The 223,690-nt window shown below is 53.8% G+C and overlaps 7 protein-coding genes and 1 pseudogene across 31 annotated transcripts in view; 7 read left to right on the forward strand and 1 right to left on the reverse strand.

Moving 5' to 3' along the window:
* The first annotated feature begins 19,800 nt into the window (after positions 1 to 19,800).
* LOC311622627 (glyceraldehyde-3-phosphate dehydrogenase-like) lies at positions 19,801 to 20,595 on the forward strand (annotated as a pseudogene). Its single transcript has one exon. The product of its transcript is annotated as a glyceraldehyde-3-phosphate dehydrogenase-like (transcript).
* A 31,108-nt stretch (positions 20,596 to 51,703) lies between these two features.
* On the forward strand, positions 51,704 to 131,365 carry ARHGEF18 (Rho/Rac guanine nucleotide exchange factor 18). Of its 2 annotated transcripts, XM_084884395.1 has the most exons (29): positions 51,704 to 51,987; positions 66,638 to 66,762; positions 72,976 to 73,235; positions 74,539 to 74,689; positions 75,234 to 75,348; positions 76,160 to 76,217; positions 76,484 to 76,528; positions 77,109 to 77,186; positions 78,150 to 78,255; positions 78,350 to 78,491; positions 111,530 to 111,668; positions 112,437 to 112,549; positions 112,683 to 112,823; positions 114,705 to 114,955; positions 116,578 to 116,703; positions 118,030 to 118,147; positions 118,881 to 119,129; positions 120,501 to 120,577; positions 121,559 to 121,737; positions 122,760 to 122,851; positions 124,903 to 125,085; positions 126,144 to 126,281; positions 126,661 to 126,785; positions 127,331 to 127,387; positions 127,475 to 127,522; positions 127,627 to 128,097; positions 128,407 to 128,671; positions 129,337 to 129,462; positions 129,535 to 131,365. In XM_084884395.1, exons 2-29 carry the CDS (start codon positions 66,748 to 66,750, stop codon positions 129,666 to 129,668), a joined length of 4,002 nt encoding a protein of 1,333 aa, XP_084740521.1. In that variant the 5' UTR covers positions 51,704 to 51,987; positions 66,638 to 66,747; the 3' UTR covers positions 129,669 to 131,365. The 2 variants fall into 2 exon arrangements, with proteins under 2 accessions (XP_084740521.1, XP_084740522.1); XM_084884396.1 differs by lacking the exons at positions 51,704 to 51,987; positions 66,638 to 66,762; positions 72,976 to 73,235; ... (5 more) ...; positions 78,150 to 78,255; positions 78,350 to 78,491 and adding an exon at positions 84,954 to 85,071.
* Positions 131,366 to 132,888: 1,523 nt separating this feature from the next.
* PEX11G (peroxisomal biogenesis factor 11 gamma) lies at positions 132,889 to 140,590 on the reverse strand. 2 transcript variants are annotated; one of them, XR_014795129.1, is made up of 6 exons: positions 140,279 to 140,590; positions 137,905 to 138,093; positions 136,223 to 136,401; positions 135,200 to 135,926; positions 133,983 to 134,045; positions 132,889 to 133,507 (listed from the first exon to the last, which is right to left on the reverse strand). XR_014795129.1 is itself a non-coding variant. In XM_084885197.1 (5 exons), the coding sequence occupies exons 1-5, from the start codon at positions 140,336 to 140,338 to the stop codon at positions 133,273 to 133,275; spliced, it is 726 nt and encodes a 241-aa protein (XP_084741323.1). In that variant the 5' UTR covers positions 140,339 to 140,578; the 3' UTR covers positions 132,889 to 133,272. The 2 variants fall into 2 exon arrangements, 1 of the variants encoding a protein (XP_084741323.1); XM_084885197.1 differs by lacking the exon at positions 135,200 to 135,926 and having other exon boundaries at positions 140,279 to 140,578.
* A 9,779-nt stretch (positions 140,591 to 150,369) lies between these two features.
* On the forward strand, positions 150,370 to 155,192 carry SAXO5 (stabilizer of axonemal microtubules 5; the record flags this gene model as incomplete). Its single annotated transcript, XM_084883876.1, has 8 exons — positions 150,370 to 150,925; positions 152,277 to 152,395; positions 152,475 to 152,575; positions 152,835 to 152,941; positions 153,016 to 153,125; positions 153,464 to 153,665; positions 154,069 to 154,154; positions 154,608 to 155,192. 8 exons carry the CDS (start codon positions 150,370 to 150,372, stop codon positions 154,818 to 154,820), a joined length of 1,494 nt encoding a protein of 497 aa, XP_084740002.1. The 3' UTR covers positions 154,821 to 155,192.
* A 5,116-nt stretch (positions 155,193 to 160,308) lies between these two features.
* ZNF358 (zinc finger protein 358) lies at positions 160,309 to 163,766 on the forward strand. Its single transcript, XM_084885178.1, has 2 exons — positions 160,309 to 160,492; positions 162,070 to 163,766. The coding sequence occupies exon 2, from the start codon at positions 162,108 to 162,110 to the stop codon at positions 163,698 to 163,700; it is 1,593 nt and encodes a 530-aa protein (XP_084741304.1). The 5' UTR covers positions 160,309 to 160,492; positions 162,070 to 162,107; the 3' UTR covers positions 163,701 to 163,766.
* A 1,585-nt stretch (positions 163,767 to 165,351) lies between these two features.
* MCOLN1 (mucolipin TRP cation channel 1) lies at positions 165,352 to 173,914 on the forward strand. Of its 2 annotated transcripts, XM_084885167.1 has the most exons (15): positions 165,358 to 165,516; positions 167,240 to 167,369; positions 167,629 to 167,834; positions 168,532 to 168,699; positions 168,941 to 169,106; positions 169,487 to 169,595; positions 169,840 to 169,936; positions 170,126 to 170,225; positions 170,471 to 170,577; positions 170,698 to 170,847; positions 170,973 to 171,074; positions 171,416 to 171,538; positions 171,950 to 172,165; positions 173,536 to 173,672; positions 173,750 to 173,914. In XM_084885167.1, the coding sequence occupies exons 2-15, from the start codon at positions 167,348 to 167,350 to the stop codon at positions 173,784 to 173,786; spliced, it is 1,740 nt and encodes a 579-aa protein (XP_084741293.1). In that variant the 5' UTR covers positions 165,358 to 165,516; positions 167,240 to 167,347; the 3' UTR covers positions 173,787 to 173,914. The 2 variants fall into 2 exon arrangements, with proteins under 2 accessions (XP_084741292.1, XP_084741293.1); XM_084885166.1 differs by lacking the exon at positions 167,240 to 167,369 and having other exon boundaries at positions 165,352 to 165,516.
* A 1,057-nt stretch (positions 173,915 to 174,971) lies between these two features.
* On the forward strand, positions 174,972 to 194,294 carry PNPLA6 (patatin like domain 6, lysophospholipase). 19 transcript variants are annotated; one of them, XM_084885142.1, is made up of 33 exons: positions 174,972 to 175,134; positions 175,497 to 175,584; positions 175,732 to 175,814; positions 175,991 to 176,088; positions 177,671 to 177,811; positions 177,909 to 178,068; positions 178,378 to 178,458; positions 178,568 to 178,696; positions 179,047 to 179,127; positions 179,210 to 179,372; positions 179,631 to 179,714; positions 180,005 to 180,099; positions 180,190 to 180,357; positions 180,444 to 180,521; positions 183,891 to 184,096; positions 184,260 to 184,391; positions 184,464 to 184,587; positions 185,035 to 185,148; positions 185,289 to 185,364; positions 187,340 to 187,480; positions 187,635 to 187,698; positions 187,936 to 188,104; positions 188,256 to 188,438; positions 188,571 to 188,689; positions 189,101 to 189,257; positions 189,484 to 189,600; positions 189,693 to 189,762; positions 189,986 to 190,102; positions 192,053 to 192,354; positions 193,140 to 193,256; positions 193,396 to 193,492; positions 193,573 to 193,682; positions 193,766 to 194,294. In XM_084885142.1, the coding sequence occupies exons 1-33, from the start codon at positions 175,108 to 175,110 to the stop codon at positions 193,838 to 193,840; spliced, it is 3,966 nt and encodes a 1,321-aa protein (XP_084741268.1). In that variant the 5' UTR covers positions 174,972 to 175,107; the 3' UTR covers positions 193,841 to 194,294. The 19 variants fall into 19 exon arrangements, with proteins under 19 accessions (XP_084741268.1, XP_084741266.1, XP_084741267.1 ...); XM_084885140.1 differs by lacking the exon at positions 189,986 to 190,102 and adding an exon at positions 190,189 to 190,305 and having other exon boundaries at positions 174,974 to 175,134; positions 180,005 to 180,114; positions 187,337 to 187,480; XM_084885141.1 differs by lacking the exon at positions 189,986 to 190,102 and adding an exon at positions 190,189 to 190,305 and having other exon boundaries at positions 174,975 to 175,134; positions 180,005 to 180,114.
* A 28,088-nt stretch (positions 194,295 to 222,382) lies between these two features.
* CAMSAP3 (calmodulin regulated spectrin associated protein family member 3) overlaps positions 222,383 to 223,690 on the forward strand; it is a 23,376-nt gene continuing 22,068 nt past the window's right edge. For all 3 annotated transcript variants that reach the window (XM_084883814.1, XM_084883815.1, XM_084883816.1), the window contains exon 1: positions 222,383 to 222,645. In XM_084883814.1, coding sequence (XP_084739940.1) covers positions 222,498 to 222,645 — 148 coding nt within the window. In that variant the 5' untranslated portion in view covers positions 222,383 to 222,497. The remainder of the gene's footprint in view (positions 222,646 to 223,690) is intronic.

The raw sequence follows: 223,690 nt of genomic DNA on the forward strand, positions 1-223,690 counted from the left end.
ACCTGCCCGAGCAGCGGGCTTCCCTCTGACCACGGGAGCCCCAAAGCCCCACAACTCCGGCAGGCGGCGGGCGCTGAGAGGGCGTCAAAGGGACCGCGCTGTCCCTCACATCCTTCCTGCAGGGACTTCCGCGCTGGGTCCAAAGGCAATCATTCCCGCCCTGACTTGCTGGGGGAAATTAAGACACCGCTTCCCAGAACCCCTCCTTGTTCCTTCTGGATGCCTCCCGCCGCCCTCCGAAAAAGCAGGCATCTAGGAACTGACAGCCAACCTCTGCCTTTTATTAAAATCATTGGGATAGAAAAACCACCACTTGGCAATCGCCAAAATAATGGGTTCAGGCAAGAGCCATCAACGAATGCTAAAGCTAGTGGTTGGAAGTTTAAGAAGTAACAGAATATTTCCATGGTCCTCTGAAAAATACGTGTCAAAACTAAAAGGAAAAAATGGTAGCTTCGTGGAGGAGAAAGCTGGCAGATACCCCTTAAATAAGGGATCAACGTTAGTCCTGAATTCTTTTTTGAGTAAGAGACACAAAGGGGACGACTGAAGCCTAAGAAGACCTTATATCAACATTAATTTTGATTATTGTGCTGAGGTGTCAGAGAATGTCCCTGGCTTTAGGAAATATATGTGAACGGAGTATGTAGGGGAAAGGGGGCATAATGTCAGCCACTTACTTCCAAATGTTTCAGAAAAAAATGAGACAGAGAGAGAGGACAAAGCAGAGGGGATGGAAGTGATGGAGCTGGTGAATGGAGCAGAGGACCACAATTTGTGCAGCTTCGCGGAGTCTTCATGTCAACATTAAAAGCTTCAAAAGTTTTGGAAAACCATGTGGGACTTTTTGTTTTGCTTGTTTTTCCTCGATTGCCTTTGGTTTGACACTTAGACACACTGTACTCTGAGGTATGGTCCAAAGAGAGAGGTGCTTCTGTTGCCGTGGAAACAGGGTCCTCTCACAGAGTCAGGAGGAAAGCGTTCCTGGGGACCCATGCATAGGAAGCTGCGGTGTCGGGGTAAGATCTACTGGGACAGAAACAGAAGCTGACCCCAGGTCCCCATTGTCCATCTCCATCCATCCCGCTGTGGGGGAAAGTCCAGCCTTGTCCTCATCAGGCCTAGAACCAAGGCCAGTGTCCAAAACTCTGCGCCATGCCAAGGCCAGCCTCTGTCCTTGTCCTGGTCTGGTCTCTTCCCAGCTGCACTCCAGCTGCCATGCATCTGCACGGAGCCTGCGTTCGGAGTCACGCAGCTGCTGGCGTGAGCTGCTAGGGCTGCATGGATGCTATGGCGAGAAAACATGTGAACAAATGGGGCAAGCGTATGTTATGGGGAGGGAGGGAGGGAGGGAGGGAGGGAGAGAGAGAGAGAGAGAGAGAGAGAGAGAGAGAGAGAGAGAGAGAGAGAGAGAGAGAGAGAGAAACGCTTTGTAAAGCTTGGATTATATTATGTCGGGTTTGAAAAGGAAACTAACTGATCAATTTCCCAGTCCTTCTGGGTTAGGTTTTGGTCCTTCCCACAATCAATCAATTTCCTAGTTTTCAGGGGTTCTGCGTCCCTACCCAGTCCTGTCCTTTCTCCAGGCTCAGCTCTGCCCCCTTATGGTGCCATCTTGGTTCCCCTGCACATGCCTCGTAGTAGACGCGCTCCCCCGTGCCATCTTAGCTTCTGTTGGGCGTGTGCCCAGCACAGCAATTTCCCTTTTATTTCTCCCCCCTCATCTCCCCCCCCCCCCCCGCCCCTAGTCTGGGCAAATGGACCAGCTGTACATTGGGGAGACCGAAAAACTGGCTCTTCCTCCGCATGGGGGGAACGGAGGGCACTGATCCCCCAGAATTCCCGGCGGGGAGCTCCGGAGGCGGCAACTTCCCAGTGAAGCAGGCTCACTGTCCCTTCAGCTCCCAGGTGTTGGCCATGGCAGTGCCTGACTCCCTCTCTCCCTTTCTTCGCTAATAGTGAGCGGCCTGTGCTAACCAGTTCACGTTCATGGACATCAACCCCTGATCCCTGCTTTTGTTTCTCCCCATCAGGCAGAGCCTGGGGAGACTCCACCACCACCTCTGGGTCTTCCTTTAGCATGTCCCTGTGGCTCCGCGTCCCTCCCTCCAGCTGCTCTGCATTCCATTAAAGCAGGAAAGGTAACGTAAATCCTAACTCCTGTGTTGTCAGGGAAATTTGTTTTAATATATTTACATGTGAATAATAATGCAAAAACCCAATGTCAAGAATTTACAACAGCCCTAGCTGGTTTGGCTCAGTGGATTGAGCATAGACCTGAGGACTGAAGGATCCTAGGTTGGATTCTGGTCAAGGGCACATGTCTGGGTTGTGGGCTCAATCCCCAGTAGGGGACATTAAAAAAAAAAAAAAAAAGAATTCACAACACAACCAGGCAGAAGATTAAAGGAACACAACACATGCCCTACCTGATTTGGCTCAGAGGACTGAAGTTCAATTTTTTTTTTTCTTCTTTTTAAGGATTGTCTTTTTTAAAAATACATTTTATTGATTTTTTACAGAAAGGAAGGGAAAGGGATAGAGAGTTAGAAACATCAATCAGCTGCCTCTTGTACATTTCTACTGGGGAAGTGCCCGCAACCAAGGTCCATGCCCTTGACCGGATTGAACCTGGGACCTTTCAGTCCGCAGGCCAATGCTCTATGCCCTGAGCCAAACCGGTTAGGGCCCCAGGTTCAATTCTGGCATGTGCCCAGGGTTGTGGGCTACACCCCCAATGGGGGGTGCAGGAAGCAGCTGATCAATGATTCTCTCTCATTATTGATGTTTCTATCTCTCTTTCCCTTTCCTCTATAAATCAATAAAAATATATTTTTAAAAAGAAGAAGAAGGAGAAGGAGGAGGAGAAGAAGAAGAAGAAGAAGAAGAAGAAGAAGAAGACAACACAACTCAGACCAGGAGGGCAAAGATGGTTCAATGCTAGGAAGTCTAGTCATTGAGATCCCTGGACTTATCGGCTGAAAAACAGAAGGCTGAGAGACACGTTCCTACCATTAAAAAATGTATTTGATGGCCCTGGCTGGGTGGTTCAGTTGGCTGGAATATTGTCCCACACACCAAAAAATTAAAATTAAAATTAAAAAAAGTTCCAGATTTGATTCCTGGTCAGGGCTCATACCTAGGTTATGGGTTCAATCCCCTGTCAGGGCACCTATGGGAGACAAGTAATCAATGTTTCTCTCACACTGATATCTCTCTCTCTCTTTCTCTCTCTGTCTCTGTCATCCTTCCTCTCTCTAAAATCAATAAACATATCCTTGGTTGAGGATTTTTAAAAATTAAAAATAAATAAAAATGTATTTGATGAATTCTGTCACTATTCAGAACTTCAACCCTAAGATTCTACATTGTGGAAATTTTGTTTTATAATTTTAAAGTAAGGAATATCTCTTTAAGCAAAACACAAATCCCAAATCTAAAAACACTTGACTATGTAAACATTAAGATTATATCAATAGAAAAAAAAATTGTACAAATGTTATCTTTAAAGTGAGAAAAAAATATGCAATGTAACAAATAAAGGGTATGTATTATGTTATCATTCATAATATATAATACAAAGCATTAATTTTTCCAGTGAGAAAAATCATTAAGACTCTTGTTTTCCAACATTTTAATGGCAAAGGATATGAAATGACAGCTCACAGAAACAGACCACTGAAAAGAAAAGAAAGACAAAGGTATGGAAACATAGAAAAGATGTTTAGCCTTCCCCATGTCACTGAGTTTGTAAACGCTCAGAAAATCAGGCGACACAAGGTGGGGGTTGCGGGCAAACAGACACTCCTGGCATCTCTGGCGTAAACAGCTCAACCCGGTAACAACTTGGCATTGACTTTCAACACTTAATTGCGTTGACCCTCTTTCCCACTGTCTGACCTCTAGCAATTTATGTGCTGCACAGATATAATCTCATGAGTGTGTAAAGAAGCATGTGTCTGGCTGGTGTGGCTCAGTGGTTGAGTGTCAATCTATGAACCAAGAGGTCACAGTTCGATTCCCGGTCAGGGCACATGTCGGGGTTGCAGGCTCCATCCCCGAATGGTTCTCTCTCATCATTGATGTTTCTATCTCTTTCCCTCTTCCTTCCTCTCTGAAATCATTAAAAAAAAATTTTTATAGAAGTGTTCACAAGGATATTCAATGTAATTAACTTTTACATTTTCCCCAAGAAACAGAGAGACCTATACATTCTCCTCAAAAACTACCTAATCAATTCAAATAGTTCAAATTTTTCTTGTTCTTTCACTCCTTTTTCTCTAATACCACTCACCTCCGATGTGCATAGTCTTATAATAACGTGCAATTACTATATATAATTCTCATTTTTCATGGATTTTCCCACTCTTTGAAATTTTGAAAATACAAAGCCAGACTATGAAATTGGTATAAGAAAACGAACATCAATGATGAGAGAGAATCCTTGATTGGCGGCCTCCTACACACGCCCCACACTGGGGATCGAACCTGCAACCAGACATGTGCCCTGACTGGGAATCAAATCAGAGACTACATAGAATTTGCCATTTTAACCATTTTAAAGTGTGCAATTCTGTGACACGCAGCACATGATGTTGTGCAACTATTACCATGGTCAGTTCCAACATTTTTTCATCGCCCCAAATGGAAGCTCCATTCCCATTAAGCAATCAGTTCACATCCCTCCTCCCCTCAACCCCTGGCAACTACCAACCTACTTTCTATCTTGATGGATTTGCCTATTCTAGATGTTTCCTATAAATGGGATCATACAAGATGTGACCCTTTGTGACTGGCTTCTTTCACTCCTCAACATGTCTTCAAGGCTCAACCATAGTTTGTACGTGGGTTAGTACTTCATTCTTTTTTATGGCTGAATGGCATCCCACTATTCATTTGGACTTTGGATTATCAGAGCTGTACCTAGCTCCTATCTTGAACCCACACTTCCCACACTTCCTTTGTGTATTTTTTTTAAATATATTTTTATTGATTTCAGAGAGAAAGGGAAAGGAAGAAAGAAATATCAGAGACGAAAGAGAATGAGAATCATTGATCGGCTGCCTCCTGCATCTTCCTCACTGGGGATCAAGCACACAACTCGGGCATGTGTGGAATCAAATCTGGGATCCCGCAGTCCCCAGGCGGACACTGTCCACTGAGCCAAGCAGGGAAGGGCTTGGACCCACACTTTCTGAAACCTGCAGTGTGGCTGAAGTGCAGCCGGGGGGGCTGGGTGAGGGGCCTCTTCTGTCTTCTGATGCTGCTGGGGCCGCTGGCAAAACTGAGGCTTCGTCCGAAGTTTCAGATAATTCAGATAGCAACTAAATTCATCAGATAATAATAGTTCTGTTGAGAACTATTTATTTGTACCTGAACAGGACAAAAATATTAAGGAAGTATCGCCAACTTATCAGAAGATACAGCTATTTTGTTTGCCTCTGTTTTTGCTTACTCACCGTCTCCAGCCCTCTAACCCTGGCCCAGTATTATTTCTCCTAGTTTCCAAGAAAGATAGAAGGCGTAATGAAGCTCTTGAAAAAATTTTCTTTCTCCAAAGCGTTTCTTTTCTTCATTACAATGTATAGGACCCTTTCCCACTGGCTGAGAGTAACAGCTACCCAAATCTAGGAGGAAAAATATTATGTAAAAATGTATAATTAAAGGAAAACTGTTTTCTTCTTCTTTTTAACTAAATGTATTGGGTTGACACTGGTCTCCATGATCATATAGGTTTCAGGAGTGGGTTTCTATGTTACAAGATCTGTATATTGTGCCCTGTGCTCACCTCCCAAAGTCACATCTTCTCCTGTCACTGTATTTGAGGACCTCCTTTTCCCCACCCCTTCCCTGAGGTTATCACACCGCTGTCTGTTGGTGAGTTTCAGTTTTCTATCCCAGGTATGAGTGAACTCACATGGTTCTTTGCTTTTTCTGACTGACTTATTTTGTTTTGCATAATGTTCTCAAAGTCCCTCCATGTTGTTGCAAATGGCGCTATTTCACCCTCTCTGTGGTTGAGTAGTATTCCATTGTGTGTATGGACCACGTCTTCTGTATCCAGTCCTCTCTCATGGGACACTTTGGTTGTTTCCATGTCTTGGCCATGTGAATGATGCTGCAATGAACATAGGGGTGCACATATCTTTGCAAATACATGATCTCGAGTTTTTTGGGTGTATACCCAGGAGTGGGATTGCTGGGTCCTCTGGTAGCTCTATTCTTAATTTTTTGAGGAACCACCAGACTGCTTTCCGCAGAGACTGTACCAGTCTACATTCCTACCCATAGTGAAGGAGGGTTCCCTTTTTTCCACAACCTCTCCAACACTTGTCATTGCTTGTCTTGTTGATAAGGGCATTCTAACAGGTGTGAGGTGGTAGCTCATTGTAGTTTTGATTTGCATTTCCCTAATTGCCAGTGAGGTGGGACATTTCTTCATGTATCTATAGGCTGTTCACATGTCTCTTGGGAGAGGTGTATTTGTAAGTCCTCTGCCCACATCTTGATTGGGTTGTTTGTTTGGTGTTGAGTTTTATGAGTTATTTATATGTTTTGGAAACTGAACCTTTGTGGGAGCTACTGTTTGCAAATATCACATCCCATCTGGTTGGCTACCTCTTGGTTTTGCTGTCAGTTTCTGTTGCCGTGCAAAAGCTTTTTAGTTTGATATAAATCAAACTAAATATATTCATTTATTTTTGCCTTTACTTGCTTTGGGGTCAAGTTCATAAAATGTTCTCTATGACTAAGGTCCATAAATTTGATAACTATATTTTCTTCTATGTCACTTATTGTTTTGGGTCTTATATTTAGGTCTTTTGTCCATTTTGAATTAATTTTTGTTCATGGGGACAAATTGTAATAGCTTCATTCGTTTTCATGTGGTTTTCCAGTTTTCACAGCACCATTTGTTGAAGAGACTATCTTTACTTCATTGTGTATTTCTGGCTCATTTGTCGAAAATTATCTATCCAGATACATGTGGTTTTATAGCTGGGCTCTCGATTCTGTCCCATTGATCTGTGTGTCTATTTCTCTGCCAATACCAGGCTGTTTTGGTTATTGTAGCTTTGTATAATAATTTGAAGTCAGGCAGTATGATACCTTCAGCTTCATTCTTTTTTTTTTTTTTTTTAAATATATTTTATTGATTTTTTACAGAGAGGAAGGGAGAGAGATAGAGAGCTAAAAATGTCGAAGAGAGAGAAACATCAACCAGCTGCCTCTTGCACACCCCCCACTGGGGATGTGCCCGCAACCAATGTACATGCCCTTGACCGGAATTGAACCTGGGACCCTTCAGTCCGCAGACCGACACTCTACCACTGAGCCAAACCGGCTTCAGCTCAGCTTCATTCTTTTCTCTCAGGACAGCTTTGGCTATTTGGGGTCTTTTGTAGTTCCATACAAATCTGATGTTTCTTGTTCTATTATATTTATTTTAAAAATGACATTGGGATTTTGATGGTGATTGCATTAAATTTGTATATTGCTTTGGGTGATATGGCCATTTTAACTATGTTGATTCTTCCAATCCATGAACATGGGATATTTTTCCATTTGTTGTGTCTTTTTCAATCTCTGATAATAATGCTTTTTAAATTGCAGTATATAGGCCTTTCACATTCTTTGTTAGGTTTACTCCTAGATTTTATTCTTTTGGATGCAATTGCCAAAGGAATTGCTTTTTTTCATTTCTTTTTCTGAAGTTTTGGAATAAATTTTTGCACATTGATTTTGTAACTTACAATTTGACTGTATTTTTTATTGTTTCTAATAGTTTTTTGGTGGAGTCTTTAGGGCTTTCTATGTACAGAATCATGTCATCTGCAAAAAGTGACAGTTTTCCTTCTTCCTTCCCTATTTGGATGCCTTTTATTTCTTTCTCTTTTCTTATTGCTCTGCTAGGACTTACAACACATTGTTGAATGAGAGTGGTAAGAGTGAACATCCTTGTCTTTTTCTTGATCTTAGAGGAAAAGCTTTCAGTTTTTCACCATATCTGAGGGTTTTTCATAAATAGCTTTTATTATGTTGAGGTACTTTCCTTTTATTCCTATTTTATTGAGTGTTTTAATCATAAATGGATGTTGTATCTTATCAAATGCCTTTTCTACACCTATTGATAAGATTATATAATTTTTATCCTTTCTTTTTAAAAATATTTTAAATGTATTTTCATTGATTTCAGAGAGGAAAGGAAAAAGAGAGTTAGAAACATCAATGATGAGGGAGAATCATTGATTGGCTGCCTCTTGCATGCCTCCTACTAGGGATCAAGCCTGCAACCCAAGCATGTGCCCTTGACTGTGATCGAACCTTGGACCATTGAGTCCGAAGGCTGATGCTCTATCCAGTGAGCTAGATCAGCTAGGGCTTTATCCTTTCTTTTGTTAACTGATTGATCTGTACATTGCTTGGTTTGCATATGTTGAATGATCCTTGTGCTCCTGGAATGAACCCCCTTTGATTGTGATGTATTATTTCTTGATGTACTGTTGTATTCAATTTGCTAGTATTTTGTTTAGGATTTTTGCATCTGTACTCATCGGAGATATTGGTCTATAGTTTTCTTTCTTTGTGTTATCTTTGCCAGGTTTTGGTATCAGGATTATATTGGCCTCATCGAATGTGTTAGGAAGTATTGCCTCTTCAATTTTTTGGAAGAGCTTGAGAAGGATAGGTTTTTAATCTTGTTTGAACATTTAGTAGAATTCTCTGGTGAAGCCATCTGGTCCTGGACATTTATTTTTGGGGAGGTTTTGATGATTGTTTCAATTCCCTTACTTCTGATCAGTCTATTTCGAGTTTCCAATTCTTCATTATTTAGTCTAGGAAGGCTATATGTTTCTAGGAACTTATTCATTTTTTCTAGGATATTAAATTTGGTGGCATATGGTCTTTCATAATATTCTAGTTTGATCCTTTGTATATCTGTGATGTCTGTGGTGACTTCTCCTCTCTTGCTTCTGATTTTGTTTATATGGGTCTTTCCCTTTTTTCCTTAGTGAGTTTAGCCAGGATTTTGTCCACTGTATTAATCTTTTCAAAGAACCAGATCCTTGTTTTATGAATTTTTTTGTATAGCCTTTTTGTTCTCTATTTAATTCAATTCTGCTCCAATTTTTATTATTTCCTTTCTTCTGCTCCCTTTGGATTGCCTTTGTTCTTCTTTTTTAAGCTTAAGATGTGATGTTAGTTTGTTTACTTGGGATTTCTCTTGTTTCTTGAGATAGGCCTATAATGACATAAACTTCCCTCTTATTATTGCTTTCACTGCATCCCAGAAGTTTTGAGATGTGGATGTTATTTGCTTGAAGAATCATTTTTCACCCTTTTACTTTGAATCTGCCTTTGTCTTGGCAGTTTAGATGTGTCTCGTGTAGGCAGCATACTAGAATGTTTGTTTTGTTTTTTGATCCACTCAGCTTCTCTGTGCCTCTTTGTTGGTAAAGGATTTCCTGTAGCCATTTTATCTTTTGTTTTCTGGTAGCTCTGTGCCTCCATTCATTCTTTTCCTTTGTGTTTCTGTCTGCTGTTTTTGTTGGGTGGTATTCCATACTTCTTTCCTCTGTATCCTGGTTTGGGGATTTTTTGTGTGTGAAGATATACACACACACACACACACACATATATATGTGCCTAATATGCAAATTGTCCCTCAGGAGTTCAACTGGGAGACTGGGAGACCGGGAGTTCTATCGCTCGCTATGATGTACTGACCACCAGGGGTCAGCACAGTACGAAGGAAGGCCCCGGCTAGCAGCCAGCATCCAGGGAAGGGAGGCCCAGATGGCAGCCAGATAGCCTCAATTGGCCACAATTGCTGGCCAGGCCTGGGGACCCTACCTGTGCATGAATTTCATGCACTAGGCCTCTAGTAAAAAAATAACGTTTCATATATACAGTAGTTTTTCTTTTTCTTTTGAGTACATCTGATCTTCATCCTCCTTTGCCAGTTCAGACTTTCCTCCCAGTTCACCCCCACCCCCCAACTTTTATGTTTTTGTTTCACAAATTATTCCTGTTTATACTTTAAGTTTTTGGTGATCTTACTCTTCATGTTGTGACCTTATGTTCTTTGTTTCAGGTAGAATAATTTCCTTATAATGGAGGTTTTCTGATGATAAAATCCTTCACCTTCTGTATGTCCAGGAATGTCTTCATTGTTCTTTCATAGTTAAAAGATAATTTTGCTGGATATGTTATTCATGGCTGGTAATTTCTCTCTTTCCGGTATTTGAATATTTGGTTCCATTCTCTTCTGGCTTGTAGAATTTCTGCTGAGAAGTCAGATGAAATTCTGGTGGGTTTTCCTTTGTAGATCACTTCCTTCTCTTCCCTGGCAGCTTTGAGAATTTTTTCTTATTATTTTTTGACAGTTTTAATACCCAATGCCTTGAAGAGGGCCTCTTTGGATTAAGGTAACAAAATATCCTGTTTCCTTCTTGGATTTCAGGATCTAGTAACTAGATTCTAGTTCTTCCCATAGGCTTGGGAAGTTCTCTTCCACTATTTGCTTGAATAAATTCTCTATTCCCTGATCCCTCTCTTTCTCTTCCAGAATGCTTATAATTCTAATATTGCTTCTAAATTAGCATCAAGAAAAATGATCTGGCCAAAACCGGTTTGGCTCAATGGATAGAGCATTGGCTTGGGGACTGAAAGGTCCCGGGTTCGATTCCGGTCAAGGGCATGTACCTTGGTTGCGGGCATATCCCCAGTAGGGGGTGTGCAAGTGGCAGCTGATCGATGACTCTCTCTCATCGATGTTTCTAACTTTCTATCTCTCTCCCTTCCTCTCTACAAAATCAATAAAATATATTTTTTTTAAAAGAAAAGAAAAAAAAGTGATCTGGAAAAGAAGGGTAATTGGGAAAGACAATAACATTCCCAGATATAAAAAATATTTAAAACTTATAAAGCTAAAATAAATATAAATAGGCACAAGGATAGGTAGTTGAATCAGTATATCAGTAATATACCCCAGTTTTTAGTAATTTATTTTTTAAGTATGTGGAGCTTAATTGAATTTATTGGTTAATAAAATTATATAGATTTGACATGTACAATTCTCTAATACATCATCTGTGTATAGTATTGTGCTCACCACCAAAAGCCAAGTCTTCTTCCATCACCAATTACCCCCTCTTTACCCTCTTCCACCTCCCTCCAACCCCTTTCCTTCTGGTAATCACCATACTGTGGGTCTATGAGAAGTCTGTTGTTTGTTTTGTTTTGTTTTTAAATATATTTTATTGATTTTTAACAGAGAGAAAGAGAGGGAGATAGAGAGCTAGAAACATTGATGAGAGAGAAACATCGACCAGCTGCCTCCTGCACACCCCCTACCGGGGATATGCCTGCAACCAAGGTACATGCCCTTGCCCGGAATCGAACCCGGGACCTTTCAGTCCGCAGACCGACGCTCTACCACTGAACCAAACCGGCTTCGGCTGTTGTTTGTTTTTTTGTTCACTCCTTTCACCTTTTTCACCCAGCACAGCAACCCCCATCCCATCTGACAACTGTCAGTCTCTTCTCTGTATCTATGAGTCTACTTCTATAATGCTTGTTAGTTTATTTTGTTCATTACATTCTACATGTAAGTAAAATTCTATGGTACTTGTCTTTCTCTGACTGGCTTATTTAACTTAGCATAATACTCTCCAGATCCATCCATGCTATTGCAAAAGGTAAGATTTTCTTCTTTTGTACAACCAAGTAGTAGTCCATTGCATAAATGGACAGCTTTTTTATCCACTCATCTCCTGATGGGCACTTGGGCTGCTTCCAAATCTTGGCTATCTATAATAATAAAACTGTAATATATATAATAATAAGATTGTAATTAGACTGAACATCCTTCCAGACATTCTTCCGGACAACCTTCCAGACGAAGCTGGGGCTGCCAGGGCCAAGGTGGCTGCCACGGTGGGCAGGGGCCAAGGCAGCCACCACGGCAGTGAGGGCTGAGCCTCTTGCACAAATTTCATGCGTTAGGCCTCTCGTCTATATATATAAAAGCCTAAGCGACCATTCGACCATTTGACCAGTAGCTATGATGCACACTGGGGGCAGGGGGGAGAGGGGGCAGAGATTAATCAAAGATCTTATATGCATACTAGAGGCCTGGTGCATGGATTTGTGCACTAGTAGGGTCCCTCAGCCTGGCCTGCAGGGATCAGGCCAAACCCAGCAGTCCTACTGAGGGGCCAGGCTGAGGGACCCCACTGGTGCATGAATCCATGCACCAGGCCTCTAGTTGTAAATAATGCTGCAATGAATATAAGAGTACATATATTCTTTTGAATTGTGTTTTGGGTTTATTCAGATATATTCCCAAAAGTAGAATTGCTGGGTTAGAAGGCAGTTCAATTTTTAATTTTTTGAGATAATTTCATACTGCTTTCCATAGTGCATTCCCTCCAACAGTACACAGAGGTTTCCTTTACTCTGCATCTTAACCAACACTTGTTGTTTGTTGATTTATTGTATTAATGATAGCCATTCTGATAGGTGTGAGTGGATATTTCATTGTGGTTTTAACTTGCATTTCTCTAATAATTAGTGATCTTAAGCATTTTTCATATGTCTATTGACCATCTGTATGCCTTATTTAGACAAGTGCCTATTCAAATCCTTTGCCCATTTTTTAATTGGATTGTTTGTGTTTTTGGGTGTTGAGTTTTATAAGTTCTTTGTACAATTTGGTTATTAATCCCTTATCAGATGTATCATTGACAAATATGTTCTCCCATTCTGTAGATTGTCTTTTCATTTTCAAAAAGGTTTGGCTTCCTTTGCTGTGCAAAAATTTTAGTTTGATGTCGTTCCATTTGTTTATTTTTTGTTTTGATTTCATTGCCTAAGGAAACATATCAGAAAAAAATATATATTGCTACCAATGTCCTAGATTTTACTGCCTATGTTTTCTTCTAGGATTTCTATGATTGCAATCTAACATTTGAGTCTTCAATCCATTGTGAGTTAATTCTTATAAGAAGGTGGTCTAGTTTCACCTTTTTTTGCACATATCTGTCTAAATTTTCCAACACCATTTATTGAATAGACTATCTTTACTCCATCATATGTTCTTGCCTACTTTGCCAAATTAACCATAAAGGCATGGGTTTATTTATGAGCTCTCTATTCTGTCCCATTGATTTATATGTTGGTTTTTATGCCAATGCCATACTGTTTTGGTTACTTTAGTCTTGCAGTATAGTTTGATATCAGATCACATGATTCCTCCAACTTTGTTCTGCTTTTTCAAGATTTCTGTGGCTATTCGGGGTCTTTGAGGTTCCATATAAATTTTTGGAATATTTGTCTTAGTTCTGTGAAATCAACATTGGAATCTTGATAGATATTGCTTTGAATTTATAGGATGCTTTGGGTAGTGTGAACATTTTAATTATTGTAATTCTTCCTATTCATGAACATGAATTTTCTTCAATTTTGTTTTATAGTGTCTTATAATTCTTTCCAACTACAGATCTATTACCTCCTTGGTTAACTTTATTCCTAGTATTTTATTTTTATTGATGCAACTAATATTGGGATTGTTTTCTTAGTTTCCCATTCTGATACTTTATTATTGGTGTATGAAAGTAGAACCGAGTTCTGGATATTTATTTTGTACCCTGCTGCTTTGCTGAATCCATTTATCAGTTCTAGTAGTTTTTGAGTGAAATCTTTAGGCCTCTCCATATATAGTATCATGCCATATGTAAATAATGACAGTTGTACTTCTTCCTTTCCAAATTAGATGGCTTTTATTTCCTCTTCTTGGCTAGGACTTCCAGTACTATGCTGAATAAGAGTGGTAAAAGGGGACATCCCCATCTTGATCCCAATCTTAAGAAAACACTTTTAGTTTTTGCCTATTGAGTATGATGCTGGTGTGGGTTTGTCATATATGGCCTTTATTATGTTGAGGTATGTTGCCTCTATTTCCACTTTTCTGAGAGTCTTTTATCATAAATCAGTGTTGGATTTTATAAAATGATTTTACTGGATCTACCAACATTATCATGTGGTTAATATTCTTCTTTTTGTTTCTGGGGTTTATCACATTTATTGATTTCGGAATATTGTAACAAACTTGCATCTCCGGAATAAATCCCACTTAAACATGGTGTGTGATCTTTTTAATGTGTTGCTGGATTCAGTTTGTTACTATGTTGTTGGGGATATTAGCATCTATATTTATTAGGGATATAAACCTGTAAACTTCATTATTTGCAAAATCTTTATCTGGTTTTTAAATTAGCATAACGCTGAACTTACAGAATGAGCATGTGAATCTTCCCTCCTCTTCAAATTTTTTGGAATAGTTTGAGAAGGATAATTGTTGGTTCTTTGAAAGTTTGGTAACTTTTGTGTGTGTGTGTGTGTGTGTGTGTGTGTGTGTGGTCATCCAGTCCAGAACTTTTGTTTGTTGCTCGTTCTTTAAAATTATTACTTTAATTTCATTAATTGTAATCAGTCCATTCTGATTTTCTAATACTTCTTGATTCCGTTTTGGAAGATTGTATGTTTCTAGGAGTTTGTTCATTTCTTCCAGATTGTCCAGTTCATTGGCATATAGTTGTTTGTAACAGTTCCTTAGAATCCTTTGTTTTTCTGTACTGTCAGTTGTTAGTACTTCTCTTCTTTTATTTCTGATTTTATTTAGTTTGGGTCCTCTCTCTTTTTTCCTTGGTAAATCTGGTTAAAGGTTTATCCATCTTGTTTATCTTTTCAAAGAAAGAGACCTTAATTTCATTGATTTTTATATTGTTTTTTATTTTTTTTATTTTATTTTTAAATATATTTTATTGATTTTTTACAGAGAGGAAGGGAGAGAGATAGAGAACTAGAAACGTCGATGAGAGAGAAACATCGACCAGCTGCCTCTTGCACACCCCCTACTGGAGATGTGCCCACAACCAATGTACATGCCCTTGACCGGAATCGAACCTGGGACCTTTCAGTCCACAGACCGACGCTCTACCACTGAGCCAAACTGGTTTCGGCTATATTGTTTTTTAGACTCTTTTGTTATTTTCTTCTCTAATCTTCATTATTTCCTTTCTTCTACTCATGCTGGACTTTGCTGTTCCTTTTCTAGTTCCGGCTAAGGTTAGACTGTCTCTTTGAGATTTTTCTTTTTTTTTCAGGTAGGTCTGTAATAGTATCAATTTCCCTCTTAGAACTGCTTTTGCTCTGTCCCATAGATTTGGGGTTGTTGTGTTCTAATTTTCATTTGTTTCAAAGTATCTTGATTTCTCCCCTGATCTGGTTGTTAACCCTTTTATTGTTTAGTAACATGTTATTTAGCATCCATGTCTTTGTGTGTTTTTCAGTTTTTCTCTCCTTGTGATTGACTTCTAGTTTCATAGCATTATGGTCAGAGAAGATGCTTGACATGATTTCAGTCTTCTTAGGTTTATTGAGACTTGTTTTGTGTCCTAGCATGTGGTCTATCCTAGAACATGTTCCATGTACACTTGAAAAGGATGTATATTCTGCTGCTTTGGGGTAAAATGTTCTGAAAGTACCAACCAAATCCAACTGATCTAGTGTGTCATTTATGGTCGATGTTTCATTGTTGACTTTCTGCCTGGAACTTATATCTATGGTAGTCAACGGGATGTTAAAATACCCTACTAGGACTATATTACTGCCACTCTCTCTCTTTATGTCCATCAAGATTTGCTTTACATATTTAGGTGCTCCTAGGTTGGGTGTAAAAATGTTTACAAAGGTTATACCATCTTGTAGGATTGCTCCCTTAATGATTACTATAGCCTTTGTTGTTGTTTTTGGTTTTGTTTGTTTGTTTTGTTTTTAAATATATTTAATTGATTTATTTACAGAGAGGAAGAGAGAGGGATAGAGAGTTAGAAACATCGATGACAGAGGGACATTGATCAGCTGCCTCTTGCACAACACTTACTGGGGATGTGCCTGCAACCAAGGTACATGCCCTTGACCGGAATCGAACCCGGGCCCTTTCAGTCCGCTGGCCGATGCTCTATCCACTGAGCCAAACCGGTTTCAGCTATAGCCTTTGTTTTAAAGTCCTTTTTGTTAGATGTAAGTATTGTTATCACAGCATTTTTTTTTTCATTTCATTTGCATGAAATATTGTTTACCACCCCTTTACTTTTAGTCTGTGTGAACCTTTCATTCTGAGATGTGTCTCTTGAAGACGGTATTCATTGGTTTTATTTCCTTGTATATTCAGTTACCTATGGAGCATTTATGCCATTTACATTTAAAGTGATTATTGATAGGTACATATTTATTGCCACTGTATTCTTTTAACTATGTTCCTCCTTCTCCTCCTCCTCCTTCCTTTTCTCCCTCTTCTTCTTCAATCCTTTAACAATTCTTATAATACTGTTTTGGGGTGTTTTTTTTTTTTTTATAACAAACTTCTTTCATTTTTTCTTATGTGAGAAGCTCTTTACTTCTTCAATTTATTATTATTTTTATTATTATTATTAATCATCACCTGAAGATATTTTTTACATTGATTTTTAAAGATTGGAAGGGAGGGAGATACAGAGAAACATTGATATACAAAAAACACATTAGTCAGTTGTCTCCCATGTACACCCTGACCAGGGCCAGAATCAAACCTGCCACCAAGGTACATGCCCTTGACCAGGAATTAAACCCAAGAAACTTTTGGGTGCTGGTCAATGCTCTGACCACTTAGCAATACTAGCCACTACAAAGAAAGAGAATTAGAAGCCAATACCCCTGATGAACATAAGTGCTGACATCCTCAACTAGCCCTATGTTCATAGCAGCACAATTTACAATGGCTAAGATCTGGAAACAGTCCAAATGACCATTAGTAGATGAGTGGATAAAAAAGCTGTGTTACATTTACACCAAGAGATACTATGCCACAGTAAGAAAGGATCTCTTACCCTTTGAGACAGCATGGATGGACCTGGATATTATTATGCTAAGCAAAATGAGCCAGTCAGAGAAAGATGTATCACAGGATCTCAATCGGATGTGGGATCAAATGAAGAAAATAAACTGAAGAACAAAACTGATCCAGAGACATAGAAGCATGGAACAGACTGACAAATCTCAGAGGGAAGGCGGGAGTGGGGAGGGTGGAAAGATTAACCGGGGAAACCATATAAATATATGCATAGCCCATGGATACTGACAATGGTGTGGTGAAGGCCTGGGAGGGGTGGATGGGGATAGAAGGGGTCAGTGGGGTGGGGGGGGGGTGGGGGGAAGAAGAGGACATCTGTAATACTTTCAACAATAAAGATAATTTTGTAAAAAAATATATATAATCTCTCTCTTTTTCTTAATCCTCACCAAGGACATGTTTTTTTGTTGATTCTAAAGAGAAACAAATGGCGAGGGAGGAAGAGGGAGACAGAGAAACATTGATGTGAGAGAGATAAATTAATCAGTTGCCTTCCATATGCTCTCCAACCTACAACGTGGGTTTATGCCCTGACTGGGAATTGAACCCATGACCCTTTGGTGCACAGAACAACGCTCTAATCAAGTGAGCCATACCAGCCAGGGCAAGATTTTCTCTTTGTCTTTAACCTTTGCCTTTTTAATTATGATGTGTCTTGATTGGGCTTTTTTTGTTTCATATTATTTGGGGACTCTGCACTTCCTGAACTTGTGTGTCTTTTTGTGGTTAGGAAAGTTTTCTGTCATTATTTCTTCAAGTAAATTCTCAATTCCTTGTTCTCTCTCTTTCCCTTCAGGTATTCCTATTATGGAGATGTTGGTACATTTCATGTTGCACCCAAAGTCCCATTAACTATCCTCATTTTAAAAAAATTTTATTTTGCCATTCTCGGTGTTTTCTGCTACCTTGTCTTCCAAATCATTGATTCAGTCCTCTGCTTCATCCAAACTACTGTTTATTTCTTCTCGTGTATTCTTTACTTTGGATATTGTATTCATCATTTCTGATCAGATCTTCTTACTGGTTTCTATGTCCTTTTTTGTGCTCTTGAAGTCCTCAATAAGTTCCCTGAGCATCCTTATAACCATTCTTTTGGACTCTATCTCTGCTTGCCTCCATTTCACTTAGCTCTTTTTCTGAAGCCTTCTCCTGTTCTTTCTTTTGAGGCACGTTTCTCCCCATTTTGGCTGCCTCTTTCTGTAGGTAGATCTGCTGTGGCTCCTCGTCTTCGTAGTATGTGTCCTGCGGGAACCTGTTGTGTAGTCTACTTGATCCCCTGAGTTGAGTGTTTCACAAAAGTCCCTTGTAGGGATTATGTGGGCCCTCCTCTTGTAATTGAGACTTGATTGCTATTGGCCCATTCATGGGTGGACTCCACCCTCAGCCTGGCTGGATAGGAGGATCAACCCTGACCACAGTGTGTGAGCTGCTGGGCAGTGCTGATCACACAGAGTGGTATTCTCCTCGGCCGGGTCTGATGCCTGCCAAGATCTTCCTTCGGATATCCCACTTGCAAAGCTGACTGGATCCTGCTCTGATACTGTCTGAATCTGGCCACTGGATGTATGGTTCTGGGCCATGTGGGAGGGATTGAGGGACTGTTGCTCAGGGACTGGCCCTGAGCAACCTGTTTGGACCAACAAAGGGACCTACAGTTTGTGGCTACCTCTGCTGGGGTGCGTGTGGTAGAACCCAGCAGTAAGGCTGGCTTTTTTAGCACCAGGCCCGGGGACAGGTCAGCAAAAGTCCCAACGCACCCTGAGGTCCGCCTCCACCTGCCTCTGCTTGCCGGCTGCCCGTCAGGCTGAATCGCTGAAAGAGCCTCTGGCGCTGCTCCAGTTGCACAAGGCAGGTTCTGTCACCAGGTAGGCGAGTGGTGTTCAAACTCGGTGCCAGTGCTGGGTCTGAGGCCACTCAGCACATGTTCCAGGGTTACCAAGTCTAGCTGCCGCCTTCTGGTGCTCACACACTTTCATGGTGGGGCAGAGTCTAGGGAGTTGGCAGGGTGAGGCCAGCAGAGTTTATCAGGTCCAAAAAGAGCAAGATTTGGCCCCGTGAAGGGAGGGCTCCGCACGGGTCAGGTGTGTGAGGGGACAATGTCTTATTAGATCCACACAATTCAGTCTGTGCCAGTCTGTTCAATCACAGCAGAGGGCAAAGGGGGGGGGGGACCCCAGAGCCACACAGCAAGTCTGTCCTGGTTTCTGCCCAGACCTCAGCAGGAGAGGGCAGGAGTCAGGGGGGTGAGCTCCTGGGTCTCTCCTGCAAGGGAGGTCACACCAGTCAGATTCACTAAAAAGTGGGTGGAATGACCCCCACTTCAAAGCCACACAACTCAGTCACTGGTACCCCTTGAGTCTGCTAGGCCTTCTACGCCCAGGCCCAGGCAGCTGACTCCTCAGCAGGCCTCGCTCTTCAGGTTGGGTATCAGGGAGGCAGAGGATGGCACTGCGTCCCCCCAGGCGATGCTGCATGGAGGGGAGTTCTCCACCCGGAAAGGCAGTGCCTTCTGTGTGGGAGATGGACTCAGCACAGCAATGCTGGCGGCTGTCTCTTCAGCTCCCCTGTAGCCACAAAGCCACTCTCTCCTCAGCAACTCTATTCTCTCCACCCCCTCCACCAGAGCCCAGGTGAGTGGCGGAGAATGATACTTTGTGTACTGGCCCTTTAAGAGGTGCCTGTGGATCTAGCCGACTCCCATCTCTCCCAGGCGGACAAAATCCCCGCTTATTTTCACAGCCAGTGTTAGGTGGGTGCCTCTTCCCAGCTCTGGTGCTTTGGCCTGGGGAGCCCAGCTGGTGATTGAAACCCCATGCTTCACAGGGGGGCCCTTTGCAAGCTGAGATTCTACTCATGGCAAGTTCAAAGGCACAGGACAGCAAGGCTGAGAACGGGAAGCTTGTCATCAGTGGAAAGCCCATCTCCATCTTCCAGGAGTGAGATCCCGCCAACATCAAATGGGGTGATGCTGGTGCTGAATATGTGGTGGAGTCCACTGGTGTCTTCACTGCCAGGGAGAAGGCTGGGCTCACTTGAAGGGCAGAGCCAAGTGGGTCATCGTCTCTGCCCCTTCTGCGGATGCCCCATGTTTGTGATGGGTGTGAACCATGACAAGTATGACAACCCCCTCACGACTGTCAGCAATGCCCCCTGCACCACCAACTGCTTGGCCCCCCGGCCAAGGTCATCCGTGACAACTTAGGCATCATGAAGGGACTCATGACCACCGTCCATGCCATCATGCCTCCCTGGATGGCCCTCTGGGAAGCTGTGGTGTGATGGGCGAGGGGCTGCTTCTGCTGGCCCTGCCAAGGCTGCGGGCACGGTCATCCCTGAGCTGAATGGGAAGCTCACAGGCATGGCCTTCCGTGTCCCCGCCGGTTGTGGATCTGACCTGCCGCCTGGAGAAAGCTGCCAAATATGTGATACCAAGAAGGGAGTGAAGCAGGCATCCTGGGCTACGCTGAGAACCAGCTGTCTCCTGCGACTTTCACAGTGACACCCACTCCTCCACCTCTGATGCTGGGGCTGGCGTTGCCCTCAGTGACCACTTTGTCAAGCTCGTTCCCTGGTCTGACAATGAATTTGGCGACAGCAACAGGGTGGTGGACCGCATGGTCCCCATGGCCTCCAAGCAGTAAGAACCTCTGGACCATCAGCCCCAGCGAGAGGAAGAGAGGCCCTCAGCTGCTGGGGAGTCCCTGCCCCAGATCGATCCCAACACACTGAGAAGCTCCTGACCACCGTTTCCATCCCAGACCCCTTGAAGAAGGGGAGGGGCATAGGGAGCCCTACTCTGCCATGCTCCATCAATAGAGTTCACTGTACCCAGCCAAAATAAATAAATAAATAATAAACAAACAAACAAATAAATAAATTTGAAGATTAGGTAGAAACTCATATATTGCAATTAAATGAATTTCAAAATATGAAAATTCCTTTGTACTTGCATTAAGTTTCAAAAAACTGCTGGAACTGTAGTTCAAGCTCAGAAAATATACCTATGTGTAAAGCAACTGGATGTGACTTGTGATTGAATGAGCCTTAATTGTCATCGAAATGACTTTACCATACTGTAAGTTTCACCTATGAGCACTGTATTGTCTTGTAATTTTAGGTTGAATTTATTGGACATTATCAAGTCTGCATCAAAAGCTAATTTCCAAAGCTATTTACTTAGTGTTCATTAATGGTAGGTTGAAGGCACGTTCTTCTCTGCCAGAAAAGTTTCAATCTCAACCTGAAAAAAATTGCAATAAAAACTTTACCACTGCTAAGCCATTGAACTGCTTTGTGGGAGGGTGAGTTGGACTATTAATACCATCCTTTAGGCATTTTAAATTCAGTACTGACACCACAAACGATCAAAATCTATACAGTATCTATAACATCTGTTGACCTGTCAAGAGCTAAGCTAAACCACTCAACATCATTTGCCTTCTTGTCTAACTGACTTGATATTGCTTCCAGTGTCCTCCACTATTAGAGCACTCTTCACACCAAACAGCTAACAGTTTTAAACAAATGTGTCTTTCCTGGACATATTTTTCCAGCTGCTGTAATTAAAGATGATTTGATTAATTCACCATCAGTAAATGGAGTTCCTTGCTTGACTGACAAATAAACCAGCAGAAAACTTTTAAAAAATAAATTTAAAAAACTTGTAAGTAAACAATTTCAGTCTGGTTACCTCCTTGAATATTTGGTTTGTTTTGTTTTTCAATGTATTTTTATTGATTTCAGAGAGAAAGAGAGAGATAGAAAGATCAATGATGAGAGATAATCATTGATCAGCTGCCTCCTGCACACCCTCTTCCGGGGATCCCAACCGGAATAAAACCCGGAAACCTTCCAGGGCCTCTTTGGATGTTTCCATGCCAATTGTCACACGTGAGCTTCATAAATGCCCCTCGAAAGGCATAGGTGATTAAGTAAAAGGGTGAGCTTGGCTGGCTTCTAGAAACTGCATTCTGATTTAAAATTACCAAAAGGACAAGATATAACAAGTGCTGCCGAGATGTGGAGAAAAGGGAGCCTAAGGCACTGTTGGTGGGACTGTAAAGTGATGCCGGAAAACAGCAGGAAGGTTTATCAAAAAAATAGAAATAGAACTACCACATGATCCAGCAAGACCCATTCCTGGGTATTTAGCTGAAGGAAATGGAAACACTGTCTTGAAGCAATATCTGTACCTTGTTTGCATTGCAGCCTATTCACAACAGCCAGGCTAGGGAAACAACCCAGTGTCAGGGCAGGTAAATAGATAAGGAAAATCTACACTAAGAAAAGAGAAATATGCAAATTAATCATCACTTTGAGACACACACCAGCCAATCAGGAGTGAGTATGCAAATTAACCTGACAAAGATGTCCGTGGCCCTGCCCCCCAGCAGCTCCAGGCCTCTGGGCAGCAGGCATGCAGGCGCTGAGGGGTGGGACACCTGCTATGAGGGGGAGGGTGGGGGCAGAGGGAGCTATAGGAGCTGCGCTCGGCCAGGAGCTAAGACTGAAGGCTCCAGCCAGAGCCAAGGCCTGGGTCCCGGGTGCCGGAGGAACACTGGTGCTGACAGCCAGGGGAAGGAAGGCCTATTGCACAGATCTTTGTGCAACGGGCCTCTAGTATAGTGTATATACAGTGAATTCTTTTCAGCCACAAGAAGGAAATCCCAACAACATGGATGGACAGAGAAAGACCAGTCCTGGATGACGCCATTATTCGAGGAAGCTAACAAACAGAAGGAAGCAGAGCAAAGCCCAGTCCCCAGGTGCGGAGCACAGGCTGCGGGGGCCACAGGCAGCCGAGGGGGCTGGGACACGGTGAAGGTGGTCACAGGAAACACGCCTCCAGCGCTGCCGTGTGGCTCGGCTGGGGGGGGCAGTGTCCCCCACACTGCAGGGCGGCAGGTGTGCCTCCTGGTCAGGGCACACACCTGGCTTTCACATTCCATCCCAGGTCAGGGCTTGTACAGAGGCAACTGATGACTGTTTCTCTCTCACGTTGATCTCTCTCCCCTTCCTCCCTCTCTGAAATCAATAAAAACATATACTCACATGAGGATTAATTTTTTTTAAGGGACCCAAACCTCCAGTTATAAAATAGGCTAGTTCCGGGAGGTAGTGCAGTCATGGGACTATAGGTGACAATGCTGTATTGTAAACTTGAACCTTGCTAAGAGACTGGGTCTGCAAAGCCCTCAACACAAGAGTTTTCAAGAATGCAGCGGAGTAACCTCCTCCCAGAACTAAACTAGAAAAAAAACGAAATCGGGGAACATTCACCCTGAATTACCAAGTGAAGACAAGGAAGGGAGGGCTGGTGAGAGGGCTGGCCCTCACCCAGGGACCCAGCCTGGGCCCCAACCACCTAGCACCCAGCGCAGCCCTGTGGGGACAAAGGACTTTTCTTAAAGGGCCAGAGCACGGGCTCCTTAAACGTAGCCACTCCCCCGGGGCTTTGGGAGGGAGAGAGGAATGGATTGGAGTCTCGGAGGAGAGCCTGGGGTGGGAGGCACTGGGGAGAGGCAGGGAGAGCAGCTGCCAGGCTCCGGTGCTGGGTCATCTCTCCCCGACACCATAGCAACCACTTTCCCGGGGCCCTGGCCCCCACCGCCTCGCTGCAGCCTGGGGAAAGGCGATCACCCCCTCTCCCTGGGACCCAGCTCACCCCGCCCTCAGGAATCCCGCCGGCCCCTCTCTGGAATCCCGCTCACCCCACCCTGCATTTCCATCCCGCTGAGAAGGCAGCGGTGGAGGCCAGGCCTCTGGGTCTGAGCAGACTCAGGGCCTGTCCCCCACTTGCCCGGGAGCCTGACTGTGCTTCTCCCGCAGGGGAGAGCTGATACACTCTCCTGGCTCCCACAGACCCGGGCCTGCCTCCCGGGGGCTCCCCAGGGCCAGGTCAGGGAATACCCCGGGGCAGACTCAGACAGTGGCCCTGGGACAGGGACCACTCCACCAGCCTCCCTGCACCCTCCCACCACGGAAGAGCCCGCGGCCCCATCCCCCCAGGTCCCCCCAAAGCCCTTTCAGTGCCAGCCAGCCGGCCAGCAGGCAGAGGAGGTGGAGGCAGTGAGGTGCCTTGGGCCACTTGCTGGCCTGTCCCTGGGCCCCAGGGTCTTAGAAAGCGGCCTCGGCGTGCCTCCTGGCACGTCCCTGCGCAGCCCAGCCCGCCCGGCAGAGGCAGCCGCACGCTGCGGATTGCTTGAAGCTTCAAACACGTTGCCAAGAGCAAAACGTGGACAACTTCTGGCATTGATTAGCAGCAAAGTGCCTCCCTGGAGGCCCAAAGCTGGCCTACAACGCAGTCCCCTCAGACAACACAAAAGCAGGAGCCAAAGGGAGAGCCCGGACGCTCTCACTCTGCGGAGATACTCAGCTCACCCACCTTTCCTGGCGTTCCTTACTGGTTCTTTCAAATTGCTTTACGATGATCATTTTCTCTCTTTTTTCTTTAACATCTCACGTTTCTCTTTCCTTTTCTTACCCTGCTTTTTTCCTTCTCTTCTTTTTTTACTCATTTTCCTTATCTGCTTTTTTCCTTTTCTTAATATTTTTCTTTCTTGATTTATTTTTTTTGCAATTTTTCTTTTTCTATTACTAATTTGTTTTTCTCTCCCTTCTTTTCATATTTTTATTTCTTCAACTTTTTCCTTTTAATGTTTTTTGTTTGATTATTCTTGTTCCCATTTCTCTTTCCTAATTCTTTTTGTGTGTGTGTGTGTGTGTGTGTGTGTGTGTGTGTGTGTGTGTGTGGTTGTTATTGTTGTTGGGTTCTTTTCTATGTTTTTGTTTCCTTTCTTTTTTTCTTTTGTTCTGTCAGCACTCATACAACAGCCACACTATGTGGTTGGAGTTGAGACTCAGTCAACCAGCCTGAGGAGAGATCCCAGGCCTGAGTGGGACAACAATGATTAAGACTCAGTTACAAGAAGAGGCCCAAATATAAGGTGACCAGGCGTCCCGCTTTTGGCGGGACAGTCCCGATTTTTAACAATTTGTCCCGTGTCCCTCGGCGTTTTAAAAAAGTCCCGATTTTTGGAAAGAATGCACGACAAGCTAGGGAATGGCAGGAGAATGGGAAGGGAATATACGGCTTTTGGCGACCATGTGGCTATTTAGCCAGGATATAAATTTTATACAGATTTTGTTAATTTTATAATGTTAAACTTGAATAATAACAAATAATTGTTGAGAACTGATTATTGAAATATAGTGGCAACCACACTTTGGTAAAAACTGCTGTTTGAATTTTAACCTTGCTATCTGACTTCGACCTTCGATTACTTGCTTAAACAATAGGGTAGTTACAGGAGATTGACTCCCACTGACTCAGTAGCTTGAGGGGTAGAAACTATAGATAACCTTTAGTTCTGCTTTTGTATTATGGGCAAGATAGGGCCACATTCCAATGTCCAGCAGGATGTGACTGGGAGCTAGTCTTTAGAATTTAGTCTTTAGGATTTAGGAACAAAAGGAAAATGCTTGCGGTTTAAACCTTTAAAAGGAATTGCCTACCCCTGAAACAGGGCAGTCGTGTGGAGACCACCTGCGTGTGGTGCTCTCCCGGCTGTCCTGGCCAGTCAATAAATCCTTGCCTGCTTTTTTTAATTAATTAATCAGCCTCCTGTGGTCTTATTTTTGAACCCAGGGTTCGACCTCACAACAATTATCAAGAACTGCTTATCAAAGTTCAAATTGTTGATCAGTTGTTAGAATTTGACCACCATTGTTTGGATTTAATGAACAATGGCATTTTTTGGGATTGGCAACGATGAAAACATTTTGTAAATGTCTCTCAGAGGATACACATCGTACTGCGTGCTAGTAAGCTAGTTAAACAAGTGATGTCATTACAAATCAGCTATTCAGGTAATTTACGTAAGTAATTTATTTATTTATTTATTTCATAAATACATAAATTTTCTTGAATTTAGCAGACAGTACTCGTATTATTTATATTTTATAGTGGCAGCAAAAAGTTTTGGAAGTGACACTTATGACTTACGTTACGGCAAATTCAGAGGAAAAATAATACAAGTTAGTATTGTTATTATCTAGAAAGAAATATAGGATTAAAATTTAAATAATTTTTAAAATATAGTTACTTTATAACAATCAAATTAATTTAATTTATAAACTAACAATAAAATATGTTCATATAATTATTTACCTACTTATTGTGTTTTTAAGCAATATGTATATAATAATTTATAATATCATATAGACCAAATTTTTAATCAAGAACCTCCACCTTCCCACCAGTCAATGGTGTCCCATTTACCAATGTTAAAATCTGGTCACCTTACCCAAATAACCCACACAACCGGGACATTCCTAGAACATCCAACTCAGGAGCTCAAAGAGACTGCACTGCTGGGTCCCACAGGACACGTTCTACATAAGGCTGCCCCGTGAAGAAACGGAATTGTGGACAAAAGGGAACACATGCTAACCTGACAAGCTCAGGGGAGGCCTGCATGACAGTCCTGCAAACTCAGGGACCTAAAGTAACCACAAAGATGGTTTGAAATTAAACTTTAAATGCAGTTATGGTGGGTAGTTACATCCTAGGCCAGTATCTTCACTGACAAAGATCAACTTAGGTCTTTACCCAGCCCATTTGCCTTTTGCCTCTAAGATAACACCTGTGAGATGTCTAGGTAACTTGTAACTTCCTTTTTTCTGGAGCCCCTGGGGCACAACCGGATGTGGTGGGCGCCAGGACAGATACCACAAATTCCTTTATTATCATGCTAATTGTTCCTGCATTCATCTAAGTATGTGTCCATCCTTTTACTTTTTATCTAATCCCAGGAGTTTCCCGCCACTTCGCTTTATCCCACCTCATTAATCTATCACCAATGAGTTTCATGTAACCCAGAGGTTCCCAAACTTGTTTGTGCCGTAGACCCCTTGCCATGTTTTTCGGTTTTGGGTAGACCCCCTACTTACCTGATATTGATTTTTTTGTAAATTTCTAACTGTAGTGAAGTTTAGTGTTAAAATTTAATAAAAAATAATGTACCTACTTTTCTCCGGCATTCTCAAACAAAATAACACTGATTCACTATAATTTGTATGATAAACTACCAGTTTATATTTTTTTAAATATTTTCTCAGCACTTTCCTATTCAAGATTCAGGAAACGAATGAACATATTTTTCTCACATTCATATTTATAGAGTGACGAATTGAACAAGTCGGTGCAAGTTCGCGAAGCTTTGAGACAAAAATTGGCAAGAATGTTTACTGCGCGTATGCTTGTAACAAGATGATACTGGTATATCATTATGTGCACGTTTTTATCCTACAACTTACACAATTTTATAAACATATATAATAAATTTTTTACTTCATAGGTACTTTTATAAATAATTTATATGTTTTTATATTATAAGATAATATGATGTAAGTAAATAGGTACTATCAGTGTATGTTGAGATCCACTATCGTGGACCCCCATTTTCATTTCATGGACCCCCAAATTTTTTTTTCGCTGACGTAGACCCCTTGCAGGTTGTCATAGACCCCTGGGGGTCGATATAGACCACTTTGGGAATCACTGATGTAACCCACCTACGTCCCTCCTTTTATTGCAATGTATAAATACAAAGGTAACCCGCCATTCTCCGGAGCATTATCTCAATTCATTGAGGTTCTGCTTCTCGGCATAAGTCAACAGTTTAGCTCAAATAAACTCATAAAAATTCTTTACAGGTTTCAATGTGTTTTTTTTTACATTAACAGAATCATAGTAGTTGTATTTAATATTCTAATACATAGAAACAAATACAAAGAGACAGTTAAAATGGGGAGACAAAGGGAAAAAAATAAATGAAAGAAAATGAGGAAACTCTAAAAAAACAAAAACAAATAAAATTGAGGCAAGAAATTTATCAGACACAAAGTTCAAAGTAATGGTTATAAGGATGCTCAAGGAACTTACTGGAAACTGCAAGGAATTAATGGGAACTATACACAACTTAGTGGTAACTACATCAGCATAAAAAAGGACATAGAGCTCTGACTGGTTTAGCTCAGTGGATAGAGTATCAGCCTGCGGACTGAAGGGTCCCGGATTCAATTCCTGTCAAGGGCATCTACCTTGGTTGCAGCACATCCTCAGTAGGGCGTGTGCAGGAGGCAGCTGATCAATGTTTCTCTCTCATTGGTGTTTCTAAATCTCTATCCCTCTTCCTTCCTCTCTGTAAAAAAATCAATAAATATAATATTTTTTTAAAAGGACATAGAATCCATGGAAAGAACCAATTATAACGGGAAAATAGCATATTTGACATCAAGACTACACTGGAAGGAATTAAAAGTAGGGTGAATGAAGCAGAGAATCAAATCAGCAAGTGCAAGACAAGGTAGAGTAAAATCACTCAATTAGAGCAGCAAAAGAAAAAATGCATACAAAGCATGAGGATAGTTTAAGGGACTTCAGGACAGTGTGAAAGAGAGCAACATCGGTGTGTATCATACGGGTACCAGGGGGAGAAGCACGTGATCAAGGGATTAAAGAACCCGTTTGAAGAAATAATGACAGAAAACTTCCCCAATCTGATAAATAAAAGAGTCACACAAGTTCAGATAGCACATAGTCCCAATAAAGGTGAATCATAACAGATCCATACTGAGACACATCATAATTAAAAGGACAAAGGTTAAATACAAAAAGGGAATCTTAAAGACAGCAAGAGAGAAACAGATAGTTAACTCAAGGGAGTTTCCTTAAGGCTGTCAGCTAATTTTTCAACAGAAACACTTCAGACCAGAAGGGATTTGGAATGAAGTTTTCAAAGTAATGAAAATTAAGGACCTAACCCAAGACTACTCTATCCAATAAGGCTATCATTTAAAATTTAAGGCTAAATAAAAGCTTCCCAGACAAAAAGAATACTAAAGAAGTTCATTACTACCAAACTATCATTGCAAGAAATGAAGAAATGCTAAAGAGACAGCTTTAAGAAGAAGAAGAAATAGACAGGCCAGGAAAGGGGGCGGGCAGGGAGGAAAGACTTTGAAACTCTTTTTATAAGGCCAGCATTATTCTAATTCCAAATCCAGATAAAGACACTACAAAGAAAGAAAACTATAGGCCAATATCCCTGATGAACATAGATGTTAAATCATCAACAAAATATTAGCAAACCAGATCCAGCAGTACATTGAGAAGATCATACACCATACAGCTACCTATATCTTTTTATCGGAGTGTTTAATCCATTTTCATTTAAGGCTATTATTGATAGGTACTTATTTATTGCCATTTTTATTCTTTATGGCTTTGTTCCTCTCTTCCTTTCTTCTCAGACAAGAAACAGACCAAAGGAGTTTATTGTCACCAAACCAGCACTGCAAGAAATGCTAAAGGGTCTGCTGTAAGAAGAAGAAATACAGAGGAGGCTGAATCATACAATGGACTAAAGATAGTCTATTCAGTAAGTGAGGCTAGGAAAAAGGACACATACATGCAAAAAAATGAAACTAGACCACCTTCTTCCACAGCACACAAGAACAAACTCAAAATGGATTAAAGACTTAAATGTTAGACTCAAAACCATAAAATTCCTAGAAGAAAATATAGGCAGTAAAATCTCAGACTTTTATCTTAACAATATTTTTTCTGATATATCTCCTTGTGTAAGGGAAACAAAAGAAAAAAATAAACAAACAGGACTACATCAAACAAAAGAATGATTGCAAAGCAAAAGAAACCATCAACAAATGAAAAGACAACCCACTGAATGGGAGAACATATTTGCCAATGATGCATCTGATAAAGGCTTCATCTCCAAAATTTATAAAAACATAAAATTCAACACCAAAAAAACAAATAATCCAATTTTTAAAAATGGACAACAGACCTGAATAGACACTGCTCCAAAGAAGTCATACAGATTGTAAATAGACATATGGAAAAATGCTCCCTGATCATCAGAGAGATGCAAATGAAAACTACAATATGATGTCACCTCACACCTGTCAGAATGGCTATCATCAATGTAAGTCAACAAACAACAAGTGCTGGCAAGAATGTGGAGAAAAGAGAGCTCTAGAGCACTGTTGATGGAAATGCAAATTGGTGTAGCCACTGTGTGTGGAGTTCCCTCCAAAAATTAAAAATGGAACTGCCTGCTGACCCAGGGATTCCACTTCTGGGAATTCATCCAAAGAAACCTGAAATACTAATTCAGATGAATATATGCACCCATATATCCATTGCAGCATTATTTACAATAGCCAATTTTTGGAAGCAGTTCGTGTTTCCATCGGGAGATGAGAGGATAAAAAAGCTGTGGTACATTTACTTCCTGCCATAAAAAGAAAGACAATTTCACCCTTTGTGACAGCATGGATGGACCTAGAGAACATCATGCTAAGTGAACTAATCCAGCCAGAAAAAGACAAGTATCACAGGATTTTACTCCTATGTGGAATTTAATGAGCAAATTGAACTACCAGGCAAAATAGACAAACTCAGAGAGAGCAGGCAGACAGCACAGAGGGACGGCTCTAGTGAGGGTGGCGAGAGGGAACACGTGGACAGGGCAGCACCGGGCCAGCTGTGCTGTAAACAATACATTGACTACTGTGTCTGCTGGCTCCGTCCGGGCGGTCAGCTTGGGATGCTGTGAGCAAGTAGCACCGCCTGGGCAGCTGGCCGTCCACGACCCAGGTGCAGGCAGTCGGTTCCCTCCGGTCGGTCTCCATGGCCCTTCCTCTGTTGTCTCTCTTTGTGCCCTCATCTCCTCTTATGAGGACCTCAGTCAGATTAGGGCCACTCTGCCAGGCTCACTTTAACTTTATCTCTCTGAAGGCCCGATCTCCAAATGCACTCACATCCTGAGGTGCTAGGAGTTAGGGCTTCAGCATATGAATCTGGGGGGGGGGGGGGGGGGGGGGCGGGGCACGCACAGTTCAGTCCATAGCATCTCACTGGAAAGTGGGAGTCCATTCTCTTTCAACTGGAAAGTAACAGAAACAGCTACTACTCCATTCATCTTGCCTTCCCATACATTTTCCTTTATCTTTGTTCTTCAAATGTCCAGGCTGGAAAAAAAAAAAAAAAACAGCTGGAGGGGGATGGAATCACTGGGGGTGACGGTGAGATTTTAAATAAGGTGGTCAGAGAAGTCCCGAATGAGTCAAAAACGAAATCATGTGGACATCTGGGAGAAGACTGGTCCAGGCAGAGAGGGAAGCATGTGCAAAGGCCCTGAGGCAGAACTGTGCCCCAGCATGCCGACAGAACAGCAAAATGCGCACGGGGCTGGATCTTGAAAAATGGACCATCCTGAGCAGCACTGGTAATAAAATAACAACCCCCATCATCACCACCAGGTTATCAACAGCCAACAAAGCTCCTGGGACTCAGCCTCGCCATTCTCCAAGGACCTCAGAGTCCAAGGGTGGGTCTGTCTGACGCCTTGATGCACGGTCTAAACCCCTGCCAACCACACAGTCAGTCTGGAAGTCACCCAAACTCTGCCCACCATCAGGCAAGGCCAGAGCAAGCAGCAGCTGACAAGCTCTCTCCATTCTGAGCAGTTCCCATGCCCAGCCCTGGCGTGATGAAAGTCACTTCTCTCTCCTTGGCTAAGAAATGCGAATGTGCTCAATGGTGGAGAAAACAATCTATATACGTATATAAAAAGCCAGGGACTGGAACACTGTAACGACCCGGATGACTGGTTGCTACGATGCCCACTGTGGCCAACCTCCCTCGACCCCTCCTCCCATCTAGCTCCGCCCCCAAGCAGCCTGCCTCACACCAATCAGGGGTGGGACTGGGCAGCCAACCACCCATGGCCCTTCCTTCCCCTCCCCACCAGCCACTGACCCCTGATTGGCCCCCCACATCCCTATTGGCCCTCAGCCCCTCCCCATAGCTGGCCCCACCCCCAATCAGCCCTGCCACCCCAATCGGGGGCTGGGCCCGCCAGCCAATCACCGATGGCCCCTCCCCTCCAGGCTGGCCCAGCCCTGATTGGGCCCTGATCTGGGAGGGGCCAGCTGGCCATCCTCCACACACACACACACACACACACACACACACACACACACACACACCCCCCGGCCCCCGTCTCCTCCTCCTGATCAGGGCCCATCCTGCTGGACCCCACCTGTGCATGAATTCATGTACTGAGCCTCTAGTAAATAGATAAAATGATTGGAAGTGGGAAATTTGTTAAGTTGGGACAGGGTTTCGGTTGACATTGGGGGCCTGTGCGTTACGGGATGGTTAAGCAGCATCGCTGGCCCTGTTTTCAGATGCTAGTAGCACCCTCTTCCCAGTCAGCAGTGTCTCAGACTTAGCCCAGTGTCCGCTGGGAGGCAAAATGACCACTGTGAGAACCACTGCATTAGAATGCCAGCTGCTCTAGCAAATAAACCCAATGATTTAATCATTTCATCTCACTTATGTGATCATCTCTTTCTAGACCTCAGTTTCTACATCTGTAAAGTGTGCGTTCACAGAACAAGGGCCAATTTTTGTGAATAAAGTTTTATTAGCACACAGCAATGCCCATTCATCTACATATCGTTGTGGCTGCTTTTTCGATACAACAGCAAACCTGAGTAGTTGCGACAGATATCATTCAATATGTAAAGGCTAAATATTAACTCTCTAGCCCTTTAAGAAGAAGTTTGCCAAATCCTGCTATGGAATATTACACCATCCTTAAAAGTAGCATGCTAAGTCATGTTTTCCAGTAATAACATGGAAAGATAAACATGATCTATTACTAGGTTGAAAAGAAGTTGCAGGAAAGTATGCATAGTAAAATCCCATTCTGGCAAGATTTATGAGTGATAGCATTTTATTTTATTTTTCATTTAAATTCTTCATTGTTTAAAGAATTACATATAATATTATGTAAGTCTCTTTTTCCCCCCATTGACCTCTCCCTGGCCACTCCCACCCCCCAGCACATGCCCTCACCCCACTACTGTCTCCGTCCACTGGTTATGCTCATATGCATGCTTATGCCCTTTGGTTGATCTCTTAGCCCCTCCCACCCCCTCTCCCCTGCTTTCCCTCTGAGGTTGGACAGCCTGTCTGATGCTTCTCTGTCTCTGTGTCTATTTTTGTTCACAGTTTATGATGTTCTTTATATTCCACAAACGAGTGAGATCATGTGATAACTATCTTTCTCCGACTGGCTTATTTCGCTTAGCATAATGCTCTCCAGGTCCATCCATGCTGTTGTAAATGGTAAGAGTTCCTTCTTTTTTACAGCAGCGTAGTATTCCATTGGGTAGATGTACCAGTTTTTTAATCCACTCATCTGCTGATGGGCACTTGGGCTGTTTCCAAATCTTAGCTGTTGTAAATTGTGCTGCTATGAACATAGGGATGCATATACACTTTCTGATTCTGATTTCTTGGAATACAATCCTGGAAGTGGGATAACTGGGTCAGTATGGGTGATATTATTGATTTATTTGAGTATAGATAGAGAACATAAAAAAGTGCATATACAGGTATGTATGTGTGTTGTTTATTGCATTCTGGGAGGATATGTACAGGTTCATAGTGCTTGGGATCACTGTAGGGGACTTCCACATCCCAGATTTTTATGGTGTGATTTTTCCCCCCAGTATGAATTATTTTTTTCAATTCAGCAACTTTTAAAATTCTTAAATTGTGGTAAGATACATATAACATAAAATTGACCATCTTAACCATTTTTTAAAAATATTTTTTATTGATTTTAAAGAGAGAGGAAGGGAGAGGGAGAGAGAAACATCAACCAGCTGCCTCCTGCACACCCTCCACCGGGGATGGAGCCCAAAACCCAGGCATGTGCTCTGACTGAGACTTGAAGACTTGAACCATTTGGTGCATCCGACAGCACTCAGCCAGCTGCCCACACTGGCCAGGGCACAGTTTGAGTGCCCAGTTCAGTGACATTAAGTATACACAATGCTGAGCAACCATCCTCCACCAGAAGGTTTTCCATCTTGCAAAACTGAAAGCCTATTCCCATTAATCACTAACTCTTCCACCCTCTCCTGCAGCCCCTCACAGCCACTACGTGTTTTTTTTTTTAAATTAAATTTATTGGGGTGACATTGGTTAATAGGATCATATGGGCTTTAAGCATATATTTCTATGATACAAAATCTGTATATTGCACTGTGTGCCAACAACCAAAGCCGAATCCTACATCTGAGTGAAATCATATGGTTCTTAGCTTTTTCTGACTGGCTTATTTCATTTAGCATACTGTCCTCAAGGTCATCCATGTTTTTGCAAATGGTAGTATTTTGTCTTTTCTTATGGATGAGTAGTATTCCATTGTGTATATGGACCACATCTTTATCCAATCCTCTGCTGAAGGAGACTTTGTGTGTCTCCATGTTTGTCCACCATGAATAATGCTGCAATGAACATAAGGGTGCATATATCTTTGAGAATACATGTTTTTGAGTGTGTGTGTGTGTTTGTTTTAGTATATACCCAGGAGAGGGATTGCTGGGTCATATGGTGACTCTAGCAGACTGTTTTCTATAGTGGCTGTCCCAGTCTACACTCCCACCAACAGTGAATGAGGGCTCCCTCTTCTCCACAAGGTTCCCAACGCTTGTTAGTACTTGTGTGTTGACAGTGGCCATTCTAACAGGTGTAAGGTGGTATCTCATTGTAGTTTCAATGTGTATTTCCTAATTGCTAGTGAAGTTGAACATTTTTTTATATATCTGGTGGCCGTTTGTATGTCTTCTTGGGAGAGGTGTCTGTAAAGGACCTCTGCCCTTTTTTAAATTGGGTTGTTTGTTTGTTTGGTGTTGAGTTTTATGAGTTCTTTATATTATTGGATATTAAATCTTGGTTGGAGCTATTGTTTTGCCATTACCATCTCCCATTCGATCAGCCACCTCTTTGTTTTGTTTCTTTGTCGGCTTCTTTTGCTGTGCAGATGTTTAGTTTGATATAGTCCCATTCATTTGCTTTTGCCTTTACTTCCCTTGCCTTTGGGGTCGAGTTCATAAAATGTTTTCTGTCACCAAGATCCACAAGTTTAGTGCCTGCTTATTTCTGTGTGAATTATTATTTTGGATCTTACATTTAGGACTTGATGCATTTTGAATTAATTGTTGTACATGTAATCCAGTTTTATTTTTTTTTGCATGTGGCTTTCCAATTTTCCCAGTCCATTTAATGAAGAAGCTTTCTTTTCTCCATGATGTTTCTGGCTCCTTTGACAAAAAATAACCTGCCATATAAATGTGGTTTTATTTCTGGGCTCTCAGTTTTGTTTTACTGGTCTGCGTGTCTGTTTTTCTGGCAATACCATGATGTTGTTTTTAAAAATATATTTTTATTGGTTTTTTCAGAAAGGAAGGGAGAAGAAACATTCTATATTACATTATATATAATGTAAATATCTGTCTTTTCTGATGGTCTTAGACTCTACAGCAGTGGTTCTCCAGCTGTGGGTCGCGACTAAGACCATCAGAAAAGACAGATATTTACATTATGATTCATAACAGTAGCAAAATTACAGTTATGAAGTACCAACGAAAATAATTTTATGGTTGGGGGTCACCACAACATGAGGAACTGTATTAAAGGGTCACAGCATTAGAAAGGTTGAGAACCACCAAGTTAGGGCCATGCTGTTCTGATTATCATAGTTCTGTAGTGTAATTTGAAGTCAGTGTGATATTTACAGCTTCATTCTTTTTTCTCAGAATTGCTTTGGCTACTAAGTGTCCTTTGCGGTTCCATACAAATCTGATTTGTTTTTTTGTTCTATTTATTTTTGAAATGACATTAAGATTTTGATGGGGGATGGCATTAAATCTGTGTATTGCTTTGGGTAATATGTCTTCCCATCGATGAACACGGAATATTTTTCCATTTTGCTGTATCTTTTTCAATCTTTTAAAGTAATGCTCTTCAATTTTCAGTATATAGCTCTTTCACACCCTTTGTTAAGTTTATTCCTGGGCATTTTACTCTTTTGGTTGTAATTACAAAGGGAATTTTTTTAATCTAAGCATTTCTGTACACCACATCCCCTAGGGGGCCTCAGCTTCCTCACCTACAAAACAGGACCAGTGGGACCTGCCTCCCGGGGGGCTGTGAAGATTAAATGAGTTGAAATGAGCCCCATAGAAAGTGTTCAGAGAGTGAAGACCCCACTTTTATGGTCCACAACCAGATCTGTAACCAGAGCCACTTTGGGTGCATCTTACAGTTGGAAGTATGAGAAAACAATACTGCGCTTCTGTGGGCATCTCTTATGGGACCACTGGCTTCTATAAAGATGTGGTTTCCCCGCTAACCGGTTTGGCTCAGTGGATAGAGCATTGGCCTCCAGACTGAAGGGTCCCAGGTTCAATTCCGGTCAAGGGCATGTACCTTGGTTGCAGGCACATCCCCAGTGGGGGGTGTACAGGAGGCAGCTGATCAATGATTCTCTCTCAGCGATGTTTCTGGCTCTCTATCCCTCTTCCTTCCTCTCTGTGGAAAAATCAACAAAATATATTAACGAAGGGAACTGCAGAGGGAAGCCCCGGAGCTGGACAGCTGCTTCAGAAGAAGCTGCGCCAAGGCCTGGCTGCGGCCTGTGGGGCCAATCCTGTTCCGGGCCCTTCGCCCGCAAGGTCCCATCTACACCCGTGAGATGGGAATATTACCAAACAGGAGCTGCAGCGTGGACAGATGGGATTCTGCCACACGGGGCTCACAGCAAGTGATTGGCAGGATGAGGTCACCCTGAGCCCTGCACGCTTAGCTCCCGCAGACCCTGTAACCTCCATTCTCCATTTAGGAATATTAAGACTTAGAGGCAAGCTTTCTGGTGTTATGAAGGGACCCTAACACAGGAGAGACCACTACACACCAATGGCTAAAATTGGAAGGTGGCAGTATTAAGTGCTGACAAAAGTGTAGCTAGTGTGAAAGTAAAATGGTGCATTTTTCAAACCGTTTGGAAGACAGTTTACCATGGAGCCCAGCATCAGAGACAGCTAGAGCACTGCTCAGGCCCACTGCTCTGAGTCGCGCTGAGTCCATATATTCTAAATTCTTCCCGACTACGCCAGAGTAGGTTCCTTCTTAAATCCTGCTTATATACCAACTGTTGGGAACTTAGTCCAAGTCCCTCCTTTATCCTCTGCTCACTGGTTACAGGTGTCGGGTCTGAACCCCTCTGCCAGGGGCTGGACCTCCTAGGACACCGGGTCTCAGACGGAGAAGCCAGGAGAAGTTGTAGGTGGATAAGAATGAGTCTTTATTGCAGAAACCAGTGGTTATAAGTCATCAGACAAAACAGACCTCACAGCAAAGCCCATACAGGCAACCACACACCGCTGGTCAGTATTATCCTTCCCACACGGTAGTAGCAGACTCTGTACCCACAGACATTCTCTGAGCAGCCGCACGCTGCCTCCAGACCGAGAGCTTTACATCGCAATTGTGCCTGAGCTCTCCCTTAGCGCGACAGCCTCCGGAGCCTCTCCAGCCTCTGGCTCCGCAGCCTCTCCTGTCTCCCCTGCCCAGCACACACTGCTGGCCTCTGCAACCTCACATGGTGGCCACCTCTAAGCTTCCCTCGCAGCACACTGGCTGGTTAACGCGGCAGCTATATCCGAGCTCTCTATGAGCTCTTAGCCTTACATGGTAGCAGTGCCAGCTCTCAGCTCCGTCTCAGCTCTCTCGCCTTTTCCCTCCTCGCTAGCTTACTAGCTGGTCAGTACAAAAGAGGCCTCCAGCCAACAGTGCCCTCCATCATTTGGCTGGAGGAAGGCACATGACGTCGCTGTGGCCTTGCAGCTGTGTTCAGAGCGGCCTTGGACATTCCGGAATACTATCAACAAGGCCTCCACACTAATTAGCCTTCACTATCCGGGCACTCTGGCGTGGGTCCCACACCCAGCAATGCCATTCCTAGGTGTTTTCCCAAAAGAAATTAAAGCATATATTCCCACAGAAAACTCCTCACAAATGTTATAGTGGCATTATTCACCATTGCCAACAACTAGATATAAGCTGAGTGGCGTTCAATGGGTGAATGGATAAACAAACAGGTATAGACTGTGCGGTGGAACCCTACTCAGCAGGGAAAAGGATTCACCGATGCACACAGCAACGTGGACAACTCTCAAATGCCTCGTGCGAGGTGGAAGAAGTCAGATTCAAGGGGGGCTATACTTCCACTTACATAACACTCTGGAAAAGACAAAGGTGAAAGGACAGAGAAAAAGCCAGGGGTTTCAGGAGTAAGAGATGCCTACAAAAGGGCAGGAGGGAAATTGGGGGTAGGCAATGGAATTGTTATATATCTTGATGGTGGTGGTGAATACATGACTGTATGGATTAGTCAGAGCTCATAGAATTGTATGCTAATGGATTGAATTTACTATATACAAATCACATCTCATTTTTTAAACACAGAAAGAAGGGGGAAGCCTATACTGAGAGAATGTAACCCTACTGCGTACCTTCCTCTCCGATCTTACCTGAAATGGGAAGGGAGGTGATACACAAACCCAGGGAGTGAGCTTTACCCTGAAATAAGATGACACAGAGCAGAGGCTGCTGACAGGCGACCTCAGCTGCAACTATTTTGATAGGACAACTAGTGGCCAGTGCACAAATTTGTGCACATTGAAAGGAAATTAATTATAAGAAATATTTTAATATCGCTATTCACCCTTTCTCTATAATAGAAGTATCAACCAAATTCATGATCAACAATGACAGATTGATTCGCCAAAACTGGTTTGGTTCAGTGGATAGAGCATCAGCCTGCGGACTGAAAGGTCCCGGGTTCGATTCCGGGCAAGGGTATGTACCTTGGTTGCAGGCACATCCCCAGTAAGGGTTGTGCAAGAGGCAGCTGATCGATGTTCCTCTCTCATCGATGTTTCTAACTCTCTATCCCTCTCTCTTCCTCTCTGTGAAAAATCAATAAAATATATATTTAAAAAAAAAAAACAAAAAAAAACAAAAAACAATGACAGATTGAAACACACGTGTGAGATTGGAGCCAGTAAGAGTTTTTATATGTATCGTGCATGCACGAGTCAACTTAGCCTTTTATAGAAATAGAATAAAAGCTTGCTTAATTAGACCTGCTTTCTGATATAGCTAAACCTTTTCCAGCCCAGTGAAGCACCCCAACTTCTTTTTCAGGTAATTGTTAGCAACACAGCAGTAAATACCAACACGAAGCAGATTATTATTGTAGATCACGCAGGGAGAACAAAGGGTAAAAAAATTAACTGCAGCAGTGCTTGACTATATTCTGTGCATTGAGAAAACCTAAAGTCATTTTTAAGGTCCACCATTTCTAACTTCTTTTCAGTTGGGTCAAGTTTCTAAGCTTTCTAAATCTCCGTTTTCCGGCTAATGAAAAGAAAATGGAATTCCACCAAGTCTTCTATCTACCTACTCCAGGACTTCTGTGAAGATCAAATGAGATGAGGCATGGGAAAACACTTCACGGACATTTAGTTAAAGTGTGAAATGTTTGCACCTGCTCTAAAGCAAACCGTGTTCCTGGGCTGAAGAAACTGCAGGAGGCTAGTCGTCACTAAGTAGAGGAAGCTGGGCATTGCTACGTGATGTCATTACCTGGATCATTGAACACGTAGCATATTAGCCTTTTATATAGATCGATATGCATCTCTGCCAGCAGAGGTAATCAACTTTTTATTTGTTGTTTTATGTTTTGTGTGTTTTTTTCAAGCAGTTGAGCACAAATATTTTAATTATTTAAAATGAAATTTTCTCTAGGAGTTAACTATAGATCAAAGCTCATTTTTATAAGATGTCACATTCATCACCCTTTTAAGAGACAGCCTATATAATAAAAGACTAATATGCAAATTGTGCCCTCAGGATTTGGACCACTCACTATGATATGCACTGACCACAAGGGGGCAGCATGGAACAAAGGAAGGCCCTGGCTGGCATCTGACAGTTGGAGAAGGAAGGCCCTGATTGGCCCTGATCACTGGCTAGGTCTAGGAATCCTATCTGTACACAAATTTCATGCATTGGGTCTCTATTCTTATATAATAAAATCCTAATACGTTAAATGTCCAGTCGTCTGGTTGACAGTTCAACCAATCAAAGCATAATATGCTAATGATATGCTAAGGCCACTCAATCACTCACTATGATGTGCACTGACCACCAGGGAGCAGATGCTCTGACCAGTAGGTAAGCTTGCTGCTGGGGTCTAGCCAATTGGGACTGAGTCATATGGGCTGGACACGCCCTGAAGCCCTTCTGTGGTCCCTCCCCAGCTGGCCAACCTCCTATATCTCTCCCAAGCCCCAGTGATGCACCAGTGGGGTCTCTCAGCCTAACCTGTGCCCTCTCACAATCCAGCACCCCTCAGGGGATGTTGGAGAGCTGGTTCTGGCCCAATCCCGAAGGCCAGGCTGAGGACCCTACTGGTGCATAAATTCGTGTGCACTGGGCCTCTAGCAATATTATAAAAGGATATCAGCAGAAGCTACCTAAGCTTTTTAGCTATGGGTTAAGATAAAGTTAAGGGTATTTTCAATGTGGAAATCCAAAGACAATCAGAATGAAACAAATTTGACACGGTCCTACAAGTCTTGGTAAAAGAACCAGAGCGGAATCCCAGGCTGGTGAGTAGTGGGAGAAGGCAAGAAAACATGGTTCAAACAAATGGCACAAGGCAACTGGTGCCTAGGTAATCCCTGTTTTTTGGCAGAGGTATCTCTAATAATAGTCCTGTTGTTACCAAACCAGTCCAGATCCTATCAGGTTAAAAAGAAGTTTCTTACCCTCGCCGGTTGTTCTCGGTGGTTAGAGCATTGGCCCGTGGACCAAAGGGTTGAAGGCTCAATTCTCAGTCAAGGACACATCCCACAGTTGCAGGTTCCATCCCCAACCACCGTCAGGGAGCATGCGGGAGGCAGCCAATCCATGTGCTTGTCATGTCTGTGCTTTTCTCTCTCTCCTCTCTCCCTTCCACTCTCTCTAAAAATCAATGGAATCATGTCAACCAATGTCACCCAACAAATTTAATTTTTAAAAAATCAATGGAAGCCGAGACCGGTTTGGCTCAATGAATAGAGCGTTGGCTTGGGGACTGAAGGGACCCGGGTTCGATTCCGGTCAAGGGCATGTACCCTGGTTGCGGGCATATCCCCAGTAGGGGGTGTGCAAGAGGCAGCTGATCGATGACTCTCTCTCATCGATGTTTCTAACTTTCTATCTTCTCTCCCTTCCTCTCTGTACAAAATCAATAAAATATATATAAAAAAAAAATCAATGGAAAAATATACTGGGGTGAGGGTTTAAAAAATTAAAAAAAATTTTAAGTTTTTAAAAGAATTGCCTCATCAATTTGTTGGGTGTAGGTATTAATCCATGATCTTCCACACCAAGCCGGATCAGTTCTGGCCAGAAAGTTCTGAATGGTACTGTGGGTAGGATGTCAGAGGCGAGGCACACCCCAGTGATGCTCTGGTGACTGGGATACCATGTGGGGGAAGAGTGGGCCTTACTACTGACTCGAATTTTTGGCCTTGAAGAAGCAATGCTGGTAGAAGCCTTGTGGCTAGTCCAGAGAGCCGGAGCATTGAGGAGCTGCTGAAGTGCAGTGTTTGTAACTCTTTGATATCACACCTCTCCTCTTCTCGCTTCTTTGAGGAGGAAAAATCATTAATGACAGATTCCAAAAGGTCTTCTAGGCATCCTTGCTCCACTTGTAAAGGTCTGAGACCCTCACCTCTTGCAATCTCCTCACACTGCTCCCACCTGCGCTCTGTGCTTCACATCCGGGCTCACAGAGGGCTCAGCCATCCCCCGTTCCCTTGCTCTCAGAACACACTGTTGAGCATGTCGTAATCTTCCGTGGTAAAGGCAAGTTTCTTTTTGGTTGCATCTTCCTTGGATACCGTCTCTGAGCAGCAGAATCTGTGACCCTCCAAGGGTGAGTAGGCCACAGCACCCCCGGGGTGAGGGGTGATCTCTGATGTGCCTGTCACCAGAAGGTCCTGTGCATCTTCGGGGAGGTACTTGCAGGTGTAACGAGATGGCGAGGACCAGCCGGGCAGGAGCAAAGGCAGCCGCACTAATTGGCGAGGGCCGAGCTGGCACTGCCACCCCGGGCCGCTCGGCTTCAGACGTGGCCCTTTCAGGTTTATCAGCACCTTTATGTTTGTTGTTTTGTTTTACATGTTTTACAATAACTGCTGGGAAACTTTCCTTCAATTTTAGAAAATATTTGAAATCATGGACCAATTAAACTTGTAGAATTTCACACATTTTCTGATTTTTACCGCAATTCCAACTACAATAAGGTGCTAATCAAATACACGCTGTCACTCTGGTGGTTGCTGTCGCCACTCTCCTGGGTGGGAGATGACAGCCCATTATTCCTGAAGTCCGCACTCTCTGGGCTCCTAGGACTGTATTTCCATGTTCTTTGTTCTTGGTTCCGAGATGTTTATATTTTTTTCTCAATTTCTATTTATGTTTGTCTTTTTCTTCTCAATGTGAGGAAATTCTTTATACAGGGTGTCCCAAAAATGTATACACACTTTATTATTTTTAAAATATATTTTATTAATTTTTTTACAGAAAGGAAGGGAGAGGGATAGAAAGTTAGAAACATCAGTGAGAGAGAAACATCGATCAGCTGCCTCCTGCACACCTCCTACTGGGGATGTGCCCGCAACCAAGGTACATGCCCCTGATTGGAATCGAACCTGGGATCTTCAGTCTGCAGGCCGACGCTCTATCCACTGAGCCAAACCGGTTAGGGCTGTCTATATACACACTTTAAATGACTATAAAGTCAGTATTTATGAAGGTACAGTTAATTCTCAAAATGTAAAAGAATTTACAGAAATGAATACTTTTTTTTTTTGTCAATGCCTGTTTTCAAACTGATAGCCATTCTGGTCTAGTCACTGCTTATAACACAAAGCAATGGAATTGTAAACATCAGGAATAATTTCATTTGGTATTTATAGGCCATCAATTCATCGACTATTTCCCATTTTGTACTGTAATCTCATATGTATCGCCATTAAAAAAAAGTCTAGTGGCACTTTAGAATAAACTGTCTTTGTTCAAAGTTTAGTCTGGCTTCACCCATTATTTTATATCAGTTAAACCTGAAGAAAAGAAGAAAAAAAAAAAGAGAGAGAAAATTAAGTGAGTTATCAGCAGTTAAAGTGTGTATACATTTTTGGGGAACACCCTATATATGAATGTATTAACCCTTCTCAGACAAAACATGGGACAGTGCATGGGCCAGTGCTCAATCCATTGAGCAACACTGGCCAGGAAGAATTTCCTTCCTTTTCATAATGAACAATATTCCCTCGTATGGATGGACAACACTGCAATTATTTATTCATGTGTTAATGGACACTGGGTGGTTTTCACCTTTTGGCTACTATGACTAGTGCTGCTATGAACGTGAGTGTGCAAATATGTGTCCAAGTCCCTGATTTTATCAATGATGAGAGAAAACCATTGATTGGATGCCTCCTGCACGCCCCACACTGGGGATCGAGCCCACAACCCAGGCATGTGCCCTGACCAGGAATCGAACCATGACCTCCTAGTTCATAGGTCAATGCTCAACCACTGAGCTATGTGGCTGGGCTACAGGCTATTTTTACAACGAAGGGTTGCAAAGATTAAAAAAAAGAAAACAGAAAAAGCAAAAACAAAACAAAAAGACAAACAAAAACAAAGACAGGAAACCTGGAAGCCAGAATAAATGCAGTGTTGTCCATCCATACGAGGGAATATTGTTCGATTATGAAAAGGAAGGAAATTCTGCCTGGCCGGTGTGGCTCAGTGGATTGAGCACTGGCCCATGCACTGTCCCATGTTTTGTCTGAGAAGGGTTAATACACTCATATATAGGGTGTCCCCCCAAAACGTATACACACTTTAATTGCTGATAACTCACTTAATTTTATCTTTTTTTTTTTTTTTTCAGGTTTAACTTATATAAAATAATGGGTGAAGCCAGACTAAACTAAACTATTGGTTTTGTTTATAAATATTATTTCCCTAAAATTTTTATTAGTTATTTCTGTCTTTTCAATCATGGCTTCCAGGTTTTCTGTCCTTATTTTTTGTTTGTTTGTTTGTTTTGTTTTTGCTTTTTCTGTTTTCTTTTTTAAAATGTTTGCAATCCTTAGTTGTAAAAATAGCCTTGCAGCCCAGCCACATAGCTCAGTGGTTGAGCATTGACCTATGAACTAGGTCATGGTTCGATTCCTGCTCAGGGCACATGCCTGGGTTGTGGGCTCGATCCCCAGTGTGGAGCGTGCAGGAGGCAGCCAATCAATGGTTTTCTCTCATCATTGATGTTTTTATCTCTCTCCCTGTCCCTTCCTCTCTAAAATCAATAAAAATATTTTTAAAAAATAGCCTTGTAAATTCCTTCATTATTTTGATTAGTTTTGTTTTGTTTGCATTTTATCTTTAGTCCATCTGGAGTTTATTTTATTTTTTTCTTCAACACAGATATATTCCACTCAGCTGCGCCTCTATGAACAGCGGGAAGAGTAAGGGCAACCCTAATGGTTTCCTGTACCCACATCATGCCCCTCACTGCTCAGGCGTGGCCTGGCCGCTAGGTGGTGGGTGTTCCATCCCTGGTTTTCTGTTTTTGACCTATCTTCTTAACTTAGCCAGGGAAGCCCTGGGAAAGCACTGCCCTCCAGTGGCCACTAGCAACTACAACTGTTGACGAAGACATCTCTGAAAGCTGAATAGATCTGTTCACGTCTGGGTTTAAAATTCTCCAGCAGTATATTCCCATAAGGATTGAAATCAGGGACTTGAACACGTATTTGCACACCTACGTTCATAGCAACACTAGTCATAGTAGCGAAAAGGTGAAAACCACCCAGTGTCCATCAACACATGAATGAATAAATGCAGTGTTGTCCATCCATAAGAGGGAATATTGTTCAATTATGAAAAGGAAGGAATTCTGCCTGGCCAGTGTTGCTCAGTGGATTGAGCACTGTCCCATGCACCAAGAGGTCACCAATGCAATTCCCAGTCAGGTCACAGGCCTAGGTTGCAGGTTAGATCCCCAGTAGGTGGTATGCAGGAGGCAGCCAATCAATGTTTCTATACCTCTCCCTCTCCCTTCCTCTCCCTTTAAAAATCAGTAAAAACACATTTTTTTATGGATGGAAATTCTAACACTTGCTTCAATGGGGATAAACATTAGGGATATTATTCTCAGTGCTGGGGATTGAATCTGCAACCCAGGTAGATGCCCTTGACTGGAAATAGAACCTGTAACCATACAGTGCATGAGCCAATGCTCTATCCACTGAGCACCACTGGCCAGCACAAAGGTTCACCAATCTTGTTTAACTTTTCAAAGAACCAGCTCTTGGTTTCGTTAATCTTTTGTTTTGTTTTTATGTCATTTATTTCTGCTCTGATCTTTATTATTCCCTTCCTTCTACTTACTCCGAGCTTTTATTGTTCTTTTTCTAATTCCTTTAGATGTAGGGATAGAGTGTTCATTCAGACTTTCCTTGCTGTTTGAAATAGTCCTGTAATACTATGTACTTTCCTCTCAGGACTGCTTTCACTGTGTCCCATTACCTTTGGGTCATTGTGTGCCTATTTTCACTTGTTTCCAAGTAATTGTTTATTTCTTCCTTGAGCTCATTGGTAACTCATTCATGGTTTAATATCATGCTATTGAGCATACAGGTGCTTGAATATTTTTTGACTTTTTTTTTATTGTGATTGATTTCTATTTTCATGCCATTGTGATCCGAGAAGATCCTTGATTCATATCTTCTTGAATTTATTAAGACTCATTTTGTGTTCTAACATGTGGCCTATCTTTTAGCATGTTCCATGTGCATTTGGAAAGATTGTATATTCTTCTGTGTTGGGATGAAATGTCCTGTAAATGTTCGTTAAATCCATCGTTTCTAGTGTGTCATTTAAGCTCGCTGTTTCCTTGTTGCCCTTTTGCCTGTCTAGCGATGATGCGGGTGTTAGAGTTCCCTACAATGAAAGTATTGCTGCCAATCTCTCCCTTAAAGTTCACCCCAAGCTCTAGCCAGTTTGGCTCAGTGGATAGAGTATCGGCCTGTGGACTGAAGGGTCCCGAGTTTGATTCTGGTCAAGGGCACATACCTTGGTTGCAGGCTCCTGGCCTTGGTCAGGGGCATGTGGAAGGCAACCAATTAATGTGTCTCTCTCACATCAGTGTCTCTCTCTGTCTCTCTCTCTCCCTTCCAATCTCCCTAAAAATCAATAGAAAAATATCCTCGGGTGAAGATAAAAAAATAAATAAATAAAGTCCACCATGAGTTTTGTTTATATACAATATTTAGATGCTCCTAAATTAGGTGCTTATATGTTTATTAGAGGAGGGTGCACAAAAATATATGCACTCAGGGGGTCCCTCAGCCCAGCCTGGGCCCTCTCGCAGTCCAGGACACCTCAGGGGATGTCCACTTGCCAGCTTAGGCCTGCTCCCTGGGGGATCGGGCCTAAGCTGCAGTCAGACATCCCTCTGGCAGCCCAGGGGTCCTCGGGGACATCGGACTGTGGCTTAGGCCTGCTCCCCTGCGGCCGCCTCTGTGGAAGGCGTGGTGCTGGGACTGGGACTGGTCCCATGCCACAGCCTCTGTGGAAGGGGTGGGGGGTGCTGGGACACCAGGGCTGGCCTGGAGGCTCAGGCTCGCGGGCCCCGCCTCTCACCAACTGGTCATTCCAGCAGTCATTCCACCATCCGGTCTAATTAGCACATTAGCTCTTTATTACATAGGATTATATAGGATAAGGATTATATCCTCTTGTTGGATCAGTCCCGTTAGTATTATGTAGTGACTTTCTTTTATGGCCTTTGTTTTTAAGTCTATTTTGTCAGAAATAAGTATTACTCCTACAGCTTTTCTTTTTTGTTTCCATTTGGATGGAATATTTTCCCCAATCCCTTCACTTTCAGTCAGTGTGAATCTTTTGTTCTGATCTGGTTTCTTATAGACAGCATATATGTGGGTCATGTTTTCTTATCCATTCAGCTACCCTATGTCTTTTGATTGAAGCATTAAATCCGTTTACTTTTAAAGTTATTATTGATAGGTACTTATTTATTACCATTATTTTCTTTATTCCTATGTTCCCTTCTCTCTCTATTTCTTCTTCTTCGTAAAGCAATCCCTTAAGCCAGTGGTCGGCAAACTGCCTTAAGCATTTCTTGCAATGCTGGTTTGGGGGTACTGAACTTCTTTAATTTTCATCTTTAATTTTAAATGATAGCCTTGCTGGATAGAGCAGTCTTGGTTGTGGGGTCTTGCTTTTCATCACTTTGAATACTTCATGCCATTCCCTTCTGGCCTGAAGTGTTTATGTTGAGACATCTACTAACAGCTTTATGGGAGCTCCCTTGTAGGTAACTAACCGTCTCTCTTTTAATGCCTCTAAGAGTCTTTCTTTATCTTTAACCTTGGTTATTCTAATTATGATGTGTCTTGGCATGTATCTCTTTGGATTCATCTTGATTGGGGCTCTCTGTGCTTCTTAAACTTGTGTGACTTTTTCTTTCACCTGTTTAGGGAAGTTTTCTGTCTTATTACTTCAAACAGATTCCCTACCACTTGCTCGCTTTCTTCTCCTTTTGGTACCCCTATGATAGAGATATTGTTGTCCTGGAGTTCCTTAAGCTATTCTCACTCTTCATAATTCTTTTTTCTTTGTGTTGCTCTGATTGGGTACCGTATTTTCCGGCGTATAAGACGACTTTTGAAACTAGTAAAAAGCCTGCTCAGATTGGCTAGAGTCAGAGAGGCTGTCTATTTAAAAAAAGAACTGGTGTTGCCTCGGAAGTGGGGGATAGTCTTATACAGCGAATATAGGCACAAACCTATGTTTTAACTGTAAAAATAGGGTGTTGTCTTATACACCGGAAAATACGGTATTTTTTTTCTACCTTATGTTCCAAATTGCCAATTCAATCCTCTGCTTCATCCAACCTACTTTTAATTCCTTCCAATGTAGTCTTGATGTCAGATATGGTATTTTTCTTTCTGACTGGTTCTTATCCATGGTTTCTATATCTTTTCTCATACTGTTGTAGTTCCCCCTAAGTTCCTTGTAGTTCTCACTAAGTTGTTTGAGCATCCTTATAACTGTTACTTTGAACTTTGTGTCTGATAAATTGCTTGCCTCCATTTTATTTTGTTCTTTTTTCTGGAGATTCTTCCTTTCTTTCATTTGATTGTTGTTCCCCCCCCCCCCCCCCGCCCCACAACCCCCCATTTTAGCTCTCTCTTTGTATTTGTTTCTATGTATTAGATAGAACTGTTATGACTCCCAGTATTCATGGTGAGATCTTATATAGTAAGTGTACTGTGGGACAGTGATGCAATCTCCTGAGCTGGATGCCCTAGGAATGCCCCTTGGGTGGGTTGTGTGGATCTGGATTGCTATTGGCCTGCTTTGTGGGTGAGATTGATGCTCAGGCTGGCTGGCTGAGGTTCAACCTGACCACACAGTGCAAGCTGCTCTGCAAGTGCAGCCTGAAGGTGTCTGGTTGGACTCAGTAGCACAATCTTCCAGATCACCTGTGCTCCTTGCCATGGGGATGTTTCTTAGGGGTTGTGTGCACCCCCAGTTTTAGTTGCCTCTTGAGGAATGCTGTTGGCCCTTTCCAGGGGGGAGCTAACGCTTCTGGCTGGGTGGCTATGAGGATAAACCGTGACCACCAGGTATGCAATATGGTGGGGTTGTTCCCAGGAGGGTCTGGTGCCTACCGGAGTCTTCCTTTGGGTGTGTTGCTTGTGTGGCTGGTTAGGTCAAGTTCTGATGTGGTTTGAAGCCCACAACTAGTTTTACTGGTTTGGGTTCACTTGGATGGGGTTTGGGTATAGGTCACTGTTAGACGTTTTTTAAAACCAGTTTGGGGCTACCTGTCTGAAGCTTCCACACTGTTCACTGTTAAGGTCTCCATGTAGTGGACCTGGGTGTGCATGGGAGAGGCCAGTCTGTGTAGACAGGTCAGCTTCCTGGGCTCTGAGCTGGAGTCAGACGAATAAAAGACCTAGACTCCCTGAGGTTGGCATCCACCTGTTCGCTGCTCTGCTCCCCCTCGAGGTTGCCGGGTTTCCTCCAGTGTCTTCTGCAGGAAGGCTATAGAGTGGGCACACGCTGGCCATGCCCCATGACCCTTCCCCAGGGCTCAGGCTTGGTAGGCTGGGGCTGCCAGGTCAGGCAGACGGGATTAGTGGATGCCCTGGTTTGGGGCGGCATGGTCTGGCACTCAATGGGGAGAGTGTGGTCCCTACTCCACAGCCATACCAGTTAGCCTCTGCCAGGGTCTCCAACTCTACCTCCCCCAGGAGGAGGGCACCACAGCTGCCCTCGCTGCAGGAGGGCAAACAGTTTGGGAAAGCCTTCTTTGGGGGGTGGTACAAAATGAGCCACTGGAGGGGGGCACCTGCACTCCTCCTCTTAGCTCTGCAGCCACACCTGCTCGAGCCCCGGACTGGAGCCTCTGAGGCAGATGCACTCTGAATGTCCCTACTCTGAGCAGAGCTCCCTCCCCGCTCAAGCCGAGCCTGGCAGGATGGGGCCAGCTGGGCTTTCCCTGCTCCCTCCCCAACCCCTGCAGGGTGGCCCTCCCTTGAGGGGGTGCCAGCCCTTGGGAGGGGATAGAGCTGCTCACCTCCATCTATCTCTGCAGTGACTGTCAGAGACCCGCACAGAAGGTTCTGAGGGGCTGCATCAAATGTCCCAGCTCTGAGCTGTGAGCCCTGTCCCCACAGATATGAGTTTAGCAGACGGGACCAGCAAGATTTGGGGATGAAATCCCACCCGCCCTTTGGTTGGGGTGCTGTGGGCCCGTGGCCCTCAGGAGGGGAGTCAGCTACCTTCTCCGAGCCCGGTGGTGTCTCTCATGAACCTAGCGGGCGGCTCCTGGTGGGTTGTGCCAAATGTCCCCGTTCCGCATTGTGCTTCCTTCTCCCCGAGGAGCTGCACTTGGCAGGCAGGTGCCAGCAGGTTTGGGGGTGCATATCCAGGGCACGCCTCACCCCTCTCCCACTCCCACCCCTACCCCTGCTCCACAGCTGCCTGAGACCTTAACAGGGCTTCTTTCAGTGGGTTGGTGTGGCACCTGCTAACCTGTGGAAGGGGGCACGTTAGGCCCTTGTTCCAGAGCCGCTCAGCTCAGTGATCCCCTGAGAGTCTGTCTGCAGTTTCTCCAGAAAAGAGTGCATCTCGGTCCCTGTTGGGTGCAGCCTGCAGTCTCTGATGCTGGGCTGGAGTTGGCAGGTGGTGTCGCCGTGTGTGGAGGGCGGGTGCTGTGAGAACAGAGCGATGGACTGGGAGGTGCCTGAGGCGGGTGGGATGCTGAGGCAGGACCAGGACCTCAGCAGCCTCCCCTCCAGAGCCAGGCCACAGCTCCTCTCCTTATGGCTTCCTACGCCCGTCTCCTTCCCTCTGCAGAGCCCAGGTGAGGGCCCCGGGAAGCCTGGTGTGCTGGCCTCCGGGACCGCTCCTGGGACGCTAGCTGACTCCTTACTCTCCCCAGCAGACAAAGCCCCACTTAGTTTTGCTGCCAGATGCTGTGCGGGCTCCTCCTCCCGGCCTGATGCTCTGGGCTGGGGTCCCGGCGTGGGCTGAGACCCCACTTTCCCTGATGGACCGTTGCCATGGTGATCTTTCCCCAGCTTCTCAGTCACTGTCTCTGGGAGCAGAGCCCAGCCCTCTCTGCCTCTCCGCCTTCTCACCAGTCTCTTCCTTCTCACCAGCAGCTTCCTCTTTCCATCCTCGGATATGACACTCCTGTTCAGCTGGCCTGGTGTGTACGCAGTCGATGGCTCTCAGTGTTAGCTACTAACCCGGTCTGGTGCCGGAAGGAGGTGCATGCTGCTTTCTCCTACTCCACGGCCACCTCACAACCCCGCCTGAGCCATTTTTAAGTGAATTGTTTTTAGCTGCTTAGGTACCTGGTGATGGGTTTAAATGGTTATTACTTTTGTTCTTAACATAATTTATTTAATTGCCAATTCGTATAATGAAATTTTTATGACAGCTGCATTGAACAACAGCTTGCAAAGTCCCCGAACATTTAACAACAGGCTCTGTGGGCTGAGACGAGAGGGCTGAGCCTGCCTCTGTGTCTCCTCACAGGCCCCCTCCGTCCTCAGAGTCCAGGTGTGTGCTCCCATGTGCCGGTGCGTGGTCCACATGTCACCACACACCAGCTGTGTGTGCCGTGCACCCAGCTGTCTCTATGGGCAGACCGCTCCCTCCGCACACCACGTGTGTGCCGGCGTCCGTATGCATGAGCCCCTGTGCCTGAGTCCCCTCCAGGGCCGTGTGGGAGCCCAGCTGAGCATTTTCCCCTGACTCCGCACTCAGTGACCTCAGGCTGGCAGAGGAACCAGCTATGGTGGGAGTGTTGGTACCATGGGAAGCAGCAGGTGCTGAATACCAGGGTTTCTTTTTATTCTTTCTTTCTTTTTTATTTTTATTTATTTATTTATTTTTGTCAGAGAGGTGGTTATTGACGATTTATCAGCATACCAGGGGACCCAGGTGCCTCCGTGCCCGATGTAACCAAGCGTGTACCCACACCGGTGAGTGCTCATAAGTGTGTCTGAGCAACTGTCTCTGGATACACGTGACTTAGTGTTCCCATGAGTCTCTGCCAGTGTACCCATGCGAGGCCCAGAGCCCTGTTCCTCTTTAGCAGTTGGCTCCACAGGAAGCTGTTGGGGTGGGGGTGAGGGTGCTGAGGCTTCTCCCATCCCCCACCCCTCCCTTCAGGACACTTGCACCCACAGGGCTGAGTGGTGGAGGTGAGGACCTGCTTCCAGAACCCCAAGCCTATGCTGTGCCCAGACCCACCTCAGCCCACAGCTGGGGACAGAGGCACCAGCAGGCAGCCGGGCAATCGAGGAAAAGGAAGGTGAGGTCACCCGGACTCTGACCCACTGACATTCCCCCTGGGCGGGCTGGAGGCCTCGGCCCTGGCTGTGCGCCTGCAGCAGTGAGGACACGTCTCCACGTGGTGAGTGCCCATCCTGGGGGCTTGGGAGTGGAGGGACAGGTGGGCCAACAGGGACAGACTGGCAGCGAGGTCTGGGGCAGCCTGAGGGGCAGTGGCCAGGCAGCCCATCCCTTTCTGTCCACCCTCTGGTCAGCCTGTTTTCAAGCTGCGGGCGAGGTGGTTTGACCCGCTTTTTTGTCCTGCAAAGTCTGTGGTCCTAAGAGGTCTCTCCGGGGGCTGGGGTCCATGACAGCCCACCAGGTACGACAGGAGGATGGAGCCCCTTGTGGCCAAAGTCTGGGGAAGAGACAGTGGATGAAGGGGAGGGTCTTAACCTTCCTGCGGCAGAGTCGCCAGGCACGCGTTGCTTTTAAACTAGAGATGTTGGAACACACACCCCCACACCCCATGGACCTCTCTGAAACAGAATCTGAAAGCTGGGGCTGGGGTGTCTGACTTTCAAAACAAACACTTCTGCTTAAGGCTGGTGTCTGAGCGCCAAGCCTGCGAACGGCTTCTCCCCAAGCCAGCATCCCGGGAGGAGAACCCTCCGCCGGGCAGCCCTCCAGGTCCCTCCCCCCAGGGCGGCGCTCCTGGATCCACCACGGCCCACCTCGGGGAGCCTCGCCCCCCGGCTGCCTGGGGTGGGGTGCAGCAGGGAGGAAGGCTGTGGTTTTGTTCAGGACACACCCAAGCCTCTGCTTCCTCCCAGCCCCCAAGGCCGCACGGCCACCAGCCTGCCTCAGGCCTCGGGGGTCTGGAAGGTGGCCCGGGAGCAGCCGGGAAAGGGTGCGTTTGGAGCGGGTGGCTGAGGCCCTGGAGCCGGTGAGTTGTAGTTCCAAAACAGGGTGGAAGGCTCGACCACCAAGCAGACCAAGGGAGGACTGCCCTGCCCGCCATGGGCCTGAGCCCTCTGGGGGGCTCTGGACAGAGGCGGGCTGTCGCTAGACCTTGAGGCGCCCAGGGAATGTCAGTGGCAGACCCACCAGTATGTCTTGTGGCGGCCGTGTTCGCACCCCCTGACTCCCAGCCCTGAGTGCTGGCCCCTGCAGCGCTCAGTATCGCTACCCAGATGGCAGGATGGTTCAAATCCCGCCCCCTGCCTCTGGGCAGCCGTGGGCAGGCGACTTCCCCTCTGGCCTCCCTTGTCCCCCATTGAAGCGCCGTCACAGACCTCGCAGTAAGATCCCAGCTCAGGCCCGCACGCAGCAGGAGCTCAGAGAACATTGTCAGGCGGCCCTGCTCCCTCTCACTGCCCTGCCCCCAGCCTTGCTCCCTGCGCAGCCCCTGCAGGCAACCTGTGTGCATCCTCAGCAGCCTTCTGCCCCCCCCAGAAAGGGCACCCAGGGGGGTCCGGTCGTTACTGAGTTCGCAGGGTGGGCTCCTGAGGAGGACTGGACAGAGATGACGGCCACAGCCTGGGCCTCTTTCTGGTCTGTTTCCCAGGCACTTACGAACCGCGTTGATATCAACAAACTCCCTGTGAGGAAAACACTGCATCACGTCTGCCTCCCTGCCTCCGGGACCCTGACCTCTCCACCCCCAATGCCTCCCAAGTGCGGGCGGGGTTTTCCCTCCAATCTGTCCGCTTCTGCAGCTGCTCCACGGGAGCTGGATGTTGGTGTATAGCGTGTGTTTTATGCCTTTCTACAGCAAGCTAGCGTGCCACTGTTAGGAATGGGAATCCTTGTATTTGTAAGGTTTTTCTAAAGCCTGCACTGCCTCCCGTGCTCTCACCTCATCCCCCTGGTTCGGCTTCCGGGCTCCTGGCTGTGTGCCAGGGGCTCGATGGGGCTTTTCCCGGCTTCTTCCCGCCTGGGTTCCCGGCGCCCTCACAGCTGCCCTCCCCCCGGGCCGAGGGGCCAGAGGCACGGCAGCCGTTGGGAAAGGTGTGTGGTGGGTGATAAGGAATTCAGACTTGCAGCACCACAGATGAGGTGGTTTTTAATCTCCGTGAGCTGTTCTCTGGGTTTCTATGTATGCGTCTGACTGTGTATAATTATGTGTGTGTGTCTATGTGTGTGTGTCTGCCATTGTCCACTGGTGTTAATCTATGGACTGTGTGTGTGTTTGTGTCTTTGTGTGACTGGAAGATTTGGGGGCCACCTGCGTATGATAGCAATAAGGAGGGTGCAGGGGGATCACAGGGCCCGTGGGAGAGCAGGATGTGACCAGGACAGAGCTCTGGGAACACAGAGTTTAAAGGTCAGGGAAAAAAGGAAGCTTAGGCCAGCTGGTGTGGTTCAGTGGTTGATCTTCAAACCATGAACCAGGAAGTCATGGTTTAATTCCCATCAGGGTGCATGCCCAGGTTGCAGGCTTGATCCCTGGTGGGTGGCGTGCAGGAGGCAGCCCGTCTATGATTCTCTCTCGTCATTCATCCATCCAGCCTGTTGCATCACAGGAGGAATGAACTTCTAGAAGGGCGTGGTCAGGGGGTCCAGCAGAGGAGAGATGGGGAAGCGCCCATCGGACTTGGCCTCAGAGAGAGCTAGAAGGCTGAGGGGTGCGAGGGACTGCAGTGGCTGTGCAGGGGAGGGTGGCACAGACGGAGTGTGCAGAACTCTCTGAGAAGGGAGGGGAGAGACTGAGAAGTTGCCCGCCAGCCAGGAACTTTCCAGAGGAGTGAAAAAGGAGGCAGCACTCGGCCGCTGGCGGGCGCACAGCTGTAGCCCTGGCACCAGATCTGGCCCCGACACGCAGACACAGAGCCAGGCAGGCACAGAGCCCACAGGGGCAGAGCAGCTCTCCTCAGGCCCAGAGGACACAGGCAGGTCCCACCCTCAGATACTAATGGGCCTTCACACACACGCACCCTCACACACACACACACACACACACTCTCTCTCACACACTCACACTCACATACACACCCACACACACTCACATACACACACACACACACAACACACACACTCACATACTCTCACACACACACACTCTCTCTCACACACTCACACTCACATACACACCCATACACACTCACATACACACCACACACACTCACATACTCTCTCACACACACACACACACTCTCTCTCACACACTCACACTCACATACACACCCACACACACTCACACACACACACACACCACACACTCACATACTCTTACACACTCACACACACACTCTCTCTCTCTCTCACACACACTCACACTCACATTCACACCCACACACATGCACATACACACTCACACACACTCACATACTCACACACACTCACATACTCACACACACTCACACACACACTCTCTCTCTCACACACACTCACACTCACATACACACACACACACACTCACACACACACACACACCACACACTCACATACTCTTACACACTCACACACACACACTCTCTCTCTCTCACACACACTCACACTCACATACACACCCACACAGACTCACATACTCACACATGCATATACACACTCTCTCACTCACACACTCACACACACTCACATACTCTCACACACTCACACACACTCACATACTCACACACACACACACACACACACAACACACACACTCACACACTCACACACACACTCTCTCACACACTCACACTCACATACACACTCACACACACACACAACACACACTCACATACTCTCACACACTCTCACACACTCACACTCACATACACACACACTTACACACACACATGCACATACGCACTCTCACACACACTCACATACTCACACACACTCACATACTCACACACACTCACATACTCACACACACTCACCACACAGACACACACGCTCACATACACACTCACACACACTCTCTCTCTCTCTCTCTCTCTCTCTCTCTCTCTCTCACACTCTAAGTTTTTTAAAAACCCATAGTAAGAAACATCAGGTTTGTGGTTGCTGGGGTGGGGGAATGGGTAAAGGGGCAATACGCACAGACTCCCAGTTAAAGATGACTGAGTCCTGAGCTGCCATGTGCACAGTGCCGTGTGCCAATTCCATCATAACACTGGACTGTGCGCCAGTTCCATCACCAAACTGCAGGAAACGACAGGTGCTGAGTGTCAGCACACAGACGGACACTCAGACCTGAAAGCACACGCTCTACACACCAACACAACAGACAGCGGGACTCACCCACTCACGCACCGGGCCCCGTCAGGAGCCCAGCCTTGTTCCCGAGGCCCCAGAGCGGCCGCTCCTCCCACAGCTCTCAGCCCCCCTCGGGAGGCCTTGTCCAGCCCAGAAGGAGGCTGGGAGGCTGGGGTGGGGCTGCCAGAGCTGGCCTCCCCAGGCTGGAACCGGAGGACCGGGAGGACCGCAGCCAGCACCCAGCCCTGCGCCCCTCAGCAGTCCCCGCCCCTCCCGCCGGCCCGGTTCCCGCTGCGCTCCTGCTCCATCTCAGCTGCACACTCTCTCCCGCAAGCCCGCCCATGGCTGCCCCAGGGCTCAACCACTCCTGGCCGGCCTTCCCTAAGCTGTGGCTGAAGCGGCGGGCCTTCAAGAGAGGTAAGCGGGCAGCAGCAAGCAGCGGGCACCGGCCAGCAGACGGGTCCCACCGCGAGCGCTCCTCGGCTGGGCACGGACTGCCCGAGGCAGCCCCGGCTCCTCGGCCCGGGACCCCCTGGGACACCCAGACTGTGGGTCCCTCTTGTCCGGGAGGAGCATCTCCCCGGCTCCGCGTGACTTGTCTCAGGAGGTGCGTGTGCAGGAGAGGATTCACCTTGTAGCTCCTCGGGGCAGCCTCGTAGCTTCCTGGGCCCTGACACTGCCAGCTCTGGCGGCTGCGGGGCAGAGGCTCAGCGAGAGCGAGCAGGGCGGAGACCCCAGGGGTTCTGGTAGGTACCTCCCTTGAAAACATACACACACACACACACACACACACATTGGACAGTGACACCCACCCCTGTCCTGGGCCTCAGTTTACCTCTGCGGTGGCTAGAGGGGCCCTTGTGTTATATCCTCCCGCCTGGGTGTATTGCTTTTGCAAAAAGGTACTTCTTCAATCTCAGGAGGAAGTTAGCCGTTGAAGATAAGCCGATGGTGTCCGGGGCCACGGTGTGTGGGACACTCTGTGATAGCAACACCCTCCTCCCCCCCACACACACGCGCGCACACACACACACACACACACACACACACACACACACGGCTTCCACTACCTTCCCACAGCGTCTCCGAGGCAGGCCAGCCCCCTGCTCGGCCTCAGCAAATTCTGGCCCCGTTATGTGAGAGAGCTGAGGACTTGTTCAAGGCGGCAAAGGATGCCCACTCAAGAGGGGGTAATGAGGAGATTCATAGTTCTTTTCCCTGCAGACTCTCGCTGAGAGCCCTTTGTGCGCTTGGCACTCCGCTGGAGGAGATAGTGATGTCAAGGGACCTGAGGGTGGGGCTGGGGAGAGAGAGGGTGACAACTGAAGAGCAGTCATAATGATGGGAATTGCTGCCAGCTGTGAAGTCTCATGCAATTAGACTCAGAGAGGCTGAGTGACTCGCACAAGGTCACACAGCAAGGACTAGCTAGAGGAACCGGCATTTAAAACCGGTTCTGTCCCAGGGCCACCTTTGAGGTATGTCCTGCCCAATGAACAAAGCTGCCAGTGCGGGCAGCTGGAGGGCCTGGGGAGGGTTTTTAAATCTGCCAGTGGGTGGCAATGCTGCAGAATTGAATGCCTCAGCTGCAGATCAGCAGGGCACCCGCCTGTGACCCAGGTCCTTGCAAAGGCCTACCAGCTCCCGGTCACGCAGCCCGGTCAGTCTCCCTGCCCGGCTAGGTTGAGGCTGTGGCTGTAGGCCAGCAGGTGAGAGAGTGAGCTGTGGGAACCCGGGGTGGCTCTTAAACCGCTTTGTGGCGGCGGCTGCAGATGCTGCTGGGGGGAGAGGCTGCCTGGGACCTGAATCCGGGCTGACAGGCAGCGTCTTCGAGAGGATCTTGTCGGGGGAGGAGGGGAGCGTCCTTCGTCTTTAGCCCTGGAGGGCGTAGGGAGAGGGCCGGTTTGTGTCCCTCTTAGGCTCTGTAGCAGCTGCCTGGACTTTCCCGGGAAATGGTGGGGTTGGATTTGAGGAGGCAGACAAGCAGGGGGCGGGGGGGCCTCCAGGGAGGCTCCTGCAGCGGGGCTGCCCTCCCCTTCTTCGCCGTTGTCCCCGTTACCCCTCTGGCCACACGTTCCCACTCATTCCCCCAAGTACAGTACGTACAAACCTAATTAGTGCCTCCTGTGCCTCAGCTTGGCTTCTTTCTTACCTGGCCTCTCATGATTCTGACCCCATTCCATCTACATCTCTCACCGGCTCATCCCCTAAGAATATCATCTCCTGCTGTAATTCCTCACTGCCTCTGGGCCCTGCCACATCACCTACCCCCTTTCCCCAACTACCCATCCATCCCTCGTCCATCTATTCACCCATCTCACCATCCATCCATCTAACCATCTTCCATTCAACCAGCCAACTGTCCTTTATCCATCACCTAACTATCCATCCATTCATCTGTCTACCCATCTAAACATCATCTACCTAACTATCCATTCATCTAACATACATACATACATACATCCACCTGAGCATCCATCCATCTAACCATCCATCCACTCATTCACCCATTCATTTGTCCAACCAACCAGCCAGCCAACTATCTATTAATCTAACCATCCAACCAGCTAGCAACTATCCATCCATCCATCCATCCAACAATCCATTTACCCATCCAACCACCCACCCATTCATCCATCTAACACTTATTCACCCATCTATCCACTCATAAGCTCACCACAGAATGACCTGTTGCTTATAAGTCCTTTGCTTTGAGTTGGAAAAACCTAGGTTTACATCCAGCTCTGGTGTGACCTTGAGAAAATCAGTACATCTCTCTGAGCCTCAGTTTCCCCTTCTGTATAATAGGGACTCAAAGGGTTGCTTTGAGAATATGAGAATGCAATTATGTGAAGGCCTTATCACTAGCCCAGGCAATAAGAGTTGACTAATACACTAGCTGATTTGGGTAGTGTTGGTCTGTGGGCTGAAGTGTCCCTGAGTTCAATTCTGATCAAGGGGTGCATGCGGGAGGAAACCAATAGATGTGCCTCTCTCACATCCATGTTTGTCTCTCTCCCTCCCTTCCACTCTCTCTAAAAATCAAAGGAAAAATACCTTCAGGTGAGGATTAAAAAAACAACAGCATAAGGGGCTTGGAGATATGAAAGTGAATCAGATACAGAACCTGCCCTTTTGATCCGGCAGGGGTCAGCAACCCTTCCATAAAGGGCCAGAGGCTACAGATATCCGGCTCTGAGGGTCAGTGAGCTCTGATTCAGCTCCTGGATTTTGCTGTTGCAGCAGGAAAGCTGTCATACAGAGGGCCTGGTTGTAGGCTTGGAGCCACGTTGGGATGTTGGGACCCCTGGTGCAGAAGGGCACGAATAAACCAATTGCACTACCGCAGGTGGAGGGGAAGGGTGCGGAGCAACTCACTGTCCTCTGCAAAGCCTGTCCGCAGAGGACCAGAGTCCCCCATTGTCAGGCGGGGTGGGAAAGAGTGGTGAGGACAGCCCCGAGGCACACAGGAGAGCACTGAGTGTGTGTGTGTGGTGGGGGGGGGGGGCAGTTGAGAGGGCCGTGACATCCATCTGGTGTCACAGACTGAAGCTCAGGGCTCAGTCTACGACTGAATGACAGCCTGTGACTCCATGACACAGAGACTGGGGCTCAACATGCGACACCAGCATCAGACGTGAGTCTGTCATCAGAATTCAGCTCAGCCTGTTCTGGGGTCAGAAATTTCTGTCAAAACCCTAATTCATCCCTGGCCTTTCACCTTTAGCCTTTGGATGGCAGACCTGCAGGGGGCAAATGCCAGGCATGAGCTTGTCTTTGGCCCCAAGAACCCCTGCCGAGCACCGCAGGCAGGCCCTGCAGCCTCCCCAGGGGCCTCTGAGGACGTGGCCCGGAGACGGGTCTGCCTCTCCCTCCCAAGCTCCCATCAGCCTCAGGACCCTCCTCCACACCTGCTCTTTCTCACCCTGCAGCCTGCTTGCTTTATTCCAATATCCCCTGAGTCACAGATGCTGCCCTGGCTTCAGGTGGGGGAGGGGCTCGATGCAGGCGTGGTGAGGGCAGAACGGAGTCCCTCTATCCGCCTGGGGGCGGCCGGGAAGCCGGGATGATGGAGCTGTGACCTGGCCACACCGCGAGGCAGCCGAGGGCAGCAGGCTCACCTATAATACAATACCTTGGAGCAAGTGGAGCTGAAGCCTGGAGGCCCGCCCCCCCATAACTCTGAAAGGGGCCCCCGCAAGTTTTTTAAGTTACAACTTCTGAGATACAATTCACACCATGTAAGTCACCCACTTTACGTGTGCAGGCCTTTAGTATATTCACAGCGCTGTGCAGCTGTCACAATTTTAGAATATTTCCACTCCCCCCCCCAAAAAAAAAACAACAAACCTGTATCCTTTTCCTACCAGCCCATGATCCCCCATTCCCCACCCCAGCCTCAGGCAACCACTGACCTCCTTCCTTAGACCCTAGATGCACCTGTTGTGGGCACTTCACACAGTGACTCACACAGCACGTGGTCTTTGCGACTGGCTCTTTTGTTTTCAAGGTCCGTCCATGTTGCAGTGTGTGTCAGTGCGTCACTCGTGTTTATGGCGGAGTAACATTCCGCTGTATGGACGGAGCACACTCTGTGTATTCGTTTATCCATTGATGGGTATCCGGGGTTATTTCCGCCTTTTGGCTATTAGAAATAGTGCTGATATAAACAGTTGTGTTGGGGCAGACATACATATGAGATTATTTCTCTTGGGTAGATAGCTAGCGGTGGAATATCTGGGTCGGATGCTGACACTATGCTCAACCTTTAGAGGAACTGCCAAGCTGTTTCCCAGTCTTCTCAGTTTCCTGCATAGGTTTTTTTTTTTTTTTTTGGGGGGGGGGGTTGCACACATGTATGTGTATATGTATACTCTTTTCATTCATTTATTCATCAAATGCGTTTATTTCTGCCTTGACTATATTTTGCCGTTTTTGCTCCCAAAGGCCCTAGCAATTTTGTATTCGTAATTTTGCATTCTTTTTCTTAAAGGAGGCCTCCCCAAATTGTATAAACTTCAGCACACCCTCCACCCAAACTTGGGACATCATGCAACTGGGAGGAGAGGGGTTAGTGGGTATTGACAGCCCTCTCTCTGCTCACCACACACTGGAATAGAGAGGGTTGGTTCCCTCCCCGCTCTCACCTGCTGACGGGCACTTAGGCTGCTTCCAGATCTTAGCCATGGTGAATGGTGCTGCTGTGAACATAGGGGTGCATCTGTCCTTTCTGATTGGTGTTTCTGGTTTCTTGGGATATATTCCTAGAAGTGGGGTCACTGGGTCAAATGGGAGTTTCATTTTTAATTTTGAGGAAACTCCACACTGTCTTCCACAGTGGCTGCACCAGTCTGCATTCCCACCAGCAGTGCACGGGGTTCCTTTTTCTTCGCATCCTCACCAGCACTTGTCCTTTGTTGATTTGTTGATGACAGCCATTCTGACAGGTGTGAGATGGTACCTCATTGTCGTTTTGATTTGTATCTCTCCAATGATTAGTGACTTTGAGCATTTTTTCAATTGCCTCTTGGCCTTCTGTATGTCCACTTTTGAAAAGTGTCTATTTAGGTCCTTTGCCCATTTTTTTAATAAAATTATCTTCCATTTGTTAAGTTGTATGAGTTCCTTATAAATTTTGGAGGTAAACCCTTTATCAGATGTATCATTTGCAAATATGTTCTCCCATGCAGTGGGCTCTCTGGTTGCTTTGTTGATGGTTTTGCTGTGCAGAAGATTTTTATTTTTATATAGTCCCATTCATTTATTTTTCCTTAGTTTCCATGTATCAATAAACGTATTGCTATGACATATGTCTGATATTTTGCTGCCTATGAATTCTTCTAGGATTTTTATGGTTTCCCATCTTACAGTTAAGTCTTTTATCCATTTTGAGTTTATTCTTCTGAATGGTGTAAGCTGGTGGTCTAGTTTCATATTTTTGCATGAATCTGTCCAATTTTCCCAACACCATTTATTGAAGAGACTGTCTTGACTCCATTGTATGCTCGTGCCTCCTTTGTCAAGTATTAATTGAGCATAATGGCTTGGGTTGATCTCTGTGTTGTCTGTTCTGTTCCATCGGTCTATATGTCTGTTCTTGTGTCAGTACCAGTTTTGAGAACAGTGCTTTGTAGCATACTAATAACTTGATGCCAGGGCTGACCTGAGTGGCCAATGAACAAATTACTCCGACTCATGTTTCTGTGAAAGAGAGGCTTAGGGGCTTGCTTATTTTAGGAGTAACTAGCCCTGATTGCCTGCCTCCTTGGCTTTTTATTGTAACAACAGCGTGAACTCAAATTAACCTCTAGATACAATCAGCAATAAGCATCCTTGAGAAAGCACAGGCTTTTACAAGGTCAGATCTTTAAAGACTAGACAGAGATTCTAGAAAAACACCTGGCGGGGAGGGGGATCAGACTTGTTTGGAAAAGTAAAGGTAGGAGCTGCTGCCTTCGGCAAGGTCCCCTAAGGCCCCCCCAACCTTTCGGAGAATCCTCCTTACAGACATTTCAACCAAGTTCCGTGCTTCCCCACATCTCCCCCTTTTTTGTTTTGCTGGCTGCAGAGGGAGGCAGCGAACTTCCTGCTTGGAGGGTCGGGGTCTGCGAAGTGCGTTCACTGCTTGAGTTCTGATTTTATAGACTATAAGAAAAACAAAGAGAATTATAACAACAGCAAGGGTTAGTCCAATAGGTACCAATTGGTTTTAGGAAACCATGTGGTGGGGTCTGTCCACTCTAAATGCTCCTTTATGATATTCCAAGCAGTAGTCTATTGATGGCAAGTAAGGACTCTGATTTGCCTTTGTGTCATGTTTACTTTTTCAGTAAGGTTATCATGAAAGACTCCCCATGGATGCTTTTTAACATCAATCCAGGGGTGGTGACTACTGTTCTCTTTTAAAGGGGTGACACATATGTGCTTATGCTCCCAATCGCAATTAAGCACTTGCCTGTTTGCTATGACGACCTGTCTTTCCCCCAGATATGCAATGGCTGCCTCTATTGCCTGTAGTCCAGCTAACATTTTTTGACCTATGAGTTGTTGTATAGTGAGTTCCCTAGTTATATTATAGGCCATATTGTCTACAAATGTGGCAGTCTGCACAGACTCAGAAAGGCCCACCAAGGCAACGCTGGTGGTAGTAAGAATAACAACAGCCTAGATAATGGCTGCAATGAGCATTCCCAAAGATCTGTTGGCTGTAATTGGCTCAATGCTCTTTCTATGACTTCCATAGCTGACGAGCCTTGCCATTTCCTGGTGAGATTAACAGGTATCAGGATTTCTGCTTGTCTCCTAAGTACCACAGTAGTGCTGATGTTCAATGAGGTAATATTCTGGGTGGTAGTACAGGATGCAAAGTAAGCTCCTTCTCCAGCCTGGACTAGAAAAGATGAACTGTGGCTGATTAGTAGATCGGGACCCATAACAAAGACAAAGGGGTGAGTGGTGCGAATCAGGCTATTGTCAGTAAGATTATGAGTAAAAGTTAAACTCTAGTGGCCAGAGGGGTTCTGACAGACACTGTGCCACAATTTCAAAGGCTGAAAACATGGTCTAATCTCCACAAAGTTTCCTGAACTGGCCAGCCTAGCACTCCGTGGGGAACTCATCCCTCCCTCAGTCCAAACCTCAGGCATGCCTGCATAGCCGATATCACTAGCATTAGACGCACGGTGTACCAGAATGTCAATGTGGTTGGCTTGCAAATGACCATGTGGGCTCCAATCTATAACCTGTTGGTCCCCTAGGACCATCAAATGGGCACAATTTCCTCAACAGACTTCCCCATGGAATGCCTCAGCAGAGGTCCGGGCGCTTATTTTGCTTACGGAGGGATGGGAGGCACAGTAGCATTGGTCAGATTCCCGCAGGCCAGACTGCCTGCTGAGAGAAACATCTAATTTACCAAATTGCTTTAAAATGCGTCCTTATATCTGAAAAACAAAAAGTTTAAGAATTAGTAATACTTTCAGAAAAAGTTACAAAAACTATATAATCATTTTCTTTTTATTTAGTTTTACAATAGAATTGTTGTTCCTTCTGATTTTTTCTGTTAGTATTTCTATAAATTTAGATACTTTATAAAGTCATGTAAATGACATGGAATCTTGTCCTCTCTATAAAATATAATATTCTACAAAATTATAACTGATAACAATTAGTTATAAATGAAAGTATATTAGAATTTATTTAATAAGTACATATAAATAGAATAGAATTATATATTTTATTATTTGACAGAGTTCCCCATATACCTGAAGTATAAAATTTCCCTTATGAGAAGAGAAATTAAATTTTAAAATTTAAATCCTGGGAAGGGCCCTAACTGGTTTGGTTCAGTGGGTAGAGCATCGGCCTGTGGACTGAAGGGTCCCAGGTTGGATTCCAGTCAAGCGCATGTACTTGGTTGTGGGCACATCCCCAGTGGGAGGGTGTGCAGGAGGCAGCTGATCAATGTTTTTCTCCCATTGATGTTTCTAACTCTGTTCCTCTCCCTTCCTCTCTGTAAAATACCAATAAAATATATTTTAAAATAAAATAATAAAAGATAAGGGGAAGGCAATGAAATATATTATATATTATTATTATTAAACAGTATTAAGTAATTTTTAAAGTAATTAAGTTTTTTATTAACTTAACATAATTATTTTATAGATAAACCGAAGGACTTGTATACATACATATAAGTACAACCAATGGACACAAAAGTCTGGGGAGGGAGTGTATGTATGGGGGGGGGCAATGTTAAAATATGTACACAGATAATAATTTAATTTAAAAAATGTAAAAAAAATTTTAAAAACATAACATAATTATTTTAATAATCTATATTGTAAAAGGCCAGTGGTCATAACGCTGTAGTCACCAGGAGGCGCATGGAGCACCTCTTGGTCCCTACTCCCCCGCTCGCCCCAGCCCAGAACAGAAGTTCTTGGGGCACAGTGGGAGGCAGGCGCCTCATGCGATTCCGCACACTGGGCCTCTGGTGTGAACATAAAATCTTTGCTTCTTAGGCAAATACAGTAAAAACCTTTTTCCCCCTTACTTTTAGAAATAGGCTTATGTTTCCAATGGAAAATATATCAATACTTATATTTTTAAGAAGCATAACAGAGATAACATGACCTTGGCAGCTCCTAGGAGGCTGGAGAAGGGTGGGTGTGTCTGTGGGGGGACAGCAGGCCCTGGGGTTTGTTCCCTGGACTACAGTGACCCCTGGGCCTCTAACGGCTTTAGTGTAAAAGTACCAGTTTTTTCTAACAAAGAGAGTGCCCCCCCACACACACCTACCCCGCTGCTGCCATCTCTGCAGCCTATTCAAGGGCACTTTTGTAGCTCCAGTCCTTTAGGATGAATACTTGGGGAATTTAATAATTATTTCCCATATTTTTTCTTTCTGAGTAGACTAATAATATGAAATCGTGTATATAAGAAGAGAGCTTAAAAACAGAAATAAAAAGTCCCTACAGTAAATGAATGAGTACTCACACACACAAAAAAGAGAGACTGGGACATTAGCTTAGAATCTTATTTTATACTAGTGGCCTGGTGCATGGCATTCGTGCATGGGGATGGGGGGATCCCTCAGCCTGGCCTGCACCCTCTCGCAGACTGGAACCCTTCAGGGGATGTTCACCTGCCAGCTTAGGCCCGCTCCCTGCGGGGTCCTCTCTCTTTGTTTCCTGGTGAGTCTGGCTAGAGGTTCAATAATCTTATTTATCCTTTCAAAGGATTTTTTTTTTTGTCTCTGTGTCATTTATTTCCTGCCTGGTCTTTATTATTTCCTTTCTTGTACTTTTCTGGGCTTTTCTTGCTGCTCTCTTTCTAGTTCTTTAAGTTGTATGGTTAGATCATTTATTTCCAGATTTTCTTGTTTTTTGGGGTAGACCTGTAATGTTTTTTGAGGTAGACCAGTTCCTTCTCAGGACTGCTTTCACTGTGTCCCACAGATTTTGAATTGTTGTGTTTTCATTGTCATTTGTTTTGAGGGTGTTTTTAATTTCTGCTTTGATCTCTTTGGTAACCCATTCGTTGTTTAATAGCATGCTATTTAGCCTCCACGTGTTTGTTTTTTATTGTTTTTGTTGGAGTTTATTTCTAATTGTATGTCATTGTGATCTGAAAAGATGCTTGATATGATTTCAATCTTCTTGAATTTGTACAGACTTAGCCTGTGTCCCAACATGTGGTCTATTTTTGAAAATGTCCCATGTGCACTTGAGAAGAATGTATATTCCGTAGCTTTGGGATGAAAAGTTCTGAAGATGTCAATTAGTTCCATCTGATCTAGTGAGTCATTTTGGATTGCTGTTTCTTTGCTGTTTTTTTGACTAGAAGATTTATCCAGTGATGTCAATTGGGTTTTAATTCCTGGTTGATGTTCTCCGATTTAGCTGTTTTTCTAGTCTGGCCCCAGGATGAGGTACACGACACAACTGCCTATTGGGTCCACCATTTTCTCTCCTCCTTCTCAAAACCATCATCCCATTTTAGAGATAAGAAAACTGAGGCCTGTGGAGAGCCATGCCAGATGCAGAATTCAGGGCTCCTCACACCTTCCAGCTCAGCCTGACACCTTGTTCTGCCTTTCTCCACAGGCTCTGAGTCCAAGCCATGTGTCCAGTCTTTTGACACTGGGGCTGCAGACTTGACCACCAGCAGCAGCCGTGGATCCTGGAGGCCTGGGCACCTGGATTTCTTCTCCACCATGGGGGACGAGCAGGCAGGTGTCTGATGCCGAGGCAGGCAGAAGCGAAGGCACCAGGACCAGCAAGTACACTTTACTTAGCACCTGCATGTCACCAGGCACTTGGTGTGCACCATCTCAGGGGACCTCATTATAACTTGGCAAATTAGTTATTATCCCATGTTACAGACGGGGAAACTGGAATCATTTCTGGAACAAGAAGGGAGAGGGAAGGGTGGGAGGAAGGAAAGGTGGACAGAGAGATGAATGGGTTCATGGACAGCTGGACAATGTATGGAAGGAAGGAAGGAAGGAAGAAAGGAAGGAAGGAAGGAAGGAAGGAAGGAAGGAAGGAAGGAAGGAAGGAAGGAAGGAGGGAAGGAAAGAAGGAAGGAAGGAAGGAAGGAAGGGAGTAAGGACAGATAGGCAATGGATGGAAGGGTGGAAGGAAGGAAGAAGGAAGGAAGGAAGGAAGGAAGGAAGGAAGGAAGGAAGGAAGGAAGAAGAAAGGAAGGAAGGAAGGAAGGAAGGAAGAAGGAAGGAAGGAAGGAAGGAAGGAAGGAAGGAAGGGAGTAAGGACAGATAGACAATGGATGGAAGGGTGGAAGGAAGGAAGAAGGAAGGAAGGAAGGGAGGAAGGAAGGAAGGAAGGAAGGACAGATAGACACTGGATGGAAGGGTGATTGGATGGGTGAGTGGATATGCAGACGATGGATGTAAAGGGGAGAAAAAGCTCACATGGGAGCTCTGAGCTAGAGCCACCTGCAGAGCGGTCCAAAGCCAGGCTGAGATGGCCAAGTCTTACAGTCACACATCAGTCAGTGTAGCCGGTGGGCGACTCAGGGAAGGGTGTGATTTCCCAGAGGGGGCTGACAGCGGCACCATCTGCTGACAGTCCCCACAACATCTGGGCAGCAGGTCCTCACTGAAGGGGTCTGCGCGGCATTTACACTGCCCACCACTCTAAGGAAGGGCACTCTGTGTATCCACCTCTGTCATCCTGTATAAAAAAGCCTAATGTGCAAATTGTCCCCTCAACCAGGAGTTCAACCGGGAGTCCCACCAGGGGGTGGGCTGGCCAGCCACCTGCCTGCGGCCCCTCCCCCTGGATGGTCCCACCCCAGCTGGCGGTGGCAGCAGCCAGCCAGGGAAAGGGAGGCCCCAGCTGGCAGCCAGCAGCCACTAGGGACCCTACCCATGCACAAATTTCATGCACTGGATCTCTACTCTATATATATATAAAAGCCAAGTGACCAGAACACCAGAACAGATCAGCATGACCAGTGGTAATGACACACACTATAGTGGCCAACCAGCCCCAATTGCCCCCCACAAAACCTCTCACAGCCCCTCCCCCAGCCCAGCCTGGCCCCCAATCAATCTCCCCCACCCTGATGGGGGGAAGGGCCAGCCGGCCAACCTCCCATGTCCCCTCCCTCCACTAGCCAGGCCCCATCAGCCCCCATCCAGGCCAGCCGGCCAGACCCCACCCATGCACGAATTCGTGCACCAGGCCTCTGGTTTTATATAAGAGAACACTGGAGCCAAGCAGGGAACTAATTGGCTCAAGTGTCAGGGATGATCCAGGATAAACAAAAGTAGGACAGAGATGCAAATTGAGTTACAGCTCCTTCCAGGGTTCTGAACCTCGTGAGTAGGAGCCATGGGCTGCAGACAAGCAGGCCAACAAGATGGTGAGGGAGAACCTGCCTGGGGGAGCAGTGAGACTCAGCCATGCAGGGGGGCTCTGCACCCAGCACCTCCGTGTCTCAGCGCGGCACTCAGTCACCATCGCTGGAGGCAAGGGGAGCCATGGTCCTTGCCCCTCCTTCCCATTCCGGCCCCAGCCCTGTGAGTGCCGCCCTGCACAGCCTCAGTTCCGTCCACATCTCTCCCTCCTTCTCCAGGCCCCTGGCAGAGGCCACCATGACCACTCTCAGGGGTGTCCTCCCTGCTCCACCAGCTCCCGTCTTGCCCTCCTCCACCCACCACCAAGCCCATCTGGGCTCTGCATCTTTCCAAGGCCAAACACAGCCCCTAACTCCCTGCCACCACTGTGAGCCTGAAGGTTAAATCCTTAGCTGGCCCACCAGGCCTCCTGGTCCAGCCCAGCCCCTCCCTCCACACCTCCAGCCGCCAGGAATTCTGCCAGCTTTTGGAGGTGCTGTGAGCTCTCAGGCTCTGGCTTCTCAACATGCTGCTGCGTTTTGTTGCCTGAAATGCCCGCACCCATGGCCTCTGCCTACCCAACTCCCATTCATTCCTCGGGCTTCACTGCTGTCACTTCCTCTAGGAAGCTGGCCTTGATTGATTGATTGATTATTGATTGATTCAATTTCACCTTTAGTAGGACTTTTTATTGAAACTCTATGAACTGATGAGATGTAGATCATTTTAAGATATATGATACGTGGTCCTGGCCTGTGTGGCTCAGTTGGTTGGCATTGTGTCCTGTATCAAATGGTCACCTGTTGGATTCCTGGTCAGGGTACAAGCCCAGGTTGCAGGCTCATAGGAGGCAACCAATCGATGTTTCTTTCTCACACATTGATGTTCCCCCCACCACCACCTCTCTCTCCCTTCCTCTCTCTCTAAAAGTCAATTAAAAAAAAAAAAAAGTAAGTAAAAAAAAATGTATGACACTTGACCAAAATGCACAGTTAAAGAAATAACTTTTATGTCATGTGGAGACTATTTTATGTGGTAGGAACTAGGGGTTTTTGGTTTGGTTTTGGCTATGGAAGCTGTCTAAAGGTTTCCTGGAACATCACCTACTGTAATTGCTGGATTTCATCCCCAATGCTCCCCAGTGCACTCTGGCAGCCAGGGACTGAGTGGCTTGCCCAGAGAAAGGGCCCTGACTCCTGAAATAGAAAACTTGGGACATAAAAACAGTAACCACCTGATATCTGCTCCCACCAGTCGAGCAATGTGCAAACCTTGTCTCATGTTACCTGCAGAGCCATCAGCCCATTTCAGAGATGAGAAAACTGAGGCCCACAGGAACTTGGCCGTGGGGACACTGAGCTGGCTAATAAAGCCATAACAGGACTGCAGACCTTGAGTAAGGGCTTTTTACCAGGCTGCCATTCGAGAACCATCCCTCCTGGTATTTATCTGCTATTTTATTTAAAACCGGTTCCCTTTGGCCATGGTGAGATAGTACAAGGGAAACAGTAAGTATGCAGTTGCTTTGTGTGCGGTATTTAAACCTGCGCAGTGAGCCCCTCTGCAGAGGGGGGTCCCGGGCTGTCTGCATGGGGAGCCCATTCCCCAAGGTTCTCCCTCCATGGCCCAGAGAGCAGAGCCTGAGCCAGGTGCAGTGATGAGTCAGAGGCCCGGAGAGGCCCCCTCTGGCCGGTCCCATGTTCTCTCACCAGAAGATGCTGGAGGGAAGGTGTGGCCCCCAGTGAAGCCTGCCAGTTCCTCCAGCAGTGTGCCAGCTGCACGGAGCGGGCAGCCCGTGCCCTCGCCTGCCACCCGGCTCTGGCCCGGTGCCCACGGCTGCCTCCCGGGAGGGACACCAGATGCGAGAGAGGGAGCGGGGCCCGGCCCAGGCCGGAGGCTGTCCTGACGTGTTTATATGTATAGGAGGATGGAAGCCAGGACCACAAGGAAATGTTCGGGGCGGTGGCCGGGGAGAAAGGAGGTCGCTAGAGGCTGTGCAGGCACCGGGGGTGGGACTGGAGATCTGACAGGAGGCTGCTGCCAAGGTCTCTCCCAGGAGGCCAGGCGTGTTGACAGAGACTGAAGAAGGGGCCCTGGTGTGCCAAGGACAGAGGGCAGAGAGGAGGCAGAGAAGGAGAGGCCGGGGAGGTGGGAGGGAAGCAGACCTGGGCACAAAGGAGAGATTCCGGAAGAAAGGAGGCCTGGAAAACAGTGTGGCAGGTCCTTGAAAAATCAAAAATGCAATTACCATGCGCTCCAGCCATTCCACTTCTGAATATCTGCCCCCAAATCCTGGAAGCAGGGACTCACACGTATCGGCACCCCCATATCCACAGCAGCGTTATCCACAACAGCCAGCACGTGGAGACAGCCCAGCACCCCCAGCAGATGACGCATGCACACCACGTGCTCTGTCTACACACACTGTGCGGCCCACCCACACGGCGGCCTGTTATCCGGCCTTAAAAAGGAATGGAATCCCGGCACTTGCGAGAACAGATACACCTTGACAACATCAGGCCAAATGACATAAATCAGACACAAAGTGATAGATACCCTGTGGTTTCCCTGAGAGGAGGGCCCTGGAGGCGGCCCCTCCACAGAGACTGGAGTAAAGGTCCCCAGGGGGCGGGAGGGGCCGGGAGGGAAGGGGAGTGAGTGTTGGACGGAGACTGAGTGTCTATTTGGGAGGATGACAAGCTCTGGAGCTGGATGGTGGTGACATGACGTGAGTGCGCTGAATGCCACGGAGCTGCACACGTACAAATGGCAGGAACTGGTCCACTTTCTCATGCACATTTTGCCACAATCCCAAGAATGACGAGGGAGAGGTCAGAACGCAGAGCGCGCCAAGTGGGTGAGGCCAGGAGAGCAGGCCGGGCCCACGCTCTCCCTCCCTTACTCCGGGCGAGTGCGGCCTCCGCTGCCTCCTGCCAGCGGAGACCCCGCGGACCCAGAGCTGGCTTCCGGTTAGCGGGTATTTTTCCACTTCGAACTGGAACCGTCCCCACCTCGTCTTCGCCGGAATCCCCCCTTCTCCCTCACCTGGTAAAAAGACAGGCCGTGTCACAGGGTCCGGGGGTAGGGTGGCAAGGTTGCACAAATAAAATGACAGGACACCCAGCTGGATTTAAATGTCAAACATTGCCACATTTTCTATACTAGAAAACTTACTTGTTGTTTATCTAAAATTCGGTTTAACCAGGAGTCCTGTATTTTATCCAGTAATCCTCTCCAAGGGCCCTCTTGCAGAATTCATGCGGGGGACACCTCCAGCCACCAGCTGGGACAGTCCATTGAGGGCTTCCTGAGATCACATGATGCCTGGGGCAGGAGATGCCCACCCACCCGCTTTCCCACCTGGAGACGGTCTTAACAGAGGCCTGGAAAAGGACAGAGGGACACCTGGCCTAACCTCAAGGGGTTGGGACAAGAGCCTGGAGGGCATGCCAAAGTTGGGTTTTGAAGGATGAATAGGAGTTCACCAGGCTGACTCTAAGTGGGCTGGGAGAAAAGGGTCTCCAAAAAGAAGAAAAGGCAGGTGTTGCAAAATTGACAAACAGAATGACTGGGAGGAAGAGAGAGAAGGGCAAAGGAAGCAGGGGAAAGGAGCAGAGATCAGAGTAAAGAAAGAACATAGAGCTTGGGTCCAGACAGACCAGAGTTTGAGCTTCGCTCTGCTGTTTACGGACTGCGTGGCTCTGGGTTAGTCCTTTCTCCTCCCTGCCGCTTTGTCTCCGGATCCGGAAAATACTGCCCCCTGGTGGAGCTGCTGTGGGAGACACATCTGCGCAGCTGGTGTCTAACCCTGCCTGGCACGTTGTGCCTCCTGGGTGGGAGGGAACCTGAGGCCACGTGGGGCCAGAAGCAGGGGCGGCCGAGCCTGGAGCCTTTCGGACTGTGTGGAGGCGCGCGCTGTGGTGTTAGGAGCAGCCGGGGAGCTGGGAGGGAAGGGCAGTGGAAGGAGACGTGCCCGAGTCCTCTCTGCAGGAGGGGGCAGAGGTGGGGAGCTGAGCGAGGAGGGTGCAGGGTCTGGTACTGCAATTCCTAAATGCTGAGAATGTGATCATCACGAATCTCCTTGCATTGCTTCTGAGTGGCTTTAAACATTACATTAAGACGTTATCTTGATGCCTGAGTTTTGGGTTCCCCCTTAGCTCTGTGCCTCGGGCAGATGCCGCACCCCAGTCCCAGCGTGGTGGGGAGACAGGGCCCAGAGAAGCTGAGCCCCAAGCAGCCCGGCGACCGGGAGCCGCACGCAGCGCAGCCAGGACCGCGCTCCTCTGCGCTGGGCGCTCGCCAGCTGCATCTGCAGCCTGGTCTCCCCTGAGCCTTAGGAGCAGGGCGAGCAGCAGGCAGGGCTCCTGAGGACCATGGTCCGTCGGAAACTCAGAGGAGGCGGGAGCCCTTGGCGGAATAAGGCCTTGAAGGCCCGGGTGAGACAGGGGCCCGTGGGACTGCCCTCCGCCCGCGCCCACCCCCCGGAGAAGGCGCCGAGCTCAGGTGGACAGAGGGGTACGGGCAGGCTGGGTCTGGGGCCTCTGCTGCCTCCGCCAATGTGCTTTTTTCCCCCGCCTGCAGGAGGACGCGGTTCCGGGGCCGCTCGGGGACAGCACAGAGGACCTCAGCCTGGACTGGGGGGCCCTTCAGGGCAGCCAGTATCTCCAGGACCTGGGCCTCGAGGCCCCTGCCCATGGCCAGACTGGAGCGGCCGGGGCCAGGGACCCGCCCAGCGGAGCAGCAGGAAGCGGGTCAGCCTCCTCCGGCTCCGCGGGCCCCCGGGGCCGGCCGCGGAGGTGCAGCTGGGCCAGGCCCCGCAGCTGCTCGGACAGCTGGCAGAGGTTGGTCCCCGCCACGGAGCCTTCCGTGACCCTCCAGGATCAGGGGCGTCCGCACCCGCAGAGGCAGCCCCCTTCCAGGACACACGTGCATGCCCACACGCACATCCACGTGCACGGGAAAACATGAGTGTGTGCAAGCCCCAAACGACACTGTGCACACACCGCGGGCAGATGCGAGCCCAGGTGTGCACGCTTGCCCACACACACCTGGTGTGCCGCTGCCCACGTTCACGCACAGGCTGGCACATGCACTCGCTCTGACCCACATCTATTGGTCTACATGTCCCACTCCAGGACAGTGGCATGTGCATGCACAAAGCCACAGATGCCCTTGGAATCAAGACACACATTGCCCTGGCTGGTTTGGCTCAGTGGATAGAGCATCGGCCTGCAGACTGAAGAGTCCCAGGTTCTATTCCAGTCAAGGGCACATGACCGGGCTGTGGGCTTGATCCCCAGTGGAGGGGGAAGGGGTTGCAGGAGGCAGCCGATCAATGACTCTCTCACATCACTGATGTTTCTCTCTCTCCCTCTCCCTTCCTCTCTGAAATCAATAAAAATATATATTTTTTAAAAAGACACATGAATGCTCTACTTCACACACACCACAGTGGCAGCCCTAAAGAGTGGAGGCGGGTGCGTTAGCCACCACCCACCCAACCCCACAACCCTCTCACCCCAACCAGAAAGCCAGTCCCTGTAAGAATGGGGGTCTGTGACGCACATGTAGCTTCAGCAAATCCACCAGCCTGGCTCCTCCCCGCGCCCCCTCTGATACAGGGAGATCTGGGCCCCGCTCCCCCTCTGATACAGGGAGATCTGGGCCCCGCTCCCCCTCTGATACAGGGAGATCTGGGCCCCGCTCCCCCGCTGATACAGGGAGATCTGGGCCCCGCTCCCCCTCTGATACAGGGAGATCTGGGCCCCGCTCCCCCTCTGATACAGGGAGATCTGGGCCCCGCTCCCCCGCTGATACAGGGAGATCTGGGCCCCGCTCCCCCTCTGATACAGGGAGATCTGGGCCCCGCTCCCCCTCTGATACAGGGAGATCTGGGCCCCGCTCCCCCTCTGATACAGGGAGATCTGGGCCCCGCGCCCCCTCTGATACAGGGAGATCTGGGCCCCGCTCCCCCTCTGATACAGGGAGATCTGGGCCCCGCTCCCCCTCTGATACAGGGAGATCTGGGCTCCATGGCCAGAGTGCCACCCTCGGGTCCTCCCCCCCCCCCCCAGATGCTGGAGCTGAGCGGACGGTGCCGGTGGAGAAGCCCTGCTGACCCCTGAACCCCCCCTTCTCCCCCAGGTGCAGCCTCGACGCCTCGGCGGTGAGTGAGGGGCCGTGTCTCCCGCGGACGCTAGCTACCCTTGCTCTGAACCTTCCTGGGGAGAGTCCGCAGGCCTGGACCAAGGAGCGTCTCTCTGGGGGCCGGACGCAGGTGGAGCACCCAGGCAAGGTGGGTGCAGCCTGCAGCCGCCCGTCAGTCACACCTCCGGGGGGGGAAGAGAGCCTCACCATGGGACACTGCCATGGCGGGGTCCATGCTGGGGCCCACGACTGGGGAGCCCTGACATTGCAGCCCGGGCCTGAGGATCCTCCCTGAGGCGCAGCCCATTGGCCGGGGGAGGGGGCTAGGCAGGCGGCCTTGCAGCGGGAAGGGGGCCTGTCTGTGCTCAGAGTCTGCACCCCGAGGCCTCTTCTCAGTCCGGCCTGCGGCCCACACCGGGAGAGCCGGCGCCTCCGCTCCGGGCTGGCCTGCGGGCGGGCTGGTCCTGGAACCTCAGCTCACCCTGCAGGCCCGGCCCACAGCCCAGCGGGGCAGGGGCCTGCGGCACACCTCTGGGGAGGGTGCAGGTACGGCCCCGGCTCCGGGCCTGGCTGCGGGGAGGCGCACTGCCCTGTGCCGGGGCGCCCGCCTGTGGCTGGAGGCTGGGCCAGACTGGGTGGGAGCCTTCCTGCAGCCCTGGCACCGCCGCTCAGTGAGGGGCTTGTTCCCGCAGGAAGGTGCCGGCCTGGAGGAGAGGGTGAGGTCACAGTCGGTGCCCGTGACCTTGGACGAGATCAGCGCCCTGGAAAGCTCTCGGGCTTCGGAGGTGCCCGCTCCAGCTGCCCAAGGTAGCCAGGCCGGGGTCCCGCACTCACACCAGCAGGGCGCTGGGCTGGCTACAAGTGCCCTGGATGGGTCCCAGCTGGGCCCGGGGGGGTGGAGTCCTGAGGGAGGGGTTCCAGAGCGGGGGAGAGCCTCTGCCCCTCCCTTCCCTCCCCTCCCCTCCCCCACGGGTCTGGAGCCAAGGCCCCACCACCGCCATGGCTGCCTCCCTTCTCTCTGACTCTGTCTCTTTGGTCGCCCCCTCTTGTCTCAGACCCTGGGTCCTGAGAGCTGTGTCTCCCAGTGTCAGGCAGGCCTGCAGGCCAGACCCACACCGTGAACTGAGACAGTGTGCCTCCTCCAGCCACTGGACACACACACACACACACACACACACACTGACACACATACACACACACCCTGACATACACACCCTGACACACACACACACACTCACACACACACACACACACACTCACACACACACCCTGACACACACACCCTAACACACACAGCCTAACACACATACACACTGACACACACACACTGACACACACACACACTGACACACACACACTGACACACACACACACACCCTGACACACACACACACACACACACACACACACAGCACATCCTAAGCGCTTGTGAAAAGCTGGGGATACCTCCATCCCTGCTCTCTTCCCTGTCCGCCTCTCCCCTGAGCGTGGCAGGCCGGGGCCATCTCCAGTCTGCAGGGCGGTGAGGGGCGCCCCCTGCGGCGGGCGGGCTCCTCGGTCGCTGCAGGAGCCGGGGTGGGGAGCTCCTCCCGCCGCTCCTGACGTTGGTCCCTCCCAGGCCGGGAGCCGCCCGGGCCGGAGCGTCCGGAGAAGGACCGCGTGGAGCCAGACCACCTGTGAGTTCTGCCCCCGCGGGAGGAGCCCGGGGCAGCCGGGGGCTGTGGGGAGGGCGAGGTGTCGGCGCTGCCGCAGCCACGGTCCCTCTCGTCCCCATGGCCTCGTCCTCTCTCCCACCCACCTTCCCCGGGGGGGGGGGGGGCAGGCCCTCCGAGAGGTTCCCACAGGCCGCGGGCGGCCCGGCTCCCGGGCAGGGTCTGCTCCAGGACCACGCGGTGGCCACCTCCGGGGAGCCGTCTGTGACCCGCGCTGTCATTCCCGCCAGGCTGATGGTGCAGCAGGTGCTGCGGGAGCTCCGCCAGTACCACGGGTGAGCGGAAGGAGGCGGGCGGGGGCGGGGGACAGGAGGGGGCACACGGGCGGGGCGGGTATGGGGACAAGAGTGGGAACGGACAGGTAGTAGGCGGCTGCGGAGAACACAGGGTGGAGGACAGATGTGGAGGGACAGGTGTAAGAGGAAGGGGTGGGAAACAGGCTGTGGAGAAGACGGGGAGAATGGGGCAGGACAGGTGGGAGGGGACATGGGAGGGGGGCTGGTGGGAGGGGGGCCAGCGGGGAAGGGAGAAGGGCCATGGAGGGAGGAGAGAGCCGCGCTGGCCACGAAGCCTCTGCAGATGGAACCGGTGCATCCCTGCAAACACTGTCTGTTAGGAAAGCTCCCCGCTCGCTGATTCTGTTCCACCGGCGTGGCCCTGCCCTCTGCAGGAGCCATGCCCCGATGACCACACATGCGAGCCCGCATGGAGGAAGGGCGGGCTCTCGGGCCATGGCAGTGGGCAGCGGGTAGCAGACCGAGCGGCAGCAGGCTCACACTTGACCGCAGACACCCTGGGGGAGAGGGCGTGGGGTGGGGAGGGGCTGCTGACCAGTCTGTCCCTCTGGTCCTGCAGGGCTCAGCAGAGGGCTCACCTGTCGGTCAGCCCCAGAGAAGCCCCCTCCAACCTCACCTGGTTTGAGTTCCTGTCCGAGTAAGTAGGCGGAGCTGCTGGGGGGGGGGGCCCGGGGGGGCGGGGAGAGACTGCGGGCGGGGCAGGTGGGAGCCCAGCACAGCTTTGCACAAGCACTACTGGCAGCCCTCGGACCCTGGCCTGGGCTGGGGGCAGGAGCTGGGGGCCCGGTCCTCTTGCTGGAACGACCAAGGGCAACAGCAGGGGTGAGGGTGGGGCTCCTCAGACACCTGGGGTGAGGGAGGAAGACTTCCTGGAGGGGGTGGCAGCTGGGACTGGGCTCTAGGGAAGGTCGAGTTCGCCAGTCCGGAGCTGAGGATCGGGGAGAGAACAGTGCCTTCTGGCCTGGGGACCGGGGTCAAGGTGGGCTGGGAGGAGGGACAGCGCAGGAAGTCAGCAGGGGCCGGTCACCTCTGCAAAGCTGAGGCCACAGCCGCCTAGTGGCTGAGGACGGTGAGCACAGATGGCGGGGCAGGCAGGGTGCAGGCTGGGGGTGCAGAATCCCGGCCAGGGAGCGATTCTGTCCAGCTGGGCTTGTTTGCCGTTGACCTAACAAGTATTTATTAAGTAAGATGTGCCGGTGATCAGGCGAGCCAGGGCAGTGATACGGGGAGGGAAGGAGAGCAGGGTTTGAGAGAAATCCCGCAGGAAGAACAGGCAGGATTTATGGGCTCATTAGATCTGGGGGGGGGGGGGGGGGCGGGTAATCAGAGGGAGAGGCAGGGATGGCAGCCCAGGCCCATCAGGGGACCTCAAGCTTGAGACCATGTCCTTGCCCGCCTGCAAACACAATCTCTAGGGTCCCTCAGATGTCTGATGAGTGAGAGAAGGAGGGAGAGAGGTGGGGCCACAGAAGAGGTGGAACAGGAGGAGGAGGCCACAGGGAGGTGGATGCAGGTCAATTCCAGGATTGAAGTGCAGGACTGGCTCAGAATGGCCCTCTGACCCTGCTGCTCTCCCCTCCCCCCACCTTCCCACCCTCAGGAGCGAGGATGGAGCCAGCAGCATCGAGAGGAGTGACAGGGGCACCACCAGGGTGAAGGGCAGACTCAGCTCCCTCCGCAGTCGAGTCACCAGGCACAAGGACAAGGTCAGGGGGTAGGGCAGGGCCCTCTGCCTGCCTTGCTTGTCAGCGAGCCCTGGCCCTGGGGCCTGTGATCCTCAGTCTCCCCTCTGTCCCCCAGGGGAAAAGCCCGGGCCCTCTGAAGGACAAGGATCAGGATGCGCGAGAGAGAAGGGAGCGTGTCGACGGCCACCAGCTGTCCCGAGGAGCCGCCTCTGGCCACTCCGCCTGCCCCCCGTGCAGCCCTCCCGCGCTCAGCCCCGGTAAGTCTGTCCCGCCTGTCCCCGCGGGCAGCAGCACCTTCTCCACTTCTCTAAGCCGCTCCTGTGGCCGCCTTCGCGCTCTGCACTCCTGTCCCATTCCGCCCTCGCCAAGGGCGGGCTGACCGTGGCTCCTGGAGAGCACCGGCCTCCGTCCCCAAGGGCAGGGACCATTTGGTTAGCGGGGCCCCCAAATTCCCTTTCAAGTTTCACGTTTGTCGTTGTCAAAATCATCTTGCGAAGGGTGAACTCGGGCAGGGAGTTAGCTGGCGAGGGCTGCAGGCGAAGTTCTCCGTGCGGCCTGTTCTCTCTCAGCTCCTCCCGCAGGCTCTAGGGATGGGGTCAGACAGCCTGGGTCTCTCTCTGCGTCTGGCCGCCCCCGGGCCTATGGCCGCCGAACTGCAGGCTCACATCCTGTCTTGCCTGCCTGCGTGCCTGTCTCCCAATGTCCCCTTTCCTAAAGGACACTAGTCGGCCACATTGCATTAGGGGCCCATCCTCCTCCAGTGCCACCTCATCTGAACATACGACGTCAGCAATGACCCCCTTTCCAAATAAGGCCACCTTCTGAGACACTGGGGGGACGAGGACTGCAGCCTCTGAATGGCGGTGTTACCAGGAAGGGGACCGGCCTGGAGTGGGTCTGCCTAGGGCCGTGGTTGGCAAACTCATTAGTCAACAGAGCCAAATATCCACAGTACAACTGCTGACGTTGCTTTTGAAAGCCACATTTTTTAAACTTAAACTTCTTCTAATGCCACTTCTTCTAAATAGTCTTGCCCAGGCTGTGGTATTTTGTGAAAGGGCCACACTCCAGGGGCCAAAGAGCCGCATGTGGCTCTCAAGCCGTGGTGTGCCGGACATGGGCCTAGAGCCAGCTGGTGCTGTGTGGGCTCTTGACTTGGTGTGGGACACATTTCACAGCAAGAGTCCGGGGACCACGAGGGACCGTTAGTAAAGCTGGGGCAGGAAACAAAGGGCTCAGTGTGGAAGCAGCAGGAGAGCCAGGCGGGGCTGTCCTCGCTCTCGGGGAGTCAGGGAAAAGGGAGCCGTGGGGACAGGCTCAGGGCTTAGCCCGGATGAGCTGCAGTTCTCTTAGCGTTCAGGAGATGCATGTCTGCGGGGGAAGGAGAGGGAAAGGGAGTGGCGGGGCTGCTCCCCGAGGAAGAGCGTGGGCTGGGTCCTTTGTCTTGAGGCTTTGAGATAGAGACTCTTCCCGAAAGGGTAATACAGCCGTCCAGGGGTGGGGCCTTGAACCCGTGGCGGATTCTGAAGGCCTCTGACCTTCCGGGAGGCTTCCCGCCCCGAGTCTGTCGTGGTAGACAAAGTCTGGCCTTTTAACTGGCTTCTAATAGTTGGGCCAGTAACCGTCCCCATCCACGGTTTCCTAACAGCCTCGTCCCTTAAGAGGCTGGAGCATGAGACAGTGTCCCTTCAGGAAGAAATGAGCCAGCCAGCGTTTCTGGGGTCAAATTCTATTTCCCACAAGTTTCCAAGATCCAGGGACAAAGCCCGTTTATCTCTCGGAGCACTGTGCCTGTGGGGCTTCTCTCTGAGCTATCCCTGCGGGGGAGCACTGATGACCGGCGGTGACATGGTGTCACTTACTCCCCAGCCAGCGCAGGCTCCGGCAGGGCTCCCCGCCTAACAGGCCGCAGGGCAGACTGCCGCTCGCCGCAGCAGCCACGGAGCAGAGGGCGGGCTGCTTCTTTGGGAAGTAGCTTTTTGGGGTGACCTTTCTCTGTCCAGGAATTCTCTGTTGCCCCCTCCCCCAACCCTTGGTGTCCAGCCAGGAGGTCCGAGGGGTGCCTTGGCTGGGGAACTCACAGGGGCCTGTGGGCCACCCTAAGTCCCAGGCCAGGGCCGCCGAGTCTGACTGTCCCTCTTGGGCCTAAGCAGGTGGGGACTCCTGGGTTTCCCAGCCCGGGAGCGAATTCCAGAGAATAGGGAGAGCCGGCTCTTCACATTTGGGCTGTGAGCCTTTCCTAGGTCCCCGGCCAGGAGCCTGGGGTCTCAGTCCCCTCCCCGCACTTATAGAAGCTGGGAGCCCTCTTCAGCCCCCTCCCCCCGGGGCCCCGGGATCAGGAGCCGGACCACCGGGAGCCCGTAGCTGCTGAGAAGGCATCTTCTCCTGTGGCCGGGGGCTCGGCCCCGCTGTCGGAGTCTGGGCACTGGCCGCCAGCAGTGCAAGGCTAAGACAGGAAATGGACCAGGACAGGAGAGAGGGGCAAGAGGGACAACCCCCTTCCTCCCCCCCGTGCACCCCACAGTGCAGGCCAGATGCAGGCCAGAACAGCTGCTGGAACAGTACTTCCTGGTGAAGTACTAGATATTAAGGATCACATTTAATTCTTGGGTACGAGCCTGACACTGTCATTGATTGCTTTGAGTGGCTAACAGAAACCATTGAGCAACCAAGTCTAGAATACAATGCCAGGCAGGGCAGGAGCCATAACTAATGTTTTATTTTGTTACAGGAAAAATCAATACTAATTATGTCCTCTAGAGCAGTGTTTCCCAACCTTCTCTCATGATGAGAATCACCTGGTGGAGTTGTTAAAACACAGATTCCTGAATCCCAACTAAGAAGTGCTAAACTAGAATTTTTGGGAACATATAGGCAAAATTGTATACTTAACTAGTGCTCTAAGACAGATTTTATATACAGAGCACTAAGTTAGGTATGCAATTTTACCTATATGTTCTCAAAAATTCTAGTTTAGCACTTCTTAGTTGGGATTCAGGAATCTGTGGTTTAACAACTCCACCAGGTGATTCTCATCATGAGAGAAGGTTGGGAAACACTGCTCTAGAGGAACTAACTCCTAGGTAGAAATTTTAACATTATAACAAACCAACAGGCTAAGCTTCAAAATGGCCCAACTTGTAACTTGTAGCTGGACTATTTTGCTGCATTTTGGCAATACAGTATACCCCAACTTAGGAGTATACAACTATTTTAGATGTTTAACATAACTAACTCCTCCTACCCCTCCATGGGGGGACCCCCTCTTTCGCCTAAACTTTTAATTTTAGATGTAATGGAAGGTGCAAAAAGAATAAAGAGGGTCCCCTTGTATCTTTCACTCAGCTGGTGCCCGATGCACAAAAATTCATGCCAGAGTAGGCCTTCCTCCCCCCGCTGACCCAGGCGGCTTCCCTCGGGCCGCCCGTAGGCACCCAGGATGGGCTGGCTTCCCTCTGGCCCCAGCTTTGTCAGGAAGGACATCTGGAATGACACCCGGTCTAATTAGCATATTACCCTTTTATTATTATAGATGACCACAGTACATTGATCACATAAGAAAAACACTACTTACCAAACTCCAACTTCAGATTCCACCTGGTTGCTGTTGTTGTTTTGTTGTTTCCATTAGGGTGATCTTCCTATTTTCGGATCCAGCTCAGGACACCCTATCGTTAATCATCCTGCCTCCCGTCTCTCTGGTCTGTGACGGTTTCTCAGCCTCTTCTTATTGCTCATGACCATGACAGTCTTGAGAAGGATTAGCCATGTGTCTTGTACAGTGTCCTCCAGTCTAGCTTTGTCTGATGTTTCCTCATCATTAGACACAGGGGTTATGGTTTGAGGAACCTCTTGCCTCATCATATCAGAGGGCAAGTGCTATGATCATGACATCCCTGGGGATGTTAACCTTCATTAACTGGGGTTAAAGTGACGTCTGCCAGGTTGCTATTTTTCCCTCTTCCTATTCTGTTGTTTAGAAGCCAGTCACTCGGTTGGGTCTACTCTCAGGTGGGAAGAATTCAAGCTCCAGCTCTTGGAGGCATTTGACTTTCAAAATAACCCTTTGAGCTCAGGGAAGATTTGAGCTTGTGTGAAAGAAATTAACGTAGGTAGCACTTAGCTTGGTGCCTGGTATGGAAGGGCAATGGTAGCATCTATCATCATCGTCGTCGTCATCGTCGTCGTCATCATCATCATCATCATCATCACTCTTTGTTGTTGTGAAGGCAAAGCTAGCATTTAAAGCAGAGCACCTAAGCCTGTCTAAAGAGGCTCGGGAAGCCAGAACAGCTGTGTCTCACTCCCTACAGGCTGAGAGCAGGCACCTCCAGGTATAACTCACCACAAGCTCATCTACCGTGGGAGACGTGCAAAGCCACACATCACTCCCTGTCCCCTAGAGCAGTGTTTCCCAAAGTGTGGTACGCGTACCCCCAGGGGTACGGGAAGAGTTTGGTGGGGGTACACGTTGCACCGGAGTTTGGTGGGGATAGGCACTGCACCGTGCTTAGCTGCGCCTAATTCTACGTTCTCATGAGTACGAGGGGTACTCAGCGTTACGAAAATTATAGAAGGGGTGCACATATGTCAAAAGTTTGGGAAACACTGCCCTAGAGGAAGCAGCCCACAGTGGGTGACACAGACCAGGGAATGACTCAGTCTCGGGTAATTACAGGAGGTGGGTCTCCACGTGAAGCTGACATTCTTTCCCAGAGACCAGCCCTCCAAAGGAATACCATTCCAGACAGTCCTGTCCCTGGCCTTGGCCTCTGAGGCCCTTCATGGTCTGGCCCCGCCTACCCCTCCACCCTTCTCTCCCACTGTTCAGCCACCTTGGCTCCGAAGCTCAGCCACCCTGAGACCTTGTGGCTGCCGTTGAGCGGAGTGCCTGCTCATTCTGTGCTGTTCCTGGAACTCCCTGTGCCACCTAACTCTTACTCACCTTTTAAAACACAATGCAGATCCACTTCCACCGTGAAGCCACATTAGGTGACGGTATGTGTCTGCGTGTCTCTTAGGCCAGCTGCTGTCAGCTGAGGGTCATTCTGTCCTCCTGGGGACATTTGACAATGCCCCCTGACATTTTTGATTGTCAGGACTGGGAGTGCTACTTATATCTAATGGGTAGAGGCCAAGAATGCTGTTTAACATCCTCCAATGTGCAGGACAGCCCCCACAACAGAGAATTTTCCAGCCCACTTGTTGATAATGCCAAGACTAAGAAATACTGCTGTAGACTCAAGCTCTCCGTGTCTCCTTAGCTCTTAGTAAATTCCATGCCCCATGATAAAGACTCCATAGAAAGAATGGTTGGGTGGGTAAAAGACGAGAGATATCTCTCCTTGCCACCTCTTTGAGAAAGGCAATTTCTACATTAGGGGAGAGCTATGTCACCTGAAGGTTTCTATAACCAAGATGGCTGCAGGGTCATACCACTCTCCCTGCTTAGAATTTCCAATGGCTCCCCAGTGCCTTCGGGTAAAGTCCAAAAGCCATAGCAATTCAGAGAGTGGACATTTACCGACCTGAAGAACTCAAAAGACCCAAAGTGGGGCTTCTGACCTAGACCAGAGTTGGGTGTCTGGTGAAGCATGTCCTTGTATTCCCAGAGTCTCCAGTTCCCTCGACGTGCTGCTTCTCTTGACCACAAAGACCAGTCTTAAACTGAAGGCAGGCCACTTGAGGATCCCCCAGCCTCACCCCCAGTTTCTGAAGTGAGGGCTGTTGACCACAGATTGTGTGTGTGTGTGTGTGTGTGTGTGTGTGCGCGCGCACTAACAGAATTTGATTTGGGGAGATCTTGGCCTGCTGGAGCAGCTTGAACCTCGGTGAGAGGGACTTGGTTCCTCTCCTGGTTACTGTCCAGAGGCCCCACCTGTGAAGGACCTGGATTGGACCAGTCACTTCAGGGCAAGGATGTCTGGTGGTACCTGAGGAGGTGCCAGCACTGGGGAGACATATCCAAGAACACCTGTGTGAGGTGTCTGGCATGTGTTTCAGACTCTGGACACCTGTTTCAGAGTATGTGGTCGCATCTGTATTGAGGGTATCTGGTTTGTGTTTTGGGAGAAGATCTGAAAGTTGCTGTGTGGGGTCTCATAGGTTTCTGGGTGCCTGAAAGCCTGTTTGGGGGTACCTGATGGCTCCTGGGTGAAGGTGTGTGATACTTTGGGGATATTTGGCATGTTTTTCAGATCCTGAATGCTAGCATTGGGGACCTAACAGTTGTCCGGCCTGAAAGTATCTGATGGCCCTGCCTGGAGGTCTGGCACGTGTTTGGGGTAGCTGGGGTACCTATGTCAATTCTGTCTGTGGTCTACACCAACCCTTCTTCAAAGGTGACACCTCTGTTCTCTCCATTTCTTGTGCCCTCCCTTCTCCAACTCCTTCCCTCAGACTCGCCCTCAACCCGGCCAAGGTCCCCAGGCGCCGCTGACCTCCTGCTCCATGCCCCCCAGCCCCACTGTCCTCCCCACCCGGAACCCCGCCCCGCTAACTCCCGGGGCCGCCGTGGACCCCGCCCCGCTTGCCGCCCCTCGAGAACCGCCCTCGCCCGCCCCCCAGAGCCCCCGCAGTGGACCCCGCGCCCCCTGGTCTGCCCTGCGTTCCAGCTCAGCCCGAGCAAACCCGGCGCCGACCGCGAGGCCCCGCCCCTCCGGCCACACCCCCTGTCCGCCCGGGGGCGGGGCTGCGCCTGCGCGACTCCTCCGCGCGGCTTTCCGCTTCCGGCTCCGCGGAGCGAGCGGCTGCGGCTGCACCGAGGGTGGGCGGCGGCGGCGCCGGGAGGCTGGCTGTGCGGCGGCCCGCGAGCGGCGTGCGAGGCGCCGCGCCGAGGTGAGGGCGGCCGGACGGGCGCGCCGGGGGGAGGCCTCGGCCCCGCGGGCGCCGGCGGGCACCGGGCGGCCTCCGCCCAGCTGGCGGCGGGGCGCTGGCGGAGGCACAGGTGCAGGCGATGCCCGCGTTCCCCTCGGAGCCCAGCGCTGGGCGGTGCAGCGTCCTCTCGGCTGCAGGTTAAGGGGCACCTGGGGCAGGACCAGGGCGGTGGCGATAACCGAAACAGTGACCGGCACCGGGTGCTGGAGTCCTCCTGGAGAACCCACTTCCTGGAGCAGAGGTCCGCTGTGCCGCCGAGCGTGTGGGTAACAGGACCGCACCGTGTGTGTGTGCTCCGGGCACCCGCACTCCTCACGCCTCACGCTCACCCCGGTGTCTGGCGGGAGAATTAGAGGGTGCGGTGCAGGGTTCCTTGCGGGCACAAATGAGAGGCCCGTGGCGTCTGCACGGGTTGTTGTAGCCAACTTGCCCTTCTCACTTGTTGCTCTGCTGAGACCGAGCCCAGAAGGTAGAATGTTTTCCTGAAGTCTTACCCACGGAGTGAAGAAAACGGCTTTCCCGCCCCGAGGCCTCTGGGGGAGAGCGGAGCGCCAGCCGGCAGGCTGAGGGCAGTGCTTCTGGTTGACCAGGGAGCGTTCAGGACAGTGTGACAGCCCCATGGCCAAGGGCGATTTGTTTGGGAATGATCTTGCACGTATCCGGGTGAATGATTAATCCTGGAGCTATATGGAGAAGTGTCCGGAGCACAGGCAAATCAGAACTTGGTTCTGGTCCCAGTTCCTACCGCCTGTGAGCCAGGGGACCTCGCTGAACCTCGGTCTTCCCATCTTTAAACCGGGAATAAGGATCGGTTGAGGATTTGATGTGTTAATATGTGTAAGGTGTGTGGCAGAATGCCTGGCAAGTGGTGGATGCTCAATAAATGTTGTATATTTTGTCATATGCTGTGTCCCGTATCTTTAGGTTATCTTTTTAGGTTGCCCTTCCAGGTAGCGCAAAGTCTAGAAAATTTTAGCATTTTGGTTGTTGTTTGGACTGGATAAGAGTTTACAATTTCCACAGGCCAGGTCCTCTTGAGAGAAAAAAAAGTTGTTTTAAAGCAAATAAGAGCCTACAGCCAGAAGGCATAGTCACTTAGTTCTTGTATAGGTACTTTGTTTTACTTTCAATTAGCTTTTCACTTTTAAATGCCACCCCAGCCTGTGATTCCTTTCTCTTTTCTTAAGTTGATTTGAGAATGCCCCGCTGTGAGAGCTGCAGAGTCCCTACTTTGTTTCCGGCAGAGCCAGGATATAATTTTTATTCTTGTCACACAGTAGCAATTACCATTTTCCTTGTCCCAGCCCCGGGGACTAGGGCTGTGGTCACCAGCCTGCCTCCCTGCGTGTTTACCTTCCACATGTTCAGCATATTTCTGATCCTTAAGTCAGAGTCTCCTTCATTCTTCCTCACTCCTCCTGCGGCCAGTTTCCATTTCCTCAAGTTCCAGCTGACTTTTGAAACACTTTCATCACAGCTTTTAAAAAAATAACTTAAAGCCCTGAGAGCTTAGTAAGTTCAAGCAATTGTGATTTCTTTGTTATTTGTTAAACTTCACTTTCCCCTTGGAAGGAGTGAAGAGCTGCTGTTTTCAAAACCCTCTCCAGGTGCAAAATAATTGCAGTCACAGCTCCAGCGCTGCCTGGGGACCTTTCTGGAGGAGGAATGTGGGTGACGGGGGAGGGTGCAAACTGATTAAAACAGTGTCCTCCCTCCGGAGAGTCAGGGGAAGGAGCCCTGCAGCTCCGCTCATTCTTGTTGACATTGTGTTGGGTGAAAACTAAACGAAACCTGCTCACTTCTCTGCTTTTATTCTTAGGTAGGTTCATAGTTTCCACTAAGAATAAAGTTGCAGTTGGTTATGTTCAAAGTAGCAAATGCCTCCTCTGATTTACATCGTGTTTTGAAAAAAAATATTCTAAAGGTGAAAGCGTATACATTTAACACACTGTGGGGAGGTTATGTTTTGAAATCATGTCACCTTTTCAGCGTAACAATTTTATTGATATAATTCACATACCGTGTCACTCGTCCTTTTAAAGGTGCCAGTCAGTGGTTTTTAGTACAGGGACAGAGTACTACGTCTGTCAACACTGATTCCAGAACATTGTACCAGCTGTCATTCTTAGGGTGTGGGTATGAGGAGGAGAGAGGTAAAACACATGTGGTCCAGGCAGGTGCCTCTCCATTGCAGCGTGGGACGGAGGGAGGGTGGACCACAGCCACTCACTTGGCTGGAATTGGGCAGGATCCTGCACACAAGGACAGTTCATTGCTGTGTGTGGAAGTGGCTATGGGCACGGGCAGAATCGTAAGAAATGGTTTGAGATGGGGACACTAGAGGCCCAGAGGCCAAGATCAGACAGCTCTGAAGAAAGGGGACAGCTTGCCAACATCCTGGTTTGCAGCTGGATTCTTGATATGAATAGATTCTTATTTTTCTACAGTCAAGTATAGGCTCCCTGCCATGTAGCAGAGGGTTACAAAGTCCTCTGTGCCATCCATTGTAACAGGGCTGAGACAGGGATGTGGGGGTCAGAACTTCATCATGGACGTAGCCCAGGCATGGCAGGAAAGCCCGCTTGGTCCTGTGGAGTGGTGGTTAGGCCATGCTCAGCACCTGTTGGCTCCGTGGGGACAGCATGTGTGAAGGCTGAGTCAGGGGACACCATGCTGTTGGTTGGGTAGAGCTGACACGGGCATTTGATAGACTGGTGTGTTACTTGGGTGACTTCCTGGCTGTTTCCCTCAGTGGGCTTGGAAAGGGCGGAGGCTGGAGACGGGTCAGTATTGGGAGATGCCTGGATCTAAGCAGTGTGGGAAGAGGCCAGACTTAGCCCATGTGGAGACAGGGTTGTTGGGCTTAGTGACAGCGTGAGAGAGTTTAACAGGGGGCCGGGAGGCGATGGCCTTGTGTCATCAGCTAGCTGAACTCTTTCTTGCACTGCCTGTGAGTAGATGACCAGTTCACACTTCTCTCGCATTTGTCTTGCAGCCGAGAAGGGGAAACTGTTCCCTGCCTTCAGACTGGGGTCTCTTTTCCACTACCCCCACCTCTTCCCAAGGTCTTTGGGTTCAAGCACAGTGAAGAGCAGCCCTTCACAGGCAGGCCTTCAAGGGCCTATGAGCGTTGGCCTGCAACCGAAGAGTCCCTGGTTTGATTCCAGCCAAGGGCACTTGCCTGGGTTGTGGGCTCGATCCCTAGTGTGGGCATGCAGGGGGCAGCCGACCAATGATTCTCTCTCATCACTGATGTTTCTCTCTCTCTCTCTCTCTCTCTCTCTCTCTCTCTCTCTCTTCCTTCCTCTCTGAAATCCATAAAAATACTTTTTTTTAAGTGAAGTGCAATCTGAAATTTGAGGAACAATCATATGTTACATCTTGTAAATTACTGCTTTTAGTTTGTCATTAGCCCCACCTAGCCTACTATCAGGAAGCAAAACTTTTTAGTGTTTCTCCCTCTTCTAGAATGTTCCAAAAGCTCTTTAGGGGAAAGCCCTCCTGCTTCCCCTCTTGATGAGGAGAACCCTGCTGTCCATAGGGTCAGCCATTCTGCTTTTTAAAATTGGGGTTGTAATTCACATACCGCAGTATTCAACATTTTAAAGTGTATAATTCAGTGTGTGTATGTGTGTGTGTGTGTGTGTGTTTTCATTCTTATCACCCCAAAAGGAAGTCCTGTACACATTAGTAGTCATTTCCCTGTCCCTATGCCTCTGGCAACCATGAATCTACTTCCTATCTCTATAGATTTTCCTAATCTGGACAAATTCCTATAAATGGAATTCTACAGTATGTGGCTTTTTGCGTGTGGTCTCTTTTACTAATGTTTTCAAGGTTCACCCACGTGGTAGCCTGAATCTAGCTATTTTTAAAAAATATATTTTTATTGATTTCAGAGAGGAAGGGAGAGGGAGCGAGAGATAAAAGCATCAATGATGAAAGAATCATCGATCGGCTGCCTCCTGCAGGCCCCTTCGTGGGGACTGAGGCTGCATCATGGGCATGTGCCCTGCCTGGGAATTAAACTGTGACCTCCTGGTTCATGGATTGATGCTCAACCACTGAGCCACACCGGTGGAGCAATCTAACAGTTTTTTTTTTTAATCCATAACAACATGACCATTAAAGGAATAGTGACATGGAACATGCCAGCGGTGGGCACAGTCTGCCCAGGGGCAGTGTCCTGTTTCATCTAATGGGTATTGACAGTTTCCTGGCCTGACTCCTTGGTTGGGGGGCTTCATGGCCTCTGGGTCCTACCTATGCTGTCCCATAAACACCAGTGAACTGGACAGCTGATCACAGTCCAGGTGAGCAGAAGCACAGTGAAGATGAAACATAAAGGCCTTCCAAGTGGGAACACTAACCAAACACCGAGGATCTTGGTCCCTGGAGATTTTGAGAACTAAGGTTGTTTCCCAGTAGTCAGGATGTTCGCCTTATAGATGGGTCCAAAGATGGGGGCTTCTGGGACTATATAGCACAGTCCCTTAGATGGGTGTATTTCGTTATGACTGTGATCATAATGAAAACTCATTCTTTGCCCAGCGACCCTGCACACACGAGGGCATCCAAAGTTTTACCGAAGAATATTCACTTTCTTTACTCATGATAGACACTGGCATTTTCTGTTATGTTTTATTTTGTGAGAAACTGTTTTTTCCATCTCACCAGTGGGTCACAGTTTACAATGTCAGAATGCAGCCTTGGAACCCATACACCATACAGTAGGAAATGTTTAGAAAGAATTAAGCGCTGGCACTACATTAATAGCTGGGACTACCGAGTACCTGCCTGTGTTTCCTAGGGCTGCTGTGATGCGTTACTACCCCTGGGGAGCTTTCAGGCACAGACACTTGTTCTCCAGGGAGTCTGGCATCAAGGTGTTTGCAGGCCACCTTCCTCAGAGGCTCTGGGGAGACCCTTCCTTCCTTACCTCTTCCACTTCTAGAAGGTGGCCCTCGGCGTTGTCCCTTTGGCCTGTGGCTTCATCTCTAGTCTCTGCCTCCATATTCACTTGACTTCCTCTTCTCTGTGTGTGTCTTTCTGTGTCCAAAACTCTTCTCTTACAGACACACCAGTCGTTGGATCTAGGGCCCACCCTAAATTCAGGATGATTTCATCTTGAAAGACCCTAATTCCAAATAAGGCCACAATCTGAGGTTCTGAGTGGACAGAAATTTGGGGGGCACCCTATTCAATCCACCAGGAATCTTCTCTAATAACTGGTACTCATTCCTTAGGTTCTTTTTATTTTTCCTCTTTTTAAACTCAATCTTTTTTTAAAAAAAAAATATTTTTTATTGAATTCAGAGAGGAAGGAAGAGGGAGAGAAAGATAGAAACATCAGTGATGAGAGAGAAACATTAATCGGCTGCCTCCTGCACTCCCCCACTGGGGATCGAGCCCACAACCCAGGCATGTGCCTTGACTGGAATTGAACCTGGGACCTTTCAGTGCACAGGCCGATACTCTATCCACTGAGCAAAACCAGCTAGGGCTCTTAGGTTCTTTTCAACACATAGTTCTTTTCACATATTTTAAAGTTAAAATAAGTGTTCAACTTAGGCTTACTCTTGGGAACCCAGTAAGTCAAGAGAGGAAAGGGGAGAAGATCTTAAGAAGAACTAGCTTCTTGTTTGAAAAGCTTCTAAATGTGATGTGTCGCTAGGCAAACATCACAGAGGACACTTACACAAACCCAGGTGTGCAACCTACCACAGGCCTAGACTACTGCTCCTCGGCTACAGCCTGTACTGTATATTACTATACTGCATACTGTAGGCAGTTGCAACATAACGGTAAGTAGGTATGTATTTAAACAGACCTAAGGGTAGGAAAGGTAAAGTAAAATACAGTATAAAAGATCAAAAATGGGCCCAGTAGTTGAGCATCGATCTATGAACCAAGAGATCAGTTTGATTTCCAGTCAGGAAATACGCCTGGATTTCGGGCTTGATCCCCAGTGTGAGGCATGCAGGAGGCAGCCAATCAGTATTTCTCTGATCATTGAAGTTTGTATCTCACCCTGTCCTTTCTCTGAAATCAGTCAGTCAATAAAAGATAAAAAATGGTGCTCCTGTAAAGGGCACTTACCATTGGAGCTCGCAGGCCTGGAAGTTACTCTGAGTGAATCGGTGAGTGAGGGCGAGTGAGTGCGAAGGCCTAGGAGCCTATTGCATGCTACTGTGGACTATAAAAATGGGACCCTTAGGCTACACGACATTAAGCCTTTGTTAATCCTCCCTCTGAGGATATTTTTCCATTGCTTTTGAGAGAGGGAAAGACAGAGAGAAATACCCATGTGAGAGAAACACGTCAATTGATTGCCTCTTGCATGCACCCCAAGCAGGGCTTGGGCTGTGGAGGAGCCGCAACGAAGGTATGTGCCCTTACCTGGAATTGAACATGGGACCCTTCGGTCTGCAGGCTGACTCTTTATCCACTGAGCCAAACCGGCTAGGGCAGACTACCCTACATTTATAAAACAACCTGAGATTAAATCAAGCGCAAAAGAAAAGGATACCATCAAGAGACAAGTATTATGTCCTGTACATAATTGCATGTGCTATACTTTTATACCACAAGCAGCTCAGTAGGTTGGTTTATGCCAGCATCACCACAAACTTGTAAGTAATGCATTGCACTGTGACATCATGATGGCTACAGTGCCACTAGGTGATAGGAATTTTTCAACTCCATCATATACGAGACCATGGTCATGTATTTGGTCTGTCATTAACCATTATATGGCATGTGACTGTATAAAAGCTGCCTGTCAAATGTTTGCCTGTACTCTATATTATAGAGTGCATTAAAATACCACTTTCACCAAATACAAAAGTTTTATAGACTTTAAGGGGGAAGGGGAGGAATGTCCTGTCTGTCTAGCCCTGCACATGACTGTTTTCTTCCTGACCTTGAGACGTGAGTTGTAAAATAAATTCAGGGTCACACCTTTGCAGTTCTAAAAAGAATGCTAACGAAGGTCTTTGCAAGGTTCTGGCATTTTCCTAATGTAGGAGCTGGTTGCTGATCTCCCTTAACAGTTCCAGCGAGCATCCTTAGGATTGTAGGGATTTAGAGATACCCGGAAACCACCTCGTACCTATTTGCCACCAGCATGCGTCTTTGGGCCTCTGGAATCCAGCAATGACTTCACAGGGTCAGTCACCACTTTACTCCATTCTCTCTGCATGCCAGGGATTAGACGGGGCACTTCCCATGAGCCCAGCAGGCTGCATTTTGATTGTTGGGAATGTTCCTCCTTCCAGAACAAACCAATTAGATACAGTTATGAGGGATCCGCAGACTTTTTCTGTAAAAAGCCAGTAGTAAATACGTGAGACTTTGCAGACCACAGTCCTTGTCACAGCTACTCCACTGGAAAGAGCGGCCCAGACCACACGAAAACCAGTGGGTGTGGCTATGTTCCCATAAAACTATTTACAAAGCAGGTGGCTTGCCCCTATAAACCCCATGGTTGTTACCATTCTGTTTCCAGGGCCGTGACTCTGACCTTGTGAGGTTGGTGAGAAACACAGGTGAAGGGGACAGGTGTGGGTTAGCACTTAGAACTCCCTGTGGAGGATCCTTTCCCAGCCCCAAGGACACGGGTACAAGCCCGGTTGTCTTTTTACAGAAACGCATTGCCCTTGACTAATTTCCCAGGCCATTGAAGGCAAACAGGTTCTTTCTGGCATTGTTGTGCGTGTTTTTCTTTCCTGCCTTCCGCCTTTAACTGAATGCTTTTTATCTGCTGAAAGACAAACCCACAGGCCCCTGTCCAGTGTTTGATTTCCTCTGCCCTTCTTACAGCCACCTCTGCTGACATTTGCTCTTTATTTCTCCCATCAGAGGTTTGTTTTTTTTTAAAAAGGAATAAGGCCAGTTGGGGAAGATTGCAGATGAATAGTAGCTGAATTAGTCTGTTCAAAATCATTTATTTTCATTAAAATGTTTCTCGACCACGTCATTTTGATTTCTGTACAGTCAGTTGAATTAACATAATTATTTTTAAATGCCTGAGAGGAAGGTCAGCTGCCCTTCCTAGCAAGGCTATCGGGGGCGGGGCGAGGAATGTCTTACTGGGTCCCAGCAGTTCAGCATCTGGCCTGGTGCCCAGAGTCACGAGAAGCACTCACAAGGCCAGCGCTTTTAATGGGTCGGACCTGCCTGTGTGTGATGTTGAAGGTGCCTCCTGTCTGACACCAGAAAACAGTGTGAAATCCAGCAAGGGGCCTGCAGGTGACCTCAGGGACAAGCCTGAACTGTGCAGGGCGTCTGCTCTTTTGCACGTTCTTTTTCAGGTATGTTAATAAGGAAACAACCCTGAGCTCTTGTTTATCACTCACCTTCCGCTCTTGAGGCCACACCTCTGTCCTCCTGTCCGGATTTGTCCCACTTCAACTTGTCATCAAAATGCTGTTTCCACTGGTGGTTGATGTCACCCTGTGGAAGTGATTCTTGCAAGATCGGCCTCTGCCAGCCCCTTGTGTGGTTGTTAAACTTGTTCATCAGAGTGACTCGAAAGAAACATCAAATGGAGCCGATTCCGTTCCCATATTATCCATTAACCATTCTTCTGAATTGCTAAGGCAGTTTTGGGGAGTGGATGCTAAGAGGCATAGACAGGGACCTTCCAGCCCCGTGTGTTAGAATTAGTCTCTGGGGGGGGGAGGGGGGGGGTGGAGAAAGAAAGAAAAAAAATATATATATATGTATATATATATATTTTACAGAGAGGAAGGGAGAGGGATAGAAAGTTAGAAACATCGATGAGAGAGGGGGAAAAAATCGACCAGCTGCCTCCTGCACACTCCCTACTAGGAATGTGCCTGCAACCAAGGTACATGCCCTTGACCGGAATCGAACCTGGGACCCCTCAGTCTGCAGGCCGACGCTCTATCTACTGAGCCAAACCGGTTTTGGCAGAATTAGTCTCTTGATGAACCTCCTCAATCCTGTCACTCAGGACAGTTGTCATTAAAGAAAGTGGAAAGAAGTTCTTAAGGCTGTTTTGCCGGTCTGTCATGGGGAATGTCCTGTTTGTGGGAAAAGTCTCAATGCATCATGGCTGTGGAGTAGCCATTCAAGTCTCCTGAAGCATTGCTTATACCTCTCTCCCTCTCCCTCTCCCTCTCTCTCTCTCTCTCTCCATTATTAAGTGTCTAGTTCAGTGGCATTAGTGCCTTCACATAGCTGCGCACCCATCCCCACCATCCATCTCTGGAACTTCCTCACCTTCCCACTTGAAAACTCTGTCCCGTAAATGCTGACTCCCCAATCCCCAGCCCTGGCACCCATCCACTTTCTGTCTCTGAATTTGACTCCTCTAGGACCCCATATGAGTGGAATCACACATCTGTTCCTTTGTGACCGGCTTATTTCACTGAGCATAATATTTTCAAGGTTCTTCTATGTTGTGGCAGGTGTCAGAATGTCCTTTTTAAGGCTGAATCCTATGCACCACATTGTTTATCCATTCATTCGTCAATGGATGCTTGGATTGTTTCCACTTTTATGAATAATGCTTCTGTGAACCTGGATATACCAGTATCTGTTTGAATCCCTGCTTTCAGTTCTTTTGGGTCTACACTCAAAAGTGGAATTCCTGGGTCATATGGTAATTCCTTGTTTGACATGTATTTATTTATTTATTGAAATCCTTACCTGAGGATATTTTTTCCATTGATTCTCAGACAGAGTGGAAGGGGAAAGGCAGGGGGAGCGAGAAACATCTCTGTGAGAGAGACATCAATTGGTTGCCTCCTGCATAAACTCCAACCAGGACCGAGGATCAAACTCACAACTGAGGTACATGCCCTTGGCCAGGAATTGAACCTGTGACCCTTTGGACCATGGGCTGATGTTCTAACCACTGAGAAACCCAGCCAGGGCCCATGTTTGACTTTTTGCAGAATCACCAAGCTTTTCCACAACAGCTGCACCATTTACATTCCTACCAGCAATATATGAGGTTGCCAGTTTCTCTACATCCTCATCAACACTTATTTTCCATTTTTTTAATTATGTCATCTGGATACACCAAAGTAGTGGATGCATAAATAAGTGGAACAACAAATGGATCTTTTTCTCCTTCCCTCCCTCCTTCATTTCCTTCTCCCTCTCTAAAGTCAATACATAAAAATTAAAAGAAAAAATTGTGTCGTGCTTTTAGGTATGAGGTGGCATCTCGTTGTGATTTTCATTGCATTTTCCTAATGATTTGTAGAGTTTAGCATCTTTTTACATGCTTTTGGCCATTTGTATGTCTTTGGAACAATGGCTATTCAAGCCCTTTACTCATTTTTGAATTAGATTGTTGTTTTTTATCATAGAATTCAAATGTAAGAGTACCCAGCCCAGCTGTGTGGCTCAGTGGTTGAGCATTGACCTATGAACCAGGATGTCACAGTTTGATTCCCAGTCAAGACATATGCCCAGGTTTTGGACTCAGTCCCCGGATGTGTGTATGTGAGGAGGCGGGGGGTGGCATGTACAGGAAGCAGCTGATCAATGATTCTCTCTCATCATTGATGTTTCTCCTTCTCTGAAATCAATATACTGTACATACATATATATATATATATATATATATATATTTTTTTTTTTTTTTTTTTAAAGAGTTCTCTATACTAGTTGCATCTGACATGATAGGATCTTGAAAGAACTTAAAAACAAGTCTCAGATACCTACAGCCTTTGACATCTCGAGGCATACCACCAGAAAGCTGGCATCTGGTGAGTGTGGTCCCAGGCCCAAGAAGGAAGCAGAATTGGATGTAGTGTCCCAGCTAGAGACGGCCCACTTGTCATCCTCCTGTCACCCTGAAGAATGGAGGTGTTAAGGAGGCAGCTGCGCTCATGAGCGTTAAAACCAGCGAGAATCACCAGGAAGAAATCCTGCCACATCAGCCTCGTTTCCCCTTCGGACAGGCGGTGACATCTGGCCCAGGAGATCAGGGAGACGGGAACATGTGGGATGGGAGGCACCTAATTGTCCCCCAGTGTTCCCGGGGCAGGAGGAGAAGCCCACAGGAATATTGGGTAATTCTGAGCTGATCATTCTTCAGCCAGGCTCACACTGAGTTGGATAAAAGTTCCCAAAGGGTGTTGATTAGGGGACTAACGTCAGGTCAGAGGTGGACCACCCAGGTTCCATCCTCCGCTCATCCTCATGGCTGTTTACCGTGTGATTTAGAAAGACCTTTGGGAATGGACTTACCAGAGCTGCTGGCACCTGGGGTGGCCTTCTTCTCCGCGGCACAGAATGAGGACCGGGAAACCTCAGGACTGAGCGCACTGGCTGCAGCCAGCAGGGTGTTTCCATCCCCTGCCTGGTCTGAGTCGGCGCTCCCAGCTGGCAGTTCTCGGGGGCCCTCCGGTGGCTGAGTGCCAGCAGCATTCCCCCAAAAGCAGCTCTCAGAAATGTTTCCGCGCTTTGCCAGATGTGCCTTGGGGAACAGGATCGCCCCCTGTTGAGAACCACAGGTCTAACAAAGCAGCTGTGTGAGTGTGAGATGATGAAATAGGACCAGTGACAGCCTATGAGAAAGCAACTCAGAGATTTCAGTTGGTAATAATATCAACAATAATAACAGTTTGAGCCAGTGGTTGTGAGATACCAGTCCTCCCCCCCACCACAAAACATAAAAGTTAAAAGAATGCAGTTAGGCTGTTCTGGTACCAAGACCACTTGCAACAAGCAGGGACCTAAGAACAGTTAATTCCATGCCTTATCAATAAGGCTCATCCCACTCAGCCAGTCCCCAGGCAGCTCTGCAACAGTCTCTCTGCCCCCGGAATCTCACCTCCTCCTTGGCTCAGATACCTCCTGTGCCCAAATGTCCATCCCTCGTCTCAGCCTCTCCTGGCGCCACGCTCCCACGTTCAGCTGCCACCTGCCATCGCCCTGCGTCCTCTCGGGCAGCTTCGGTGGCTGAGATAGAAACGAGACTCGCCACCGCCCCATCTCCCAGTCTGGCCTGCCCTTCCCAGGTCGCCGTCCGGTCCTGTCCCCTACATCTCCCTGCAGCCCTCCCCGTCCACCCCGACTGCAGCCACTGTTTCCAGGGGCAAATCTGACCGAATGCCTGCGCGGAAACCTCTCCAGCTTCGTTTCAGTGGTGAACTGTGAACTCCCGTTTGAGTCACTCGACAAGCCCATGCCCCGTGGAAGGGGAGCAGAGGGGCGGGGAGTGGCGGAGGGGCCGCGGCGGACATCTCCGTCTGCCTCCTTGCTTCAGATCCAACGGAAACAAGGGTCCTTCCGCTGGAGCACTCGGGCCGCACTGTCAGTTTTGTGCTGTTGGCGATCTCATTGAAATTGGTGCCGAAGCTCCGGCTAGCACTCCGGAGCACAGGAGGACCAGGGTGCCTCGTAGAGAAAACACTGTGTTAGACAGACTTCATTCATGTCTCAGCTATCCTGCTGTTGGCCATCAGTTCAGGGTGAATGAATCAACAGTATATATTAAATGAGGCATCTTTCAACCAGAACACGCGGAGCACAGTGATGTGTTGATGGGTTGATGGGTTGACCAAAACATGACCCTGGATTCCCTCAGGAGCAGTGGCTCGGGATTTGCCAGTTCAGTGTTCCCAGCCACTTTATAGACACAGCTACTGAGATGATGAGCATTAACTCTCCGTCGTGTACACGATGGGGGTGGTGCTAGGAGGAAAATAAAACCAGAGGGGCGTGTGTGTGTTGGGCTCGTGTCCTGGGGCCTCTGAGGAAGGAAGTGGGGGGCAGGCTGAAGGAACTGTGACTGCAGGAGCCCAGCGGGGTGTCTGTGTTTGGGGGACATGGATGAGGCCGAGGTGGCTGGAGCCAGGAGCGGGGAGATGAGAGCAGGGAGATGGGCCAGAGGCCAGCTGACTGTAAGGTCTCATAGCAAACAGGTTGGGCTTTGTGGGCCACTTCCATCTCTGTCACATATTATTTCTCTCCTTTTCTTTACAGCCTTTTAAAATGTAGAGCATAGTCATGCCTCGCAAAGATGCTGGATTTGGCCTTGGGCCACATTTTGTCATTCCCTCCCGGAGGCTCTGGAGGGAGATGGGAGCCTGGCGGACCCTTGGTCAGGGGAGGAGCCTATTGGCTTGGTGTTCCCGGCATCGTCTGGCAGCTGCTTGGGAGTGAGCAGTCGTATAGATAGGCAACACTGATGCTTACATCATGACAGATCTATTCCAGAATGTTCTCCATCCATTACAGCCACCTTCTGAAGAGGGAGCTTCTGTTACACCCATTCTACAGATGGGAAAATGGAGGCAGGGAGCAATTAAGTCATTAGTTCAGGATCTCATAGGATGGGACTTGAACCTGAGGGGCCTAGCTCCAGCTCCTGTATTCCTAATGTTGCCCTGAACTGCCTTGAACTGTTTGCCAGTAAAGTAAGGACTGTGTTGGATTTAGAAATGTGGAGAAGAGGGAGGGCCATCTGATCCTTGTGGATTCGAGGAAGAAAGAGGGAAAGAGGACGTAGAGACAGTGTGGAGAGGGGGAGTTCTTTGAGTTTCTACAGATACAGATGGTCCCTGACTTACGGTGATTTGATTTAGGATTTTTCAACTTGACAATGGTGCGCAAGCAATATGCATACTCCGAGTCTTGAATTAGGATCTGGAGATACATGCATGGTCCGATACACTTCTGTGGCGCTGGGCAGCAGCGTGAGAGGTTTGCCCAGAGGACGGGCTGAGTTGTGATGTAACTTACAATGGATTTATCAGGCATAACCCCATTGTAAGTCGAGCGGCATCTGTACTTGTTTGGGGGGGTCTTTGCTGCAGTAGTGGCGAGGTCTCCTGCCCAGCGTCTCCACAGCCCAACAGTCCAGCTTCACAGCACAGACTGTCACACTTCCCATTGGCCAGAAGCTTCGTGAAACAGGCCAGGTCTGCCTTGTACTCCAGCTGCTGGTGAGCGTACTGGGGTCTGGGTCCTCAGACCTGTAATGTCTATTCAGCACATCTCTATTGGGCACCATGGTGCACTGGGAACACACGGCCCTCGAGTTGTGTTTGACACCCAGACACGACACTCACTTCCCAGGCAAGGTGCCCTACTCCGCATCACTCCATTGTCTCTCCATGTTCATGGTGGCCCTGCCCCATTCTCTCGTGAAACCACTGCTCATCTGCGTAGGGCCCTTCCCTCATGCCGGCAGCACAAGCCCTGGTCATTTAGCCAAGGCTGTGGCCTGTTTGGGTGGCCACTCCCACCCCTCACCTGCTGCCTGCGTGTCTCCCCACACCTGATTGTCTGCCTGGCTTTGGTGTGAAGCCCAGACTCCCCGGCCTGGTGGTGCCCCTCTTTGGGATACAGGCCCCCACTGGCCTCATCTCGCCAGTGTTTAAACCCTGAACCCCAACCACACTGACAGGCAGCACGGACCTCAGAGTCCCTGGGTGCCCTTGGCCAGCTGGCTTTGGGGTGAGGCCAGAATCCCTCGGGGCCACTCTCCTCTACTCCCCGCCCCCACAGCCTAGGCCGCCGCTGCTTCCTTTACCTGTCACTGCTGACTTTAATTGCACTGCCTCACTGAACCTTGACCTTCTCGAGGGCAAGGTCTGGTGCCACTCATCCAAGGGTGTTAGCATTGCCTTGTATCAGTGCTGTCAGCCTGCTCCTGGGCACACAGCTCTGGTCCCTCCAGGGCGGGCATCCACAGGTGAGGGCTACGCCCATTCTTGGCTCTTTCACTTTAAAGACAATCTGCCATTGAGGGACTATCTCGTCGGTTAAAGAAAAGAAGTCTCTACGTAGACTGTGTGGCTGCTGGACTCTGATGGAAGGTGGGGCAGGAGATGGTCAGGAAGTGGCTGTTAACCCTCACGGCTCACATCTCAGTGAACTGAACGCTGTGTGCTGACCCGGCTCCCCCCAGCCTGGGTTCCCTGCAAGCTGACCTCTCAGCCCCTCTTCTCCTTGGGCCTCGGGGGGATCCTGCTGCCCTGGCTGATCTCACAAGGATAACGCTCCTCCGTACCTGCCCACAGACATTCCCGCCCTCGGCCCCAACGTGTGGGCCTTCCTGGCAGTCTTTTTTTTAATACTTTTAAATTGATAATCCTATGTTTTGTTGTCCACAATGTTGTTTATTTTAATGAATAGTTCACGTGTGCTGGAAAAAATGTGAATTCTGCTGTTGTTGGGTGGACTGTTCTACAAATATAAAGGAGGGGACACTGGTGGTGTCATTTGTAATCCCCAAGATCTCCCTCAGGCTCTACAGACCCAGAATTCTCTTTTTAAATATATTTTATCGATTTTTTACAGAGAGGAAGGGATAGGGATAGAAGAGTTAGAAACATCGATGAGAGAGAAACATCTATCAGCTGCCTCCTGCACACTCCCTACTGGGTATGTGCCCGCAACCAAGGTACATGCCCTTGACCGGAATCGAACCTGGGACCTTTCAGTCTGCAGGCCGATGCTCTAGCCACTGAGTCAAACTGGCCAAGGCGGGAGGGTTCTCATTTTCTTTTCCTTTTTAAAAAATATATTTTTATTGATTTCAAAGAGGAAGGGAGAGAGAGAGAGAGAGACAGAAACATCAATGATGAGAATTACTGATTGGCCGCCTCCTGCACACCCCCCACTGGGGAATCAAGCCCACACTCAGGCATATGCCCTTGACCGGAATCAAACCCAGGATCGAATTGAACCCAGGATCGAATCTAGCCATTGAGTAGCCAAACCGGCAAGGGCTAGATTCTCATTTTTAATAACTCTTAACTTCAAAGCTTTGGGGGGGAGTGGGGAGACTGCCCACTTAATTATTTTATTGGTAAATAAGGTATGTCTCTAATTAATGTCTATTACTAAGATGGCATTTCTCTAAGTTATTCTTGTTTAATAATGTTAAGAAGGTGCCCTGGCCAGTGTGGCTCAGCGGGCTGGGCGTTGTCCTGCATCTCAAAGTGTTGGTGGTCCAGTTCCTGGTCAGGGCACATATCCGGGTTGCGGGCTTGATCCCTGGTAGGCAGTATACAGGAGACAACTGATCAATGTTCTCTTCACATTGATGTTTCTCTCTCTCTTTCTCCCTTCCTCTCTCAAAAAATCATAAAAATTCTTTAAAACTAAGGCAAACTGCTTAGGTGAGTCATCCTTGGGGTGAAAAGAACAAGGTGGAAGGAACATTCTTGGGCACAGATCCAGCCAGCTGCACACAGAGATTCCTGGCCGATGAGAAACAGCCCCATGAAACACTGATAAGGGCACAGGAAAACATGTCGCCGATGCCTCTATTACCTGAATCTGATGCCTCTTGGTTAATAGCAGTACCAGAGCAAGCTTCAAATGTGAAGGAGGGAACATTAAAACAAAGTGAAAATTAACCGTATTCTAACCACCTCTTACAACTGTCTCTGGCCCCGCCTTTATTTGCATGGGTGTGCGTGTTTATGACCACCGTGACTTCAAATGCTGCCCATGTTTCACCGTGCTGTGGTCCTTGTAAATGCTGTTTAATCATTTGCCTTCCAGTTGCATACACAAGTCTCAGAGAGACAGAATTATGGAGGCAAAGGTTAGGTATGATCACCAGACTGCTTTTCCAAAGTGCTGCCCAGACTAGTACATGGTCCAGGGCGTGTGGAAGGCTGGCCTCTGTGCAAGTGATGGGCTGCAGGCTGGAGTGCCCCGTGGGGTGAATCTCTAGGGAAAGGTGTGGGGAGGGGGTGGATCGGAGAGAAGACTCGGGAGATGCCGAAGGCAGGCTCCCGTTACAGGCAGCCCACAGAGCGCAGCTCCTGAGACAGGCTGGGCACCAGGAGGCCTCTTCAGGCAGAGGCTCCCTGGCTGGGGTGAAGGGACTGCAGGGGTGCTCGGGGTGCGGGGGACAAGTGTGGGTTGAACGGAAGACATACCTCCAATGCCAGAAGGCGCAATCTCTAAGATAATGGACGTGAGTGTTCTGTTTTTTTTGTTGGTAGTATTTTTGTTATTTTAAACTTTTCCTTTCAAAATCACTATAGATTCACAGTTAATTCAAAGGTGGGTACAGAGGAGTGACATGTCACCTTAACCCAGTTCTCCCCAATGCTTACTTTTTAGGTAACTGTATAGGATATCAAAACCAGCAAGTTGTCATGGGGACAGTGTGTAATCTAGTTCTGTGTGCAAAATGAAATCGCACGTGCAGGTTCCCATCACCATCACCGTCAAGATCAGGACTATTCCATCATTACAAAGATCACCCTTGAACTTGAACTTTATGATCACACCTGTTCCCCACCATCACTAACCCCAGGCAGTCGCTTATCTGTTCTCCATCTCTGTAATTTCATTTTCCTATTTCAAGAATGTTCTGCATCCCAGGCCAGTGTGGCTCCATTGGTTGAGCTTTGTCCTGTGCACTGAGATCACTGGTTCGATTCCCTGTCAGGGCACATGCCCAGGTTGTAGCCTCTATTCCCAGAAGGGGGCGTGCAGGAGGCAGCTGATCAATGTTTCTCTCTCCCTCTCCCTCTCTCTAAAACCAATAAGAATATATATATATATATTTATATATTTATTTATTTATTTATTTATTTATTTATTTTTTAGGAAAGAATGTTCTATAAATGGAATCATGCAGTGACTTTTTGCTGAGAGGTGTTCCATGGGCCACAGTTTATCTGACCATTTGCCCTGTGAAAGACATCTAGGTTGTTCCGGTTTGGAGCTATTAAGAATAAAGCTGCTACCAACAGTTGTGGACAGGTTTTTGCCTAGACACAAGTTTTGCATTTCTGAGATTAATACTGAGGGGTGCAGTTATTTTGTTTTCTTTACAAACTGCCCAAGTGTTTTCTGAGCGGCTGCACCGTTTTATATTCCCACCAGCTACATGCGAATATTCCAATGTCTCCACATCCTCGCCAGCATTTAGCGTCGTCACTGTTTTTTATTCTCATCGTTCTGTTTGTGATAACTCGAGGTGCTTTTAATTTGCATTTCTCTAATGGCCAGTGATGTGGAACACCTCTTATACTTTCTGGTCATCTATTTACTTCAGGGAAATGTATCTTCATCTCTTTTGCTCATTTTCTAAATGGGTTGTTTGTACGTTTACTCTTGAGTTTTGAGAGTTCTTTGTTAGATGGGTGGTTTGCAATATTCCCTCCTCCCCCTAGCTTATCATTTATCCTCTTCACAGGCTTTTCCACAGCAAAGGTTTTAATTATGATGAAGTCAATTTATAGACTTTAAAATGTGGACTGGGCTCTTGGTGTCATATCAAAAAACCCTTCAATATCTAAGCTGTAGTTCCTGAAGATCTCCTGTTATCTGTGGAAAGTTTTATAATGTTACATTTTCCAAATAAATCTGTGCTCCATTCTGAGTTCATTTTTGTGACAAGCATGAAGTTTAGGTTTATTTTTATGCTTACAGACATGGGCGTTGTTTTTCTTGCTACCCATAGAGTAATACAGAATATGGTTTTGTGGTATTGTACAGTTGACCCTTGAACAATATGGGTTTGGACTGCATGGGTACATTTAAGTATATTTTTGAGATTTTCTTACTACCGTGAAGCAATTGTGTCAATTACAGGAGACCAGAGGTCACCAACCTGTGGTTCGTGGACACTGGTGGTCTGTGAGGTCCGAAAGGTTGGCCACATAAAGCAATCATATTGCTGCTGCTTCATTATCAGTGCCTGACTGTTACACATGTAAATAAATATGAGTGCCTTTTGCACAATATCTTTTCATGTTTGAGGTCTAGTCTTTGTGATACATAGAATATCTACAGTGTTTCTGTATCACATAGGACAATATTGATGGTGGTGCTGACAGATAATTTATCTTGTAAGCAGACAATATAAACTTATAGTATGGATAAATACAGTACAGTGCTGTAAATGTATTTTCTCTTATGATTTTCTCAATGACATCTTTTCTCTAGTTTGCTTTATTGTGATAATACAGTATGTAGTACATAGAACACACACAATATGTGTTATACAACCGCTCATGTTATTAGTGAAGCTACTGTCAACAGCAGGCTATTGGTCGTTAGGTTTTGGAAGAGTCGAAAGTTCTATGCAGATTTTTTACTGCCGGGGTCAGCACCCCTAACCCCACGTCGCTCAGTGAATGGCATACCCGCATGTCCTGTATGATGATTATGCAAAAAATATGTTTACTATTAATATTATCCTTTTGCTATTTGTGAGAGATTTTTCAACACAAATCCCCAATCATCATTACTAAACATTATTTTTCAACTTATAAAACTATTTATACCAGCAATTAACTGTGGATTATTTCTACTTTTATACCTTTTTGTGGTTTTTTAAGTTTTCTGCACACATAGACAAGCAGATACCAGTTTTTTAAACGATATTCACTTGGTTTGCCATATTTGGGGAGCACAGGGCTCGTGTGCTTTTTATTGGGTAAGATCGGGTTTAGAAAGAGTGTTCTTTCTGGCTCACGTTATCTGCTAAGCCACCAGATACCCTTTTTTCCTTTGTGCCCCAAAACATGGGGTTATGGTGTTTTTCTCCTCCTATAGTTTTACTCTTTGTTATACCACCTTGCTTGTGTGACATCAAAATGAAGCAGATCAGAGAAATCAATGAGTCATCTTGGCATCGATTTAGTCTATTCTCAGGTGTCAGAAAAGACGGGGACTGTGAACTGAAAACTTCATCTTGTATCAGAGCTTCTTAATTGTCTCTCTAACACTTACCCATAGCTCAAGCTTGCTAGAACTCTCCAGAGACCAGCGACGACGCTGTCAGCCTGAAAGAAAGTTTGTTGAGATAAAGAATGGGGGCAGGGCGGGGTATACAGGCCCTCACTGCCTGTGAGAAAAGGAGCAGTTATTTCGAAGCCACGCCCTGGGAACAGCTGTCCTGCCTAAAAGTGCGGCTTGTCTGGCCCTTTTGTGTGGCTTTTTGCAGAAAACGGCAGAACCTCTGTGCCAAGGTCCAGCTGCCCTCCAGAGATGGTGCCAGCTGCTTTTCCATCAAACAGCAGGGAGACTCTGCCATTTAGAATATAAATTCTCGTTGAAAGTCAATTTTTCTAGAAGCCAGTGTGTTTTGAGATGATAAAGGACCATTTAAAACCAATCAAGATGATCACTTGATAGGCCAAATTAAGCTTTCTCAAAAAATGACTTTCAAAGGATTTGTAGCTATTAAATCTCATTGCTGTTTCTAACGAGGGTCCTTAGAATTCCTACAAAGGCTAATGGGGTCGTGTTTGTGTGTTAGAGGGGAAGGAGTGTGACCTGACGGACTCACGGTCACAGGCGGAGCATAGCTGCGCTGGAAAGTGCCCCCGAACCTGACCGTGTTGTGGAGTCCGTTGTCAGGCAGGACCCTGGTGTCTGTCACACGGCTCGGTCTCATTTGCTCGGAGACTCCTCTTTGGTTCAAGAAACGAAGCTAAAACAGGCTTTAAAAGATCCCGGGAACAGGCTGCCATCTGTGTGTGTCGCTGAGACGGGGGGGTGTGTTTTCCTCCATTTTCACTGTCACGTCTTACCGGTCCCTGCTGCTCCCTGGCTCGGTCAGGAACGGCTCAGTGTGCGGCGATGGGCCTCTCAGCGGGGGCAGACAGTGCTAATGAGGCTCTGGAGGGTGTCCGCGGCCCTGCAGACAGCGGGGGCAGCGCTCACTCACCCTGCCCATCTGTCCCAGCGTGCCTGTCTGGGTTAGGAAAGCATGATAGCAGGACACACGCGTGTTTCTGTCTCACAAACACAAGCATGATGACTGTGTGTTAAACTACAAACCAAACGCCATGTTCCCCTGCAGAAGGCTGGCTGGTCCTCACCAGAGTTTATCCGTTTAATTCTCATTCCATCCAATTCACCCATTTAAATGTTCAATTCAGGGCCTTTTAGTATAGTCAGAGTCAGTGCAATTAATTTAGGACCCAAAAAATAACACACACCCACCCTCCAGTCTTCCCCAGACCTAGGCACCTCTTACTCTACTTCTGCCTCTGGGTTTGCCCGCTCTGCACACTTCCTGTAAAGTGGTCTGTGGCCGACCCTTCCCTCAGCATATTTCCAAGGTCCACCCTCATTGTGGCAAGTATCTGGGCCACAGCGAAGCCCGGGGTCTGAGGGAGAAAGGGAGGGGGAACCTGAGCCAGGGAATACCTGCGGTCTCCCCGGGGAGGAGAGGGTGAGGCAGGACCGACGGCATTTGGACTGGCTCCCGTGAACGGTCCCAGCGGGCTCCGGGGCACAGGGCCTGGGAGATCATGCTTAAGGCAGGCGGGTGGTGGCCCTGAGTGTGAGAGCTCATAGAGGGGGGGGGGGGGGGCTCTGGGCTGGTTGCTTTGCTTATTTATGAATTTAACTCCTGTAGGTGAGTCCTTACACCTCTAGGACTGGCTGCCCCTGGAGTGGGGGCAGTCCTTCAGGTGAGCGGGGCCCCAGATGTCAGACCATCAAAAATACAGAAAAAAGACACCGTTCATACAGCTGATCTCTGGCAGAGATACTGATTCATGTCTTGATCAAGCCGTTATTTCTAAGGCTGCATATGTCACAGAAAGACTCGACTGGTGACTGTATATCTCATTTTAAAAGTCTTAAGTAGCCGAAACCGGTTTGGCTCAGTGGATAGAGCATTGGTCTGCAGACTGAAAGGTCCCAGGTTCGATTCCGGTCAAGGGCATGTACCTTGGTTGTGGGCACATCCCCAGTAGGGGGTGAGTAGGAGGCAGCTGATTGATGTTTCTCTCTTATCGATGTTTCTAGCTCTCTATCTCTCTCCTTTCCTCTGTAAAAAATCAGTTATATATATATATATATATAAAGTTCCCCCCAAATAAAAGGCCATCTCATATACTTTTTGGAAGTGTATGTGTAATGAATTATAAAGAAATCCGTGCTCTGTGGTGTGTGCAAATACAGGTGTTCTAAAATATAACTTCTCATTTAACACAATTTAGTCAATCCTCATTATTCACAGATTCTGTACTTACGAATTCACTTATTTGCTGAAATGTATTTGTAACCCCCAAATTGATACCAGGGGAGAGAAGGGGAGAAAGTCTTTTGCAGACTTGCAGAACAGCCAAAAATTGAGTCGCCCAGCCTGGCCAGTGTGGTCCATTGGTTGAGCATCAGGAGCTTCCCAGTTTGGGCACATGCCCGGGTTGTGGGCTTAATTCCCAATGAGGAGCATGTGGGAGGCAGCTGATTGGTGGTTCTCTTTCATCATTGGTTGTTTCTATCTCTCGCCCTCTCCCTCCTCTCTCTGAAATCAAGAAAAACATTTTTTTAAATGAGTTGCCCAATGTGCATATTCCCAGCGAAGATGGAACAGGCAACACTTTGGCAGTTCATGCTGTAACAAGTGCCCTTTGTGCAGTGTATTTAATGCGGGTATTTCCCTCACTTTGTACTCTTGGCGGTGATCTCACTGTTTAAAATGTCCTGTGAGCAGTACTGTCTAGTGTTCCTGAGCACAAGAAGACTGCAGGGTGCCTTATGTAGAAATTTATAGACATGAGGTACAGTGTTGTTGGGCATAAGTTCAGTGCTAATAGATTGACGTTGTGTTTGAATAAGGTGTCATTTAGCCCGGCCAGTGTGACTCAGTGGTTGAGCATCAACCCATGAACCAAGAGGTCATCAGTTCAATTCCCAGTCAGGGCACATGCCCAGGTTGTGGGTTTGATCCCCAATAAGGGGTGTGCAGGAGGCAGCCGATCGATGTTTGTCTCTCGTCGATGTTTTTCTCTGTTCTTCTCCCTTCCTCTCTCTCTAAAATCAATTAAAACGTATTTAAAAACAAGGTGTCATTTAACAGAAACACATATAATACAAGGTGATGTATTGAGTGGTTGATGAAAAAGTGTAGCTAAACACTGATAGAGCCCTAACCAGCATTTCTCCTGTGAGCATACTAGGTTCAGTATTCCCTAATTCAGCGTCCACTGTGACTTTTTAGAACATCGTTGTTGTGAATAATTAGAATCAACTGTAACTTTTTAAGAATACTTTTTTATTGATTTTGAAGGAAAAGGGAGACAGAGATGGAAACATCGATGACAGAAACTTTCATCAACTGCCTCCTGCACATTCCATTCTGGGGATTGTGCCCACAACCCGGGCATGTGCCCTGACCTGGAACTGAACCGGCAACCTCTTGGTGCTTGGGATGATGCTCAACCAGCTGAGCCACACTGCTGGACTCAACTGTAACTTTTTATTTTGAAATAGTTTAAGAGTCAAAGAAGTTGCAAAATAGTAGAGTCTCTGTGTACCCACCACCAAGTGTCTCCCAGTGATAATCTAATGTAACTATAATCCATTGTCAAAACCAGGACACTGATATTGGTTCAATGTTAACTTGAGGATAGACCCTATTTATTTTGCCAGTTGTTACATGTACGCTTGTGGGGGAAAAGTGAGTATGTAGTTCTTTGAAAATTTCTCCCACGTATAGATTTAAGTAACCAACACCACAGCCAAAATAAAGAAGTATTCCAGCACCCCAAAGAAGCAATCATTTCTTTTTTTTAATAGTGATAAAATATACCTAGGTACAGTTCGTTAGTATTAGTACGTTGTCATACAACCATCCCGCTGTTCATCTCCAGAACGTTCTCATCTTCCCAAACTGGAACGCTGTCCCCAGTCCACACCAGCGTGGCCCCCCTACCCCAGCCCGTGGCTCCCATCGTCCACTTTCTGTCTCCATGGTCTGACTCCACCAGGATAGGGATTTGCAGACTTTTTCATCTTGTGGCACAGATAAGCTAATTACGTACTGTAATCCTGTGGCACACAAAAAATATATACATTTTTCCAATCTGACAAAAAAAATATATAGTTTTGATTCGTTCACACCAGATAGGTACTATTGTATTAGCTATTGTCACTTTTAAATATAAATATATGTATTTTTTATTGATTTTTTTTTTTTTTTTTTTACAGGGAGGAAGGGAGAGGGAGAGAGAATTAGAAACATCGATGAGAGAGAAACATCAATCAGCTGCCTTCTGCACACCCCCTACTGGGGATGTGCCCACAACCAGGGTACATGCCCTTGGCCAGAATTGAACCTGGGACCCTTGAGTCTGCAGGCTGATGCTCTATCCACTGAGCCAAACCAGTTAGGGCTATTGTCACTTTTTTACTTAGTCAGTGCTCCTGACTAATTAGTCAGGTATTGCATGTTTTTAAAATTCTTCTGTCCCACTGTTTGAAAATGGTTGCTGTAGGAACTCGGATGAGTAGAACCCTGCAATACCTGTCCTTCTTTGGCTGGCTTATTTCACTGAGTGTGATGGCCTCAAGGTTCATCGATGTAGGGTGTGTTAGAATGTCCTTCCTTTTTATGACTGAATAGCATTTCATGAAAAAACTATTCCTTTACCTGTTTTGTAGGAGGCATGTCCTCCATTCAGTTGGGGAAGCAGACTGATCAGAATAAACAAGTACAGTTGACCCTTGAACAACCTCTTGAACCAGTGATTCGTAGAGAACATTTTTCTTCTATGGACTGTTTGATTAAGATAGAATCCATCCCACTTCAGGCAACACCAGGGGGTCACAGGAACAATGTGTCAGGCCACCAGGATGCGAGGCAAAGGGTGCATTTCAGGATCTGCCTCATGTTTGTACGAGAAGGTCCTGAGGGCCTGGGTGGAGTTAATGTGGTGCAGAAATGGCAGCATTGCCTGCCCAGGGCCCCAAGGCCTCGGTTTCCTGGTGATTGCCAGCTGCTGCTGATGGTGATGTCACTGTGTTCAGGGCTGTCACTCTGATGTCACTGCCCGGTGGTATCCTCACCAGGCTGAGCTCGTTAAAGAATGAGTAGTGGGACAGTGCGCTTTCTGTGCATGTGCGAGCTTTCTCATTCCTCCTCTACCAGAACTTTCCTCCGGACACATGCCCGCCTGCACACTGGCAAGCTCCCTGAATTTCCACCAAAACTAAAACTCACCCAGCAAGCTGAGCCCCTCACCCACTCATAAAGCTCCTGAAAGAAGTGCAGTTTCCTGTAGGGCCAGCCCTGCGCCCACCCCTCGTGACAGCCTCGCTGCTTCTGAGACCAGAGCTCCAGCCACTTTCTTCCAGAAACCTTGATGGGGACAGAGCCAGGTCGGGAACACCACCAGGCAGATTTCTTTTTATGCTGCTGTTGATCTTGGAGCAAAGCTTTCAAATGTGGCTTTCACCCTGAGAATAAATTAACCAAGCAGCCTACTCAAGGCTTGAGTTAAATGGTTGACCTGTTAACTAGGAAGGGAAACCAGCCTAGTTAATGATAGCTTGGTTCTCAGAGAGTTGCTTCCATCGGTGGGAAGGTATCACCAGGGTAGGTGCTTCCTAGTAGCTCAGCTCTCAGAGGAGAGTGGGCAGCGCTGTGGTCCCTGCTGCACGTTAGGTTGGTGTACAGTCACCCTATGGAAGAGGGTCCGCCTGCCGGCTACTTTGGTGGTTAGATTCTTCCAGAATTCTTATGAACCGTGGTGGTCTCAGCCTCAGAGTGTGTGTGTGTGTGTGTGTGTGTGTGTGTGTGTGTGTGTGTGTGATGTCAGCACAGCCACAGGAGCACGGAGCCGTGTGTGTGTGTGTGAGGGATGTCAGCACAGTCACAGGAGCACGGAGCCGTGTGTGTGTGTGTGTGTGTGTGTGTGTGTGTGTGTGATGTCAGCACAGTCACAGGAGCACGGAGCCGTGTGTGTGTGTGTGTGTGTGTGTGTGTGTGATGTCAGCACAGCCACAGGAGCACGGAGCCGTGTGTGTGTGTGTGAGGGATGTCAGCACAGTCACAGGAGCACAGAGCCGTGTGTGTGTGTGTGTGTGTGTGTGTGTGTGTGTGTGTGATGTCAGCACAGTCACAGGAGCACGGAGCCGTGTGTGTGTGTGTGTGTGTGTGTGTGTGTGTGTGTGTGTGATGTCAGCACAGTCACAGGAGCACAGAGCTCCCTGTTTCATGATCTTAGCTTCTCTACAGTGAACAGACCTGCTCTCTGCTGTTGACTCCCCGCTGAGACAGAGGATGCTTTGTAGCTGTTATTCTACTAAAGGAAAAATGCGGTGCGATTTGCACCCTAAACGGTCACAGTAGGGACCAATTTCCTGTTTCCAGAGCAGCTGCTGCGGCCAATACAGTAAGAGCAGGCGCCACTTCACATTTCTAGAAGGATCTCACGGAGGCATAAAACTGCAAGGGTCCCGCAGCCCCGGCCGGCCGCCAGCATGGGGAACCCGCATTCCAGAGGCGGCGGCAGAGGCAGGGACAGTGGGCTGCACCGGCCCGAGCTGTCCTTCTATGGCTCCTTCCCTGGGAGATGGAGCGAGAATGTCTTTCTGAATAACGAGCTGCTAACCTCCAAGGTCCTGTCCATGCTGCGGCCACAGTCAGAGCAGGGCTTCCCCTACCCTGCCCACTTTCTCAGCACCAACTCCGCCTTTGCCTCCGTCACAGCGTCCGTGAAGGAGCCCCCGAGGCCCACCCTCCTGTCCGACGGCAGCCTGGCCCTCTCCAGGAATGCCGGCATGACGGTCTCGCAGAAGGGGGGTCCACAGCCAGCACCCAGCCAAGCGGGAACAGGGGCGAGGCTCGGGTAAGTGGTCCTCCCTGCGGTCGGTGCGGATGGAGGGAGGGGGCTCGGTGTGGCAGTGCATGGGGCCCCGCCGGCAGCCTCTCTGGAGGGAGACCTCGGGTGTGAGTCTGCTTGTGGGCCCCAGCCAAGAGGTGAGTGTCCGTGGACGCTTGTTTCAGAGCCACTGCTTGTCCTTTTTAAAAACAGTGTGTTTTTGCTTCATGCTCTCGGAGGACCCTCGTCCAGGGTCCCTTTCTTTACTCAGGACAACGAGGCTAGAATCCCACTGAGGTTGCCATGGAGCTTGCACCCTGTAATTTATGCCCCACCCGGTGTTCCCAGGACTCCGAGGTGGTTCGTTTTATACTTTCATCGGGGAATGCCTGGTGCTAAGCAGTGTCATCGTGTGACCCTTGTTGGAGTGGGGGGAGAGGAGCGGATTGTCTTTCTCTGAAGAGGTCTCCCTCCACCCGCTGAGTCAGGCTTTGCCTGGGAGCTCGGAACTCTCGCTTGAAGGCATTTGGGGTCCCTGGCCAGGAAAGGAGGCGTACACTTACCCACTCTGACCGGATCTGAACATGGAAGCTCGTTTTGCTGGAAGCAGTTGTGTTGACAGGCTTCTAACTTTAAAAAGTGATTTGTGACAAAGTTAAGGTTTATATTAAAATCCACAAAGTTCTCAACTCATATTTAAGCAGATTGATTAACAGTCTGATTTGCCTTCATAGGATGGGGTGTGCATATTTAATTCAATGTTTTGAAATGATTGTTTTTATGGTTTTTCTTTAGACCAGTCATAGGAGAGATGGATGAAGCCAACTCTGTATTTTTGAAATTTAAGCAGACAGCTGACGACTCCCTTTCACTTACATCCTCGAACGCCGAGTCCATTTTTGTAGAAGGTACAGTCACCCCAATTCCTCCACTGCTGACATGTGGTCTCCACCCGCCCTGGGATGCTGGGCCCACGTCAGTTTGTTGAGGGGATGCAGGCCCGTCAGGCTGCCCGCTGAGCGTGCCCTCGCCCTTCCCCAGACTCCTACGCGGCCTCACTGCAGAGTGAGATCGAATCGGACGCCCACGAGTTCGAGGCCGAGTCCTGGAGCCTGTCTGTGGACCCGGCGTACGCAAAGGAACAAAAGAAGGAGGTGGTGAAGAGACAGGATGTGATTTATGGTAAGAAATGCTAGGCCTCACACTAGCACTTCCTTTTTTTCTTTCCTTTTTTTCTTTTTCTCAAATTTTTCCACCTGGAATCTGGGCTCCACTGCTGACACCCCCTGAGACTCTGTCACCTGCTCACTGCTCTCCCCAGCACAGCCCTGCCTTTGGGGCCAGGGAAGAGGTGGCCAGGAACATCCCCAAGAGCCAGGATGGCCGACTGCCCTGGCCTGACTCATACCTTGTTGGTGACCCTGGAGAGAAGGCAGGCTGAGCGCGGCTGTGACTGGGTGCTGGGGAAGCGTGTCCTTTCTCCCCATGTGACCGGAGCACCAGCTTCATGGCAGGCGCTCCTTCCCATTGGCTGTCAGGGACCCGGGCCATGGGCAGCCACTGTCCTGAGATGGGAGGTTGTAGGTTGCAATGAAAACCCCAGCTCCTAAGGCACAGAGCCATTCCCAGGCCAGGAGCCGTGCCAGGAGCCCCAGCCCTCCAGGCCCCTCTCAACAGGGTGACAGAGGCCCAAGGCAACCCACTGGAAGGGAGAAACATCGATTGGTTGCCTCTTGTACGCACCCCAGCTGAGGACTGAGCCCACAACCTAGGTATGTGTCCTGACGGGAATCGAACCAATGACCTTTCGGTGTGCGGGATGGTGCTTCAGCCAACTGAGTAAGCCCAGCCAGGGCTATTACTGGTTCTTCTCAGGGTCCTCTTCATGGGAACCATCCCCAACAATGAGTGTTGTGTCACCTGAGGGGTCACTTTCCTGTTCCTCAATGGCATTCTGGGAAGAAACTTGCACTTCCAGAAGTGTCCTCTCTGTATCCCACACGGCAGGTCTAGCCCAAGAGCTCCGTGTGCCACTGGGTAGTGTCCACTGGCACTCGCATCCTACGTTTCCCACGCTGAGCTCCTGCTGGGCTGAGCGAGGTGGGTGTGGCTGTGGAGGAAAACCTCGGTGGATGCTTTCCCTCAGGGCAGAGCCAGGCCACAGATGCTGCAGAGAGGGACAGGGACCAGCCTAGATCCCCTTCCATTGGGCAGCCAGCTGCCACGTGACCTGTACTGCTGGGCAAACCCAGACTGCTTCCCGCCCTCCTCCGGCCCCGCTGGACTCCTTGGCCCAGCCCCGTTGACCTTGGTTTTGTCTCGAACAGCTTTAAGACCTTGCCTTGAAATAGAAAAACTCTTAACACAAAACCTGATTTTTCTTTGCCTTTTCAAATCTCACTTGCCCTGGCCAGGTGGCTTAGTCCGAGTCTGGCCATAGACATGCACAAATGTGCGAGTTTCACCCCCAAGGAGTGGTGTTACCCAAACAATCTTCTGGCTTAGACAGCCTTGAAATGTCTTTGTTCGACTCTAGGCACAAACCCTCCTGTGGCCCCAGCTGAGTTGTCTCAGTGGATAGAGCATTAGCCTGAGGACTGAGGGTCCTGGGTTTGATTCCTGTCAAGGGCACGTACCTCAGTTGCAGGCTCGATCCCCAGCCCCAGTTGGGAGGCAGCCAATAGATGTGTCTCTCACACATCAGTGTTTCTCTCCGTTTCTCCCGCTCCCTTCCACTCTCCCTAAGAATCAATTGAAAACTATCCTCAGGGTAGGATTAACAACAACAAAACACCCTCCTGTGAATCTGAGGACTGAGTACACATCCTGGGTCCTCTCTGTCCTGATGTCACTCCAGCCCTTAAACTGGGACCCCGCAGCCTGGGGGGAAGCCTGGCTCCTGGGCAGGAAGGCCACGAGGAGGAGGGTGTGGGTGGAGAACTGAGAAGTCAGCCTGGTGCGTGGTGGGCAGGCAGTACACACAGTGTCCCCGTGGGACACACGAGGAGCCCGGCCCGGGGGTGCTCCCCACCTGGGTAAGGTCTGTCGTCCGTGTCCCCGCAGAGCTGATACAGACGGAGGTGCACCACGTGCGGACGCTCAAGATCATGCTCAGGGTCTACTCCAGGGCCCTGCAGGAGGAGCTGCAGTTCAGCAGCAAGGCCATCGGCCGCCTCTTCCCGTGTGTGGACGACCTGCTCGAGGTGCATGGCCACTTCCTCTCTCGGCTGAAGGAACGCCGCCAGGAGTCCCTGGAAGAGGGCAGCGACCGGAATTACATCATCCGGAAAATCGGGGACCTCCTGGTCCAGCAGGTGGGCAAGGCCCGAACAAGCCCCGCCCCCTGTTTCTCCCAATAACAAAAACACGGCTCCCTGCAATATTGTAATTCATAAAACATCCAGCTTCCTGGCTCACAGCTCCCCAGCCCTGGGATTGCCTGAGTGCTGGAGCACAAGGTGTCTGGTGTATGAATGCGGTAACTTTTCGAAAGAGCGTAGGATGGGAGCCGATTGCCAGGGCACAGTTGGAATTTTGTCCCACCCCCGACACTGGGTGGGAAGAGGGGCTAGAGGCTGAATCAGTTGATCGTGGTCAGTGAGTTAACCAATAGCCACGGTGTAGTGAAGCCTCTGTGAAAACCCACTGCTGTTGGGGGAGCTTGCAGGCTGTGAGCACAGGGAGGTTGGGGAGTGGTGCCTGGGCAGGTCAGGGAGCTCTGTGCCCTTTCCCCATCCTGGCCCCTCGCCTCTCTCCTATCAGGCTGATCCTGGATTACATCCTGTACACCAAACCAGTGACCTAGCAAGTCCCATGTCTCTCCCTCTGTGAGCCACTCTAGCAAATGCAGCAGACCCGAGAAGGGGATGTGGGAACCTCTGATTGTCACCCGTTGGTCAGGAGCTCGGTGACACCATGTGTCTTGGGGAGGGATACTTTCGAGGGGCTGAACCCTTAGCTGGAATCTCATGCTGTCTCCAGGTAGACAGTGTCAGACCCTGCTGTTGTCTGAGAACCATTCCTGTGGAGGAACTGGGCCCAGGAACCCTTTCCCCCGATTGGTGGAGAGCCTGCCGCTCTCGAAGACAGTGATCCAGGGCCCTTCCTGCTGTGTGTGCGGCTAATGGTCTAACACAGTGGTCAGCAAACCTTGAGCCACATGCGGCTCTTTGGCCCCTTGAGTGTGACACTTCCACAAAATACCACGTGTGGGCGTGCGATTGAAACTTCGTGGCCCATGCCCAGAAGTCGGTTTTCAGCCTGGGCGAATCTATTTTGAAGAAGTGGTTTTAACGCCAAGCCACACTCAAGGGGCCAAAGAGCCTCATGTGGCTCAAGAGCCGCGGTTTGCCGACCACTGGTCTAACACCACAAACATCTAAATAGCAACACACTTGTGCAATCACTGTCCAACTGTGAATTCTGGACTTTTCTTTGGTTAGTTGGCTGGTCTTTATTTTTTTGTCTTGGTGGCTGTGTTTTGATTATTAGAAGCATATCAATGATCCAATGCCATTCATGGGGGGTTGGGGGGGTTGACCCTGAATTGACTTCGGAGTCAACCTCTGAGTCTTGGCCAAGATTGACAGAGGATCTCATTACCCCTCATCTGACCTCAGAGTGCCTTTAGAGTCAGCTCATTAGAACTAATTAGAAGATCCCCCTTTTGCTTTAAAATTTTTCTAACATTCTTTGGCTTAAATTTCTTTTTCCGACTCAGATTTCAGGAAGTTGCTACAGCACTCTGGTGGCACGAAGCCGTGAGCACTTCGTGTTCCTTGTGCCTTGCCGTGAGGCACCTGTAATGAAGCATGCTGTGTCTGTGTGTTAGAGAAGGAAGTGAAACTGAGTGAACTTAGTATTTGTTTTAGGAGAAAACAGATGAGCTGGAAGCAAACTTTCCCTGGTGGTTAACATCTGCACTGTCTTTCTTCAGTTTTCAGGTGAAAACGGAGAGAGGATGAAAAAGAAATATGGTGTCTTCTGTAGTGGACACAACGAAGCGGTCAGTCACTACAAGTTGCTGCTGCAGCAAAATAAGAAGTTTCAAAACTTGATCAAGGTAAAAATTTATTATTATTTTCATTAAAAACATGTCCTCTTTGCTGTAGGTTTTTTCCCACAGAGCTGTTTTGGGATCCTTTGATGAAGGTACCTGTGTTGTTATTTCATTCTTAATGACACGCTCATTCAGAACAAGTCAGTGGAACCTTCTGGAGAATCCCCAGGTGCAAAGTAGAGTTGGAGCTTTGTTCCTCCCCACACCAGGGTGGCCCCTGAGATGCCCCAGCACAGAGCCCCCTGGCCATCTTTCTCAGTGTTGAGGTGACACAAGTGTGGTTTCAAGGGGCACCCTTCCCTGGAAACCACCCCCTCCAGAGTCACCTGTTAGGGCTTCAGACAGTCCGGCTGATGCACGAGTGCCTTCCTCCAACCCTTTGCCTCCTCCCCTCTCCGGTCCCCATCTGTTCCCTGACAGCCTGTACAATGACCACACTCCTCTTTGGCCTGTCAGTGTGTGGACGCTCAAACTCAGAACTAAAAATATGTCCCCAGCCTGGGTCAGCCGGGTCGGGCAAGGCCCACCTCCCATGTTCTAGAAAGTACACCTGGTCTAGAAAGACGGCTGGGCTCCATCGGCGTGGCTCTGCAGCAGCCCTGCCCCGATCCTGAAGGGTTCCACCTCCTGCACCTGCACCCTGAGGTGACGTTCTCTCACTGATGGCCATTTCACTCCATTGCCATCGTAGTGCGTAGGCATGAAAGGGAGAGGGCACTGCGGGGCCTGAATGCATCTGTGCTGAGAGTGGGACAGGCCACCGATGTCAGGAGCTAGAAACACCTGAAAAGTGGGAAGGTTGTGATGAATCTCACATCCCACCGGGCTTCCCCGGGCCTCTCAGTGCTGGCGTCTTTGAAGCAGGCGGGCAGTGGGTTGGTACGCTCTGGAGAGCTGTTCCCAGTCCCCACCCAGGAGTGGCCTCTGAAGGCCCCTTCGTGGGCGCTTACCACAGGTGTGCAGCAGACGCCAGCAGGGAGCGGTTCAGGAGGCCCCGGCCCAGTCATTCCGGAAGGTTCCAACAGCGTCAGTCAGGGTTGGGGTCTTCCCACGTAGGGGAGCGTGTGTGCATCACGCAGCTCTCCTGGGTTCCCATAGCCGCTCTCAGCTGGTCTCTCGGGGGCCTCTTTGCAACAGGCATGGCTGTCTTGGCCTTTGTTGCCTTTACGCATACAGCCGGGATCCCTGCTTTTAAAATCTGGTGAAGTGCGAGGAAAGGTCCCCATCAGCCAAAGAGGAAGGAGCTCCAGCCTTGGGATCTGAGCGGGTTCAGTGCGCTGACTCGGCAGGAATAAAAGTCAGTGTGTCATGTTTCTTTCCGTTCCCTAGAAACTCGGCAGCTCCTCCATCGTGAGGCGCCTGGGCATACAGGAGTGCATTCTTCTGGTCACTCAGCGCATAACCAAGTACCCCGTGCTGGTGGAGCGCATCATCCAGAACACGGAAGGTGCGGCACTGGTGCGGGGGTCTGTCTCTGATAAGTGCCCCTCGGGTTTGTCCCTGGTTCTCTGGATTCAGCTGAGCGTGGCGATCGTGAGCTGAGGGCCGCCATGCGAATCCACTGTGTTGGGTGCTGGGGTTTCCAACAAAGAAAGATGGGCACTGAGTCTCTTTTGCCTGCTGTTACCCCGGCCCCTGGCACAGGCATCTGGGGAGCGGATGAATGATGGAGAAAGTGCCCTTGGTAAGGTCACTGCTGAGTGATCCAGACGGGCACAGAGTCCATGGCCAGGGCCATGAGAGGGACTTGCCTCCATCATGGAGGGCAGAGAAGGCACGCCCCCAGCTCCCCGTGGCCAGCGCACCCTGGCCACGCTCCCTCGCCTCCAGGGGATTTGAGCGTGGGAAAATGAGCATGTTTCCCACCACGAAAGCCGGATCCCCAGCTCGTGGTAAAGGCGGGGTGCAGGGAGGCTGCTCACCACGCGGGCCCTCGGAGCTGGCAGGCTGCTTCTACCCCTGCGGTGCGTGCCTCGCTGCAGCAGAAGCGTCCTGGTAGCCAGGCGCTGGCCGCGGCGTGTTTGGGGCAGCATTTATGTCTTGGGAAATTCAAGTTGGGAGGTGATTCTGGAGAGTCCTCCAGGCAGTGGCCTCGGAGGAAGCGCTCACAGGCCCGTAGTGTGTCCACCTCTCACGTTCACGAGCGCCGACGAAAGCACTAACTCTGCTCTGTGTGGCAGCTGGCTCCAAGGACCACGAAGACCTGACCCAGGCCCTGAACCTCATCCGAGACATTATCTCCCAAGTGGACACCCAGGTCAGCGAGTGCGAGAAAGGCCAGCGCCTCCGAGAGATCGCAGGGAGGATGGACCTGAAGTCCTCCAGCAAGCTCAAGAACGGGCTGCCCTTCCGCAAGGAGGACATGCTGCAGCGGCAGCTGCACCTGGAGGGCCCGCTGGCCTGGAAGACCGCGGCCGGGCGCCTGAAAGGTGACGCTGCGGCGCGGCGAGCGGAGCTCGCTCTGGGAGGGTGGCACTCCGAGGAGTGGCTCCCATCTTCCACCGCTGGCACCTTCTTGGTTTGGTGCCACCTTCTTGAACGGGTGCTGCACCTTGGAGTGGTGCCATGACCTGGGAGTAGGGGGTGCCCCCTGGGTCAGTGAGCACCGTTTAGGGTGGGGGGATGCCGGCTGCCAGAGCCACTGCAGTCTGGCTGCTTGGTGGCTGAAGGGAGGGAGCGTGCAGAGTCAGGATGAGCACGGCAGTCAGGAGTGGACTGAGAATGAGATGCACCAGCACCCCTCCTCCAGGTGTGAGACGGTGTGATGCACACCAGGAGGCCACAGGGCTCACACTTTTGAACAGAAATCCAAAGCTTCATGAGGCCCAGGTTACTTCCAAATGGTGCGCCAGCAGAGGGCCCACCAGCAAAGAAACCGCACAGACCTGGTGTCCCCAAGCGTCCCAGTCACTGCTAAGGGTGTGCTCTGAGCCCAGCTTTCAGAACTCATGGTCTGATCTCACGCTCGAGGTTCCCGTCCATTGCATGAGCCGAGTCTAGAAGCAGCCCGGCCTGTCCACGGCATCGGCACCTGTAAGATCCCGGAGGGAGCGGCACAGTCTCCGGGCGGTCCGACGACGGAATGTGTGTGTGCGTTTTGCAGGACACGCGTCCAGCAGAACAGTGTAGTGCCTCCTGTGTGCCAAACCCTGCAGGGGGTGGTAGAAGGCCCCGCCCTTATGGGGCTCCAGTCAGCGGGCAGAGAGAAGCCAGTCCACAGAGACAGGGGCAAAGTGTAGAGAGTGCTTTGGAGGCAGCCGGAGGCTGGGTGAGGGTGTCTGGTTCTCCCCAAGAAGGAGGCCATGTTCAGGGCATGAGTGTTCGTGTGGGAAACACACGCAGGACCTGCACCAAGTGCGCGGGTGCTGTGAGGTATACCTGCAGGGACCAGACACCTGCTGCCCGGACCGGAGGCTCAGGCCACGCCGGGACGGGAGTGCATCACTGCGGTCAGAGGCAGCAGGCGAGGCCCACCACCTCAGGACCCGGGTGGCCCGGGCAGGTAGAAGCGGGAGAGGGGTGCGGAGTTCTCATTTGAGAAATCGCAGTGAGAGAACCGCAAAGGCCAGGCCGGCAGGCACCGTTACAGCAGGGGATTAGGGCCAGGCCCGGCAGTGCGGCGCAGAAACGTGGGGACCCAGGCAGGCGGTGGGAGGTGTGAGAGTGAAAGGAAACCTCGGCTCCTGCAGAGCATCCTGGCTCTGGGCTGAGTGGCCAGGCTCCTCCGGTTCCGGCCTCCCGGCTGCCAGCAGGCCGCACACGACCCCGCCCGTGCATTGCCTCCTGTCCTCTCCCCGCAGATGTCCTTGCCGTCCTGTTGACTGATGTGCTGTTGCTGCTGCAAGAAAAGGACCAGAAGTACGTCTTTGCTTCTGTGGTATGTGTCCTCTCTCCACACCAAGAGCTGCTTTAAAGCGACTGCGCAGGAGGCGCTGGTGGGGGGTGGCCGGGCTGCATCCACAACGAGGCGAGAACAGCAAGTCACCTGCTGTCCCTGGTCCTGCCAGGGCCAGAAAGTTCCGGAAGGCAGTTGTAGACGTTCCCCAGAACAGGGGTCTTACCTAGTTGGTCTGGCGAGGCTGCGCGGGCTCGTGCAGACACCCTCTGTCTGCATTTCTGTCTTTCTGTCACAGGCGCTCAGAGCCTCCGGCCCTGGCATCCTTGCAGGAAAGCCCCTCCCCCCTTCCCAGGGACTTTCTGGCTCGTCAGGCAGCCCCACCCTGTGTTGTGCCCAGTTGATCCTCAGCAGGCTGCCCCAGAGACCTGGCTGAGGGAGCCACGCCTGCCACGGGCTCCGCGCAGCCAGAGGGCTGGGGCCGGGCTGGGATGCCAGTCACCCTCCTGGCCCACAGCCCCGGGATTTGGCTTCCTCCTCTGCTCCCCTGAGGGCCCTGGTCCTCGGGGTTTAACAGCACAGCCCTCTCTGCGGGGAGGCGTTGGTGCCCCCCCCCAGGCCTCCAGGTCCACCTGACGAGGAGGGCAGCGCTGACTCATTATGAAATCATGTACCTTTCCCAGATTTAAAAGCCTCCCATGTTTCCCAGCGCACAGACGGGGCCAGCCAACCACCACGGCCCCTCCCCTGGCCAGCCCCGCCCCCGATCAAGGGCAGGGCCAGCCCACAAACCGCCAGCAGCCCCTCTGGGCCCCACTCGTGCACGAATTCATGTACCAGGCCTCTAGTTGATTATAAAACACATTTGTTTGAGTCCATTAAACAGATGCATTAAAGCATACAAGGATGTCATTGCAATAGTGTCTCTTCCCCCAGATGGTAAAATGCTTCTTCTCGGGATGGTTTGAAAACCAGGGGGTGCCTGCAGTAAAAGGTGACGCTCCCACCTCGTCCCCCATGCAGGACTCGAAGCGCCCAGTCATCTCGTTACAAAAGCTCATTGTGAGGGAAGTGGCCAACGAGGAAAAGGCCATGTTCCTGATCAGCGCCTCCCTGCACGGGCCTGAGATGTACGAGATCCACACCGGCTCCAAGGAGGAGAGGAACGCCTGGATGGCGCACATCCGAAGGGCCGTGGAGAGGTGAGCAGGCCTGTGTGCTCCACGCTGCCATTTTGCCCTTGGCCGTGACCTTGCCCTGCCCTAGAGAACACCAGAGATCACAGGCAGACGGACCTTTGCTTTCCCTCCCACTTTCCACCTTGTGTTTTTCCATCCCTCTATTTAAAAGATGCCACCATGCCGACTCCTCTAAAAGGGACATGGAGCCAGGCAGCTCTGACTTCCGTTCTGGTGGGACACCACCTGACACCCAGGCTGTCCCCATCCTGTCAACACCCACCTCCCTGCACCCCACCCTCATTGGGGCCAGACCTGATGGAGCAAATCATGGCATCCTGTCCTCCTCCGGCCTGGGAACCTCAGGACCCCAGCCCTGTGCTTCTGGTGCCTGGCTGCTGGTCCACCCAGCAGATGGGGAAGGTGGCCCGGCCCCCCCACCCGGCAGCCTGCCGCTTCCTCTCTGCCTGGCAACCTCCCAAAGCCTTAGCCTGCCTGGCGCTCCCTCCCTCCTCGCCTCAGCTCTGCCAGCCTTGCGGCCTCCGTGCGGGCGGTCCCTAGGGAACGAGCTGTCCCCATCTCTTCCTCCAGCCGTGGCTGGCAGTTAAAACGTGTGGCTGGTCCTGGCCCAGTAGTTCAGTTGGTTAGAGCATCGTCCTGATACACCAAGGTTTCGGGTTTGAACCCTGGTCAAGACACATACTAAAATTAGCCAGTGAGTGCATAAGTAAGTGGCCAACAAATTGATATGTGTCTTTCTCTCTCAAAATCAAATTTAAAAAGCGGTGACATGGCTTTCAAGGCATTTTAAGTAAACAAACAAATAATAAACCCCAGGGCTGGTTATATCCCAGCTCTGAGATTAGGTTCGTGCTCATGGCTGTCTTTCTCTTCCCTGTCCTGCTGCTGCTGCAACATTGACAAGCTAATCCTACCACAGAATGAGATCCTCTTTAGCAGCTGGTTCTGCAGATACACTTCTCGGGGCCCATTTCCGAGCCAGTCAGCTCGTGAGCGTTCTCAGCCATCTGTCCCCCTCCCCGCAGCTGTCCGGTCGAGGAGGAAGGGCCCTTCATGGAGACTGAAGAGGAGAGGAAGGTGGTGGAGGCCCGCGCCCTGAGGCTGAGGGACTTCCAAGGTAAGAGGGAGGGAGTCTGGGCGCCTGTACCCACAGATGTGCCCCCTAGTGGTGGTGCCATAGCCCTGCAGAGCACTGCTTAGGCAGCAGGCCTGAGCCCACCAGTGGTGTTTCTCTTCTGTCCCATTGGGATTGGCCATTGCCAAGTGACTGGTGGTCTGCTGTGGGGGGGCATGGCCACCCTGCAAACCACCACAGGCCCCTCGCCCAGGCTGCTCCACGCCCCAAGGGAACCCCCACTCTGATCCAGGACGCTCTTCAGGGCAAACCAGCTGGCCTCTATCCTATCTAATAAAAGAGTAATATGCAAATTAAATTATCACTTCAACGCACAAGATGGCTGACCCCATGTGGACACAAGATGGCCAGCAGGAGAGGGCAGTTGGGAGGGATCAGGCCTGCAGGGGAGGGCAGTTAGGGACAATCAGGCTGGCAGGGGAGCAGTTAGGCATGAATCAGGCTGGCAGGGGAGTGGTTAGGGGGTGATCAGGCTGGCAGGCAGAAGCGGTTAGGGGCAGTCAGGAAGGCAGGCAGGTGAGCAGTTAGGAGCCAGCAGCCCTGGATTGTAGAGTGATGTCCAGCTGCCCATTTAGGCCCAATTCTATGGTAGGATCAGGCCTAAATGGGCAGCCGGACATTCCTCGAGGGGTCCCAGATTGGAGAGGGTGCAGGCTGGGCTGAGGGACTCTCCCTCCCCTCCTCCCCTCCTCTCCCCAGTGCACAAATTTCTTGCACCGGGCCTCTAATTAGTTAATAAAAATGTCCAAAAGAAAGGAGAGGAAATCCTTTGGACCCTGGAGTATTCATTTCATCTCATTCTAACTCACAATTTTCTCTGATAGTAATGAAATATATGTCCTGCATAGACACTGTAGAGTCGCACAGTAATGTCTCTTCATCACTTATTCCCAAGATTCTTAGTGAATTAGGACTACAAAAATCTTTTTTTTTTTTTTATCAAGATATTCTTTCCCATCTTGGATCAAAAGCTGAACTCAACCTTAACTTTGAGACACTCTCAAAACCAGAAACTAGCCCTGGCCAGGTGGCCCAGTTAATTGGAGCGTTCTCCCCTACACCAAAAGGTTACAGGTTCGATTCCCACTTAGGGCACATACCTAGGTTGTGGGTTTGATCTTTGGTCAGGGTGCGTATTTAGGGCCGATTAATATTTCTCTCTCTCCCTTGCTCTTTCTCTAAAATCAATTAAAAACGTATCTTCCTGGTGAGGATTTAAAAAACTGGAGCCATCCATTCTCAGTTATCATCTTCATCTTGGCAGTCTCAGCCAGGGAATGTTGGGAGAGACAGAAGTAAGATATGATTGGAAGGGTGGCAACAGAGTTATGTTGTTTGTGGGAGGGAGGGGTTGTTTGTTTTATTTTTCTTTGTTTTTTAAGAAAACGGGTGAATGTGTTTAATTTATAGAAGTGAGCAAATTCCTTGTATGAATGACAAAAAAACAAACAAACAAAAAAAAACACCAGAATCAGGAATCAGACAGCAGTGATTCATCAAAGCATGTGTAAAAATGGTATTAAAATATGCAGAATTATGGTTATTTGCCTACAAAACACAATAGAATCAATTGGAAGATGATTAGAACGGATAAGAGTGAGTTATTTACCTGAACATGATGTAGATGTGCTAACAGTCACCAGTGAGAAAGTCTAAGCCAGAAGTCACAGTGTTGGCAGCCGCACAAGCATAAAACGGGAAGGCTTGTGAGAAGGCGTTTGACCTAAATGCCTGAAGGAGGACCCTCACGATTAGAAAATTAGATCGAATGAGGCTCTCAGTTTGTCCCCAAATTGGCCTGTCATGGTCTCACCACACCCCGCTGTGTTTGCTTTTTATGATTGTGGGAAGCGATCCGAGGCAGGGCCAGGCCCTCACTGCCTCTCGAAGGTTGGATGGAGGGAGCAGTGGACCTTGGGGTGAGGTGGATCAGCAGGGGTCCCCGGAGGCCAGCCCCCCTCCGTGCGGCCCCCCAGTGCCGCCTCCTGGGGAACAATCCTGAGAGCCTGACCTCCACCCCCATGGCTTCGCAGAACGACTGAGACTGAAAGACCAGCAGATCGCACAGAGCCTGCGGGAGAAGCAGCAGATCTTCCTGGAGATGGCCGAGATGAGCGGCCTGGACGACCAGGCTCAGCCGCGCCTCCTCTTCCGGGGCGGGGACCTCCCCGAGAACCTGCAGGGCGAGGTGATCCTCAAGTCAGCCATGACCGAGAGTAAGTGGCCTTGCCCCGAGGTCCTTGTGGGACAGCGCCTCCCTCTCCAGCACCATTCTGCCCAGGGGTAGTTCCTTGGGGACCACAGGCTGGGCACATGGCCCAGTGTGGCCACCTCGCCACCCTCTCCGGGGGACACGTCTATCTGGCTGGGGGCTGGGCACCCTCCCCAGCACCCATTAGAGACTGAGGGCCATTAGACACGACCCAGAGCGAGCCCCTGGTGCGGGCTGAGACCGCTTTCTCGCACATTGGACACCCCGGTGCCTGCCACATGAAGGCCCTGTTCCGGGCCCCAGGCGTCTGAAGTCGACCGAGACGGGTTCACACATTCAAGAGGTGACTCTTCCTCTGAGTGGTGGGTCATGGTGATAGAGCCAGAAACACGCCAACGTACACATTTGGTGGGTCATTCCGAGGGCCCCTGTGTGCGTCCGGCCAGGCCTGCCTCACAGAGCAGTCAGGCCCATGCCAGAGCCCCCGCGTCAGGCCAGGCAGCCATGCTCCTTCACCCGAAGGACAGCCCACACCCCTCTCAGCAGCAAACAAGGCGTACACGGCCCTCCCCTTCACCGTGAGGGTAACAGCAGAGGGGCTCCCACCTGGACTCTGCCCGTTCAGTCTGGCTTCCGCAGCCAGAGCCGTTCCTCCCATTCCTCCAGTGGCTGTTGTTCTTGGCCCCCTGAGGCCTCTCGTGTCCTGGGCCTCGGCCAACCTCGCCGGCCAAAGCCTGTTTGTCCTGGAGCACTTGGTGTGACCAGCCCTGGCCCCAGGTCCTTCCTCCGTGACTCCGAACATTCTGGATGACTCATCACACCAGCAGTGGCCGCGCAGGTCCTTCTGGACCTAGCTTACCCTCAGCCTAGGGGCCAGGATGCCCCGACCACATGCTGCCCCGCAGAGCTGGTCTCCTTTAGACACGGAGAGGCCTGACCTGGGCAGGGCGCCTGTGCAGGAGTGCACAGGGTCAGTGGAGCTGGAGTCCCCCTCCGTCCTCTGCCCTGGCCCTGCGCCCCTGACACGCAGTGTGACTGCATCCCTCCTGTCTCCTTCCACAGTTGAGGACATCCAGAGCCTCATCTGCCGGCGGCTGGGCGGCCCCCGTGGCCTGGCAGAAGGTGGGGGTGCCCCTGCGGGCCTGCACCAGAGGGCAGAGGCCTTTGGAGGCTCCGACGGCACCAGGGACCCTGGCCAGAGTGAGTGGTGCCTCCTCCCCAGGGCGGGACCCGGGACGCTTGGGAAGGAAGGCCAGGAGCAGCAGCAGGTTCCGGTCCCTCAGATGTCCCTCGGCAGAGCCAGCTATAGCTATTTGGCATCTCTGCTGCTACTTCCTGTCAGCGTCCGTACAGTCTCTGTGGTCAGGGTTTGGGACCGTCCAACTGTTGTTGGTCATGCTTGACAGCAGCCAGGCCTGCTCCTGCCGATCTCTGCACCACAGATGCCACAGGCCTAAGGCAGCAGCCCAGCCACAATTCCAGTGGCTGTTGGAAATTTTCTACCGGGGCTGGGGGCGGGGGGGGGGGGGGGTCTAGACCCTGGGCGACCCCAAGCGTCCTCATGAGCCTGGGGTCTTAGGTGACAGTTTCAGGAAGAAGGTGTGTGGCGGCGACCTCAGCCCAGGAGACTGGCAAGACCCTGTGAGCAGTCCAGACGTGAAGCTCGGCGCCCCCCCTGGCGCCTCCGAGGAAGCACCGTGGGCGGTACGTTGCTCCCTTGGGCCAGCCCTGAGCTCAGTGCAGAGCGGCCCCGTCCGTGTAATTGCTAGCAAGTGTGAGCATCTGTTCAGCGCTCCCCTCACAGCCGGCAGCGGCATGTGCTGTCCGTTCACGTGAACGGCCATGTCTCAGCCCCGTCAGCGAGCAGGCAGGGGAGCCTCGGGTCTCCCTGCGGGCCCGGCATGTGGGAGGCCGGGAGGGGCAGCGAGGGCAGCAGCCACGGCTTCCCCACGGGTGAGGAGCACCACGCGGGGCCGTGAGCTTCCAGTGTCCTCACAGCCATGATGCCAGTCATGCCGGCTGCTCCCCCTGCTTCAGCTCAGAACACCCATCTTGCCAAGCATCGGGGTGAGAGCAGGGCCAGCAGTGTGCCCTGGCCAGGCCCCTGGCAGCTGCCTCCGCCTCCTGGCGCCACCCTGCACCTCACCGCCCAGGCAGTGAGGCGGGGCCTGCCGTGCTAAGGCAGTCGCGTCAGCAGTGGAGTCTGGCTTCTTCCTCAGCAGCTGTGGGCTCTGACATTGTGTCCACAGGTGGAGGCACCGGCCACGGAGTCTGGCCCCCGTCTGCCCGTTGTCCTGGAGTTGGAGGTAGGCTCGGGCTTGTCCGTCTCCCGGGGTCTGGCATGCACACCAGGAGGGCTTCGGGCAGAAAGCCAGCACTTTGTCTCTCCACAGCTTGTCCAGCGAATCCAGACGCTGTCCCAGCTGCTCCTGAGCCTCCAGGTACAGGGCTGTGGGGAGGGGGGGGACAGGCCGCGCTGCCCTTCGGTTTGAGGTTGGGATCCGGGAGAGGGCACGGCCAGCGCCTCACGAGTCCACTCCCCCAGGCGGTCATCACCCAGCAGGACAGCTACGTGGAGATGCAGAGGGCCTCCATCCAGGAGCGCGAGAAGCAGTTCCGGCTGCAGTCGACGCGCGGGAACCTGCTGCTGGAGCAGGAGCGGCAGCGCGACTTGGAGAAGCAGCGCGAGGAGCTGGCGGGCGTGCAGAAGCTGCAGAGCCAGCTGCGGCTGGAGCAGCAGCGCTGGGAGCGCCAGCGGGAGCGGCAGCAGCAGGAGCTGGACCTGGCCTCGGCCCACCTGCGGCAGCGCCAGGGCGAGGCGGCGCTGCAGCAGGAGCGGCTGGCCCAGGAGCGCGCCGAGCTGGAGCAGCAGCGCCAGGCCTACCAGCACGGCCTGGAGCGGCTGCGGGAGGCCCAGCGCACCGTGCAGCGCGAGCGCGAGCGGCTGGAGCTGCTGCAGAGGCTCAAGAGGCAGAACACGGCGCCCGGGGCGCTGCCGCCCGAGCCGCCCTGCGAGGTGAGCGAGGGCGCGTGCAGCGCAGGTGGAGGTGCGTTGTGCAGCGCATGCGGGAACTCGCTAGGGGACAGGGCATGTGTGAGTGTCACCATGCCAGCGCCTGTGTCAGCGCTGTGTGTGTGTGTGTTTATGGGGACAGGCGTGAATGGCAGCTCCATCGGCTGCAAGCCCCTGGCCCAGGGTCCGGGGTGGACAAGGTTCTCCCTGAAGCCCGTGGAGTGGGCGGAGCTGAGGAGAGCACTCCCTGTCCGTCCCAGGAAGGCTTCCCGGAGGAGCATCTCTGGGATGTGTCTTCTGTGGCTCTTTCAGGCCCAGCCCCCAAGCCACCCCCCCAGCTTCAACGGGGAGGGGCTGGAAGGCCCTGAGCGCCCCGAGGTGGCCCGCCGGGACAGCACCCTCGCCGAGAGCCGGCCAGCCAGGAGCGACGTGCCTATCCAGCTGCTCAGCACCACCAACCAGATCCAGAGGCAGGCGGCCGTGCAGCAGCAGATCCCCACCAAGCTGGCTGCCTTCACCAAGGGCAGCAAGGACAAGGGCGGCAAGAGCAGGGGCTCCCAGCGCAGTGAGAGCTCGGGTGAGTTCTGTGCCTGGGGCGGGTGTGGCGGGTGGGGCCCAGCTCGGTCCTCCGGGACAGGTGATCTCTGGGAGATGGGTGACCTCCGGGCCTGCCCAGCCCCCCTGGACTAGGAGATCCGGTCGTGAGCAATCGGTGACACCGCAGCACCTCCTGTGGGCGAACCACGGGCCAGGCCGTCCTGCGGAGATGCAGCTGGCCGTGCTGGGGCCCCTCCCCAGTCCGCGGGGCGGTTTATCCTCCCGAAGCGACACCACGTGACAGACCCCAGGGCCGTTCCACCGCGGTCCTCAGACTGGACCAGGAAGGGCCGGGAGGCCCTTTGGGTGGCCCCAGAGGCCAGCAGTCAGAGCACCCTCGTCCCTCAGGACACTGGTGACGATGCCAGGGGCTCTCTGGCACAGCTCCTGGCAGGGAGCCCTCCTGGACCTACGAGCAGGGCCTGTGTCCCAGGACTGCAGGGCCCAGAGGTTGGCTTATTCTGGGGGCATTTTGGGGTCGGCGGGGGGGTGTTCTCCCGTTTTGGAAAGTCGCTGCATTTGGGCTTACTGTCTGAGGGGGTCCCCCTGAAACAGGGTCCTGGGAAGTGCTCAGGGGCGGGGGGTGGGGCTGCCGTGTGCGGGAGCCGGGCTGAGCTCCCAGGTGCACCCTCTTCCCTCTGTCAGCCTCGTTCGACCTGAAGCAGCAGCAGCTTTTCTGCAAACTCACGGGCAAGGAGGAGCACGCCCCTCGGACCCACAGCTCCCTGAGCCCCATCCGGCGCAGCAGCCACAGATCCGCATCCCCCCAAGGTGAGCCCGCCACCCGGGCGCAGGGCCTCCGCGGGGCCTGGCGGCTGCCCACACCCACCCTCTGTCTTCCAGACTCCCTCACCCAGGCGCCCAGCCCCGCCGTGGAGGACACGTCCCCCGAGGGCTCCCCGTTCCTGCCCGGGCCGCAGCCCATCTCCCCCCTCAACAAGGAGGAAGTGAGCAAAGAAGACGTCATCTTCTTCTAGGCCGCGGCGTGGGGTGCAGAGCCCGCTGCCCAGCGCACCCGTGGCCGACTGCCCGGCCCGGCCCGCCTGTCTCCAGGCTCTTGCTGTAGGGATCGATCAGCAGTGGTGCCTTTTTTATACAAAAAGGAACATTTTTAATTGAAGGTTGAACCTAAGCCAACCGAGGGCTATTTTAATGGTAGGGAGAGACCCGCTCCAAGCAGTTTTTCCAGGGTGGTCACAGACGGGTCCCACGTGGGGCCCGGTGGCGGGCCAGACCTCGGTCTGGGGAGGGGGCCGCCCACAGCCGTTCGGAGACTGGAGCTGGACCGGTCGTTAGGGCAGCAGAAGGGCCAGGGTAGTGTCAGTTGTCTCCCTTGCAGAATCAAAGCCGAGATCTACATGGGTCCATGGTGAGCTCAAGGCCAGGGCACCGGCAGACGAGAGCGCACCCAGCCCCCAGGGACTGAGGGGACGCGGGGCAGAGTGGCTGCCAGCGGTGGCCAGTTGTACTCAAGGCGAGTTCTTTAGGCAAACTCATCTCGAAAGGGTCTGACTGGAACCGTGCTAACTGGGTGGGTGTTTTCAACCTGCTGTCGGCGATCTCGGGGCTTCCCCAAGGCACCTCACCGAGTCCGCGAGGCGCTCAGGTGCTCGGCCTGGGGAAGGAAATCCGAGGTTCGGCCAGGCCAGCACGCCCCCAGTCCCGGCCGAGGGAGGGCCCTCAGGCCCGTTTGCCCAGAGCCTCCAAGAGGAAGCCCAGGGCTGGTCTCAGGCTGATGGGCTGATGCAGGTACAACACAGAGCAGAGCGGTGGTGCTGCCAGTGAAGGGAAAACGCTAGGAGCACACGTGGCCTGGAGACCTCCAGTGGACGGGCAGGCGGCCACCTCACAGGCCACACGTCCGTGAGCTGCCGTGGCTGGCTGTCCCCTTACCCTGGAAGCGGGCGAGGGCCACCAGTCCTCTGGCAAGGCCATCGGCGTTGGGGCGTGTCACACAGCCAGGGTGGTGACTGAGCCACGTCCCACCTCCGGCCAAGCACGAGCTCGGGTGCTGGTGCAGGAGGGGGACATTACTCTTTCTGCATCCCAGGCCCTCCGCGGGCCGAGCCCAGCACCTCCCACAGCGTCGGCAGGATAGGTCCTGAGCTGCCCAGGGTCAAGGTGGAGCCAGTGAGTGACGAGCTGACAGCAGCCGTTCAGAACCCCTCCTGCCCCGCCCTGCTGGCCCTGCCCCTCGGCTCTGCCTACGGGACCAGCGGCATCAGCAGGACCCAGAGAGAAGTGACTCCGCCGTCCCCTGTGTGGATCTGTAATCAGTGTTTTATGTTTTTGAACTGAGACGAATCAGAGCACTTTAGGAAATTCTCCTTTCCTTCCTTCCTTCCTTCTGTGATGAGCGCATTCCTGGGCCTCGGGCACACAGGCCCTTGGAAGCCAAGGCCTTGGATTCTCCTCGGCATGTGGTGGGGTCTCCGGCCAGGCGTGCAGCGGGGCAGGTCTCCGAACACTCTCTGGCCAGGCGCCTGCGGCCGCTCCTGGGAGGCCCGGTGCCGTTTGTAAAGTTGGCGGCTGAGCATCTGTGTACATCTTCGGTAACTGACTTGATCTCGGTCCACCCAGTGAGGCTATGATTGCAGTATGTCCTCACGCGGGATGTTTCGGAACTGCCTTAGCACTCAAGCCTGATTCTAGCAATAAAGGTGTCTGAAGACGAGCTGGCAGTGGCTGTCCTTCCTGTGCTCAGGTCGGCTGTTGGAGGGCTCCCCCAGGCTCACCTCTCCAGCGGGGCGCACGCCAGGTCTGCGGGGCTTTTAGGGAGGCCTGGACTCCAGACCCAGGGCCTTGCAGGAGCCGAGAACCAGAGTCTGATGTCCCTCCCCGTGGGCCCAGGACACCCGAGGCGCCCCCTCGGCTGCTGTCCCCACCCCTGTCCTGCAGCTGGGCGGGGAATGCAGGATGGCGGCCTCGGGACCAGCTTGACCAGCTGCCTGCGCCCGCGCCTGTGGTGAGCGGAGCTGTGGGACCACAGGGAGGAGCCGGGGCCTGTCAGCCTGCTCTGTTCTGAGAAGTCCCCACACGGCCCTGTTTGGACGGTCAAAGGAGGAGGCAGAAGGCCCAGAGTGCCCCCCATCAGGGTCAGCTCTGGGGGAATGCCACCACGCCTCCCGCCCTGGCTAGCCTGGCCCTGCGGCCCTGGCCCTGCTCCGAGCCGTTGGCCACCGACATGCTTCTAGGACCCGTGAGGCCTTATCCCACCAAGGAACTAGCGGTGGGCGGTGTGGCCACTGCAGGCAGGGTCATCCCAGCTGCCCAGGGTGTGCCTGAGCCTGGCCAGCAGCGGCCAGGCTGACCGGCAGCCAGAGCCCGGGACCTGGTGTGGCACAGCCCGGGTCCGCGTGGCCCGCCCACTCGTGCAGCACTCAGGCACTCCCGTGCTCCGGGCCAGGCGGTGCTGCTCTGACCCCGCCTGGCCTCGCTGGTTCCTTGGCGCTGGAACGTGCCTGCTGCTCGGCTTTGCAATAGGGAGGGGGAGGCTGAGCCAGGTGTAGGGTGAGGTTTCTGCACCCCATGTTGCCCCGCAGTCCGCCAGCCCAGCTGTTCCCATCCTCCCTGTAAGAGCGCCATCTGGCTGAAGTCATGTGCGGCTTCAGACAAGCACAGGTCTTGTTGGCCCTTTGGGGACATGAGGCAGAGCCGGGCTCCCTTTTTCCCGCTGGGACACATCGAGATGGCCCGGCCGCCGTCTGCCAGGACCACGTGCACACATGCACTTCCGGCCTCCGATGTCACCGAGAACAATCGCAGGGTCCTGCCCCGTCTCCGGGAGGTGGGAGACAGCGGCCTCTTTAGAGCCACGGCCCACGGGGAACCTCCGAGATGCGCAGGCTGGCCCGAGAGGTGATGGCCTGGTCCTAGCTGTGGCTGCGTGTCAGCTGCTTGGACCACAAGCACCCACAGTGACGGGGAAGGAGGCCATGTGGGCACGGCTGGCCGGAGACGGCCTGGTGGCAGCCGGCAGCGGATAGGGCCCCCCGCCAAAGACGCTCCAGGAGGGACATGGGAGTGTAGCCCCCCCTGCAGCTCTGCCCCCTGAGGAGCCACCGGGCATATGGGCCACCACGTCCAGAGGTGCGCCCGCACGCCCCTCCCTAAAAGGCGCAGGGAGGGGGCGGGCAGGGAGGGGGCCTCGGACGGCGGGGCAGGGAGCTGGTGAGTTTAGGAAAGGACTCGCGGGGCCTCGCACCAGCACCAGTTTTAATTGGTTCTCATCCGGCTTTCCTGAGGCCCGCTGGGCGCGAACCATCCTGCCTCCTGCCCATCTGGGCACAGGATGCCAGGGGCGGGCTGAGGCTCTGCTCAGGCCGCTGTGCCTTTTCGTCTGCATGGCGTCCCGGGGCTTCTGCTCTGGCCCAAGACACACCTCCTCCCAGCGGGGCAGGGGGCCTGGGTGGGGGACCTCAGCCACCCTGCCCCCTGCCTCCCGGAGCTGGTACCCAGTCACTCTCTGTGCCCTTGGTCACACCTGGCCTGGGTGTGCTCAGGCCCAGCGCCTGCCCGGGGACTGCAGTGCGGGGAGGCCCTCCCTTCAGAGGCTCCGCGGTGTCCGTGCGCCTCCGGCCGTCAGGAGACGGCCTTGCCAGCCCGGCCGCTGGCCCGGGCTGCCTGGAACACGCCGAGGAGGGAGGAGATGGTGCCCAGGAGGCCCACCAGCCACGGCGGGAAGCGGCCGGCCCACAGGAAGCCCGGGGGCAGCCAGTGCACGGCGTTGGCCAGGTCGGCCAGGTTGCTCAGGACAGTCACGAGCTCCGACTGGATCCGGGCCTCGGCGGCCGCCCGCGTGCTCCGGGGCCGCTGGCTGTGGGTCAGAGAGGGGGGGTCAGGGCGGGCCCAGGGTGCTGGCCGGACAGGCAGGGAGGGGAGTGACCAGACCGTGTTTGTGAGCAAGGAGTCCCCGTCACCCCCGAGGGAGCCCACGGGACCAGGGCACAGGCCTGCGTGGAAAGTCTCAACTCCACACCTGCCCTGCTGAGCCCTGCAGTCAGTCAGGGAGGTGGGCGGGCGGCCACGGCACAGCGCCAGGCACAGGCTCCCCAGGGGGAAGACACTCCCTGGGCCCTCCTGCCCTGCGCTCTGCGGGCACAGCGTGAGGACTCCGCCGGGGCCCTGGCTCTGCTGTCCTGCCTGGGGGCCTCGCTGGCCCCAAGTAAGAGTGCTCCATCACCGGAGGCTGCGGCCACGCCCAGGGACCCGTCACCGCCCCCACCACGGCCTTGTGCAGGGACGGCTGATAATGCTGCAACCCAGAGCACCGGGGGCTGGGAGGGAAGTACCTGCTGGCGGCCGCCGCCGGGCTCCTCAGCTGCTGTCTCAGCTTCAGGACCACCCACAGGGACCTGCAACACCAGAGAAGATGAGGGGCCGGCCAGAGCGCAGGAGAGGCAGGGTGGTGCAGGGTTCCATTCCCAGTGCTGGCCGCGCTCCACCGCCTGCCGCTGCGGGCGGAGGTTACCCATAACAGGTACCGGGTACCGGGCTCTGCTGTCAGTGACTCCACCCAGCCTGTGGAAGTGGCCTGACGGCTTTCTGGGCTCTGAGGGCCGGCATCGGCAGGCTGAGGAGCAGCCAGCAGGAGGCAGCCTGGTGCTCCCCGAGGACTCTCAGGCCCGCCCGGACTGCCCGCCTGGCCCTGCACCCTGCGCTGGGGTGGCCGGGTAAGTGCAGGTGGCTGAGCCCTGCCGTTTGGAGAGCTGAGCCAGCCAGACTTCACGATTGGGAGGTCCAGGCCCTGGTCACATCTCCCAGCCACTGTGGGAGGGCCCAGAGGCCCAGCACCCTGTAACTAGAGCATCTGCCCACGCACAGAGTGGGACACGGGCCCCACCTGCCGTGAGGGAAGTGGGTCTGCACCCTCAGTGGGTCTGCACCAAGGCCTCGGCGCTGGCTCCCTGGACCAGCGGAGTCAGAACCTCTGGGCACCTGGCCCAGGCGTCCACCCCGACCTTCCCTGCGCCTCTCCGGCATCCGGGCCTTAAGGACACTGGTCGTGAGAGCACACATGCTAACACCAAACAGAAAATCATGGGAAAGCAACATGCTCCAAACATGAGTGGCGCCAGGCCTGTCCGGAGGGAAACCGCTCTGATGCTGTGGTGGGTGTCAGGCTACATCTCACCAGCAGAGCACCCCTCCCCTAGGCCCGGACCACCGACGGGGTGAGGAGCCACGTCCCTGCGGGCTCAGCGCCTGTGACAGGTCCCTCTCGCACGCCGTGCTGGCCGGGAGGCTGTGTGGGGGCAGGCGGGAAATGGGAACTCTATTTTCAGCTCAATTTTGCTGTGAACCTAAAACCGCCCTAAACTGTAACCTATTTTTCAAAATGAACGGCATCGAGGCTGCCCCTAACGCAGGAACGGTAGGTCCCAGCGCCAGAGTCGCAGGCCCCGGGGAGCCGCAGCCTCGGGGGTGTCCAGAGCCCAGCCAGGCCCACGGGAAGGTTACAGACAGTGACCGTGAACGTGAGGAGAGCTCAGATCAAGACAAAGCCCACCCTGTAACGAGGAGATCGGAGCAAGGACGAGGTGTCCGCGGAGTGTAAGGTCAAAGGGCAGAGAGGCAGCGGAGTACAAGCAGGGATCTCTGGGTCCCCCTGTCTGTGGGTGAGCGGAATCCTCCACCTGGGGTTCGTTCGCTTTCCAGACAAGACGAACGTGTAACGAGAGCGTCTGTAACGGGGAGAACAGGCCTTGCCCAGGGCCAGTGGCTCTGCCACCTCCCGGACCCTGGAGGCTGGGGTCGGCTGCCCCCTCAGGGAAAGGGGCTGTTGATGAAATTCTGCCACGGGAGGCCCTTCACCCCATGTTTTCTGAACAAACCCACTCAGCAACTGTGCAGAGAGGAAAAGGTTTGGGAGGAGACCGTTACTTTAGAATTCTAGAATATGATTTTGAAGCTGTTTTATCCGGGGCAGTTTGTTGATGACAATGTGAAGGACTCGGGGCCCAGTAAAGGCGGCCACACCGGCCACTTCCCTCCAGGCCACACGTTATTCTCCGAGTCCACGGGCACCGTCAGGGCCCCAAGGTGCCCAGGCCCTCATCCCCAGGGCCATGAGTGCGTTCCCTGTGCGGCAGAAAGAACTCTGCCGACGGGATGAGTGAAGGGCGCCGGGAGAGTGCCCGGTGGCCAGTGTCGTCACCACGGGCCTCGGAGGGGGAGGCAGGAGGGTGGAGTCAGAGGAGGAGACGCAACAACAGGAGCCGAGGCTGGAGTGGTGGCTGCAGAGACGGAGGAAGGCCCGGAGCTCAGGAAGGCAGGAAGGAACCCTAGAAGCTGGAAAAGGCGGAACATGCTCCCCGGAGCCTCCAGAGGCCCCAGTCCTGCCCACCCTGAGGGGAGCCCAGGGAGACCACACGGGGCTCCTGACCTCGGGACTCTGAGACAGGCAGCGGGTGCTGCTCAGAGCCTCATCGGCGCGGGGCTGGGTGCACACGGTGAGGTGGCAGCAGCGGAACAGCAGGGGCAAAGGCCACACCGCCGGCCCGTCTGCCAGCGCTCCCTCCCTCCAGCCTACCTGGCAACGCCCAGGAGCAGCGAGAGGCCCCACAAGGCCGTGCTCAGCGCCCACCAGCGGGCCGAGTCCACGTGCAGGACCCCGGCGTCGGCAGCCCAGGCGATGTGCTCGCAGGGGTAGTACAGCTGGTCGGCCAGGTTGCCCAGGACAGACACACAGCGCACCAAGACGTCGTCCTCCTGCAGGACCAGAGAGGGAGCGGGGCCTGGGTCCGCCTGCCTCCCCACTGCCCATATCGGGGGCCCAGGCCATGCCGTAAAGAGGCCCTGGCTTCGGACCCCTGCCTCGGAGCCTTCCTGCCTGCCACAGGCCCCAGGTCCTGGCCAGGGGTCTCCAGGCCCGGCCCCTGCACAGGCCCCTGGGGGAAGCAGGCAGGCAGGCGACAGAGAAGCCGGTGGGCAGAGCCGGTGGGCAGTAACACCAGGCTGCAGGGCAGGTCCCTCTCCCAGACCAGGGGGTAGCCACCATCCTGGCAAACAGGCAGACAGGTGCTGGGTGAGCTGCCACCTGCCACCTGCCGCAGCCATTTAGGGACGGCCTCGGGCCAGGACTGCAGGGCTCTGTGCGGCCCTGTACCCCTGCCCTCCAGCCCTGAGCTCCTAGCTTCACCCCTGCACCAGCCAGCAGGGCAGCTGAGGCTGCAGGTACCCCAGGGGGGCTTCCTGGGCCCGGGGGTGGGGGGCAGGTTCTCCCTGGTCAGGAGCGCAGAGCTGGCACCGTGTGGGGTAACGCAGTGCTCTAACCCAGCTGAACAGAAAGAAGCTGCCTGCCCGTCAGCAAGGGGCTGGTCCGGCCATGAAAAGGGAGGAGCCTCTGGCCCGGCAGGGCGTGCCCTCCAGGGTGAACTGCTAAGTGAGAAGAGCAAGGCACACAGCTATTCACGCCAAAGTGTGCACTGCCACCCTCGCGGGTCTGGCTCAGCGGCTAGAGCATCAGCCCTCAGACTAAAGGGTCCCGGGTTCGATTCCAGGCTAAGGGCGTGTACTTCGGTTGCAGGTTCGATCCCCAGCCCTGGTTGGGTGTGTGCGGGAGGTAACCAATCGATGTGTCTCTCTCATATCGGTGTTTCTCTCTGTCTCTCGCCCTCCCTCCCACTCTCTCTATAACTCAATGGAAAAAAATATCCTCGGATGAGGATTAACAAATAAACAAAAATGAAAACCTGCGTATTTGCCTGTCGAGTACAGATCTCAGGAAGGAAGAGAAGCTGACGGCGGTGGCTGCCCTGAGGGGAAAAGTGGGTCTGGGGCGTCAGGAGAGAGACTCCTACATTACACAGCTTTGAGGACTGTGTGACTGTTCGCTCCTTTTTAAATTTAGTTCAGATGAGACCCTCTTATCATCTGAAAAAGGAAAGTAAAATTGGAGAAAGTGAAGCCCCAGGCTGCACCCTCACCGCTGCCCCCAGGCCGTACCCGCCCCCCCCCCCGTGTACAGGAGCCCTCACCGCTGCCCCCAGGCCGCCCCCCCGTGTACAGGAGCCCTCACCGCTGCCCCCAGGCCGCCCCCCCGTGTACAGGAGCCCTCACCTCTGCCCCCAGGCCGTCCCCCCCCCCCCGTGTACAGGAGCCCTCACCGCTGCCCCCAGGCCGTACCCGCCCCCCCGTGTACAGGAGCCCTCACCGCTGCCCCCAGGCCGTACCCGCCCCCCCCCCCCCCCCCCCGTGTACAGGAGCCCTCACCTCTGCCCCCAGGCCGTACTGCCGCGTGTACAGGAGCATGGCGGCGTCATCGAAGAGGCGCAGGGTGGTCCGACAGCCGCTGAGCTGGGAGGACAGGGCCAGCAGGCGGGCCCCCACGTCTGCCCGGGCCGGGCCCTGTCCCACCAAGACCCCGCCCACCAGCTGGCAGCAGTACCCCAGCGTCCGGATCTGCGGAGAGCACAGTCAGCCGCTCTGCCCGGGCGGAGCCGGGCCCTGGCCCGGGGCCTGGGGAGCAGGCGGGAGGGTAACCCCGGGAGGTGATGGGAAAAGCTGGAAGGGTAAGAAGAAGCGTGCGGGACAGGTGGGAAGCCAGGACAACGTGGTCAGAGGCCACGTGCTGGCGCTGGAGACAAGGTGATGGGGACAGGAACCCCATTTCCCACCCCCGGGGCCTCCCTTTCCCGGCAAAGGACGAGGCAGAAATGCACAGACCCACCCGTGGGAAAGGGGTCCGGGGCTGGGAGAGGGGGACCGGGGCTGGGCTGGGAGAGGGGGACGGGGCTGGGAGAGGGGTCCGGGGCTGGGAGAGGGGGACGGGGCTGGGCTGGGAGAGGGGGACCGGGGCTGGGAGAGGGGACCGGGGAGGCTGGGAGAGTGGGACCCCGGCTGGGAGAGGGGGACCGGGGCTGGGAGAGGGGGACCGGGGCTGGGCTGGGAGAGGGGACCAGGGCTGGGAGAGGGGACCGGGGAGGCTGGGAGAGTGGGACCCCGGCTGGGAGAGGGGGACCGGGGCTGGGAGAGGGGGACCGGGGCTGGGCTGGGAGAGGGGACCAGGGCTGGGAGAGGGGGACCGGGGCTGGGAGAGGGGACCGGGGCTGGGAGAGGGGACCGGGGAGGCTGGGAGAGTGGGACCCCGGCTGGGAGAGGGGGACAGGGGCTGGGAGAGGGGACTGGGGCTGGGCTGGGAGAGGGGGACCGGGGCTGGGCTGGGAGAGGGGGACGGGGGCTGGGATAGGGGGTCCGGGGCTGGGAGAGGGGGACCCCGGCTGGGAGAGGGGGACAGGGGCTGGGAGAGGGGGACCGGGGCTGGGAGAGGGGGACCCCGGCTGGGAGAGGGGGACAGGGGCTGGGAGAGGGGGACCGGGGCTGGGAGAGGGGGACCCCGGCTGGGAGAGGGGGACAGGGGCTGGGAGAGGGGGACCGGGGCTGGGCTGGGAGAGGGGGACAGGGGCTGGGAGAGGGGGACCGGGGCTGGGAGAGGGGGACAGGGGCTGGGCTGGGAGAGGGGGACGGGGCTGGGCTGGGAGAGGGGACCAGGGCTGGGAGAGGGGGACCGGGGCTGGGAGAGGGGACCGGGGAGGCTGGGAGAGTGGGACCCCGGCTGGGAGAGGGGGACAGGGGCTGGGAGAGGGGGACAGGGGCTGGGAGAGGGGGACGGGGCTGGGCTGGGAGAGGGGGACAGGGGCTGGGAGAGGGGGACAGGGGCTGGGAGAGGGGGACGGGGCTGGGCTGGGAGAGGGGGACAGGGGCTGGGAGAGGGGGACATGGGCTGGGAGAGGGGGACAGGGGCTGGGAGAGGGGGACGGGGCTGGCTGGGAGATGGGATGGGCCGTAGCCTCTGCCCGGTGGACAAAGGGCACCTGCACACGTTATTTCAGTGAGAAGGATTCAGGGCACGGTGACCTGGGTCAGCTTCGCCCCCCTTCTCTCCTGACTTCACCTGCTCACCCCGTTGGCTTACCCCCTGTGAGCCCTGGTGTCTGCCTGCCTCCCTCTCTCTCTCTCTCTCTCTCTCTCTCTCTCTCTCCTCTCTCTCTCTCTCTCACACACACACACACACACACACACACACACTCACTGGCAGGACAGCAGGTGGAGCTGAGCCCTGGTGTCTGCCTCTCTCTCTCTCTCTCTCTCTCTCTCTCTCTCTCACACACACACACACACACACACACACACACACACACACTCACCGGCAGGACAGCAGGTGGAGCTGAGCCCTGGTGTCTGCCTCTCTCTCTCTCTCTCTCTCACTCTCTCTCTCTCTCTCTCTCTCTCACACACACACACACACACACACACACACCCCGGCAGGACAGCAGGTGGAGCTGAGCCTGCGCCCAGCTCCGGAGCCTACAGCCCTGGGGGCCGGTCACCCCGATGCCAGCGGGGCGGATGTGTCCACGCCACCCCCAAACCCTAACCCGGGGTTTCCCTGCGGGGCCGGGGCCGGGGCCGGAGCGCACGGACCCGGCGGCCCCGCCTCCCCCGCAGCCCCGCCGGCCCCGCCGCTCCCTCCCCGGCGCCGCGGGCCCCACAGGCCGCGGGCCGAGCCGCCAGGGCCCGCTCGGCGGGCTGAGCCCCGGCCGGCGATCCCAGGCGCCCGGCCCCGGGTCCGAGGTCCCGGCCTCACCAGGCGGTCGCGGCCGCGGTACGACTCCAGCGCCGACGCCAGGCCGCTCAGCGCCGCCATGGCAACCCGCCCGCCCCGGCCTCTGCGCAGGCGCCGAGCCTTCGTCCCGGAACCGGCTTCCCGTTAGCCCTCACCTTTCACCCCTTTAGAGCGAGTGGCGGGGAGGGAGGGGGGCAAAGATAGAGCGAGGCATGGATTGGCTGCCTCCGGGGGCGGGGTGAACCTGCAACCAGGTAGTGCCCTTGACCGGGAATCAAACCCGCGATCGCCGCTCTAACCACTGAGCACTCCGACCTGGCCCTTTGACCGGCTGCGTTTGCTGCGGGCCGTGCGCCCTGCGCCCTCTGCTGGCGGCCGCGCGCGTGACGCCCCACGCGGCTCCTCTTTCCCCGCCCCCGCCCACTCTCACCCCCCCACATATCAATACACACACACACAGTGAAACCAGCCTCCCCTGCCACAGGGAACCACTATTTCAAGCAAAATCACCAAAGCGGTTAGCTCGGACCCAGGCGCTTTCCTCTGCGTCGCCCTCTCTGCGTTTTCTGCTGAGGTTACAGAGCGCAGGCTCGCTCAGAGCGCGGAGAGAATCCGAACCGAGTGGCTCCGAAGAGGAGATGATGGTAAACTTCACTTTGTACCACTTCAGAGCCTTTGAATTTCGTGCAATATGCATGCATGTCTCACCAGCAAGTCGAATCCTTTTATTTTTGTTTTCAAAAAGTTAGCACAGCCTGTTTACTTTTTATTGTAATAAAAGTGTCCATTTTAAAAAGTACAATTCAAGGGCAGTTAGCACATTCAGGGCCATACACACACTTCTTTCTAATATCTGAGAGGACACGGTGTCACTCAGCAGGCCCGCACTCCCGCCCCCGCCTGGCCGCCGGCACCTGCCTCTGTCTCTGGAGACGTCCGCCTTCTCTCCTTCAGCATAGTATTTCTGAGGTTCGTCCACACGGGTTTATATCCGCACTTCATCCCTTTCCAATAACATTCCATCAGACGATGGGCGGTATTTTGTTATCTGTCGATTAGCTGATGGACATCGAGGCTGTTTCCACGTTCTGGCTGTTGTGACGCGTGTGCATGTACTTGTTCAAGTCCCTGCTTTCGGGGTAGAGACCTAAGAGTGGAATTGCTAGGTCATATGGTAATTCTATGGTTGACTTTTTCTTTAATATATTTTTATTGACCTCGGAAAGAAAGGGAGAGGGGAGAGAAACATCAATGATAAGAGGGAATCATTGATTGGCCGCCTCCTGCACACCCCCCACTGGGGACTGAACCCACAATCTGGGCATGGGCGGTTGACCAGAATCAAACCCGGGGCCCTTCAGTCCACAGGCTTGCTCCATCCATTGAGCCAAACCAGCTAGGTCACAGTGGTCGGCAAACACATTGGTCAACAGAGCCAAATATCAACAGTACAATGATTGAAATTTCTTTTGAGAGCCAAATTTTTTAAACGTAAACTTCTTCTAATGCCAATTCTTCAAAATAGACTTGCCCAGGCCGTGGTGTTTTGTGGAAGAGCCGCATGTGGCTCGAGAGCCGCAGTTTGCCGACCACGGAGCTAGGGCTGTGGCTGACTTTTTGAGAAGTTAAAACACTGTTTTCCACAGTGGCTGCACCATTTTACCACCAATGATGCATAAAATTCTCCGCATTCTTGCCAACACTTTTGTTTTGCTTTTCAAAGTTATTATAGTCCTTCTTCTGGATGGGAAGTGGCATTTCACTGTAATTTTGTTTTTGCCTTTTCCTAATGACGAATGATGCCTACTGACTGCCTTTTGCAAAATATTTCCTCTGGATTTCAACTCCCATTGCTCGTTCTGCCTCGCTCACTCCTTCCCAACCACTGCCTGCTTCCTGTTCCTGAAAGCTGCTGCCCACCCCGCCTCAGGCCCTCTGCACCGGCGTTCCCTCTGCGTGGAATGCCCTCCTCCAGACACCCGCTGGGCCCCTCCCTCCCTCCTCCTCCTCAGGGTCACTCTCCTCCTGGGACCTCCCGCCCTTCCCACCCCGTCTCCTGCGTCTGATTTTTCTCCTTGGCTCTAACACTATCGAGGGCACCGGTATGTCTTGTTGCATTAGCTGGTTGTCTACTTACTCTCAAAGGAGTGCAAACTGCACCAGGGCAGGGGTTTTATCGTCTTGGTCGCAGCTATGGCACCAACCCAGGGCCCAGCTGCCCGTCCCAGCTCCCTTTGCTCGTGCTGAGCCCACTGTCCTGGGGGCCTGTCCACCCCACAGCTCACCTGGCCTCCTCTTCACTGCCTCTCCCCTCCCCGATCCTGACCAGCCTCCAGCTGCCACCTGGACGTGTCCCTGTGCACTCACAAGCCCCTCACCCCAGCAAGTCCCTCACTGACCACAGCGTCACCCCATCTCCGCCTGCCGCGGCCACCCGGCCACAGGGACCGGAGCGCCACACTTCCTCTTTCCCTCCACACACCTCCACCCACGTCCCAACCGTCACCAAATGTCCCCTGAGCCCACCGACCCTTCCCAGCCCACAGCTCCCCCCGCCAAGGAACCCCACCTCTCACCTGGCCCCCAGCCCCTGCTGCCCCAAGCCTGCCTGCCCACAGCACCCCCAGGCCCAATCCCAGCCCTCCTTGCTTAAGGCTGGGGCGCACGGGGTGGTGTGCCCTCCAGCCCCCAACTGGAGTCACTGTTCCTTCCCAGAAAGAAATCTGAGCCAAGCTCGGGGCCTGCAGAGCCGGCCTGAGCCACGGGCCCTTCCCCTGAGCCTGTGGTGTCCCGGCCACCTTGGAACAGCGCATGTGCCTGGCCCTGAGCAGGCCAGGGCGCAGCCCTGAACTTCGCAGACCCTGCCCAGCCTCCCGGCGGCCCCCACCATGTGGCTGGGGCTGAGCTTGACCTTTGAGGAAGAGAGAGGAGCTGGCCTGCTGTTCCCGCTGACCTTGGCGCTGCTGAGGGCCGGCCTGGCAGTCACAGCAAGGCCCGGCTTGCTTTCTGAGTGCCACCGTCAGACAGGGCCACGCAGGGACCGGGTGGAGCAGCACAAAGGAAGGCCCTCAGTCCCGTCCGACTGGCGAACGGGCAAACGTGAGCAACGCCCACGAGCAACAGCGGCCAGACGCTGCTCCCCCAGCCTGCGCTGCTGCTCCCGACCAATCCCAGCCTGACCGCTCCGCTCCTCAGCCTGCGGGGTAAAATTAAGGTCAATAATAGTCCCTCTCCCTCGCTTCCTGCCGCACCGGGATGCTATTCGGGGACCCTGCCTTCCCGCAGGCGGGACTTGGCTGGCCGTCGGTTCTCCTGGCCCGCCCGGCTGCCCGACGCCCTGTTGTGGGGCTCGGCGGGGAGCAGCGGTGGGACCTCAGCGCAGGGGACACCACAGTCAGCTCAGAGAGTGAAAAGGGACCCCCTCGGGAGCGAGTCCTGGACCCCAGTGCTCCTCACTCCGAGCAGGAGCTGGGACAGCAGAACTGTATCCGGAACACGAGACTGGCTCAGAGACCAGACCTTGTCCCCAGGACAGAAGAAATCACAGCGATGTGACACAGTCAGCTACAGACACTCATGATGCAATAAGAGTGATTCGGCTCAGCGGGCTCTGAACCTTACACTTCCATATGTTGGATGTCAACTGTATCTCAAAAAGAGAACCCATCCAGTAGGTGATCGGGGGTATCATGAACTCAGACGGGTTTGCTACGTTTATATCCTTATTTCATGTTTGTCTTCTTTCCTTTTACAGATTCGTTATTGTGGTTACATATGCATTCAACATGCGATTGCCGTCTTAATCATCTGTCAGCGTCCAGGCCAGTGGCATGAAGCGCATCCACACGGCCGCCCACCTCCAGAGCTTGGCTGTCACCCAAACTAACGCTCTGTCCCCTCACACACGCACTCCCACCGGCCTGCGTGGCTCAGGGGGTGCGGGTCAAACCTATAAGCCAGGAGAGGACAGTCCGATTCCTGGCCAGGGGGCATGCCCGGGTGCATGCTGGGGAGGCAGCCAACCCATTATTCTCCCTCATCGTTGTTGTTTCTCTCTCTCTCCCTCTCCCTTCCTCTCTGAAACCAATTAAAAATTAAAACTAAAAACCCCACTAATCCCGCATCCTCTTTCCTGTCGTGTACGTTCTTATTGGTCAGACCTTCTAAAAACAGAAAGTCAAACGTCCGACCAGCAACGCCTGCGGTGCAGAAAAACCCCACTTCTCCTTCTCCTCTCCTTTTCTTCTTGTTAATCCTCACCCGGATTTTTCATTGATTTTTAAAAAATATATTTTATCTCTTGGACGGAAAGCGGTGGAGGGTGGGTGAGAGGTAACCAACCCAGAACCTGTGTGCACCTGTGCGTGGCCCAGGCTCAGACCGCGGGGCGCTGAGGTCTGGGGGAGGGGGTGGGCTGGCTGGAGGGAGTCAATGGGGAACAAAAGGGGACAGATGTAATACTTTCAATAATAATTATTTAAAAAATAAAAAATATTTTTATCAAAGCTTCTAATTTTCTAATCCTTTTAGGTTTTTTCTTTCTTTCTTTCCCTTGTTTTTATTTTTATTGATTTCAGAGAGGAAGGGAGAGGGAGATAGAAACATCAATGTGAGTGAGAATCATTGATCGCCTGCCTCCTAGGGGATCAAGCCCGCAGCCTTCAAACTGTGACCCCTTGGTTCATAGGCCAGCTCCCCACCACTGAGCCATTGATTTTAGAGAGAGTGTAAGGGAGGGGGAAGAGACAGAGAGAAACATCGATGTGAGACACATCGATTGGCTGCCTCCCACTCGTGTCCTGACTGGGGCTGGAGACCAAACCTGCAATCCAGGTACGTGCCTTTGACCGGAATCAAACCCGGGACTTTTCTGTCAGGGAATAGTCAGGACCCAGGATAATTGCAGAGGCAGGGCCACCAGGAAGGGGTATGGCAAGCTGATGCTCTATCCACTGAGCCACACCGGCCAGGCCAAAGCCCCCTTCGTTGAACCTCCCCGGAAGCACCTGAGACAAGTCCATGTCTGATACGTCCCTTCACACCCTCCTGAGACGCCCACAGCTCCCCTGGCGTGTGCTCTGCCGAGCTGCCGTGAGTCCTAAGCCCGGGTTTGTCCAACCGCACGCGTGTTCCTCGTGGCCGCGGGCCCGTGGGAGGGGCGGGCCTGGCATGCTGGGTGCCTTGGAGGTCGGAGGGCCCTGGAGGGACAGTGGGCGGGAATGACAGATTTCCCAGCTGGCCAGGGGGACTGGAAGCAGGTGGAGAGGAGAGCTCGGACACTAAGGAGACCCCGCAGCCACTTGTGTGGATCCCCTGCTGCTTTCTGAGTGGCTGCCATCCCAGCTCCACCTTCCAGGGGACAAAGCAGACTCCGGGACCCTCCGGTCTTGCTCCCTGAGGCCCGGAGGCAGGGTCCAGGTCTTGCCCCGGAGTTGCTGGGGGCCATTGTGACAGCGGTGTGGTTGTCGGGCGAGCTCTCGGAGTCACAATGGAGGGGCCGGAGCACCCTGAATGCGGTCTTGGGAGGAGCCTGAGAGGGTCCTCTGGGGGCGGGGACAGAGGGCGTCCTGAGGGTCAGCCGTGCCACGTGCCTTGTCGGAGGCTCGTTAGCCCCATGCCGCCCCTCGAGGTAGGTGCCCGCCTTCTCCACCCCATGAGGCCGCCGAAGCGCTCAGGAGCCCAGCCACGCACTGCAAGGCGGCTCAGCAATCACTCTAACGGTCAGGTTCTTCCGTAAACCATCCCCACCTCCTTCAGGCTCACCTGTTTAGGTGGCAAAATGATTAAAACAAAAACAAAAACTCAGCTGAGACACTAGCCCTGTGGTTTGGTGAGAGCCCTGATGCAGGCTTTCCTGAGGCCGGCAGGAGGAGGGGTGGTGGGCGGAGCGGGCTGGGCGGGCTTCCTGGAGGAGGCGAGCCTGAGCGGAGCAGGAGGGGGTCTCCGCGGGGCAGGAGGGGGCGGTGGAGAGACACCTCCGCTCTGAGGAGGAAAGTCCCAGCGAGGAAACAGGAGCCGGAGCCGGAGCTGCGGGTCAGAGAACGGTGCGAGGCGTCTGCCGGGAACAGTCAGGACAGCTGCAGAGGCAGGGCCACCGGGGAGGGGACGGCAGGGACATGGAGGGGCGAGCCGAGGCCCGACACGGACTGGGGGCGAGGGGAGAGGACGCCTCTCAGACAGACACACTGCAGAGCACGAGGTCAATCCTCGGCTCTCCCTGCTCCCCGGGCCTCCACACCTCTGACACTGCTGACCCCTGCGACCCCTCTGACCCCTGCTGACCCCTCTGACCCCTGCTGACCCCTCTGACCCCTGCTGACACCTCTGACCCCTGCTGACCCCTCTGACCCCTGCTGACACCTCTGACCCCTGCTGACCCCTCTGACCCCTGCTGACACCTCTGACCCCTGCTGACCCCTCTGACCCCTGCTGACACCTCTGACCCCTGCTGACCCCTCTGACCCCTGCTGACCCCTCTGACCCCTGCTGACCCCTCTGACCCCTGCTGACCCCTGCTGACAACTCTGACACCTGCTGACCCCTCTGACCCCTGCTGACCCCTCTGACCCCTGCTGACAACTCTGACACCTGCTGACCCCTCTGACCCCTGCTGACCCCTCTGACCCCTGCTGACCCCTCTGACCCCTCTGACCCCTGCTGACCCCTCTGACCCCTCTGACCCCTGCTGACCCCTCTGACCCCTCTGACCCCTGCTGACACCTCTGACCCCTGCTGACCCCTCTGACCCCTCTGACCCCTCTGACCCCTGCTGACCCCTCTGACCCCTGCTGACACCTCTGACCCCTGCTGACCCCTCTGACCCCTGCTGACACTGCTGTCACCTGCCAGGAGTGCTGCCCTCGAGGCGCCAGAGGCCCCTCCCACCTCCTTCAGGCCTTTGCTCACCTGTCACCTCAGGGATGCCTTCCTTTTTACACCCGCAGCCTCCCCCCAAACCCAAATCCTCCCCCTGAACCCCATCCCCCCCCTGAACCCCCGAACCCCATCCCCCCCAAACCCCATCCCCCCCAAACCCCATCCCCCCCAAACCCCATCCCCCCCCAAACCCCATCCTCCCCCTGAACCCCACCTGAACCCCATCCTCCAACCCTGAACCCCCAAACCCCCAACCTCCCACCCTGAACCCCATCCCCCCCCGAACCCCATCCCCCCCTGAACCCCATCCCCCCCCGAACCCCATCCCCCCCCGAACCCCATCCCCCCCCGAACCCCATCCCCCCCCGAACCCCATCCCCCCCTGAACCCCATCCCCCCCCGAACCCCATCCCCCCCTGAACCCCATCCCCCCCCGAACCCCATCCCCCCCCGAACCCCATCCCCCCCTGAACCCCATCCCCCCCCAAACCCCATCCCCCCCTGAACCCCATCCCCCCCCGAACCCCATCCCCCCCTGAACCCCATCCCCCCCCGAACCCCATCCCCCCCCGAACCCCATCCCCCCCTGAACCCCATCCCCCCCCAAACCCCATCCCCCCCTGAACCCCATCCCCCCCAAACCCCATCCCCCCCCAAACCCCATCCCCCCCCAAACCCCATCCTCCAACCCTGAACCCCATCCCCCCCCCGAACCCCATCCCCCCCAAACCCCATCCCCCCCAAACCCCATCCCCCCCTGAACCCCATCCCCCCCCTGAACCCCATCCCCCCCCCGAACCCCATCCCCCCCCAAACCCCATCCCCCCCCTGAACCCCATCCCCCCCCGAACCCCATCCCCCCCCGAACCCCATCCCCCCCCGAACCCCATCCCCCCAAACCCCATCCCCCCCCCGAACCCCATCCCCCCCCGAACCCCATCCCCCCCCGAACCCCATCCCCCCCCAAACCCCATCCCCCCCCGAACCCCATCCCCCCCAAACCCCATCCCCCCCCGAACCCCATCCCCCCCCCGAACCCCATCCCCCCCAAACCCCATCCCCCCCCGAACCCCATCCCCCCCCCGAACCCCATCCCCCCCAAACCCCATCCCCCCCCAAACCCCATCCCCCCCCCAAACCCCATCCCCCCCGAACCCCATCCCCCCCCTGAACCCCATCCTCCAACCCTGAACCCCATCCCCCCCCCGAACCCCATCCCCCCCCGAACCCCATCCCCCCCCAAACCCCATCCCCCCCCCGAACCCCATCCCCCCCCGAACCCCATCCCCCCCCAAACCCCATCCCCCCCCCGAACCCCATCCCCCCCCGAACCCCATCCCCCCCTGAACCCCATCCCCCCAAACCCCATCCCCCCAAACCCCATCCCCCCCCGAACCCCATCCCCCCCTGAACCCCATCCCCCCCCTGAACCCCATCCCCCCCCAAACCCCATCCCCCCCCAAACCCCATCCCCCCCCTGAACCCCATCCCCCCCAAACCCCATCCCCCCCCAAACCCCATCCCCCCCCGAACCCCATCCCCCCCCCGAACCCCATCCCCCCCAAACCCCATCCCCCCCTGAACCCCATCCCCCCCCTGAACCCCATCCTCCAACCCTGAACCCCATCCCCCCCCCGAACCCCATCCCCCCCAAACCCCATCCCCCCCCAAACCCCATCCCCCCCTGAACCCCATCCCCCCCCTGAACCCCATCCCCCCCCCGAACCCCATCCCCCCCCAAACCCCATCCCCCCCCTGAACCCCATCCCCCCCCAAACCCCATCCCCCCCTGAACCCCATCCCCCCCCAAACCCCATCCCCCCCTGAACCCCATCCCCCCCCTGAACCCCATCCCCCCCCCGAACCCCATCCCCCCCAAACCCCATCCCCCCCCAAACCCCATCCCCCCCTGAACCCCATCCCCCCCCTGAACCCCATCCCCCCCCCGAACCCCATCCCCCCCCCAAACCCCATCCCCCCCCGAACCCCATCCCCCCCTGAACCCCATCCCCCCCCAAACCCCATCCCCCCCCAAACCCCATCCCCCCCTGAACCCCATCCCCCCCTGAACCCCATCCCCCCCCAAACCCCATCCCCCCCCAAACCCCATCCCCCCCTGAACCCCATCCCCCCCCTGAACCCCATCCCCCCCCTGAACCCCATCCCCCCCCAAACCCCATCCCCCCCTGAACCCCATCCCCCCCCAAACCCCATCCCCCCCTGAACCCCATCCCCCCCCCAAACCCCATCCCCCCCCAAACCCCATCCCCCCCTGAACCCCATCCCCCCCCAAACCCCATCCCCCCCCAAACCCCATCCCCCCCCTGAACCCCATCCTCCACCTGAACCCCATCCTCCCATCGTGAACCCCATCCTCCAACCCTGAACCCCCAAACCCCCATCCTTCCTCCATCCTGAACCCCATCCTTCACCCTGAGCCCCATTCTTCTAATCTGTGTGACTTGAGTTTCCACAGCACTGGTCACCTTCCACTTACATTGCAATGCATATAATTATATTATACATAATAATTTATTTGCAATTACTAGTTTGTATTATAACTGTGACGTGTAATAAGTTTACAGAGCATCATTCTATTACAATATTGTGATGTGATGTTATGGTCTGTCACCTCCCTGCCCATTGTCAACTCCTCAGGGCAGAGCTCTGGGCCTTTTTAAAAATATAAATAGATAGATAGATAGATATTTTTTTAATTGATTTCAGAGAGGAAGTGAGAGAGAAACATCAATGATGAGAGCAATTCATTGATCGGCTGCCTCCTGCACGCCCCCTAACGGGGATGGAGCGCGAAACCCAGGCCTGTGCTCTTGGCTGGAATGAAACCTGGGCCGGTGCTCTATCCACTGAGCAAACCAGCCAGGGCTTGTCTGCTGTGTGAACTGAGCACCCCGCTCAGCCCGCCCCACCCCCCACCCCCGCGGGCGGGCACCCCGCTCAGCCCGCGCCCCTCCCCCGGGCGGGCACCCCGCTCAGCCCGCCCCACCCCCCACCCCCGCGGGCGGGCACCCCGCTCAGCCCGCCCCCCCCCCCCCGCGGGCGGGCACCCCGCTCAGCCCGCCCCACCCCCCCCCCGCGGGCGGGCACCCCGCTCAGCCCGCCCCACCCCCCCCCCCCCCCCCCGCGGACGGGCAGCCCGCTCAGCCCGCGCCCCTCCCCCGGGCGGGCACCCCGCTCAGCCCGCGCCCCTCCCGCAGGTGCCGCAGCGCCCGGCCATGGCCGCGGGGGCCCAGCGGCAGCGCCCGGTGGTGGGGCCGGAGCTGCTCCAGGCCTCGCACTTCGCGCTGGGGCCGGACGCGCGGCTGCAGATGAGCGGCCAGCGGCCCACGGCGCACCGGGACTTCCCGCCCTACGGCCCCGCCGCCCCCGAGCCGCCCAGCGCGCCGCCGCCCCGCGCCACCCTCTTCCAGCGGGACGCGCGCTGGGCCGGCGAGGAGCGCGTGTCCGAGTCGCACGCGGCGTTCATGCCGCACGCCACGCAGTCGCGGGAGCTGGAGCGGGAGCGCACGCTGGCCATGCAGGCCAGCCACCTGCACCTGCACGCCGACCCGCGCGGGGGCGCCGCGCTCTCCACCGCGCACGCCGACTTCCGCTGGCCGCAGCTGCCCGCGCGCCAAAGCCAGCAGGCCCGCGGCGCGCGCCTCATCTTCCACCGCGACTCGGTGCCGTTCGGCGACAGGGCCAAGCTGGGCATCCCGCCCACCACGTACCAGGCGCTCTTCCCGCCCTGCGACGCGTGCCCGCAGCCCCGCGCGTCCTGCCACCACCTCGGTGAGCGCCCGTGCATTCCGCTCTGTGCGCCCGCCCCCAGGGGACACCTGGCAATGGCTGGAGATCGGTTTGGTTGTCACAACTGGGGGAGGGGGTGCTGCTGGCGTGAAGAGAGGCCGGGGTGCTGCTCACACCCTCCCGTGCACAGGACAGCCACCCGCACTGATTACCCAGCCCCGGACCCTCACTCTGCACCCATCCTGGATCCCATGGGGCTGTGCTGGGGCAGGAGTACTGAATGTGTCTGGGGTCAGTGACCCTCGCCCACCCCGGCGCTGCTGCCTCGGGACTTGAGCACCTGAGCCGTTGACCTCTCGGCCTTAACAAGGGGTGCACCGGCAGAGCCCCCTTCGCGGGAGCTGGTGAAGCAGAGCCCACAGTGCAGGGTGCCCCTGGCAGAGAGTGAGTGCTCCCCAAAGAGCAGCCTTCATTCGCCTTTTCCAATTCTTAGTCCAGGGCAGTGGTCGGCAAACTCGTTAGTCAACAGAGCCAAATATCAACAGTACAATGATTGACATTTCTTTTGAGAGCCAAATTTTTAAAACTTAAACTTCTTCTAACCCCACTTCTTCAAAATAGATTCACCCAGGCCGTGGTATTTTGTGGAAGAGCCACACTCAAGGGGCCAAAGAGCCGCATGTGGCTCGCGAGCCGCAGTTTGCCGACCACAGGTCTAGGGGCCCTGCTGGTGGAGATCGCTAGTCAGAGTCCCTTCAACCTGGGTCAGCGAGGAGTGCATGGGTCCAGGGGTTGTCAGACCTGGACCTGACTCAGTTCTGGCTCTGAATTTCTGTGATTTCTCCGATTTCTTTTCCTCCTCCTCCTCTTCTTCCCCTTCTCCTCCTCCTCCTCTGTTTAAAATTTTTATTGATTTTTTAAAAAGAGAAAGGGAGAGGGAGAGAAAGAGAAACATTGATGTGAGAACCAAACATCATTCTGCCGCCTCTGGCACACACGTGCCCTCCCCCCAGCCCCGCCCCCCACCCCCACCAGGATGGAGCCTGAAGCCGAGCAGTGCCCTGTGCCCTGACCGGGAATGAACCTGCAGCCGTTTGGTGCCAGGCCCAGCCCACAGCCCACGGGGACACAGGGCCAGGGCTGCATTCCTGTGATTTCTAAGGGCTCTGAGCCTCCGGAGGCTGTGAAGTGAAGGAGGGGCTAATGCCAGCACCCCCCTCCCACCCCCAATGAGGTGCAAAGCACTTACCCTAGATTTCTGGCTCAGTCCTTGGTAGTTGTTATTGTTATTGTTATTGGTGTTTGCCAAGCAGCCCTCAGGCTAAGCTGGGCGACTGCTTACTGCCACAGTGGGCCTGAGGCTGCAAGGACCTAACCCCATTCTCTCCCTCAGGGGGCCCCTCCCCCCTCAGGTGGGATCACAGGAGATGGGACCACAGATGCGACAACAGGACCTCCTACCAGAGACAGTTCCAGGCCCTGAGGGGCCCACCCGCCCTGATGTGTAAGAGGGTAAGCTAAGTCTGCAGTGCGGCCGGGAAGGGCCGTGATAGGGCTGGTGGCCTTGCCTTCCACCCCTGTCCACTCACAGGACTCCTCCAGTGTGTCACTGGGAGACGTCAGGATTGGCTATGGGCCCATGCATTCTGAGCAGAAGCAAGCCTACAGGCCCCCGGATCTGCCCCCAGACAGGTACCGAGGGGCCATGGCCCACCACCAGGACAGGGCACAGGGCTCTCAGCAATGGGTAGTGTGCCACCAAAGGCAGTGGGCCAGCCCTGTGCCTCTGTGCCTATTGCATGCAGACTAGGCCCCCTGTGCGCCAGGCCTCCCACCATTAGCACCACATGCGTGCCCACCGGAACCCTGCCCCATCCCTTTTCCTGGGAGTTTCCAGGGCCCAGAACAGATGGATGCCTCCCCTCCTCCAACCCCGCCCCTTCACATGCAGGCATGACAGGGCCCAGGCCGCAGCCTGCGTCCACCCTGGGAGCATTGGAGATGGCCGCTTCCACGGCAGGACCACCAGTGCCGAGCACTTCTACGGGTGGGAGCCAGGTGAGGCTGAGGGCCGGCCGGCCCCGGCTCCAGGGCGGCCTCCCGAGCTGCTGAGCCCCACTCTGCCCTGGCAGAGCCGTTCGTTCTTCACAGTGACCAGACTCCGCAGTCACACATCCTGGAAGGGGACTGGCGCCCGGGTCCAGGCAGCCTTACCACCTCCATGAACTTCTTCTACGGCCAGGTCAGTGGGGGAGGAGGAGGCAGGGCTCATGGGGGGGGGCGGGAGCGGGGAGGGCTTCCCAGGTAGAGCAAATGGCATGTGCAAAGGCCCTGAGGCAGGAGTAAGCTTGATGTGTGTGCAGTGCTCTCCTGAATCTATTTGTGTGACCTAGGGTCAGCCCCTCAACCACCGCCAGCCTCAGGGACCCTGTCTGCGAAACGAGAGAAGACCAATCTGAATGCCATCAAGCGGGGTCCAGAGAGGGTGGGAGCTGTCTTAAAGTCGTACACCTCTTCCCTCCGACCGGGCCTGGGGACATCCCGGACATGGGAGCTTCCCGGTGTCATGTGGTCCCACAGCCGCCACCGGTGACCAAACCAAACAGCCGCCACCTTCCTCATGAGCAGCTGCGGGATCACGTGATCCTAGGGGAGTCCAAGCTGCTGGGACAGTTCTTCCAGACCACCATGGGCTCGGACTATTACCCCACCAGCGCAGAGCGGCCCGAGGCAGCACCCAACCTGCACCTGCTGCCGAGCAACATGCCGGAGGGCACAGGCAGTGAGTGAGACCTCCTCCCCGAAGCACCCCCCCCCCGCCCCCAGCTCTGGCCGCATTCTGGTTCTACTCCCAGGAGGGCTACCTCCACCCACTGACCAAGTCCCCAACTCTGGCCCTGGACAACCCGCCCCCCGTAGTCATGGCTACCCACCCCCCACCTCCACCTCCACCACTGCACCACCCTCTCCTCAGTCAGGCTCTGGCTGGGCTCCCACCTGCCTGGCCTCACCCCCAGCGTACATCTACCGGTCTGCTGCCCCGGCCCTCTCAGCCCCCTCCTTCCCGCCTCCTAATGCAACCTCAGCGCTGGCCCCTACCCCTTCCTGACCTCCTCCGTCCCTCCCTCCGCGGTCCGCCTCTCCCCTCAGCCCCTCAGCTGAGCCACCCACACTCAAATCTCCAGAACTAGATTTGTTAACCACGAACCAGAAGATGCTGAAACCACACAGAATAGCTCCGGCCTCCCTGACCCAGGAGATGCTACAGCGGGTGAGGGGGAGGGGCACCCCCTTACAGGGAAACCCCCAATCAGTGTGGAGTTATCTCAGGATGCTTATAATGTCACCGCAGACCCAGAGTTAGTGTCAGGTCCGCTCAGGGTAACTGAGAGTCACCCCAAACTCAGGGTTATCTATGTCATCCCAGACTTAAGATCACCCCAGCTCATCCCAGGGCCCTGCCGGGGCCAGCTCAGAAACATCTCTGGACGTCCAGCCCACAGTCAGACCACAAGTGAGGGTTAGCTCAGGGTTGCCTGGAGTCACACCAGCCCTTGGGGTTGTTCCAGCCACTCTCCCAGTTTCTCATTCAGCTCCTGGGTCAGCCCAAACTGGGGTCCCTTTTGCCCGCCTCCCCAGAGCCCATGACCAAGCTTTGATCCTGGGGTGGGGGGGTGAGCCACCCTCCAGGCCGCCCTGCCAGGCTACCACCCTGATTCCACAGTGCAAGCACAGCCACGTGGAGCCCCCGCTGGGTAGACAGCGCTGCTTCTTAAGCCAATACAAGGACCAGTACACCTTCAAGTACAAGGGCCCACCCACACTGAAGTCGACCAACTTCCAGGAAAGCCACCTGACACTGGGCTCCTCTGAGCTGGCGGGCTGCTGGGATGGGAAGGTTGAGCCTCAGGCCCCCCGGTGCCCTACCCAGCAATAAACACCACCCTGGCAACACCCAGTCCCTCTCCGTCAATCAGACAACTCCTGGGTCATGGAGGCTGGAGCTTGGATGAATAGGGGCGGACAGGAGAGAATGACTCCCTCCGAAGACTCTGGAGGTTGCCCCACTCTGGACAGACTGGGTATAAAATGTTCAGTTGCCATGACAATTGATGAAGGACATGGGGCGGATGGAGTTAGTGTTGAACAGAGGCAGCGTGGCAACACATTGAGAATGCAGGCTTCTGTGGCCGACGGACAAAGTCCAAGTCCTGGCTTCTCCATGCCCTAGAATAGATGATAGCATTGGGCAAGTAAATTAACCCTCTGGCCTCAGTCTGTTCATCTGTAGAATGGAGGAAACAGCAGCTCTCTCGGTGAATGTTATAAATGAGAAATGTGTGGCTGGGGTAGAGGAGGGAGAGAGCTTACCTTCTGACAGTAAAGGTGAGAAGGTGAAGAAGATGAAGGTGTGAGGAGGTTTCAGTCCTTAAAAAACTGGGTAGGGCTCAGAGCGGGTATGAAGGGGTCAACACGATATTGGTCCCCAGTTCCTCCCTGTGGGCAGAGGCTGGAAGAGCACTGGCTGGATGGGTGACTAGTCAGAACCCACAAAATCCACCAGGACATGGCGGGGTTCAAGGCGCAGGTGTCCAGCAACGAGATGAGAGGGTGGGAAAGAGGAGGATGGGACAGGGACGCTGAAGCCCATGGGTAACCCGTTTAGCAAGGATGGAAAGGACCAGAACCTGGGACAGCACCCACCTCGAAGGTCTGGGGTCTGGCAGGTCACCAAGGAGCTGGGTGGTTCAATCTGGGATAAGGTGGGTCTTGGTGGCCATCCCTGGGACCTGCCTCTGTAGGCTGTTGAGAAAGAATGAATATGGCCCTCGCTGGTTTGGCTCACCACAACATGAGGAACTGTATTAAAGGGTCGCGGCATTAAAAAGGTTGAGAACCACTGGGCTAGAGCATTGGCCTGTGGACTGAAGGGTCCCGGGTTTGATTCAGGTAAAGAGCACATGCCCTGCTTCTGGGGGGCGTGCAATCAATGGTCCTCTTTCATCGTTGATGTTTCTATTTCCCTCTTCCTTCCTCTCTGAAATCAATTATATATATACACACACGAGAGGCCCGGGGCAGGAAAATTCATACAAGAGTAGGCTTCCCCTGGCTGCTGCATGGCTTCCCTCCGGCACCTGGGACCCGGGCTTCCCTCCTCTGGCCCCCCACAGGCACCAGGGACCAGGCTGGTTTCCCTCCTTCTCCGGCTTCTCCTCCTCCTCCAGGAAGGACATCTGGAATGATGTCCGGAGCACAGCTGGTCTAATTAGCATATTACCCTTTCATTATTATAGACATGATGAATATGACTCCCTGACTGCAGTCAGATCTCCAAAACACCACGGCCCCCTGCCCTGGCTGGGGGCTCAGTTGGTCAGAGTGTCAGCCTGCACATCAAAAGGCTGAGGGTTCCATACTGGTCAGTACATGTACCTGGGGTTTGGGTTTGATCCTGGTTGGGGCACATATGGGAGGCAACAGTTCAATGTTTCTCTCTCTCTCCCTTTTCTCTAAAATCATAAACATATCCTCGGGTGAGGATTAAAAAACAAAAACAAAAAAACAGACATAATGAATATGGTCACACAGCATCTTGGTGATTCTGGTTGAGGCCTATTGCAGTAAATTCTTCGTACGGTGATTCCCAGGACAAAACCGGGTGGTCCTGCTGAAGCTGGTCTGCTTCTTGCCCAGACTACCCCTCCCAGGCCTTCCCTCTGGCCCTGCCTGCCATCCGCCCCGGAAGCTTGCTTGGTGCTCAGGTCCGTGCAGCTCCAGCTGCAGAGTGTGTGTGTGCTCCTGCCTGGTTCCAGCAGTGCCGTAAGGCAACCCCGACACCAGGTGAGAAACAAGGGGTAGGACTTACCAGGAGACAGATTTCAGCAAACCTTGAAGCAATGTTTAATAACGACTGACCAGTCCCAGGATGGGTTGCCCAGAGAGAAAAGAAGCCTTCCCGGAAACATTCAGTCAGTGCAGAAAGACCCGGCATCTTGGTGATTCTGGATGTTCTTTGTGTCTCTCCCTCCCGTATCCTACCACCTCTGAAAAAGGCGTCTCCTGAGAACGACAAAGCCCAGAAGGGTTTGTGAAATAAGGTGAGGACAGAATACAAAGGAAAACAACTTTGTCCGTGGTAAGCATCACTGAGCAGCAGAGTTCAGACCTTACCCGCCTTTCTGTCCTCCAACAAGTGACTTCACGCAGACCCTCGCTCTCCTCATTGGTCGGATGGGGGTGGCAATAGCTCTTCCTTCGTGGTTACATGGGTTAAATAACATGTGCATGACCCGTGCACAGACCAGGGCCCCGCCCGGGCTGCAGAGCTCCATGAATGGTGCCTAAGTTGTGTAAGTGTCTTAAGTCATTTTTGTTGCAAGGGACAAGAACTCAGTGCTAGCTCCAGCGGAAAGGGATTTTATTAACTTAGAACCAAGGAAGTCTGGAATTAGGTCTGACATCAGGCATGCTGGATCCACATCGGGACTCTTCCTCACAACCTAACAACCCTGAGTCCCCAGCTGATGGCAACAAACAAACAAACAAACAAACACACACCAGGTACTGCAGATCCTTAGAATTAAAGCCCTAAGGAAACAGGGTCACCGCCCCCTCCCAACTCACGTTGGAATTTAGGAACTCTGATTGGCCTATTGGAGTCACATGCACAGCGCGACCTTCACTGCCCAGATTGGACGGCCCAGCTCGCTAACACACCGAGTGATCCGGTTCCGGTCCACCTGAGGATCTTTGCGTGTGGAGCCCAACCTTGCCGGATTCTGTCTCTAGCAACAGACCTGAGCCTGCCCGTCCCCTTGAGACCTGTCTCACCCCAGGTTACAGTCTGGAAGGTGGAAAGACAGCCAATAGATTCTTCCCTGGGAGGTGACCGCTTCCTGTGCAGACAGGGAGAGCTCAGTGTTTGAGGACCCCCCCACCCCCAGTTCTCTGGTAATCCCCCTTTTACCTCCTACCTCATTACTACCCTCTTCGTTTGGGGCAGAGAATTCTGCTCTGACATCCTCACAAGACTGTGCAGATGCTAATCTGTGTATATCACAGCACCCTGATATTTTCCTCTGAAGCCCGTGAGCCGCAGCCTTGGAAAACACGTGGGTAGAGTCCCAAGACAAAACAGAAACAACTTAATCAGCTATTTTTCTTTCACATAACAGAGGTTCCGTTTCCTGGGGAGGACTGTTCTCTACAGAGATGGGCAGTTGTGCTCTGTACAAACCTTGGAAGCCCTATTCCCTTTAGAGTGAATATATATGTACTAGAGGCCCCCATTCATGCACTGGGGAGGGGTCTCCCAGCCCAGCCTGCACCCTTTGCAGTCCGGGAGCCCTCCTGGGATGTCTAACTGACTGCTTAGTCCTGCTCCCCGGCAGCCAGCTTCTGGCTGAGGGGAGCTCCCCCAGTGGGAGTGCCCTGACCACCAGGGGGCAGCTTCTGCATTGAATGTCTGCCCCCTGCTGGTCAGTGTGCATCACAGTGACCAGTCATTCAGCTGTTCAGTTGATTTGCATATTACCCTTTTATTATATAGAATTATTATATAGGATGTGGCAGCCATATCCTCTGCTCTGCCAAGCTCACATTTTATTTCCTTTAATACTTTCCCATTTCTAAATTAGTCAAAGGACAGAAACTCAGTAAAAGTAGCTCAAATGCCCAGGAAATGTGTTGGCTCATAATTGAGAAGGAGGGCTTCGGGCTTCAGGTGTGGTTATAGCCAAGAGCCGAACCAATATGGCCAGAGCTGTGTCTCGCCTTTGCATCTGGGTGCAGATTGGCTTCAGTCTGCAGACTGTCCTTCCAGACCACTAAGGAAGATGACTGCAGGCAGAATGGGCTCTGAGTAAAACTCATACCCCAGAAGAATGAGACCCTCAAAGGCATGTCCTCATCCCAGACCTACCGATTGTGGCCAGGGGATGGGGTTCCTGGTAAGTGTAGGTCCTGAGGAACGGGTGGATGTGTTAGAACAGGGTCCATCGGGGAAGTGGAGGGGACCCACAGAGGGGAAGCGGGTGCTAAGCAGACGGAAACAGCAGCTGGCATTACGAGTATGATCTGCACGAGGGTCTTCCAGGAGGTGGCAGGATGACGAACCAGCAACATAATCCAATTGCCGTCCCGGGTCTCAGACCTGCTGCAGGCTTTTCCACAGAGAGCTGAGAAGCAGGCCTCCGGCCACAGGCAAGCACAGATCTAGAAGGTTCGGGAAGGAAGAGAGACTGCTCCTAGAGTCCTGATTTGCTCAAGGGCAGGTGGTGTCAAAATTCACCAGGCAAAGGCCACCAGAAACACGCCTGTGCTCAAAGCTTGGTTAGCTTGCTCCAGCGACAAAGCCCACGTTCTGGGGGACCATGGAGCGCGTCTGTAAGAGCGGGGGTGGGGGGGGGGCGCGGAGGGCGGAGGGCAGACGGGCATCTCATGGGATCGGGACATGTGCTGGGCAGTTCTGAGCAGAGGGAAGAGCGCAGGAGCCTTCCTTGGAGCGGGCAGGGAGCAGGGGGAGTTTGGAGCGGGCAGGGGGCAGGGAGCAGAGGGGGAGTTTGGAGCGGGCAGGGGGCAGGGAGCAGAGGGGGAGTTTGGAGCGGGCAGGGGGCAGGGAGCAGAGGGGGAGTTTATCTCAGAGGCGGATAAGCAGTGGTAAGAAGCAGCGGCATTGCAGTGGGTCAGGACGGCTGTGTGTTCACTTTTGTGGCTGCAGTGTGGTCTCTGGCTTGGCACAGAGGTGGCCACAGAGTGGCCTTGTGTGCTCATTGTTTATGTCCTGTGACTGCTGTTTACGTTCGGTGAAGAACATCGAGGCCCAGCTGCAGCCGCCAGCTCTTTCGTTCCCTCTTCGTGGGGACCCTGTCTCCAGGAAAAGCTCCCGGACCTTCCCAGCCTCCGCCCAGGCTTCTCCCAGGGACCTCACGCAGGGGATCGGCTCAGGGTGACAGCAGGAGTGGCCTCCGCTGGGTGGGCAGAGGGAAACACTCAGGACAGAATCTCCAGCTCTTCCTCCGGGCCTGACAGGGAGACGCTGGATTAAGCAACGATAAAGAAGTTTGTAAACTGCAGGGCTTCTCAGAGCCTTGATTATGCTTATGTGCATTGCCAGTCTTGAGAGACAGAGACAAAATGGTGCTTTTTGACCAAAGACAGAGTTCGAGACAGAGGTAGGAGGGAGAGGGAGGGAGGTACAGAGGCAAACGTTGGAATGGAGACGCAGAGAAAGGACTAGAGATAGATCCAGAGGGACAGAGATGGAGAAAGGGGCAGGGGCTGGGGCAGGGGAGGCCGGGGTAGAGAGACTGGGCGGGAGGCCGGCAGGAGAGGGCGGCCCGGGGCTGGGCCGGCGGGGACAGGGCTCGGCCCCGCGCCCGGCAGCGGGTCGGGACAAAGGCTGCGGGCGGGGGCGGGGGCCGAGGCCGCGGGGCGGGAACTACAAGTCCCAGCAGCGCCCGCTGCGGCCGGCCGCCCCCCTGGATCCCGGAGCGCCTGGCGGGCCGCTGGGCCGAAGGGGCCGCCGCGGGGCTTGCGGGCGGGCGCTGGCTGCGGGCCCGGGGCGCCGGCGGGAGCGGCGGGCCGGGCAGGGGCGCGGGGCGCCGGGTGAGTGTCTCCGCGGGCGGGCGGGCGGGCGGAGCGGGCCGGGCCGTGCGGGGGGCGGCCCGGGGGCGCCGCCGAGGCCGAGGCCGGAGCGCAGGGTCGTGCACGGAGCGAGGGGCCGGCCCCGGCCTGGCGCGCCTGACCCGCTGCGCCCAGGGGGGCCGCGCCGGCGCCTTCGGAGGGAGGACGGGCCCGGTGTGGCCGGAGCTCAGGACGCCCTGCTCCGGAGGCGATCGGACCCTCCGCCCGGACACCCCGCAGGGCCCCCATTGTTCTCCGCGCCCCGGGCTGGAGCTCCGCAGGCCCCTCCTCAGGAGGGACCGGGTGGCCGCCCCCAGGACCGGCCATTGTCCCTCACTCTCCAGGCTGGAGCCACTTCCCTGCGGGGCGACGCAGGAGCCAGGAGGGACCTAGGCGTCGGCCCCCCCACCTTCCAACCTGCGGCCCTGGGTAGATAGAGGGGGTGATCTAGGCACCCCATTTGTTTGCCCACCCCCAGCTGTGGGCTGTGGCCGGGAGAGGTTCCTGTCCCCCAGGAACAAGTCTGTTTGTCCCCCCAATACCAGCCCCGGGTGTGAGCTTAAGGCACCACCTCCCTCAGGTCGTCCTGAGCTCCCCTGCTCCCAGCGGGTCCCCGCTGCTGTTTCTCCACCCGCTTCCCCCGCCGCCAGCCTGGATTCAGATCTTCCTCAGGGACATCGGTGTCCGTACCCCGCCTCACCGCCAGGCACTCCGCAGTCCCCTCCTCCTCTGCTCAGGGGTCCCCCTCACCCAGAGGGGCCACGGGTGTTATTTCTGCCCAGCCCCCAGCTAGAGGTTGGAATTCAGAATCTTCTATCCAGTTGGGCAACAGGTGCCCCACATGGGACCCATGGTCTCCCTCCCCCTTCTCCCCCCCATGTCATTCCCGCCTCCCGCTCATTCGGGAACACGGGTACCGTTCCGGAGCTGTGAGGCTCGCCATCCAGGCCGTCTCTTCCCCCAGGGACTGAGCCAGGCACCCCAGCTCTCCCTAAGGCCCCAGACCTCTGCCAGGTGTCCGCCCCTCCCCCTTCTTCACCCCCCCAGAGGCTTCTAAGCTCAGGATGCTTTATCTCCAGCTCTTGAGCCAGAAGCCCCCCACTCTACCAGAAACCCCCAAACAGGCCACCTCCGACCACGGACAGGAATTAGGGCCGTGGGCTTAGGAGCAGGCTCAGGGTCCCGGACACCCACCCTCTTCCCCGGTAGGAACCTGGGACTCTCTCTGCAGGACCCTCGCTTCCCACAGAGGAGTCCGGGGTGCAGAGAGGGGCAGAGCCCTGGAGGTGGCACTGGAGACCTCCGGTGCCAGGTCCCATGACTTCCGTCCAGGCGTGAGGCTGAGAGGGGAGGGCCCTCCTGTCCCACCGGGGTCTCCTCTGGCCCGGGCCAGGGCGAGTCACAAGCCAGCCCGCGGTCTAGAGCAAGAAGGACCCTGTGTTTGCTCAGAAGTGGGTTTGGGGCACAGCTTGGCCACCTACCCCATCGCTGCCCGGGCTCCAAAAGAGACCCCCTGCTCCCCAGAACCTACCTCTGCCCACCCTGTCCTCGCCCTACAGATCCTGCCCTGGAAGCAGCTGGCACCTCCACGCCCGGGATGCGGCGCTCGGTCCTGGTCAGGAACCCAGGCCTCAAAGGCCCAGGGGCTGCCTATGAAGAGCTCGGCTCAGACTCGGAAGACCTGGACCCCAACCCCGAAGACCTCAGCGCCGTCTCCGAAGACGTGGGCCCCGGCTACGATGAGCTAGAGCCCGCCTCCGATGACCTGGACCCTGATGCGGAGACTCCAGGCTCCATCGTGGGGACCCGCGCCATGGATCCCCAAGATCTCGAACCCATGTCTTCAAGTTCTGATCTCGATCCAGACGTCATTGGCCCCGTGCCCCTGATTCTTGACCCTAACAGCGACACCCTCAGTCCCCCGGAAGCCCCAGACCTGGACCCCCTCTCCTCCAGCCGTCCCGCCACCCCGGAAGGCCTGGCCACCAGCCAGGCGGTGATCCCGGCCCCGGCCAGCCCTCCCCGGCCCTTCTCCTGCCCCGACTGCGGGCGGGCCTTCCGGCGCAGCTCGGGGCTCAGCCAGCACCGCCGCACCCACAGCGGCGAGAAGCCCTACCGCTGCCCCGACTGCGGCAAGTCCTTCAGCCACGGCGCCACGCTGGCCCAGCACCGGGGCATCCACACGGGCGCGCGGCCCTACCAGTGCGCGGCCTGCGGCAAGGCCTTCGGCTGGCGCTCCACGCTGCTGAAGCACCGCAGCAGCCACAGCGGCGAGAAGCCCCACCACTGCCCGGTGTGCGGCAAGGCCTTCGGCCACGGCTCGCTGCTGGCTCAGCACCTGCGCACGCACGGCGGCCCGCGGCCGCACAAGTGCCCGGTGTGCGCCAAGGGCTTCGGCCAGGGCTCCGCGCTGCTCAAGCACCTGCGCACGCACACGGGCGAGCGGCCCTACCCGTGCCCGCAGTGCGGCAAGGCCTTCGGCCAGAGCTCGGCGCTGCTGCAGCACCAGCGCACGCACACGGCCGAGCGCCCCTACCGCTGTCCCCACTGCGGCAAGGCCTTCGGCCAGAGCTCCAACCTGCAGCACCACCTGCGCATCCACACGGGCGAGCGGCCCTACGCCTGCCCCCACTGCTCCAAGGCCTTCGGGCAGAGCTCGGCGCTGCTGCAGCACTTGCACGTGCATTCCGGGGAGCGCCCCTACCGCTGCCAGCTCTGCGGCAAGGCCTTCGGCCAGGCCTCCAGCCTCACCAAGCACAAGAGGGTGCACGAGGGCGCGGCTGCGGCGGCCGCGGCGGCCACGGCTGCTGCCGCCGGCCTGGGCCTTAGCCCTGCTTCCGTGGTGCGGCCCGGGCAGGCCGCCCTCCTGGGTTCTGAGGCTGCCTCCGTGCTTGGTTCTGACCTGGGCCCCAGCTCCGGCCCTGGCTCTGGATCTACCCTCACCCCTGATCCTGTCAAGTCCCCTGACACTAAGCCCAGCTATGATGCCAATCCTGACCTTGTGGCCAGCCCTGACCACAGGTCTGGTCACAGCTCGGACCCAGATCCTGTGCCCAGTCCCAGCCCCAACCTCAGCCCTGAGTCCCGCCCTGACCCCAGCTCTCCCACCCACGACAGCTCAGCCCTCCCTACCTGTGAGGATCCCGAAAGGGCGGAGGAGCGAGGGGCACTGCTGGGGCCTGACGGCTGAGAGGGATGCCAGCCTCTGAGGCCTGGAGAAGTTGTGTTGTGCAGCTAGTAAAATCCTCCCACTGCCCACTGGCTCTGCTTCATGGTTCTTCGGTTTTCCCCCCTAATGCACAGCTCCTCGGAAACGGAAGGTGTGGCCTGAGCCAGCCATGCACCTGGAATCCTAATGTTCTGGCTCCCCTGACCTCCTCCAAGCTTCCCCCATCCCAGCAGTTACCACTGCTCCGCCAAACCTGGTCACCTCAGTGAGGAGCAGACTGACCTGCAGGTCGTCTGAGAGCACCCCTTCCCTTCGGTTGAGCAGATGGTGGGGTTGCTGGCTGCTGAAATTAGGGGCTGGTAATGGGGGCTGACAAGAACCATGGGGCATTCCTGCCGAGTCTGCTCCCCTAGCTTACCCCTTGGCCTTCGAAGTCCACATCATAGGCTCACCACTGGACAAAGGCGGCTGCTCATGTATGCATTCAATAAACATCGATTGAGAGCTCACAGATACCAAATTTGGAAACATTTAGAAAGTAATTACATGCTCTGGTACATTCTAAGTGGATATAAGGCTTCGGATTCCGTTCAGGGACAGCTTTCTCAAGGAAGGTCCACTAATTCAATCATCAGCACTGCCCAGCCGGTGCTATGCTTTTGCATTTTCTCACTTAATGCAACAGCTCCATGAAGCAGCAGCTGTGGCCGAGCACCCCCGTTTGACAAATGAGGCACTGGACTTTAAGGGACTCTGGGAGACAAGAAATGGCTGTTGGCAGCGCCTAGATTTTAACCTGAATTATCTGCCTCTCCCCCCATGTTCTTAACCAGAGACTCGGGCCATTGAAAGATGAACTAGGGGCCCGTCAGTGTTGCTCAATGGTTGAGCATCGACCTATGAACCAGGAGGTCATGGTTCAAATCCCAGTCAGGGCACATGCTCAGGTTGATGTTTCTATCTTCCTCTGTGAAGTTAATGGGGGGAAACAAATTTTTTTTTTTTTTTTAAAGAAAGATGAACTAAGGGAGGAGGTGGTGGAGGATCAGAAGGCTCTGGTAGTTTGTCATCTCGGAGAAATGCCAATCCTGACCTTGTGGCCAACCCTGCCCAAGTTTGTCATCTCAGAGAAAGGGGGAGTCACTGGCAGGTTCTGGGGGAGGACTGATATGAATTATTCTTTGAAGATGGACTGGTGCGAGTGGAGAATGTAATGGAAGGGGTCAGGAGTGGGAGTCTAAGATCAGAGAGGAAGTTGCTGCAGTGGTCCTGGCCTGGAATGGTGGGGCCTCTGGGCTGAGAACTATAAAAGTGAGAATAAGTGGGCCTATTTGGGATATAATTAGGAAGTGAAATAGGATTTGCAGATAGGTCATGAGGGGCCAAAGAGGAAGGACTGGAGAGTAATCAGGAATTTCTGGAAGAATGGAGGGAAACAATCCTTAAAATGATGTACGGACATCACGGACATGGAAGTCAAGATGCTGGCAGTACGGAGCCAGCCCGTGTCCCAGCATCTTGCTCGCCCGTCGGCGCTAGGACCTCGCGACCGCCCTCGGCCGGCCAGTCACCAGCGTTTGTGCGCGCGCACACTGTTATGGCAGGCGTGGTCCCAGCGCAGGGCTCCGGGTCGCATCCTGTCACCTGCCTCCCAGGGCGCCCTGGTCACGTGATCGGGGCGCGAGTCAGCTGACGCGCAAGGGTTTGAAGCGGCACCGCGAGGGAGCGAGCCCGCAGTGACAGCGGCGGGCGCTGGTGCCCTGGCTGCTCCCCCGCGCCCGCCGGCTCCGGCGCTCCCCCGCCGGGATGGCGGCCCCCGCGGGCTGGGGTGGCTCAGGTGAGGTCGCGGGCGGCGGGCGGCGGGCTGCCCCGACTTGGGGCGGCGGAGTACCGGTTTCCCTTTCCCCGAACTCCCGTGCCGGCCTCGCAGCTTTCGGCGGCGGAGATTTGGGCGCCTAGAACCTGGGAGGCGGGTGGGCACCAGCTTCTCCGACACGGAGTGCGGGGCTCCCGACGGCCCTTCCTGGGCCCAGGCTGTGCTTAGAGTTCCCACAGCGAGCGGGCCCCCGCCAGCCTCTCGGATGCGGGGCAGCGGGGCTCCCATCCTGAGCCTAAGTTGCGATTGCTCAGCTTTGCTGGAACTCGGCGGGCGCCGGTGTCTCCATCCCGCACGAGACTCCCAGGATTTCCTTCCCCAATCCAGGAGGTGAATGCTCAGCTCTAAACTCAGGCCGAGGACTGGGGGGTTGCCTCCTTGAGCCTAGATACTCGACTCCATTTTAGAGCTCCAAACCCATGGAAGCTTAGCTTTCCTGAGTTCAGGCGTTGGGTGCCCAGCCTCCAGTCTCTTCAGTCTCCACCTCTCCCGGGGAAGCCTGGAGGAAGGCCCTTCGTGTTGGTCTTCCCTTCTAGAGCTAGCTGGATACACCTAAAAGGGGTCTCACTGGTAGGGTCTGGGATGGGTTAGCTGTGATCCCCGCTAGAGAGGCCGGCCTGCCTCTGGCTTCCATCCAGCTCTCTTGTAGACTAACTGCAAAAGCATCCAAACTCCTAAGGGATGGGACCAGTCAGGAGCTGGCCATCCCTGCAGAACGGGTTCCGGCAGCGGCCACAGTCATCTTGGTGGCAGTGCCAGGCTGGAGGGGGGGAGAGGGAGGGGGGAGTCAGCCAGGTCCCGGAAAGAAGCTGGGTTCCCCCAGTAGGGGTGGGGTGGGGGGGTGTCAGGGACAGTTCTGGGCTGCTGTGACCAGCTGTGACCCCAGCAGTTGCCGAAACCTTGGGCCTTCCTCTTAGGCTGGTCGGGCTTGAGGGGAACAAGCAGTGCTTAGAATAGCCTCAGACGCCTGAAGAACTACTGAGATTCGAGCTGAGCTGCTCGAATTCTAGAAGCATTTTTCAGGGCTTTAGCCTCAGAGGGAGACTTTTTTTAAATTTCCACTTTAAAAAAAAATTTGATTTCAAAAGGAAGGGAGGGGGGGGAGAGAGAGAGAAACATCAATGATGAGAGAATCATTGGCTGCCTCCTGCACGCCCCTTACTGGGGATCGAGACCAAAACCCGGGATGTGCCTGACAGGGAAGGGAAGACTTAACTCCTAGTTCATAGGTTGATGCTCAGCCACTGAGCCCCAGCGCCCCGGCTTTTCCCACTTTTCAGATGAGGGAACTGAGACTTAGGAAGGTCCCCGGACCAGGAAGAGGCAGGCCTGGGATTTGGTCCTCGGGCTGTGTGATTCCAGGAGCTGGCAGCCTTAATGAAGATGCCCTATTCACTCACAAGCTGGCATGCGGGCAGTGCTGTAATAACTTTTGCCGCCCACAGTGAGCCTTCGGCAAATGCGTTCCCTATCGCCCTGATTGATGGCATTCCCTTCTCCAAGCCGTGGCTGTGAGAGGTCACTGGACAGATCAGGTCTTGATGAGTGGGAAGGGTTTTTCCAGAACATACTAGGATGTAGCTGAGTCCCATGTTCATGCCCGGGGTCTGGGGTTGGGATGTGCCCGGGAGCCTTGAGTACCCTGTGAGAAGCCAGTGGGAGCAATTCATTCTCCACAAACCAGCAGGAGTAACGGTGGGATGTCCTGGCGTTCTTACCGCCTGACCTTCTGTCAGACCGCCAGCCCTGTGATAGACTTTGTAAGCATCACATCCTCACCATTCTGTGAGAGATGCTGTTGCCACATTTTGCGGGTGAGAAATGGAGCCCAGAGAGTCTGGGTGCCCCGTCTGTGCCAGTGAGCATCAGGGTCAGCTCTCAGCTCAGGCCCCTTGGAGTCCCAAACTTGAATCTGCACCCTCCGAGCAGCGCTGCTGCCTACAGCCATAAATGTAGACGTCCAGGTTTTCTTAGGTCCCAGAGTTCTTTCTTGGCTGGGATGTGGGATCTGCCTTCCTTTTGGAGGTAGGCCTGCCTGCGTCCGGTCCCCACGGCTCTCTCCCGTCCCCACAGACACCGAGCACCTCCGGACCGCCGGCCTCGGGTATGGGGCCCCGGCAGGGGTGCCGCCGGCCCCTCCGGCCTCTCTGGAGGAAGAGGACCTGCGCCGCCGGCTCAAGTACTTCTTCATGAGCCCCTGTGACAAGTTCCGGGCCAAGGGCCGCAAGCCCTTCAAGCTGGTGCTGCAGGTGGTTAAGATCTTGGTAGTCACTGTCCAGGTGAGACCTGCGGGAGCCCCCGCAGCGATGGTCCTGTGGCCACTGTTTCCCGAAGGGGAGTCTGGGAGTCGGCACCTCGTCCTGACCCTGCAGCAGCAGAAGGGCAGTAATGACAGTAACGGTGGCAGAACAAATCAGCAAACCCTCTGAGCTCTGCACATGAGCAGCTCCTTTGAGCCTCACTCATGCCCCTGTTTTGTAGATGAGGCAGCTGAGGCTGAGCTGAAGGGATTTGTCCAAAATCACATGGCAACCAAACACTGGGATTTGCTGGCACCTGAACCCAGGCGGTCTGGCGCCATGTTGACTCTCAGAGAGCACTGACCCCAGTGGCTGAACAGATAGTTGCCCCATTTCCCATGCCAGGCTCTGTGCTGGGGTCTTGTGATCCCAAGATGAATGAGACCCTGCCCCTGCCCCAGGCGCTGTGACTTTGGACGGGTGACTGTGCTCATTCCCCCGTGGTAAGGGTCCCGCACTGTGGTACTTATGCTGTAGGTCTGGGTTCAGCATGGACGTTGGCATCAGGTAAACATTTCATGAACATTAGTTGCTACCCTGAGATGTATGAGCGCCACCATGCGCTATGCATTGGGAACAAGTGGTGGGCATGGGAGATGGTGGGCATGGAGCGGGTCCTCTCCTCTTCCTTCAATCATGCCCCATCCCAGCAGTGTCACCCCTGTCATCCCACCAGCTCATCCTTTTTGGGCTCAGCAACCAGCTGGCAGTGACATTCCGGGAGGAGAACACCATTGCCTTCCGCCACCTCTTCCTTCTGGGCTACTCTGACGGGGCAGACGACACCTTCGCAGCCTACACGCGGGAGCAGCTCTACCAGGCCATCTTCTATGCTGTGGACCAGGTGCGGGGTGGGCGGCCAGGGGCAGGGATGGGCAGCCAGGTGTGGGGCGGGCGGCCAGGGGCGGAGATGGGCAGCCAGGGGTGGGGGCGGGCAGCCAGGGGCAGGGGCGGGTGGGCAGGGGCAGGGCGGGCAACCAGGACCAGGTGTGGGCAGCCAGGGGCAGGGGCGGGCAGCCAGGGGCAGGGGCGGGTGGGCAACGGGTGGTGATGGGGCTGATGGACCTCCCCTTCTCTGCCTACAGTACCTGATGCTCCCTAATGTGTCGCTGGGCCACTATGCATATGTACGGGGCGGGGGCAGCCCCTGGGCCAATGGCTCGGCCTTGGCCCTCTGCCAGCGGTACTACCACCGCGGCCACGTGGACCCAGCCAACGACACCTTTGACATCGACCCCATGGTTGTCACTGGTGAGTGGACAAGGCAGGGCTGAGCTTTTGGGGGTGCCTGGCTGCAGGGATTAAAATCCCAGCTCTATCCTCATCCAGGATATGGGGCTGTCTTGAGTATTAATAATTTGACGTGTGCAACGTGTCTAGAAGAATGCTTGGCCTGCAGGAGGAGCCAGGTGTGATTGATAGCATTAACCCACTAAACTGTTGGGGGCTCCGGAGCTCCAGGCCCCAGTGTCTGTCGGGGAGTAGACATACTGGGCCCGACCTCGGGGAAACGGGGGCCAAACAACAAACGTTCCAGGACAAAGTGAGCGAGGGAAGGGGCCTCGGGGACTCTGGGAGACTTGCCTGTACCTTCCCCATCCTGTGCCCCTTCCCTGACTCCCTGTCCTCAGATTGCATCCGGGTGGACCCCCCTGAGAGACCCTTTGTGCCCCCCAACGATGACTTCTCTCTCTCGGATGGCAGCGCCAGCTACAGGAACCTCACGCTCAAATTCCACAAGTACTGCCCGAGGGAGGGGGTCGCCCAGGGCTGGGCAGAGGCGGGGAGGCAGGAGGCCAGGTGTCTTTGGGGCCCCCTGGCAGCCACTTCCCTGGAGGTGGGGGCAGGGCGGGCCAGGCGGGTGCCTGCTGAGTGATCACTTCCCTCTGCCAGCTGCAGAGTCAGCATCGGGCAGGCGTGTGGGCACTCTAGGGCCTGAGGGAGCTGCGGAGCTCCCTCCCCCTCACCAGACCCCTCCCCTCAGGCTGATCAACGTCACCATCCACTTCCAACTGAAGACCATCAACCTTCAAAGCCTGAGCAACAATGAGATCCCAGACTGCTACACCTTCAACATCCTGGTGAGCCTGCGTGTCAGTAAGAGCACGGACCGGCCATGACCGGGGGGGAGCAGGTGGTCTGAGCTCCGGGGCTGGGGACCCGTGGCCGAGGCTGCACGTGGGCGATGAGAACCTGGAGCTAGACAGACCACCCTTCGTGCAGGTGTGGGAGCCCAGGCCTGCCCAGGCTTACTCTGTGTCCCTCCACAGATCACGTTTGACAATAAGGCTTTCAGCGGACGTGTCCCCATCAGCCTGGAGACCCAGGTCCACATCCAGGAGTGTAAGCACCCCAGTGTCTTCAGGCACGGTGAGCCCTCTAACCCCAGACTAGTGTTGACCAAGGGCCCTGAATTTCCCAGGGATTTCAAAACCCCAGACCCTGACCTACCAAAACCCCTGAATCCCAGACCCTCACTGCCTGAGCTTCTAACTCAGAACAGCCATGAGCCCGCCGACCAGGCCAAACCAGCCCCGCAGTCCCCTGGGCCTGGCCCGGCCCAGCCTCTGAAGGCCCCAAGCTACCCCGGCTCTACCCAAGGCCCCTCCCCACAGGAGACAACAGCTTCCGGCTCCTGTTCGACGTGGTAGTGATCCTCACCTGCTCCCTCTCCTTCCTGCTGTGTGCCCGCTCCCTGCTCCGCGGCTTCCTGCTGCAGAATGTGAGAGCCATCCCAGGGCACGTGTGCCCCAGCCAGCCTCGCCCAGTTCTGGGGCCCTGAGGGCTGTGGGTGGCACGCGGCTCCCATGCATGGAAAAGCCCTCACCGCCCGCTCCTGCAGGAGTTCGTGGGGTTCATGTGGCGGCAGCGGGGCCGGGCCATCAGCCTGTGGGAGCGGCTGGAATTTGTGAACGGCTGGTACATCCTGCTGGTCACCAGTGACGTGCTCACCGTCTCGGGCACCGTCATGAAGATCGGCATTGAAGCTAAGGTGGGTCCTGCCCACCTCGCCCGGGGCCCGGCGGCCCCTTCCAGACCTTGGCCCCTGTGCTGCCCCCCGAAGCCCCCCTGGGCCACATTCCCAGCCAGATGTGGTGACCCTGCTCCCACCCCTAGAACTTGGCCAGCTACGATGTCTGCAGCATCCTCCTGGGCACCTCGACGCTGCTCGTCTGGGTCGGGGTGATCCGCTACCTGACCTTCTTCCACAAGTACAACGTAAGCCTGTGCGGCTGTGCGGCCGGCCCTCCCTCCGGTGACAGCCACATGCCCCCCAGGTCCACCTCCCAAATGCATACCCTCGGCAGTCACCGGCCCTGCAGAGGACCGTCCTGAGCCTTTTAGCCCTGTGCCTGTCCACCCAGCCGTACCCGTCACTGCATCTGCGCAGGGACTGTGAGCCTGCCCTCAGCGGGGTACAGTTTCAGGGCACCCTCAGCTCCAGGCTCCCCCTTCTCAGCTCCCCAGCTGTGCCCTCAGGCAGGCCCTGCCGGCTTCCCCCGTGCGCCCTGACCACCAGGGTTGTGGCCACGCCCTCATCCGCCCTCCGCCCGCTGCAGATCCTCATCGCCACGCTGCGGGTGGCCCTGCCCAGCGTCATGCGCTTCTGCTGCTGTGTGGCTGTCATCTACCTGGGCTATTGCTTCTGCGGCTGGATCGTGTTGGGGCCCTACCACGTGAAGGTAGGACGAGCCAGGGCTGGGGGGGGTGGGTGCACGGGGCCCACAGGTGACGGTTCTCTGGCTCTCTTCCTCCGAGCCTGCGTCCCAAGCCCTCAACCCTGGTTTCTCTCTCACTGACCTGGCCACTGCGTGACCCTCTGTACTGGACCAAGAGGCTGCAGCGGTTCTGCCCCCTGCCTCTGGCCTTATTGACATGATGACTCTTAATGACCCCATTGTAATTGCTGACATTCTGCCCACTGTCCCTCTGACCTCTAGTAACCCCAGCCTTGACTCTAGGACATTGTCATCGTGTAGTGATCCCCAGATGGTCCCGTTGTATCTACTAGTACTCTGCTATCCCCTCGGGCTCCGGTGCCCCTGCCCAGCCCCCTCCGTCCCCACAACCCACTGACTTCACTCCCGGCACAGTTCCGCTCGCTGTCCATGGTGTCGGAGTGCCTGTTCTCGCTCATCAACGGGGACGACATGTTTGTGACGTTCGCGGCGATGCAGACGCAGCAGGGCCGCAGCAGCCTGGTCTGGCTCTTCTCCCAGCTCTACCTCTACTCCTTCATCAGCCTCTTCATCTACATGGTGCTGAGCCTGTTCATCGCGCTCATCACCGGCGCCTACGACGCCATCAAGGTCAGCCGCACCCCTCCAGCTCGCCCGCCTCCCCAGGGGCCAACCGCACCGCCTGCAGCTCCAGCCTGGGCTCCGTGTCCCTTGGAGGCCACCACAGCGGGGTCTCAGGACAGGGCGGGCTGAGGAGGGAAGGACCCAGGGAGAGAACGTGGGAGACTGCAAAGCCAAAGGAAATGGTGGCTGGAAATGAGGGGTCACAGGTGGGACCGATGTCATGGGCTAACCTGTTCTCAGTTTATCAAGGGGAGCTCTGGCAGGTAGGGTTCTCGAGGCGGCTTTTCTCAATAGGGACACCAGGTGGTAGAGTTCAGTGACTTATCAAGGTGAGTCAACCCAGGACACCTTGCCCCTAACCCTCTGCCTGGGGTGGCAGGCGGGGAGCTGCAGGTGCGCTGCGGACTGTGGAGGTTAGGGGAGAGAAAAGGGTCAGAGCAGAATGTGCAGGTGGCACGTAGGCAGGATTCTTAAAAATATATTTTTATTGATTTCAGAGAGGGAGAGAGAGAAACATCAGTGATTGGCCGCCTCCTGCACGCTCCCCTCTGGGGACAGAGCCCACCACCTGGGCATGTGCCCTTGACTAGAATCGAACCTGGAACCCCTCAGTCCGAAGGCAAACCCTATCCCCCGAGCCAAACCAGCCAGGGCAGGCAGGATTCTTTTAGCCATCGTGTCCAATGGCCTATTGTGAGCCAAGCCCTTCGGGGCCAGGCATCTAGGAAACAAGGTGAGGGGTACACAGTCTGTGCATGGCCAGGGGGCAGGACGGATAGAGCATGAGCGGAAGTATGATCCCTGGCTGTGAGAGCCAGGAAGGAAGGAAGGAAGGAAGGCCAGTTTCTAAAACATGCCATTCAATACCAGTCTCTAAACTCATGGGACTATTTAAATTTTGATTTTAATGAAAATGAAATTCAGTTCCAAAATTCAGTTCCTCACTCACCATCCACATATCAAGTGCCCAGGAGCCCACTGGCTAGTGGCTTCCAGATTGAACATCCTAGAATCAAACCTTCCCGTCATAAAGCTCCAGATTGAGAGGTGGGATCCCCAGTGAGGGCGCACCAGCGGGAAGGGGACCTGAGCACAGGCTGCGTAGCCAGATGGCTCCTTCCCGAGGTGGAGGGCAAAGGCTGGGCTCGCAGAAAGTTGCGGTGTGCGCCCCCTGAGGAGGAGATGGGGCGCCACCTGACCCAGATGCGGGGTCACACATCCCGCACACCCAGGAGTCAGGGAAGGTCTTCCTGCGGTCAGACCCTGACACACGAGGACCCAGAGGCGGGAGTCCACTGGGAACAGCAAGGAGACCCCGATGGCGGGAGGGCGGATTGGAGGGGCCCCTCTCACGCCGGCCGCGCCTCTCCCCGCAGCACCCCGGCGCCACGGGCACGGAGCCCAGCGAGCTCCAGGCCTACATCGCGCAGTGCCAGGACAGCCCCACGTCCGGCAAGTTCCGCCGCGGGAGCGGCTCGGCCTGCAGCCTGTGCTGCTGCGGCCGCAGGAGCAGGTTCGCTCCCCGGGGACCGGGAACGGAGGGCTGCGGCCGGGGCTGCCGCCGCCTCCGCTGACACTGCTCTCCCCCAGGGACGCCTCGGAGGAGCGGCCGCTGCTGGTGAACTGACCGGGCTGCGGGGGCCTGGCCGGCGCTTTAGGGCTTGCGTTTAAGGACTGGCTCCCCGCACCCTGGGAAGGCATGGACCATGGGCCGGACAAGCGGAGGCTGGATGTTAAATAAAAAGGGAAAACACACGTTTTGTTCGCTTTTCTCGCGGGAGGCGCGTTCCAAGAGCCCCTCGTCTCCAGCCCCTTTAGGGCATCGCCACACTCGTTATGGCAGCCCCCGCGACCTTCCGAACATGGCGGGGCCGCGGCGGCGGGTGGCGGAAAGGGCCGCGCTGGGTGGAGAGGCTGGCGGTGAGCGCCGAGTGCATCCCCCCGGCCGCCGGGCGGTCCGGTGTCCGCCACCCGCTTCGGGTTGTGAGCGGGTGCTCGGCTTTCCCGAGGTCTGCCCGCCGCCTGGTGGCCCGACCCGATGCGCTCACTCCCGGTGTCCGCCCCGGCGGACGGGTTCCCAAAGTGGACGGGGACTGGTCCCATCCGCCACCCGCCCTGAGTGTTCCAGGTCCAGTTACTTTAAATTCCCGAAGCCCCTCGGAAAGCCCAGGACTGTTCCGGCATCATTACACCATTCCTGGCATCTCCCAAGGAGCCGGGCGCTCATGCTGGAACGACCCAAGGACGGCACACCAGCTCCGGCTTCCCCAGTAACAGCTCCGTGCTCCTCAGAAGCTCCCACTTCTCACCGTGCGTGACCCCAGCGCCCCAGCGATGCTCCGGCCGGCGGAGACCCTGTAACTTTATTTCGCTGCAGTAAATCTCCAGCACCGGCCAGCGACATCTTAGGAGCCACTCGCTCCGAGAGCCTCAGGACCCAAGACCTCGGCATCCTCCAGGTCCCCTTGGGTGGGAGCTCCCCGCAGCCCCCACGCGCCCTAGCCCTGGTCTTCCCTGGGGCAGGCTTGAGCCAGGAGCCAGGCATCTTCCCCGACCCCTTAGCTATGGCGCTCGTTTTTGCGGGGAGTCAGGACTGATTGATCCCGTAGGGTAGAGGCTGGCGTGCAGGAGCCGTGCCCTCGGTGAACCCGTGCGCCGGTTGCTGATAGAGGGTGCCCGGGGCAGCCCTTTGGCCGAGGGCGGGGGTTGGACAGGTGAAGAGAGGCAGGCGGGCCCGGAGGCACGCCTCACTCCCTAGCCCGCCCCGAGGTCAACCTGCCCCACCCCTGGGCTCCCGGCGGCCTCCAGCTCTCCCCGCCCAGAGCTGCGGGTACGAAGGGGCAGGGCTTGTGGCAGGGGAGGGGCGGGCCCAGAGGGACAGGTTCCTCCTGCGTCTTGATTCCCAGGACTCTGGGCTACCGAACCTGTCGACCGGCCAGAAACAGCTGATGGAGGCCCCTCTGCAGGCAGGAATGGTAAAGCAGGAGAGCTCGGAGGTTGCGAGGCTCCGCGGGGACTACAACTCCCGGCGTGCTCAGCGCGTGTCCTCGCAGTCCCGCTGGAACCGGGCTGGGTGTTCAGGCGGAACTATACTTCCCGGCGTGCACCGCGCGCGTATGGCGGAGCCGCCGGGGAGAGTTGCGCCGCCTCCTACCCCCGCCCTGGGGGGGAGTCGCGCTGTCCCATTCTGCAGATGGAGACACAGAGGGCTGGGGCGGCTGTCAACTTCTCGGGCGTGGACATAGCGCCATGGGATGGGGTCCAGGACGTCCTGGCCCCCGGGGAGGGCTCGGTGGGGCGGGTGTGCGATGCGCAGCCCGTGCCGTTCGTCCCGCAGGTGCTGGGCGTGATGATCGGGGCCGGAGTCGCCGTGTTCGTCACCGCCGTGCTCATTCTCCTGGTAGTGCGGAGGCTTCGAGTGCCGAGTGAGGACCCGAGGGCCCCTCTGGGGGGCTGCGTGGTGGGGAGCTGAGACGCCGGGCTCCGGAGGCAGCAGGGTCTGCACGCCTGTCCCCTCTCTGGCCGCGCGGCGGCTGCGCAGAGCTCAGAGCGCCCCTCTCCCCTTACCCTAGAAACCCCAGCCCCGGACGGCCCGCGGTACCGGTTCCGGAAGAGGGACAAAGTGCTTTTCTATGGCCGGAAGATTATGCGGAAGGTGAGTCTAGTACCAACAGGCTCCGGCTGACCACACAGAGGCCCTGCCCTTAGTTAACAACCCTGTAAAGCCCTCCTCCTTGGTTAAGGACTTGCATCTGAAACCCCTCTGCCCCCGGGGTCTAGCAGCTGACCCTGAACTAGCAGCTGACCTGCTCTTCCCCTTGATTATACTAGGTGTCACAATCCACTTCCTCCCTGGTGGACACCTCCGTCTCCACCGCTTCCAGGCCTCGCATGAAGAAGAAACTCAAGATGCTGAACATTGCCAAGAAGTAAGGCAGTGCGGAGCGCGCCTGGCCCTGGGCTCCCTCGGGGCCATCTGAGGGATCAAGCCACGTATCGAGTTTCTTTCCACCGGTGGGCTGTCTTGGGTCTTCCACCGCACACCGGACAGGCCGCCCCCTAGGGGCTATCTCAGAGACATTCCCCTACCAGTGCCGCCCCTCCCGAGAGGCTATCTGTGAGCTGTTTGCTCTTCAGTCCGTGTCTCTGACACCTTGTGGGGGGTCTGTACCTGGGGTTTTATTTAGGCTATTTCATGGGTCTCCTCACACAAGGGGTGCGCTGAGGGGTTATCTTAGGTGTTTCTGTGACCAGCTGGGAGAGCTACCTGTAGCCTCTGTTCTCCAGGGCTGTCTCAGCAGCCTTGCTACATCAGAAAACATCTCTCCATGTCTCCTCCCTTGGAGCCTTCCCACACCAAGGCGGCTACGGCAGGGATTGTGTTCCCTGGGACTTACCTCAGGAGTCTTCTTGCAGGAGAAACAGGAGGGGCGGCTCAGGGTGCCTGTCATTAGCGAAGGACGCCCTCGGGGCCTCTGAGGAAGGCTCTTCCAGGGATCTTTTTAAGTTGGGAGCTGGCTCGAGGGTCTCCTAAGAGCATGGAGTCCACTTCGCGAGATATGGAGGGCTGCCCCAGGGCTGTCCATGACCAACATGTCCTATCACGTGACTGTCTGTGACTTGAGAGGGCTGTCTCTAGTTCTCCATGTCGGACACTGTATCTCGAGGCGCTCCACATCTCAGCGCCTGCACACCCTTGAAAAGCTACCCTGATGTCATGGCCATCCGAGGGCTAGCCCGCAGCCTCCCTGTTCAGATGAGCTCTGTCTGGATTTCTCTGTATCGCGGAGTTTAACTCGGGGAATTGCTCATACCAGAGGGTCTGTCTCGGGTGTCTCGTGAGCAGTGTGGGGCTGTCACAGCAGTAACCGACGTGTGGGGAAGGGCTCTCTCAGGTCTAGGAATAGCAAGCAGGCTGTACCTGGATTCTCCGCGTGCCACGGGCGCTGTGTCAGAGTTCTCTGGGAGGGAGGATTAGCTCAGGGACCTTATAAAGAACAGAGCGGCTGTGTCCGAAGTCTCCTCGTATAATGGAAGTTACGCCAGGGGTCTGCCTCCACTAGAGGCCATCTCAGGAGTCTGGCCTGTGGCTGCGGGAAGGACTATGTCAGGGGTCCCATGATGAACAGGTGTTCTTTCTAAAGTCTTCCCGAGTCTTAGAAGCCATGTCCGGCGTCTAACTAGAGGGTCATTTCCGGGGCCTGTGACTAGAGGAGGGGTGACCTCAGGGGTTTTCTGTATGGGGCCAGATAGTAAACGTCTTAGGCTGTGCAGCCACATACAACTCTGCTGTAACCATTCCACTCTGTTGTGGCATGAAAACAGCCACAGACAACATGGGCGTGAATGAAGGAATGTATCTATGTGCCACTAAAACCTTATGTGCAAAAAAGAAGCGAGGGCCTGGTCTGGCCAGGAGGCCAGAATTTGCTGATCCCTGTTCTGTGTGACTGAGGAGCAAGGGTGGGTGGGGATCTCAGGTCTGCCGTGCCTGCTCCCTGCTCCCCCCAGGATCCTCCGCATCCAGAAGGAGACTCCCACCCTGCAGCGGAAGGAGCCCCCGCCGGCCGTGCTGGAGGCCGACCTGACCGAGGGCGACCTGGCCAACTCCCACCTGCCCTCCGAGGTGCTCTACATGCTGAAGAACGTGCGGTCAGTGCCGGGGCCGGAGCCGGAGCCGGGCGCAGCCGGGGCTGCAGAGCTGGGTGCCCGGCTGACCTGCGCGCCTCTCCCCTCCCCCATCCAACAGGGTGCTGGGCCACTTCGAGAAGCCGCTCTTTCTGGAGCTCTGCCGGCACATGATCTTCCAGCGGCTCAGCCAGGGCGACTACGTCTTCCGGCCAGGCCAGCCAGACGCCAGCATCTATGTGGTGCAGGACGGGCTGCTGGAGCTCTGCCTGCCGGGGCCTGTAAGTGGGCTCCCGCGGGGAGACAGGCAGCAGTGCGGAGGCCACGGGACAGGCACTGCTGGTGGTCATCGGGCTGGTGGTCTTCCGAGACGAGCAGGCCGGGGCTGGGAGCAGATGCCCGGGGGTACCTGGGTGGTCAGGGGTTGCAGTTAGTTATGGGCAAGAAACGGGTGCTGGTCAGAAGGTGCGGTGGGGCCGGAGACCGGGGCCCCAGTGGGCACGGTGGGTGAGTGTGGGGGCCGGGCTGTGGTTGGAGATGGGATGCGGTTGGCACCCCGGTCACCGCCCTGACCCCACCATGTGTGACAGGATGGGAAGGAGTGTGTGGTGAAGGAAGTGGGCCCCGGGGACAGTGTCAACAGCCTCCTGAGCATCCTGGATGTCATCACTGTGAGTGGCCAGTTTGGGGCGGCCCCGGTCTCTGTCCCGATGCTGCTGTGGGGGAGCAGTGAGGACTCAGCCGCTGACCTCGATTCTCCTCGTGTCCCTGCACCCCCAGGGCCACCAGCACCCCCAGCGCACGGTGTCGGCCCGCGCCGCCCGAGACTCCACCGTGCTGCGGCTGCCGGTGGAGGCCTTCTCCGCCGTGTTCACCAAGTACCCGGAGAGCCTGGTGCGGGTGGTGCAGGTCAGCGGCCTCCCGCCTCCTCACCACAGGCACCCGGGCCGGGACCCGCAGTCCCTCAAGCTGTGCTCTTAGCCCTGAGCAGCCAGACCCCTGTGCTGCCGACTCTCCCGTTAGCTGTCTGACCCATCTCCCCAGGCTCTGCTCCTCCTTGTGGGTTCCTCCCTGGCCCCTCTGGCTCTGCTCTCCCCTCAGTGCTCCCAACCTTGGTCTTGGCTCCACCCAGCCCCCTCCCCATGTGTGGCCACACCCCTTAATGCTTCCTCTCACCTTTCTTGGGCCCCTCTGCTGACTGACTGGCTTCCTGGCCCTGGCCCTCTCCTGGCCCCGCCCCGCTGACCACGGCCCTGCAGATCATCATGGTGAGGCTGCAGAGAGTCACCTTCCTGGCCCTCCACAACTACCTGGGTCTGACCAATGAGCTCTTCAGCCACGTGAGTCCCTGGGGTGGGGGGTTGGAAGGGTGGAGGGCACATGCCTCCCAGGATTGGCCATAACGGTGCTCTCTGCCCCCAGGAGATCCAGCCCCTGCGCCTCTTCCCCAGCCCCGGCCTCCCAGCTCGCACCAGCCCCGTCCGAGGCTCCAAGCGCATTGTCAGCACCTCGGCAACCGAGGAGCCGCGGGAGGCCCCTGGCCGGCCACCTGACCCCACCGGGGCCCCTCTGCCTGGACCGGCAGGTACCTGAGATGACCCATGTAGGGACCCGGCTCTGACTCCTGGCCTCAGCTCTGTAGACCAAGCACGTCAAACTCGCGGCCTGCGGGCCGCATGCCTCGGTTATTTGGCCCGTGTTAGCCTTTGAGCTTGACGTGCTTCCGTAGACCCATTGGGAGGACCCTTCCTAGGCTCCTAGTCCCCGGACGCTGAGGAGACTGCCCCCCGCACCCTTCAGCTCCCACCCCCGTGGTAGGAGCCTGAACGCGTGTCTCCCTCAGGGGACCTGGCGAAGCCCTCATCCCTGGAAGGCCCCCCGGCCCCCCTGCTGAGCCGCTGCATCTCCATGCCAGTGGACATCTCAGGTCTGGGGCCTGGGCCGGGAGCGGGAGGCATCGGACTTCTGGGTTGGAATGCAGGCTGGCCCGGCTTTATTTCCCTTATCTGTCCAACGGAAACCGGCAGCACTTTCTGCTGACGTTTTCACGGTGCTCATTGGGATGATGCCCTCCCAGCCGCGGTGAGGGTCCGAGGAGTGCAGTCATTGGTTAGCCACACCTGCACGGGTTGGCAGTGCACATGGGCACCGCCGGCGTGGACTGCAGCTGTGGTCAGTCTGGCCTCCGTTGCTTTTATTGTCCCCTGCCCACTGCAGGCTTGCAGGGAGGTCCCCGCTCGGACTTCGACATGGCGTATGAGCGCGGCCGGATTTCCGTGTCTCTGCAAGAAGAGGCTTCAGTGGGGCCCCAGGTAGTCCCTGTGTGGGTAAGGCCGCCCTCTGCCCTTCCCTGGGGGAAAGTTGGGTGGGAGCAGGGAGGTCACGGGCCCTGCCCCATGTAGACTCCCACTCAGGAGCCCCGGGAGCAGCCGGCAGGGGCCTGCGAGTACAGCTACTGCGAGGATGAGTCAGCCACCGGCGGCTGCCCCTTCGGGCCCTACCAGGGCCGCCAGACCAGCAGCATCTTTGAGGCGGCAAAGCGGGAGCTGGCCAAGTTGATGCGGATTGAGGTGGGTGGCCTTGGCCCAGGGCTGGGGGACTAGGGGAGCATGGGGGAGGCCTGGCTGGACCAGTCTCACCCTCCCTCCCTCCTTAGGACCCCTCCCTCCTGAACAGCCGTGTCTTGCTTCATCATGCCAAAGCCGGCACCATCATTGCCCGCCAGGGGGACCAGGTGAGCTGACCCCTGACCTTTAAACTTACAACTGTGACCTGAGGCCTCTGTGGTCTCTGATCCTTGCTCTTTGACCCCACTTGTAGAACTCTTAGTCTGTGATTTCCAGTCCCTGACCCTCGGATCCTACGGACCCCCAGCTCACGCACCCCTTATCCTCTGGACCAAGCGTGTCAGACTTGCGGCCGTGGGCCCCCTGCCTCGTTTATTGGCCCGTGTTAGCCTTTGAGTTTGACATGCTTGCTCTGGACCAATCAGTCTTTGACACTTTTTGCTAAGACCCCAGCCCCCAGATCTGTTACCTGCCTTGGCCTTTCCTGCAACCTGTTTTCTGGGCTTTTGATTCTGTAATACACCCTGATGCCCGGCCCCCTGCTGGGACTGATAAATGTGTACAAACTGGAATCAGGACCCAGAGGCCATGAACTGGCCCCAGGAGCTGGACTTCAGGGCCTGCTGGGAGGCTTGAACACTGCCCCATGGATCCCTCTGTCCTCCATTTGGGGACACGGAGGCCGTGACCTCATATCAGGAAGCACAGAGGAAGGGGGTTCTGGAGGGAGGGGCTCGATTGAAAACCCGGACTCTGGCCAGATCCCTGTGTGATCTCGGGCCAATCACCTAGGAAGTTCTCTGCTTCCTCCTCTGTGGGATGGAAGTAGTTGCAGTAACTGCCACCAGCTAAAGAGGAAGTAGTCTGAGCTGCCTAAGGCTGACAAGCCCAGGGAAGGGCGTGGAGCGGCCGCTCAGGGTGACACAGAGGGCAGCGTGGCACAGGTACTGAGACTGACGCGCTGCTTGGGTGGAGTGTGGGCGCCTGGCCTGTGGCCGGCTGACTCAGCTGTCGCCTCCAGCTGCTCACTGCAGCCATGGGCTCCCTTCTGCAGAGGGCGTCAGCTGTTTGTGGTTTGGGGATGAGCTGAGAAAGGGTGGTCCTAGCATGGCCCTGTCGGCTCAGTGCAGCCGTGGGTGCTAACGGGTCGCTGGCCTGCGGCCCCTCGGGGTCTCAGGGTCCTCCCAGCTTGGTTAGGGATGTGACTGTGCTGTCCCTCTCTCAAACTTCACGCTGATGGTTTTCCACCTGGGCGAGTTTTGCCCTCAGCAGACATTTGGTAATGTAGAGACGTTTTTATTGACGTGAGAGGGTATAACTGGCTACTGGCATCTAATGGTTAGAGGCCAGGATGCCAGAACACACAGCAGAATTGCCCAGCCTAGAATGTCAGTAATGCCACGGCTGAGAAACTGCTTTCCGCAGATATTTCCCCGGTTTGGGGAATGCTGGCTGCTTTCCCTCTTCCTGGAAGTTTCCGCGGAGCAGACTGGCCTGGGGGAAGTCAGAGGTCAGAGGTCCTCTTTCCAGGCTCTGAGGAGTCCCGCAGCAGAGAAACGGGCTTCCCGCCTGGTGGCAAACAGCAGCCCAATGTTAGTGACGTCCACTCGTATCCCAGACCGGCCTAGAGTCTGCGGTCGGGGGTCCCGGCGTATGTGTGTCTCCGGGCTGTGCCCTCCGGGGCCTGGCAGTGCGTTGGTGCTCCCTGGAGCTTTGTGAGGTGCCAGACAGGTTGCTCTGGTGGATGAAGCAGAAATCTTCCTTCTCTGTGCAGTTTCACTTCCTTGTTTACAGAAGGTTGGGAAGGGAGGTGTCTGGGTAGGCAGCTGACCAGAGGGAGGAGGGGCGCCTGTTCGGACTGCGTGTTTGCTGTGTCTCAGGTCCGGCCCGTGTGGCAGCTGCAGAGGGGAAAGCCAGGCCTCTGCCCTCGAGGCCCACAGTCCGGATGGGGTTCCATTCAGAGGGTGTGAGGCCTGTGTGTCCGCGCACAGAGGAGCTGCTCTCGCTCTGCAGACTGCTCCGGCGGGCAGCCTCTGAGGAAGTGACCTGCTCTGAGAAGGGATGGTGGGAGGGATGTGCGTGTAACGGGGGCAAAGAGCATTCTAGGCAGAGGGAAGAGCTTCTGCCAACTGCTTCCCATGGGAGAAGAAATGCGTCGTTTTCTGGAAAACTAGGGCGTCAACAGGCATGGCGGGGGCAAGGGGAGGGGAGCAGAGGGGAGTTCTATGTTTGTGATAGTTTCATTGCGGTGTAATTCACATACTATGCAGTCCGCCCATTTACAGAGTGGTTTTTAGTATACTCAGAGTTGCACAATCCATTTTAGAACATTTTTGTCACCTTGAAAAGCAATCCCACCCACTTTAGCGATCAGCCTCCTGCCTCCTGACGTACCCGTCCCCATGCCCTCAACAGCTCTCGTTTTACTTCTGCGTAGTTGCCTGTCCTGGACATTTCATATCAATGGAGCCACATGCTATGTGGCCTTCTGTGTTTGGCTTCCAACTGAGCATCATGTTTTCAAGGTTCAATCCTGTTCGTGCTTCACTCCTTCTCTGTACGATAATACTTTACTGAGTGGACATTCAGCCCTTCTCTGCCTCGTTCATCTGGGTTATTCTCTGCCTTTTGGCTCTTTGATGCACAAGTTTCCATGTGGACGTAGTTTCATTTCTGTGGGTAGATACCGAGGAGTCACACTGCCGGGTCCTAGGGCAGCTCTGCCTTTTACCCTCTGAGCACCGCCCCCCGGGCAGTGTGTGAGGCCCTGTTTCTCCACATTCTCTTGAACATTTTTTGATCCTAGTGAGTGTGAAGTGGCATCTCATTTTGGTTTTGATTTGCATTTCCCTAATGGGTTATGATCTTTTCATGTGCTTATATCTCTTGGAGAGGTGTCTATTCAGATCCTGTGTCCATTTTTAAATTGGGTTATTTGTTTTATTTGAGTTATACGATTTCTGTATATATTCAAAATTCAAGACCCTTAGCAGGCAATATAATTTGCAAATATGTTCTCCCATTCTTTCTTGGTAGTGTCCTTTGAAGTTCAAAAGTTTGTTTTGTTTTGTTTTAAAGTTCAAAAGTTTTGATTTATTTTGTTGGTTATGCAACAAGAATCCACTATCAAATTCAAGGTCATGAAGATGGACCCCTGTATTTTCTTTGAAGAGTTTTATAGTTTTAATTCTTACATTCATATTTTTAATCCATTTTGATACGATGTAAGGTGAAGATCCAACTTCATTCTTCCATGTGGCTACCCAATTGCCCAGATGAGCAAAGAGGATTTAAGCCACCCCCCTGGGTAGCCAATCCTTGCAGCCTCTGCTGGCTGTGTTGGAAATAGTTCATGGGCCATAATCTGGGTTTAAGAGTTTGGTGATCCATTAGCAGCGTCTGCCCTGAGCGCTGAGTAACATGCTGCTCGTGGAGCTATGCAAAGCCTTCGCTCCCTCCGCTGCTGCCTTTGGGGTGAACGGGCTGAGCGGGGTGCGAGTGCTGGCCCTGTGCCCATCTCCTGGTGCCTGCCCTAGGATGTGAGCCTGCACTTCGTGCTCTGGGGCTGCCTGCACGTCTACCAGCGCATGATCGACAAGGCTGAGGACGTGTGCCTGTTCGTGGCCCAGCCCGGCGAGCTGGTGGGGCAGCTGGCGGTGCTCACTGGGGAGCCCCTCATCTTCACGCTGCGAGCCCAGCGCGACTGCACCTTCCTGCGCATCTCCAAGGGCGACTTCTATGAGTACGACGGGCCCTGGCTCCCTGCCCTGGGAGAGGCTGCCCTCCGGAGGCTTACACCCTACCAGGGAGCTTTGGCCCTCCAGCCCCAGCTCCGGCCTCACCCCCCTGCCCCCTCGCTCCGGGCAGTTCCGGACCCCAGCCATGGGCGTCTGTCTGCCCCGCAGGATCATGCGCGCCCAGCCCAGCGTGGTGCTGAGCGCGGCGCACACGGTGGCCGCCAGGATGTCGCCCTTCGTGCGCCAGATGGACTTTGCCATCGACTGGACGGCCGTGGAGGCTGGCCGAGCGCTGTACAGGTGCGGGTCCCCCCACCCTTCCCACCCCCGGGCCTCAGCCCTGGCCGCCTCCTGTGACCACTCCCACCCCAGGCAGGGCGACCGCTCCGACTGCACCTACATCGTGCTCAACGGGCGGCTGCGCAGCGTCATCCAGCGCGGCAGCGGCAAGAAGGAGCTGGTGGGCGAGTACGGCCGCGGGGACCTGGTCGGAGTGGTGAGCGGGCCGCACCCCTGACCTCTGACCTCCCCCAGGCCAGTCTTCTCCCCGCCCCCCCCCCCCCCCCCCCCCGCCCCATACACACCATCTCCCCGCCCCCAACATCCACAACAGACACAGTCTGACCGGCGGTGAACACCTGTGACCTCCCCGTCCCCTTCTCCCGGCGCCTTCCGTGGGCGGGGGTGGGGCCTCACCGGGAAGGTGACAGACTGCCCCGGACCTCTCCCACCAGCCCCCCCCCCCTCCCGGATCCCTGTGCTCCCTCTCCGGGGCCCTAATGGGTAGCGAGGCTGGGTTCCTTCCACCCCCATTGGGGCCACTGAGTGGAGCGGGCTGCCTCTTGGGGGGGGGGGGAGGGGAGGGGAGAGGGGGACCCCCCTTACCCATTCTGCCCACTCGGAGCCCCCTGCCCAGCCCTCTGGTCATGCCCGGCTCCCCCAGGTGGAGGCGCTGACGCGGCAGCCGCGCGCCACCACGGTGCACGCCGTGCGGGACACGGAGCTGGCCAAGCTGCCCGAGGGCACCCTGGGCCACATCAAGCGCCGCTACCCGCAGGTGCGGCCCCCTCCTCCGGGTGCGGTGCGGCTGGCCCTCAAGGGCGGGCCGGGGGCGGGGCCTAACGCGGGGAAGGGGAGGCGGGAGGAATCGGAGGGCGAGGTGCCTCCATCCCGCTGGACCCCGATCTCAACGCCCAGGTCGTGACCCGCCTCATCCACCTGCTGAGCCAGAAAATCCTGGGGAATTTGCAGCAGCTGCAAGGGCCTTTCCCAGGTGAGACCCGGCAGGTGCCCAGGTGCTGGGGGGGTGGGGAGGAGGGGAGGGGTGTAGTGGACACTTAGGACCTGCTGGGGAGCGAGCCCTGCCCCGGGGCATGCTGGGAAACCAAGTCCAGGAGGGTTCGAGCTCCGGCCCGTGCTGTCGGAGGGAGTTGGGTGCCTGGGCATGCCGGGAATGGAGTCGCACTCCGGCTACTTGCTTATGGGATCTAAAATGTCACTTCTGTTGAGGGGGCAGAGTTTTAGGGGCGAGCTTCATTCCAGGAGGCAGAACTTGACTGAAGGATGGAGAACAGGGAATGCTGGGAAATGGAGTTCCTGGGTGGCGTGTCCGTCCCCCCCCCCCCCCCCCCATCCCAGGGAGGTTGAGATGGGGCCTCTGCGTGCTGGGAGGTGTGATTTCCATGAACTAGGGAGCCCTGGGAAATGCAGTTGGATGTGGACTGTGTGTAAATATGGGACTGAGACTAGCAATCTCTTTGCCTCCCTTTTACCCAGGGGCTTCTGCCCCATCAGCCTTGACTGTCGCCCCCCCCCCCCTCCCCCCGCGGCAGCGGTGAGCAGTGGCCAAAAGCGCCTCATGCCGCGGTCAGATGCCCCCTCCCCCACAGCCCTGACTTGTGTGTAGTACACACTGTAGACAAATGCCGAGCCATCCTTGACGTGATTCTGGGGCAGCCTTGGGTTAGGGACGTTAAAATTTTGAGCTTTCAAGAGCCTCTCTGCTGAGGTTCCCAAAGTGTGGTACACGTCCCCCCAGGGGTACGGGGAGAGTTTGGTGGGGGTACGCGTTGCACCGGAGTTCGGTGGGGATATGCACTGCACCGTGCTTAGCTGCGCCTAATTCTACGTTCTCATGAGTACGAGGGGTACTCAGCGTTACGGAAATTATAGAAGGGGTACACATGTCAAAAGTTTGGGAAACACTGCTCTATAGCAAAGGCATTTTTGCTCTGGTCAATTTGCTCAGTGATTAGAGCACCGGCCCCCACGTGCAGTTCAATCCCCCACCCCTGTCAGGAGAAGAATGGAAGGCAACCAATCAATGTCTCTCTCTCTCTCTCTCTCTCTCTCTCTCTCTCTCTCTCTCTCTCTCTCTCACACACACACACACACACACACACACACTCTCTCTCTCTCTCTCTCTCTCATTGATGTTTCTCTTCTCCCTCTCTCTCGTTCTCTTTCCCTCCTACACCCTTTCTTCTACTCTCTCTAAAAACCAATGGGATAAATACCTCCAGTCCTCCAGTGAGGGAAAAACAAAGCAGAAAAGGCATATTCCAGGGAGCACGCAGTGTGTGCGAGGCTCTGTACCCGGCATGGGTGCGGGGCACAGCAGGCCCTAGAGGGGTTTTCAGCCGCAGGCGAACCTCAGACAAGTGCTGTGCAGACCACACAGGAGGGTCTGGGTTGAGGGGACTAGCTTTTCAGAGGACAGGAGCTGAGACTTGATAAACGAAGAGGGCTTTGGAGGTTCTGCACCGGGTTTGGAGGTTTTGAAATGCTTGGAGGACAGTGAGTGATGGGGCGATCGGCAGGGCAGGTCGCACAGGGCTGGGGCCTGGGAAGGCGTCTGAGCTGCTCAGGGTGTGGGAAGCGGCTGGAGGCAGAGGCTCGGCACCCGGCAGCTGGTGGGAGTGAGGGTGTGCGTGGGGGCGGAGGAAGCAGTATGTGGGCCAAAGGTGTTTGTTTCTGCTTAGTTTTGTGTTAAGTCCCTTCAGCGGACAGAGACACCCAAGCCAGCCTGGGGCGGGCACCGATGGGTGCATGCAGGCGCTGTGGGTGCCATTGAGGACGTTAGAGCCATAATTGAAGGTTGGCCGAGTCCTGCCACGTGTGGCTCAGGCTCCTCACTGGTCTCACTAAGCCTCAGCTGCGGACATGGGGCAGGGTGCTGAGGAGGAGGAGGAGGGCCTCCCTCTCGGACACGGCTGCACAGCAGATTTCATCCTTTGGGGTCTCAGCAGGCTCGGGACTGGGCGTCCCCCCTCACTCGGAACTCACCAACCCAGCCAGCAACCTGGCCACGGTGGCAGTCCTGCCTGTGTGCGCGGAGGTGCCCATGGTGGCCTTCACCCTGGAGCTCCAGCACGCCCTGCAGGCCATCGGTCAGTGGGGTCTGCGGGGCACGGCGCGTGGGGGGCACTGACCAGTGAGTGGAGGTGCCCAGTGGGCCCATGGGGGTGGGCAGAACAGGCCGCAGGAGTGGGGTGGGGTATCTGTTCTAGGAGAGGCCTAACCTCTCTTCCTTACCCATCCCAGGCCCCACACTCCTCCTCAACAGTGACATCATCCGGGCACGCCTGGGTGCCTCCGCACTGGACAGGTGTGTGCTGGGGCAGGAGTGGGGTGTGAGGGATGGACTTGAGTGTAGGATTCTCTCAGATGCAGTTTCAGATCTGGCTGTGGGCTGGGAGCATGCTCCCCACCTGTCTGTCTAGTTAGTGGGACGAATCCGCCCCTGGCGGGAGGCGTGTGGGAGCCCAGGTGTCTGAGTCCCCCCAGCAGTGGAGTGGGGTGGTCTCTGACCTGCCCCAGGATGATCGCCCCCGCCCCCCCCTAGCATCCAGGAGTTCCGGCTGTCGGGGTGGCTGGCCCAGCAGGAGGACACGCACCGCATCGTGCTCTACCAGACAGACTCCTCGCTGACGCCCTGGACGGTGCGCTGCCTGCGCCAGGCCGACTGCATCCTCATCGTGGGCCTGGGCGACCAGGAGCCCACGCTTGGCCAGGTCAGGAGGCCATCCACGGTGATCCCGCTCCCAGCCGCCCCCTCCCCTCCGGTGCTTGCACCAGGGCCACAGGCCCCCTCGCTGTGGGGCGAGCTAACTGTTAGGGACCCGAGTCATTGGTGATGGTGACGCCGCCCCCGCTGTCCCGCAGCTGGAGCAGATGCTGGAGAACACGGCGGTGCGCGCCCTCAAGCAGCTGGTGCTGCTGCACCGGGAGGAGGGCCCGGGCCCCGCGCGCACCGTGGAGTGGCTCAACATGCGCAGCTGGTGCTCCGGGCACCTGCACCTGCGCTGCCCGCGCCGCCTCTTCTCGCGCCGCAGTCCTGCCAAGCTGGTGAGGCGGGTCCACAGAGAAGGTCCCCCTTCAGACCGAGCTGGGGGTGGCTGCCGGGCGTGGCCGAGGGGCCTGCGGAGACCAGAAGCTCCCCCTCCACCCACTGCTTACCGTGTCTTGTTCCCATCCCAGCACGAGCTGTACGAGAAGGTGTTCTCGCGGCGTGTGGACCGGCACAGCGACTTCTCCCGCCTGGCGCGCGTGCTCACCGGCAACACCATCGCCCTGGTGCTGGGTGGGGGCGGAGCCAGGTGAGGGGTGTGGCCAGCACTGACGGGGGCGGGGCCAGGTGGGGTGTGGCCATCACTGACAGGGGTGGAGCCAGATGAGGGGTGTGGCCAGCACTGGCAGGGGTGTGGCCAGTGAGGGGTGTGGCCAACACTGGCGGGGGTGGAGCCAGTGGAGGTGTGGCCAGCACTGGCAGGGGCGGAGCCCGAGGATGGAGCCAGGTGTGGGTGTGGCCAGCACTTGTGGGGGCGGAGCCAGTGAGGGTGTGGCCAGCACTGGCGGGGGCAGAGCCCAAGGGTGGAGCTTACTGGGGTGAGATCCCATGGGGTGGGGCTGGCACCAGTTCCTGGCCAGTGGGGGAGTTGGAGAAGGGACTCTCCTGGGGTGCAGCCAAAGGGGTTCCCAGCATGTCACCAGGGCTCCTCTTCCTGCAGGGGCTGCTCTCACATCGGGGTGCTGAAGGCACTAGAAGAGGCGGGGGTCCCTGTGGACCTAGTGGGCGGCACTTCCATCGGCTCCTTCATCGGGGCCCTGTATGCCGAAGAGCGGAGCGCCAGCCGAACTAAGCAGCGGGCCCGCGAGTGGGCCAAGGTGTGTGTTGGGAGACCTCCCCACCCCAGAACACCCTAAAACATGATCCCATGGGGGCTCTGGTTTAATTTGTGGACACTTAATGGAATATCTTCGGGACTGTGGATGAGCCCATCACATGTCGGCTAGTGACCTCAGCCCCCGTCCCCATTGAGCAATCCGCATTCTTAGTGACCACTTGTCAGTGACCCCAAGTGATTCCTGTCTCACGCCCGCTGGCCCCCAGAGCATGACTTCCGTGCTGGAGCCCATGCTGGACCTCACATACCCCGCCACCTCCATGTTCACGGGGTCCGCCTTCAACCGCAGCATCCACCGCGTCTTCCAGGACAAGCAGATTGAGGTGCGCGCACCCCCCCGCCCCCCTCCCGCTCTGTCCCTGCCCCTGTCCGCCGGGGTCCCGCTCCTCCCCAACCTTGGTCCTTGTCCTCACAGGACCTGTGGCTGCCATACTTCAACGTGACCACGGACATCACTGCCTCGGCCATGCGTGTGCACAAAGACGGTGGGTGCCCCGGCCGGCCCCACGGCATCGGTGGCCACCTGGGGGGCGGGCAGGCAGGGCAGCCAGGTGTCCGGGACACTGTTAACACGAGTGACCGTCATCCTGACCTGATTGCCAGCACTAACCATCACCCACTAATGCCCCAGAGTCCCAGGTATGTGTGTCCTCAGGGTGGGGGCCGGGAAGCAGTCAGGCACCTCACCCCCTCACGCCATCCCTGCAGGCTGCGTGTGGCGCTACGTCCGGGCCAGTGCCTCCTACTGCCCCTACCTGCCCCCGCTCTGCGACCCCAAGGACGGGCACCTGCTGGTGGACGGGTGCTACGTCAACAACGTGCCAGGTCAGCGAGCCCACCAGGCTGGCCGGGCCTCTGAGCGTGTCTGAGAGTGTCTGTGCGTGTCTGTGTCTGTGTGTCCCACTGGGCAGGCTCCCTATGGCGATACGTGCGCGCCAGCATGACGCTCTCGGGCTACCTGCCCCCGCTCTGCGACCCCAAGGACGGGCACCTCCTCATGGACGGCGGCTACATCAACAACCTGCCAGGCAAGTGGCTGCCCGCTCGCTCATGTGCACACACGTGCACACAGGCACATAGTGAGCGAGTGGGCCCGTGCACAGGCATACACGCAGACAGGCGCCCAGGAGGACATGTGTGCAAGCAGACCTGCGCAGGGCACTGGACACGCACACACTTAGATGCATGAGCAGATATGTGGATGAGCGGAGGACAGGAATGTGCAGATGGAAAGTGGACCCATATGTAAGATGCAGGTGAATGCACACAGACGTGTACACACAGCACCGGACTTGGGATAGAACAGGACATCTTTACTGCATCTGCTCACGTGCACATTGTCATAGATGCTCGGAAGGCAGGTAGGGTACTCATGTGCACAAGGTTAGGTGCACGTGCACGGATAAGAACACATGCATTAATGAAATTGGGTACATGTCCTCACACTCAGTCTATCCACACTCATGCTTTCTAAGACGTACATAAGTGTACACACTGAGGTAGGCGGGCACCTGCAAGACCAAGTCAAGTGTCCTTTCTCCCCCTCTGACTGTGCAGATAAGAGGCAGGCCGGTTTGCAATTGGAAATTTTACCTGCCGGACACGTGCATACAGAGTACACCTTCACTGGCTGCGCACACACGCTTGCAGTCCTGTATGCCAGGCCTTGGCAAACTCTGACCTGAAGGTCAAATCCGGCCCCTGCCTGAGTTTGTCAATAAAATCTTATTGACACACAATCACACCCAGTCATTTACTCATTGTCTGTGGCTGCTTTCTTGCCATAATAGTGTAGTTGGTAGTTGTGACACAGATCATGTGGCCTGCAAAGCTGAAATTATTTTCTTGGCCGTTTCCAGAAAAAATTTGCCAACTCTTGTTTAGGTGCTCTGTACATGTACCTGCACTAACATCACCACACACTTCACGTGGGTGTAAACCCGTGGGTGGGTAGGCATACTTGGACGCATAAGGAAGCACAGACGTTGATGTTGATGTAGGTACACGATGACTCAAAAGAATACAGACATGCCCAGGGATGTGTACAGGGATGCAGGCATGTCCAGAGCGTGTGTGTTCACAGAGACACATGGACAGTGTACTCAGACATACAAACCAGCTCTGAGGGACACATGGGAAGTCTGACAGAGACTCATTTTTCTGGGCTGAGTGTGGTTATAGGACCCTGTCCCTATCCCCCCAGGTTTTCCCAGACCCTCAGGGACCCTCAGTGGGCCACATGGACCCACAGACCCACCACCCTCCCTGCTGGGCCCTCCCCCATCACCTCCTCTGTTCTGCTTCCCTGCTCCTGGCTCCCTGTCCCTTGTCACAGCCCCAGAGTCTCTCTCTTCCATTGCCCTAACCCTGATCTCTTTCTCCTCCCCAAACCTCCTGCTGATTCTGCTTCCCTGCATTTCTCCCTGTGGCCTGTCTCCTGGTCTTTACTTCTTGCATCTCTGCCTCCAGGTCTCCTTACAGCTCTGTCTCTACATCACTCTCCTCCCACTTCCCTGTCCTGCCTTTTCCCCAGCAATTTTATCCCTCTGTCCCCAACCCCTACATCCCTCTGGCGTGGTTCCTCACTTCCAGAAGCTCCGACCTCTGACCCTGTCTCCTCCCCATCATGGGCATCACTTTCCATGCCATTTGCATGCCAACATGCTGTTTGCATGGGTTGTTTTGCGTGACATTGCATGATGGTGTCTGTGGGACCGGGTTTTTTCTGCTCTGGGCCCTGGTGGGGAGCCACCCGCTGACCCCCTGGCCCCACAGCGGACATCGCCCGCAGCATGGGTGCCAAGACAGTCATTGCCATTGACGTCGGGAGCCAGGACGAGACGGACCTCAGCACCTACGGGGACAGCCTGTCTGGCTGGTGGCTGCTGTGGAAGCGGCTAAACCCTTGGGCGGATAAGATCAAGGTTCCAGACATGGCTGAGATCCAGTCCCGCCTGGCCTACGTGTCCTGCGTACGCCAGCTGGAGGTGGTCAAGTCCAGCTCCTACTGCGAGTACCTGCGCCCCCCCATCGACTGCTTCAAGACCATGGACTTCGGGAAGTTCGACCAGATCTATGTGAGTGGGGGGAGTGCCTGGCGGGTGAGGGCTGGCAGAGCTTTACTGCTGAACGTCCAGAGCAGCAAGAGGGGAAGGGTTCGAGAGCTCCCTCCCGATGGGAACTGCGGGGAATAGAACAGTCGTCAATTAGTGATGTCTGTCTGGACGTGGCCATGGGACATGCTGCCCACATGCTGTGTATGAACTAAGCTGCTTACGTGCCAGCTGCACTACCGGAAGCACTGTGCAGAGATTTCTGCATTGGTGGGCATTTCTGCATTAGTGATCAACTAGTATGTCTGCCAGGGTGAGCGAGGGAAGGAGCAGTGTGTATGTCATGCGCCACTGGCCCTGAGAAATGTGCCGTTGCCCATTTTCCTGCGTGGAGAATGTCCGATGCTCTTCCCGGGCTGATGGGAAAGTGCCCTGGTGGGTTAGCGGTGTCTGTGGGTACGGGAGCTGGCGATATCCACACCTGTACTGCATATTTGGAGAACTTGAAATAAGGTTGCCACCACCATCTCAAGTCATTGTGGCACATGCCCCACTGCACGGGGATTTGGGGAAAGATCGTGAATGATGGATTGGTAATGTCTGGCAGGGGCACAGGATGGGGGACATGGGCCAGGGGTGCTACATATGGCTGACTCCAAAATAGGGTTAGCCTCAAACGCTAGTGCCCCAAAGCAGCAGGCTTTCGAGGGGCCGGGCCTGGGGCAGGCAGCGTGGGACGCAGTGAGAGGACCGGGCGGAGAACGTCGGGGGGTCGCAGCGTGGGTGGCCCGTCCCCTGCCTCCCTGCAGGACGTGGGCTACCAGTACGGGAAGGCTGTGTTCGGGGGCTGGACCCGGGGCGACGTCATTGAGAAGATGCTCACAGACCGGCGGTCTGCTGACCTCATTGAGAGCCGCCGGGCGGACGTAAGCCGGGCTCCCCAGCCCCCGGGGTCCCCAGGTCTCCCCGGTCTCTCTGAGCGCCCCGACCGAGAGCGCCCCTCAGGACGTGTCCCCACGCCCAGGACGCAGGAGCCTCTGAGGCGCTCACCCACGTCACCCACAGGTGCTGGCCTTCCCCAGCTCCGGCTTCACGGACTTGGCGGAGATCGTGTCCCGGATCGAGCCCCCCACCACCTACGTCTCCGATGGCTGTGCTGACGGTGAGGGCGCCTCCGGGCGGGGCGGGACGTGGGGGAGGTGCCCGCCCGCCAGGGCCCTCACTGACAGCTCCCGGTTCTAGGGGAAGAGTCGGACTGCCTGACGGAGTACGAGGAGGACGCAGGCCCTGACTGCTCCCGGGACGAGGGGGGCTCTCCCGAGGGCGCCAGCCCCAGCACCGCCTCTGAGCTGGTGAGCGAGCGGCCGGCGATGGCCGGGGGGTGTGCTGCGCGGCCTGCCCGGCCTGTCGGGGTGACGTGGGGCTCTGTCCGCAGGAGGAGGACAAGTCGGTTCTCAGGCACCGGCGCGGCCTGCCACAGGACGCTGCCAGCTCGCCCCCGGACACCTGAGGACCCGAGGGGCCGACCCCCTGCCTGCTGCTGTGCCTGTGACCTCCGGTCTCCTTGACCTCCGGTCTCCGTGACCTCTGGTCTCCGTGACCTCCCGTCTCCGTGACCTCCCGTCTCCCTGACCTCCCGTCTCCCTGACCTCCCGTCTCCCTGACCTCCGGTCTCCCTGACCTCCGGTCTCCGTGACCTCCGGTCTCCCTGACCTCCGGTCTCCCTGACCTCCGGTCTCCCTGACCTCCGGTCTCCGTGACCTCCGGTCTCCGTGACCTCCGGTCTCCCTGACCTCCGGTCTCCGTGACCTCCGGGCTCCGTGACCTCCCGTCTCCCTGACCTCCCGTCTCCCTGACCTCCCGTCTCCCTGACCTCCGGGCTCCGTGACCTCCCGTCTCCCTGACCTCTGGGCTCCCGGGCCCTCCCGTCTCCATAACCTCCAGTCTCCATGACCTCTCGGCTCCCTGACCTCTGTCTCCCTGACCTCCCGTCTCCCGGGACCTCCAGGGTCCACGCACTGGACTGCTGCCCCTCCGAGAGGGCGGCACTACACTGATGACCTTGACCCGTCATTCCCAATAAACCTTCCATTCTCGGAGGAGGCCATGTCATTCTTGGGTTCAGGGGATCTCACCCCACCTTCCATGCTTAGGACGGCTGGGCTGGAACTTGTCACAGTGACCCACCCCCCGCTCAGGCTGAGCTCCATGAGCTGGGCGAGCCATCCAGAACCCACCTGGAGCCCCACTGCCTCCAGATGCTGCATGCCCGCCCCAGGGATCCCAGATGTCCGGGGTGCCCGTCCTGACACCACTCATTCTCCCGCCCCTGGGCTGGTCATACTGTGTGCAGGTCCTCCAAGTTTTCTGTATGTTCCTATCATGTGCACTGCTGAGCCTGGTTCCTGAGAGACACGCCATGTGCTTGCACATGTACACATACGGGTACACACAGGCACAGGGTTCAATGACTTTATTCTGTTTCCCAGGCATTGTCCCTACTGTGTGCTCAGCTGAGGTCACACAGAATGAGCCATCCCTACTGTGCACTCTTGCCCACTGTCCTGGCGTGTCGGTTAAGAGCTTAAGAGTGTGAAGCCAAACTGCCTTACGTGAAACCCAGTCTGGCCTCTTCACAGAACTTGGGGCCTCAGTTGCTCCAGCTGTGAGGTGGGGGTGCTGATAGCATCCACCTCCTGAGGCGTTTCTGTTCCTGATCCTGCCAGCCGGGCTGGGTTTGGGGGGACAAGGCTGGAGGCCAGAGACCAGGGAGAGACAACGAGGCCTAAATTAGGGGCGGGCGTGGGGACGGTGAGGAGAGACGATGCCCAGGTGACATTCCAGTAACATTCGGTGGGACACAGACTAGTGAGAGTGGGAGGGCGGTTGGGGTGCCAAGGAGATTGCACAGATGACGGGGGCCGTCTTTACCGAGGCAGGATGAGGGGAAAGGAGGGGCGGGAAAGATGGCGGACTCCGTTTAGAACTTGTTGAGTTTGAGGAGCTGAAGGGACCATGGGGGGGAGGGGGACTGACAGGGGCTCTGGGCATTTGGGGACAGGCGCTTAGGAGACAGCTGTGCCAGGAACACGTCTGAGGTGTCAGGACAGTGGTGGAGGCTGGTGCTGTGAGGAGAGAAGGCGGTAAGAAAAGCCATGGGGCTGTGTGTTGGTCCTACTGTGTGTGTTCTGTCTCTACATGCCCCTCCAAGCCTTGAGCTAGCCTGGCAATTTACACCTGCTGGGTGGGGTGGGCTTCCTTCCTTCCTAATTCTGGTGACTGCTTTGGGGTACTGCTCTTCAAGGGGGGTTTGGGTTGAGCTCAAGAGGGGCTGGAGCGTCCCAGAGTCCCAGCTACCATGGAGAGCACCGCAGCTGGGGGCTAGGAGATTTGTTATCCCAGTTCTGCCATCAAGGTGTCTGCAGGGCTGGTTCCTCTTGGCCTGTAGACACCCTTTGTCCCTGTGTCCCCACACGGCCTTCCCTCTGTGTGTCTGTCTCAACCTCTTCTTAAGGACACCCGTTACATTGGTCAGGGCCCACCGTAACAGGCTCATTTTTAGATATATATATATATTCTTGTTGACTTCAGAGAGGAAAGGAGAGAAACATCAATGATGAGAGGAAATCATTGATTGGCTGCCTCCTGCACCTGGAACCAAGGCTGCAACCCAGGCATGTGCCCTTGACCAGAATCGAACCCGGGACCCTCAAGTCCACAGGCCAACGCTCTATCCACTGAGCCACACCGGCGAGGGCACAGGCTCACTTTTTACTTAATGACCCTGTTAAGCACTCTGTCTCCAAAGCACTCACATTCTGAAGCCCTGAGGACTAGGACTTCAATATGAATTGGGTGGGACGGACACAGTTGACCCTGGATCAAACCACCCGATTTGAATTCCTGTTTCTTCCAATTCCCCGATTTTGCGAGCAAAAGACCTGGCCTTTCTGAGGTTTGGCTCCCGTATGAGTTTCTTACACTCTGTAACTAGTGACCACAAACTTGGAGGCTCCAATAGCAACACACTTTCTTCCCTTACAGTTGGAGGCAGAAAGTTGAATTAACAACCTCTCCCTTCGGGGAGCTGGTCTCAGGTGTCGGCGCCACCACCAGCAGGGACACTGCCAGCCCGCGAGGCCCCTCTGCTTTCCCCTCAGTCCTCATAGGAGGACGTGTTTTCATTGATGGGGGGCGGGGGTGACGTGCCTGCGCAGGAGACATTGATGTGACAGAAACTTCGATCAGTTGTCTCCCGCACACGCCAGGACCAGCTGCCCGGGTATGTGCCCTGACCAGGAATCAAAGCCACAACCTTTAGTGCACAGGGCAATGCTCCAGCCAACAGCCACACTGACCAGGGTGCACCAATACTCTTCTGCTCCCCCAAACGTCAGAGATGTGCCCTGAAGTCCTTTGCTCTGAGCAGCTAAGTAAGCCTGCCCTCACAGCACCTCTTCAGACTCTGCATCTCTGACGCCCGCCCTCACTGTCCTGGCCTCCATATAACAGTCTCTCCACAGCCATCTCACTGTCTCTCACAGACCCTCCTGTGCGGTCTGCACAGCACTTGTCTGAGGTTTGCCTGCGGCTGCAAACGCCTCTAGGGCCTGCTGTGCCCCCACCCCATGCCGGGCAGAGGGCCTCGCTCACACTGGGTGCTCCCTGGGAAATGCCTTTTCTCTCTTTTCCTCATCCAAGAAGTGAAGATATTTTTCCATTGATTTTTAGAGAGCGTGGAAGGGAGGGGTATAGGAGAGGAGAGAGAGAGAGAGGAGAGAGAAACATTGATGTGAGAAAGAAAGAAACCACCTGCTCTTAGTAGGTGTGCAGTCAGTGTTTGTTGAATGAGCTCAAACCCTGAAGACAGAAAAGATCCTGAGATGTCTCCCCCACCCTGGGAACCACACTGAAACCGCACTGATTCTCCCTTTCTTTTAGTAGTTTTTTAAATTGATTTCAGAGAGAGGAAGGGAGAGAGAGAGAGGGATAGGAACAATGAGAGAGTCGTTGATTGGCTATCTCCTGCACACCCCCTACTGAGGTTCAAGCCCAAAACCTGGGCATGTGCCCTGACCGGGAATCAAACCTTGGCCTCCTGGTTCATGGGTCAACACTCAACCCCTGAGCCACACTGGCCGGGCAGTTTCCCTTTCTTTTAAGCACCTACGAGCACCCCCAGCAGCAATAGCAGAGGGAACTGATTACGGCCGAATTGCCATAGAGCAGGCATATTCTCTCTGGTTTCTCATAGAAGCTCTAAGGAGAACACGTCAGGGTCCTCCGGAAGGGGAAACGGAGGCTCAGAGGGGGTCTGAGGTGCGCAGTTGCTGGGAGATGGAGCCAGGGTTCATGCCCGTTAGCTTACTCACCGTCCCGTGCTGTTCCCAGCGCGGGCTTGGTGAGGTTCCTGCCGTTGCCTGCAGTCCTGCGAGCAGCACTGATCCCCAGGGAAGAAGTCCTCCCTGGACCTACCGCCGAGGTGTCCCAAGACTCACCCACTTAGACTGGCATCGGCCTTCACTCATCCTGGCAGGAAGGGCCCTGGCACTGGAGTTGGCATGGAGTCTGTTAACCTGGATTGTGCCTCTCAACTCATATGTTGAAGTCTTAAGCCCCAGCACTCAGAATGTGACTCTACAGGCAGAGAGGGTCTTTAAAGAGGTAAGCAGGTCTTTGGGGGGTCCTAATCCACCATGACTGGTATCCTGATACACAGAGGAAGCTTGTTCACACTCACACTCACACACACACACACACACACACACACACTCACACACTCACACACACACACACACACACACACTCACTCACACACACACTCACACACACTCACACACACACACACACTCACACACACACACACACACACACTCACACTCACTCACACACACACACACACTCACACACACACACACACTCACACTCTCACACACACACACTCACACACACTCACACACACACTCACACACACACTCACACTCACACACACACACTCACACACACACACACACACACTCACACACACCCACACTCACACACACAGGAAAGACCATGGGAAGACCGGAAGAACATCACGTATGTACCACCAAATGCCAAGACCAGCAGCTAGGAGAGAGGCATGGGACAGTCTCCCTCCCAGCTGGTAAGGAACCAACTCTGTTAACTCCTTGATCTCAAACGTCTGCCTCCAGAACTGGGAGAAAATACATTTCTATGCCACACACCCCCCCACACACACACAAACCCCCGTCGGTGGTCCTTTGTTATGGCAGCCCCAGCAAACTAATATAGAGCCCTTGGCTGAGCCAGGTGGTGTGGATGGGTTGTGTATCAGTTAGGATAACAGCAACAAATGATCCCAAAGTCTAGAGGGCCTAAAACAATGCAAAATTGATTTCTTGCTCTCGGGATATTCCCATAACAGGTGACTTGGGAATTTTTCCTCACATGCCCCACTCCACCAAGTGATAAAGCGGCCACTGCCTGGAATGGTTCAGGCCACCGCAGCAGGGGGAAAATCCCTGGGGGAACACCCTGGCCTGGAAATTATACATTTCTCCTCACTGCTCATTGGCCAGAACAATCACATGGCCCTACCCAGCCAGAGGGGCCTACCCTACCAGTGCATTCCGGGAGAGCGATGTAAGGATTTATTCACACCATTCATGACTAGCAGAGTCAGCTGGGTTTCCACTGGGGCTTCCAGGCCACTTCTCTCTGGTTCCAGAACTTGAGGTTCCGCTAATGCCAAGAAATCTTGGGGTTCCAGTGAGGGCCGAGTTCTGGCTCAGAGGACCGCCCCTGCAGGCAGCTCGCTGGAGGTGGAGGACTGCGGGGTCAGGCTTAGAGGGTTGCTGGGTGTGCTTCTGGGCTGGTCTCTGGAAACGGCCATGCAGCGGTCAGACCCCAGGATCTGGGAAGCGAAGTTAGAAGGCCTCTCACACATGGTGCTGCCATAGGACCCCTCACACCGCTCCTAGGTTTCTACCCAAGAGAAGACCTGTCCGTCGAAATCTTGTACTTGAAAGTTCATAGAAGCATCATTCATAGTAGCCAATCAAATGCCTGTCCAAGGATGAATGGATAAATTTCTACCCATGCAATGGAATATTATTTAGCCATAAGAAGGAATGGAGTCCTGATACAGGCAACAGAGTGGATGAAACTTGAAGACATTATGCTAAATGGAAGGAGTCAGATACAAAGGCCACATACTGCATGATCCCATTTGTTCGAATGATTTATTTGTGTGAAGTATCTAGAATGGGCAAATCCCTTGCGATAGTCAGTACATGAGCAGCTATCAGGGGATGGGGAGGGGGAGGTGGGGAGCAACTGATAACGGGTATAGGGTTTTTTTGGGGGGTGATGGAAATGTTCTTTAAATTTAAAAAAATATAATTTTGAGCCGAAACCGGTTTGGCTCAATGGATAGAGCGTCGGCTTGGGGACTGGAAGGTCCCGGGTTCGATTCCGGTCAAGGGCATGTACCTTGGTTGCGGGCATATCCCCAGTAGGGGGTGTGCAAGAGGCAGCTGATCGATGACTCTCTCTCATCGATGATTCTAACTCTCTATCTCTCTCCCTTCCTCTCTGTACAAAATCAATAAAATATATTTTAAAAAATATATATATATATTTTGATTGATTTCAGAAAGGAAGGGAGAGGAAGAAAGAAATAGGAACATCAATGATGAGAGAGAATCATTGATCAGCTGCCTCCTGTACACCCCACACTGGGGATTGAGCCCAAAACCCAGGCATGTGTCCTGACCTGGAATCGGACTGTGACTTCCTGGTTCATAGGTCGACACTCAACCACTGAGCCACAATGGCCGGGAGAAATGTTCTTTTCAGCGTTGTTGTATGATTGACAAACAAAACTGTATAATATACGTATAAAGCGCACAATGTGATATGTATGGATTGTGTTAACACCTCTACACCTCGCCGTTTACCTTATTTTTGGTGATTAATTTAAGTGATTCTCTCTTAGTAAATTTCAATTGCACACACAGCATTATCAACCCCAGTCACAACGTTTCACCTCGGGTCCTCAGACCTCAGTCATGGGACAGCTGGAACTTGAGGCCTTTCACCAACCTCTCCCTATTCTCCCACCTACGGCCCAGCCTCTGGCAATCACTTCTCTGTTCTCTGTTTCTATGAGTTCTACTTTATTTTTTTTAATGTTTTTATTGATGATTAGAGAGAGAGATAGAAACATCGATGGGAGAGAAACTTGGATTGGCTGCCTCCTGCATGGCCCCCATCGGGGATCAAGCCCGCAACCCAGGCATGTGCCCTGACCAGGAATCGAACCAGCGACCTTGTGGTGCATGGATTGACACTCAACACTGAGCTACACTGGCCATATGTTCTACTTTTTTTCTTTTTAGCACCACATGTAAGTGCTACCATGAAGCATCTATCTTTCTCTCTCTGACTTATGTCACTTAGCTTAATGTCAGGTTCACCCAGGTTGTTGCAAATGACAGGATTTCCTTCTTTTAAGGCCGAATAATGTCCCATGGTGTGTATATACCGCAGCTCTTTCCGCATCCATCCAGCCACGGCTACTTCGGCTGTCTCCGTGGCTTGGCCATTGTGAGTGCCGCTGGAACGAACATGGGCGGTGGGCAGATCTCTCTGTGAGAAGATTTCATGACCTTTGCCTCTGAATCTGGAGGTGAGATGGCTGGACCATATCTTAGTTCTGTTTGTAATTTCTGGAGGAAGCTGATGCTCTTTTCCACAGCAGCTGCACCAACGCACACCCCACAGCAGCGCCCGGAGTTCCCTTTCTCCACATCCTGTGATGGGAGCGTCCTCAGCCAGCGGCGATGGCTGCACAGCTCTGTGAACACGTGGCACCTCCGAATGGCACACTTCCAGGCGGTGAGGGATATGGCACGGGACTAGACCCACAGGCAGGCAGGGAAGTTTTGGGAACAGAGCACGCAGAGACTAAAAACAGGCGTCTGGCCTGGCCAGGCGGCTCGGCAGGTCGGCGTGAGGGCCTGTTCACTGAAGGCTCCGATGCGGATTCCCGGCCAGCGGGGCACATGCCTAGGTCTCAGCTTGATTTCTGGTCGGCACTTACGGGAGGCAGCTGAATACTGTGTTCGCGCTCGCTCTTGCTCTCTCTCTCGCTCTCTCTCTCTCTCTCTCTCTCTCTCTTCCCTCACCCCTCCCTTCTTCTCTCTCTGAACATCAACTTTAAAAACCAGACCCACGGTTGAGGATTAAAAATAAAACAGGAACTTGGACTTCTCTCAGAGTGAGGGGACTCTGCCCTCGTAGGTGGGCGGCTCCGATTTCCCCGCCTTCTACGTAAAATTCAATACCCAGCTCAGGCTGCTTTGTGATTTCGATAAAATGAAACCGGGTCTTAGGGGGAGGGACACAGCTCACGCAGGCACCTCTCCGGGCTGGCCGCCAGGGGGCATGCTGCCGCAGAGCGGAGTGCAGGCTGCGGGAGGGCTCAGTGAGCAGCAGCTGTCCCCTTGCTTTTTTTGTCCTTTAGGGTAAACAACATTTACTGGGGAGTAGGCAATGCTTATTTTCATTATGTATTAGATTATTACATGTGCTTGAAATAGAACTTTAAAACAAAGCATAAACGTAAATGTAATGTGTGTTCATTTGAAAATATATATTCACTAGAGGCTCGGTGCACAAAATTCCTGCACTGGGAGGTGTCCCTCAGCTCAGCCTGCACCCCCAAAGTCTGGGAGCCCCATGAGCTATCGCCCTGCAGAGGGGGCCCCACCCACCCGCTGCAGCCTGCAGGTCAGTGGCCTGGGCCTCCCTCTTCGGGGCGATGGTGAGGCAAGGTGGGGCCCCCAGCCAATCGCATCACACCCACCTTGGCTGGCCCGGCACCAGCGCATGGTCCGGACGGTAGTTCTGCTGTTTGGCCATTCGGTGGATTTGCATATTACCCTTTTATTATTATAGATGATGTGTATTCATTAGAACATTTGGAAAACAGTATAAAAGGGAAAACAAGTCACCCAAATTTCACTGCCCAGACATCACTATTCCTTTTTCCTTCTCTTTTCCCAGTTTCTTACTCTAGGTTCAGTTTAAATGTCTGGTTTTGCTTTTACTGAAACTCAGAGCCATGAAAGAAAAGATGGACCAATCTGATGTCATGACCAAGACAAAAGACCCACAAAGCAACAGCCTGGAAGGAAATATTTGCAAAATAAATTATAGGCAAAAGGTCAATAGTTGTTCATGTTTATTGAATGCTTACTGTACACCAGGCCCTGCTCTAGGTGCTTTATATATGCATAGACATTTAATGTCCAATCCTTTGAGACAGATGTTATTATTACCTCCATTTTACAATGAGGAAGAGACACAAGGGCTTAAGTAACTTGCCCACGGCCACACAGCCAGCAGACATCAGACCTGGACTCAAAGCCGCTGGATGCATGTGGCCACGGCGCAGACCCCCAGTCCTCCGTCACTTTGGGTCTTTCTAGGGTCTGGGTCAGTGGTCAGAAAACTCATTCGTCAGCAGAGCCAGATATCAACAGGACGACAATGGAAATTTATTTTGAGAGCCAATTTTTTAAACGTAAACTTCTTCCAACGCCACTTCTTCAAAATAGGCTCGCCCAGGCCGTGGTATTTTGTGGAAGAGCCACACTAAATCAAGGGGCCAAAGAGCCGCATGTGGCTCTCCAGCCACAGTTTGCCGACCACAGGTCTAGGTTGACACTGGAACTGTGTAGACAGTAGAAATACAGACACTATGTAACAGTAAAAATTCAAAAATGCAAAAAAATAACAACATGCTCAACCTTCCTAGTAATCAGACACATTTTAGTTTTCTTTCTTTTAGTGTTTTTCTTTCCCAATCCTTAATATAGTTTTCATTTTTTAATTGGGAAAATGTTAAAAATATTTAAAACGTCAAATTTTAACAGAGAACTGGATGAATGATCAGCATTGCCACACTGCTGGGCAAGGAAATGCAAATTGCTGAACCTCTTGGGAGGAATCTGACTGTGGCTGAACAAATAATTAAAGCACGTCACTGACGCGGCCATTCTACGCCCAACAATTAATCCCGTTCATGTAGGTGCCTGATGCTGTGTGCTCACCGCGGCCTGGCCTGCAATGATGCTAGAGCTTGTAAAACTGAAGCAGAAAAACAGTTTTACTGGCCATAGGGGCATAATTAGACAAATCAAGGCATGGCATGCTGTGGGAACGAGAGAGGGAGAGAAGGAAAGAGGGGGAGAGAGAGAGGGAGAGAAAGAGGGAGAGAGAGAGAGAGAGGGAGGGAGGGAGGGAGGGAGGGAGGGAGGGAGGGAGGGAGAGGGAGAGAGAGAGAGAGAGAGAGAGAGAGCCCTAGCTTGTTTGGCTCAGTGGACAGAGCGTCGGAGCCCCTGCAGACTAAGGGTCCTAGGATCGATTCCAATCAAGGGCACATGCCCTGGTTGTGGGTTCGATTCCAGTGGGGGTGTGTGCAAGAGACAGCCGATCAATGATTCTCTCCCATCCTTGATATTTCTATCTCTCTCTCTCCTCTCCCTTCCTCTCTGAAATCAATAAAAAATGTTAAAAATAATTTAAAGAGAGAGAGATTTACGTTTCCAGACACAGAAAAACCCTAGGTGTATTGCTCCATGAGACGAAGAGCCAGGGAACACTGTGTACAGCACGATTATGTTTACGCTAAAAAACACGGACGACACACAAGTACCTACACGCAGGAGACGCCCTGAGAGTGTCTTCCGAACAGCCACGGCTCCTCCTCGGGAAGAGGTGGCAGCTGAGGTTCCAGAGGGACGTCTGCACTCTCCCTTGTACAGTAGATGGTATTACAGTGAGATTTTTTAAAGCCCAGAAAACACTTGTTAAATATTCCTTTAAAGCATGACTCCCTCTCTCTCCCTCTCCCATGACTGCGTCAGTACTCAGCCAGTTCTTCCTGGCTGGGTGTTTAGGCTGTTCCAACTGTTCGCCATTAAAAATTAAATCGGAATGAATACCCTGTACATTAATCTTCGTGTGCCTTTCAGGCGATTTCTTTATTCTACTCCCAGTTCCTTAAAAGAAATAAACAAACAAGCACATATTATAGGGGAAAAAATCTCAAGGTAGAAATGCTGGATCGAAGTGGTTCTGTTGTACACACTGAGTGGCCAGATTATGATGATCTCTGAATGCATAATAATCTGGCCACTCAGTGTGTGTGTGTGTGTGTGTGTGTGTGTGTGTGTATTAGAGGCCCGGTGCATGAATTCGTGCATGGGTGGGGTCTGGCCATCCTGGCCAAGGGGAAGGGACATAGGCAGTTGGCCAGCCTGCCTGCTGGTCCGAACTCCTGGCTGAGGGGACAATTTGCTTATTAGCCGTTTATTATACAGGATATACACTGAGTGGCCAGATTATTATGCGTTCAGAGATCATCATAATCTGGGCACTCAGTGTGTAGTTCTCGGTGCACGCGGCCATGTTACCCTTTGAGAAGAGGTCCCCATCCATGCCCAGGAGCCGACGCCAAGTCCTTCTTCACGGAGTGCCGGGAAGCACCAGGTGGACGGCAATCCTGAGACACCCAGTGCTGCCGTGAAACCGAAGCGTGACATCCACACGGGTATCATGCCAGGCTCAGCCCAGGCTCCGCCCCTTCTCCTCTGCTCATCCCTCACTTTAGTTCTTTGTAGACAGCGTGAGGCCCAGAACACTCAGATGACTTGGTCAATAGCCTGACTTCAATTTGTATTTTTTTAGCCTCTTCCTATTTTTTTAAACAGGCTGGCTTTTCAATGATAAGCCCGGAGGAAGGCAGAGTGGCTTGAGGCTCTGAGCTCACATACTCTCAGGCTAATGTCACCTCGGCTTTCTCGGATGAGAGAGAATCATCGATCGCTGTCTCTTGCACACCCCCTACTGGGGATGTGCCCGCAACCCAGGTACATGCCCTTGACCGGAATCGAACCCGGGACCTTTCAGTCCGCAGGCCAACGCTCTATCCACTGAGCCAAACCAGTCCCGGCTCACTTCTTAATTTCATATTAATTTTTCTTACTATTGTGAATGAGCCTATGTAAACTAATCAATTATCACTGGCATTTAGAAAAACGATTGAATGTTCTATTTTCATTTTGTAGCTGACTGCACTTACTAGTTCTAATCATTTTCTAAGCAGACAGTCATGTCAATGATGAATCATCTCTGTTCCCCAATAACTGTATGTAATTTCTGATTCCTGCCTTATTGCATTGGCTGGACTCTACAGATCATGTTTATCATTATTATTTAATTATCACCTGAGGGTACATTTTATTGACTTGAGAGAGACAGAGGGAGAGAGAGAAGGAGAGGGAAACATTGATGTGAGAGAGAAATAGCGACATTGCTCCCATATGTACCCAAAACTTACGTCTGTGCCCTGATTGGAATTGAGTCTTAAACCAACCAAGCCACCTGGCGATGCTGCTTTTATTTTTAACCGTGGGAATTCACTGTGAGCATGATGTTCCTTGGATTTAAGATTTTTTAATCAGGAAAAAGTGTTAGATTGACTGACCCTTTCTAACGTGTGCTGACGGTACAGCAGGTAGAGTTTCATTTGAAGGTGGTTTTATCACTCAGGGACCCTCTCTCCTCTCACAGGTTCTGAGAGAGGCCCCAGCTCCCTGTGACAGATCTGGGATTGTCTCACTGAATGAAGTTAGACCAGAATTCCCCAAACTGAATTTCCTATATTCTTTCTAGGAGTTAGGTAAAGAGGGTCCGTGGACCAGTAAGTGTAAAACTGGAGCTTAATTCGGTTCTCCTGATTCGTTCAACACAGGTTTGCACCAATGAAGTGCAACTACCATGTTGGAATCTGTGGTTACAATGATGAGAAATTAAAAAAAAAAAAAAATAGTCCCTGCCCTTGCCTTCCTGTGGGAAAGTGAATTGTCGTGTAAGATGACAGTGTATGTTTAACTTTGCGAGCTGCCAAACTTTTTTCAAAGGCAGCCACACCACTGCTCGTTCCCAGCAGCGATGTATGAGTAATTGCTCCACGTACTTGCCAGCTTTTGGTATTGTCATATTTTATCCTTTTTCCCTGTTCTTGTGGGCGTGTAGTTTTAAGTTGAATTTCTCTGATGACTAATTATGCTGAACATTTTTTTTCATATACTTATTTGCCATTTACATAATTTGTTTGGTAAAATGCTCATTTAAATATTTTACCCATAGTGGAAATGGGTTGTTTGTCATTATTGATTTATAGGAGTTTTTAATATATTCTGGATACAAGTCTTTTATCATATACTAGTGGCCCGGTGCACAAAATTTGTGCATGGGGGGTGGGGTGTCCCTCAGCCTGGCCTGCACCTTCTCCAATCTGGGACCCCTCGGGGATCGGGCCTAAACTGGCAGTCAGACATCCCTCCAGTTATATACACTCACCTGCCTGCCTGCCTGATTGTCCCTAACCACTCTGCATGCCTGCCTGCTCACCCCCAACTATCCCCCCACCAGCTTTCTTGCCCCCAACTGCCCACCCCTGCCAGCCTAATTGCCCCCAACTGACCCCACTGACCCCCACTGCTGGCCTACTTGCCCCCCCAACTGGCCCTCCTGTTGGTCTGATTGCCCCTAACCGCCTCTGCCTTGGCCCCACGATGGCTTTGTCTGAAAGAATGTCCAGAAGGTCTCCTGACCTAATTAGCATATTACCCTTTTATTAGTATAGACTAGAGGCCTGGTGCACGAAATTTGTGCACACGGGGGAGGGGGGTTGTGGATCCCTCAGCCCTGCCTGCACCCTCTCCAATCTGGGACATCCCTCTCACAATCTGGGACTGCTGGCTCCTAACCACTTGCCTGCCTACCAGCTCGATCGCCGCCTAACCGCTCCCCTGCGGTTAGGCCCTCAACTGCCCTCCCCTGCTGGCCTGATCGCCCCCAGCTGCCTCTGCCTCAGCCCCCCGCCACCGTGGCTTTGTCTGGAAGCAAGTCAGACGGTAGGAAGCTGTCTGGTCTCCAGGTCAATTAGCATATTACCCTTTATTAGTATAGATGTGTTTTGAGAAAATTTTTCCAATCTCTGGCTTGAATTTTCATTTTCCTAACAGTAACATTAAAAGACCAAAAGTTTTATATTTTGGTTAAGTTCAATTTGTTATTTTGAGTGATCTATTTTTTGTGTGTGTCCTGCATAAGAAATATTAGCTACACCTACAATATGGAGATTTCTTTTATGTGCTTATCTACACATTTTCTCAATTTATGTCTATGATCTATTTTCAGTTATTTCTTTATACATGGTGGAAGGTAAGGGTCGAAGTTTTTTTCATATACAGTAAATACACAATTGTTTTTATACTATTTGTAAAGCTTCCTTCCCTTTTTTGCCCCATGGGTGGCTCCATTGGTTGGAGCATTGTTCTGTACAGCAAAAGGTGGCTGGTTTGATTCCAGGACAGAGTCTTAAGGGAAGATGTTTCTCTCTCACATCAATGTTTCTCTCTCTCTCTCTCTCTCTCTCTCTCTCTCTCTCTCTCTCTCTCTCCCTCTCTCTCTCTCTCTCCCTCTCTCTCTCTCTCTCTTTCTCCCCCCCCCCCCCACTAAACATATCCTCAGATGAGGACTAACAGAAATAAAACGCTAACCTTTTCTCGCTGAGCTACTTTGACACATTTATCAAGAGCAGCTGATTGCTCAGAGGAAACTTGGTTCCGTGGTTAGAGCATCAGCCGTGGACAAGAGGGTCTCAGGTTTGTAGGTTGGATTCCCAGTCAAGGACATGTACTTCAGTTGTAGGTTGTCACAGATGATCTCTCTCTCTCTCTCCTCCCCCTCCTCCCTCTAAAGATCAGTTAAAAAAAAATAGCCTTGGGTGAGAATTTAAAAAAGAAGAGCAACTGCCATAACTGGTTTGCCTCAGTGGACAGAGCTTCGACCTTCAGGCTGAAGGGTCCCGGGTTCAATTCTAATCAAGGGCATATGCCCAGCATATAAGCATAACCAATGGATACAAGACACTGGGGGGGGGGGGGGAGAAGGGGGCGGGTAGGGGAGGGCATGTACTGCGGGTAGGGGAGGCCGGGAAGAGGTCAATAGGGGGGAAAAGGAGACATATGTACTACTATTTATAATACTTCAAACAATAAAAACAAAAACAAACAAATAGGTCGTGGGCTTGATCCCCAATAGGCAGCCAATCAATGATTCTCTCTCATCATGGATGTTTCTATCTCTCTCTCACTTTCCCTTCCTCTCTGAAATTAATAAAAATATATTTTTAAAAAGATCGCATTGTTTTATGGTTTACCCGTCTGTACTTCACCCTTCACCTGTTCCTCCCAGTGCACTCCCTCCCCCCTGTAATTAAATGGCTGTGTCTTCTCTGTTCAATGTCTGTGGCCCCACTAGAACAAAGCTCTGAGGACAGAGACTCTGTCTTTTATTTATTTATTTATTGTCTAAAGTTTTACATACCGTATGTCTCATTTTTCCCCCGATTGACGCCCCGCCCCCCTCAGCCGTTCCCACCCCAGGCAAGCCCCCACCGCCCATGTCTGTGTCTGTTGGTTATGCATACAAGCCCTTTGGTTGCTCTCTAACCCCCCCTTCCCTCCATTTGTCTCTGGATCTATTCTTATTCATCAAATTATGTTGATCATTATATTCCACAAATGAGTGAGATGATGTGATATTTATCTTTCTCCCACTGGCTTATTTCACTTAGCATAATGCTCTCCATGTCCATCCATGCTGTTGCAAATGGTAAGAGTTCCTTTTTTTTTTTTTTTTTTTAATATATTTTATTGATTTTTACACAGAGAGGAATTGAGAGGGATAGAGAGTTAGAAACGTCGATGAGAGAGAAACATCGACTAGCTGCCTCTTGCACACCCCACACTGGGGATGTGCCCGCAACCAAGGTACGTGCCCTTGACCGGAATCGAACCTGGGACCTTTCAGCACACAGGCCGACACTCTATCCCAGGGGTCCTCAAACTTTTTAAAGTGGGGGCCAGATCACGGTCCCTCAGAGAGCTGGAGGGCCGGACAATATGAACTACTAATTCCTACTGTAACATCTTGGCTGCGCTCACTGCCCAAAAAACCTGGCGGGCAGGATCAGACTCCCCTGGGGGCTGCATGTGGCCCGCGGGCCGTAGTTTGAAGACCCCTGCCTGAGCCAAACCGGTTTCGGCAGTTCCTTTCTTTTTACCACAGCATAGTATTCCGTTGTGTAGATGTACCACAGGTTTCTAATCCACTCATCTGCTGATGGCACTTAGGCTGTTTCCAAATCTCAGCTATGGTGAATTGTGCGATGAACATGGGGTGCATGTATCCTTTCTGGTTGGTGTTTCTAGTTTCTTGGGATATACTCCTAGGAGTGGGATCACTGGGTCAAATGGAAGTTCCATTTTCAGTTTTTTGAGGAAACTCCATGCTGTTCTCCACAGCGGCTGCCCCAGGCTGCCTCCCACCAGCAGTGCACGGGTTCAGACGGGCTTTGCCCAGGTCGTGTCCCTGACCCCTCCCGCAGAGGGGTGCTCTGCTGACCACGGTGTTCGAAGGGAAAGCCTGCACTGCTCCCCGACAGCCACCCTCACGGCCGGGACACGCTCACAGGCGGCTGAGAATGAGGAGGCGGCAGGGAAACAGGTTCCACAAACCTGACTGGAGCGCCCAAGAGAGGCCTGACTCCGCACACAGCCCGCGTGTCCATCAGGTCCAGAACGGCTGCTCCTCTCAGCGTGGGCTCCTTTCAGGGAAGACTACTGGACAGAGGGACAGGCGGAGGACGGAGGGACAGGAGGAGGACGGGGGGACAGGAGAGGACGGGGGGACAGGAGGAGGACGGAGGGACAGGCGGAGAACGGAGGGACAGGAGAGGACGGGGGGACAGGAGAGGACGGAGGGACAGGCGGAGGACGGAGGGACAGGAGAGGACGGAGGGACAGGCGGAGGACGGAGGGACAGGAGAGGACGGGGGGACAGGAGAGGACGGAGGGACAGGCGGAGGACGGAGGGACAGGAGAGGACGGAGGGACAGGCGGAGGACGGAGGGACAGGAGGAGGACGGGGGGACAGGAGAGGACGGGGGGACAGGAGAGGACGGGGGGACAGGAGAGGACGGGGGGACAGGAGAGGACGGAGGGACAGGAGAGGACGGAGGGACAGGAGAGGACGGGGGGACAGGAGAGGACGGAGGGACAGGAGAGGACGGGGGACAGGAGAGGACGGGGGACAGGAGGAGGACGGAGGGACAGGAGAGGACGGGGGACAGGAGAGGACGGGGGGACAGGAGAGGACGGGGGGACAGGAGAGGACGGAGGGACAGGAGAGGACGGGGGACAGGAGAGGACGGGGGGACAGGAGAGGACGGGGGGACAGGAGAGGACGGGGGGACAGGAGAGGACGGGGGGACAGGAGAGGACGGAGGGACAGGAGAGGACGGGGGGACAGGAGAGGACGGAGGGACAGGAGAGGACGGGGGGACAGGAGAGGACGGGGGGACAGGAGAGGACGGGGGACAGGAGAGGACGGGGGGACAGGAGAGGACGGAGGGACAGGCGGAGAACGGAGGGACAGGAGAGGACGGGGGGACAGGAGAGGACGGGGGGACAGGAGAGGACGGAGGGACAGGAGAGGACGGGGGACAGGAGAGGACGGGGGGACAGGAGAGGACGGAGGGACAGGAGAGGACGGGGGGACAGGAGAGGACGGGGGACAGGAGAGGACGGGGGGACAGGAGAGGACGGAGGGACAGGAGAGGACGGGGGGACAGGAGAGGACGGAGGGACAGGAGAGGACGGAGGGACAGGAGAGGACGGGGGACAGGAGAGGACGGGGGGACAGGAGAGGACGGGGGGACAGGAGAGGACGGGGGACAGGAGAGGACGGGGGGACAGGAGAGGACGGGGGACAGGAGAGGACGGGGGACAGGAGAGGACGGGGGGACAGGAGAGGACGGAGGGACAGGAGAGGACGGGGGGACAGGAGAGGACGGGGGGACAGGAGAGGACGGGGGGACAGGAGAGGACGGGGGGACAGGAGAGGACGGGGGACAGGAGAGGACGGGGGGACAGGAGAGGACGGGGGGACAGGAGAGGACGGGGGACAGGAGAGGACGGGGGGACAGGAGAGGACGGGGGACAGGAGAGGACGGGGGGACAGGAGAGGACGGGGGGACAGGAGAGGACGGGGGACAGGAGAGGACGGGGGGACAGGAGAGGACGGGGGACAGGAGAGGACGGGGGACAGGAGAGGACGGGGGGACAGGAGAGGACGGAGGGACAGGAGAGGACGGGGGGACAGGAGAGGACGGGGGGACAGGAGAGGACGGGGGGACAGGAGAGGACGGGGGGACAGGAGAGGACGGGGGGACAGGAGAGGACGGGGGGACAGGAGAGGACGGGGGGACAGGAGAGGACGGGGGGACAGGAGAGGACGGGGGGACAGGAGAGGACGGGGGGACAGGCGGAGGACGGAGGGACAGGAGGAGGACGGAGGGACAGGAGAGGACGGAGGGACAGGAGAGGACGGAGGGACAGGAGAGGACGGAGGGACAGGAGAGGACGGGGGGACAGGAGAGGACGGGGGGACAGGAGAGGACGGGGGGACAGGAGAGGACGGGGGGACAGGAGAGGACGGGGGGACAGGCGGAGGACGGAGGGACAGGAGGAGGACGGAGGGACAGGCGGAGGACGGTGCAACAGGCAGAGACCCACAGGCCGGTGTGCGCTCTGGCCAAGCTCGGACTAACTGGTGTGCCCTGCCTTGATCGCTGCTCACCGGCAGCTCCCGGCAGGGCCTGTGTTTGAGGAGCAGTAAGAAGCACAAGAGCCTGGCCGGTTTGGCTCAGTGGAGAGAGCATCGGCCTGTGGCCCCAAAGGTCCTAGGTTCGGTTCTGGTCAAGGACTCCTGCCTGGGTTGCAGGCTCCGTCCAATGTGCAGGAGGCAGCCAATCAATGATTCCCTCTTATCATGGATGCTTCTATCTCTCTCTTCCTCTTCCTTCCTCTCTGAGGTAAATAAAATATATTTTAAAAAAGTAGAAGAGGAACACCAAGGGCTGGACCGGGGTGGGAGCTCTGAAGAGAAGCAGGAGGGACGCATGGAGGGCGGCTGGAGAGGCGCGAGCCTCGGAGGAGGTTCTGGTGGTTTCCTCACCCTCTTACTTGCCTCTGAGCCTGCCCCTGCCCCATGCCTCCCGCACACACACTGTGGGGACTGCCTCCTCCAAGGTCACACGGGCACTGTCCCTGCATCTGCCGAGTGTTCCTTAGTATCTAACGGGCCTCCAGGCCAGTCCCAGCCCTGGGCTCCCTCCCACTTGGCAGACGCCTCCGGGGCCCTGTCCCCATTATCGAAGGGGCCGTTCCGACTCCCCCGGGCACCTCCAGCCGATCAGGTCTGCACAGCCAGGGCTCCGGAGCCGCGGAGTCCCGTCAGACCAAACGTCACGAGACCCCAGTTTGTATGCGTGGTTTTTTCAGATATATTTTATTGGTTTTTTTTATAGAGAGGAAGGGAGAGGGATCGAGAGTTAGAAACATGGATCAGCTGCCGCCTGCACACCCCCTATTGGGGATGTGCCCACAACCAAGGCACATGCCCTCGACTGGAATCGAACCCAGGACCTTACAGTCCGCAGACCGACGCTCTACCACTGAGCCAAACCGGTTAGGGCTGGTATGTGTTTTTAGTTTCTCCTTGTCTCCCTCCCCTGGAGCCTCAGGACTGACAAGGGCCTGCAGGCACAGCGACAATGGTTCCGGAACCTTCTTCCGGCTTCACCAGCATCCCAGGAGCAGCCGGAAGCCCCTTCTCTCTGCACTGCTTTCTCCCGCGCCTTCCCCGACAGCCACCTTGGTCTGGGTTGGTTTGTTCTTCATTTTTACGTAAGTTTTTATATCTTAGAGGAGAGGAAGGGAGAGGGAAGGGGAAAGGGGAGCATTGCTTGGCTGCCTCCTGTGTGTGCCCTGACTGCGATCGAGCCTGCAGCCTGGGCATGCGTCCCGACCAGGGATCAAACCTGGGACCTTCCAGGGTGCAGGAGAGTGTTCAACCAACTGAGCCATTTCTGTCTTTGTTTTGTTTTTATTGATTTCAGAGAGGAAGGGAGAGGGAGGGAGCGGTAGAAACATCCATGATGAGAGAGAAGGCCCCCATATTTGGCACCAAGCCCACAACCAGGACATGTGCCCTGACCGGGACTCTGACCGGGACCTCCTGGTTCAAAGGTCAATGCTTAACCACTGAGCCACGCTGGCCAGGCCTGTCTTCATTTTTTTTCTTTTTAATATATTTTATTGATTTTTTACAGAGAGGAGGAGAGAGGGATAGAGAGCTAGAAACGTCGATGAGAGAGAAACATCGACCAGCTGCCTCTTGCACACCCCCTACCGGGGATGTGCCTGTAACCAATGTACATGCCCTTGACCGGAATCGAACCTGGGACCTTTCAGTCCGCAGACCGACACTCTACCACTGAGCCAAACCGGTTTCAGCCTGTCTTCATTTTTTATACTTGTGCGGTCACTGCTCACTCTGCCCACAGACCTCCCACCGGGGGAGAGGGAGGACATGGACAGACACCTCTTCCCGTCGCGGACACGCACGGGAGGGAGGCGAACTGAGAAACCCTCCCTCGCTGACCTCACACGGAGGGTGTGTGTGTGTGTGTGTGTGAGAGTGTGTGTGTGTGTGTGTGTGTGTGTGTGTGTGTGTTCACACCGTTTCGGACTCACAGCAGAAGCGAGCAGAGCCGAAACCGGTTTGGCTCAGTGGTAGAACGTCGGTCTGCGGACCCAAGGGTCCCAGGTTTGATTCCGGTCAAGGGCATGTACCTGGGTTGTGGGCACATCCCCAGTAGGGGGTGTGCAGGAGGCAGCTGATCGATGTTTCTCTCTCAGTGTTTCTAGCTCTCTATTACTCTCCCTTCCTCTCTGTATAAAATCCATAAAAAAAATAAAAAAGTGAGCAGAGAATGCAGAGGTCCCCTCGGCTCCCACCAGCCCCCAGGCCTGCCCCCCCCCCATGCCAGCTCCCGCCGCACAGCGCCCTGCCAGCAGGAGGTGCACTGACGCCACCCCTGGTCCAGGGTTGGCATCAGGCTCCCGGAGCCACACACGCTGCGGTTTGGACAGAGCACCCTGACGGCCATCGCAGAGCCGGGCACAGCCTGGGCGGCGGCTGGATCCCCAGGAGGGCGCACAGGGGGCAGCCATGGGTAACGTTTCTCTCATTGATGTTTCTCTCTCTCTCCTTCCTTTTCCTCTCTCTCTAAAGCTCAATAAAAGCATATTTTACAAGTAAAAATAAAAGTCCTCTGTGCCCAATCTACTCATCCTTTCCACACACACACACACACACACACACACGCACACGCACGCACACACACGCACACACGCACACACACACACCCACACACACGCACACGCCCCGCCCGGCCCGGCGGCCGCGGACCCTCCCCCGTCTCCCAGCTCCACCTCCCGCTGCCGCTGCGTGTTCTCCCCTTGGTCACTCACCCTGTCCTCCTCCGCCCTCGGGCTGGGAGGCGAGGCCTTCCTGAGGGAGTGAACAATGGCCCCTTGTCTAGATGTAGCCATTCACCTGGGAGGCTCCGGGCCGGGAGGCCGCGGAGCTGCCCTGGGGTGTTTGCTGCACATCTGTGGGCGCCACAGGCCTCTGGTCACAACGCTGCGGGGCTGTGAACTGTGCTCTCCTCCCGGTCCCTCTGGGACCTGAACCTGCACCTGTTCCCGGTGAACTGTACCCCGCCCTCCCCACCGTGTCTGCCTCAGCACACGAGCCACCACTTACCCAGGGGCAAAGGTGAGGACCGGGGGCTCCCCAACTCCTCCCTCCCGGCCCCTACTCCTGCCCGGCTGGCAGCTCCCTTCCCAGACGCACAGGGTCTGTGTTCTCTGTCCCAGAGCCGTGCGGGGGCCTCCTGCGGGCATTTCAGCCCCCCGCCCCCAGGCACCAGCCGGGTTGTCTCGGAGATTCTAAGCCCAGAGGCGGCCCTGAAGCTCACATTGCGCGGCTCTTCCAGACGCCACAGCTCTGAGGTGTCCCCTGCGCGGCCGTGGTGTCCAGCAGGGGGTGAGCCGGCTGCGGGGCAGCTGGCGATGCAGAGACGTGGTGGCCGTCCCGTGGAGGGGGGCTGCCGGCATCCAGTGGACGGAGGTAAGCGATGCCGCGGCCCCTGCCGGGCACAGCAGCCCCCCAAAGCGTGCCCTGGGCCCCAGGTCCTCAGAGCGGGGATGAGAGCCGCTCCAGAACTCCTCGGCGGATGCACACACAGGAGGGTCCCAGCCCGCGACCACCTGCCCACATGAGGCAGAAAGTAGTACGTGCTGAGAAACTCGACAGTATCTTTTGTTCGTCCTCACCCGAGGACATTTTCCACTGATCTTTTAGAGAGAGCAGAAGAGAGAGAGAGAAAGACAGAAACATGGATGGAGAGAAACACATCCACTGGTTGCCTCCTGCACGTGCTCTGACCAGGGCCCAGGCCAGGGAGGAGCCTGCAACCGAGGTGCACGCCCTTGACTGGAATTGAACCGGGACCCTTCAGTCTGCAGGCCGATACTATCCGATGAGCCAAACCTGCTAGGGCAAGAAACTTTATAGTATCTTAATATAGTCATTTTATGACTGTTGGGCTCATGTTTTGCATTTAAAAATATATATATTTTATTGATTTTTTACAGAGGGGAAGAGAGGGATAGAAAGTTAGCAACATCGATGAGAGAGAAACATCGATCAGCTGCCTCCTGCACACCCTCCACCTGGGGATGTGCCCACAACCAATGTACATGCCCTTGACCGGAATCTAACCTGCGACCCTTCAGTCTGCTCTATCCACTGAGCCAAACCAGTTAGGGCATGTTTTGCATTTTTAAAAACTCTTTTTGTATTCATAGATTTTTAGAACAGTTTTTTTTTTTAAATAAATATGGGTTAGTTTATTTTTTAATCAATATATTTTATTGATTTTTCACAGAGAGGTAGAGAGAGGGATAGAGAGTTAGAAACATCGATGAGAGAGAATCATCGATCAGCTGCCTCTTGCACACCCCCTACTGGAGATGTGCCCGCAACCAAGGTACATGCCCTTGACGGGAATCGAACCTGGGACCTTTCAGTCCACAGGCCGACGCTCTATCCACTGAGCCAAACCGGTCCCGGCAGATTTTTAGAACAGTTTTAACTTACAGGCAGTTTCCATATCCTCCCTCTCCTAACACACACACACACACACACACACACACACACACGTACATGCACCCAGGAGTTCCCCCTACCTGTAACATCGTATGCTAATACAAGACACTGCGACGATTTGGGAACCAGTACGGACACATTACTATGAAGTATCGCCCATGCTTTCTTCCCGTTTCTCCAGTCCCCCGTCTTTTTCTGGCTCGGAACCCCACACGCCCGTCAGGCGCTCGTCCCTGGAGCACAGGAATGACAGCGACATGCCCAGTGCCACAGAGCGGGGAGCCTGGCAGGACAGGCAAGGGCCATGAGCGCCCGGGCTGTGCCGGCCGCTGCATGCGGGCATATTGGGCAGGTCCGGCGGAGGGTGCCCCCGGGGGAATCTTCCTGGTTGTCCCCTAAGGTTAGATCAGGCCACGTGCCATCTCCGTCTCACATCAAGAGTACATGTTACCGCCCCCCAGTGGGGGCCGTGGCAGAGCGCTGACCTATGGACTAGGAGGTCCCAGCTCCATTCCCAGTCAGGGCACAGGCCAGGCTGCTGGGGGCATGCAGGAGGCAGCCGATCAATGATTCTCTCTCACCGTTGATGTTTCTATCTCTCTCTCCCCCTCTCTCTGAAATCAATAAAAATATACATAGCCCTGACCGGTTAGGCTCAGTGGACAGAGCGTCAGTCTGTGGACTGAAAGGTCCCAGGTTCGATTCCGGTCAAGGGCATGTACCTTGGTTGCGGGCAAATCCCCAGTAGGGAGTGTGCAGGAGGCAGCTGATTGATGTTTCTCTCTCATCGATGTTTCTAACTCTCTATCCATCTCCCTTCCTCTCACTGTAAAAAATCAAATATATATATATGTGTGTGTGTGTGTGTGTGTGTGTGTATTAAAACTCTCTCTCTATGTGTATAGTTTTAATACATAATAATCTGGCCACTCAGTGTACTTCTCTTGAGTACCTCATTTATTTGATATCAAAGATACTATAAATCGGGCACCTGATCAGTTTTCCCCTTTGCACTGGCTGATAGAAAGGTCAGGGCCAATAGGGGGTTGATCTCCAGCAAAAGTCTAGAATACTCTGGTGCCCATTCCCGATACAAATGCACCGAGTGAGCGGCCAGATTGTTATGTGTTCGGAGATCACAATGGCCTGGCCGCTCGGTGTGTAAACGTTAAAAGAGCATGTGTTATCAGCCTGATTGTCACTGTTGCTGATGACCTTCATCACAGCCAGGAGACAGCGTTTTTGTCCGGTTCCTCTCTCCCCCTCCTCTCGAGCTGCACCTTTTGGGAGGAAATCACTAAACAAAGTCCCGCCCCTCCTCGAGGGTGGAGTGTTTACACAAAATGTTCGGAATCCCTGCCCCTCAGGTGTGCCGCCCTCCTTCCCCGGCACCGTGTTTGACCCTGTGTGTGCCGTGGGGTGAGGCTGGTTTTGATTCTCGGGGTCAGAGCCACCTCTCTGGGTGCTGCTGCCCGTGCGGCTCCAGCCCCGGCCGCCGGGAGCTCCTGTCCGGCGGGCTCCCCGCTCCTGCACCGGGCATGTCGCCGTCGTTTCTGTGCTCCTAGGAATCACTGTTCACTGCACTAATGGGCTGGGCTGGGGGGGGGGGGGGGGGCTTCCTTGGAGGGAAGCTGAGAAGCATTCCAGAACCTTCCAGCTTCTACCTCCTTGGGCCTCGCTGTCCTCCAGCCCCAGTGACCTTCCCAAGGCAAGCTCTCACCTGCCCCAGGGCCTTTGCTCCTGCAGGTCCCTCTGCTGGAATGCGCTCCCTCCCGGCTCCTTCTCTTCATTCCTGTCTCTGCCACCTCCCTCCTCCGGGCCTCCTCCTCCCAACCCCACAGCCCAGCCCCCTGTATCTCCTCCTCATCCCGCCCTGTTCCCGCCGAAACCATCTCTGACACGTTTGTTTCTTGCTTCTAAAGTAAGGTGACCAGGCGTCCCGCCGGGACAGTCCCGATTTTTAATAATTTGTCCCGTGCCCCGCGGCATTTTAAAAAAGTCCAAAAGATTTAAAAGAATCTTTCCAAAAATCGGGACTTTTTTTTTTTTTTAAATATATTTTATTGATTTTGTACAGAGAGGAAGGGAGAGAGATAGAGAGCTAAAAACATCGATGAGAGAGAGTCATCGATCAGCTGCCTCTTGCACACCCCCTACTGGGGATATGCCCGCAACCAAGGTACAGCCCTTGACCGGAATCGAACCTGGGACCTCTCAGTCCCCAAGCCGACGCTCTATCCATTGAGCCAAACCGGCCTCGGCAAAATCGGGACTTTTTTAAAACACCGAGGGACGCGGGACAAATTGTTAAAACTCAGGACTGTCCACCAAAAGCGGGACGTCTGCTCACCTTATTCTAAAGGCAAGTGTCAGAGGAGGGCCGGCAGCCCTCAGCCTGCGCGGTGCGGCTTGTTCGTGTGATTAGGGTGAAACCTTCCAGAAATGTCTCCCAGCCCCCAAGTCTCTGAGAGGAGACCTCCTCTGCTGGCCGAATCTCAGGCCCGGCGGGACCTGGTGGGCAGGGAGGGCACAAACAGTGGCCAGACCTGGGGCCCGTCCCCACAGCTCCCTGCGGCCGCAGGTACGGAGAGGGGAGACCCTCCTCTGCTCTGAGAGCCCCACAGCCACCGGCCACACCACGCCGGGCGGGAGCCCAGGGTGTGCAGGGAAGGCACGGCCTCGGAAGGAAGGGCCGCAGAGGGGTGCAGGGCTCAGCCCCCTCCCGTTCTTGGCTGGGGTGTTGTGAGGGTCAGATGAGACTGGCTGGACAGAAAGCCCTCGAAACTTGTTGCCTGTTAGTAGGATTCCAGAAGTACACACACACACACACACATGTGCAGATAGTTTTGGAGGTGTTCATACACTCCCCCAAATCTATTCCTGAACCCTTGACCTACTAACACTCTGAATTATCCCCACATCCCCACCCCCAGCTGGTCCCCTAGAGTTAGGAGGCCTGGCGGCTGCAGGAAGCCCCAGGCAGAGAGGAGGCAGGAGGCAGGGAATTGGAGCGGGCACAGTGGGGGGAGGGGGGCGCTGCCTGGTGCACTCCGGGGAGCTGTGTGTCTGCACCTGCCTAGGCCCAGAGAACAGACCCCCGGGGGCGGGTGGGACAGCCTGGCAGCCTGTGGGTGGGGAGGCCCGGCCCAGCCCGCCCTTCCAGTCGGCCCGGTGTGGGGGCTGGGCCCGGGAGGCCCTTGACTCTGGCGCTGGCCCTCGCCCTGGCAGAGAGGGTACGGCCCAGCCCCTGCTCCTGGCGCCCCAGGCCCCTCCGGCCCAGGAGAGGCAGGGCCTGTGGACTCTCTGGCTGGAACCTGTCTGCGTGTGTCCCCCTGGGTGGGTGCCGGCAAGCAGGGGCACCGCCTTCGCCTGTGTTTGGCTTTTCGGCCCACAGAGGTCATGAGAACCTTCCCGGGAAAAACACACGCACATGAGCTGGCGGACACGCCATGCTCCTAGGAGGGCACGGCAGTGGGCGCCGGCAGAGCCAGGACGCCTTCCCGGGCCAGGAGCCCACCGAGGGGAACCGAGGGGAACCGAGGGAGGCCCAGGGGAAGGATGTGCAGGTCTTTCAGGGACAGGAGCTGGGCACGTGAGCACACACGCTCACGTGTGCTCCACGCACGCTCACGTGTGCTCCATGCACACACTGCCTCTTTGTGCGCCCACACCCGCTCCTGCACGGGCACATCCAGACAGGAGGCCCACGCCCAGCTCCCTCCCGGGCGCACCCACCATGCCTGGCCACACGCTCCGGACTCACACCCATGTGTGACGTATGTCAGAAACTTCTACAAAGGGTGGCACCCAAGGACCCTTCTGGGCTGGGGGAGGGCAGGAGAGGGTGTCGGGAATTGGCTGGCTGTCATGGTTTTCATCTCATAGAGTCACCTGGTCAAGAAAGCACTGCATGTTCCGTGCTGACGGAAACCCCTCTGTAGCTGCAGCTACACCGACTCACACTGGCATCCCTTCAGTGGGGTCACCCACCCGTCTCTCTTACATCTGATGCACAAATGCATCCAGACACACAGAAGTACCCACACACACCCACTGACATTCCAAACACAACTCCTGGCACATGCCTACCTACACACAACCACAGCTGTATATTCCCAACCCGGCACGCCCAGGCCCCACAAAGGCACTCCTGTGTAAAGAGATGTGTTCAGATACTCCATTTACACTCAGAAAACAGGTACCCACACATGCGCACCTTGTCACACTCACACACACATGCAACATCCACAGATTCACAGACTAAGCACCAGCTTCATGAACACAAATACGCTCAGAAAGTGACACATGTCAACACTCACATAAGCAAAAACATACAAGCCCTAACACGTATGTTTACTTACACATACACAATTACACCCAGATAAACACACCTAGCCATATGGCCCACAAAGACCTAACACACAAACACTGTGCGCTCACTATTACACACACTAAGAAGCACACGGCAGATGTTTTGACGCAAACACACAATGGAACCCACAAGCAAATATTAAGACAAAAATCCACACATAGGAATACACCCAGACATTTAGAAATATACCCAGTAACTGCACACTGTACACAACAATAGTCACACACGCCTCCATGCTAACATACACCAGTGTTTTTCAACCTTTTTTGGGCAAAGGCACACTTGTTTCATGAAAAAAATCACGAGGCACACCACCATTAGAAAATGTTAAAAAATTTAACTCTGTGCCTATATTGACTATATATAAAGTAATTCTCTTGAATAGGAATCAAATAAACACAAAGAAAGTATTTTATAATTACTTTATTATGAAATATTAAGTAAACAAAATAGTGAAAAATTATAAAATCCTTGTCTTGTCTGCACCTACGGCACACCAGGCAACATCTCCGCTGACATACACAATCAGATTCATACCACACTCAAATATATTTACTCACACAAATATGCAATTCCTAAATAAATATGCACACCAATAAATGCACCACAAATGGACATCCTTACACAGTTGTACCCACTTCCACGGTTCACATATTCTGTCACTGGAGGCTGACACCATATGAGCACAGTCACCCACAAACACACTCATGTGAATACACAGAATGCATAAAAATACAGTCCCACATACACTCATGTGTGTACACACAACACTCAAATACTCTTATACAAACACGCTTGGACACGAATACATCCTCATCTCCACACGATTGGAGCCTCAACAAATTCTGTTGATAGCACAAATGCACATGCAGATATTTGCAATCATACCCATTCAAATGCATTTATTGATACACGTTGTCACAAGTACACACACACACTCAGAGTCCCTCAGATATTCCTTCATTGACCTTAATCAAACCCTTGTACAAAACACAAGTACATTCAGGAGTTCACAAATGCACACACTCACGAAGCCACCGACACAGATACACACTCATCGCTCCTCCATCCTCCGCCCACAGACACCTCACAGCACAGATCCTCAGACACACAACACACACTATGCGCATCAAATACACACTGGATCAGCACCTGATACCGCGGGGACACGCACAGGTGCATAGCACATTCTGGATGCTCATGGCCGCAGGCAGAACAGGTGCAGCCACGCACGGCGCCCGCGGGGGCGCAGGGCCAGCCGCACAGAGCTCACCCTGAGCGCGCACACCCGGCAGAGGGTCCTCGCCCCTCCGGCGCCCACGCGCACACGGGCGCGCACACACCCGGCGCGCACCCGGCGCAGCCTCCGCCCCGCCCCGCGGTAGGACCGGGCGCGGCGGGCGCGGGGCGGGCGCACCTGGGCTCCGCCCCGGGCGGGGCGGGGCGGACGCAGCGTCGCGGACGCGGCCGCACCTGGCGGGGAGGCCGGGCCGGGAGGCTGGAGGCCGGGGCTGCGGCGGCGGCGGCGGCGGCGGCGGGCGAGCGGCGGAGCGGGGCGCAGCCGGCAGCCATGGTGGAGGCGGCGCCCCCCGGGCCCGGGCCGCTGCGCCGGACCTTCCTGGTGCCGGAGATCAAGGCGCTGGACCAGTACGACTTCTCGCGCGCCAAGGCGGCGGCCAGCCTGGCCTGGGTGCTGCGGGCCGCCTTCGGGGGCGCAGGTACCGGGGGCGGCAGGTGCGGGCCGGGGCCGGGCGCGGGACAATGGCCGGGCGGTGCGGGCTGCGGCGCTCGCGGCGCGGACTTTGGCCCCGGCGCGGAGCGTGGGGGTGGGGCCGGCGCCGGGCCGGGCCCGGGTCCCAGGTGCGGGGCGGGTCCGCCGCCGCGGGGTCTCCGTGGGGCCCGCGCGCCCTCCTCCCTTGCACACTCGGGTCACGCGCGCGAGGACCCGGTTCGCCCCGGACGCGCTCCCGGAGGCCGGCACCGCCCGCCCAGCCCGCCTGCGGCGCGGGCGCCCGGAGCCTCCCCGAGGCCGGCCAGGCCGCCGCGGTGCCCTATCGCCCCGTTTGCCCGGAGGCCGGGCCCAGGGGAGGGAACCGGCTGGCCCACGACGCCCGCGGGGGGCCAGGTGCGCCCAGGCCCGCACGTGAGGAGTCGGGTGGAGGGGAGAGGGTCGGTGCCCGGCACTGGAGGCCCGGCAGCCTCCCGCGGGCCACCTGCCAGAGCGGGGGCTGGGCCTGGCGGGGAAGAAGGGGTTAATTAAGGACCGGGCCTTCCTGTGGGGACGCCCTGCCCACCCACTCGCCCTGCCCACTGGTCTTGGCGGCACTCGGGCACAGCCCTTCCTCCCTAGTGGCCTTCCCAGACCAACCTGTTCTGGGTGTGGGTCCGGGATCGCTGCCCCTCTCCGGTTCCGCTCAAGCCCGTCTCCCCCTGCAGCCTGGCATGAGGGCCCACGCGGGGCCGCTTGCCCCAAGGAGCTGCTTGAGGAAGAAAGGTGGTTGGTGGAGAGAGACCCGGTGGCCCCAGCCCCCCGCAGCCCAGGTTCTGAGGCCACAGAGGGCTCCCCTTTGGGGATCGGAGCAGGTTGAGTCCTGGCTCCCCCAGACCGTGGACAGTCTCCCAGGCTCCACGCTCCCGTGCCCCTCTGAAAGGAAGGCATTCCTTCACTGATTTATCATTTCGCAAACGTCTGTGGCCCCACGGGACCAGGACAGGGCAGGAATGACGGGAATCCCATCAGCACCCTCTTCCCGGCGCTGCTGG

This window comes from Pipistrellus hanaki (genome assembly GCF_964339955.1).
Source record: "Pipistrellus hanaki genome assembly, chromosome: 5".
Taxonomy (NCBI): domain Eukaryota; kingdom Metazoa; phylum Chordata; class Mammalia; order Chiroptera; family Vespertilionidae; genus Pipistrellus; species Pipistrellus hanaki.

What these genes read in the sequence shown, in the direction of transcription:
- ARHGEF18 (XM_084884395.1), top strand. An exon ending in TGCTCGGACAGCTGGCAGAG is followed by an intron (nt 73,236 to 74,538) that starts GTTGGTCCCCGC and finishes CTTCTCCCCCAG; the next exon opens with GTGCAGCCTCGACGCCTCGG. An exon ending in GAGGCTGAGGGACTTCCAAG is followed by an intron (nt 122,852 to 124,902) that starts GTAAGAGGGAGG and finishes ATGGCTTCGCAG; the next exon opens with AACGACTGAGACTGAAAGAC.
- PEX11G (XM_084885197.1), bottom strand. Translation starts at nt 140,338, where the DNA reads ATGGCGGCGCTGAGCGGCCTGGCGTCGGCGCTGGAGTCGTACCGCGGC. An exon ending in AGTACGGCCTGGGGGCAGAG is followed by an intron (nt 136,402 to 137,904) that starts GTGAGGGCTCCT and finishes CTGGTCCTGCAG; the next exon opens with GAGGACGACGTCTTGGTGCG. An exon ending in CCGGCGGCGGCCGCCAGCAG is followed by an intron (nt 133,508 to 133,982) that starts GTACTTCCCTCC and finishes TCTGACCCACAG; the next exon opens with CCAGCGGCCCCGGAGCACGC.
- ZNF358 (XM_084885178.1), top strand. Translation starts at nt 162,108, where the DNA reads ATGCGGCGCTCGGTCCTGGTCAGGAACCCAGGCCTCAAAGGCCCAGGG.
- MCOLN1 (XM_084885166.1), top strand. Translation starts at nt 165,486, where the DNA reads ATGGCGGCCCCCGCGGGCTGGGGTGGCTCAG. An exon ending in CTCACGCTCAAATTCCACAA is followed by an intron (nt 169,596 to 169,839) that starts GTACTGCCCGAG and finishes CCCTCCCCTCAG; the next exon opens with GCTGATCAACGTCACCATCC. An exon ending in GCGGCTTCCTGCTGCAGAAT is followed by an intron (nt 170,578 to 170,697) that starts GTGAGAGCCATC and finishes CCGCTCCTGCAG; the next exon opens with GAGTTCGTGGGGTTCATGTG.
- PNPLA6 (XM_084885144.1), top strand. Translation starts at nt 175,353, where the DNA reads ATGGAGACACAGAGGGCTGGGGCGGCTGTCAACTTCTCGGGCGTGGAC. An exon ending in GCATCCTGGATGTCATCACT is followed by an intron (nt 178,459 to 178,567) that starts GTGAGTGGCCAG and finishes CTGCACCCCCAG; the next exon opens with GGCCACCAGCACCCCCAGCG. An exon ending in GCGGGGACCTGGTCGGAGTG is followed by an intron (nt 184,588 to 185,034) that starts GTGAGCGGGCCG and finishes CGGCTCCCCCAG; the next exon opens with GTGGAGGCGCTGACGCGGCA.